The sequence below is a fragment of the Schistocerca gregaria genome, chromosome 1 (genome assembly GCF_023897955.1).
Source record: "Schistocerca gregaria isolate iqSchGreg1 chromosome 1, iqSchGreg1.2, whole genome shotgun sequence".
In the NCBI taxonomy this organism is placed as follows: Eukaryota; Metazoa; Arthropoda; class Insecta; order Orthoptera; family Acrididae; genus Schistocerca; species Schistocerca gregaria.
Window position 1 is genome coordinate 172,696,996 of NC_064920.1, and position 288,358 is coordinate 172,985,353.

General features: G+C 43.2%; 1 protein-coding gene across 1 annotated transcript; it reads left to right on the forward strand.

Annotated features, from left to right (window-relative positions):
- Positions 1-60,923: 60,923 nt before the first annotated feature.
- Positions 60,924-181,586, forward strand: LOC126336176 (alpha-(1,6)-fucosyltransferase-like). Its single transcript, XM_049999711.1, has 5 exons — positions 60,924-61,121; positions 69,155-69,292; positions 123,192-123,369; positions 173,134-173,371; positions 181,406-181,586. The coding sequence occupies exons 1-5, from the start codon at positions 60,924-60,926 to the stop codon at positions 181,584-181,586; spliced, it is 933 nt and encodes a 310-aa protein (XP_049855668.1).
- The last annotated feature ends 106,772 nt before the right edge of the window (positions 181,587-288,358 follow it).

Genomic DNA, 288,358 nt, shown 5'->3' on the forward strand with positions numbered 1-288,358 from the left:
AGTTATACAGAAATCCTACATTAGCTTCACAAACACGAAAAAACATAATTGAATAAGGGTCTTAAGTACAATTTTAGACCAATGATTTGTCACAGCAATGTAAAAAGCTCATAGCAAATACAAAGAGAGCTGCAGGTGTTGAGACACTCTTGGAAATTGAAATAAGAACACCGTGAATTCATTGTCCCAGGAAGGGGAAACTTTATTGACACATTCCTGGGGTCAGATACATCACATGATCACACTGACAGAACCACAGGCACATACACACAGGCAACAGAGCATGCATAATGTCGGCACTAGTACAGTGTATATCCACCTTTCGCAGCAATGCAGGCTGCTATTCTCCCATGGAGACGATCGTAGAGATGCTGGATGTAGTCCTGTGGAACGGCTTGCCATGCCATTTCCACCTGGCGCCTCAGTTGGACCAGCGTTCGTGCTGGACGTGCAGACCGCGTGAGACGACACTTCATCCAGTCCCAAACATGCTCAATGGGGGACACATCCGGAGATCTTGCTGGCCAGGGTAGTTGACTTACACCTTCTGGAGCACGTTGGGTGGCACGGGTTACATGCGGACGTGCATTGTCCTGTTGGAACAGCAAGTTCCCTTGCCGGTCTAGGAATGGTAGAACGATGGGTTCGATGACGGTTTGGATGTACCGTGCACTATTCAGTGTCCCCTCGACTATCACCAGAGGTGTACGGCCAGTGTAGGAGATCGCTCCCCACACCATGATGCCGAATATTGGCCCTGTGTGCCTCGGTCGTATGCAGTCCTGATTGTGGCGCTCACCTGCACGGCGCCAAACACGCATACGACCATCATTGGCACCAAGGCAGAAGCGACTCTCATCGCTGAAGACGACACGTCTCCATTCGTCCCTCCATTCACGCCTGTTGCGACACCACTGGAGGCGGGCTGCACGATGTTGGGGCGTGAGTGGAAGACGGCCTAACGGTGTGCGGGACCGTAGCCCAGCTTCATGGACCGTTGCGAATGGTCCTCGCCGATACCCCAGGAGCAACAGTGTCCCTAATTTGCTGGGAAGTGGCGGTGCGGTCCCCTACGGCACTGCGTAGGATCCTACGGTCTTGGAGTGCATCCGTGCGTCGCTGCGGTCCGGTCCCAGGTCGACGGGCACGGGCACCTTCCGCCGACCACTGGCGACAACATCGATGTACTGTGGAGACCTCACGCCCCACGTGTTGAGCAATTCGGCGGTACGTCCACCCGGCCTCCCGCATGCCCACTATACGCCCTCGCTGAAGTCCGTCAACTGCACATACGGTTCACGTCCACGCTGTCGCGGCATGCTACCAGTGTTAAAGACTGCGATGGAGCTCCGTATGCCACGGCAAACTGGCTGACAATGACGCCGGCGGTGCACAAATGCTGCGCAGCTGGCTTCATTCGACGGCCAACACCGCGGTTCCTGGTGTGTCCGCTGTGCCGTGCGTGTGATCATTGCTTGTACAGCCCTCTCGCAGTGTCCGGAGCAAGTATGGTGGGTTTGACACACCGGTGTCAATGTGTTCTTTTTTCCATTTCCAGGAGTGTATATGAACTATACAGAACATTAAGGAAATTCAAAATTTTGCACATGGCTGCACGTTCAGAGACCGTGAATAGTTACAACCGAAAGAAAACAGCCCTCGATCACTATTTTTAACGAATCAGGTTTCATCACTCCTAGGAGTGTCTTCCTCAGAATTTAAATCAAAGAATGGTGTATAACATGGTCACAGAATTATGACTAAAAACGTATGATACAGGGTATAAGTACGGAACCCTCGTGAAAGACTGGCAGTACTTATATGTCATTTATGAAATAATAAATATGCCAAAAGGGCATTAGTCACAAAGATATTTAAGATAAAAAAAATCTGTGATGGCGAGCCACTAAGGGCTGCTCGTTACTTGCGCGGTAGAGGTTGCAAACGGACTGAGGTGGCCGCATTAACAAATGCGGCCAAGTGAATATGGCACCGCAAGTAGCGCGCCATCTAGTAGCCGTAGATACAATTAGGCTACTTCACATAGAAATATAGGCAGAAATTATTATTAATAAACAATGTTTGGTACATAATGAAAAGCAATGTTTCTTTGAGAGTAGCATACAACATAACATTTTATCTACATCAAAGCTTATAACAGTAAAATAAAACATGGAAACATCATTATGAAAATGTAGATAGGACTGAATGACAACTTGTACAAAGCAATATTGACGTGGAATACAGCCAAGAAACATTTGATAATTAGAAATCATAGGACTAACTTAGAAGGAAAAGAACATTTCGACAACCTGCACAAGGAGAGCCGAAGTCAGATATCGAGTAACGGCTTTATAACAATGAAAAAAATTTTGTTATATAGCTGTAACTTTTCGTTAAGGATGAGGCTATCCTTTCGAGCAAGATGTTTGAAAATCTCTAATTCTTCCAGAATATCTAGTCTACGCACTTTCTTTTCGGTGTGCAAAGTGTTGCTATCGCAGATGGCTTTAGGTCAATGACCTGTAATTAGACGGTGGTTGGCAAAAGACGAATTTTGGAGGGTAGTGCCATTTTTTCTGAGCAAGTGTTCTTTATATCTGGTAGTGAAGGCACGTCCAGTTTGTCCTATATAGTAAGAGGAGCAAGTATCACAGACAAATTTATAGAGACCAGAATTTTCTAAAGGGGAAAGAATAGAATGTAAATTATGAATGAAGTAATTTTTCAAATTGTTATTAGTATACTAATCAAAAAACTTCGTCAGTTATTTTGCTGCCCGAGAAGGAAAACTCGTTGTTTTGCTTTTTTTTATGTTCATCTTATATCCTCTTTTCAAGACAATGACCATTCCGTTCAAATGCTCTTCAAGTTCTTTGCTGTCTCCGTGTCTCTGAAAGGTTTACAGTGTCATCGGTAGACCTCTTAAGTTTTTATTTCCTTCCGTGAACTTTAATTCCTACTGCAAATTTTTCTTTGGTTTCCTTTGCTGCTTGTTCAAAGTACAGGTTAAATAACATCGGGGAAAGGGTATCGCACTCCTTTGTCAACAACTGCTACCTTTCATCCCCCTGAACTCTTGTAACTGCTGTCTGGTTAGTGTATAAATTGTAAATTGCCTTTAGTTCCCTGTATTGTATCCCTCATATCTTCAGAATTTAAAAGCGATTATTTCAGCCAACAGCGTCAAAAGCTTTGTCTGTGTCTACATGCTGTAAACGTGGATTCGTCTTTCCTTAACCAATCTTCTAATATGAATCGTAAGGTTTTCTTACATTTCTCCGGAGTACCAACTGACCTATCCTGAGGTCAGCTTCTTCCAGTTTTTCCATTCTTCTGCAAAGAAGTCCATGACTTATTAAACTGATAGTTCGGTAATTTTCACACCTGTCGCTCACAGCTTTCCTTGGAATTGTTACATTCTTCTTGAAGTCTGAGGATATTTCGCCTGTCTCATCGATGTTACACACCAGAGGGAAGAATTTTGTGATGGCTGGCCCTCCCAAGGCTATCAGTGATGCTGAGAGAATATGGACTACTCCCAGGGCCATGTTTCGATTTAGATGTTTCATAGCTGTGTCAAATTCTTCTCGTAGTGTCATATCTCTTATTTCATCCATCTACGTCCATTTACCTTTCTGTAATATTGCCTTCAAGCTTAAATCCCTTGTACAGACTCTTTTCAGGTTTCCCTTCTTTGATTAAGACTGTTTTTCCGTATGAGCTCTTGATATTCATAAAGCTGCTTCTCTTTTTTCCAAAGGCCTCTTTAATTTTCCTGTAGGTGACACCTGTCTTTCCCCTAGTGAAATATGCTTCTAAATCCTTATTCTTGTCCTCTAGCCATTCCTAATTAGCCATATTGCACTTCCTATCAGTCTGATTTTTTAAGTGTTTGTATTCCATTTCGCCTGCTTCACTTGCTACATTTTTAATTTTTTTCATCAATTAAATTGAATATTTCTTGTGTTATCCATGGATTTCTACTGAATCTCGTCGTTTTACCTGTTTGATCCTCTGCTGCCTTCACTATTTTATCTTTTAAATCTACTCGGTCGTCTTCTACTTTATTGCTGTACATGATCAGTCAGAACATTAATGACCACCGACCTACTATCGGTACAAATCCTTCCAGGCGATGGCAGCGTTATCTAGTGAGGAATGACTTCTTACCATACACACGCAAGGCGCATGTAGTATCAGTGAGCGTGTTGTTCATGTGTCTAACGGAAAGGCGTACACTCTAAGTTTGACTCTATCTGAGTCTGACTGAGGGCAAATTGTGACAACGCAGAGGCTGGGAAATAGCACTTCGGAAACTGCATGACTTGTCGGTTGTTCGAGGATTACTGCAGCGAGTGTCTTCAACACGTGGCAAAACCGAGGTGAAACTATGTCCATATGCCGTAGGCTGGGCACACTGGTAAAACAGGACAGACGGAGAACTGTGGTGGAACTACTATCAGACTGATTACAATTGTCTCTGAACACACAGTGCACCTAACACTCCTAATGATGGGCCTCCGCTACTGACGACCTATGCATGTACCGATCTTAACATCACGACATCGCGTAACTACGACTGAAATGGGTACATGTTCACAGGGTTGAACGCTGGCGCAGTGGCAGAGCATTGCATGGTTTGATGAAACCCGTTATCTTCTTCATTGTGCCAGTCGGAGAGCACGAATCCGTCGCCTTGCAGAGGAACAGTTCCTTGACACCTGTGCAGCGGGACGGAGACAAGCTGGTGACAGTTGCATGCGGGCGTCCATGGGCCCTGTGGAGCTCGTCTAGGCACCATGTCAGCCAAGGAGTCTCGTACTCTGGTTGTAGACCACCTACAGTCTTTCATGACGATCATGTTTCCCGGCGGTAGTGGCATTTTTCACAAAGTCAGTAGTGTGATGGGGTGGTTCGAGGAACAGAGTGGCTAGCACCAATTGATGTGCTGGCCCCTCAGCTCGCCAGATCTGAACCCGATCGAACACATCTGGGATGTGATTAAATGTGGCGTTAGAGCTCATCGCCCTCTCCCCAGAATTTAAGGACGTTAGGTGACTTGTATGTGCAGATGTGGTACCAAATCCCTCCAGCGACTTACGAAGGCTGGCCGGAGTGGCCTGCGGTTTTAGGCGCTACAGTCTGGAGCCGAGCGACCGCTACGGTCGCAGGTTCGAATCGTGCCTCGGGTATGGATGTGTGTGATGTCCTTAGGTTAGTTAGGTTTAATTAGTTCTAAGTTCTAGGCGACTGATGACCTCAGAAGTTAAATCGCATAGTGCTCAGAGCAATTTGAACCATTTTTTGACTTACCAAGGCCTCATTGCTTCCATGCCAAGACGTGTCGCCGTTGTTACACGTTCTAAAGGTGGACATACAGGCTATTAGGTACGATGTCACGAAGTTCTGGCTGATCAGCGTATATATATACACTACGTGATCAAAAGTTTCCGGACACCTCCAAAAACATACGTTTTTCATAGGTGCATTGTACTGCCTCCTACTCCATATCAGCGACCTCAGTAGTCATTAAACATCGCGAGAGAGCAAAATGGGGCGCTCTGCGGAACTCACGGACTTCGAGCGTGGTCAGGTGGTTGTGTGTCAATTGTGTCATACGTCTGTACGCGAGATTTCCACACTCCTAAACATCCCTAGGTCCATTGTCTCCGATGTTATAGTGAAGTAGAAACGTGAAGGGGCACGTAGAGCAGAAAAACGTACAGGCCGACCTCGTCTGTTGACTGGCAGAGACCGCCGACTGGTGAAGAGGGTCGTAATGTGTTATATACATAGACTTCTATCCAGATCATCACACAGGAATTCCAAACTGCGTTAGTATCGACTGCAAGTACTGTGACAGTTAGGCGGGAGGTGAGGGAACTTGGATTTCATGGTCGAGTGGCTGCTCATAAGCCACACCTCACGCTCGTAAATGCCACACGAAGCCTCGCTTGGTGTAAGGAGCGTAAATATTGGACGATTAAACAGTGGGAAAACGTTGTGTGATGTGACGGGTGTCTCTTGTGTCACACGTCTGTACGTGACATTTCCACACTCCTAAACATCCCTAGGTCCACTGTCTCCTATGTTATAGTGAAGTGGAAACGTGAAGGGGCACGTTGAGCAGAAAAACGTACAGGCCGACGTCGTCTGTTGACTGACAGAGACCTCCGGCAGTTGAAGAGGGTTGTAATGTATTATATACATATACATCTATCCAGACCATCACACAGGAATTCCAAATTGCATTAGAATCCACTGCAAGTACTGTGACAGTTCGGCGGGACGATTGGACGACTGAACAGTGGAAAAACGTTGTGTGGAGTGACAACACGGTACACAATGTGGCGATACGCTGGCAAGGTGTGGGTATGGAAAATGCCGGGTGAACGTCATCTGCCAGGTTGTATAGTGGTTCAAATGGCGCTGAGGTTGTCAGTCCCCTAGAACTTAGAACTACTTAAACCTAACGAAGGAGATCACACACATCCATGCCCGAGGCAGGATTCGAACCTGCGACCATGGCAGTTGCACGGTTCCGGACTGAAGCGCCTAGAACCGCTCGGCCACACCGGCCGGCGTTGTATAGTTGTAACAGCAAAATTCGGAGGCGATGGTGTTACGGTGTGGTCTTGGTTTTCATAGAGAGGGCTTGCCCCCGTGTGGTTTTGAGTGGCACTATCACAGCACAGGCCTTCATTGATATGTTAAACAACTTCTTGCTTCCCACTGTTGAAGTGCAATTCGGTGATGGCGACTGCATCTTTCAACACGATCAAGCACCTGTTCATAATGCACGGCCTGTGCCGGAGTGGTTACACGACAATAACATCCCGTTATTGGACATGCCTGCACAGCGTTCCGACCGAAATCCTATAGAACATCTTTGGGATGTGTGGACAAACGCTCGATTACAGTGTGCTGTTTCTCACGCATCTTAGATGCTTTACACATCGCCATGTTACATGCTATAATTCGCAGCCCTCTAACAGCAGATGGCTGCAAATATATAGACATGAAAACTAAAGATGTGAAATGTTAATAACGTTTGTTTTATTTAAAAAGGTTTAAAAGTTCTTGCATACAAAATTCGTAGGAATTTCGTTTCAGGGCACGCTCGTAATTGTACCACTAGTGAGCGTTAGTTGTTAAAAAAATTTTCTGCCTCCATTGCTAGTGATTATCCGTCGGAGCTGGTCATCTTTAAGGAAATTAACAGAGAAAATATTATTTACATCATTATACGCTCTGTCATTACAGCCAGCCATACCGTTTTCATTATGTCTCTCCAGTTTACAGATCTCATTATATCCGTGTCTACAACCATAATGTGCTGGTGCTAAAGCTTCGTCTGTTGTAGTTTTTCTTATAAAACAGTGGAAAATAGTGAACAGTTCATAGAGGTGTCGGTTGTCGGCTATAATAGTGCGTAAATACATAGGCTAACTTTTCCATGTATCCTGAAATTATACCCGCGAAAATTACAGGCAATGGTAACAATTTACTCTTCTCTCTCTCTCTCTCTCTCTCTCTCTCTCTCTCTCTCTCTCTCTCTCTCTCTCATTGTTTAGTTTGCAAGGAATTGGCTATAAAATTTATTCCTCGTGCCGAAATGCCCGTATACAGCATTAGTTCTACCAACCTGCAAAAATATCAACTCTGTTAGAAGTCAAATATGAATAAAACACGGTTAAATTAGTTCAGCCGTATCTCCACGCGATCTTAGCGAGATAATGTAGTGGCTAACGCCTTCGTCTCGCACTCGAGAATCCTGTTTCAGTTCTCGTGTCGATCATCCAGACATTGGTTTTCTGTACTCACTCATGCAAATTCCAAGGTGGTTCTTTCCTGCAGTAGTAAGAAATGTGAGCCAGTCTCCGTCTCTAATAATCGTAGCTGTGTATGGGATGTAAAACACCAATATTCCTTCCTCCTTTCTTGTTGTGTCTGGATACTGAAGGAGCAAATTCAAGCAGGTCGTTCTTGTAAACAACTTTTCCTGAGACACTACCAACTCGACAAATTACGACAGCATTGCGGCTTTCCACCCGTTTACGTCACGAGCAGCGAGCCAAGGACACGCACCATATCTGTGGCTCAGCCTGTAGGGGTTTACACTTCACCAGCCTCCTCGTGGAACACGATATTGGTAATTTTCAGGGTTTAAGAAAGGTGCCAGCAGTCAATTTCAAGAACTTCTTTCGATGTGTTCTTTCTTTGAAACAAAAATAAAAAAATATATATAGGGTGGTGTGCAGGTATTCACATGAAAGAGTGGACCTTTCCCTTATGAGTGGTGCAGTCCGCGGCCCATGCGCTGGGAACCGCTGTCATATGGCCTTAAGGCTGATAGGAGAGCATTTAATTTAAAAGAAAAGTTGCATAACGTAATTCTCATGAAAAACAATGTCCCTCACATACAAGTATGGGTAATGGAATTGGTTAATCTTTATTCATTTGACATGGGATAAAGTGTTTACCGAGATGATATGCAGAATAATTCGATAACTGCACGTTTATTTTACTACGATCTACACAGATAAAAAAAAACTGCACATGGCTAACAACTTCGTTCAAAAATTTCAAGTCATAAATGAAGTTTTAAATAGTTCGCTTTCAAGTAATGCACGATGGTGGGTCTGCAAGGAACTGGGAAACTCAGGGTGAAAGAGCCGTCCATCCAGAGATCGCAACTGTCTCGTTTTTAAATATTGTGGGAGAAATAACTGAGTTATCAATGGTGCTAAGAAAAGGTTGGACCTGCACCAGAATTAATATGTGCACCAGGCAAGTTGACTAGTAAGTCAGTGATAGCTTAGCGTTCACTGTAGAAAACGTTGGGATCCGAATTGCGAAAGAATTGAAATGAAAAGGGCATTCTACAGCTATGAAACGACTCTAATTGAATTTCCTCATTTTGAGAAAACATAAGGAGTGATTTGCTTTATAAGCAAAAAATATTCGAAAGCGAAGATAGTGTAAATATTTCTTTATTTAAAACGACCGGTGGCTGTCATCTTCATGTCTGTAACAAAGTGCACTTACATGGATTATGTCTCATAACATGAGTTAAGACGTAATACTGACGTTATCTTAGCCTTTTACAAATACCTCCACAAGTGAAGTGTTGGTTTTAAGTGCGTTGGTTGACGTTCTTTTACCATGTTATTTTGTATTCACTTCATACTTCTCCATTTTCTTTCCATCTCCGGTACCACATGGTTTATATTTGTGTTTGTTGTCGCTTAATTCATGACAACCTACCTGTGTGGTTCTCAGTTTAGCATGAAGTCAGTCTTTATTTGCATTTCAGTGTGTTTGTGTGTGTTTGGGGGAGGAGACCAGACAGCAAGGTCATCGGTTTCATCGGATTAGGGAAGGACGGGGAAGGAAGTCGGCCGTGCCCTTTCAAAGGAACCATCCTGGCATTTGCCTGGAGCGATTTAAGGAAATCACGGGAAACCTAAATCAGGATGGCCGGACGCGGGATTGAACCGTCGTCCTCCCGAATGCGAGTCCAGTGTGTTAGCCACTGCGCCATCTCGCTTGGTATATTTCAGTGTAATAAATGCTTAACATATATATACAGTGTAAGGTATGGTTATAGTCTAATTTGCTATATTATTTTATATTTCTGACCGTCTTAGGCCATATTTTATTTAAAAAAAAGTGGTTTGCATACAGGTAGACATTCTATATCATTGTGTTAGAGTTTGCACCGCTCCACTGCGTCTATAATATTATTATATGCATTATGATATTACGATCACTTTACATATGTCACAGGGTAAAGACTGCCGCGAGTTTTTATCTTAAATAATTGTATTTTTTATGTGTCTGATATTTTTTGCATAAAAACGGTAATAGTTCTGTGATAGATCTTTAGTAGCACTCCTACAGTTATCCACTACAGAAATAATTTGCACTCCACGTCGTCACTTTTCTGAAACATTTATTCATAGAAATACTTTTGATTCTGTATAATCTAACCTTAAAAAGCAGCCCTATCTGCCTGCATAACATAAATATTATGCGGTACACGTTTATCATTTTTGTATGTTTTAGTATAACTTGGTTCACACCTTTCTAAGCACGCCAATCCACAGCACAGTATGACTTGCACCAATCTATACCAAGTTTTATGGGATGAAACTCTGCCCAGCTAAAAGACAGTTCCATACTTGTCGTGCTTCAAATGTGGTTCTTTTTAGTCTCACAAGGCTCACTATATAATGTTTGCGTTCTATGCCGTTAAACACAGCTGTAGTGAATAATTATACCTTAAGGATTTAATAATGTACAGGGAAAGGTCGTTTGGTGGTATCTACTGAACCTCTGCTCTGCGAGACCTACTTTCTCATATTTGAATTCTGGCGGGTGCTGCGGTTTGAGGCCCGCGTACTACTCTTCCGCTTTCCCCCCCCCCCTCCCCCCCTCCACCCCGCCCCACCCCCGCACCCTCACCAATGCCTTTCGACAAGAATGAACCTTGACGAAACCCTGGTAGCCTTGCAAAGCAAGAAACTCTGATGGGACAGCATTGCTGGAAGTGGCGCGTGACTTGCGTGTGAAATTTGGTCCTGTGAATATTACTTCAATAAGATGTGACTTGCTCGTTTCTTGGCCCGTTAAGAGGAGTATCAAATTGACTATCTAAACTCTATTGAAAGGAGATAATTACAAGACTGGTTACAGTTCTTTCGGTGCTGTTCACACTGAAATTACTACCGAAAGCCAATCTTAACTAACTTTGAATTACAGCAGGTGGATGCCTCGTACAAAGTGCAAGTAGTAAGACATATGCCGTTTCATTAGCCTACCTCTTTGTGGTCTAACATCAGGTTGGATTTTCATGGCACACTTCTTTCCGAGAGGTTGGTTATATTCACAAAAAATTTAACAATAGGCGAAAGCCAATGGGCAATTTAGAAAAGCAGAAAGACATGGATTTGACAGACTTCTCTCAACGTCTGTGTGTGCGGCTGATAATCTACATAGCATAACACCTCAAAGTAAGAAGGTCATCAGCCTGAATGAAAGACGAAGCGAATGGGTCGCATATTGTGGACTTTGCGGGGTTCTGCACACAAACCACACTAATGAACATGCCACCGATAGACATGCTATGGGTGTGCATCTTGCGGTCTCAAGGGCTCTCGCGAACGAAGATTAGAAGGAGCGTGGTGGTGCTCCACCTCAATGTGGATGGAGGAATACTTGTAATCTTATTCTCTTTATTCTGGCTCTGTGCTGGTGCCGCTGCTGTGCTGCCGGCACTTCATGGTATACCTTTCAGTACAGAGTTCGGAACAAGAATGACGATGCTTATGAAACTGTGGTTATTATAAGAAAATAAGGGAGGGGGAAGGATGATTTTGATCCTTATTAGTCTAGCGGAGAGGGGAGGGGCTTCTCATCATTCTTTTGCTGTATGACCTCAGCATGTGCCAGCTTTAATTTCCACTAATTTAGTGCCCCAGATGTCGCCTCAACACATGGAGTCCTTTATCACCTGAAGCCCCATCATGTAACTTTGAACTGGTACTAGTACCCTACTCATATCTTTAACTGAGCTTACTTTCCCCTTAAATGAAATGACTAACTTGGAGAAGTGGTTATATTGCTAGGGTCGTCGTTATTTGTCCATTCGTTGATGATGCAGTATTCTGGCTATGTAAGCTGAAAATTTTATTTGAAATTTTTCGCGTTCCGTCATCTAATAAACCGCTAGTCAATAGCTGTGTCCATAGTAAGTGACTACATTCGATCTGTATCGCAGAATTCACCCGTGACACCCCTCATACCACCTGCACGGGTCGAATGCGTTAGCTGAAGCTAGATGTCGAACCCCACATAATGCTCGAGCGTCCCATCGAGCAGTGGTCGCCCTTACAAAATAGTGAATATCTGATTCCCGAAACCTGCCTGACGGACTTCCATGAAGTGCTTACCACCTGACGTGACCCATCAGACATGTGTAGCCTATCGAACGTCGCCGACGCCGAGACTGTTGCTACCCATGCCCCGGAAATTATGATTGTAGTCCCCTGAGATATGTATTTTGTACTACATGTTAAAATGTTCTTTTATCTGAAACACATACTTTTCTCTTTTCTTCTATAGAACTGCACTGGCAGTGAAGATTTGGTTTTTCGTTAAAGGTTAATGTGATGCAAGACGCAGATGTCGTTAATAACAAAAAGAAACTCATTAACCTCTAAGATTTTAATTGTACCCACATTCCTCTGCATTTAAGTACTCGAGGCATGGTTTGCATCTGTGTCATGGGTAAGGTCAGTACGTACCGTCTACGTCAGAGCATTCAAGTGACAAACCAACCACAGCTTGATTTATTGACACACCTTGCCGTGCGTCACAGGCATCTACCAGTTCTGTCATAGTGCATCGAAATTTATAGAGACAAAGTTATTTATGGTATGCATTCATGCTCGTTATACCTGTATGAAAATCACTCTTGATAGCAGTTTACGTGTTAGACTAACCTCTAACTTTGAAATTTTTCATTACTAGTGCATGGGGGCTTAATTACATAGAATGCAAATAATTTTAATTTTAGTCGCTGTTTGTCCGGTTACGCAGTCTCGTAACCGGTTGGCCCTAACTAGTGTTACTCCGCAATCTGACTGCACAGAATAACAACAACGAATGAAAGGAAATTTCCGTTAACACAATTAATTAATTAAGTCCCCAGCAACTATAAAAGCTACGATACAACAAAGTACAAATGTAACTGTTCTGTGTGTGGAAGTGTGATTCAGCATACACATCCGGCACGGTTCTACCTCAATCAGACAAGATATTTTGAACACGATTTACACTGAAGTAATAAAAAAAACTAGAAATACTATAATTGCATATAGAAACCAGAATTACAGTCTAACACAAGAACACGAGCCAGATGCTTTGTTGACTGAAGTTGTGACCAAGAGGCATAAGATATTTGAAATAAAAATTTTTCTTTACCTTCATATATATTGACGAAAAATACACTCTGATCATTACATCCCCAATCCAACAACATCTGGTGTCTTGCCCAACAAAACAACTGCATACGACATGGTCACAATTAGTACTCTAACTACGGCTACCTCAGAACTACTACTGCCCTCAGCAACTTCTCAGCTGCAACAGCCCACAACAACTTCTCAGCTGCAACTGCCAGTGGAAGCGGCTGAATAATACTCTTCGGCGCAATCTCTGGCGCTCTGACTCAGTGTAGCCACCTTTCACTAGACATTCTTATCTTCTTCATTGGGCTGACTATAGTGAGTGAAACTAAATCAATGGGACAATATCACAGCCGCGAAAACATCAAGTAATATGTTTGGATCCTTAAACGAAAGAAAAGAAATATATTTTTTGAGAGGCGATCAAGAAGTTTCCCTTTGAGGGAATTGCTGGAGTGCTCACGCTACATTGCGGGTATATAAGCACCGACATGTAGGAAAGGAATTACTGTGCAATTCGTGCCTTTCCGAAGTTCGCAAGATAAATGCGGACCGTGAACCAGAACAATGTTATTGCCAAATGCTCCCAAATAGGACCGACGTGCTGTTGATGTTCTCCTGGCTGCCAATGATCAACATGTATCGGGTACAAGTCTGAAACTAACGTTGTGGAAAAGTGTGCCAAGTTCCGTGCTGGTCGCGCTACGACACAAGAAGCCGGTCGAACTGGGAGACCAGCCTCGCCCATTACAGACAAACTCAAGTGCGAGACACTCACCCTGTAATCCTGATCCCTCCTCATCTCACCTCGTGCAAGCACACCCTCTGTCCCTTAAAGAGAAGGCCTTGAAGTGTCGACGACGTTCTGTAGGTCGAGGGTATGCAGCACACTGTTTGAATTGCTTCACACAGTAGAACAAGGTGTTTCACCAAGCCGATATCTTCAGCCTGTGCGCCGGGGATGGTGGCCACAATGCCTCACGGCGATATTGCCTGATTGGCATACTGCTTCTCGACTCTACGGTCTTCGAAGGCGATCCGTTTGAGCACCCGTTATATTGTGCTCCATCCGAGGCCTGTGTCTAATATCGCGCAACTTGTAACTGTATTTTCTTAACATCTTAAGAACCCGTATATCAAACAGTTGACTTATAAAATGCATGAATGAAAACGTCAATAACGTTAATAAGAATCATACTAATAGAGTGCTGTGGCCGAGAGGTTCTAGGTGCTTCATTCTATAACCGCGTGTCCGCTACGGTCGCAGGTTCTAATCCTGCCTCCGGAATGGATGTGTGTGATGTCCTTAGGTTAGTTAGGTTTAAGTAGTTCTAAGTTCTAGGGGACTGATGACTTCAGATGTTAAGTCCCATACTGCTCACAGCCATTTGAACTAATAGTAAACAATCGTCGTAAGAATTTATTTTAGGAACCTTCATAATGGGAGAAGAACGGAATAAATGTCTGAACTGTTCCGGCATTCGTCTGAAATATCTTGACAAAATCACGGAAATCCCGAACAGTAATAGCGCGATTTGCCAAACGAGATTTTATATTTTTCTTATTTCCTTACTTTTCATTTCAGTGCGTTACAGTTACTGTATCACAGTCATGTGCATCAGAGTTAATGATGTACTGTATTTTGCTACTTTCCAATTCATTTCATTAAGCTACAATCAATGAAACACGATTATGCAGTTTTGAAGCTCCGTACTCAAACGTTATCATTCTTTTCCTTTCCTTTACCTACATTACCTACATGCATGAAAATCGCCATAATACACACATGAATAAAAGTTTTGCATCACCCCGGTTCCTAGAACTCCTGAAGATAGACGTTGACTGTGGGTATTGTGTCACAGACAAAGTCCCTCTGACTGTTCAGAGATGTCACTAAATCGACCCAAAGATGTAAACAACCATGCAGTAGCAGCGGCTGTTAGACAGAGGGGGTCCGACAGCCGATCAGTTCCTGTTATTCCAACAGGAAGGAGGTACACGGCTAGTGTTGTCTGTAGTTCAATCATGCCTATATGGTCAATACCGCGGTTCGATCACGTCTGCATTGTTACTCTGTGCCAGGAAGGGCTTTCAACAAGGGGAGTGTCCAACAAAAGCGATGTTGTTCGGACAACAGAGAGACAGGAACTGTCCATGACATGCCTCGCTCATGCCGCCCAAGGGCTACTACTGCAGTGGGTGACCGATACCTAAGGACTATGGCTCGGAGAAACTCTGACAGCAACGCAACCACGTTGAATAATGCATTCTGTGCAGCCACAGGACGTCGTGTTACGACTCAAACTGTGCGCAATAGGCTGCATGATGCACAACTTCACTCCCGACTTCCATGGCGATGTCCATCTTTGCAATCACGACACCATGCCGCGTGGTACAGATTGGCCCAAGAACGTGCCGAATGGGCCGCTCAGGTTTGACATTACGTTCTCTTCATCGATGAGTGTCGGATATACCTACAACCAGACAGCCATCGGAGATGTGTTGGGAGGCAACCCGATCAGGCTGAACGCGTTAGAGACACTGTCCAGCGAGTGCAGGAAATAGAGATTCACTACCGTTTAGGGGTGGCATTATGTGGGGCACACGTACGTGGCTGGTGGTCATGAAAGGCGCCGTAACGGCTGTACGATACGTGAATGCCATCCTCCGACCGATAATGCAGCCATATCGGCAGTATATTGGTGAGGCATTCGTCTTCATGGATTACAATTGACGAACCCATCGTGCACATCTTGTGAATGACTTCCTTCAGGATAACGACATCGCACGACTAGAGTGGCCAGCATGTTCTCCAGACATGAACCCTATCGAACATGCCTGGGATGGACTGAAAAGGGTTTGTTGATGGACGACGTAACCCACCTACTACTCTGAGTGATCTACGCCGAATCGCCTTTGAGCAGTGGGACAATCAGGACCTACAGAGCCTTAATGAACTTGTAGACAGCATGCCACGATGAACACTGGCATGCATCGATGCAGGAGGGCGTGCTACTGGGTACCAGAGGTACCAGTGTTACAGCAATCTGGACCACCACCTCTGAAGGTCTCGTTGTATGAGGTTACAAGATGCAATGTGTGGTTTTTCATGAGAAAGAAAAAGGGCGGTAATGCTGTTTATGTTGATCTCTATTCCAATTTTTCTGTCAGGTTCCCGAATTCTCGGAATCGAGATGATGTTAAACTATTTTTCATGTGTGTAGTATTAACTGCATCTAAAGGAGTCTGCCCGGAGAAAATGGTTCGAATCTTGACTTGAAACCTGCAGTCAGTCGTCATATCTTGTGGACGCATATTGAAAATGCGTTTTACGAACTTTTTGAACATTAATTATAGGAGTACTCGAAAAAAAAAGAGAACGTACTTCTGTGCAGTGCTCATGGAATAAAAGTTATTAATTTTAAACCAGGTGAAATTAAATGAAACGATCTTATGGAATAATTGGCTGGGAAAGCCACTTCGGTGACTTGCCTGCCGATAAATCTAGCGGAAATGATCAGTACAACACAAAACGCAGGCCTCACTCGAAGAAAAATTACGATACGGCTGGTAACTGAACCCAAACGTTTTTTCTCAGCCTCGTGATGAGTGGGTGTTGTGTGATGTCCTTAGGTTAGTTAGGTTTAAGTAGTTTCAAGTTCTAGGGGACTGATGACCATAGCTGTTAAGTCCCATTGTGCTCAGAGCCATTTAAAATGAAAGAAGAACCCAAACGTCGGCATCAAGAGCCAGCGGCGCTGTACACTAGATGGCGAGATGTGGACTTAGGCCAGTTAATTTCACCAGTTTCGTGTTTCGTAAGGAAGCGTTTACTCCTGTGTCAGTGTTGCAATTCCCAGCGTGTGAAACAGCCGCCAAGTTCGCGATTGAGTGATATGAAAGGCCACGGCATGGCTCACCGTTGCAACAAAAATTCTTTCAAATACCTAAAGTCTCTTCTTTTTCAGCGGCTTCCTGTATTCTGCGATAAGTTTATTAGTGTTGAACGGAAAGGTAATTGACGTAATTGATCCATTAATTACCACTGCGTTACGCATTTCAGTGAGATGACGTAATAGTAATTGCAAATTTTTTGAGTGGTCTACTGAAGACTGATCCTTTACACAGTCTGGATTTAGGGCTAGTTTGGTTGTCACACTAGTTCTTTTTAGTCTACCATTAATCAGTCAACAGATCATACACTGAAAAATCGCAACTATCTCCAGCATTCACCAATCGATGCATACGCATTAGGGGTTGTTTTAAAAGCTCATTTCAATCTGTTTCGTTTTGTAAATGAACGAGCTTCCCACCCTCCCAACCATTACGACAAATGCAAAACAAGCAGGCCGCATCGATAGCTGACAATTCATTATGCGGCTTCCAAATTAATATTACTTTGGAAAAAAAACTCTTCATTTGTATTACATGTATACAGATTACGCGCATGTTGCCTACGGACGTTTCGAATCGCTGGAAATCCAGAACAGCTCATGAGAAATACAAAGTGTGCCATAACAGGAACTACACTACTGGCCATTATAATTGCTTCACTACGAAGATGACGTGCTACAGACGCGAAATTTAACCGACAGGAAGAAGATACTGTGATATGCATATGATTAGCTTTTCAGAGCATTCACACAAGGTTCGCGCCGATGGCGACACCTAAAACGTGCTGACATAAGGAAAGTTTCCAACCGATTTCTCATACACAAACAGCAGTTAACCGGCGTTGCCTGGTGAAACGTTGTTGTGATGCCTCTTGTAAGGAGGAGGAATGCGTACCATCACGTTTCTGACTTTGATAAAGGTCGGATTGTAGCCTATCGCGATTACGGTTTATCGTATCGCGACATTGCTGGTCGTGTGGGTCGAGATCGAATGACTGTTAGCAGATTATGGAATCGGTGGGTTCAGGAGGGTAGTACGGAACGCCGTGCTGGATCCCAAAGGCCTCGTATCACTAGCAGTCGAGATGACAGGCATCTTACCCGCATGGCTGTAACGGGTCGTGCAGCGACGTCTCGATCCATGAGTCAACAGATGGGGACGTTTGCAAGACAACAACCATCTGCGCGAACAGTTCGACGACGTTTGCAGCAGCATGGACTATCTGCTCGGAATCCATGGCTGTGGTAACCCTTGACGCTGCATCACAGACAGGAGCGCCTGCGTTGGTGTTATCAACGCCGAACTTGGGCGAACGAATGGCAAAACGTCATTTTTTCGGATGAATGCAGGTTCTGTTTACAGCATCATGATGGTCGGATCCGTGTTTGGCGTCATAGTGGTGAACGCACATTGGAAGCATGTATTCGTCATCGCCATACTGGCGTAGCACACGAAGTGATGGTTTGGGGTGCCATTAGTTATACGTCTCGGTCACCTCTTGTTCGCATTGACGGCACTTTGAACAGTGGACGTTACATTTCAGATGTGTTGCGACCCGTGGCTCTACCCTTCATTCGATCCCTGCCAACCTCTACATTTCAGCAGGATAATGCACGACCGCATGTTCAGGTCCTGTACGGGACTTTGTGGATACAGAAAATATTCGACTGCTGCTCTGGCCAGCACATTCTCCAGATCTCTCACCAACTGAAAACGACTGGTGAATGGTGGCCGAGCAACTGGCTCGTCATAATATGCTAGTCACTACACTTGATGAACTGAAGTATCGTATTGAAGATACGTGGGCAGCTGTACCTGTACAAGCCATCCAAGCTCTGTTTGACCTAAAGCCCGGGCGTATCAAGGCCGTTATTACGGCCAGAGGTGGTAGTTCTGAGTACTGATTTCTCAGGATCTATGCACCGAAATTGTGTGAAAATGTAATAAAATAATGGTTCAAATGGCTCTGAGCACTATGGGACTTAACTTCTGAGGTCATCAGTCCCCTAGAACTTAGAAATACGTATACCTAACTAACCTAAGGACATCACACACATCGATGCCCGAGGCAGGATTCGAACCTGCGACCGTAGCGGTAGCGCGGTTGCAGACTGTAGAAAATGTAATCACGTGTCAGTTCTAGTGCAATATATTTCTCCAATGAATACCAATTTATCATCTGCATTTCTTCTTGGTGTAGCAATTTTAATGGCCAGTAGTGTACAATAGTATCAGTAGGCGTTCAGTTCTTCCGGTCGAAAAACGCCTGACGCGAGTTATCTTGCATAGCCTCTACATGTGCGCTAAAAAGGAAAAGAAATTGCTGTATTGCATTTCTAAAGGCATTAAATTTATTATATGTGCGACCATTGTTTCTTCCGACTTTCAGATCAGCTATGTTGATTCCTTGTTGAAACCTGATTTTGAAGTTTTCTAATTTTATGATCTTAGTGTAATATTTCTTATTTTGCTGCAATGGATATTGTCAGAGACTGTTAAAGTAGATGTTTAAAGTTTGATATGTTACCTATGAAAGGGGGAGTCTGCCCAACTGCCATATAATTTTGTGCATTTAACAAGCTCTACAGAGTGTTTTCTCTCCGCCTAACTCTTCCCCTTTCGCCATGCCAGAGAGAAAACACACGCTGCGAACCGAAATTGAGTGGGTTTTATTATCATTTTTACTACATTTGATATTTAGCACTCCACCAGCAACTATCTATCCAAAACGTGGATGGATTCTGTACTTAATGAATGTGGGAGTAAAAGCAACGCTTGCAAGTGGGTAAATTCAGGTGGACATTCTTGCTTTAGATTGGTGGCAGAAGCCTAGAAACAGCAGTTGAAATTTCAAATCTGCCTTGAGGCGCCAGTCAGGTGGGTTGTTGGAACTTTACGTGCGTGGGTGCGACTTTATACCGAGCCACGCGCTAGGGAGACGTTCGTTAAAATTTCAGACGTCGAACCAACATAAAATTCTGAGAAAAATCTCTGCTACCTGGCGGAAGATGGTACCACCAAAGAAACAAATGCCTATATTTACTCGTTTTGTAAAGTCAATAAACAGTGAGTGTGCTTTAACTGCATCGAAAATAAAATATTTTGAACACATTCGTTGTGGAACTAGGAGAAGTAACCGAACTGCGAACGAACTGGGATTTCATCCACTAATTGTTTTAAAATATTCCCAAAACCTACAACGCCATACAGTTTGATCTGTTTTTGTTCTCAACACCCAATAACGCACAGATATACTGCCTTCCATTCCGTGGTGTATCGTCTCACATAAATACCAATCTCTGTGTCCGACCTTTCAGAAACAGACTAGAATACCATCTATCAGTCACATAGCTTTGCCTTATATAGTAATTCCCCAGCACCCTGGAATGACAGATATAGCTTAGAGAGAATTGGTGCGCTATCCCAGATTGTGGAAAAACTTACGGGCCTAGTTCGGTAAGGGTGGAATATAAATACACCTGTGAACTTTGCCTGAATGAATTTAGAGAAACCAAGGAGAATGTTAGTGAGAATTTGCGGTTGGAGATTAAAGCTTACATCATTCCAAATACTAAACTACACTACTGGTAATTTAAATTGCTACTCCTAGAAGAAATGCAGATGATAAACGGGTATTCATTGGACAAATATATTATACTAGAAATGACATGTCATTACATTTTGAAGCAATTTGGGTGCATAGATCCTCCGAAATCAGTACCCAGAACAACCACCTCTGACCATAATAGCGGCCTTGATACGCCTGGGCATTGAGTCAAACAGAGCTTGGATGGCGTGTACAGGTACAATTGCCAATGCAGCTTCAACACGATATCAGGTTCATCAAGAGTAGCGACTGGCGTATTGTGACGAGCCAGTAGCTCGGCCTCTATTGACCACACGGTTTCAATTGGTGAGAGATCTGGAGAATGTGCTGGACAGAGCAGCAGTCGAACATTTTCTGTATCCAGAAAGGCCCGTACAGGACCTGCAACATGCGGTCGTGCATAATCCTGATGAAGTGTAGGTGTTCGCAGGGATCGAATGAAGGGTAGAGCCACTGGTCATAACACATCTGAACTGTACCGTCCACTGTTCAAAGTGCCGTCAGTGGGAACAAGAGGTAACCGAGACGTGTAACCAATGGCACCCTATACCACCACGCCGGGTGATACGCCAATATGGCCGATGTGCGTTCACCGCGATGTCGCCAAACACGAATCCGACCATCATGCTGTAAACAGAACCTGCATTCATCGGAAAAAAATGACGTTTTGCCATTTGTGCACCCAAGTTCGTCGTTGAGTACACTATCGCAGGCGCTCCTGTCTGTAATGCAACGTCAAGGGTAACCGCAGCCATGGTCTCCGAGCTGCTAGTCCATGCTGCTTCAAACGTCGTCGAACTGTTCGTGCAGATGGTTGTTATCTTGCAAACTTTACCATCTGTTGACTCAGGAATCCAGACGTGGCTGCACGATCTGTTACAGCCATGCAGGTAAGATGCTTGTCATCTCGGCTGCTAGTGATACGAGGCCGTTGGGACCCAGCACGGTGTTCCGTATTACCCTCCAGATCCCACCGATTCCATATTCTGCTAACAGTCATTGGATCTCGACCAACGCGAGCAGCAATGTGGCAATACGATAAACAGCAATCGCGATAGGCTACAATCCGATGTTTATCACAGTCGGAAACGTGATGGTACGCATTTCTTCTCCTTACATGAGGCATCACAACAACGTCTCACCAGACAACGCCGGTTAACTGCTGTTTGCGTATGAGAAATCGATTGGAAACTTTCCTCATGTCGGCACGTTGTAGGTGTCACCACCTGCGCGAACCTTGTGTGAATGCTCTGAGGAGCTAATCATTTGCCTATCACAGCATCTCCTTCCTGTCGGTTAAATTTCGCGTCTGTAGAACGTCATCTACGTGGTGTAGCAATTTTAATGGGCAGTGGTGTACATTATTTTAAACAACACCACCTCGTTCAGTTTATCTCTAGCTTATAATACTTTTTTCTTATACGTCTTCAAATGTAGTTGTTTCATAAAGTATTTCATGTGTTTGTATTTTACTGTTTATAAGCAATAGTTTAATTTACTAAAGCACTTATGTTTAGTATAACAAGCATTTTATCTGTAAAACAAGCGGGGTATGGCATTTAGACTGACTAAGAATGATTATGCATGGCTATGTCATAGATAAGAAGTAAAAAACACGAGTCGTAGGTATAGCCAATGTAGGGAAGACATGAACGTTATTTGAAGCATTTGAGATCAATAAGCATTGTGCACAAAGCCTCCATCTGGCTCTAAATAATCTGAGAGCACAGAGAACGTGTCCAGTGCTTAGCTTGGGATGATCCAATCAATCGGCCATGAAATGCAATAACGATAGTCGTCTCCACATACCACGAACATTTACTGCAATATGCCTTGTTTTGTTTTCCTCAAATTCCTTAGTAATAAACCTTTGTGTGCATTGAACCTTTCCTTGAATTGGAATAAATAGGATTAGTGTTCTACAATATAATTTTGTACATTCTGTGTAGACCTATTGTAATTTTGGCTAGTTAATATTTATATGGCTATATACATAGTCTTAATAACCTAATCATGTCTCTTTTTCTATCTCCTCTTCCTTAATAATGCATGCACGCCACCTGTGTACTTTTACCGTGCGTGAGTTCCTTCTGTACCGTCTTTTTCACACTGCTCATTCTGTATAACACACATGTATACTTACACTATCATTTATTTGCCATAATCCTGTATAATAAATGACAAATCATGTCCTGCTAGTGTAAAACAATAATGCCGGCTGATGTGGCCGAGCGGTTCTAGTCACTGCGGTCTGGAACTGCGCGATCGCTAAGGTCGCAGGTCGAATCCTGCCTCGTGCATGGATGTGTGTGGTGTCGTTTATTTAGCTATGTTTAAGTAGTTCTAAGTTCTAGGTGACTGATGACCTCAGCAGTTAAGTCCCATAGTGCTCAGAGCCATTTGACCCAAAAGAATAATAATTTCATGGGAATGTACTGCGACTGTATTATCTGTTTTATTAGCTTCTTCATCTACGTTTACATCTACATCTACGTGATTAATCTGCTATTCACAGTTAAGGGTTTGGTAGAGGGTTCAATGAGCCACTTTCAAACTGCCTCTACAGTTCCACTCTCAAATGGCTCGCGGAGAAAACGAGCAGTTAAATTTTTCTGTGCGAGTCCTGATTTCTCTTATTTTATCGTGATGCCAACAGAATGTTTTCGGAATTGGAGGAGAAAACTGGTGATTGAAATTTTATGAGAACATCTCGTCACAACGAAAAACGCCTTTGTTGTAATAATTGCCACTCCAATTCACATATCATGTCTGTGCCCCTATCTCCCCTACTTCGCGATAATACAAAACGAGCGACCCTTCTTTGAAATTTTTCGATGTCATTGTCAGTCCCGCCTGTTGCGGATCCCACACCGCACAGCAGTACTTCATAATAGGGCGGACAAGAATGGTGTAAGCAGTCTTTTTAGTAGATCTGTTGCACCTTCTAAGTGTTCTGTTAATGAATCGCTGCCTTTGGTGTGCTCTTCCAACAATATTATCTATGTGATCGTTTCAATTTAGGTCATTTGAAATTGTAATCCCTAAGTATTTAGTTGAATTTGCTGCCTTCAGATTTGTCTGACTTATCGCTTAATCGAAATTCAGCGGATTTCTTTTAGTACTCATGTGAATAGTTTCACACTTTTCTTTATTAAGCGTCAATTGCCACTTTTAGCACTACATAGATATCTTACCTAAATCATTTTGCAATTCATTTTGGTCATCTGATCACCTTAAAAGACGGTAAATGACGGCATAATCTGCAAATAATAATGTCTCCTATGTCGTTAATATTGGTCAGGAACAATAGAGGGCCTGTAACACTTCCTCGGAACCCCGAACATTACTCTTGTTTTACTCGATGACTTTCCGTCTGTTACTACGAACTATGACCTTTCTGACAGGAAATCACGAATCCAGTCATTCAACTGACGCGATATTCCATAGGCACCCAGTTTGGTTAGAAGACGTTTGTGAGGAACGGTGTCGAAAGCCTTCTGGAAATGTAAATTTGACATCCCCTGTCGATAGCACTCACTACTTTTGAAAGCTAGTTGAGTTTCCCACAACGATGTTTCCTGAGTCCGTACTGACTATATGTCAATAAATAGTTTTCTTGGAGGTACTTCATAATGTTCGGATACAGTATATGTTCCAAAACCCTAATGTAAATCGACGTCAGTTATATGGGCCTGTAATTCAGCGGATTACTCCTATTTCGCTTTTTGGGTATTGGTGTGACTTGACCAATTTTCCAGTCTTTGGGTACGGAACTTTCTGTGAGCGAGCGGTAGTATATAATAGCTAAATATGGAGCTATCGCGTCAGCATACTCCGAAAGGAACCTGACTGGTATACAATCTGAACCCAGGGCCTTGCCTTTATTAAGTGATTTAAGCTGCTTTGCTACACCGAGGATATCTGCTTCTATGTTTCTCGTCTTCGCAGTTGTTCTTGACTGGAATTGAGGAATATTTACTTCGTCTTCTTTGGTGAAGGAGTTCCGGAAACCATGTTTAATAACTCTGCTTTAGTGGCACTGTCATCAGTGACTTTACCGTTGTTCTCGCGCAGTGAAGGTATTGATTGCGTCTTGCCACTGCTGTTCTTTATGTATGACCAGTATCTCTTTGGGTTTTCTGCCAGATTCCGAGACAGAGTTTCGTTGTGGAAGTTATTAAAAGCATCTCGCATTGAAGTACGCGCTATATTTCGAACTTCTGCAAAACTTTGACAATCCTGGGGTTTTCTTAAATGAGGCATGATTTTTTCGTTGCTTGTGCAACAGCGATCTGACCCGTTTTGTGTACCATGGGGGATCAATACTATCACTTATTAATTTATATGGTATATATCTCTCAATGGCCGTCGATACTATCTGTTTGAAATCATTCCACATCTTTTCTACGCTTTCGTGACCAGATCGGAAGGAGTGGAGACTGCCTCTTAAAAGGCGTTAACAGCATTTTAATCAGATTTTTTTAAACAGATGTACTTTGCGTTTATTTTTGATGGTTATGGGTGTTATGGTATTCAGCCTAGCAGAAACTGCCTTGTGGTCGCTAATCCCTGTATTCGTCTTGATACTATTTGTCGAGGACTATTTGTTGCTAAGAGGTCAAGTACGCTTTCGCTACCACTTACTCTTGGAGTGGGCTTATGAACTAATTGTTCAAAATAATTTTCTGAGAAAGTATCAGTACAATTTCGGATGACGTTGTATGCCTGCCGCTGTCTTCAAACGTATAATTTTTCCAGCGTATCGAGTGTAGATTGAAGTCGCCACCGACTATAACTATATGAGAGCAATATCTATTTGAAATGAGACTCAGGTTTTCTTGTAACTGTTCAGCAACTATATCTTCTGAGTAAGGGGGGGGGGGGCGGTAAGACGATCAAATTAAAAGTTTGGTCCGACTGTCAAGTATAAACTCTACCCATACTATCTCACAGGAACTATCTAATTCAATTTCACTGCAAGGAAAACTACTTCTGATAACAAGAAATACTCCACCACCAACTGTATTTAATCGATCCTTTCTGAACACTGTTATGGCGTTTGAAAAAATTCGGATTTCCGGCTTTAGCCAGCCTTCCTTACCTATAACTATTTGAGCTTGAGTGCTTTCTATTAGGGCTGGAACTCTGGTTCTTTCCGAACATAGCTACGACAATTTACAATTACAATAACGATCGTTTCTACAACTACCTTATTGTATTTTATCTGCCCCCTTTTAGATGGACGCCCTTTCTGTGGTTCCCTGAAACCCTCTAACCTAAAAACCGCACACTCCCTTCCACACAGCCTCCGCTACCCGTGTAGCCGCTTACTGTGTGTAATAGACTCCTGACCTATTAAGCAGAACCCAGAAACACATCACCTGATGGCGTAAGTCAAGGAATCTGCAACCTACACGGTCACAGAACCGCCTGAGCTTCTGTTTCAGATCCTCCACTCGGCTCTACACCAAAGGACCACAGTCGGTTCTATCGACAATGCTGCAGATGGTGAGCTCAGCCTTAATCTCGCACGCAAGACTGGCAATCCTTACCTTTTCCTATCCGCCTGAAATCCCAAAGCGACACATGTCATTGGTACCAACAAAGGCCACCACCTGCAGGTGGTGTACCCCATACGCTTCATGGCATCTGGAAGCACCCTTTCAATATCTGGAATGACTGGCTTCTTTCCCCACCCACGCAGCCATGTTCCTAAGGGGCCTTATTACGCGCCTAACGTTGGAGCTCCCAAATACCAGCAAACCCGCCCTCTGTGAATGCCCAGACCTTGAGGGCCAAGAAGCTCAGCGAGTTCGTCAACCAGTGATGACACCCGAAACCTTTACGTCAAACGAACTGGGGAGGCCCTATGATCTGCCCTTCGGAAAGTCTTTCGCTGCCATACCTTGGAATGATACCCACTCGACCACGGGTGAGGGGCCAACCTCAGTGCAGGCAGTACCCCCGGAGGTCACAGTAGTGGACAGATCGGAGGACACGTGGGTCGTGCTCGACGTGCCTCGCATCTCTCATTCCGGTGTCCAAACGCCCACAGTGATGGCCCTTGGTAGGCTCAAGCTGTGTGACGGAAGCCAACACTGCCTGGAGCTGTGAGCGAAGGGTCACTGACTCAACGCGCATCTGTACACAGCAATCACAGTGCCTATCCATTACTGAAGTTGCTCCTGTTTGAAACTGGTAAAAATATGTAATAAATGAATGGAGCACTCGCCTTATGAGCAGCAGAAACACGCGGTGTTACGTCACTGACGGTCTAACCGACACTTTGGCGCAATGATATCCATTTACATTGCAATTTATCCCTCCTCTGCTTTTTCCCATAGAGCTGTACCACATTACACCACTACATATCAACATTATAAGAAACATTCGATATGACATTTCAAATAACACGAGTAGAGATTATGTGTGTTTTTAATGTTACTTGTGTTAAAATGTTTGGCTCTCTGAACACTAGCGTCTCTTATAGACGCTATTCAGTTGTCACTTGTAGGTGGCCTAATAAACCGTTTCGAAATAAACAAATGCACTACTGGCCATTAAAATTGCTACAGACGCTAAATTTAACCGACATGAAGTAGATGCTGTGATATGCAAATGATTAGCTTTTCAGAGCATTTATACACAAGGTTGGCGCCGATATCGACACCTAAAACGTGCTAACATGAGGACACTTTCCAACCGATTTCTCATACACAAACAGCAGTTGATGCCGTTGCCTGGTAAAACGTTGTTGTGATGCCTCGTGTAAGGGGGAGAAATGCGCACAATCACGTTTCCGACTTCGATAAAGGTCAGATTGTAGTCTATCGCGATTGCGGTTTATCGTATCGCGACATTGGTCGAGATCCAATGACTGTTAGGAGAATATGGAATCGGTGGGTTCAGGAGGGTAAGACGGAACCCTGTGCTGGATCCCAATGGCCTCGTATCACCAGCAGTCGAGATGACGGGCATCTTATCCTCATGGCTCTAACGGATCGTGCAGCCACGTCTCGATCCCTGAGTCAACAAATGGGGACGTTTGCAAGACGACAACCACCTGCACGAACAGTTCGACGACGTTTGCTGAAGCATGGACTGTCACCTCGGAGACCATAGCTGCCGTTACCCATGACGCTGCATCACAGACAGGAGCATCCGTGTTTGGCGACATCGCGGTGAACGCACATTGGAAGCGTGTATTCGTCATCGCCATACTGGCTTATCACCCTGTGTGATGGTGTGGGGTGCCATTAGTTGCACGTCTCGGTCACCTCTTGTTCGCATTGACGGCACTTCCGACAGTGGACATTTCAGATGGTTTACGACCCGTGGCTCTACCCCTTATTCGATCCCTGCGAAACCCGACATTTTAGCAGGACAATGGACGATCGCATGTTGCAGGTGGTGTATGGGCGTTTGTGGATACAGATAATGTTCGACTGCTGCCCTGGCCAGCACATTCTCCACCAATGGAATACGTCTGGTCAATGATCACCGAGCAACTGGCTCCTCACAATACGTCAGTCACTACTCTTGATGAACTGTGGTATCGTTTGAAGCTGCATGGACAGCTGTACCTGTACACGCCATCCAAGCTCTGTTTGACTCAATTACCAGGCGTATCAAGGCCGTTATTACGGCCAGAGGTGGTTGTTCCGGATACCAGGATCTATGCACCCAAATTGTGTGAAAATGTAATCACATGTCAGCTCTAGTATAATATATTTGTCCAATGAATGCCCGTTTATCATCTGCACTACTTCTTGGTGTAGCAATTTTAATGGCCAGTAGTGTATTGGTGGAATAAAATGTAGCGTAGTTGCTTTTCAACTTTAAATACTAAATTATTATACCAAGAAGTGAGGGAAGAATCAATTAATGCGAGTTATTGACCTATTTATTCTTGCTTTTTCTGTGGACACCCATCAAATCATGATGGACCTTAGAACTCGTTTTGTGGTTGAATTAACGTTGAACAACACCAAGTCCCACAAGTTGTCTAACTTGAGACTTTCTTTGATGCTAAAGGTATTCTCGTACTCATAAAATGATAGTCCCTTCATACACATCTGTGCGTGCTAATGATTCAATCTGGACAAAATGTAAGTATCTTAGGATTGTGGCGTCATCGGTTGTTACAGTCGATTTTTCAGTTGCATTTGGACGGTAACTACTCATGTTATTTTGGCTGCACATGAACACTACATCTCGTGGTTTGCAGTGTATGTAGTGCTGACCATCAACAGAAGTACCTTGCCAATGAACCGAAGTCTACCATCTGCCTTACCTACGACTCGCACTATGTGATCATTCCATACGTAAGCCCTCAAATTGTTACACCCAGGTATTTGTATGAGTTGACTAATTTTATGCGTGGATCATTGCTACTGAAGTTGTAAGATATTATTGTTATTATTATTAAGGTTTGTAAAGTGCAGCTTTTTACATCTCTGTACATAACAAGTAAGTTGCTAATCTGTGCATCATTATGAACTCTTATCAAGATCTGACGCAATATTTGCGCACCGTATTTTTTTTTTTTTTTTTTTTTTTGTAACAGTACTTCATTATCGAAAACTGCATCATCTGCAAGATGTCGGAACTCAGTATTAACACAGTCTGTCAGCTTATTAATGAACAGTATACAACGGAGGGCCCAACACAAATCCACGGGGCACGCTTGGAGCTATTCTACCTCTGTTGATAATTCTCCATCTAAGATAAAATTCTGCGTCCTGTCTAACACGATATCAAACTCTATCCAATTTACACCTCCATAACGCTGTATCGAGTGTGTTTCCTTCTGTAACAGTTATCTTTATTCAGACATTAAGACATGACATGGACTTCTTACGGGTGTGGACGACCACTTTCTTTCGTCCGTGACACAAATAAAGCCAATAGAAAATAGTAGTGGATATAGTAACATTGTCTGTATCCAATGAGGTAATGAGGTACAAAAAACACGACAGGTAGACTAGAATGCACATTATGCAAGCTTATCTTCACATAGCCGGTACATACACATATACACGTTCGGGCAACATTCTCTTAAGAGAAGATGTTCAAAGTGACCATTCCGGACCCTGCGCAATACACCTACGTCCATCGCAATTTTGTTTCATATCCCGTATAATCGTACTTGTGTCAATAAACGTTTTTGTGGTACCAGATTAGATATTTTTCGGAGAGACAAGAAATACTGCAATTACCTGATTCCCTTTCATGGGTTTCAGGACGTTGTGTGAGAAAAGCGCAAGCTGAGTTTCGCACTGTAGCGTAGGATTTGCGTGGAGTGCATTTTGCCCTGTTGGTTAAACAGGCGTGGGCTTATTTTATAAAAGCATTTATTGACAACGTAAATATTTTCACATAAACGCAGAGGCATGAATAGAATATGTGACAATTAAGAAGGAATCAACAGTAATATGTCCACATCAAATACTTCAGTAAAAATTGACGCAGTGTACCAAAACATATAGAGGATGAAGAAAAATTCCCTCACTTGGAGGTCGGCATGCGATTCGTCATCCAGATTTGCCCAGCAAAATCAGATCGCCTGTAATCTGAAAACATATTTACGAGTATGAAACCGAGGAGCTGGCAGTATTCACACATCGTGCAGCATATCAGAACGTACAGAGGAACAAACATCTGTGGACACTACCGTACGAGCCGGCGTAGGTCATGTGGTAGATCGTTGGGACGTCCTATCCACGTTCACCTGGGAGCTATGGTTCGAGTACTTGTGAGGCTTACTCTTTATTTTTTAGGCATCCGTTCCCTAGTCGTTTATAAACAGGACATCATTTTGACACATGACAGTAGCCTATCACATGATCCAGTAAAGTGCCTACATGTGTCTACTGACTGCGCGGAACGCAAGCGTAAGTGGCCCTGTGACGCACATGTAGAGCGGATTCCCAATAAGTACACAAACGATGAATATGCCGACACGCTTTTGATGCTGGATACATCCCATAACCAAGCTGCTGCTGCCGCTCCTCCGTTTGGTACCCTCAAATGCACTACCCTGATAAAAATATACTTCGTCACCTGAAGCAACACCTTCGTGAAACCGGTTATCTTCGTTCACCAGTAACGGGCAGGTGTCGTCCAATCACTATACGGACTCCACAAACAGAGGACGCGATTCTTGAAACCGTTCGCCAGTCACCTCGGTTAGGTACCCGTGATACTGCAAGGCAGTTCGAGATATCTCAAAGATTGCTTGTTTATGTGTTGCACACTAACTCAACACCAGCGACCGGAAGTTCGCATGCTACGAGTAAAGTTTTCTCGATGACTTATGCAACAGTTGGAAGATAACAAACATTTTACGAAGAACATGATACGGACTGACGACTCTAGGTTCAGTTGTGACAGTATTTTCAACCTCCACAACAGCTTTTATTGATCGGAACACTGCTCTCATGTCAACCGTGAACGAAGCTTCCAGGCATGATGCATTAGAAAACATTCCACTTGTATTTGTCGACAGCTATGGTTCCATGTGATGGTGCACTACCACACTTTGGAATGAATGTTCTTAACTACTTCAATGAAGCGTTTCCAGGGAAACTGATTGGTCATGTAGGTCCAATGTTCTGGTCTCCACGTTCTCCGGACCTTAATCCACGCCGAACGGTTCTAGGCGCTTCAGTCCGGAAAAGCACTGCTGCTACCGTCGCAGGTTCGAATCCAACCTCGGGCATGGATGTGTGTGATGTCCTTAGGTTAGTTGGTTTTAAGTAACTCTAAGCCTAGGGGACTGATGACCTCAGATGTTAAGTTCTATAGTACTTCGAGCCATTTGAACCTTGATTCACTAAATTTTGATCTGTGGAGACACTTAAACTAACAGGTTTATAGTATTCCACCCATGAACGTACATGATCTAATAGCACGCGTGCACGATGGACTTACTGCGATGGACGTAGGTGTGTTGCGCAGGGTCCGGAATGGTCACTTTGAACATCTTCTCTGAAGTGAATGTTGCCCGTATGTGTATATGTGTATGTACCGGCTATGTGAAGATAAGCTTGCATAATGTGCATTCTAGTCCACCTGTCGTGTTTTTTGTACCTCATTACCTCATTGGATACAGACAACGTTTTTGTGATCCAAACGTCGTTGCCTCTGAAGCATCCCCAAATCTCTTGTGGTTCCCTTTTTAGGTACTCCACGTCGACGTCTGCTCGTAGATACGTATCGTCGGTAGGTTTTCTGGCTTTATTTCCCGAAGTGACAGCGTCGACTCTCCGATGAGGTGCGGGCCTTGTGTTTTGTTATTACTGCGAATCTTGTAAATATCGCTTTTATTTAGTAATTTTCCCGACTAAAACTCTCCCCTTTTATGAGTAAGACAGCCTGCGTCACCTTTCGGAAGGAGTGGGGACGTCAAAGTGTCATTGACTGCAGTAGTACCCCTTGGTCAGCCTGAGCGAGGCATATCATCGACCTTGTCTCTGTGTCTCCTTCATTTCCGAGCAATATCACTTTGGTTTTGTACGAGACGCCTGGACACTTCGCTTGTTGAGTGCCCTTCCTGGCATAAAGTAATAATGCAGACGCGATCGAACCGTGGTATTGACCATCTAAACATGGTTGAACTACAGGCAATACGAGCCGTGTACATCCTTCCTGGTGGAATGACCGGAACTTATCGGCTGTTGGACGCTATCCGTCTAATAGACGCTGCTCACGGGTGGTTGTTTAAATATTTGGGCGAGTTTAGTGACATCTCTGGACAGTCGGAGGGAGTGTGTCTGTGATACAATATCCACAGTCAATGCCTATCTTAAGGAGTTCTAGAAACCGGGGCGATGCAAAACTTTTTTAATGTGTATATAAACATCTGAAGAGTGGGTGAACATAAAATGCACGTACTCTCTAAAACGCGTGTTGTGAGGCATATTTTGGGACCGTGCCGTGTCTGGAAAAGGGTAATATTCACATCGGTGACTTACGACAAACATTAAGATCAATGACGCTATAGTTTTGAATTTATGTGCTAGGAGTGCTGGTATCACATCGTATGACGAGGCAGGCTGCATGCTTAAGTTTGTGATTATGCCCCCTGATCAGCAAAGTTTGCCTATGACTGGTATCGACATTAACCACTACCTTTAGTGCCAGAGACAGCCTCTACATCTGACGAAAATAGCTTTGGGTTTTGTGAGAGGTTTTTCGATAATATTTTGCTACGGTAGCTATTGTAGGCTTCATGCATTGTGCTCTTGACAGCCAAACGGGCTTCAATCAGCATATATCTGTCTACATGACTATGCTTTGTTTATTTATTTATTATCAGAAATTCCTGTTTCTTTAGAAATTTGTTTATCAGTGGTTGTACACAGGCAGGAAATACACCTGCAGAGATCCATCAACAGGAGCATTGGAAGAAACAGTGGGGAAATGCTATAGAACCAGAAAACAAAGTATTAAAGTTAGTTTACTGTGAAATTTGGCTATATTCACGCGTTCAGAAACGAAGAGGTAGACACAAGCTATGGAGGGGTGGTAGATTTCATCAAACCGGTAGCAAGACTTTTCACACTATACTGTTCGTCTCTAAGGAGGATTAGGGCCGAATACTGATTACTAGTCATGGACTGGAATAATATTCTCGTGCTGTTATGAATGTGGGAGGTTCTGTTATGTGTGGAAAAGTGGAAAATTCATTCTTTAGACAGTCGGTAACGACGAACATCTAATATAGGGACTCAATAGGGAGAAGTTTGCAGATTACTGGGAGAGCTTGGCGAGAGCTGGAGTTTCGAGAGAATGAATAGACGTGTATGAGTGTGAAATAAAGAAAGATTTACGGATCAGTAACAGAAGTCGACGGGAAGAGAGGTTTTGACTATAACATATTTTGAACATTTAGCTAGGTGCTTCCGTTTACTAACGCATTTTTCAGCAGGAACAGAAAAACATTGATTAAGATGCTGTTAAACACCCAGTTTCCCTTCAAGCGTTTGACAGGGTCCGAAAATGCTGTTAAAAAGTTTTGCGTTAAAGAGGTCACAATTCCTACAACACAAAGTCGTTAGTATGGATTTCTAACATTAACACTAAATCTAAGCATTGGTTTTGGTGTAAAATATTATGTTCTGCTGACGTGTTCGACACCCAAGAGGGACTCCTTTGGCTATAAAATCCAATTAAATAAAGTGGTTTTACAGAATTTGTCTAATACAATAGTGGAAAGTATAACTAGTCCTTGGCGAAAACAAATACATTCAAATAATCAGCAATATAGTAGCTGTCGTTTAAGTTATTGCTGTAGTAGATCACACAGGATTGGCACGAGGGATGGCGGATGAAAGATACGACAATATTTGCCAGATACGATGGTGATCCCATAAGTAAGGGCTCCATTTTCTTTTAGAAAATAAAAACAAACATTTACTTACAATAAGTTATACAACGTTTTGGAGCTTGAACATTTTTCTATTTTTACACATACTCACCATTTCGATCTATACATTTTTGTAAACTGTTTAGCAGTGTCTGTTCCCACATGTCATACCAGTCCGCCGCTGTGCCACTGAAGAAGCGCCGGACCTCATCTTTCACCTAATCGTCGTCACTGAAGCGCCTTCCGTAAAAGTGTTCTTCCAACTTGGAAAACAAATGCTAGTCACTGGGCGCTAAGTCCGGACTGTTGGGTGTGCAGGTGATGGTGTCCCATCCAAACTGTTAGAGAAGATCCACATTTTGACGGGAAATATCGGGGTGAGCATTGTCGTAGAGAATGCTTATAGCCTTGCTCAACATCCCTCTTCTTTCCTGAATCGTCATTCTGAGTTTTCACAGTGTCTGGCAAGACCTGTCGGCACTAGTTGCCCCAGGAACTATGAATTCGACCAATAATATCCCCTTTCGATTCCAAAACACGGTTGCCATCAATTGTACCAGCATATTGTGTTCTTTTGAATTTTCGTGGCTTGAGTGAATCGGTATGCCACCATTCACCGGGTAGTTCTTTGGTCCAGTGTGTGAAGTGAAAAGCCTAGGTTTTATCACCGCTACTACTGAATCAAAAAGGTTGAAGAAATTGGTGGGAAGTTTCAATGCTTTAGTGAGCATTCTTGAAACCCATCTTACGCACACCTTTCGAAATTTCAACATTGCCGTCAAAGTCTGGTGTATGGTGCTTCGAGACACCGCAGTAAGAACATTGCAGAGTTCATCGAGAGTAATCCGCCGACCTTGAAGCGCGATTTGTTCCATCTTTGTGATTGTCTCTTCGGACATTGTTGGTTTCCCGCTTCTTTCTTCCTTATGAATTTCTGTACGACCACCTGCAAACTCCCTACACCACTTGCGGACATTTGTGACATCCATACATGACTCTCTGTACACTTCCGTGAAATGTCCATGAATGTCGATTGGTTTAACGCCTTTTGTACTCAGAAACCGAGTAAGTGCGCTAGCTTTGCATCTGGCGGTAGTGGCTAACCGGACCTCCATTACATGTGGCTGCGAAGCCAAGCCTGAAAGCTCCAGCGGGAGTAGAGAGTGACACGGAAAGAAAAACAGTGTTGCCAACAGTCACACGAACAGTTTCCCTGCGGTCCTAGCGCTTTAGAGACCTTACTTTTGGCATTACTCTCGTACATCTGTTGTGGCTAACGGGACCTCCATTACAAGTGGCTGTGAAGCAAAGCCTGAAAGCTCCAGCGAGAGTAGAAAGTGGAAGAAGCTTGGAAAGAAAAACAATGTGGCCAACAGTCACACAAACAGTCTCCCTGCGGTCCTAGCGCCTTAGAGACCTTACGTTTGGCATTACTCTCGTACATCTGTTGTGGCTAACGGGAACTCCATTACAAGTGGCTGCGAAGCCAACACTGAAAGTCGAGCGGGAGTAGAGAGTGAAAGGAGCACGGAAAGAAAACAGTGTGGCCAACAGCCACACAAAGTTTCCCTGCGGCCCTACCGCCTTAGAGACCTTACTTTTGGCATTACCCTCGTACATCTGTTGTTGCAGACTCAGACCGTCGCTATGAGGAGCTGCGGGTTCGGCTGGAGAGAACTGCGAAGAGGGTGGCTGCCGCCAACAAAGAAGACGCCAAGGAGATTAGCAGGTGAGGCTCTGTCTGCGAAACCTGAGCTAGCTTGCCAGTTGATCTTAATCCTACATTCGCCGCCCGGGATTAACCGAGTGGTCTAAGGCGCTGCAGTCATGGACTGTGCGGCTGGTCCCGACGAAGGTTCAAGTCCTTCCTCGGGCATGGGTGTGTGTGTTTGTCCTTAGGATAATTCAGGTTAAGTAGTGTGTAAGCTCGAACCAAAGGCGAAGCAGTCTCATGCACTATCAACTACGATGTGATAACAGTCCTACACTAACTGTATCTGGTGGCCGCCTGATAAATACGCGTTACGGCCGGATACACTGAAGAACCAAAGAAACTGGTATACCTGCCAATGTCGTGTAGGCCATACGCAAGGACTCAGAAGTGACCAACACGACATGGCACGGACTCGGACTAGTGTCTGAAGTAGTGATGGAGGGCATTAACACTATGAGTCCCACAGTTCTGTGCATAAGTACGAGAGGTGGAGATCTCTTCTGAACATCACATTGCAAGACATCCCATATATGCTCAATAATGTTCACGTCTGGGGAGTTCGGTGGCCAAGGTAAGTGTTTTATCTCAGAAGAGTGTTCCTGGAGCCACTCTGTAACAATTATGGACGTGTGGGTTGTCACATTGTCCTATTGGAATCGTCCTAGTCTGTCGGAATGCACAATGGATATGAATGGATCAGGTGTTGAGACAGGAAGCTTACGTAAGTATCACCTGTCAAAGCCGTATCTAGACGTATCGGAGGTCCTAAATCACTCCAACAGCACGCGCCCCACGCCATTACAGAGCCTCCGCCAGCTTGAACAGTCCCATGCTGACATGAAGGGTTCATGGATCCATGAGCTTGTCTCCGAGCGCGTTCACGCCCATCTGCTCGATAAAATTTCAAACGGTATTCGTCCGACCAGGCAACATGTTCCCGGTCATCAACAGTTCAATGTCGCTGTTGACGGGCCCAGGTGAGGCGTTAAGTTTTATTTAGTGCAGTCATTAAGAATACAAGAGTGGGCCTTCGGCTGCGGAAGCCCATATCGAAGTTGTTTCGTTGAATGGTTCACACCCTGACACGTGTTGCATTTCTGTCAGGTTGAGCGATTCTAATCAGTCGTCGTTGATACTGTCCTTGCAGGATCTGTTTCATGTCGCAGCGATGTCGGAGATTTGGTGGTTTATCGGATTCCTGATATTCATGGTACACAAATGAAATGGTTGTACGGGAAAATCCCCAGTTCATCGCTACCTCGGAGACGCTGTGCCCTATCGCTCGGAACACCGCGTTCAGACTCACTTAAATCTTCATAACTTGCCATTGTAGGATAGGTAACCGATCTAATAACTGCGGCAGACACTTGTTGCCTTATATTGGCGTTGCCGACCACAGCGCCGTATTATGCCTGTTTACATACCTCTGAATACGGATGCCTGTACCAGTTTCTTTGGCGCTTCAGTATATATATAGGGTGAAGTTTAATAGAAAAGACAAGCTGAAGGACCTACGGGGCCGGCCGCGGTGGTCGTGCGGTTCTAGCGCTGCAGTCCGGAACCGCGGGACTGCTACGGTCGCAGGTTCGAATCCTGCCTCGGGCATGGATGTGTGTGATGTCCTTAGGTTAGTTAGGTTTAAGTAGTTCTAAGTTCTAGGGGACTGATGACTATAGATGGTAAGTCCCATAGTGCTCAGAGCCATTTGAACCATTTCATGCTACATGTAATAGTCCAGCGCAGTCAAGTCGGGAGAACGTACACGCCAAGCAGTCGGGCCAAATCGTTCGTCTAGACGATCTCAGACCGCACTTGGAAACGGTGGTTTGAAAATACCGCTTCAGTTGTAAATTACGTTATTGTAAATTACTTTATTGTGAAAATAAAGTAATTTACAACTGAAGCGGTATTTTCAACCTCTGCTACAATGCTCAGTTGCGGATGTTCTGCCAACAGGATTGTTTGTGTGGCACAGGTAGGGGTGTGGATCATAAGGACACACCGAAATCACGATAGTAATCCGTTGTAGTTTACACACACTTATTTATTCAATCATAAAGCATTATCAAATCACAATCACAATAATAAAGGCTATTGCCTTATAATGCCAGATCTCTTGTATGAATGACGAACAAATTTCTTTAACTAGAACATGACCCATAAAAACTTGAAAACTGAAAATAACTAGTTAAACTAACTGAGATGAACTTCAGTACTTAGATGGCACTAATATCCACACGACTCCTATCAGAACTCTAATTACTCCCAATAAGCTAAAGAATATATTAAATGTCACAACACAGAGCTTGTAAGATTTGGCTAGCCAACTTTCCTAAATAAAACACTATTCCTAAAAGCTTTATAACAATAAAAATCACTTCCACTACTAAGCAGGTGGTTTAATTTGGCCAAACAAATTTTCAAGTTTATTTAACTCACTTGATTAATCAAGAATGTTGTTAAAATTATTACTACTATAACATAACCATATGACAATAACCCCTAAAATGAGGCCGCTTCAATAACGCGTGTGAGTTAGTAATAGACGCGCGCACACCAAAGGATTTTAACCAATACAAGAGATCCACGAGACAGCAAGTGAAATAGAAATGTTCTCAACTTTGCACTGCAATTGAACTTCAGACACCATAACTCTTCACGGGAAGGAAGGAATCACATGACAGTAAAGCATAACCCAGGATGTGTAGGGGCATTGCTGAAGGAGACGGTGCTTCATTCGAAATTCGAGGCATGTTGTTCCATACACACAAAAATAGTTACGTTCCACGTCACCATGTTACACGCTACAGTTCGGACCTCTCTAGCGCCAGACGGCTGCATTAATGAAGAATGTTGTTCCATTTAAAGGAAGACATCGAAAGAATTGAGAGGCGGGCTCCTTGATTTGTTGTAGGTAGGTTCGAACAACACTGAAGTGTTATGGAGATGTATCAGTAACTCAAGTGGGAATCCCTGGAGCGAAGGCGACGCTCTTTTCGAGGAAAACTATTGAGAAAATGTAGAGAACTCTCATTTGAAGCTTACTGCAAAACGATTCTGTTGCCTACGACGTACATTCGCGTAAGGACTACGAAGATACGAGAAATTAGGGCTCATGTGGAGACATATTGGCCGGCGTTTCCCCCTTGTTCTGTTCGCGAGTGGAAAAGAAAAAGAAATGACTAGTTGTGGTACGTGGTACCTTGGTACCTTCCACCACGTGTGGTAAGATGGATTGCGAAGTATCGATGTAGATGTAGAAAAGCTTTAAGAGTTTTCATATAAAAATTCGAAGACATTACTTTCCAGCACGGCTTTGTACAAACTTATCTGGACCGGGTCAATTGTATGGTATGAACGAAGAGCAAAACCGCAACAGCAGATACAGACCTCTGTGGAGAGATCACAAACTCAAATGAATCGTATGTAAACAAACCTGTGGCGGCCGTGGGTCATCAGGTCGTTGGTGAATGATGTACGTAATAGCCTAAGCCAGTGGGGCAGAAAATGCGGGAAATTTGAACGTGTGTTGTGGTATTTTTGCGTATAGCGGGAAGACATGAGATCCAATGCTAAAGTTAACCATCTTGGTCCCCACTACATCAACACCTGTATAGGGAATTTACGTGGGACATTCAATTAATCTTTTTTTCTTCGAGCAGTTTCAAGTGTAAAAATGCGGAATTGCCGTGAGACGTGTGGAATATTCCCGCTTCAGCCCTTTAGTTCCATGAAGTTCCCATAGGTGGTGGCGCTAAATCTAGCCTTTAAAATGGCGTCTGCAACTGAGATGCTTTCCGAGCAGAGAGATGGCATCGCTTTTCTTATGCTGTAAAACGGGAGCGTCGCAGATATTCATAGGCGCTTGCAAAATATGTACGAAGCCCTAACAGTGAACAAAAGCATGGTGAGCCGTTGGACAGTGTGTTTGTCATCATCTCAAAAAGCTTGCGCACACTTGTCCTATCTCTCGCGTGCTGGCCAGTTGCCCATGTTATGTCCCTCGTGCCCTGCAACGTTGGAACGTGCGGACACTCTTACTCAAGGTGATCGACAGATCACAGTCAAACACGTGACTGCACAACTGGACATCTCCGTCTGTAACGCTGACACATTCGTCCACCAGTTGCTGTACTCAAAGACGTATGCACGCTGGGGTCCTCGCCGCCTATAAGAACAGCATAAAGAGAACATAAGGATGGTCTGTTCAGAACTGCTTGCGCGTTACGAGGCAATTTTAAGCCGAAAATTGTCACAACAATGAAACATGGGTTCATCACTTCAAAACCGGAAACAAGTGCGTCACACAGCCTCTCCTCTGCTGTTTGATGACCTCTCTCACGATACACCGATCAGCTCCGAAGTCTATTGTGCTGCTCTCAGGACACTGAAGAAACGGCTTCAGCGTTTTCGTCACCACAAAAATGCAAACGAACTTCTCTTTCTCCGTGTCTACGCAAGGCCGCAGATCAGTCCGCGCACCCGAGAGGACCTCACCGGACTTCATTGAACTATTCTTCCTCGTCCACCCTACAGCCCGAATACTGCACCTTCCATCTGCTTGACCCAATGAAGGATGCAATTTGCAGGAGGCAGTAACTGGTTGATGGGGAGGTTATTAATACAGCAAGACGCTAGCAAAGTGATACCATGCGGCCATACAGGCCCTGTTAGTAAGGTGGCATAAACCGTCGTAGTGAACGGAGATAAAGTGGAAAAATAGGTTTTTCTAGCGAAAACAGTGGGGAATAATATGGTGTATTGGAATCCCAAATACCATGAACGTGTTTTAAGACAAAAATAGTTGCATTACTTATTCAAAGCCCCTCGTAGTTACAACCTATACAGAAAGGTCCATTGGTCGTGACCGGGCCAAATATCTCACGAAATAAGCATCAAACGAAAAATACAAAGGACAAAACTCGTCTAGCTTGAAGGAGGAAACCAGATGGGGCTAGCATTCGGGAGGACGACGGTTCAATTCCGCCTCCAGCCATCCTGATTTAGGTTTTCCGTGATTTCTCTAGATCATTTCAGGCAAATGCCGGGATGGTTCCTTTCAAAGAGCACGGCCGATTTCCTTCCCCATCCTTCCCTAATCCGAGCTTGTGCTCCGTCTCTAATGATCTCGTTGTCGACGGGACGTTAAACACTAATCTCCTCCTCCAGATGGGGCTATCTTTGGCCCACTAGATGGCGCTGCCATATGTCAAACAGATATCAACTGCGTTTTTAAAAATATGAACCTCCATTTTTATTAAATATTCGCGTAGTACGTGAAGAAATATGAATGTATTAGTTGGACGACTTATTTCACTTCGCGATAGATGGCGCTGTAATAGTCACAAAAGGCTCACAATTTTAGACGTACAGATGGCAACAGGTAGGTTTTTTAAATTAAAATACAAAACGTAGGTACGTTTGAACATTTTATTTCGGTTGTTCCAATGTGATACATCTACCTTTGTGAACTTATCATTTTTGGGAAAACATGCTGTTACAGCGTGATAGACTGTAAATGCCACATTTATGCAATACATGTTAAAATGATGTCCGTCAACCTCAGCGCATTTGGCAATACGTGTAACGACATTCCGCTCAACAGCGAGTAGTTCGCCTTCCATAAAGTTCGCACATGCATTGACAATGCCCTGTCGCATGTTGGCAGGCGTTATCGGTGGATCACGACAGTAAATATCCTTCAACTTTCCCCACAGAAAGAAATCCGGGGACATCAGATCCGGTGAACGTGCGGGCCATGGTAAGGTGGTGTTTCGACGACCAATGCACCTGTCATGAAATATGTTATTCAATACCGCTTCAACCGCACGCGCGCTATCTGCCGGACATCCATCATATTGGAAGTACATCGCCATTCTGCCACGCAGTGAACCATCTTGTACTAACATCGTTAGAACATTACGTAGGAAATCAGCAAACATTGCACCATTGCCATCGATAAAATGGGGGCCAATTATCCTTCCTCCCATAATGCCGCACCATACATTAACCCGCCAAGGTCACTTATGTTCCACTTGTCGTAGCCATCATGCATTTTCCGTTGCCAAATAGTTCCTATTATGCCGGTTTACTTAACCGCTGTTGGTGAATGACGCTTCGTTGCTAATCCACTCCTGGAAATTGAAATAAGAACACAGTGAATTCATTGTCCCAGGAAGGGGAAACTTTATTGACACATTCCTGGGGTCAGATACATCACATGATCTCACTGACAGAACCACAGGCATATAGACACAGGCAACAGAGCATGCACAATGTCGGCACTAGTACAGTGTATATCCACCTTTCGCAGCAATGCAGGCTGCTATTCTCCCATGGAGACGATCGTAGAGATGCTGGATGTAGTCCTGTGGAACGGCTTGCCATGCCATTTCCACCTGGCGCCTCAGTTGGACCAGCGTTCGTGCTGGACGTGCAGACCGCGTAAGACGACGCTTCATCCAGTCCCAAACATGCTCAATGGGGGACAGATCCGGAGATCTTGCTGGCCAGGGTAGTTGACTTACACCTTCTAGAGCACGTTGGGTGTACGGGATACATGCGGACGTGCATTGTCCTGTTGGAACAGCAAGTTCCCTTGCCGGTCTAGGAATGGTAGAACGATGGGTTCGATGACGGTTTGGATGTACCGTGCACTATTCAGTGTCCGCTCGACGATCACCAGAGGAGTACGGCCAGTGTAGGAGATCGCTCCCCACACCATGATGCCGGGTGTTGGCCCTGTGTGCCTCGGTCGTATGCAGTCCTGATTGTGGCGCTCACCTGCACGGCGCCAAACACGCATACGACCATCATTGGCACCAAGGCAGAAGCGACTCTCATCGCTGAAGACGACACGTCTCCATTCGTTCCTCCATTCACGTCTGTCGCGACACCACTGGAGGCGGGCTACACGATGTTGGGACGTGAGCGGAAGACGGCCTAACGGTGTGCGGGACCGTAGCCCAGCTTCATGGAGACGGTTGCGAATGGTCATCGCCGATACCCCAGGAGCAACAGTGTCCCTAATTTGCTTGGATGTGGCGGTGCGGTCCCCTACGGCATTGCGTAGGATCCTACGGTCTTGGCGTGCATCCGTGCGTCGCTGCGGTCCGGTCCCATGTCGACGGGCACGTGCACCTTCCGCCGACCACTGGCGACAACATCGATGTACTGTGGAGACCTCACGCCCCACGTGTTGAGCAATTCGGCGGTACGTCCACCCGGCCTCCCGCATGCCCACTATACGCCCTCGCTCAAAGTCCGTCAACTGCACATACGGTTCCCGTCCACGCTGTCGCGGCATGCTACCAGTGTTAAAGACTGCGATGGAGCTCCGTATGCCACGGCAAACTGGCTGACACTGACGGCGGCGGTGCACAAATGCTGCGCAGCTAGCGCCATTCGACGGCCAACACCGCGGTTCCTGGTGTGTCCGCTGTGCCGTGCGTGTGATCATTGCTTGTACAGCCGTCTCGCAGTGTCCGGAGCAAGTATGGTGGGTCTGACACACCGGTGTCAATGTGTTCTTTTTTCCATTTCCAGGAGTGTAGAACGCGTGTGCAAAACATCTGTCATCGTCCCGTAATTTCCCTTGTGCCCAGTGGCAGAACTGTACACGACGTTCAAAGTCGTCGCCATGCAATGCCTGGTGCATAGAAATATGGTACGGGTGCAATCGATGTTGATGTAGCATTCTCAACACCGACGTTTTTGAGATTCCCGATTCTCACGCAATTTGTCTGCTACTGATGTGCGGATTAGCCTCGACAGCAGATATATCACCTCCTTGGGCATAATCATTTGTTGCGGATCGTGGTTGACGTTTCACATGTGGCTGAACACTTCCTGTTTCCTTAAATAACGTAACTATCCGGCAAACGGTGCGGACACTTGGATGATGTCGTCCAGGATACCGAGCAGCATACATAGCACACGCCCGTTGGGTATTTTGATCACAATAGCCATACATCAACACGATATCGACCTTTTCCGCAATTGGTAAACGGTCTATTTTAACACGGGTAATGTATCGCGAAGCAAATAACGTCCGCACTGGCAGAATGTTATGTGATACCACGTACTTATACGTTTGTGACTATTACAGCGCCATCTATTACAAAGCGAAAACAGTGGTCCAATATTTCTTCACGTACTACACGAATGTGTAATAAAAAAATAGCGATTCCTATTTTTAAAAACGCAGTTGACTTTCGTTTGACCTACGGGAACCCCATCTAGCGGGCCAAGCATAGCGTCATCTGGTTTCCCCATTCAAGCTAGACGGACGAGTTTCGGTGTTTGTAGTTTTTTTTGTTTGATGCATATTTCGTGAGACATTTGGTCCGGTCACTATTATTGGACCACCCTGTATAACTAACCAATGAACGAAAGTATAGTAATTAAACCGCGGATATTCAAGCACGACAGAACCCATCAAGGCCGACGATTAAGCATAATAGGAGGACAATAATTTTCTGATAGGCTGTAGCTCTTGCCCTACTGCTGTGGAAGGATGTTTGTCATTACAGTGCCTCACACATCGCTGAATCCCTTGTGAGCTGCCTTCTGTCCGAAGCCAGCCGAATCGGCCGTGTTACTGTGCAGACTTCTGGTGTCGGACCTGAGCGAGCTGTGGCGACTGGACGGGAGAGACCAGAGTAGGCGCCGGCTGGCGGAGCAGACTGCCGAGCTGGTGCAGCGCCGGCTTCGAACCCTGCAGAACCCGCAGCACTGTCACGCAGCCAGGAGGCTTTCCTGCCACATCATAAAGGTACGTTTCTTTCTCATCTCACCTACTGTTGCAGCGTCCCGAAGTAACTGGGAGCAGTACAAGAGGTGACGAAAGTCATGGGGTAGCGACATGATCATACACTGTGAGCCGTGTGTCGACTCGTGCTAGACCTTGTCATTAGATTGCATTTATTTTCCTTTTCTTCCCCTGACAAGTTTGTTTCATATGTTGCCTGTCATTAAGTGGCTACTTAGTTGTCGTTTCCCTCTGCTATCGATATCTACGTTTTTGCTTCCCGGAAACTCCAATGCAGGAATTGAGATCTTTGACCGGTTGTACCCTCGTGTGGTAACGCGTAAGTAGGGGCGTTGCGCGGAGAGAGTGTGGTGGACACGGGAGGGCAGTGTGGCTCCCCAGCGCGAAGCAGGCGTGGTCAGTTGTACCGAGTCGCCACATGGTGTATGTCGGTTGTGTGTAACGAGCGAGTCGAGTTGACAGAAGAGCTCCCCGCGTGTTGGTTGTATACAGAAACGCCCCACGAATAGTTGCTGTTTATTTAGCCTTGGTGGGACGTTAACAGGCTTCTTTATATCCTCCGTTTCAACACTGCAGTTCAAAAGGAGACATCTAATATGAAGGAGCGGTCACTACCCGTCAACGTTGCAGAGAAGACGTGAAATTCGGTGACAGACCGTGTTGTCGTGTGACCGTGGCGTGTTGGGTACGCTGGCGACGCGAGCGCCGTCGGATGTGTGGATCCTTGCCATCGGAGATCGTCTACTGCCTGTTTGAGCATAATTGCAAGTTAAGTTCGTGGAATGTTTTATCATGAAGTAATAATTTTGTGTAACCAGCGTCTCTTCTGGCTTGTGGCCTCCAGCGACCGCGTTTCCTGTCCCTGGCACCGGTGTAATTGAAGACAGTGATCTTTCCTCTTCCTCTCGATACTGTCTGATGGGTGGTGTAGTTTTGGGCAGTTTAATTGTTTCGCTATTCTGTCGTGGGTCATGAGTAAATTCATGCTTCTTGTTGGTTGATCATGTGGTCGCTCATTCAGGACTGTGTGGTGTAATGTTTCCTTGCACGAGGTTAGCTCTAATTCTGTGAGCAAGTTAAGCCATCTTATAACAAGTTTTCGCTGGCTAAAAGTCGGTGCGTTGACCAGCCTGAGAGTGGCAATTGTGTTTACGGGCGTATTTAAATTGGTCAGTATTCTGCCTAGCCTGAGCATCCCTGAGTGGATGATTTGTGGCCGCCTTCCACGGGTCCGCATTATCTGTTATGTTCTAATGATATTCCAGGACAACTGTGTTTCAAAAATTTTAAATTCCTCCAAGTTTTTAAATTCTCTTTATTGTCATTAATGGTGTGTTTGCTGAGACCTGTTTAATTTTTTGAAATGGCGGTGTTGGTAGCTTCACTACCTCACCGTACCTTATTAACAAAGTTCTGTATTTACTTAAGTAGCCTGTTTACTAACGTTTTTAATTTTTTTAAATTGTTGTATTGCTATAAATTACTTTTATTGGCATTAGCGGCGTGTTTTAAAAGGCTGTTTATTGCCGTACTGCTAGTTTCTGTAAGATACGAATAAAACATTTGTGAAAATCTCAACTCGACAGTAAACTACTAGAAATTTGGCCCCATTTCCCAAATTGTGGTGTGGCTTGTAGTAACCGTAACCACTGTGTGTGTGACACAGATGGCGGTAGTATGGCGTACGCATCGTATGAAACGGCAGTGCATTGGCGGAGCTGTCATTTGTACTGAGGTGATTTATCTGAAGAGGTTACGGACGTGATCCTGGTCGCAAGAGGGGAATTAACAGGCTTCGAAAGCGAAATGGTAGTTGAAGGGACGCGTGGGACATTCCGTTTCGGACATCGTCAGGCAATTCAATATTCCGATATTGACAGTATCAAGAGCGTGCTTAGAATACCAAATTGCTAGCATTACCTCTGACTGAGGACAGCATTCTGTTCGACAGCCTTCACTTAACGAGAGCGGAGCTTTTTGCATAGAGTTATCGGTACTGAAAGACAAGCAACATTGCGTGGAATAACCACAGAAATCAATGTGCAACGTACGACGAAACTATTGTTACAGCAATACGCCTAAATCTGTCGTTAATGGACCATGGCAGCAGACGGCCGACGCGAGTGCCTTTGCTAACAGCACCACATCGGCTACAGCACCTCTCCTGGGCTCAGGACATTATCTGTTGCACCCTGGGAGACTGGAAAACAAAGAGCTGCTCAGATGAGTCCCTATTTTAATTAGTAAGACCTGATGACAGGGTTCGAGTCTGGTACCAGACCCTATGAACCCATTTGACCAAGTTGTCAACAAGACACTGTGCAAGCTGGTGGTGTCTCCATAATGGTGTGGGCTTTGCTAGCATGGAGTGGGTTCTCTGTCCAACTGAACCCATCATCAACTGGAAATCGTTATGTTCGGCTACTTGGAGATCATTTGCAACCGTTCATGGACTTAATGTTCCCAAACAACGATGGAATTTTTGTTGATAACAGTGCGCCATGTCGATGGGTCACAATTGTTCGTGATTGGTTTGAAGGGTATTCTGCAAATTTTGTGTGAATGATTTGGAAACCTAAATCACCCGACATGCATCACGTCGAAAATTTATGGGACAAAATAGAGAGGTTAGTTCATGCACAAAATCCTGCACCAGCAACACTTTGGTAATTATTGACTGCTACAGAGGCAGCATGGCTCAATATTTCTGCACGTGACCTCCAACGACTTCTTGAGTCCACGCCCCATCGGATAGCTGCACTACGCCATGAAAAAGAAGGTCCGACACGGTATTAGGAGGTGTCTCATCACTTTTGTCATCTCAGTGTGTTTGGAAGTGAACGAGGTCGACCATGTGAGCATTATTGTCTAAGTGGGATTCCGGGTTATTTTATGCTCATGTTCATCTCTTTTTATCTGCAATTTTTGTTTTTTATAAATCCATTTTAACAAACAGAAGTACATGGCTTAAATACTATGAAAATAATTTTCACCAACACAATTGATTAGCTTATGCGCCGCAAAATGGCTGCAAAAGTACCTCGGCGTGGACTGGACAACGAAAAGGTTCACACGATTGATGGTAAAGTTCAGGTCTGCAACTAAAATCAAACATGTATACACCAGTGAAAAACTGATCCTGTCAAAGCGCAAAAAATCGAGTATGTTCCTCTTTAAAAGAGTCTGACAGAAAAGTGGAGAATCAGCAGCCTCAATTTTCAGTCCGCTTCCTTGACCAAAAATTTTAGCATGCGAAGATATTCGCGCTCTTTTAACACAAAACACTCTTATTCGTGTTACCTAGTCTCTCTCTCTCTCTAGTTAAGCCTTCATACTAAGCATCTTCCTGTCACTGTCACTATCACTGTCTATATACGTCTCTCTGCCACTGTCTCCTTTTTCTCCCACGACATTCAGTATACTCCACAGTCAGTGTCACCTTTATGACTTAGGCTGACTCCATTTGTCTTTCTTTTCCACTGCCAATGTCTCCACTGTTGTAACTTCTCAATCACTTTGTGGTTTTTAAGTGTATACTGGAGCAAGGAACCGAAGTGGTATGCGGACAGAGTATTCAGATATTAACTTATTCCACATCTAATATAATATAGTAAAAATAATAGATATCTTTGTTTACTGAACTTGCAGTGACAGTGCCGGCCGTTATGGCTGAGCGGTTCTAGGGACTTCAGTCTGGAACCGCGCGACCTCTACGGTCGCAGGTTCGAATCCTGCCTCGCGCATGGATGTGTGTGATGTCCTTAGGTTAGTTAGGTTTAAGTAGTTCTAAGTTCTAGGGGACTGATGACCTCAGAAGTTAAGTCCCATAGTGCTTAGAGCCATTTGAACCAAAGTCTTTTTTTTCTGTGGTAGTTGCTAACAGTTGTACATTTGAATGTCTAAACATGTTGTTGTTGTTGTTGTCTTCAGTCCTGAGACTGCTTTGATGCAGCTCTCCATGCTACTCTATCCTGTGCAAGCTTCATCATCTCCCAGAACCTACTGTAACCTACATCCTTCTGAATCTGCTTAGTGTATTCATCTCTTGGTCTCCCTCTACGATTTTTACTCTCCACGCTGCACTCCAACACTAAATTGGTGATCCCTTGATGCCTCAGAACATGTCCTACCAACCGATTCCTTCTTCTGATCAAGTTGTGCCACAAACTTCTCTTCTCCCCAATCCTTTTCAATACTTCCTCTTTAGTTATGTGATCTACCCATCTAATCTTCAGCATTCTTCTGTAGCACCACATTTCGAAAGACTTCTATTCTCTTCTTGTCCAAACCATTTATCGTCCATGTTTCACTTCCATACATGGCTACACTCCATACAAATACTTTCAGAAATGACTTGCTGACACTTAAATCTATACTCGATGTTAACGAATTTCTCTTCTTCAGAAACGCTTTCCTTGTCATTGCCAGTCTACATTTTATATCCTCTCTTCTTCGACCATCATCAGTTATTTTGCTCCCCAAATAGCAGAACTCCTTTACCACTTTAAGTGTCTCATTTCCTGATCTAATTCCCTCAGCACCACCCGACTTAATTCGACTACATTCCCTTATCCTCGTTTTGCTCTTGTTGATGTTCATCTTATATACTCCTTCCAAGACACTGTCCATTCCGTTCAACTGCTCTTCCAACTCCTTTGCTGTCTCTGACAGAATTACAATGTCATCGCGAACCTCAAAATTTTTATTTCTTCTCCATGGATTTTAATACCTACTCCGAATCTTTCTTTTGTTTCCCTTACTACTTGCTCAATATACGGATTGAATAACATCGGGGAGAGACTACAACCCTGTCTTACTCCCTTCCCAACCACTGCTTCCCTTTCATGCCCCTCGACCCTTATAACTGCCATCTGGTTTCTGTACAAATTGTAAATAGCCTTTCGCTCCGTGTATTTTACCCCTGCCACCTTAGAATTTGAAGGAGAGTATTCCATTCAACATTGTCAAAAGTTTTCTCTAAGTCTACAAATGCTAGAAAAGTAGGTTTGCCTTTCCTTAATCTTTCTTCTAAGATAAGTCGTAAGGTCAGTATTGCCTCACGTGTTGCAACATTTCTACGGAATCCAAACTGATCTTCCCCGAGATCGGATTCTACAAGTTTTTTCATTCGCCTGTAAAGAATTCGCGTTAGTATTTTGCAGCTGTGACTTATTAAACTGATAGTTCGGTAATTTTTTACATCTGTCAACACCTGCTTCCTTTGGAATTGGAATTATTATATTCTTCTTGAAGTCTGAGGGTATTTGGCCTGTTTCATACATCTTGCTCACCAGATGGTACAGTTTTGTCAGGACTGGCTTACCCAAGGCCGTCAGTAGTTCCAGTGGTATGTTGTCTAATCTGGGGGCCTTGTTTCGACTCAGGTCTTTCAGTCTTTCAGTCAAACTCTTCACGCAGTATCATATCTCTCATTTCATCTACATCTACATTCTCTTCCATTTCCATAATATTGTCCTCAAATACATCGGCCTTGTACAGGCCCTTTGTATACTCCTTCCATCTTTCTGGTTTCCCTTCTTTGCTTAGAACTGGGTTTCCATCCGAGCTCTTGATATTCATACAAGTGGTTCTCTTTTCTCCAAAGGTCTCTTTAATTTTCATGTAGGCAGTATCTATCTTACCTCTAGTGAGATAAGCCTCTACATCCTTACATTTGTCCTCTAGCCATCCCTGCTTAGCCATTTTGCACTTCCTGTCAATCTCATTTTTGAGACGTTTGTATTCCTTTTTGCCTGCTTCATTTACTGCATTTTTCTGTTTTCTCTTTTCATCAATTAAATTCAATATTTCTTCTGTTACCCAAGGATTTCTACTAGCCCTCGTCTTTTTACCTACTTGATCGTCTGCTGCCTTCACTACTTCATCCCTCAAAGCTAACCATTCTTCTTCTACTGTATTTCTTTCCCCCATTTCTGTCATCCCTTATGCTCGCCCTGAAACTCTGTACAACCTCTGGTGTTTTCAGTTTATCCAGGTCCCATCCCCTTAAATTCCCACCTTTTTGCTGTTTCTTCAGTTTTAATGTACAGTTCATAACCAATACATTGTGGTCAGTGTCCACATCTGCTCCTGGAAATGTCTTACAATTTAAAACCTGGTTCCTAAATCCCTGCCTTACCATTATATAATCTATGTGATACCTTTTAGTATCTCCAGGGTTCTTCCATGTATACAACCTCCTTTCATGATTTTGAAACCAAGTGTTAGCTATGATTAAGCTGTGCTCTGTGCAAAATTCTACCAGGCGGCTTCCTCTTTCATTTCTTAGCCCCAATCCATATTCACCTACTACGTTTCCTTCTCTCCCTTTTCCTACACTCGAATTCCAGTCACCTATGACTATTAAATTTTCGTCTCCCTTCACTATCTGAATAATTTCTTTTATTTCATCATACATTTCTTCAATTTCTTCGTTGGCATATAAACTTGTACTACTGTAGTAGGTGCGTGCTTCGTATCTATATTGGCCACAATAATGCGTACACTATGCTGTTTGTAGTAGCTTACTCGCATTCTTATTTTCCTATTCATTCTTAAACCTACTCCTGCATTACCCCTATTTGATTTTGTGTTTATAACCCTGTAATCACTTGACAAGAAGTCTTCTTCCTCCTGCCACCGAACTTCACTAATCCCCACTATATCTAACTTTAACTTATCCATTTCCTTTTTAAATTTTCTAACCTACCTGCCCGATTAAGGGATCTGACATTCCACGCTCCGATCCGTAGAACGCCAGTTTTCTTTCTCCTGATAACAGCATCCTCTTGAGTAGTCCCCGCACGGAGATCCGAATGGGGGACTATTTTATCTCCGGAATATTTTACCCAAGAGTATGCCATCATCATTTAATCATACAGTAAAGCTGCATGCCCTCGGGAAAAATTACGGCCGTAGTTTCCCCTTGCTTTCAGCCGTTCGCAGTATCAGTACAGCAAGGCCGTTTTGGTTATTGTTACAAGGCCAGATCAGTCAATCATCCAGACTGTTGCCCTTGCAACTACTGGAAAGGCTGCTGCCCCTCTTCAAGAACGACACGTTTTTCTGGCCACTCAACAGATACCCCTCCTTTGTGGTTGTACCTACGGTACGGCTATCTGTATCGATGAGGCACGCAAGCCTCCCCACCAACAACAAGGTCCATGGTTCATATACACGTACAAAGGTTTACAATTCAGTCAGTCTTCGATGCATTGACGAGCCCTGACCGTTATGAGAGTCTATAAATGTTATGAAATGGTAAACACATAAAAATGGCACTCTTTTCATCTATATTTGAACTTCAGTAGGCAAAAAGCTGGAGTTACGGAGACGGGCAGCGGCGTAAACTTTCGTAGCAGCACCTGCATCCCGCAGTGGCAGCTGTGCCGACCGGATGGCGGCCGGTACCGTATCCACCACACCTTGGCAGCTCAAAAATTATGAGAGGTCCAACCTTTCTTTTTTCCCAACACTCACGTGTTTAAAATTTCTGTTCAAAATGCGCCCTCCCCCACACTTATGTCTTAACGTTCGCCGGTCTGGGAGGAACCAGACGCCCCAAGCCATGTATGATCTCCTCATCTATATTTTTAATTTCCACTGTCTCCACCGGTCGGAGTGGCCGTGCGGTTCGGGGTGCTAGAGTCTGGAGCCGAGCGACCGCTACGGTCTCAGGTTCGAATCCTGCTTCGGGCATGGATGTGTGTGATGTCCTTAGGTTAGTTAGGTTTAGTTAGTTCTAAGTTCTAGGCGACTGATGACCTCAGAAGTTAAGTCGCATATTGCTCAGAGCCATCTGAACCATTTTGAACCACTGTCTCCTCTCACTTTTGCTTCCACAGCTTCTATCTTCATCCACCTCTTTTTTATCTTTTACTGCCACTGTTTCACACTGACTATCAATATCTCTTCTCTCTTTGGCTCCCACTGCTATTGTCTCCATCCATCTTTCTCTTTCACTTCCAATTTTTGTCTCCCGCCATCACTGTCTCCTCTCTCTTTCTCTCCCACTGGCATTCTCTCCTCTCTCTTCCACGGTCATTGTCTCTCTGCTATGCTACTCTCTTACAGCACAAAAAAAGCGGCTATGTTCATGTGCGAAAATTTATGGTTTGGATTGAGGTTACTGGTTCTCGGTGACGGGTTTTCTGTCACAGTTCTTCAGCGACAGATGCATTTCTCCATTGGTTTTCTTCTTTCCCTTGTACAGCAACGTGTACTTCTTATATAGAATAAATTCTATGTGTCAGTAAAGTTTTGATAGTTTATTTATATAATGCGACACACAACACGTAAGTATACATAATATACAGTTAACACACAATATTTTGTTCGCATTTTTTCTGGATACGTAGCTCATCGATCGCAATTCATCGAAAATAAAACTTGCGACATATGATTTGCATCTTTAAAGAGTAAAAGTATTATTACAAATATTTTCCTATATATGCTAGCTCTCCAGTTTTTCGTAATTTTTGGCAGTCATTTTCAGTCATTACCGGCCAGGATGAGATCGGTTTTAGCACATTTTTTTGTCGGGAGTACCACTTTCGGCATATCTGCACAGGCGTGAAATGCCCATTATGCAGAGAAAACGCATCACAAAGTTGTACTATCGAAAAAATGCTGACCTCGCCATCCTTGCGATCACTATAGAACCCTTGCCACGTGTTCACTGCGTGAGTTAAAATTACTTTTACGCCACAGTCTAGGTGATACATACATATTTTACGTGCATAAGAGCGGTAACTATGTTCCACTGGATCTCGTTAATGAATAAGGCCACCAACAAAATTTTTGAAGTTCCCCGAGAACCATATCTTAAGAACATATGGAAAAAATGTCGATGATTTGCCATTTGCAGAAGTCGCCATGACCACAAACGGTACTTATGCCACGCAAAACTTATGGTTGTTCGTGGTTTTTTCAGGAACATCGAATGAACAAATTTTGCTTTCATAAGCCACCTGCGGTCAATCCTAAATCACACCTACTGCAAAAGAACCAACCGATTTGCTTTAATTTACCTGGTTGGAAGGAGTGTATAATGTTTATATTTTGACCCTGAATAATATGATAGCTGCAGTACGTCTGTTCTTCCGAAAGGTATACAAAGAGAAGGGCTATCCAAAACGCTTGACCTTTTATCTCTCTGATCAATAGGACCAGAGATACGAAGCCCTGAAGAATCGAATTTTCGCGTGCGTTTTTCTGGAACATACTGGTAACGTGCACTGTCGCTCAGGGACCAGTTATCAGATTTAAAATTTCAATAGAAATATTTCAAAAGCCAAGACCGCTTACTGTTTACTGGATAACCGGTTTCAACACACTAAAAGTGTCATCATTGAGATCCGATAATGGTACCTTTAGTGTGTTGAATCCGGTTATCCAGTAAACAGTGTTTAGGCGATCTTTGCTTTTGAATTAGTTCTAAAACAGAGTGATCGCCTCACTACGCACTGTGTGTTCACTGTAAAATCTAAATTGCATGTATATCGAACATCAAATTTCCGAAAGTTAATTTTTAAATGTAAATAAATAATAAACATTATGGAAAATGTATTGCTTTTTGAGGGTCATGTCCAAATTACAACCGTCTGTTTTATTATATCCAAAAAGCCATCCAGTTTTGCCGAGTACTTTTTTTGAAATCATGTGAACCAGTGTGACAAACGTTCTCTCGACAAAAAGCATTTAAAGTTTTAATTTAAATTTTTGTGTATGCAAAGCTGCATACACAAAGATTGGAATTAAATTATGGCGTTCTCCAAGGTAATGTTATAGGCCTTCTACTCTTCCTTATCTATATAAACGATTTAGGAGACAATGTGAGAAACTGTGTAAGGTTGTTTGCAAATGATACTGTCGTATATCATCTAGTAAAGTGATGAGAAGATCAAAACAAATTCCAAAATTATTTAGAAAAAATGCCTGTATGGCGCGAGAATTGGCAATTGACCCTAATGAATGAAGAGTGAGAGATCATCCACGTGAATGCTACAAAGAGTTCAAATAAATTAGCAGGAATTACGATTACGGACAACTTAAGATGGAAAGAAAAGAAAGAAAATGTTGTGAGGAAGACGAATCGCCGGCCGGAGTGGCCGAGCGGTTCTAGGCGCTACAGTCTGGAACCGCACGACCGCTACGGTTGCAGGTTCGAATCCTGCCTCGGACATGGATGAGTGTGATGTCCTTAGGTTAGTTAGGTTTAAGTAGTTCTAAGTTCTAGGGGACTGATGACCACAGCAGTTCCATAGTGCTCAGAGCCATGTTGAACCATTTTTTGAAGGCGAATAAAAAAAATGTTCAAATGTGTGTGAAATCTTATGGGACTTAACTGGTAAGGTCATCATTCCCTAAGCTTACACACTACCTAACCTAAATTATCCTAAGAACAAACACTCACACCGATGCCCGAGGGAGGATTCGAACCTCCGCCGGGACCAGCCACATAGTCCATGACTGCAGCGCCGTAGACCGCTCGGCTAATCCCGCACGGCGGCGAATCGAAGACTGCATTTTATTGGCGAAGCACTTAGAAAATGCAACAGATCTTCTAAAGAGCCTACACTATGCTCGTCCGTCCTCTTTTGGAATGCTGCTGCAAAGTGTGGGATCCTAACCAGACCGGATCAACGGAGTACATCGACGAAGTTCAAAGAAGAGCAGTGCTTTATGAACTATCGAGAATTAGGGGAGAGAGTGTGACTGACAAGATACAGGATCTGTGGCGGACATCATTAGTTTCTCGTTGCGGTGAGATCTTCTCACGAAACGTTAACCACCAACTTTTTCCTCCGAATTCGAAAATATTTCGGTGACGGAGTCCTACACAGGGAGAAACTACCATCATTGAAGAAATAAGGGATAGCAGGGTTCGCACGGAAAGGCAGAGATGTTCTTTCCTTCTGCGTGCTGCTCGACACTGGGATACAGAGAATTATTGTGAAAGTGGCTCAATGAACCCTCTGCCAAGCACTTAAGTGTGATATAGAGAATATCTATTTGGATGTATATGTAGATGTTAATGAATTCAGTGCTTCACTGTTATTCTGCGTATAGGATCCAAGGCATCTCTCCATCAAATTGTCGAAAGTCAGTTGTTTTTACACGTCAGAGGTAACTTCACCACCCAGTGTTGGCTTATAATCAAAAGTATCCAGTGTGCCGTTGATCTCAGTTAGCTTATATTTGCACCAACTTTCAGAGCAGAAATCATACTGTGGATTATTATTCGTGGAACATAGTTGTTTTCCATCTCAATATTAACAGTTGCATGTACTTGAGGCATCTAGGAGGCAAGTGAAACAGCTATATTGATATTTTCTTGGGACACAGAGAGCTTTAATGCAAAGAGCTTTGCTCAGAGTCGCGATAGGCCCAAGCGCTGAGGGCGACTAGAATGGACATACTAGTGCATCTATTGAAATGTGGTTTTCGGTTATGAACGGCTGGCTAACAAAATACTTTTGATCACAAATTCGATAGGCTATAAGGAGTTAAAGTACGCAAAAAGATTTTCGAACTCTGGAGACCGGAATACCTTCGTAACCAGAAGCTCAAATTCACATCTCACTGCACCGAGCGTGGCGGTCCAGGTGACATTTCAGATCGTAGGGAGGGTCTGTAACGATGATCATTTACCTACACTGTATAACTAAGAAACACATTTTGTTTCAAAATCATTCACTCTATGTGCCGGGTCCGCAGCTCGTGCTCTCGCGGTCGCGTTCTCGCTTCCCTAGCACGGGGTCCCGGGTTCGATTCCCGGAGGGGTAAGGGATTTTAACCTGCCTCGAGGTGACTGAGTGTTTGTGTTGTCCTCATAATTTCATCATCATTCATGCACGTGGAAAGATTGGACTGAGAAAAGATTGGCAATTTGTACGGGCGCTGGTAACAGCCCAGTTGAGCCCCCCACAGTCCAAACAACATCTGTATGCCGGGTCAGTAGTCGAAAGTGAGACATCTGCCTTTCTCGGGCAACTGCTCTACCGCCTGAGCTATTCAAACGCTCTCACGACCCGCCTTCACAGATTCACTTCCGCTAGTACCTTATTTGCTACCTTCCAAACTGTATAAAAGTTCTCTTGCATACCTTGCGGTATTGCACTGCAGGAAGAAAGAATAATGTAGGCAGATGGCTCAGCCACAGCCTGGTTTGGCAGAAAGAATTTTCACCCTGTAGAGCAGCGTTCGCTGATATGGAACTTTCTGGCAGATTAAAACTCTGTGCCGGGCCGTCAGTCAAACCTGGAACCTTTTAAAAAGTACTTTTTTGTCAGGCAGTATAGTTTGTGAGACCATGGATGTAGAAAGACATCACTTCTTTTATATTATGAGGATCGATGGTTATCTGCAGCGATGAAAAATAACCGGCATTTTAGAGCTGAGGGCCCAGGTGCGTATTTTATTTTTAGTACAAAATTTTTAATTGAAATATCCATTATTTTGTAAATATTGAATGCTTCAAATAGGATAGTTATGGAACATTTGTACAAAAGTCGATTACTATAATTTAATCTTTATAGGTAAAAAAGCAAATTTGTTTAGTGCAAATGAAAAATTATTGCTTTCAAGGAAAATATGAAATGTGTGATCCACTGATTTTGATTGATTCCGAACAATATTGGGCTAGAAGAGCAAGAGGTTGAAATGGAAGATACATTTACTGAAGAAGTTAGTCAGCTCCTGAGTGTTTGAAAGAAACATTTAAATAATATCTTCCAAATGAACAGCGCATTGAGTATCAAATTGAATTGTGGATTAAAAACAAGTTATTGTCAATGTACGACTCTTGAACATCTCAGCAGACAATATGAAACAAGAGCTTGCATCTACTTTATCTGTAAAAAATGTCGTTGGCGGAATTCCGATGGAGTTTTAATTGTAGTAAAAGGCAGTGTCCATAATCTTACCATTTGCAACTACATGTATGTGCGAAACAGGATTCTCAGCTTATATGTTGCCAGTAAATACTTAAGAGCAAGTGACGCGAAGCTGAACATGTCATAAGAATCCAGCTTCCTTCCATAAAGCTTAAGATCATGTATATCTAGTAAAATAAGCAGGAGTATGTGTACCAATCATTTTATTATAGTTTAAATTTAAAAGTTCTGTTTGATTATATTTTTTAAAATTTGAATTACTTTAAGAACGTTTGAGTTAACTGTAAGCTTTCAGTAAAATTGAATATATTGATTTCAAGGACTTTTTCTCTAGTAACATGTACGATGGGTGTCGTATTCAATTTCTGAGCGAAACTGACCGTTGGGTGACCCTGTGTTGTGCCTGTGAACAGTCTCGGGAAATAAAACTTTAATCTTCGTGAAATGCAAAATTTAAAATAGACAAAATGAACCTAATTCAATGTCAAAATAAACTAACTGTGTGGTCAATGAAAACTACATAACTAAAACTCACTACCGAAGTATATTATTAATGTTGGGTGATATGAAGTGCAATGTTTGACTTGGAATATTAATAAAAAATAAAGTGCTGTTCTACTGGGAAGAAAATAACTGTTTGGAATTATGTACACTGTTCACTGAAAATTAACCTGCTTTCTAGCATGACACCAGCAAATCCTGCCTACACACTGTTTGCTCAAGTATGCAAGGTGAGATGTGCCCTGAAATAAAGGTACTTAGCTATTTATCAGCACGCTGTTTTTGTGCCTGGAGTAGTGATGTTCTCGACAGCATATACGAATCAGCAGATGCAGCAGCTAAAGTAAAAGAAACAACTCACTACTAATTTATTTCTTTTTGCCTGTCAGAAACAATCTGTGACTTCGTGTGGTATAAGATGCAATGCACACACGAGAAAATATTCAGAACTTTGCTATAAATCGTAGAGGTTGGTTATACTTCAAAGAAAATGTTTCTTGGAAAATTAAACTCCGATTATTGACGATAAGGAGTGCACAACTGAAGAAGGCTGAGAAATTCTCTCAATACAAAAATCACAGACATCTGATCCAATTGCGTGATGTGTGACACACGTTCAAGCCACTTCTCTACCATTCCACTCTCCAACAGCGCGTGGGAAAAACGAACGCTTAAATCCTTTCCGTGCAAACTCTGATAACTGTTATTTAATTATCGATCATTTCTCCCTATGTAGGTGGACGGCAACAAAATATTTTCACATCCTGGGGAGAAAGTTGGTGACTGAAATTTCTTGAGATGTTCTGCCGCAGACGAAAACGTCTTTGGTTTTAAAATATCTGCGCCAGCAGAATAGAAATGCGGAAAACACAACTCCGAAAACAATTTACTGGACTCACCAAAACGAAACAATAATACAGTCTCCAAAAGAACAACAGACCCTATCCCAACTGCGGATCCACACAAATATAAAATAACAAATAATAATAGAAGAGACCCGACTCTTTACAGGGAGCGATCACAATAAACAATTAAACAATGTCAAGATGTTCGTCAACTATACCAAGTCCATCTGCAAGAGATCGGGCAACTAGAAGAGGCGTCTGCCATGCGGGGTGACCGAACGGTTTGAGGCGCCATGTTTAAGTAGTGCGTACGTCTAGGGACCGATGACCTCAGCAGTTTGGTCCCTTAGGAAATCACACATTTCAACATTTTTTTTGGAAGAAGCGTCTGGCGGTGGCTGCCGGAATGACAGCTCTGTATACTTCCAAGCGGTGAGTCGATCTGTCTTTTGCCGGCAGTGCACTGCTGTATAAAGCCCGTTTGACGGATGTATCTGTCGGAACTATTTGCGATCACATTCCTGGTGTATCAAAGTACGAGGATTGGATCTTAAATAGTGGCAACACTGCTGTGGAGACACTATGCAATGGCATCTAATACTGTCGCTGGTAGCACACGTTGTTGACGTACCTACCTTTCCTCCGAGCAAATGGTCTCACTCGTGCCACGTCACCGGCGTGCGCACAATGGGAGGAACACAGTCACTTGTGAGCCAGCGGTCTAACGTAAAGGTGTGACTATGTTTTCGAAACAGGAACAACGGAGCTGGATCAAGATTGAATGTGCCAGACGTCGTACAGCACGACAGTGTCATCACGGCCTTCAAGAGGCGTGCGGGGAATCGGCGTTGCGGTACAGAACAGTGGCACGTTGTGTAAAAGCCTTCAACAAAGTTCGGCAAATTGTGGCTGACATGCATCGGACATGTCATCTTAACGTCTCTGAAGAAGAAGTGCATGCTGTTGCCACGTTAGTGGTCAGTGATCGAAGCCAAACGATTCGTCAGCTCGCCCACGAAACCAGATTAGCGCATACGACTGTGCTTCGCATCCTGAAGGAACGCGTGAGCATGCAAAAAATTGCATCACGCTGAGTTCCGCATGACTTGACGGAAATGCAGAAATGGATGCGTTACGACGCTGTTTAGACGCACTTGGACCGCTATGGGCGTGAAGGAGAGACTTTCTTACGCCACATCGTAACATTGGATCAGACGTGGGCCACATCGTACGCCGGCCGTTGTGACCGAGCGGTTCTAGGTGCTTAAGTCTGGAATCGCGTGACCGCTACGGTCGCATGTTCGAATCCTGCCTCGGGCATGGATGTCCTTAGGTTAGTTAGGTTTAAGTAGTTCTAAGTTCTAGGGGACTGATGACTTCAAATGTTAAATCCCATAGTGCTCAGAGCCATTTGAACCATTTTTTGCTTCAGTCCGGAACCGCGCTGTTGCTACGGTCGCAGGTTCGAATTCGGTCTCGGGCATGGATGTGTGTGATGTTCTTAGGTTCGCTACGTTTAAGTAGTTCTAAGTTCTAGGGGACTGATGACCTCAGACGTCAAGTCCCATAGTGCTCAGTGCCATTTTGAACCACATCGTACGAGCCAGAACTGAAACGATAAAGCAACGAATCGTTCATTATGGGTGCGTCAGAGCTCCAGTATAGCGAAAGTTACGGTGATTCTCGTGTACGACTGTGATGGTGTTATCCTAACGTATAACGTTCCTCCACGTCAGACCATCAATACACAGTATTACTGTTTATGGAGCGTCACCTGCATGCAACCAGCTTTGCGAAGGAAGCGGCGACACTTTCTGTGCAACCCACCCATCATTTAGCTCGACAATGCGCAGGCACAAACAGCGCAAGCTGTGGCTGTTCTGTTCGGTCTATGGGACTGGCAAGTACTGTACCATCCTACATCCACCATACTCCCCGGACTTAAGTCCTAGTGACTTTGATTTGATTCCGAAGATGAAGGAACCGCTTCGTGGAATTCGCTTCAGAAATGTTCCAGAGATTCGACAGTAGACCGCTCCATTCGCACTGTCAACAGAACTGGCTCTACTAACGGTATACTATGGCTTCCACGTTGACGGCAAAGGATTCTACACAACGCTGTTGACTACTTTGGAGGACAGTAACAGGTGCAAACATGTAACTCTTTTGTATCGGTTGTGAATAAATGATTGCCACTATTTAAGTTCCAACTCTCACAGTTCTTGAGCTAGCTGCAACCTCTGGTGAAGCTGTTCTGCAGGCTCTGCGAACGCGTAGCGGCAATTGGCGGCTGTTGGTGAATACCTGGTGTTGTGTTGTCTTGTGGGGTCCGTCTGGGGTGTGACTGGCGGTGATGGTGAAGGCGGCGTTCGGGCGGGGCCTCGAGGGTCGACAGCCATGGAGACTGCAGAGGAGCCAGCTGTGGACCACACCGGGAGTGAAGCTGTTTGGGGTGCTTTCGGCGCACCGTGCCATTGTCGAGGGTGACTGCCACCACAGTGCGGCCAATGAGCGACGAGACCCTGATGCGGACCACCAGGCACGATTCTCAGTAAACATCATAGCCCAGACTTGATCCCACAGAGGAAAATGGGGTCGTGGCGAACGGGAAGGAGCTGGGTGGGGAGAAGACGTAAACAGGAGAGACAGTGCGGACTGATGAGGGCGGCTATGAAGTTATTCAGCTGGGGATAATCCACCCTGAACAGTGGACTGGTAGCAGGAAAGAAAGATGATAGGGGCGTCGTGCGGGAAGTGTTGGGGACGCAATTTAGACATCTGGACTTTAAATGAACGGACAAGCCGTTCGGCTAATCTATTATATGCAGGATGAAAGGGAGTGGTGTGAAACAACTGGATGCCCTTGGATGTGCAGAAGGAGAAAATTCAGCAGATATAAACTGACGGCCATTGTTGGTCACGAACGTCTCTGGAAGACCCTCAGTGGCAAATACGTGGGAAAGAACTTGGATGGTATAGGCGGATGTTGTGAAGGACACGTGGTAGGCATAAGAAAACACACTGCTTGTATCCACAAGGATAGGCCAGGAGGGGATGAGGAACAGGCTGACAAAATCCAAGTGCAAACAGTATCAAGGAGAAGAAGCAGCAGGCCACGGGAACAGTCAGAGAGGGGAACTAACTGGTGCGGTTGACAAGAGGGACACATCAGTGTCCATCCCCATTCCGTACAGACATTCAGGAGCTCCAAAGCCCACTGGTTGAGGCAGGGTGTCATCACAACCTGCCAACGATCATTATCACCGAAGATGAGGAGGAGCCATCTCTGACAGACAGGTCCCGGCGCCTGTGCCAGTAGGCCCAGACCTCTGTCTGTGGCAGCTGACAATGGTCTGATTCCTGCCAATGCTAAACACGATGCATTAGTGTCTGGAGGATTGGGTTGTCTGCCATGCAATGTGTCACTAGCTTGGCATCCAGCAATAAATCAGCTACTGCCTTGGAAGCAGCGTCATCGAAATGGAAACAGGTAACCGGGTCAGCATTGAACTCAGTGTCGGCATCCACCAGGAGACAAGAGAGAAGATACGTGTTGGCATGAAGCACTGTGGCCAGAACGATGTTCAGCACTGGAGGCAGCAAGCAGTCCTCATGGGGATGATGGATGTAGCGCTGAACAATGAGTCCAGAGGCTTATGATCAGTGTATAAGGTGAAGCGATAGCTGTAGATAAAATCATGGAATTTCTTGAACCCAAAGATGATGACCAAGACCTCCTTCTAAATTTCGCTATAACTACACTTATCTGGGAATAGTGTATAAGAGACGAAGGCCATTGCACACTCAGATCTCTCAATGATGTGAGGCAAGACGGCCACCACACTGCAGTTTGACGCATCGGCAGCCAAGGTGAGAAGCTTGGGGTCATAATGGACATGGCAAGCCAGCATCAGGAGAGAATACTTCAGATGGCGGAATGCCCTATCAGAAGCCGGCGACCAGTCGCAGACAACATTCTTATAGGGGAGGTGGTTATTGGGTTCCGCCAGAGCCTCGGCCTGTGGGTAAAACGGCGGTAGTAACTGAGTTGACCCAGGACTGACTTGAGCCGGGAGATGTCCTCTGGGGGCGGCAGCAGCTGAATAGGCTTGACATAGTGGGGCGTTGGCCGAATTCCATTAGCGCTTAAAATATGGCTGAGTTATTTCACCTGAGGAACAAAACAAGACATTTCTCCTTGTTGCACCATAAGCTGGCACCCTGCAGAACATGGAAGAGGAGCCGGAGGTTCTTGCCTAGGCCGGGTTGGAGACACCAGCCACTAAGGTGTGATCAAGGTAGTTTGCTGTCCCTGGAATTGGTTCCACCGCGACCCCAAATGCGTGGCGGTTTTAACAGAAGCGCCCAAAAGGAGTACTGATTACCAAGATCAATTCTAACGAATCTTCCAAAGGCAACTGGACACAGGTGCCCTGCAGTGCAATTTTGACAAACACCTTGCTACCAGCCATCCTGGACAGGATGTGATCAACCTTAGGTATGGGGTAGGAATCAGTAACACACTGAGCATTGCCAGTGGCCTTAAAATCCCCACAAACATGAAGAGATCCGTTCGGCTTCTCAAGGACCACAATGGGCGTAGCTCAACGATTATGGTGGACTTGGGTCAGGTTCCTCAGCTTCTAGGTGACGAAGCTCTTGCTGTAGTTTGTCACAAAGGGCGAATGGTACCGAGTGAGCCTTGTGGAACTTCAGGACCACTGAGGGGAGGAGTTTGACATGGAGTTCGCACCCAGAGACCTCTGGAGATGTGACAGAGAACACTTCTGGGAAGTCATCCAGAAGGTGCTGCAAGTGACTGTGTGGTGACAACGACTGGACGGCTGACCCCAGTCATGTATCTCAAGGCCCAGTAACAGAGAAAGATCCATTCCCAATAAGGTGGTGGCCTTTAAGCTCCGTAAGGCATCATCTAGGTCATAGACAAGAATTATATCACGAATGAGTGCTGAACCACAAGACTGCTTTCAATGCGAGTTGCCACAAAAAAACGACAGTCACGGGAGAGACTTTGCAGCATAGCAATCCATTCCCTGGGTGACTGCTCGCGAAGCTTCTGACAACAGAAGAACTTGTGATGTGCCGCTGCCACGTGGACCTGGCTAAAAGTCAACGCCTCATAGGAGATAGCACGAGGTTCTGCATCGGGATGCAACTGTTGCAGAAGGTGATAAACATGCGGGCCCACATTGGCGAGAAAAAAGGCACGATGCTGAATGTCACCAATGACATCATGAGCAATAAAGTGTTGCTCCAGATGAGCCACGCAATCGTCGAAGGCTCAACGGATTTGTCGAACTTGGGAAACGCACAGGGCGCAGCACGGAACCCCAGAAACGGGAAAGCTGGGTGAGACCCTGAATAGGCACTTCAAAGGGGAATCGGTGGACATCGTCTGTAAACGCTGAATAACGAGCTCGTTCGTTTCTTGCATACGTTCCATCAGTGCTAGACTCGCGCTTAGGGTTTCATCAATGCCTGGAATACCGTCTGCCGTGGTGGACAAGAACCGAACAAGAGCGGGAAACTCATAAACCAGCTCATCGCCATTGAAGTATCTGAGCTAGCGGAATAGAAATGCGGAAAACACAAGTCCTCAAACAATTTATTGGTCTCGCCAAAACTAAACAGTAATACAATCTCCAAAAAACAACAGAATCGATCCCAACTGCTGGTCGACACAAATATAAAATAACAAGGAATATTAGAAAAGACCGACTCTTTACGGAGAGCGATCAAAATAAACAATTGTACAATGTCATGATGTTTGTCAACTATACCAAGTCCATCTGCAAGAGATTGGCCATCTAAAAGAGGAGTGGCTGTGGCTGCCGCGGTGACAACTCTGTATACTTCCAAGCGGTGCATCTAACTGCCTTTTGCCGGCAGTGCGACGCCCTATAAAGCCCTTTTAGCGAATGTGCCCGAACTATTTGCGATCACGTGACTGGCGTATCAAAGTAGTTGCTGGGCTATCTGCGACCTCTGGTGAAAATGTTTTGCATGCTCCGTGAACGGGTAGTTGTTTCTGGCGGCTGTTGGTGGAGACGTGGTGTTGTGTTATGTTGGGGCCGCCCATAAATATTTGTGTTGACAACACAGACGACGTAAGCTTTCCTCGTTAGTACACGCCCTGTGGTGTAGGCATTACATGTTGGTAAGACGTGAAGTGGGATGCCGATGCAGCAGGCGCTACGATGTATGAAGTGGGTGGCCACAGCACTTTCAGTGTCACCCCATTTCATGTCCCCTGTTTCGCCAGAATACTAAACGAGCTGCCCTTCTTTGTACTTTTTTGATGTCCTCCATCAATCCTACCTTTAGTAGGCCTGTTACATTTTCTAAGTGTTTTGGCAGTAAATCGCAGACTTTGGTTTGCTTTCCCCACTACATTATTAATGTGATCGTTCAAATTTAAGGTATTCATGATTGTAATTCCTAAGTATTTAGCTGAGTTTAGAGCCTTAACGTTTGTCTGATTTATCGTGCAACCGAAATTTGACGTATCTCTTTTATTTCTCATGTGGATGACTTCACACATTTCGTTCTTTAGAGTTAACTTTCACCTTTTTCCATCGTACAGAGATCTGTGTAAATCATTTTGCAATTGGATTTGATCATCTGATGACTTTAGGAGACGGTAAATGACAGCATAATCTGCAAACAGTCTAAGACGGCTGCTCAGATTGTCTCTTAAATCGTCTATATGATCGGAAATAGCGGAGGGCCTATAGCATTTACTTGTGGAACGCCAGATATTACTTCTGCTTAACTCACATTATGCCAAAGATGACACTAGTCTTCATCAATGAAGACAGAAACTTGGTGTGAAATTCAAGTTACGAATAGAAACTAAATGTTTACGTTGTTGTAAGTTGCCGGCTCATATGATTGCTGCTAGCCATCTCCGTCGAGCAGGTAGCTCGCCCGCTTGCTCGTTCATTATCCATGGAGATTGTCATAGCAGAGCAAGAAAAGCAGCAGGTGTAATTCACTCACAACACTGTAGCGTGATTTTCGTGGAGAGTAGGACAATGCGTGGTCAGAGCTCCTTGTTTCACTATTTTAAATGTGCGGTTGTAGTCTATGAATTGTATTGCACGCCGCCCTAAGGCATCCGTATTCTGCTGTTTTGTGTGACAGTGTGAGTGAGAGAGTCCCAAGATGGCTTTAGATTCCACTTTTGATTTAAATTTTGTTGCATGTTTCTTTCAACTGATACAGTGAACTCTTTTATTTGAGTAAGGCTGATGATTTCCTCGCTTCTGATCGCCCTATACGAGCATCACCACGTAGGACACAGCACTTCCTGAAGCTCGGAGTATTCGAAGGAGGAGTTCCGAGGCACCGGTTTTTTATGTGAGGGGAAGACCAGGAGTCGCCCCCGTCTTATAGTTCAGAATGCACAGCCCACTCAACAAAGTTTTGCAGGCAGTCTACAGAAATCTACTCGTTGTGCCACCTGAGATTTAGCCGTTTCACTCGTGTCTGTCTGGTTAGTAATGCGGTGACGTTTGTGTTTCAAACCATACAGGATTCAAATGGTACCAGCCCTTCACTGACCAGCAACAAAGTGTAGAGTTTTCTGATTGATTCTGGGCATGGTGATGAGAGATAACCATTTACTCTCACGTTCAGTGTTCAATAATGGAGAAACACAATACTAACATAGCATACTCTAGCACCAGAGACTCTTCAAGGCTTCAACTGTTTTATACTGTTTGCTTGGGTGTGTAAATTTTTTCTGTGTAAAAGTCTGTTGCATGAATCACTTACCTGGGAATGTTCGAGAGTTTGCGAGAACATCCCAAAATTTTAAACTTTCCGCAAGACTTGTCACCACTGAGGTGAAATCTGCCTCTAAGCGCGTTTCTTATCAGTAAGGACGAAGGACAATGCCACCCTGATTAAGAAGGCCTGTGCATGGAGCACTCCATCTGCCAACACTAGTCATATGATTGTTGCACACTCAAGAGCCTACTGGTAGCCACTTCTAGAAACTCTTCTATCTCGCTAAAAGTTGCATTTCTAGTGGCTTACATTAGTTTCATATTTGTACATGTGCTACATTGCATTTTATAACTATTAATTGAGTTATCGAAGCGGCCTCGGTATCCAGCCATTCATTCTCTGAAGCGCCAAGGAAACTGAAATAGACATTCGTATTCAAATACAGATATATGTGAACAGGCGGAATACGGCGCTGCGTTCGGCAACGTCTATATAAAACAGCAAGTGACTGGCGCAGTTCTTAGATCGGTTAGTGCTGCTATCATGGCAGGTTATCAAGATTTAAGTGAGTTTGAACGTGGTGTTATAGTCGGCGCACGAGCGATGGGACACAGCATCTCTGAGGTAACGATAAAGTGGGACCTTCCCCGTACGACATTTTATGAGTGTACTGTGACGATGGGAATCTAGTAAAACATCATATCTCCGACATCGCGAAGACCGGAAAAAGATCCTGCAAGAACGGGACCAACGACGACTCAAGAGAGTCGTTAAACGTGACAGAAGCGCAACCCTTTCGCTAATTGCTGCAGATTTCAGTTCTGGGCCATCGTCAAGTGACAGCGAGCCATTCAACGAAACACCATTGATATGGGCTTTCGGAGCTGAAGGCCCTTCCATGCGCTCTTGATGGCTGCACGACACAAAGCTTAGGGCCGCGCCTGATCCCTTCAGCACCGACATTGGACTGTTGATAACTGGGAACATGTTACCTGGTCTGACGAGTATCGTTTCGAATTGTATCGAGCGGATGGACGAGTATGGGTATGGAGACAACCTCATGAATGTAGGGACCATGCATGTCAGCAGGGTACTTTTCAAGCGGATGGAGGCTCTTTAATGGTGTAGCGCGTGTGCCGTTGGAGTGATATGGGGCCTCTGATAGGTCTAGATACGACTCTGACAGGTGTCACGTACGTAAGCATCCTGTCAGATCACATATATCCATTCATGTCCATTGTGCATTGCGACGGACTTGGGAAATTCCAGCAGGACAGTGCGTCCACAATTGCTACAGAGAGGCTCCAGGAACACTCTTCTGAGTTTAAACTCTTCCGCTGACCACCGAACTCCTCAGACAGGACCATTACTGAGGGTATCTGAGATGCCTTGCAACGTGTTGTTCAGAAGTGATCTCCGTTCCTTCGTACTCTTAAGTGTTTACGGACAGCCCTACAGGAATCATTGTGTCAGTTTCCTCCAGCACTACCTCAGACATTATTCGACTGCACGTTAGGTTGTGCTGCAGCACTTCTGCGTGCTACCGTGGTCGCTACACTTTATTAGGCATCCTACCAGTTTTTTTGGCTCTTCAGTGTATTAGGCTACCTATTCTTTCCCCAGTCACGTTATTCAAATAGCAGGATCGTTACTCTGAAACAGAGAAATAATAAAACATAAAAATAGAGCCTATTTATTAACCCCTTGGAGACAAGAGAAAAACCCCTATTCTTTCCGCCTTCCTTTCAACTGATATTCGAGGACCTTGTCGTTAGCCTGCTGAACCTCTAACCCAGCATTTGCTTAACACAGCAGCTTGTTAAATTTCTATGAGCAGCTGGGTTGACGAAGTAATAACCACATATGAGCCCTTTGAGAGCTAAAGTGATATAAATCAATTTTTCCCACTTCTGAGAAAAGAAAGGTGTTACGTTTCCTTTAATGTAAATCTATGCTGTACAATAATTCGCGATTAATTTGACGAAATGTAAAAATGAAATTACGTTTACTGCAGACATTTTAGTTTACCATACATTCCTTTTTATAGTCCCTAAAACTTGGAGTACCGCTTTTCCTCTCAGAAATTTACGTACAGCGAATGGTAAAGTTGTACACATGAGATGTACTACCACTCTTCTTATAAACGTTTTGGGTGAAGTTGAATATCTGAGAAGGAATACGTTGTCTTTTAATATCTTTATTCATAAAACATAAACATAATGTAATACAGTGAATGTGAATCTGCACTTATTATGCACTGTTCTCTCACAAATTGAGTTAAAGTAATAACATTATTGTTGTTAATTACTAGAATTCTACATACTGAGTCTATCTAATACTTAAGCAATGCGTTCATCTACGGATTATATACAAACTGTTAGTTCTGGCCATCGAAATTTCTTAAAATGTAATTCTTGTCATGCTGATATTTCGAGGCTTTACAATGGTTCATGTCTGTTTACTCGATTTCACAGTGCACATCATCTTACTCTGCCAAAGGTTCAACATCACCAGGTCCAGATTCCTGTCGCAACCGTACAGTTGTCAGTTTGTTGAAGAAACCATGTTGTATCGGAGGGATGTGTGGGAGAAGTGTCATCATGTCTTTACTTCATACCTGGGTGACAGGTCGCACAGCATAGTTGAAAGCGATACGTTTTATGGTTTACGTGTTTGATGTGAGACGTCATTGCTTGATGCGTGTAGGCTTTAACTTTGACTTCAACATGGGAGAGATAATTTGTGCTTTAACAACATCAAGAGATTAGAGATATAACAAAGAAAAACAATGATAACACGTATTAGCACTGATTTTGATTTTTTTGATTTTAGAATGTAAATAAACACGCAAAAGAACACAGTACACACGGCCACGTGGCCTTGCCGCTCGACTCGTACCACCATCCCCGCGAGGAGCGTTCAAGTGGCTTTGATGGGAGTTGGTATACCACTTCTCCACAAAAAATTTTCGTATGTTGTGAGTAACATGAGAGCTACAACTCAAAAACAAAATTTTTTTTGGCTTAGGCCACTTTCGTTGCCAGCGACTCACATTTAGTGCTCTAATTCAATGACACAAGAATCTCTCTAAACATGTAATGTAGAGCGCACCAAAGCACTTGGGCATATGCCCTTGAACTTTGACAGCAAGCAAACAACTAAGATGGAGCAAGAAATAACAACACACTGCAATCAAAAATTCCCAGGCAAGTCTTGCTCTGCAAGTAACTGGCATTGAGTAACCTGTAACTTCTGAGAAATTCAACTGTAATGGGATGAAACATATGTGGAAGATCAAATTTGCGAACAGGTAGGAATTAAAACGTTACAGAATTTATGTAGGAAGTGGACACGTTTCACGCATGGTATTCAGTTTTAACTTCCCATTACAAAATTTAAGGTATATTAATGACGGAAATAATAACACAATACTGCCAAACCGTAACATATGCAGAGTGGTCCATTGATAGTGACCAGGCTAAATATCTCAAGAATAAGCATCAAACGAAAAAACTACAAAGAACGAAACTCGTCTAGCTTGAATGGGGAAACCAAATGGCGCTATGGTTAGCCCGCTAGATGACGCTGCCATAGCTCAGATGGTTATCAACTGCGTTTTTTAAATAGGAACCCCCATTTCTATTACATATTCGTGTAGTACGTAAAGAAATATGTATGTTTTAGTTGGACTACTTTTTTCGCTTCGTGATCGATGGCGCTGTAATAGTCACAAACGTATAAGTACGTGGTATCACGTAACATTCCGCCAGTGCGGCCGGTATTTGCTTCGTGATACATTACCCATGTTAAAATGTACCGTTTACCAATTGCGGAAAAGGTCGATATCATGTTGATGTATGGCTATTGTGATCAAAATGCCCGACGGGCGTGTGCTATGTTTGCTGCTCCGTATCCTGGACGACATCATCCAAGAGTCCGGACCGTTTTCCGGATAATTACGTTATTTAAGGAAACAGGAAGTGTTCAGCAACATGTGAAACGTCAACCACGACCTGCAACAAATGATGATGCCCAAGTAGGTGTTTTAGCTGCTGTCCCGGCTAATCCACACATCAGCAGCAGACAAACTACACGTAATGTACAGTTCTGCCACTGGGCACAAGAGAAATTACGGAACGATGACAGATTTTTTGCACGCGTCATTCACCAACAGTGGTAACGTATACCGGCATAATATGCACTATTGAGCAACAGAAAAGCCACGATGGCTGAGACAAGTGGAACATCAGCGAACTTGGCGGGTTAATGTGTGGTGCGGCATTATGGGAGGAAGGATAATTGGCCCCCATTTTATCGATGGCAATCTAAATGGTGCAATGTATGCTGATTTGCTACGAAATGTTCTAGCGATGTTACTACAAGATGTTTCACTGCATGACAGAATGGCGATGTACTTCCAACATGCTGGATGCCCGGCACATAGCTCGCTTGCGGTTGAAGCGGTATTGAATAGCATACTTCATGACAGGTGGATTGGTCGTCAAAGCACCGACAACGCCTGACAACATGCGTCAGCGTATTGTCAATTCATGTGCGAGCATTATGGAAGGCGAACTACTCGCTGTTGAGAGGAATGTCCTTACACGTATTGCCAAATGCACTGAGATTGACGGATATGATTTTGAACATTTATTGCATTAATGTGGTACTTACAGGTAATCACGCTGTAACAGCATGCGTTCTGAGAAATGATCAGTTCACAAAGGTACATATATCGCATTGGAACAACCGAAATAAAATGTTCAAACGTACCTATGCTCTGTATTTTAATTTAAAAAACCTACCTGTTACCAACTGTTCGTCTAAAATTGTGGGCCATATGTTTGTGGCTATTACAGCGCCATCTAGCACAAATGGTCCAACTAAAACATCGATATTTCTTTACGTACTACAGGAATATGTAAGAAAATATTGGGGTTCCTATTTAAAATAAAAACGCAGTTGATATTCATTTGACCTATGGCAGCGCCATCTAGCGAGCCAAGCATAGCGTCATCTGGTTTCGCCATTCAAGCTAGACAAGTTTCGTTCTTTGTAGTTCTTTCGTTTGACGATTATTTCGTGAGATATTTCGCCCGTTCACGATCAGTGGACCACCCTGTACAATCGGAAGCGAAATTTAATCTATCTTTGTTGTTCTGCCGATAGTTAAATTTTCCCTTGGGACAGGCCGTTTCCGCTTTAGTAGTAACCGTTCTTCATTCGGAAATAAAAAAAAAAAAAAAGATTTGCCCTTCCCGTCCTGTCGGATAATTTCGTATACACCCAATCACACAACGTCTGCAGGGCATTTTGTCTGTTTACAAACACAAAATGTGCATCACATAAATAACATTAAGAACGGAAACAGTCACGCTTTGCAACCCTGACATATCCCCAAGCGCAACACTGTTCTGCACAACCCTATACACCGTATGGCGACAGAACTGCTCTGACATCTGGCAGCGCAGTTGCCAGTATTCAACGTGGGAGTGCAGTGAGCCAGCGACTAGCGTTGGAGGGGCGGGGGGGAGAGGAGGAGGGGGGGGGGAGCGTGTTGACAAACCTACCCCTCCCACCCTTCTGCTCTGAGGCAGACGTGGCTGTGGTACACTACCGAACAGCATTCTACTGAGCGATGCGTTGCTTGATCAAGTATTTTTTTCTCATACGCCGGATGGTCTGACCCCTTTCACAAAAAAAGCAGAAATAGGTTTTCGACATTGACAGTGTACTGCGGATTGCGCAGTTGTTACATGTCAAATAGCGAACGCCGACGTTACCTTTACTTTCCGTAAGGGAGAACGGAAACCCCAAGATCGTCATCATCTGATTAATCATCCGACGTCACCACCACAAAGGCTTCGGTATCTTCGCCACTACTGTCCTCGTCGTTAGAAAAGGAAGTTACAGTACTTTATATAGATTCCTCTTTTACACCTTCTTCCATGTTTGACCTTGTAATCTCTTTCCACACATAGTTCATGAGGTTCTTTCAATTTTCTGGGGTTATTGGTGTGATATCCTCATTTACCAGCCTCTCTGTTTCACAGCGTGAAGGTTTTATTTCTCTCTGCGACGTCTGCATTTATTTGAGCCCAGACAAATTTGATGGCGTTGTAATTACAGTAGTACTGTGGAAGATGTATAACTTAATGTCAGTGGTTCTCTGCTGATGTATCAGTCACATACGACGTCTTCTGTGGTTTGTATTTTTCCTCTAATTCCAGAAGTTCCGCTTTTCTAAATCTTTATTCAAAGCCTATATCTTTCAACCAGCTGACCACTTCGTCTCTCCTTGCGGCAAACGTCGATGCTTATATAATTGACAAAATGGTACGGCGCATTGTCAGAACTGACATTTGGTAGCAAACCAGTAACGATCCAATCTTTAAATATATCTGCACTCATTTCCTGGTGGCAGTCGACAGTTTTTTTTACTGAAACATTATTGTAGCACCGGGCAAAAAACTATTCATACAGCCAGCATGAACAGTAATTAGCCGTCCTTCCTTACCACCTGGCACAGTCATAGGTCCGTGGCGCGTGTCGTCTGTCCATGCGACGGATCGTGCATTACGCACTTCCATCCATGTTTCGTCAGTCGATATTACAGTCTCCGGACTCACTACTAGCAACTCACGAAGAAAACATCTCCATGTAGGATGTGTCTCCACGTTCCCTTAGCAGCTGACTTCTGAGAACTTTCTCCACGGAAAGGCATTTTTTTTTTTTTTTTGGAACAATGGGGAGACCTGCGACCTGTCGATCTGCTGGTGAATAAACCACAGTTCGAAAGTTACATGAACCTGCTAAGTGCCAGATACTCCTTCCTGCTGTAGCACACGTATACATGGTGTTCATTTTATGTGAAGACGTTGAAACATGTCGAAAACTATACACCAGATAAAAAAAAGTTAGAATTCCAATTGGTTTGTCTCGGAGGGGTACATCCAATGATACTACACTCGACCCCCACCCCGTGCGTCGGTGGTGTATTGCAACTTTGAAATCTTGAATGGGAACCTCCGTTTTTTATTGCAGACTACGATTCTACATGAAAGGGAAGAAGTGGTTGGGAAGGGAGTGAGACGGGGCTGTAGCCTCTCCCCGATGTTATTCAATCTTTATATTGAGCAAGCAGTAAAGGAAACAAAAGAAAAAATCGGAGTAGGTATTAAAATCCATGGGGAAGAAATAAAAACTTTGAGGTTCGCCGACGACATTGTAATTCTGTCAGAGACAGCAAAAGACTTGGAAGAGCAGTTGAACGAAATGGACAGTGTCTTGAAAGGAGGATATAAGATGAACATCAACAAAGTAAAACGGGGATAATGGAATGTAGTCGGATTAGATCTGGTGATGCTGCCGGAATTAGATTAGGAAATGAGACACTTAAAGTAGTAAAGGAGTTTTTCCATTTGGGGAGCAAAATAACTGATGATGGTCGAAGTAGAGAGGATATAAAATGTAGACTGGCAATGACAAGGAAAGCGAAATTTGTTAACATCGAGTATAGATTTAAGTGTCAGGAAGTCGTTTCTGAAAGTATTTGTATGGAGTGTAGGCATGTATGGAAGTCAAACGTGGACGATAAATAGGTTTGACAAGAAGAGAATACAAACTTTCGAAATGTGGTGTTACAGAAGAATGCTGAAGATTAGATGGGTAGATCACATAACTAATGAGGAGGTATTGAATAGAATTGGGGAGAAGAGAAATTTGTGGCACAACTAGAGTAGAAGAAGGATCGGCTGGTAGGGCACATTCTGAGGCATCAAGGGATCACAAATTTAGTATTGGAGTGCAGCGTGAAGGGTAAAAATCGTAGAGGGGGACAAAGAGATGAACACACTAAACAGATTCAGAAGGATGTAGGTTGCAGTAGGTACTGGGAGATGAAGAAGCCTGCACAGGACAGAGTAGCATGGAGAGCTGCATCAGACCAGTCTCTGGACTGAAGACCACAGCAATAATAACAACTATCCTACGGCTGAATCTACATACGTTTTGTCTGAAGCATTGCCTTCGTTTCGCCACAAAAGGCGCTGTTATCGGAGGAATACAACTGATACACAGTCATTATTTATGACATGCTAACCAATGGCCTTTAAATATCCAATGGCGCGTGGGTGCCCGCTTCCATGCTGTGAGGGTAGGACAGGCCAGTATTTCATAACTTCTAACTGGAAACCCCATTCGCAACGTTGTATTCCTCCCACATATCGGACAGGGGACTGCTCAACGCGCCGCAGTGGCCGTGGCTCGAGGCGAACGCTACACTGCTTTTCCAATTAGAGTAAGTGCTCAAACGTAGTACCGCCAGCTTCAATACACGTAGTGAGGACAGACGCATATATATGGGGGAATGTCAACACAGGCGTTTTTAATGCGATCAGCCAAGTCTTCATGGCCTGTTGGCGCTTTCTGGTACACTTTAAATATTACAATAGAAAAAAAAAATCCGCTACGTCAAGTCCGACGACCTAGCGCGCCAGTTAAAAAGCCACCTCTAGCGATTTAGTGACCAGTGTAAACACGGTCAAATACCTTCTGTGCTTGAATTGCGTAATGTGCTAGGCAACCACCATCCTTTAACAAAATATGTTGTCGAACGCCCAGGGAAACATCCTGCAGTAGTGCCGGTTGTTCCAGTACAGATAGTTCTATATTTGTGTCAGTTCAACGTTCTGTAGATAAAATACGGACCAATAAATTTGTTCCACATGATGACACACCATACGTTGCTGATCAGCTTGCCGTAACCAGTGGAGACTGCTTTCACTTCAGTAATGCATGTTTTCCTGGTGAACTCTATGATGGTTTGTAAATGTAGACTCATCGGAAGATAGTAAAACGGCAAAGGACGTGTGGGCCGTTTGTATTTGTTGACGTGCCATTTTACAAAACACTACGCGGTTACGGCAACAGTCACCATGAAATACTTGGTGAAGTGATACGTGTTATGGTTAACACTTACGACGATGCAGTGTTGTGACAATACTACCTCCGCACATACCAGATCACGGTGTAATTGATGGTCGCTTATCTGTGGACTATCGTGCACTGCTGCTACTCAGCAATTTTATTAGCCTCTCTTGTAATACATTTCCTTCGTTTCCTTTTGCCTCTCCGTATGCTTTTTTTTTCTTTATTGTTATTTTAAAGCCTGTACAACAGGCAGGCTGTCAGGAGCGTTCTATGCTGCTCTTCAGCCATAGGATACACAATGAGAAAAAACAGAAAGATTACACGTAGGTTACAGAACGGTGGGCAAGAAAACAGTTGACACAGAAAGACAAACACGGAGCCGATCACACTCCACGATAATCCACACTTGAAACTGTTGACAAGATGCACAAACACTGAAGACGAGGTGAACGATGGAGTGTGACGGTGAACACTGAACACTAAACACGACGGCACACACGAGACACTGAAGGCAATGATCTCTGACGCGCGCAAGTCCACGTAGCGTGTGCGAGTCCGGGGACCTGCCAAGAGGGGGAGAAGGGCGGAGGGGGGGAGAGGGGAGAACAAAGACGCCAAATGGCTGAGGAGATGGGAGGAGGAGGAGAGGGACAGGGGAGGGGAAGCCCAGGGGAGGAGTGGGGAGAAAGGGAGGAGGGAGGGAGGGTGCCCAAAGGAACAAACACAGGAAGAGGGAAGGAGGATCAAAGTTGGTAGGAGGGGTATATGGAGGGGAGGAGGACATCATCAGGGAGAGGGAGCTGGCGGAAGCCACCTTGGGAGAGGGTTAGGAGGGTGGAGAGATGGAGACCAGGTGAGACGTGGGAATACAGGCACGGTAGTGGGTGGGGGTGGGAGAAAATGGGCGAGACACTCGGTTGGGGAGGGTCGAGTTTGCGGGAGGTGTACAGGATCCATATCCTTTCAAGGGAAAGGAGAAGGTAGGGGAAAGGAATGAGATCGTACAGGATCCGCGTGGGGGAGGGGAGACGGATGCGATAGGCAAAGCGGAGAGCATGGTGTTCAAGGACGTCTAGGGATTTATAAAAGGTAGGGGGGTGTAGATCCAAGCCGGATGGGCGTAGCAAAGATAGGGTGGATAAGGGATTTATAGGTGTGGAGGATGGTAGAGGGATCCAGACACCACGTACTGCCCGAAAGGAGCTTCAGGAGACGGAGTCAGGAGTGTGCCTTGGCTTGGATTGTCCGAAGATGGGGGGTCCAGGAGAGGTGACGGTCGAGGGTGACGCCAAGGTACTTGAGGGTGGGAGTGAGGGCGATAGGACGGCCATAGATGGTGAGATAGAAATCAAGGAGGTATAAGGAAGGGGTGGTTTTGCCTACAATGATCACCTGGGTTTTGGAGGGATTGACCTTGAGCAACCACCGTTTGCACCAAGCGGTGAACCAGTCAAGATGGGATTGGAGAAGGTGTTGGGAGCGCTGCAGGGTGGGGGCAAGGGCAAGGAAGGCGGTGTCATCGGCAAACTGGAGAAGGTGGACAGGGAGTGACGGCGGCGGCATGTCCGCCGTATACAAAAGGTACAGAAGGGGGGTGAGGACGGAGCCTTGGGGCACACCGGCGGAGGGAAAAAAGGTGTAGCAATCCATGTTACGGATGGTGACGTAGGAAGGACGGTGGGAGAGTAAGGAGCCGATCAGACGGACGTCGTTAATGGGAAGGGCGAAGGTTTGGAGCTTGAAGAGGAGACCGGAATGCCATACACGGTCATAAGCTCGTTAGAGATCCAGGGAGAGGAAGATAGTGGAGCGATGGGAATTAAGCTGGTCGGAAAGGAGATGAGTGAGGTGAAGGAGAAGGTCGTTGGAAGACAAGGACGGCCGAAAGCCACAATGGGTAACCGGAAGGAGGCGGTGCTGGCGGAGATGCTGGTGGATGCGGCGGGTGAGGATAGATTCCAGGACCTTGCTGAAGACCGAGGTAAGGCTAATGGGACGGTAGGAAGAGAGCGCGGACGGCGGTTTGCCAGGTTTAAGGTACATCAGGATACAGGAGGTTTTTCACAGGTCAGGATAGTAACCGGTGGACAGGACTAAATTGTAGAGCCTGGCCACGGTGGAGAGGAAAGAGGCAGGAGCTTCACGAAGGTGACGATAGGTGACACGATCGTGACCAGGAGCGGTGTTGCGTTTTGTGCGGAGTGTAACAATGAGATCCTGTGTAGTGATTGGGGCATTGAGTTCCATGTGTGTAAAGTTGTCCAACTACTGGAAACCAGGCACGAGGGGAGGGACAGAGGTGTCAGTTCGATCACGGACATCCGGGAAGAGGGAGTAATCGAACTGGGGATCATCGGGGATGGAAAAGACATCAGACAGGTAGGAGGCAGAGTGATTGGCCTTACTAAGGGTATCAGGGAAGGGGGGATCATCATGGAGAAGAAGATAGTAGGGGGAGGGTTTAGTTCCAGTAAGGCGACGGAAGGCAGACCAGAACTTGGACGAGTTGATATGTAGGGTAGCATTTAAATGGATGCATGTCTGTCGCCAGTCCCGGCGTTTCTTGGCAGCGAGCAAATTACGAATGTGTCGTTGGAGTTGCCGGTGGCGTCGTAGTGTGTCCGGGTCACGTGTGTGGAGGAAGGCATGGTAGAGACGGCGAGATTCCCAGAGGAGGAGGACGGCCTGTGGGGGTAAGGTAGGACGGTGGGGGTGGATGGCGACAGTAGGGACGTGGGCCTCCACGGCCTCAGACAAGGTCTGCTGGAGAAAGGTGAGGAGGACAGGGAGATGGTCGCTACCAATAGGTTACAGGACAACCACCGCTTTGCGGCCAAGGAGGTTGGCGGAGCAAAGGAGTGGAGTTGGATTCGGGAAAGGTGTGCTGGAGGATGGGGACAAGGTCGCCTTGAAGGGAGGAGTGGAACCGATGCCACCGCCGTAACTGGGCGGCGGAACGACTGTGGATGTTGAGGTCGGCGGCGATCACGTAGGAGGAGAAGGTACAGTCAACGTGGGAGAGGAAGTCGAAGGGAATAGGGGCGTTAGGGCGGACATAGATGGTGGCGCAGGTAACGGTAAGGCCAGGGAAGAAGAGACTAAGGATCAGGTGTTCGGTGGGGTCGGGAGGGAGAGGTTGGAGCAGAACAGGGATCTGGCGGTGGTGACCAATGGGAACTCCGCCACGCGCAATCGGGAGGGGATTATCAGAACGGTGAAGGAGGTATGGCGAAGTGTGGACGGTGTGGTGGGGTTGGAGGAAGGTTTCACTGAGGAGGAAGGCGTCCACGCGGTGGGTGGCAAGGGTGTGCAGGAAGAGGTTCTTGTTGGCGGGAAGGAAGCGGATGTTGTTGAAAAGGATACGGTGCTGTCGCGCCATCACAGGGATCTAGACAAGGGTGTCAAGGCGGGAGAAGGTGAAATGGGCTCCGTATGCTTCCATATGGCGTAAAGGCATTTAATCCTTGCAAAAGAATTAACGAGAGCGAACTTTCTCTGGAAAACGCTCGGCATACAAGGAAATATAGCCTCAACATTTCGACTACTTCCCCCGTAATTGAGAATCATTTCAGTTTTTTCTTCTGTGGTTGCAACATTCATCGTCAAGTTTAATGTCTACTCTCAAAATGATGGGTAGGTGTGCAGGTAATAAACTATGCGGAAGTATTGCACTGTTTAGAGCCGCTATCTGTTTTGCGTCTGCAGCTTACGTGAGCTCCGGCCGCACAGCACTGCCTGCTACGATACGTCGTAGTTCGCTGCACGGCCACATTGGTGCGTTGAGCAGTCCCCTGTCCGATATGTGGGAGGAATACAGCGCTGCGAAAGTGGTTTCCAGTTAGGAGTTACGAAATACTGGCCTGTCCTACAGCAGCAGCATGGAGGTGGGGCCCCATGTGCCATTGGACATTCAAGATCCGATGATCAGCATGTTGCAAATTACGGTTGTGTACCTACACTGCTGGCCATTAAAATTGCTACACCAAGAAGATGACGTGCTACAGACGCAAAAATTAACCAACAGTAAGAAGATGCTGTGATATGCAAGTGATTAGCTTTCCAGAGGATTTACACAAGGTTGGAGCCGGTGGCGATACCTACAACGTGCTGACATCAGGAAAGTTTCCTGCCGATCTCTCATACACAAATAGCAGTTGACCGGCGTTGCCTTGTGAAACGTTGTCGTGATGCATCGTGTAAGGAGGAGAAATGCGTACCGTCACGTTTCCGACTTTGATGAAGGTCGTATTGTAGCCTATCGCGATTGCGGTTTATCGTATCGCGACATCGCTGTTCGCGTTGGTCGAGATCCAATGACTGTTAGCAGAATATAGAATCGTTGGGTTCAGGAGGGTAATACGGAACGCCGTTCTGGATCCCAACGGCCTCGTATCACTAGCAGTCCAGGTGACAGGCATCTTATCCACGTGGCTATAACGGTTCGTGCAGACACGTCTAGATCCCTGAGTCAACAGATGGGGACGTTTGCAAGACAACAACCATCTGCACGAGCAGTTCGACGACGTTTGCAGCAACATGGACTGTCAGCTCGGTGACCATGTCTGAGGTTACCCTTGACGCTGTATCACAGACAGGAGCGTCTTCGATGGTGTACTCAATGACGAACCTGGGTGCACGAATGGCAAAACGTCCTTTTTTCGGATACATCAAGGTTCTGTTTACACCATCGTGATGGTTGCATCCGTGTTTGTCGTCATCGCGGTGAACGCACATAGGAAGCGTACATTCGTCATCGCCATACTGGCATATCACTTTGCGTGACGGTATGGTGTGCCAATGGTTACAAGTCTCGGTCACCTCTTGTTCGCATTGACGGCACTTTGAACAGTGGACGTTACATTTCAGATGTGTTATGACCAGTTGCTCTACCCTTCATTCGATCCCTGCGAAACGCTACATTTCAGCAGGATAATGCACGACCGCATGTTGCAGGTCCTGTAGGGGCCTTTCTGGATGCAGAAAATGTTCGACTGCTGCCCTGGCCAGCACATTCTCCAGATCTTTCACCAATTGAAAACGTCTGGTCAATAGTGGCCGAGCAACTGGCTCATCTCAATACGCCAGTCACTACTCTTGGTGAACTGTTGTATCGTGTTGAAGCTGCGTGGGCAGCTGTACCTGTACACGCTCTGTTGGACTCAATGCCCAAGCGTATCAAGGCCGTTATTACGGCCAGAGGTGGTTGTTCTGGGTACTGATTGGTCGGCCGCGATGGTCTAGCGGTTCTAGGCGCTCAGTCCACAACCGCGCGACTGCTACGGTCGCAGGTTCGAATCCTGCCTCGGGCATGGATGTATGTGAAGTCCTTAGGTTAGTTAGGTTTAAGTAGTTCTAAGTTCTAGGGGACTGGTGACCACAGATGTTAAGTCCCATAGTGCTCAGAGCCATTTGAACCATTTTTTGGGTACTGATTTCTTAGGATATATGTACCCATATTGCGTGAAAATGTAATCACATGTCAGTTCTAGTATAATATATTTGTCCAATGAATATCCGTTTGTTATCTGGATTTCTTCTTGGTGTAGCAATTTAATGGCCAGTGGGGTATATTAACGTGACGGCCTGTTGAAAGCCTGAATAATCACCCTTTCCAGTGCGGAGGCACAAGGAGAGAGTCAGTGAGTTTCTGGAAACTGCTGTCAGGGATGTGGAGCCTTGACAATTCCAGTGGTGTGGGGCGCCAACAGCCAGGTCAAAGTGTCCCACAGATTATCAGCTGGGTCTAAGTCCGGGAGCAGGGCAATACGATAGACTCCTCCTAGTTCTCTTAGGCCCACCCATGTAGACTGCATGTCCAATGATAAGCGAACAGCATTAGGAGTGGACTTGGGTCGCATGTATAGATGCATACTTATGTTGATTCACTGTGCCTCCCAGATCGCCCATGGAATGCCCTCCGGCCTTGACCCTTACGACGACTGATGCAGGGTGCTTGCTTTCAGGCTTTTCTTGCCGTACTCGACAACGCCCATCTGTCTGATGACACATAAAACGTGATTCGTCTGAAAAGGCCACCTGTCGCCACGCAGTGGATGTGCAGTTGCGGTATTGGCGTGCAAATACCAGCCGTCGTTGCTAATGAAAGAAACTCAGTGTGGGTGCCGAACCAGATTCCTGCTGCCGCAGGCCCATCCGCTGCAACTTTCGCTGAACTTTCGTTGAGGAGACACTGTTAGCAGACTCTTGATTCATCTTGACCGTGAGTTGCTGAACAGTTGCAACGTCTATTCACCCCGAGACATCTCTGCAGCTATCGTTCATCCCTGTCATCCATGGTTTGTGGTGCGTGATAATTGCCTACCCGCCGGTTTTCAGTAGCACCATTTTGCCACGCAAGTTATTCATCAACCACGATGCCACACGAACAGTTAACAAACTTAGCCAGTTTATAAATGCTTCCACACTTGGCCCGAAAGCCAATGACCATGGCTTTCCAAGACATCAGAAAAATGGCTACGTTTTCTGATTACGACAACGACTGTACTGTTTTCAGCGACCCCCTCCCCCCTACCCCCACCACGACACATTTATTACCCTCCAATACTAATGCTGCCATTGGCCGTCTTTGAGTGATTATTGCACTGTGATGTCTAATGTAGACGGTGGTTATATTAATATGACTATAGTTTGTATAAACTATAGCTGAGGGAGGCCATAAGTGTTGTGGGGCTACTATTACACTCCTGGAAATGGAAAAAAGAACACATTGACACCGGTGTGTCAGACCCACCATACTTGCTCCGGACACTGCGAGAGGGCTGTACAAGCAATGATCACACGCACGGCACAGCGGACACACCAGGAACCGCGGTGTTGGAAGTCGAATAGCGCTGGCTGCGCAGCATTTGTGCACCGCCGCCGTCAGTGTGAACCAGTTTGCCGTGGCATACGGAGCTCCATCGCAGTCTTTAACACTGGTAGCATGCCGCGACAGCGTGGACGTGAACCGTATGTGCAGTTGACGGACTTTGAGCGACGGCGTATAGTGGGCATGCGGGAGGCCGGGTGGACGAACCGCCGAATTGCTCAACACGTGGGGCGTGAGGTCTCCACAGTACATCGATGTTGTCGCCAGTGGTCGGCGGAAGGTGCACGTGCCCGTCGACTTGGGACCGGACCGCAGCGACGCACGGATGCACGCCAAGACCGTAGGATCCTACGCAGTGCCGTAGGGGACCGCACCGCCACTTCCCAGCAAATTAGGGACACTGTTGCTCCTGGGGTATCGGCGAGGACCATTCGCAACCGTCTCCATGAAGCTGGGCTACGGTCCCGCACACCGTTACGCCGTCTTGCGCTCACGCCCCAACATCGTGCAGCCCGCCTCCAATGGTGTCGCGACAGGCGTGAATGGAGGGACGAATGGAGACGTGTCGTCTTCAGCGACGAGAGTGGCTTCTGCCTTGGTGCCAATGACGGTCGTATGCGTGTTTGGCGCCGTGCAGGTGAGCGCCACAATCAGGACTGCATACGACCGAGGCACACAGGGCCAACACCCGGCAACATGGTGTGGGGAGCGATCTCCTACACTGGCCGTACACCTCTGGTGATCGTCGAGGGGACACTGAATAGTGCACGGTACATCCAAACCGTCATCGAACCCATCGTTCTACCATTCCTAGACCGGCAAGGGAACTTGCTGTTCCAACAGGACAATGCACGTCCGCATGTATCCCGTGCCACCCAACGTGCTCTATAAGGTGTAAGTCAACTACCCTGACCAGCAAGATCTCCGGATCTGTCCCCCATTGAGCATGTTTGTGACTGGATGAAGCGTCGTCTCACGCGGTCTGCACGTCGAGCACGAACGCTGGTCCAACTGAGGCGCCAGGTGGAAATGGCATGGCAAGCCGTTCCACAAGACTACATTCAGCATCTCTACGATCGTCTCCATGGGAGAATAGCTGCCTGCATTGCTGCGAAAGGTGGATATACACTGTACTAGTGCCAACATTGTGCATGCTCTGTTGCCTGTGTCTATGTGCCTGTGGTTCTGTCAGTGTGATCATGTGATGTATCTGACCGCAGGAATGTGTCAATAAAGTTTCCCCTTCCTGGGACAATGAATTCACGGTGTTCTTATTTCAATTTCCATTAGCGTATTTACATTTATTTATTTGACGATTCTGAATTTAGATTTCAGACGGACAGTGTTTTCATAACTGACATAAATTCGTCTTAGTCGGCACAGAATTCGAATCGTCGTTTACGATTAAGATCGCTTCTTTTTAATAGGTAAGTCGCTGGATCAAAATTTCGTTTCTACAACGCTGTTGCAGTTTTTCTTGACACCAACACGAGAAAGAAAAGCTGGTAACAGAACAGCCCTCAATCCACTCGTTCATCACAGTGCGACAAAGAAATTGCATAAAAAGTTTCGAAAAATACAGTAAATATTCATTTAAGTGAAAGACATTGAAACTTTTTTAATAAAGGAAAAATATCACTCCCTGTTAGAAATATTTAATGTAGACTTTCACTGACTTCGTAGCTTGTAAAATTATAGTACACCATTTGATACAAATTATCTTCGTAATGTCAATAAATCAGTCCATTACTCTCACATAATATTTAAACGCACATCAATGTGCATTGTCAGCTTTCGCTCAACATTACTTTTATTCACCTCGAAGCTAATCATAGTGAGCCTCAAAAGCTAACTATTAACCGCTGATTTTTTTTCTACCGAATAAGAAATCATAGACATACATTTTTAGTAATAACCGTTCTAATGTTTCGTCGCTAATCGGAGATAACAGGACAATACACAACGGCCTCCCTGAGAACCGATGACCTTCCTGCGACGCATTTCAGCTGGTGGGCAGCCGCTCGACTGCACCGCTCGGTCTTCAGAGTGGTTATCCAAGTGATGAGCCGCCACATGAAAACAAAGACACACTTCATTGTAGTTGCCCAGTATCCATACATCTCTTACAACACACAGTAGAGTCTGTTAAAATGCATAACACATAAACTTGGCTGTTTTGATGTGAAATACAAATGTCGGTAATAAGTTTGTGGCACAGGAAGTTTACTGTTCCGAAACGAAGTGGTTGGTACAGAGTAAATAACTGCGGCCACCCTCATCAAAGGTGTCAGAAGAGCAATTACCCACAAAAAATTGAAAAAAAATAAAATGAAAAATTGTGGTAAGGTCTTATGGGACCAAACTGCTGAGGTCATCCGTCCGTAAGCTTAAACACTATTTAATATTACTTAAAGTAACTTACGCTGAGGACGACACACACGCCCATGCCCGAGGGAGGACTCGAACCTCCGATGGGGGGGGGGGGGGGGAGGGGGGAGGAGCCAAATAAAATAAGCTTACAGTTTCGGAAAATTGTCAAACATGGCGAAGGTAGTAAGCAAGGATGGGATTCTGGCTTGTTGAGTTATGCTGGATATACTAGGTGGTCAGCTGAGTGGTCAGCGTGACGAATTGCCGTCCTACGGGCCGGGTTCGATTCTCGGCTGTGTCGGAGATTTTCTCCGCCCAGGGTCTGGGTGCTGTGTTGTCTTCATCATCATTTCATCCCCATCCGGTGCGCATGTTGCCCAATGTGGCGTCGAATGTAATAAGACCTGCACCAAGGCGGCCGGACCTGCCCCACAAATGGCCTCCCGGCCAATGACGCCCTACGCTCATTTCCATTTCCATTGGAATCTCGTCAAGTTGAGGAAACAACTAACTTTGCATTATGTCCATGTACGACATTCCTGTCACAGTTTTCTCCGCTTTTCAGTGGAAATCCACAACATTTCTGAACCGATACGACGCAAAACACGTTCAGTTTGCATCTGTCCTTCATGTTCGATGACGACGCAAGATGTTATTACATTATGGCAGGTTAATTTACCCTATAGATGAAATGTCAATTTGTCCGAAGAGATTATTCGGAAAAAGTGTCCTCTACCATATCGCGGAGAACCAAAATGCAAAATTCGTGCCTTCTGTAACGGTCATCGGGACGCAGGTGAGGCCGTAAATGCAGCATGTTAAGACTTCACATGGAGGCGTTGCTTCTGAGGAAGTTGAAGTTCCTGTCTGGCTGTCTTGTGGACTTCCGAGGGCTCCGTCTGAAAGCATCTCGGATGCGCTCGACATTTTCGTCAGATGTGCGTGGCCCACAGGACATTTCCCTTTGCATATGCGACCAACTTCCAAGAATTTTATATGCCAGTCCCAAACCTGCTTGTGCAGAGGCGAATTCTTGCTAAATCGACGGCGGAATTCCCGTTACACTTGAACAATGAATTCACTTTCCGCAAATTCCAGCACACCAAATTATTTCTCTTGTGGTGTAGTCGCCATGTTTCTACAACCAAATAATAGCACCGCTGTGTCAAGAAGATGAACCTTCCTCTGTCCAGTGAAATGCGCAATGTTTTTCTATCATTTACACTTCGTAATAAACAACTGAAATCTGTTCTTTTTGGGTCACCCTGTACATGGCTTCACATCCCCGTTGGCCGTTGGAGAAATAGAATTAATGTCTAGACATAATAGATAAGCTGTCACACAGAACGGACACGCTCTAGGAGGGTTAATTTCGTTTTGCAGCAACGGATGTATCTGCCGAGATCGCGGCGTCCTCTCGTATTTGGTTTCATGGGCACCTGTGCAGTCGTGGCGGACTTGATATCAAGGGGCACCTGTGTTCGACCGGATGATGTTGCAGGATATCGTGGTTGCGGCGATCATTTTCTTACGGGCACCTGCGGTTGCGAACTGGATACGCGGATCGCATTCCCCAGGGCAAAGGTTGCTGTAGCTACAAAACGGCGTAGAAACTCAATCCGTGTGCTGGCCACTGCTTACTTTGTGCTGCGTTGTGTATCACAAGGAGGAAAATTAGGAGGAGAAAGGCTGCAACTGGTAAACGCGATGAGGACGGGTCAAGTCTGGTGACACTGGCTGACCTAGAAAATTATGTCGATTCTCTTAACAAATATAATTACCAAATACATAAATTATTAAGTACCAAAGTTAAGTCTAGTCGAGATGAGAGAGTTTAAACTTATTTGGCAAAGATAATGGGAGTTACAGTTCCATTTGAAGATGTACCGTATACGGTGACGACATTTTGCGTATGACACGAGTGTAGACGCAATATCTGCACCTACATCTAAGCAGGCGATCTCACAGCTTAGTTCTGGTACTGCACTAATTTTCCTCCTCCTCTGTTCGATTCGTCATTGGTTCTAATGCAGAATGAGTGTCGATAAATATCCTTATGAGCTTGAATTTGGTTGGTTTTCTCACCTTGTTCACACCCTGAGACTTCTGTGGGAGGAAACTGTAACTTAACCTCGTCTGTTTCTCTCTGCGTGAGTGAATCTTCCTAAAATTGTCTACAAAAAACGTCTCAAAAAGATTACCAAAACAGACTAAATCTTAACTTAAACTCTTGTACTGTGTTAAACTCCGATTATACTGAATTGTATGAAGACATAATATGATTTGCTCAACACTGCAAATTGAAGCTGACTGTTTCTATAAAACTGCTGTGCTACCCTGAATGTAACCTGACTTCTGAAATAAATGCTCAGCTGGACTTACAAAGAAATTCCTGGCCCTAAACTGCATTATCACTTAACTCGTGTGTTGATAAACATTTTTGCAGATTTTTCGAAAGCAGCGCACTGCTTACAGCACCAAGGAAACATTAATTACTGTGACTGAAAATTGCTTACTACAAAGCGCAATGTACGTAAGAAAATAATAACCTGAATGAAGTGTGCGAATTTTAACTGGTGACAAATTCTAGCTGAGAAAAAGTCAAATGAAATTCTGCATTTAAAGTAATGTTTTAAAAATCAACTAAGTGTTCTCAATACATAATACGACTTCCAGAAATAGCTTTAAAAAGGCGGTCTCATCTTCCTAGAAGAGCAATCCATATAACAATCCTACTATATGAGCTTCATTACTACAATCTCAATAACAAAAAGCAGTGGTACTCGCTTGCGTACTTACAATATCTCAGCATTCCAGAAAAACTCACAAATAATCTCCTTAGATTTTCTTTCCATAACTGCATTAAAAACATTCGCTCTCGAATTTCACCGGTATCATGTCACACTTATAGAGAAAACTGTCTGGTCATTTTTCAAACCACGTCTGCTACTCGGCACTGGTAAACTTAGAACGCGTGTAACTTTGCTAGAGACGGTATAGCAACACAGAGATATTGTAGCAATAATCAAAGATTACTCAGCTATACGGTTTTGGTCTCTGTGAGCTATGCATATCGATATTTATTTAAGAAACAGAATTTATAGAGAGACCAAAATAATATGTATACTTCGCAAAGTAAATGTTGCCTGACTCTTCGTCAAACTTCCACTCTCGGAATATCGATGGTTTGTTTCTCCGGTGGTACATAATGCCAGTCTTCCAGCGCCTAAAGCTGAAGGTTATTGAGCCTTTCCGTAACGCTGTCGCTGCTACTAAATCTTCCCGTGACTAAATGTACTGCTCTTTCTTAGATGTTCTCTCTCTGTTCTATTAATTCAATTTGGTAAGAGGTTTCTAAGCCATTTGGTTCGTGGGTGAATAACATTTCTGTAAGACTCTTCTAGTAAATCTATACATAGCCACTGCTTTTCGTGTAATTAGTTTTTTGTGGTTAGTACACTTTAGATCGCTCTCTATGGTCACTCCCAGATTAGTTACGGTGTTACAGTTTTCGGTGAGTTTTCGCTCAAAGCTTGGTGAAATTCTCGCATGCAGGCCAGTTCAGGAGGCGGCTAGGCGAGAGCGAGGCTCAGGCAAGCTCACCCTCAGCCTCACCTCCTGTGCAGTGTGCGCTCGCTGTAAAATGCGCCGGTCAGACGTCATTAGGCAGAGCAGCTGGATCAGCGAGATACAAAGACCTGGCAGCAAACTTGTGACGTCACGCTAGTCCGGCGGCCCGCCAACTCTCGCCTCCGTGCGGGGCCCAAGGGAAATCAATATTTAATAGGAAAGTTACTCTCTAAATGTCTTAATTTTGTCGTGTGCTACTGAGAACTTGGCATGCATTTAAACACGTGTTCAATAATTATTAAATTCGTCTGAGATAGTTATTCGCTCTCCGCCGGAGACGGCTGCTGCCACTCATAACTCATGTAGTATCACTTGGTGTGACATACGCTGAAATAATACTCAGACAACATTAAAATTAATGCATGTTTATTTACACAAAATCAAAGCTCATTATTTGCCATTTTAGTTAACAAAGTTATTTGTGAAAAATAATGTCATTAAGGTGGTGTCCATCATTTCGAATGCACGACTCAAATCTCTTCCCAAAATCCTCCATCACACTGACCAAAGTCTCTGCAGGGTTCAAATGGTTCAAATATCTCTGAGCACTATGGGACTTAACATCTATGGTCATCAGTCCCCTAGAACTTAGAACTACTTAAACCTAACTAACCTAAGGACATCACACACATCCATGCCCGAGGCAGGATTCGAACCTGCGACCGTAGCAGTCGCGCGGCTCCGGACTGAGCGCCTAGAACCGCTAGACCACCGCGGCCGGCTCTCTGCAGGGATGGCAGCAATTTCTTAAATGATTGCATTCTTCAACTCCTCCAAATTTCGTGGTTTGTTTAATTCTGCATTTAAAGTAATGTTTTAAAAATCAACTAAGTGTTCTCAATACATAATACGACTTCCAGAAATAGCTTTAAAAAGGCGGTCTCATCTTCCTAGAAGAGCAATCCATATAACAATCCTACTATATGAGCTTCATTACTACAATCTCAATAACAAAAAGCAGTGGTACTCGCTTGCGTACTTACAATATCTCAGCATTCCAGAAAAACTCACAAATAATCTCCTTAGATTTTCTTTCCATAACTGCATTAAAAACATTCGCTCTCGAATTTCACCGGTATCATGTCACACTTATAGAGAAAACTGTCTGGTCATTTTTCAAACCACGTCTGCTACTCGGCACTGGTAAACTTAGAACGCGTGTAACTTTGCTAGAGACGGTATAGCAACACAGAGATATTGTAGCAATAATCAAAGATTACTCAGCTATACGGTTTTGGTCTCTGTGAGCTATGCATATCGATATTTATTTAAGAAACAGAATTTATAGAGAGACCAAAATAATATGTATACTTCGCAAAGTAAATGTTGCCTGACTCTTCGTCAAACTTCCACTCTCGGAATATCGATGGTTTGTTTCTCCGGTGGTACATAATGCCAGTCTTCCAGCGCCTAAAGCTGAAGGTTATTGAGCCTTTCCGTAACGCTGTCGCTGCTACTAAATCTTCCCGTGACTAAATGTACTGCTCTTTCTTAGATGTTCTCTCTCTGTTCTATTAATTCAATTTGGTAAGAGGTTTCTAAGCCATTTGGTTCGTGGGTGAATAACATTTCTGTAAGACTCTTCTAGTAAATCTATACATAGCCACTGCTTTTCGTGTAATTAGTTTTTTGTGGTTAGTACACTTTAGATCGCTCTCTATGGTCACTCCCAGATTAGTTACGGTGTTACAGTTTTCGGTGAGTTTTCGCTCAAAGCTTGGTGAAATTCTCGCATGCAGGCCAGTTCAGGAGGCGGCTAGGCGAGAGCGAGGCTCAGGCAAGCTCACCCTCAGCCTCACCTCCTGTGCAGTGTGCGCTCGCTGTAAAATGCGCCGGTCAGACGTCATTAGGCAGAGCAGCTGGATCAGCGAGATACAAAGACCTGGCAGCAAACTTGTGACGTCACGCTAGTCCGGCGGCCCGCCAACTCTCGCCTCCGTGCGGGGCCCAAGGGAAATCAATATTTAATAGGAAAGTTACTCTCTAAATGTCTTAATTTTGTCGTGTGCTACTGAGAACTTGGCATGCATTTAAACACGTGTTCAATAATTATTAAATTCGTCTGAGATAGTTATTCGCTCTCCGCCGGAGACGGCTGCTGCCACTCATAACTCATGTAGTATCACTTGGTGTGACATACGCTGAAATAATACTCAGACAACATTAAAATTAATGCATGTTTATTTACACAAAATCAAAGCTCATTATTTGCCATTTTAGTTAACAAAGTTATTTGTGAAAAATAATGTCATTAAGGTGGTGTCCATCATTTCGAATGCACGACTCAAATCTCTTCCCAAAATCCTCCATCACACTGACCAAAGTCTCTGCAGGGTTCAAATGGTTCAAATATCTCTGAGCACTATGGGACTTAACATCTATGGTCATCAGTCCCCTAGAACTTAGAACTACTTAAACCTAACTAACCTAAGGACATCACACACATCCATGCCCGAGGCAGGATTCGAACCTGCGACCGTAGCAGTCGCGCGGCTCCGGACTGAGCGCCTAGAACCGCTAGACCACCGCGGCCGGCTCTCTGCAGGGATGGCAGCAATTTCTTAAATGATTGCATTCTTCAACTCCTCCAAATTTCGTGGTTTGTTGTTATGGACGCAGTTCGTAAGGTACCCCCACAGAAAAAAGTCACATACTGACAAGTCGGGAGACATGGGAGGTCAAGGAACATTGCCAAAACGTGAGATAATCCGGCCAGGAAACATGCGTCTAAGAACTGCCATTGAAGTGTTTGCGCTGTGCTATGTTGCCCCATCCTGCTGGAACCAAACAAATTTTAAAGTGATTCGTCGTCTTCGTAGTTCTGGTTTCAAGAATGTTTCAAGCATACGATTGTTTCAAGGATACGAATTAACAGGAACTGTGGCTCCAACCTCTTCAAAAAATAATGTCCCATAATGCCAACAGAGCCAAGAGCACACCAGACTGTTACTTTTTCTGAGTGTAGAGGACGCTGGTGGATAAGGTGTGGATGCTCTGGAGCCCAGTAACGTACGTTTTGCTTACTCACAGTCCCGTTTAAATGAAAATGAGCTTCATCGCTCATCAATAAAATTTCATTTTCATTCGATCCCAAAATCACTTGCATTCTGTAAGCTTAGTCTTCTCGTATAGCAAAATCAGTTTTCCTAAGTTGTTGGAAAATGAGCATTTTGTAGGGATGGAATTTTAATTATTTATGCAGTATTCGTCTAACCTTTTCACGATTGATCCCTAACTCACTAGCATGACGTCTAGCTGACCGTCCTGGGCTTCTCACTGCCGCTTGCCTTGCCCTTTCAAAGTTTTCTGGTGTCGTAACTCTGCGTTTCGGGCCAGGATGCTTCTTATCCAGTATCTTTCCAGTTGATCTGAAGTTTTCCACCCATCTGAGGATTGTGTTACGGCTCGGAACAGCTCCATGTCAGCCAACATTAAACGAACACGAAACAATCCCTGCTTAGCGATATTAGACTCACCACTTTTCACGAAACTGTCATAGACAAACATTTGACGCTGCACGTCCCACTGCTCCAGAGGGACTGAGTAAATAAAATGGCGTCTAGTGTGGATCAGAACTATCCCCACCATGACCACCTCCCACCACCGCGACCTCAGTACTACACAGTTCAAAACCGTCCGCCGCCGGTGTGTAAAAAAAAAAAAAAAAATGTTCAAATGGCTCTGAGCACTATGGGACTTAACATCTATGGTCATCAGTCCCCTAGAACTTAGCACTACTTAAACCTAACTAACCTAAGGACACCACACAACACCCAGCCATCACGAGGCAGAGAAAATCCCTGACCCCGCCGGGAATCGAACCCGGGAAACCTGGCGTGGGAAGCGAGAACGCTACTGCACGACTACGAGATGCGGGCTCTCCCGTGTGTCACCCTGTACAAACTGAGCGCTCTGTTCGTAAAAATGGTCACGTGTTAGGTTCGCCATTGCCTTACACTCAGATGAGAGAAGACATGGGACAGAGATCTGCACATATGCAGGAGGCGGTGGTATCGCGTGCGCTAGGTATAACAGGGCAGTGCGTTCGTGAAACTGTTAATTTTACTCACGTGCGTGAAGTCTGGCGTTAATGGGCTGTGGCAGCAGACGGCAGACCCGAGTGACGCAGCTAACAGCACGTCACCCTCTGCGGCGGTTATTTGCCGAGCTTGTGATCATGTAGGTTAGACCCTAGACGACTGGAAAACTGTGGCGTAGTCAAATGATACCCGATTTCTGAACAAATGATTCAAATGGCTCTAAGCACTATGGGACTTAACACCTTAGGTCATCAGTCCCCTAGACTTAGAACTACTTTAAACCTAACTAACCTAAGGACATCACATCCATGCCCGAGGCAGGATCCGAACCTGCGACTGTAGCAGCAGCACAGTTCCAGACTAAAGCTCCTAGAACCGCTCGTCCACAACGGCCGGCCCGATCTCAGTTGGTAAGTCTGATGGTACGGTTCGAGTGTGGCGCAGATAGTCAAGAAGATATTTTGTACAAGTTGGTGGAGGTTTCATAATGCTGTGGACTGTGTTTACATGGAATGGACTAGGTCCTATGGTACAGCTGGATCGATAATTGAACGGAAATGGTTATGTTCGGCTATTTGGAGACCATTTGCAGCCATCGATGAATGGAGCAAGCCTGTGTGGCCTAGCGGTTCGAAGCGCTTCAGTCTGGAATCGCGCGACCGCTACAGTCGCAGATTCGAATCCTTCCTCGGGCATGGACGTGTGTGATGTCCTCAGGTTAGTTAGGTTTAAGTCGGTCACGTTATAAGGTGTCAGGTAAATCCAACACCTTCCATGAAAACCCTGACATGATAAGCAAATCCAGTAGTATGTCCCATAGCTCCGAATAAATAGTGACATTAAATTAACAAAAGTAATACAAGTAAAGAGCGAGCAAATGGAATACCACAGACTAATACAAGAATGCCTAAATGCATGTCATACCTTCCCACCGTGAGACAGATGCAGTTGCGTGGGGAGAAACGAGAACAGAAGCAGAGAGCAGAACCGTGTTAAACTAGAAGGCCCTACGATAAGGGACGGACAGGACACCCACGTCGAAAGCTAACCACTAGGCCACACCACCCGCAAGTTTTAGCGTGAGACTTTTTCGCGTCTCTGTTACGTCAAGGACCACCCCCCAGCCCACGTTAAAAGCTAGAGCCCTCCAGAAGAACAGTATAGATCTTACTATAACGCTAAAAGGAACACACCAGTCGCAGGTTTTAGCGTGCGACTTTTTCGCTTCTCTGTTACGTTGCAAACTTTAAAAACATTGCTCCACCACGAAAAGTGTAACGTTTCTCATTGGATAGACAGAATTTTTGTAGGCGGAGCTTAAGGTTAACATTGAGACCCTGATTGGTCAGATGAAAACACAGCCAGATAGTTTTTTAAAACCAACTTCGGTAAATTGTAGTAAGGAGAAGTTAGGAAAGGGTTAGTTCCGAGAGGGCGAGCTGGATGGCTGCTGCGCCGGCCGCCGCCCCCTGACGAACTCCGACAAGGTAATGAACGCACGCGATGCCGCATAACAGTGCATAAACCATCACTCAGAACTGCTGAAGTCTCATCTGCTACACCTCCTTTTTGCGTAATACTAGTGTCGATCGTCAATTAAAGCTCATGGTGTTCACATTTGCCACTTGAAGTAAAAATCTTGAACGCGATGATTTTTCTGTTATATAGTTATTGAGAAGCCACATCAGTCACTGTAATTTACGACAAGTTAGATAAGTTATTAAAGATAACTGAGGGTCACTGTAGACCATTTTGATAGTTTTTCTCTTTTGTGAAACTTAATTTAAACCTAGATTATAGAGGTGATATGGCATAGGTCATCCTTCGATCCATTGTAGAACTTGGAAACCCATTCAGGGAATATTCGTTCACATTTTTGTTGAACGCAGTTGGTTTTTACCATCCTGTATTAAAAGACTTCCTTTTATCAATAGTGCAATTTATAAACAATGTTTTGTGAGTAGAATAAAATTTCCAATGGTAAACTTAACTGCTTTTTCGACGTTATTTTACCAGCTAACTAAAAATAGGAAAGCCTTGAACCCCTTCCACTAAATTTAGTTAGTATTAAGATTCTTTTACAGGGAGTGCAGTGGAGCTGACTCTGAGATCATTAAGTATTTGGGTATATCATCGCTAGTCTCACTGAACCAGCAACAGGTTCCACGTTCAAACTAGTCAATTCCCTAAAAAACACGCTCAGAGCGTCGTTGCGCGAAAGTGGTAGGGAGACACGATATAGAACAAACAGACACCACCATGAATGTTTAGAACGTGTGTCTGGAGCTATCCTAAAACAAATCTTCCCTTATTTTAATAAATAATAGAGACAGTTTTTGGCTTCTTTAAAGTGCTGTTTAGTTGGGGGACAAGGCAAGTTCCAGATGCTTGTCTCTGAAGTGTCAGCCTACACGTGAAACAATTTTATTTGTTATCTTTAAGCTAATATTTGGCATTCTGTCCACGTTCCCTTCCCTCTCCCCCAATGTTAACTTATCCCTACCCCTTCCTCTCCCCCTTCCTTTCTCTCTTTACATATAAGAATCCAGCTCCCTTCTTCCCCATCCACTTCTATTACTAGAGCAATTATATGGAGCCTCTCGTTTAAGGGTGGTACTTATATACGTGTGGCATGTCCGAAAGAACAAACAACACATTGATCAAGAGACCTGTCCGGCACAAACGTTTATCTGTTGCCATTCATTCATTTCAGTACCAGATGCCGCTAATATCAGTTAAAGACCTTTGAATGAGAACTATGCACTTTAGTGGACGGATTACGAGCAATAGATTTATCCTGTTTAAAAAATTGCGGAAAACATCGCAGTAATTTATGAGGTAGGTCACTTTCACATTATAGTGTGTCCCAGAATTAGTTTAAGTTAATGGCATTATGACACATTCTGCAAAGAAAGTTGGTTAATACAAAATTAATTTGAGAGTTAAGATGCTTTAACATTACATCGTGTGGCAGAATAATTTAATTACATCATAACATATTCTGCAAAACAGCGGAAATGCTAGGCCGTCCACTCCTCTAGGCGAATTTGGTGTTATGCTACTTTAAAATCGTTACCAGTTTTTTCTTCTAATATCTTACAGTGCTCCACATTAGTATCTAGACACGTAGAACTGGACATTAATAATGGCAGTGTATTACAGTTGAAACACAGACCGTGTTTAATGAATAGAAAAATAATGAGTGACAAGGCTGGGACATGTGTGTTGGATTTAAGGGCGAGAATATAGGCAGAGGTACACGAATAATTTTAATTCTCCAGAGCAATGAAGAAAATTTTAATTATGCTATGCTGAATATAGGATTAACATGATATGAGTTTCTGAGTAGAGTATATCCAAACCTCCCCAAATGATCTCATCCCCCTAAGTGATCAATATGTTTTTTAGGAACATAAACAGCACTCCGAACACAACAGATTTTCTAAGACAATCCTAGTATCTACACGGGGTTTTCCATGAGGGCTGGTCGTTACCCAGGCATATAACAGGAACTGTCATATGAACCAAACATTCTAGTAAATATGGGCTCTAAAATGCATACCTTAAGACGTATGAGCACTTTTTTCAGTAGAAGAAATGTGTTTCACAGTATCGAACATGAACTAATGCTCATAGTTCATAAGACACACTTTTTAGAGCCCGTATTTACTAGACCTTTGTGTTATGAATGTGTTACCCCTGAACACTGACAGTTCCTTCTAGGACACTGTTTACACAGAGACTGTAGAGAAGTCAGGTTCATAACTCCAACATATCAGATAAGTGTGTAGTGCGGCACACATTAAGACCCATCCTGCTCCATGTACATAGAAAGAACTGTTGTCGGAAGATATTCGTAATTCTTTATTGCTGTCATTTCATGAGATGATGTGTGAGGAAGTTACATACTGCTCACATCATACTCCTTGCATTAAGAAATGTTCCATCACAAAAACGTTTCGAGAAACAGACACACAGAATAGCATAACTAGGCTATGTATGTCAACAATAGGTTTAAGTTACACCATATTTCGTACGTAGGACATCCGCAACTCAGAGGCATGATAGTTAATTTAGAGAGATCTGCTTCATTTCTACTAATCCAGAGCCATAACGGGCAATGAGACAATTGTACATACGCCAAATTTGTGAACAGAGTATTAGATAACAAAAAGCATGATAAAAAGGACTGGTAAGTAAAGTACTCCAAGCGAGTCGTCTTATAAATAGGATATACCAATATTTTGTACAAGTATATCAGGTTCAGGCTTATTTTTCTCCCATTCGTATAGTTTTCGACCTGTTAGCCATTTTTCCATATTATTATTGCTTTGTACAATATAGGGCGCGCAGCCTGATCAATTTCGTTTATTATTTTATGTTTTATTTATATTTTATTTTATATTTATTTATATTTTATTTTATTTTATATTCTATATTTTATATTTGTGTTGGTTTGTATGTATTTTATTTTATGTCATGCTACCTCATAATGTATTGTACATATGTCAATTTACTTAGCATGGTCTATGTTACTATTAATTTTTATTATTGTTATTCTGTTTTTATTCTGTGTTCATTCATTTTGCCTATGGACCATGTCTTGTTGGCTAAGAAGTTACATGTTTTAACATGTTTGAGAGTTATTGAGCCTAATAGCAAATCACAGCTCGTTCATATTCTATTATGTTCTCAAATGAAGTATTTTAAACGCTCGGACCAGTCAGTCCAGATTTTGTATATCTCTGCTATTATTCCAGTTTATTTATTAGGCCCTCCCCTTTTTTTCTTATACAACCAAGATGCAGTGATTTCTTGCACTGAGTGGCCCAACTGCATGTTATGCACTATCAAATACAATGAGTGAGTGGCCTTGTTTTCCTAGTTTGGTCTTGTCGCTTTTTACAGAACGTTGCGTTATATTTCGTCCGCTCTCTTACTTGTGTGTTACAGTTCCATGGACCTGAAGACGTGATTTTAAAATCCTGAATCTGGTCGTGGTTTCAATAAATAATAAGTGCAATTGAAGTGCATCTCTCTAAATTAATAAGGATAAAGTTAGCTCCTTCAACATTATTATTATTTCCGTCTGTTACATAAATTCAGCTTGGACCTTCAGTGAATATAGAAGTTTTCATAGCAGTAGTTGATCGGTATTGTGAACATTATTTCTATCTACCATCTTTAAAATAAGCACTGACGGATGTAGATGAACTGGACTATTTGTTATCAAAATAAGAAAAAGTACAAATGAACGTCATTGTTTTTGGGTAGTTATGGACTGATATTCTGTAAGAATAAGTAGACATAAAGCTGTATTTCAGATAGCTTGAGTAGGTACTCCAATGCAGCTCATGTGCATCGGTATGTATATAATGGTTGGCTTTGGAAGTTGCCGTTGCGTGTTGGTGGAGTTTCTTTTTTTCATTTCTTGGCCGACATTTGGAAAAAGAGAAGGAGTACACTATCCTACAAACACTTTGTAGATTGTCTGCCTGGGTTGCTGGAGAGATAGAGTATGAAAATATAGAAAACAGGTGAAATCTAGACAAATATGCAAATATATCGAAAAACTGGTAAACACGTGTAAAAGTGTAGATACAAAATCTGAATGCGGGATATTATGTATATAGAGAAAGGGAGTAATCGAAACAATATGGCACAAGCACTGTTTGTATAAGAAGTGAGTGATTCCACTCACACATTAAAAAAAAAGAACTGTATGGAGAGTATAACTGGAATTCGTGGTAGGAGTTTCAATATAACCAACAGATTGATATTGGTGAGGGATGACATCACATATATGTGATTTCATACCTCAAATTTGGGCGTTCTAGAGATAAAACTGTCATGTTGCCTTACATTGGGCCATATTGCATGGGCAATTGCCATATAATAAAAAAAGATTAGCTGGGAAGCCATATAGAGGAAATAGAAAGAAAACCTATGCATATGCCATATATCAAAGTCAAATGCGTATTCCAATCGACCAGTGCTTTGAAAAGATTATAGCGCTATGGATGTATATATAATACGAGACTTTTCAGGGGTTTAAAATAAATCTGGAAGTGTAATGGGAATACATTATATTTTGTATGGTTTATGTTCCCCCATGAACCATGGACCTTGCCGTTGGTGGGGAGGCTTGCATGCCTCAGCGACACATATAGCCGTACCGTAGGTGCAACCATAACAGAGGGGTATCTGTTGAGAGGCTAGACAAACGTGTGGTTCCTGAAGAGGGGCAGCAGCCTTTTCAGTAGTTGCATGGACAACAGTCTGGATGATTGACTGATATTGGCTTGTAAAACTAACCTAAACGGCCTTGCTGTGCTGGTACTGCGAACGGCTGAAGGCAAGGGGAAACAACAGCAGTAATGTTTCCCCAGGGCATGCATGGTTAAATGATGATGGCGTCCTCTTGGGTAAAATATTCCGGAGGTAAAATAGTCCCCCCGTTCGGATCTCCGGGCGGGACTACTCAGGAGGACGTTCTTATCAGGAGAAAGAAAACTGGTGTTGTACGGATCGAGACGTGGAATGTCAGATCCCTTAATCGGGCAGGTAGGTTAGAAAATTTAAAAAGGGAAATGGATAGGTTAAAGTTAGATATAGTGGGGATTAGTGAAGTTCGGGGCAGAAGGAACAAGACTTCTGATGAACATCAACAAAAGCAAAACGAGAATAATGGAATGTAGTCGAATTAAGTCGGGTGATGTGGAGGGAATTAGATTAGGAAATGAGACACTTAAGATAGTAAAGGAGTTTTGCTATTTGGGGAGCAAAGTAACTGATGATGGTCGAAATACGGAAGATATAAAATGGCATTGGTAAGGAAAGCGTTACTGAAGAACATAAATTTGTTATCATGGAGTATAGATTTAAGTGTCAGGAAGTTGTTTCTGAAAGTATTTGTATGGAGTGTAGCCATGTATGGAAGTGAAACGTGGGCGATGAATAGATTGGACAAGAAGAGTATGGAAGCTTCCGAAATGTGGTGCTACAGAAGAATGCTGAAGATTAGAAGGGTAGATCAAGTAACTAATGAAGAGGTATTGAATAGAATTGCAGAGAAGAGATATTTGCAGCACAACTTGACCAGAAGAAGAGATCAGTTAATAGGACACGTTCTGAGGCATTATGGGATCACCAATTTAGTATTGGAGGGAGGGATCGTAGAGGGATACCAAGAGATGAATACACTAAACAGATTCAGAAGGATGTAGGTTGCAGTGGGTACTGGGAGATTGAGTAGCATGGAGAGCTGCATCATACCAGTCTTCGGACTGAAGACCACAACAACAAACATGGTTTGTGTTGTATTAGAGATCATACTGTGGAGTAAATAATTAATACTGTATAATTATATCCATATGTGAAAAGGATGTGTCAGATCACTATAATAGAAAACAGCATTATTGATAGGTTCAGGTTTTCGTAATATTATCGCTTTGCTGCACAAAGATACAATGCAAATACATACCGATCAAGCTATAATATCACTGTACTACATTATGTATCTCTTAATTTTTTCACTATGTGGTGACTGCTATGTTAGAGGTGTTGTGTGAAATGGAGAGGATTACTATTGCAAAAATTGGAGGGAGTATGCTGTGGGTTGTATGTTACTTGCTCAGACATATTTTTCATGAATTAGATGCAACAAGGAGTTATTTATGTTCACTGACAACCGTTTTTTTTTTATATGAGTCGAGCAGAATAGATCTTAATGAGCTCTCTACTACAAACTTTAAGGTAGTATGAGTGCGTTACGAGTCTTATTTCTCGGTAGAGACGCTACTATCGTCTCATAAAGCAGTCGTATTTCGAATGCTGCTTAAGTCGCTCCGAAATATGTAGTCCACACACGAGGGTGAGTTCACGCAGTGTCCATGAGAGAGGCAGAGACAATCTCTGCTGTAGTTGAAATCTGTACTAGGCCTAGTACAATTAAGATTAATGTTCCTTTGATCATTGCTCTTGAGAACTATAAATAAACTTCCACCTATACTATCGTCATTAAAAGTATTGTAATTAAGACATGCATAAAATTTCGTCTTCTTGCTTTTTAAAAAACGAATTAAGTTCTATTTCCATCAGTGTTACTTCACAGATTTGATAATCGTTCATTCAAGCGGAGGATACGTGGTACACAGCTTCTGCTGATAATATTAGAAATCGTCTATTTGGATATACTTACATCCTTCACACATGTGCCCGCCTTGTCACTCTTGATTTTCTCTAGTTGTTAAATGTGGTCTTTATTTTGACTATAATACATTCCTCTATTAAGTCCAGTACTACGTGTCTAGATACAGACGGGGAGCATAGCAACTTACTATATTAAGAAAAAAATATAAGGTTATAAACAAGGAATATGTGCATGTATGGGTGTGATGCATAAGGAAAATCGAATTGGGAAGCGTACATGTACACAGATTTGTGCTTTGCTTTGTACCTGTGGTGTCACCGCCAGACACCACACTTGCTAGGTGGTAGCCTTTAAACCGGCCGAGGTCCGGTAGTATACGTCGGACCCGCGTGTCGCCACTATCAGTGATAGCAGACCGAGCGCAGCCACACGGCAGGTCTAGTATAGAGAGACTCCCTAGTACTCGCCCAGTTGTACAGCCGACTTTGCTAGCGATGGTTCACTGACTAAATACGCTCTCATTTGCCGAGACGATAGTTAGCATAGCCTTCAGCTACGTTATTTGCTGCGATCTATGAAGGCGCCATTACCAGTTACTATTGATATTGTGAACTACGTACCGTCCAAACAGACGTTCGTCATTAATGGATTAAAGTTAAGTATTCCACAGCTACGACCGTTTTTCTAAATTCTTATTTCCTTGTCCTGTTCCAGGCTTTTCTCCTTTCACCCGTCGGGGTACAAAAGTACAGTGTGATAGACAAAATATTTCCCAGACGCAACGTAGCAACTCTGTCTTACGAAGAAATTTTGTCTGTATTAGATGCATATTTCAAGGAATCGGTCAATGTAGTTGCGAAAAGGTATACCTTCTTTCGTACAAAACGTATAACAGGTCAGACTAATCGGGAGTGGGTTGCAACCTTGCAAGGTCTTACTAGGGATTGTGCTTTTGAGTGTCAATGTGGACTCCCTTATTCGGTTACTATGGTACGTGATGCAATTGCACAGAACGTTTCTGGTGTTCGTATAAGGGAACAGATTTTGAAACTAGTAAATCCCTCCCTTCAACAAGTGATGGACATATTGGATCGGCAGCACACACTTGACTTTGCTCAGGAATCATTTGAAACTTCGCCAGCAGTGTGTCAGGTTAACCGGCCCGCCGGGCGAGCTGCACGGAGCAGTAAACAGCCCTCGCGCCCGGCCGCGCCGCTGCCGCCAGGCTCTCAGCCACGTGTGCCGCGCCGGGAAGCAAATGCAGTGATCAAATCATGCCCGCGGTGTGCTACTACACATTCGCGTGAGAATTGCCCGTCACGCCAAGCTATTTGCTTTTATTGTAATAATAAAGGACATGTTCAGAGTATTTGCCAGAAAAAGCTCAGATCTGAAGCTCAAAACCGTTCCAGGCCCTTTGCTTCGCGCCGGAATCGGAATCGAACCATGGATACTCAGACTCGCGAAACTTCGCCCATGGAAATTCATGTAGTTCATTCCACTCCGCCCAGTGCCACTATCTCTAACAGTGACTGTGTTCGTCCCAAAAATAGTGTGCGTCGACATCGCCGGAACTCCCGTCAAGTCGCAAGTGATTATGTACCAGTGTCAGTTCACGTTGCACGAGTCAGTCTTTCTTGTCGTCAGCAGGACAATAAAGTTTTTGTAGACTTGGACATTAACGGAATAGTGATACCATTCCAGCTTGATACCGGAGCTGCAGTTTCACTGATCAATCACGACACTTACAAACTGCTGGGCACACCTCCGTTGCGTGCCGCAAATGTTCAGTTAACCACCTATGCAGGTCAAGAGATCCCTGTGGTAGGACAGTGAAGCCTTCTTGCAACATACAAAGGAAAAACAAAACTTGTGTCATTTTACGTCCTTCGTTCTTCTTCTGCAGTGAACTTGTTTGGTTTCGATTTATTTCAGTTGTTTAACTTGTCTATAGTAAATCAGGTCCTATCAGTGAACCAGACTGTGCCCTCACATAGTGTTTCTCGTCAATGTGAAAAATTTGCAGACATTTTTGCACCGGGCCTCGGTTGCGCTAAGAACTATAAAGCACATTTGGAATTGAAAGTAAACGCGCAACCGAAATTTTTCAGAGCGCGCAATGTTCCCCACGCATCGCGTGATCAGGTCGCAAAAACATTACACGATTTAGAATCACAAGGTGTAATTGAACGTGTGCACGCTTCTCTCTGGGCATCACCCTTAGTAATTTTGCCAAAACCTTCCGGCAAATTGAGACTTTGTGTGGTCTTCCAGGCAACAGTGAATCCACAACTAGTGATTGCAACTTTTCCTTTACCCTGCCCAGAAGATCTTTTTGACAAACTGTACCCGGGTAAATATTTCTCGAAGTTGGTCCTAGCAGGCGTACTTGCTAATACCGGTGGACGAAGAATCCCAGCGCGTTTTGGTGGTTAACACGCATCTTGGGTTGTATCAATCCAAACAGCTGCCATTCGGGTGTGAATCCGCCCCTGCATTGTTTCAGCAATATCTACAAACAGTTTGTGCGTCGGTCCCTACTGTAGCAAATTATCTGGACGATATTGTTATCTCCGGAAAGACGGAAGATGAACATTTGGCCAATCTCAGAACATTATTTCAGGTCTTGCGACAAAATGGTCTACGCTTGCCGAAGAACAAATGTGTGTTTTTTGCACGTGACTTGCCATACTTGGGACATGTACTCAATGCCCAACGCATACATCCCTGTCCAACGCATCTCCGTACCATACAAGACTTGCCGTCGCCGCCGAATTTGAAGCAGCTACAGAGTGTGCTGGGAAAATAAATTACTACCACCGCTATGTGCCGCATGCCTCTTCCATTTCAGCTCCGCTTCATCGCTTACGCCGTAAAGGTGTTCCGTTCGTCTGGACGACGGAATGCGAACGCGCGTTTCGCCAGTTGAAATCGGCTTTGCTTCCCTATACTTGTCTTAAGCCATTCGATCCCCGGAAGCCCATTTTGTTGATGGTGGATGCATCGGATTTCGGGATCGGTGCTGTGCTTGCGCACAAAGATGAAACGCACGATCGCCCTATTGCCTTTGCGTCCGAATTGCTCTCGTCTGCTCAAAGAAATTATTCACACAGCGAGAAAGAAGCATTGGTTCTCGTATTTGGTGTTACAAAGTTTCATGACTTCTTGTATGGTGTCCCTGTACCACAATCACAGACCACAAACCTTTGGCATCGCTTTTTCATCCGACCAAGCCGGTACCTCCACGTACAGCGCAGAAATTCATTCGCTGGTTTATTTTCCTCTCGCAGTACTGCTACGATATCTTGTATCGGTCCACTGCTAAGCACGGAAACGCCGATGCGTTGTCCCGTTTGCCTGTTGCTGAGGATAGGGCATTCGATTCCTCCGAACTTGCTTGCATGATCATTGATTCGGAAACCGATGACGTGGTCGAATGGTTTCCGATTGATTTTCGTCGTGTAGCCACAGGCACGGCTACCGACCCTGTCCTAGCTCCCGTTCTGCGTTTTGTTGCTACGCAATGGCCCTTGTCAAAGTCACGGATCGGGGACCTGTTGGTTCGCCGATTTTTTGCTCACAAGAAGAGACTGTTTGTTCGACGTGGTGTTTTGCTGTTGCGTTCTGATAATGATCAGTCCAGAGTCGTAGTACCACGTTCGTTACAGTCCTCTGTCTTACAGCTTCTCCACCAAGGACATTGGGGTATAGTGAGAACGAAACAACTTGCTCGTCAGCACTGTACTTGGTTCGGAATCGATGCCGCAATTACGAATATGTGCTCTTCTTACATGGTGTGTGCCGAACAACAATCAGCCCCACCGAGGAAATTCTTTCGGTGGCCAAAAGCCACATCCCCTTGGCAACGCTTACCATCGATTTTGCTCGTCCATTCTGAAATGCTCGATGGTTGGTTGTGGTAGATTCATTCAGTAATTTTCCTTCTGTTGTTCGGATGTCTTCCACGACATCATCTGCCACCATCCAAGCGTTATCCGCTATCTTTTGCATTGAGGGTCTTCAACAGACGATTGTTTCCGACAATGGCCCACAATCCATGTCAGCAGACTTTCAGGCATTCTGAAAGGCCAATGGTATTCAACATCTGACGTACGCGCCGTTTTCGCCACAGTCCATCGGTGCCGCTGAACGATTGGTCAGGACTTTCAAGTCACAGATGTTGAAGATGAAAGAGTCGCATTCTCGGGAGGACGCGTTATTGCTCTTTTTGTCCTCTTATCTCTCTCAGCCTCGAGATGGTCGCTCGCCGGCTGAGTTGCTCCACGGTCGTCATCATCGAACCTTTATGTCTTTGCTACATCCGCCGCATCAGGTTCCTGTGCAGCGGCAGACACCTGCTTTTGCTCCAGGCGACGTTGTCTACTATCGCCACTATCGAGGTTCACGGCATTGGCTCGAAGGGTGCATACTTCGCTGCCTCGGCCGCGCTATGTGTCTGGTTTTGGGGGCCTCTGGTGAGGTGCGTCGGCATCTCAATCAGCTGCGTTTCTGTCGGCGCACGGGATCTCCGGCTCGCCATCTGCTTTCAGCGACGGTGCCGTCCGGTCAGCACCCGGGGACCCATCTACTGGCTCGCCTCTGCCCCAGGTGTTACCGACGCTGCCCTCCATTTTGCCCCATGGCGACGCGCCGCCACCACCGCCGCCGCCGCCACCGCCGCCGCCTGTTCTCCCGCCGGCGACGCCCGCAGTCGACGCGTCGCTGCTACCGCCGGGCGCCTCCCTGGGTCACGCGCCGTCGATCGCTTCCCGTGACCAGTTGTCCTCCGACATGGAACTCTTGCCCGCTCCGGACCATATGCCGTCTTCGCCCGTCGGGTGCCCGGCCCGATGGAGGTCGACACTTCGGCCCATCCGCTCTCTCTACGGGCGCATGCACCGCATGTTGGAGTGCACCCTGGTGCAGGTTTTCAGGCGTTTCCTAGCTCCCCGCGTTCCGATTGGCAGGGTGCGAGAGGCACAGCCTCGCCTGTTGTTAGGCTCCCCACCTCGTCGCATACGTCAACATGCGGTCCTCCCCACGGCGGGCGGAAGCCTTATGCCTCAACCGTACGCCGATTTGCGGGGGAGGAATGTGGTGTCACCGCCAGACACCACACTTGCTAGGTGGTAACCATTAAATTGGCCGCGGTCAGGTAGTATACGTCGCACCCGCCTGTCGCCACTATAAGTGATTGCAGACCGAGCGCCGCCACATGGCAAGTCTAGTCTAGAGAGACTCCCTAGTACTCGCCCAATTGTACAGCCGACTTTGCTAGCGATGGTTCACTGACTAAATACGCTCTCAATTGCCGAGTTAGCATAGCCTTCAGCTACGTTATTTGCTACGACCTAGCAAGACGCCAGTATCCGTACTATTGATATTGTGAACTACGTACCGTCCAAACCGACGTTCGTCATTAATGGATTAAAGTTAAGTATTCCACCAGCTACGTCCGTTGTTTCTAAATTCTAATTTCCTTGTCCTGTTCCAGACCTCACGCCAGCCTCCGTGAGCTAAAACGCGTGCCTTTCGGCCTCCTCTAGTAACACGGTGTTGGCTCTCCTGCCAACCACAACAGTACCTATACATAAATATCGAATTCTAAGTGCAGACATACATATATTAGCGCTCTGGTATGTGACGTTAATATATATCTGTTAAATTAATGTCGAATGAGACTATTTTGCTACTGCTGTATGACTACATAAATAGCCACTTTAAAATATATTTTTCGTAATGGTGGGGACAATAACATCTCATAATTTGAAATAAATGGTTGGAATTGCAGCCAAAACCACATTAAAAAGTAATCTTTGTTTATTGGTGGTGACTACCTTCGGATATTGTGTCCGTTTTCAAAACATCCGTATTCATAAGAAACTAAAATAAGCCAAATACACATGCTTTGAAATAGGCACAGTAGACAATCTAGAATCGCAGCCCACACAGATAAACACATAATAAACAAACTATACTCTGTGAGTTGCTAACCTGTTTCATCTCCAGTGTGTGGGAGACCCATATTTATTTCAGTGTTAATATTTCTTTGTAGATAATAGGCTTTCACAATACATAGTACAAACGAAAGTGTGGACATGTCTAGCAGGATGATATGTGATACAATGATCCCATCATGCTGGCGATGACCTATCAGCCGCAGAGAGCTGCCAATATACACTCAGGACGACGAGAACATGTTTTAATCGTGGTTTTGTACAGAAATAACGGTGAAAACTAAAATACTTGAATTCTATCGGCCAGAATATTGGAGGAAGGAGCAGCAGTAATTGTCAGTGCCATAAAAGAAGTATTTTACAGGAAAAAATCAAATATATATATATATTGGAATTTTTCGAACATACCTTCTTTGTACTTGTCAAATTACTGGCCTGACATAGAACTGGATGTGTCGTATCACGGAAAGATCGCGACACCGCACCAAAGTCGCGAATGCACGTCAGTAACCATACATTAGCGATGCCTTGCGTGCAATCCGCAATGATGAATGGGAGAGGCTAAAGAAGACATAGCTTTTCCCTCAGCACAGCAGCACCCTAACACAGAGGTCAATACAGAGCCAAGCTTAGAAGCATCCTAGCCCAGTTCATAACTTCAGCTGAGGCAGTCTGCATCTATCACGTAGGACTAAAGAGTTACCCAAGACTCAGATGGAAATGTACTTTTGTAAATGCTGAACATTGTACTTCTAGAGGACATTTTGTTAATTTGTTTACCAAGCGATGATGTAATAGTCAATTAAAGTTGTAAATTATCAAGCAATCCTGTGGTAAACGATTGTATCAAGTTAAGTACATCTTTTTATTCATTCATGTAATGAAGTGAACTAATATTTCATATGTTGTAGCTCCAATGAGCCATCTGCCAGAGCAGTCAAGGCGTCCACAGTTGTGGCCAGACGACTGTGGTTTTTCTGGCCATAATTCTAATAGTTATTTAAATTATTAGTTAAAAAAGTAAGTAGAATGTTATTAAAACTACTGCAAGCAAATATAAAGCTGTTTTCTGTGTGTTACTGTAAATGCAGAAATTAATATTGTGTGTGAGGAAATTGTTTTCTTATTTGCTAGCCTGCCAATAACCCTTAGAAGTTTGCTCTTTGCTCTGATCTACAGGTACACGTTCAGGAAGAGGCGCAACAGGTAGTTGGGTAACGAAATAAACTCCAAGATATTATGGTATATGGACTTCATTGGTTTTCAGGCATTCCACTTTCATACTCACAGGGAATACTAAGGATTGAAAGGAGGTATTCTGATAGAAATATAGGTAACACATGGATAACAGCAACTATATCCTGAGTTGTACAGACCACAAAGCATGTATTAGAGAGCATTTCTCATGAAAGACGACAAAGACACTAATCAGAAACATTCAGAAGAAAACCCTATGCCAGATTAAATACAAAGACTTACGCTGGAAGATGGCGTGGGCAAATCCATCAGTTCACAGATGCACTAAATGGCATATGTGGTTTCATCCTGACAGCATCACATAGCTAAAAAGTAGAAGGTGCAAGTCGTCTGTACTACCAGGACTGCAGTATGGCTGACAAAGCAATGACTGAATTGAAGGTTACCGCAAAATTACTTGTTGTAGCCATGGAATTCTGTGAAATAAAACATGTGTAAATTAACGTGTGTGGATGCCTAAGCATTTCCAGCGTTCAAGACCAGATTACATATGTGGTTTACGTATTCTTATTCAATGAGGATCGACAATCTACAGCGATTCTTCAATCCATGTGGAGATCGTAGGAAAATAAAAAGTAATAGTAAAATGATGGTCCACTCTCACTTGTGATGCAATGACTTTATTAATGTCGCTGCTGCAAAATACTGTCGTTATTTAGAGAGACTTGTAGAAAAAAGAAGGTTGTTTTTAAGACTGGGTGCATACAGTGCCCATTGGCTGCTTCTGGTAGCACAGACACTAGCCTAACGTCATTAGTGTGGGTGCTGCTGGCGGGAAAGTGTCAATATGAAGTGGTGCAATTTTAATCTGAAGGAAGCAGGTGCACCTCTGAGTTATGTGTAGGACGTTTTCTGTCAGTTACTGGCAGGGGCAGCATGTGTATTGTCTGCTAGTTGAGGATAGTTGATTGCAGATATAAGCCTTCTGGTGCTTACGTGGGCTAGATGCTGCATATACATAAAGCACAGAGGGGTTGGCTGTCTCAGATACACAGTGGTAGCTCTAGAGAATGTCACTTATTCCACCATGACTACATGGGCCACAGTAGAGCACTGTGTTGTGGTGAGAGTCATGCAGACCATATGGGACTTCATATGGCATTTTTTAAACTTTCATTAAAATACAATGACTGTCTATTCCATTCCCTTCAAACACTAGTGATAGTGGTGTATATTGTTTACAGTATACCTTTAGAGATGTGTTGTGAATGAGTGTGTGTGAAAGTATATACTTCGGATCTTCAGTCGTTATTTAAAAGTCTGCTGTGGTCGCTCTAACAGTGACGTTACAGTTTACACATACTACGGGATCTTTTTATTTAATATCGACAGTTGCTTATTGTATACATTTAGCGGTTTGTTGTAAACACACAGATTTGAACTTTTCCACCGTTATACATGCACGCACTGGGAGTGGTGGGGGACCTTTAAGCGATGCACTTACTGCTAAAGCAGGGATAATCTTAACTTTGTACTTAGCAAGAGCGTGTTTTTCTTTATTTAATACAGTGCAGAAATTGCTAAACACTTAACCATCTCATACTTACCTATGTGTATTTTTGGAATATTGGGTGGTGATCATACTTTGGAGCTTATAGAAAATTCCGTGATTTCATTACGTTATAGTATTTCTGCCAATAACACAACTCACCCACTTTAACACACACACACTGTCACACATCCTAGTAAAGTAGGGATGACCCAGATTTGGTATGTAGCCAGGTTTTATACACTCCTGGAAATTGAAATAAGAACACCGTGAATTCATTGTCCCAGGAAGAGGAAACTTTATTGACACATTTCTGGGGTCAGATACATAACATGATCACACTGACAGAACCACAGGCACATAGACACAGGCAACAGAGCATGCACAATGTCGGCACTAGTACAGTCTATATCCACCTTTCGCAGCAATGCAGGCTGCTATTCTCCCATGGAGACGATCGTAGAGATACTGGATGTAGTTCTGTGGAACGGCTTGCCATGCCATTTCCACCTGGCGCCTCAGTTGGACCAGCGTTCGTGCTGGACGTGCAGACCGCGTGAGACGACGCTTCATCCAGTCCCAAATATGCTCAATGGGGGACAGATCCGGAGATCTTGCTGGCCAGGGTAGTTGACTTACACCTTCTAGAGCACGTTGGGTGGCACGGGATACATGTGGACGTGCATTGTCCTGTTGGAACAGCAAGTTCCCTTGCCGGTCTAGGAATGGTAGAACGATGGGTTCGATGACGGTTTGGATGTACCATGCACTATTCAGTGTCCCCTCGACGATCACCAGAGGTGTACGGCCAGTGTAGGAGATCGCTCCCCACACCATGATGCTGGGTGTTGGCCCTGTGTGCCTCGGTCGTATGCAATCCTGATTGTGGCGCTCACTTGCACGGCGCCAAACACGCATACGACCATCATTGGCACCAAGGCAGAAGCAACTCTCATCGATGAAGACGACACGTCTCCATTCGTCCCTCCATTCACGCCTGTCGCGACACCACTGGAGGCGGACTGCACGATGTTGGGGCGTGAGCGGAAGACGGCCTAACGGTGTGCGGGACCGTAACCCAGCTTCATGGAGACGGTTGCGAATGGTCCTCGCCGATACCCCAGGAGCAACAGTGTCCCTAATTTGCTGGGAAGTGGCGGTGCGGTCCCCTACGGCACTGCGTAGGATCCTACGGTCTTGGCGTGCATCCGTGCGTCGCTGCGGTCCGGTCCCAGGTCGACGGGCACGTGCACCTTCCGCCGACCACTGGCGACAACATCGATGTACTGTGGAGACCTCACGCCCCACGTGTTGAGCAATTCGGCGGTACGTCCACCCGGCCTCCCGCAGGCCCACTATACGCCCTCGCTCAAAGTCCGTCAACTGCACATACGGTTCACGTCCACGCTGTCGCGGCATGCTACCAGTGTTAAAGACTGCGATGGAGCTCCGTATGCCACGGCAAACTGGCTGACACTGACGGCGGCGGTGCACAAATGCTGCGCAGCTAGCGCCATTCGACGGCCAACACCGCGGTTCCTGGTGTGTCCGCTGTGCCGTGCGTGTGATCATTGCTTGTACAGCCCTCTCGCAGTGTCCGGAGTAAGTATGATGGGTCTGACACACCGGTGTAAATGTGTTCCTTTTCCATTTCCAGGAGTGTATTTTTAAATATCTTGTTGTGGCCCCTGTTCATAATTTAAATTCTTAGCATAAGAGAATGCAATATGAAAGTAGTTTAATGCTCAATATTGGTGTTATAGATCTGTGGCATTTGTTAAACATTTGAAGTACCAGCAAGACCATATTTATAGTAAAATAATGTATTGCAGAAGTTGTTTGATTTGGGATATTGACATAATATGTTAAATAATATGCTGCAGTGTTTGGTTAACATTATATTTACATGTATTTTAGAATGGAAATGTGTGTATTTGGAAAATTGCTATAACTACAATAAATTACATTGTGAGGCGGGATGTTTACAGAAAAATGCCAATAATTTACTGCTAATTGTCTTAATTAAGATATGGAACTTGTATTCAGTCGTTTGGGAACAATAACTACAATAATATTGCCTACCAACAAATTACATCTGGAGGTGGGAGTGCTTACAGAAAATTTCCAACACTACACTGCTAATTGTGTTAATTACGATATGAAACTTGTCAGCAGCCATTTTGGACTATTAATTACAGTAATATTGGCTACCTTTTCCAGGTAGGATAAAGCTCTGCCACACAATTAGCGTGGAGGAGTGGTTGGACTTTCATTTTCTTTCGCACTGCAGAATGGGCCACGACATTTTTTTAATTCAGCCTCACGCTGTAGTGTCAAAGTATCTTACCTCTTAAGTTACGTGAAAATTAACAAATTTTTAAGACCACGCCATGGTGTTATTAATTTATAATAATTCAGCCAGAGAATGTAATGTGCAAGTATTTTACCCCACAAATGATGATATTTGCTACCAAGTATGATAACTCAGCTGCTGGCGATCATTTCCTCAAATGGAAATGCCCACACAATTACCGATACCCACACAATTACCGTAGTAATAAAAGTTGGTGTGGGCATTGGGAGCTTGATTCTTACTGGTCCAGGCAGAATGGGAGGAGTGAAGGGCAGAGAGTGGAACTTTGACCATCACATACAATTAGTTCAGGGAGTTGGGCAGGTCGGGGGTTCCCCATATGGGGATTCCCCATAACCTTTAGCCCTAGAAGTCGTATCTGGTATTGAGATAAGCATCCTTTTGAATCTAGACCCACTGTGACTATCTACTCTATTTAACTATGATGCATAGATTGAATTCCCATCTGCGAGCAGACATCTATCTTTCCTCTGTGTGGAATCTTGTTCAAAAACATTACCAGTACTGCTGCTTGTAGTGGTACAGCAAGCCCTTTGCTGCAAGCCAGACAGCAGTCATATTGATCTAATTGTTTACAAATTTATAATGTTGTATATGATGCTTTCTGTAGATATACTAGTCCAATACGGAAATATGTCTTTACGTGATTCAGCACATTAAAGAACCCCCAAAAATTAAGAATTTTTAATATCCTTTGTTGTGCTGAACTATCTGGAAATGTGACGTTAGTTAAACCAAGTTATAGGTCTTAGCTTGAAGTATCTGTTGATATTAGTTAGCAGGTGGCAATGATAGGGGCAGGAGGTATAATATGAGCACGTCTGTGAAAGCCCTCATACCATAGTTCTGATTGGTAAATCTCGCAATCTTCCTGAAAGTTCGTTTATTAACACCAGTGGAACATTACCTGCAGTAGGCTAAGATTGAAAATAACAATAAATCTATGTTAGTTATTCAGTAACACGAATTTCTTTTCTAGTGTAGAACATGTCGCATTCATTCATATCTCGTAAAATAATACTGCATCACGTGAAGCATTACTGAAAAACTTCTAAACATGGCTGGTGATGATATTTCCATCTTCATAAAGTACAAGTTGCATCAGTTGTGCCAATAAGTGATTAATGTATGTTTTTTACTGTTACAGAACAAATGTTTAAGTACTTTGATAAATGTTACAAAAAATTTATACGTGGTAATACTATTGTGACACTCAATATGAAACACTGAAATCATGTTTTAGGTGTGAAGTGTTCCTTAATCTGTAAATTAACCCAATAGTACGAATAAGTGTCCATATGTATTTTTTACTGCTATGGAACAATAACGCATGAGTGTCTAGATGTGAGAATGACAATGCGATATTTAATTTGAAGTCTATTGTTCCTTACACTAAGCAGAGTACAAAGTCCGAACTCTGATGGTATTTGGGCACCAAGTGAGGCACAGAGAACAAGATGGCCAATTATGAGGTACATACATATTGGCTGTTTCCTTTTTTATGGTGATAAGATACTGGACTGTCATTGGGAAATCTAAATATGTGTGTATGTTGGCTTACTTCCCTGAATGGCCTGTTTCCAAGAAAGTGGTGTGGTTTGTTAGAAGGGAAGGGTTGGAGAAAGTTGACATCATCCTTCTCCAGCCATCCTCATTCGCTGCAGCCCTGACCCAGCAATAGGCGAGCTAGCAGTTCAAGGTCATTTTGTGTCCATAAAGCCCACTACATTTCTGCTAACATGGAAAAAATAGCTTCTTGTTTGCACAGTGCCGAATTTCTTATAAACAACTACACTTTGTCTGGTGCATTTGGGTGCAAAGATAACTAATTTTCAAGAGTGCTCAGTACGATTGTTTTAAATTCATTCCACAATAGTAGAATGTATACGTTTGTGATTTATTGGTGGTCCTAGTAAGGTGTTATAATCGAAAATTTGGGCCTTTTAAATTTGAATAGTAATTTGGGTGAAATGAGAGGTATTTGTGGTATGAATACTAATTTGCCTTTTTCTTTTTCGTTAATATTTTCGCTCCGATAACGTTGGCTAGAAACTTTTCTATGTAGTGTTCTGCGGACACTTAACGAATTCAGCAGAGCTGTTCAGAAATTTAGGCTTTCGTCTTGGTCACTGGATTTAAATATTTTATCTTGCTCTGATATTGCAGTTTGTATTCGCTAATATATTTACTGTATTGTGTGATTTTCTTATTGCTAAAATAGTTGGTTCAAATATACATCCTTTCTTTATGTATGTTCTTTCTAAATACGGCGATGAATTGTTTCCCTGACTTTACTACGTCTCACAACCCACTGATTAAGATGATTCTTCTAGGTTACACATCAGTGTAATATGCTACATCCATGTTGATTCTAGAACGTTCGAGAACATTCTCGAAGATTCGAAAATATTCGTAAAAGCTGTAGAATGTTACAAAACTATCTCGGTTTTTTTGCTTTTGAAAATAGATTGATGCAAAATAGATAGATTGTATCCTGATGACCACCACTACGCGAAATGACCATTTCTAACACTTCTATCTCCCCAATCACAAACGATACCAGTGCAACGGGGAAACCAATTGTAGCAACAGATGTTGACGCTGAAAGAAGATCCATGGAACAACAGTACGTTTCATGAAGCATTTGTGGGAATGTATATCTACAGCAAAGTAATATTAGGAAGTGACTCAAAGAGTGTGGGAAAATGTGAAAAAAGACTACAGCGTTTTAGATGTGGTGTAACAGAAGGATCTTGAAAATTAAGTGAACGTATAAGAAATGAGACCCTTCAAAGCCGGCGAGGAAGGGAATACGAGGAGAATGCAGCATAGAAGAAGCGACAGGATATTAGGACATGGCTAACCATAAACCTGACTTGCTCCCACAAGTAAACATAAAGAATGTAGTTAGGCCGACCGCATAACAGGGCTTATTTGCACTACTCGTCTTTGAGATGTCCATGATCTATAATGTGTGAATATACTGGTGCTCCATCACCTCTGATACTATCAAACGTACACACTCAGCTTTAAGACCTACAAGAGCTATACTTGTTCATTAGATGGTTAATAGCACTGCAAACCCAATGTTGGTGGTGAACATTGCAGATGCAACGTTTCAACATTTTCTTATATCTGCATCTACATCTACATCCATATTCCGCAAGCCACCTGACGGTGTGTGGCGGAGGGTACCTTGAGTACCTCTATCGGTTCTCCCTTCTATTCCAGTCTCGTATCGTTCGTGGAAAGAAGGACTGTCGGTATGCCTCTGTGTGGGCTCCAATTTCTCTGATTTTATCCTCATGGTCCCTTCACGAGATATACGTAGGAGGGCGCGATATACTGCTTGACTCTTTGGAGAAGGTATGTCCTCGAAACTTCAACAAAAGCCTGTACCGAGCTACTGAGCGTCTCTCCTGCAGAGAGTTCCACTGGAGTTTATCTATCATCCCCATAACGCATTCGCGATTACTAAATGATCCTGTAATGAAGCGCGCTGCTCTCCGTTGGATCTTCTGTATCTCTTCTATCAACCCTATCTGGTACGGATCCCACACTGATGAGCAGGATTCAAGCAGTGGGCGAACAAGCGGACTGTAACCTACTTCCTTTGTTTTCGGATTGCATTTCCTTAGGATTCTTCCAATGAATCTCAGTCTAGCATCTTTACCGACGATCAACTTTATATGATCATTCCACTTTAAATCACACCTAATGCGTAATCCCAGAATTTTATGAAGTTGAGGTAAGTGGGATGTGGCTTGATGTAACATTCCTAACAAAGATTACTCCATCATTTCAATAACAATTCAAGAATGTGTGATACACCATGCAAATATCCTATAAGTAACTGCTTAGTTTTAGATAAACGGAAAACTTCGACAATAAACTCAACTGACCAAATATTAGTTGAAACTTAAAAAAGAACACTGGACACTTTGAAGCGTTGTAAGTCGTATAGAAGTGGTACCATGTGGTCATGTGACATTCCATCACTAACGTAAGTCATGGTAGTGAAGTGTTGTGTACGTGTAAGTCGACTGTATGGAATCAGTGCTTTAAAGTGGGTGTCTTTGCAGATATAACAGAATGACAGAAAGCAGCAATCGTCTTTGGTCATGCCATGACCACGCAGTGAATGAAGCTACTCGATTTGTCAGGGTGGCATCAGGGACTTTCCAACATCTCTACGATTAAAGGTGTAGAACTAACAGATACGAAACGTGGCGTAATTACAGTGGTGGTAAAAAACGATCCTAACTGACATGCAGTGGTTGCAAGTGTCATGTCTTGTCACTGATAATCTGTTTCAAACCAAACAGGAATTGCTGTGGTCAGTGAATGGAGATGCATCTCTTTCTGTTTCCAAGGAAACATTGTTAAGTAAACTGCATCAATAGGCATCACCAGTTGGGTACTTTACAATACGCCATTGCTTACATTGGCACATAAAGCTTCACATCTCCACTGGGATAAACAACACAATACTAGGAGAGCAATGTATGTATGGGAAGAGCAAAGCCAGCTTTCCTGGAACTGCAATGTCAGCCGTATTTTTTCCTGGAATTTCCAGTCTAAGAAAATATGGCACTAAATATCCCAGTGTGGGAGTAGAGTTGGATCGCGAATTCTACCTGGTACTCTAAAATCCATGATTTTGTGATACCAAAAGAACATTTCGCCTGGTGGAGTGCTTTCGTCTAGCTGGTGCTTCAGTCTACATTTCTTCTTTGAACACTTACATAAATTTTCAATCACTATTTGTGCCCAAATACCACCTATTACTGGAGATTTTGTGTGGTTCTGATGGAGTATCCTATCAAATATTCAATGAAAGCAATGATATTCCACGACCAATGAATGTGAAGCCAAACAATGTACTTGTCTTTCACAGTGTTTTAGTGGAAAACTGGCATCTGATAACCAGTTTTTTATTTGTAATTCTTCATAATTCTTCATACTTTCCCGGCGATCTGTTGACATCTTGGATATTCGGGAATCCAGCCGGATGTTCACGTCGTTCTCGCACGATATTTCAACAGCGTGCCTCGCTGTCTTCTTCAGGTGCTAACTGAGACTGGTCCTTGGGTCGATCGAGTCCAGTATTTATGCCTGGAAGGAGCTGGGCGTTCCCTAATCGGTCTGCGCCGAGTCGAGTGTTCCATCTGTGGTCCGTGCCCGCCAGACTCGGCTTCAACGGACCCCTCCAGTCGCGGATGTTCCGACTGCCGTCGGCGCCGGTTTTGGCCGTCCTCAACGGTTGTGGTTGTCATTTGAGGTGTGTCAGACCCGATATGAGATGTTAGGTACTCTATCTCATGACTGTTACTACGGTTTCCACTTCTGTTGCGTGCTGGGCGCTCCCTAATCGGTCCGCGCCGCGTCGTGTGTTCCATCTGAGGTCCGCGCCCGCCAGACGCGGCTACATTGTCCCTCTCTGGTGGACGGTGTTCCCTCCGCCGTCCGCGCCCGGCCTGGCCGTCTTCTGAAGTCGAGTTCATGACCTGGGGTGTGTCAGATCTGGTCTCTAATGTCCAACACCTTGTCTCACGGCTGTTCCCTCGGTCTCCACTTATATTTCTTGCTGAATCCTGGAGTGTCCTGCGTTGAGTTTTCACAAGCTCAAGCGCTGGATTCCAGGCAGTGCTGATTTGGTATCCCGAGTCACGGTTGATTAGATTGTCTGTGACCTTAATCTCAATTGCTTCTTTAATGACACTGTCCCAATATCTTGAGGTCTGTGTCACAATCTTGGTGTCATTGTAATCTATTGAATGACCAAGTTTCAGACAATGCTCTGCTATGGCTGATTTAGTTGCCTGCCTGAGTCTGGTATGTCTCTGGTGTTCTTTACACCTGATGTCCACAGTTCTGGTGGTCTGGCCAATGTATGACATCCCACACTGGCATGGTATGTTGTAAATACCTGGCTTGCGTAGCCCCAGGTCATCTTTTACAGTCCCCAGCATAGCCCCAATTTTTGTGGGTGGGCAAAATATGCTCCTGATGTCATATTTCTGGAGAATCCTGCTGATCTTGGTAGAGATAGGTCCGGCATATGGCAAGTATGCCATCTTCTTTGCCTCTTCTGGTTCTTCTTCTGGATCCTTTGGCCGGTTGGCAGGTTGAAGTGCCTTCTGGATATCTCTAGAGGAGTACTCATTCCTGCTGAACACTGATTGTAAGTGTTCTATTTCTGTGGCCAGACTATCAGGATCTGACAGAGTTTGTGCTCTGTGGACCAGTGTTTTGAGCACTCCATTCTTCTGTGCCGGGTGGTGGCAACTGCTGGCTTGAAGGTATAAGTCAGTGTGCGTAGGTTTGTGGTACACACTGTGTCCAAATGTGCCATCTCCCTTTCTCTTCACCAGAACATCCAAGAATGGAAGTATTCCATCCTTCTCCATTTCCATTGTGAACTTAATGTTTGGATGGCAAGAGTTCAGATGTAGCAGGAACTCATCTAACTTCCTTCTACCATGGGGCCAGATGACAAAGGTATCATCCACATACCTAAAGAAGCACTTGGGTTGATATCTGGCTGAAGAGAGTGCTTCCTCTTCAAACCTTTCCATAAATAGGTTGGCCACCACTGGTGATAGAGGGCTACCCATCGCCACCCCTTCTGTTTGTTCATAAAATTGACCCCCATATAGGAAGTACGTCGATGTCAGTACATGCCTGAACAGGTGAAGGAGAGCCCCATCGAACTTCTCTCCAATAAGCTCAAGTGACTCCTTCAGTGGTACACGTGTAAAGAGAGACACCACATCGAAACTAACCATGATGTCTGTGTCTGTGATGTGTTGCTGGCCCAGTCGATGTAGGAAATCCTCTGAGTTCCAGATGTGATGTGCACATTTACCTACATGTGGTGTCAACATCTTCTTCAGGTATTTCGCAGTAGGGTAAGTTGCTGCACCAATATTGCTGACAATAGGTCGCAGTGGAACCCCATCCTTGTGAATCTTGTGGAGTCCATTAAGTCTAGGGGGTGTTGGGGCTTTGGGACGCAGCTTCTTGATGACTTGTTCAGGCAGGCCTGTCTCCTTCAACAGAGCCCTGGTCTTTTTGTCCACTTTCTCTGTAGGGTCGCTGGCTATTGACCTGTATGCAGGATCCTCCAGAAGTTGTTGCACCTTTCTGTCAGATTCTGTTTTTTGTAGGATGACTGTGGAGTTCCCCTTGTCTGCGGGCAACACCACAATGCTGTCATCCTCCCGGAGTCGCCTCAGTGCCACCCTTTCATCACCTGAAATGTTGGATTTGGGTGGCTTGGTCTTGGTGAGCGCCCTGCAGGTTTCTCTTCGGATCTCTTCGGCCACACTAGAAGGAAGCTTGATGGCCACTTGCTCAACTGCACTGACAAAGGCTGTGACAGGAACGTTTCTAGGGGTCACTACGAAATTGAGGCCTTTGCTAAGTACTTTTAAGGTGGTCTCATCGAGCTTCTTGTCAGTTAGATTGACCACTGTGCGTGTGTCCAGTCTGTTGCACCTTGTTGTTGAGGCGCTCAAACTTGGCTAGCTGGCGTGCCATTGACTTCTTGCTGGTGCATTCTGCTAGAGACCAGGAGGCACCATCAACCTGGTCCCAGTCTTGAGTGGTTAAGGAGGCTGCTAAAGTTAGGTGAAGATACAGCAGTTCCCTGATTGTCAAATCCAATCGGTGGCGCAGGTCGCGCACTCTCTCTCTAACCAGAGCGAGACTAGCTCGGTGTTTGATCCTGTTTGCCGCTCTCGAGTTAATGTGATGCTTGATCCTGGCGAAAACTGGAACTACATCACCCTCTCGGCATCTCAGCAAGAAACTGAGAGAACACAGCATCCTCCCTTTCCTTTGTCGAAGCTTGTCCAGCTTCTTGATGTTACGGTACATCTCCTCCCCGTAGAGTCTTCTGATGTAATTCTTCATACTTTCCCGGCGATCTGTTGACATCTTGGATATTCGGGAATCCAGCCGGATGTTCACGTCGTTCTCGCACGATATTTCAACAGCGTGCCTCGCTGTCTTCTTCAGGTGCTACCTGAGACTGGTCCTTGGGTCGATCGAGTCCAGTATTTATGCCTGGGAGGAGCTGGGCGTTCCCTAATCGGTCCGCGCCGAGTCGAGTGTTCCATCTGTGGTCCGTGCCCGCCAGACTCGGCTTCAACGGACCCCTCCAGTCGCGGATGTTCCGACTGCCGTCGGCGCCGGTTTTGGCCGTCCTCAACAGTTGTGGTTGTCATTTGAGGTGTGTCAGACCCGATATGAGATGTTAGGTACTCTATCTCATGACTGTTACTACGGTTTCCAGTTTTTTATTGTTTTGGCTATCATATGGATGCTGACGGTCTTTAGTTGAGCCAGACGTATTATAAGATTGAAAATCAGTTGGTAAGGGACAATGTATACCTTATTATCGTCTTAAGACAGGCAATATGAATTTAAGACATATTTACCAAGAACTTGCAGGAATTGACATGATATTCAATCACTTTATTAACATATGCGGACATTTCTGGAATCATATGCAGTATGACCTTCTGGTTATAAATAAAATGATGACACTGAATGACAGCCAATTCAGATAAAAGTTTCAGGAATTCCTCCTTAAAAGGTAGTGTACCAATATGTAGCTGTGACAGTATACGGTAGACGAGTGGTAGTCAACTTTTTGAACATACCATCCACTTTCGTGTCTCTGTTGGTAATAAAATTTTGGAAATGCCCATTGGTTCCACAGTAATGGCGATTTACAAAACAGTGAAGCAACTTTGCTTTATAAAATTTATAATTCAAAGTTACAGCAAGTTAAAGCATATAGTAATAATTAGTTACCAAATATTTTACGTCAAAATTTTGTGAAATCTACTGAAAATGTTTTTAAAAACTGTACCACCTACTGCCCTGCGTGAAACCTGGAACCCCCTCTACTAGAAGGTAGGGATCAGATTGACTCCCATTGCTGTAGACAAGGGACAAATTTGCACACATATCATGCCCTCATTCTCAGGGTCTGAATGATGGGCCACACATACAAACAGATGCACTCAACACCAAATTAATGAAATTTGAAAGTATTATCAATGCAGTAGCGAGAAAAAGAGAGATCTTGAATGATAGATTCCATTGACGTGAACTACACTGAGACAGGAAAATTTAAGATGTCAGCGCAGTACTAACAGATAAGCTTAGTTTTACCACAAGTACCAGTATTGTCACCAGTGCAAGATTTTAAATCCAAGGTACAAGAAGAGAGATAGAAAGTCAATGATAAATGAATATAAAACATGCGATAAGCACTCAAACAGTGTTATAGAATGACTGACTCGCGTGGGTTTATGTTTGGTAAGTAATATGTGAAATAATTATTTTATGCATCAATGTTTTCAAATATTCAGGTTATACTACTTGTTTATTTTGTTATTACGGGATGTTGCATTTTGGGGATCTATTTCTTCCTGACAACTTTTCAGGTTATATTGATAGGTCATAGGGTATTGTCAAGCTGTGTGACCATAACAGTGACTGGAATACGTACGCTTTTTGAAAAGGGGAGGCAACTGAACGAAGGTGATGTTCTGAATATATGTGTTAATTTGTACCGGCTGGGACTGGCGATGAATTTTTGTTGTAAGGAGAGAGCACGATTCACTGTATTGAAAACTCTAATAATGACTTCGCGAGAGTTATTGGGTTGCCAAAGAGAGAGTCTTTTGGCTCCACTTGTGTGATGGTCCAGAGAAACGTGTGGACATGTTAAATACAAGTGTTACTGGATGAGACAGAAGTAGCATTACGTCAGAGGGAAATGTCACCATATCCTTATTTTCAGAAAGGAGGCATACATTTGATTTTTTCGTTGTTCACTCTAGAAGCGGTGTTCGTAAATAGCTATGAGCAAGGAAGGCTAGAGGTACAACATGGATGGAGTTGTGAGATGTATTTATTATCAATGGCACGACCTGTGACACAGCAGGTATGACATTCTGTCTTGCAGCTACTGTCACTGGAAGGACAGTCGTAAATCTGACACAACCCACGTTGTACGGGCCACAAAAGCCGCTAGATATGATTTCAGCCCAGACTCTAATCCTCCTAAACGAGACCTTAAAACCAGACTTCCTACATTCCAAAGACAAACACATACCACCGCAGAATGTATGAATCACTGGAGAGCAGATGTTTCAACATACGACAGTATCATGTAAGAATGTGAGTTCCTTGAACTAATGTTTTAGTATTAAGTGCGTGATTGAAATAGATTACTATGTGATCAGAACTAGACAGGGTGAGTGGGAAATAAAGATCTCTACATAAATTTCATTCTGTGCGTGTATGTCAATACTGCGTCAGAAGCATCTCAGAGAAATTTGAGGCAGATTTTTTTAAAAGTTTAGGGAATGGTACACAGCCGGAAGGAAGTAGTCAAAGATCTTCCCTGACAACACCAAAGGTAGAGCAGAGTGGATCGATATCGAGGCGGAATGCCAACAAGAAAGAACCGTCGATGGTGCAGCATTGAACACAGCTGCAATTGTAACAGGCTGAATGACCTAGGCGCTGGAGCCAGCAACGTAGCAGAGTGACATCATGATGGTGCAGAGATATCGTCAAAATGGTGACTGTGCAAAGTGTCACGAGAAATCTGAAGCCATATGCAAGCGTAACTTTTCAGTAAACTGACACAGCAGAAATAGCATCTTAAAGGTGAAGTTATGAAATCCTGAAACGAATAAGAGAACTGACCAGACGATAAAACCAAGGCAAATTTTGTCAATCTGGCCTAACAGTAGAAGAGCACACAAGCTTGTGCTGGATAAGAAGAAATTCTGTTGTAATGGAGTTATGTTAACCTTGCAGCAATCTTTTCGAGAGACCCTCTCGTCATCTAGTTGGCTTCAATCTTCTATGGAACAGCAAGTCATGTCTGGAGGGACTTAGTCGCTGCGAGCTTCAGCGCTATCTACTGAGTCAAGACTGATGTGGAATCGGAGCTGTCACCACCCAGTCTTCTCGAGGTCTTACTACAAGTGTCTGGGAGCAGGTCGCTATCCATCCTTGTGTAAGCTTGCCTTTGCTGCTACTCAACTCTGTTGCTGTGGCAGACATCTGGCGTACGAGTTTCTCTTATTGACAGCCAATGGCACTTATCAGCATGACTTCAAGTACTGTGAGCAGAACTCGCAGATGCACTTCATTTGTGCACCTTCATCAGGAAGCTGTTCGCTGCTTTGAGATCGCATAATGACTCTAGGTGCAAGGTACTCATGACGACATTGTTATTTACCGCTGATTTTTCCGCTACCATTGTGGCTGCGGCACAGACGTTGGTGAGCACATACAGGAGTTTACAGATGGCGCTCCTTCCATCACTATGTGCCCGAACTTCGATACATCAACTGTTTTATGATGTGGGCAATAAATGTTTAATATTGTAACACTGTTTTCATGATAACTTCGGGGTCAGACAGGCTTCTTCCCTCCGCGTACTCCAGCACCCTGTGGCAACTCGTCTAGTTCGCTAAATCACCCCACCTTAATCGGCCGGACACTACATCTAACAGACAGTGAAATGTAGCAAACAAGATCCTCATAATGTAGTAGTTCTGCGTGATCTAATAGGGTAAGGATGGCTTCAGTTGGAGACGGCTTACTTGAAATTTGTAAACTCACCCCCTCACTGAATTGAGACAGTTATCCAGGAGAATTGGGTAGCCTGATTCCGCAATGCAGTGATAAATAAACACAATATATAAACAGTAGCTTGCACGGAAGTGTAAACCTTTAGGATATAGTACACGCAATATTTAATTATTTTTTCTTGACCGATATGTTTCTGTTCTTTTTTGCAGTGTGGCTTCGGGTGCCAGATGCATCACGCAGCTTACTGCCTAATTGTTGCGTATGCGATGGAGAGGACTCTGGTGTTCTCGGACAGCACTCTGAACTACGCGGATACCAGATGGGACGAGGTTTTCCAGCCACTCAGTAACACATGCAACGACTTGGATGCAAGTGACTTTCCTGGTGGTATGAGAAGATACGTATTTGATTTGAGACAGAAGAAAATTTCATCTTCCTAAGTTTACCTTTCAGATTCTCTTTAATTTTATTTACTTTGTTGTTGTGTTTTACCTGACCAGATTAGGGCCTGAAGGCTTTACATTCGACTAGGATTTAGGTCGCTGTAAACCACAAACATTATTTTCGTCAAATTAAAAGATAACAAGAGGAAAATGGTAAAGGGAACTGCGTGATACAAGTTTTTTATTTTCAAAATTTACTGAACTGTGAATCCACAGTGGAAAAACTACATTTTGAAAAACATACACCAACCGCAGACAGTCATCCACCAACAAATCAAGAAATAAGACAGACAATTCAGTTCCTCAAAAATAACAAAACGCATATAGAAGATGGCATAACAACAGATGTCTCTTACAAATAAAAGGAAATGATCTCATATGAATAGTTTATTCACTCGTAGCAGAAATAGGTAAAACTGAAACGATTTCAGAGGACTGGAAGAAAACTGCTGTACATCTGTTGCAACTACAGAGGCCCGTCTCTTCTGCCAGTTACATAAAAGGTTTTATCAAAAGCCAGCAACCACGTCGTTTGACTGATAAGTAACTAGCAGGCTTCGGGAACTGTAGATCGTGTTCTGTGCAGATTTGGCGTCTGAAGACAGTCTTAAGGATTTGTCGAATTACCAACACATTTGTCACCTTTGTGGATTTTAAGAAGTTATGTGACTCTGTTGACAGACAAACCCTTTTGGACACCTTAGAGGAGCTCAGATAAGAAAGGAATACCACAGAAGTTTAACCAGGAATACTAGAAAAGTAATCTGCCATTCTCTCACACACACAACATCTCAAGTGAAGTTTCTTGGTAAACTTACCAAGTATGTACAGAGGTTTTAAAGAGAGATGAAGACTCCCGCTTCTGTTTAACAAGATGTTAGAAAAAGTCTTCAAAGAACGAAGGAAAGAGACAGAGGGTATAAACGTCGTGACCCCAGAACATATAACGAAAGTGAAGTGTCTTGGTTTGCTGACGATACAACTATCTTCAGTAACACTAGTGAACAAACCAAGTACGCGCAAATGTTACTCGAGATGTTATCCAAAACCGGACCAGCAAATATCATACGAGAAGACTCGTTTGATGAAAAATATACATCTGAAGTAGACAGTAAAGCGAACTGAGAAAGACCCAGCAGACTTAAGAAAGCAAAAAGAATAATATGGAATCACTGCAATGAACGATTGATAAACCATAATACAAAATTTTGGCATTTCAAGACAGTTGTTTTGTCTGAAGAAATATGTGCCTCAGAAACTATGTTTCTGAACAGTCACTCGAAAATTAATTAAATGAAAGGGAAGAGCGAATAATCTCATAAAAATTTATGGGCCCGTTAATATACATGGTATATAGATTGAGAGAAGAACTGGACACATGTATACAGCAATGGACAAGTTCACTAACGCAATACATAGAAGCTGCTTGACATTCTAAAGTCATATATGCAGAATGACAACACTGTATTAACCGAAAAACTACTTGATGTAATAAAATAAAAATAAGATTAAAAATCACTTGGTTAGAAGGAATTAATCAAGGTTTGCTAAAAATCAGTGCCACACAGGATATCTTCAGCGAACCGAAAGCCTCTGGGGTTCCAGTAGCAAATCACATACTCATGGGCAAACTATAGACCCACTGGAAAACAATGGATTGAGGAATGTAAGAAACAACAAAGCGAATTCTTGAAGAGATTTTGAAAAGAAGCTAAAAAGGAAGCAATGCCACCAAGAAAACTATTTCAGTTCTGATCTTTAACTGAGCATAACTAGGAAATAATAACAATAATGAAATATATCAAGAATAACGAATATATCAATTAATTTAGTACTTTTGCAGCCATGTTTATTATAATCAGCAACGGACGTGGTTAATGACAAAGTCACGACGTTTCTGTGTTAATGGGATCCAAAATTCAAAGGCATTGCATGGGTAAGTACCTGTTTCAGGAGATATTGTCGCTAATTCTTCTGCATTTTAGCAGCATAGCTGTTCCAAAACAAGACCAGATAAGGATCTTAAGTTAATGTCACTTCTAGTGTCATTAGGCTTGTTATCCTAAAGACCATCTGGGAAACCCTTGCCCAACACAGGCACATGAGGTGGTTGAATGTATTACAGTCCGGTCGTCCTCTCCAACCGATCTTGGCCAACAGCATGCTTTAAAAAATGCGGGAAGCCCCTCCCCTCTCCTCTGGACCAATATGAATAAAGTTCCACTCCAATACCCCATATTGACTGTAAAACCAGTTGCACGAACATCGTCGTTCAGGGCCTGTACGTGTTAGTGAGAGGATAAAGATGAAGTACCAGCAGTAGCAGAGATCAGCCGCTGCCCCTGTCGGGAACAGGGTCGCAACTGAAAGTATGTTCTTATCTGCCCATTATTATTAATATCCCCCCCCAAGAACCATGGATTGCCGTTGGTAGGGAGGCTTGCGTGCCTCAACGATACAGATAGCCGTACCGTAGGTGCAACCACAACGGAGGGGTATCCGTTGAGAGGCCAGACAAACGTGTGGTTCCTGAAGAGGGGCAGCAGTATTTAAGTAGTTGTGGCGGAGTTTTGAAATTTGTAAGAATTGTTATCATGAACTGCTATATATATTATGACTATAAAGGTAAATACATTGTTTGTTTTCTATTAAAATCTTTCGTTTGCTAACTGTGCCTATCAGTAGTTAGTGACTTCCGTAGTTTGAATCTCTTAGTTAGCTGGCAGTAGTGGCGCTCGCTGTATTGCAGTAGTTCGAGTAACGAAGATTTTTGTGAGGTAAGTGATTTGTGAAAGATATAGGTTATTGTTAGTCAGGGCCATTCTTTTGTAGGGATTTTTGAAAGTCAGATTGCGTTGCGCCAAAAATATTGTGTGTCATTTTAAGCACAGTCGTGAACAATTGTTCTAAGGGTACGTTTCAGTTGCAGGGGCAACAGTGTGGATGATTGACTGAACTGGCCTTGTAACACTGACCAAAACGGCCATGCTGTGCTGATACTGCGAACGGCTGAAAGTAAAGGGGAAACTACAGACGTAATTTTTCCCGAGGGCATGCAGCGTTACAGTATGATTAAATGATGATGGAGTCCTCTTGGGTAAAATATTTCGGAGGTAAAATAGTCCACCATTCGTATCTCCGGGCGGGGGCTACTCAAGAAGACGTCGTTATTAGGAGAAAGAAAACTGGCTTTCTACGGATCGGAACGTGGAATGTAAGATCCCTTAATCGGGCAGGTAGATTAGAAAATTTAAAAAGGGAAATGGATACGTTACAAGTTAGATATAGTGGGAATTAGTGAAGTTCGGTGGCAGAAGGAACAATACTTTTGATCAGGTGAATACAGGGTTATAAATTCAAAATCAAATAGGGGTAAAGCAGGAGTAGGTTTAACAATGAATAAAAAATAGGTGTACGGGTAAGCTACTACAAACAGCATAGTGGACGCATTATTGTGGCCAAGATAGACACGAAGCCTACGCCTACTGCAGTAGTACAAGTTTATATGCCAACTATCTCTGCAGATGATGAAGAAAGTGATGAAATGTATGATGAGATAAAAGAAATTATTCAGGTAGTGAAGGGAGACGAAAATGTAATAGTCATGGGTGACAGCAATTCAAGAGTAGGAAAAAGGAGAGAAGGAAACATAGTAGGTGAATATGGACTGGGGCTAAGAAATGAAGGATGAAGCCGACTGGTAGAATTTTGCACAGATCATAACTTAATCATAGCTAACACTTGGTTCAAAATTCATTAAAGAAGGTTGTGTACGTGGAAGAACCCTGGAGATACTAGAAGGTTTCAGATAGATTATATAATATATTATATAAAGGTAAGACAAAGATTTAGGAACCAGATTTTAAATTGTAAGACATTTCCAGGGGCAGATGTGGACTCTGACCACAATCTATTGGTTATGAACTGTAGTTTAACACTGAAGAAACTGCAAAAAATGTGGGAATTTAAGGAGATGGGACCTGGATAAACTGAAAGAAAAAAAGGTTGTACATAGTTTCATGGAGAGCATAAGCGAACAAATGACAGGAATGGAGGAAAGAAATACAGTAGAGGAAGAATGGGGATCTCTGAGGGATGAAGTAGTGAAGGCAGCAGAGGATCAAATAGCTAAAAAGACGAGGGCTGGTAGAAACCCTTGGGTAACAGAAGAAATATTGAATTTAATTGATGAAAGGAGGAAATATAGAAATATAGAAATGCAGTAAAGGAAGCAGGCAAAAGCGAATACGAACGTCTCAAAAATGAGATCGACAGGAAGTGCAAAACGGCTAAGCAGGCATGGCTAGAGGACAAATGTAAGGATGCTGAAGCTTATGTCTCTAGGGGTAAGATAGATACTGCCTACAGGAAAATTAAAGAGACCTTTGGAGAAAGGGGAACCACTTGCATGAATATCAAGAGTTTTGATGGAAACCGCGTTCTAAGCAAAGAAGGGAAAGCAGAAAGGCGAAAGGAGTGTATAGAGGGACTATACAAGGGCGATGTGCTTGAGGACAATATTATGGAAATGTAAGAAGAGGTACATGAAGATAAAATGGGAGATTTGATACTGTGTGAAGAGTTTGACAGAACATTGAAAGACCTGAGTCGAAACAAGGCCCTCAGATTAGACAACATTCCATTAGAACTACTAACAGCCTTGGGAGAGCCAATCCTGACAAAACTCTACCACTTGGTGAGCAATATTTATGAGACAGGCGAAATTCCCTCAGACTTCAAGAAGAATATAATAATTACAATCCCAAAGAGAGCAGGTGTTGACAGGTGTGAAAATTACCGAACTATCAGTTTAATAAGTCACAGCAATACTGACCCTACGACTTACCTTAGAAGAAAGATTAAGGAAAGGCAAACCCACGTTCCTAGCGTTTGTAGACTTAGAGAAAGCTTTTGACAATGTTGACTGGAAGACTCTCTTTAAAATTCTGAAGGTGGCAGTGGTAAAATACAGGGAGCGAAAGGCTATTAACCATTTGTACAGAAACCAGATGGCAGTAATAAGAGTCGAGGGGGCACGAAAGAGAAGCAGTGGTTGGGAAGGGAGTGAGCCACTCCCCGATGTTATTCAATCTGTATATTGAGCAAGCAGTAAAGGAAACAAAAGAAAAGTTCTAAGTAGGTATTAAAATCAATGGAGAAGAAATTAAAACTTTGAGTTTCGCCGATGACATTGTAATTCTGCGAGAGACAGCAAAGGACTTGGAAGAGCAGTTGAATGGAATGGACAGTGTCTTGAAAGGAGGATGAACATCAACAAAAGCAAAACAAGGATAATGGAATGTAGTCGAATTAAGTCGGGTGATGCTGAGGGAATTAGATTAGGAAATGAGATGCTTAAAGTAGTAAAGGAGTTTTGCTATTTGGGGAGCAAAATAACTGATGATGGTCGAAGTAGAGAGGATATAAAATGTAGACTGTCAATGGCAAGGAAAGCATTTCTGCAGAAGAGAAATTTATCAATATCGAGTATAGAATTAAGTGTCAGCAAATCGTTTCTGAATTATTTGTATGGAGTGTATCCATGTATGAAAGTGAAACATGGTTGATACATAGGTTTGAGAAGAAGAGAATACAAGCTTTCGAAATGTGGTGCTACAGAAAAATGCTGAAGATTGGATGGGTAGATCACATAACTTATGAGGAGGTATTCAATAGAACTGGTGAGAAGAGGAGTTTGTGGCACAACTTGACTAGAAGAAGGGACAGGACATGGTCTGAGCCATTAAGGTATCACCTATTTAGTACTGAAGGGCAGCGTGGTGGGTAAAAATGGTAGAGGGAGACCAAGAGAGGAATTCTCTAAACAGATTCAGATGGATGTAGGCGGGAGTAGGTACTGGAAGATGAAGAAGCTTGCACAGGATAGAGTAGCATGGAGAGCTGCATCAAACCAGTCTCAGGACTGAAGACCACAGCAACAACAACATTATAAATATTGTTATTATTGTTGTTATTCATTTATTAATGCATTTATTCTTACATTTTTGTATTTTTTCCACACTGCAATGTACCCCTGATGTAGTACTACAAAAAGCCAAGACAAACTTGTGTTTCACTTAATGTTCTATGCTCCACAATAGCAGTGTAAGCAGCAACGATCCTCGTCCAGTCTGCATGATTTATTGGACCCGCTGTTCGATTATACCGCACTGCCATAACGACAGCAGCAGCTGCCAGAACTATCTCATTTCACCATGCCCCAGTTAAGTGCGACCAGAATACTACTGTTCACCACTATGTATAATTTGACTACTAGCGGATCTCAACCCGTGTATGTTGGCCATGCACATGGCAGTGATGTTATAGTAACTGAAATGGAAAAAAATAGAATTTTTGGTGCTAGGGTGCAGTGTATGTGGTACAAATGGGACTGTCTATACAGTATGCCAGACTGCATTGAGAAGAAGATGATGACAGAGTTTGACCAATCCTGTACATCTATTTACATCCATATGTTTGGATGGATGGTGTCTATTCTTGATATGTATGGAGATGTGGTGCTGTAAAGATCTTGAGGAGACACTCGTATTTACATTAAACAATCAGGTGTTGTGAATTGGTATGATGTTCACTATGCATTAATGAGTGCAAAAGAGAGACTGAGACACTGGCGCCCATATGTCAGTGGTGCTTTCAATAGTAGCAAAAATTCATGGTCACTGTGGTATGATATTAGGTTCCTAAGCCGAAATAATCACCCTTTACCACAATCTAACGAACTTGCTAAGCTGCTGTGACTACACATATTATTATTTTAGGAAAGAAAAAATAATGCACTGAGTAATTTTTTGTATTTGCTTCTTTTTACAAGCATCACAAAACAGTGCAATAAGACGATGGCCATCAATTTGACACTATGCAGTCACATCATAATTCGTCCAGCAAGTTACATAAGTTTAGAATGTCGCTCTTAAACACTTGAGATAGCTAGCGAAATATTACACCCAACAGTGGTATAAGTTGTGCAGGAAACAAATAATACCCGACAGGGTTAAAACTATGGCTTCTTTCTTTAACTTTTTATACATATCTAAAAGCAGTTTACATATGTTTTCACATTACAAACACTTGAACATGTGAATAGTATTAACACGCATCTCTTCTTTGTCATGAGAACCATAGTTCTCCATGTGAAGTGTTGTGATGTATTCAGCTACAATAATTAGTTCTAGACTATCTAAGACATCTGGCCCAAGCAGGTTTCTTGAACACACCAGTGTGGTGCAGGCACCATTCTCCTTTAACAGTAAGTTAATGGGTGTATTCAAAGCGGGGACAGATGCATCAGTCATAAGCTGCAATATACGCTCACTACTCTCACACAAGTTAACAGAGAGTACCGCCATTCTACATGTATGGGGTTTAGCGGCAAGGATCATAACGTTGTTCATTTTTGCATAAACGATAACGATGAACTGGCTGTAAGGCCCAGCACATGCGTCATTTTTACCAGAAAAAAGCAAAGATGATATAAATTACTTTTTATCTTTCAAAGCTGCACACACTGCTGCTAATTCAGTATATATATTTACATCCATCGATAAATCATTCACCAAGTCACGTGGGAACTCTCAAAGGATAAACATGTCGAAACACATAAAAACATTCTGTGCTGCAAAACATTGTATAAGTATTAATGCCAATGATGATGAATAAGAATGTAATCGAAATATATAGATAAGTCATAATGTGTTTTCCTTACTGGTGAAGTGAATTCAGCACAACATCCATCCTGATGTGAAAATAGTGATGTTTAATCTCGTGTACAGCTTAAAAAATGGCGGCAATATATGTGTCATTGTAGGAATCACATAAGATGGCGAATTCTGTTCAGTGGTAGTTTTAGAAAATCAGTGATAAAATGATGCTAAAGTCATATCATCCCTAGTTGAGCGGGTGTACCTGTGTGACACATCAGTACAAATTTCTGCTTTGTTCCATGAAAATGCTGACTCTCGATCATATTGGATGATCATATGATCACTGCAGGAGACTTTCCGCAAACAATTAAACTTATCAAAAAGAGTGAATTCATCTACGAGAGTGCACATTTACAAATCTAATGTATGGCAGTTAAGTGTTCCAGCTTCCTCAAGATTGTTGACAGTGATGGAAAACTCATGTGTATCGACTATAAGAGAACGTGGCGCAATCTGTTGAATTATGTGCAAAAACCTTAATCTGTTTACAGAAACCATTGCTCAACTTCATGTTGTGCATCAGTAAGTTTAGAAATGTATGAGCCAACTAAACCACATCTAGGCACCGAACTATGTTCTTCTTTAAGTATGTTCATTTACCCTGCTGTACATATGAGTCTGTAAAAAAAGGGTAGGAGCTACATGTTTGTATAGTTTTCATTTCTCTGTATAATCCTGTTTACGCTAATCTGAATGCATAGTCAACACCACGACTGAGTGGACAAAACACCGCTGCCACAAGGGCTTCATAGTAACCGACTGGTCAAGCAATGATACTAAAAACTGGGAGAAGAAGAAAAAGAATGGATCAGAACTTCGCAATAACGTAAATGGTATTATTTTTGGACCATACAACTTTGGGAAAACCAGTGCTGCTATGTCAATGTTAATAGAACTAGAGAATGTATATATATTTATAAAAACATTATTTTGGCCCAAATACAAGTTATCACAAGAAATTTCGCATGTCATTGGTGGAGTTACCAAACATTCAACAAATGCATAGATATCCTGCCACGTGGAAAGGTAAAGAGTGTATGAAGTGGAAAACCAGGATTAGGTTTGGAAATTTTTTTGAGTGCCATATAAAGGTGGATATTTTTATTTGAGCCAGAAATGGCCCAGGTTGTGAAGCAGTAGGTAAGGGGCAATATGGACCCTGTTATCGCTTTCCAACAGGACAATATGAATTTAAAACATATTTGCCATAGGAACTAACATGAAATTCAATAAATTTAATACCATATGTAGGGTTTGCTGGAATCATGTGCAATGTGGCTTTACAGTCATTGATATACGGAAAAAACTGAATGACAGCCAATATCAAGGAAACTTCCAGAAGTTTCTGTGTGAAACCAATACAGAACTTCGTCAGTATATTTCGAATTGACAAATCCACACATATTCTATACAGTCATTGCGGAAGAGTGAAGCACAACGGAAATATACATAATAAGTAGATAGAAAAAACTGAAGCCATAAACGAAATTGTACTGTGGAAAGTGAAAATATAAATGAAATATTATGCAACGGAAACATAAGTGATGGGAAGTGTTATGAATACAGTAATTGTAAAGATCTATATAAATGAAAGGAACATTAGAAGCTGTAGAAGTAAATTCCGGTGAATATCGTGGAAAGAGAAGCTCGGCAAGAATTCAAGGCAACCTCTCTAATGTTAAACAATGTGGTAAATTCAGAGGTTGATGATAACGAAATTATTTTAAAGATACAAACAGAGATCCCCTTTTACGACTGTACATGATTTGTACTGTCTCGAAATTAGTTTGGTGTGGCGCGGCATGTCAACAAAACACAAAGCAGCTGGGGCAGAATAAGGCTATCCTTTGGAAATTACAGCTGCTAAATTTGGGACATTTGGAGTGAGATCATTCTCACTCCGAAACTTTCAAACCATTAATGGAAAGTATTCAACACCTCTCACACGTGATAGAGGCAGAAGAGGAAGAGAACAAACGATGAAGAAGGATATACAATTACCGATTTCGTTAACCATCACAGTGTTAGAAAAACAGATTATACGTATAGGATTAGCATGGATCAACAATGTCTTTGAAAACCATCCCATATGTTCAACCAAGCATGCTTTACTTGTTGGAGGTAAGCAGTTTGAATGAACACCTGGTTCAGTTCAACTAATATTCCTGAAAACCTTGAACACTGACAATTATTTGCAGAAAGAAATCAAAACGTACCCTGAATCATTAGTATGCTAATGAAGACATGTGAAACTTAACACGAAATGGGCGAATGCAAAGCCTGAACAATAAGAAATAAATTAATATAACTGGACTTGCATTAGCTGGTATACATACGACAGGCGAAGGCATTGGCATTGAATGTAAGAAACTGAACAATCTCTATAGTACATATACTACTATGTGAAAAACAAAATAATAGTATTGCCTCAACCGCTCACAGAATCAGCTGCCACAGGAAATACAGATCATAGTAATAAAATAATATTAATCATTTCAGTTACCTGAGAAAGACACATTGCTGAATTATAATAATTATGGATTGGATGATCCGCGAACTGCACAAGCCAGTGCGCCAAAACATTCCTGTGTAAACGTTTCATAATATGAGGTTTGGATGATCAATAACTTGCAGATCTCACAGATATGAGACAATATTCACGTACAATTGACGGTTTCCATATAATATAATGGTTATTGGTACTTGTATGTACTCCAAACTCGCTGGGCACTACTTGTGAAGGCAAAGAAATTCAGTGAAGCTCATTTCTTGCTTATTTAAAAATACAAAACTGCACTTGAGAAACCTTATGTACAGAACTGGTCAACGGAGATGTTTACAATCTATAACATTCAATGGTTCAAAATGGTTCTATGGCTCTGAGAACTATGGGACTTAACATCTGAGGTCATCAGTCCCCCAGACTGAGAACTACTTAAACCTAACTAACCTAAGGACAGCACACATATCCATGCCCGAAGCAGTATTCGAACCTGCGACCGTAGCAGCAGCGTGGTTCCGGACTGAAGCTCCTAAAACCGCTCGGCCATATGGCCGGCTAAAATGCAATGCAAAAACACAGGGACAGCGAAGGTAAAGAAACTGCTAGCAGGTTCTACACAGAAGAATTACAGAAGAGCTCTGAACTAGACATGTTTCTCATAGAACATTGAAGGAACAAGGCTTTTGTTCAAAGGCTTGTCTATGCATCAGCATGCAATAGCTACGCGGACACTCAAGATTTAGTTTCAAATGAAAAGTGTCGAATAATTTGAGAGCTGGTGTTACTCACTGAAATAAGAAAAATAAGTCCAGTACACATGGGTCCAGGAACACATACCTTCCGAGATAAACATGGGATTATCGGAAAGGCTGTGTGACGCTTGGTTGTGGATATTAGCACAGTCGTTTCATTGGCACTCCTTCAAATGTGTCGTCAGGGTATTGCGATGTCTTACTCACGGTACTTTACCTACCATTAGGTGTCCTGCAGTCAGTTGTGTGGTTCGAGTCGTGTTTTAGGCTACGATAGTTTTCGTCATATTTGCATATTTGTGTTCCTTATTGTACAGCACGGTCAACCCTGGGTACGAATCATGTTGTTTTACCTTCTTCCAAAGGCGGATTCGCGTATGTGTTTACTATTGTTGCGCTGTTTGTACAGGGTCTTTCAAAAATGACCGGTCTATTTGAAACGGCAATAAAAACTAAACGAGCAGCGATAGAAATACACCGTTTGTTGCAATGTGCTTGGGACAACAGTATATTTTCAGGCGGACAAACTTCCGAAATTACAGTAGTTACAATTTTGAACAACAGATGGCGCTGCAAGTGATGTGAAAGATATAGAAGACAACGCAGTCTCGTCTCATGCGCCAGAGTTTACACCTCTATCCATACAAAATTCAAACGCGGCAACCCCTCAGCGCCGCTACCATTGCTGCACGAGAGACATTCGCTAACGATATATTGCACAGGATTGATGACGGCGATATGCATGTGGGCAGCATTTGGTTTACTGACGAAGCTTATTTTTACCTGGACGGCTTCGTCAATAAACAGAACTGGCGCTTATGGGGAATCGAGAAGCCCCATGTTGCAGTCCCATCGTCCCTGCATCCTCAAAAAGTACTGGTCTGGGCCGCCATTTCTTCCAAAGGAATCATTGGCCCATTTTTCAGATCCGAAACGATTACTGCATCTACATCTACATCTACATCCATACTCCGCAAGCCACCTGATGGTGTGTGGCGGACATTCTTTGTGAATTTGTGTACAAACTGCCTTAGACGACACTGCGAACACCTCGTGGTTTATGCAAGATGTTGCCCGGCCACATCGCACGGCCGACGTCTTTCATTTCCTGAATGAATATTCCGACGATCGTGTGATTGCTTTGGGCTATCCGAAACATACAGGAGGCGCCGTGGATTGGCCTCCCTATTCGCCAGACATGAACCCCTGTGACTTCTTTCTGTGGGGACATTGGAAAGACCAGGTGTACCACCAGAATGCAGAAACAATTGAACAGCTGAAGCACTACATCTCATCTGCGTGTGAAGCCATTCCGCCAGACACGTTGTCAAAGGTTTCGGGTAATTTCATTCAGATACTACGTCATATTATTGCTACGCATGGTGGATATGTGGAAAATATCGTAATATATAGTTTCCCAGACCGCAGCGCCATCTGTTGTTGACAATTGTAACTACTGTAATTGCGAAAGTCTGTCTGCCTGAAAATGTACTGTTGTCCCAAGCATATTGCAACAAACGGTGTATTTCTATCTCTGATCGTTTAGTTTTTATTGCCGTTTCAAATATACCGGTAATTTTTGAAACACCCTGTACATACAATGACGTAATACATTAACATTTTCTCTCTTCCACCACTTGTCAGCAATGGAAGCCTAGTACTTGAAAAGTGACATGGCCGCTATGATACGCTGCTATGGTTCAGCAAATGGACATAGATAGCATGCGAGCCTCTGCCTACTACGCTGAAAAATATCCGCAGCGCAAACCGCCCTCTGATAAGCTCTTCAGGAAACTTATCCAGCGTCTTAGGAACCCCAGCAGACTGACAATGGAAGGCTCTGCACAGCCCGCACATCTGACATGGCAGAGCGTGTGCTACGTTCTGTGGAAGAAGCCCCTGGGACCAGCTTGTGACGATTAGCAGCAGTAGAAGGCGTGTCACACTTTCTTATCTGGGGGTGGGGGACGGTACTTCATGAACACTTGTTGTACCCGTATCATCTACAGCGCGTTCAGGCCCTAAAGCCACAGTATCATCGTGACAGAACACGGTTCTCTCAGTGGCTGTTGCTGGAGTATACCGCAGATCCACTGTTCACATCCAAGATTCTATTTATCAATAAGGCAGCGTTCACAAGAGATGGTGTTGTCAATTTCCATAACCAATGTGTATGGACAGATGTAAATTCCCAAGAAATTCAGGGAAGAGGACATCAACGCCGATTCTCAATCAACGTATGGGCAGGTTTTTGGCGATAGATTAATAGGGCCATACGTGATACCATAAAAGTTACCTGGACTTTCGCATTCAAGGTATTGCCTAACTTGATGGAGAATGAGCCACTGCTGCAATGAATACAAATGTGGTTAATGCACAATGGTGTACCAGCATACTTCCGTCACAATGTGCGCGAATGTCTGATGCACACACTATAGCACCATCGAATTGGTCAAAGGGATGTGGAGGGACACACCTTGGCGTGCTCGTTCCCCTTACCTCAATCCCCTAGTCTTTTGGTTATGGAGACACTTGAAGGAATTGGTCTACGCCACGCCAATCAAAAATATGCGGACACTATAGGGTAGCAACTTCAATGTTTGCCAGCAGGTGCAACAACCAGGTACACTTAAAAGGGTGCATCATTCCTTACGCCAGAGGGCAGAGGGTTGCATTGCCATGAATAGACGTGACGCAATGTTGAACATCTCCGACATACTTATCGCAGAAAGTAAACATTTTCAGACCCATGTCTATCGTACGTATCTCAAAAAGTATGATTTTCTGGACCCATGTTTATTGGACCTTTTTTGTTTTGTTTCGATAAGGCCTACCACATCTCAAAGTATTCGAGACGTTGTATACCCCCGGTGATCAAAAAGTCAGTATAAATTTGAAAATTTAATAAACCACCGAATAATGTACATAGAGAGGTAAAAATTGACACACATGCTTGGAATGACATGGGGTTTTATTAGAACCGAAAAAAGCACCCCATATTGCTAGACGCGTAAAAGATCTCTTGCGCTCGTCGTTTGGTGATGATCGTGTGCTCAGCCGCCACTTTCGTCACGCTTGGCCTCCCAGCTCCCCAGACCTCAGTCCGTGCGATTACTGGCTTTGAGGTTACCTGAAGCCGCAAGTTTATCGTGATAGACCGACATCTCTAGGGATGCTGAAAGACGACATCCGACGCCAATGCCTCACCATAATTCCGGACGTGCTTTACAGTGCTGTTCACAACATTATTCCTCGACTACAGCTATTGTTGAGTAATAATGGTGAACATATGGAGCATTTCCTCTAAACAACATCATCTTTTCTTTGTCTTAACTTGTTATGCTAATTATTGCTATTCTGATCAGATGAAGCGTCATCTGTCGGACATTTTTTGAACTTTTGTATTTCTTTGGTTCTAATAAAACCACATGTCATTCCAAACAAGTGTGTCAATTTGCACCTCTCTATCTACATTATGCCGTGATTTATTCAATTTTCAAATTTATACTGCCTTTTTGATCACCCGGTATAACACGGCGCAGAAGCCTCAGATAGTGCATTAGCATAAAATAAGTCCTAGGAAGTGCTTCAGAGACGGTGGTGGTATTCTCTACTATTTACCAGTTGAATTGCATATTCTTCGATATAACTAGGTGAAAAATCATCTAGTTTGTAGTGTCACCGCCAGACACCACACTTGCTAGGTGGTAGCCTTTAAATCGGCCGCGGTCCGTAGTATACGTCGGACCCGCGTGTCGCCACTATCAGTGATTGCAGACCGACTGCCGCCACACAGCAGGTCTAGAGAGACTTCCTAGCACTCGCCCCAGTTGTACAGCCGATTTTGCTAGCAATGGTTCACTGACTTCTACTCTCTCATTTGCCGAGACAATAGTTAGCATAGCCTTCAGCTACGTTTTTTGCTACGACCTAGCAAGGCGCCAGTATCCGTACTATTGATATTGTGAATCATGTACCATAAAGAGCGACGTTCTCCATTAATGGATTAAAGTTAAGTATTCCACCAGCTACGTCCGTTTTTCTCAATTCTAATTCCCTTGTCATGTTCCAGACCTCACGCCAGCCTCAGTGAGCTAAAATGCGTGCATTTCGGCCTCCTTTGGAAAAACACTGTTGGCTCTCCTGCCAACCACAACATAGTTCATGGCGATCAGGGGATTAACGTCCTAGATAAGGCCTGCAAGGGAACTGATTTGTCTTCTACTGCAATTCGTCGCACCACGACCGAATTTTGTCTCATAAGGCCAAGTAAATACGTCAAAGAAAGGCTGTAGGCACAGGCAACATATTGTAGCATTCACAGCTGGTAAAGCAATGTGTGACAAACGTAAACTTGGTGCTGGGATAAACGTCCATCAAATCATGAACGCAGCTCATTCTACGCTACAGAAGGAGATGAAAACCCTGTAGAATGTTTAAAAAGCTGCACCCAACAAGCGGTGTCAGCGGCAAAAAGAGCCTTGAAGCAGAAAAGACTTGGAAGTTGAAGACATGTTGAACCATCTAGGGATTCGCCAATACAACAAAAAAGTGGTGAAATTATCACATTGCTAATTCCATCACTTGTGAGGCTACCAGCAATTGGCTAGTATAAATGCCTATTTTTCAAACAATAGATGAAAAATATATATCTGTCTCGTCACCATCTTCCGAGACAGACCGCTTAGGAAAAAATATCTGCTTAACTTTATAAAAAAAAAAAATCCCAAAATTTAACGAAGTGTTTATGTGGAATACATTTCCAAAAGCGATGGAAAGTCCAAAGAATCTAGATTGTAAATTTAGATATTGCAGTAGGACATGGCAACCACAGGCTTGCGAACATTAAAAACTGAATTTACCTCTACTACTGAGGGGGTTTACATATGCCTGGAGAACTGCGCCAGTCCTTCACCAACAACCATTCGTTGTTCAATCTAGACTTCGATTCGTAGCTCTGTGAACATTTCTACCTAATGTTGCTCCTGGAAATTGTATAAAAACAAGCAGAATGCTCATCACAATTGATATTTAGATATGATGTTATACATTCTGTCACGAAAAAACGGTCGTCAGTATTAAGCACCAATTACTTTCCACCAGTAGATACAAACGAGGGAAAACTGAGTATTGCACTGTTTCCTCTTGAAACATACAACAATATTTCTTATATCACCTAGGTGACCCATGAACTACAGTATCTAGGATGCGATATAGTTGTAGAAAAGCCACGTGGCTCACGCAGTACTGAATCTTCAAATGCAATAACAAAACAGATTGTAAAAGGATTTGAGTTATTTGCTAAGGTCAGTGCGTTTAAAACTGGAACTACACAGGACAAAACAGAGAGTTGACTTTGGCCAGGAAGTTTCAATAGGATCTCTGTTGTGTTTTTCATTTAAGTCTAAAAGAGCTAAACGAAGTCCTAGGGCCTACAAATACAAACAATATATTGTGATTCTTGAGATTGTCCCGGCGTATTTGATAATCAAAATATCCACGGGTGTACTGCCGGTCTATAGTGTCCAACGGGCACAATATTTCGGCGATCAAACATGTCGCCATCATGCTCAGTCCGTCAGTTCACCTGATGATGGCGACATGTTTGATCGCCGAAATATTGTGCCCGTTGGACACTATAGTCCGGCAGTACACCCGTGGATATTTTGATTAACAAACAATATAATTGGGAAACGTCACATGTTGTGGCGAAGGTGAAACGAATATTGGGTTAGTGACACAACTCTTGGAAGACCCAAGAAGTCTACTAAGCACTACGGTTATTCGACCTCTTCTGGAATATTGCTGAGCACTGCGCAATAATTACATGATGGGATTGACGGAGGACACCGAAAACGCTGATAGAAAGCAGCTGATTTTGTAGTACAGCGAATTAAGAGAGAAAGTGTTGCTGATGTTTTCCTTTTTTGGTTCAAATGGCTCTGAGCACTATGGGACTTAACTTCTGAGGTCACCAGTCCCCTAGAACGTAGAACTACTTAAACCTAACTAATCACACACATCCATGCCCAAGGCAGGATGCGAACCTGCGACCGTAACGGTCGCGCGGTTCCAGACTGTAGCACCTAGAACCGCTGGGTCACTCCGGCCGGCTTTTCCTTTTTTCCTTCAGGTTGCTGGGGGAGGGGCTGTTGGCGAGTTGGAACACAATATTAAGACAAACGTTTTTTCACTGCAGCGTGTTATTTCCACATCATTTCAACCACCATCTTTTTCCTCCGAACGCAAACAGTTTTTCTTGCCATCGCCATGTGAAGTATGATATTACAGCTGTAACAACGTAAGAGAAATTACAACTGACACGTTAAGATTTTGGTGTTCACTGCCACCAAAACTGTGTGCTGACCGGCTGGCCGGCTAGCTACAGCCTGCTGGTCTAGGCGAGACCGAAGCGAGCGAGCCGGCAGCGGCGGCCCAAGGTACCCCCCACCCCTCCACCCTCTCCCCGGGACAGCAGGCCAGTAAGAAGGACGCAGGGCATGGCTCTGCCTCTGCCGCTCCTTTTGACATAAATATGTTTACTTGTTCTCCTAACCTCAGTATAAGAGCGGCTAGCAGAAATGCACATCAGGCGACCTGTTGCAATGGCTCTCAGGGAGAGAGATCAACTCGAGATAAAGACATCGCTCTTATTGAAGAAGGTGGGTGTTCCATTAGGGAAGCTGGCAGAAGATACGGCGTGCCACATACTACTGCAACGAGATGGTGGAGGAACTGCCTTGAGACAGGCACTACCAACAGAGCTCCTGGCTCAGGTTAGAAGAGAGCTCACAGCAGGAGGACAGGGAATTCATGTCTAAGAGTAGAGAAAATCCTCCTCTCAATGAAAAACAGTAGCGGCGGGAGACCAACTTCTCCATCTCCAGTAATACGATTCGCCAAAGGCTGAGGGATGCTGGACAGTGCGCACGATGGTCCACCTTCTAAAAAGAGCACAGCAAAGACAATGTTTTATACCGGTTGGCATTTTCAGATCTCCACCTGAATGCATCGTGTGGAAACGTCATTTCCACTAACGAGAATGTGTTTTCCACCAGGAACGATGGTCCAAGAGTGCTTTATAGGCCGCGAGAAACTCGCTGTTGACATGATTAGGTAACCTCGACGAGAAAAATTGGGCGACTATCTGATCCCTGCTGGGGATGGGTTTCTGCGAGAGGACCGGGAATTATTCACAGGGTAAAGGAATTTTTGACAGCGAACGATGCCCACCTATTGGAAAATGTGATGCTTCCGTCAGTGCGAAAGCTGTGTGAAAAAGCGGACTTCACATTGCAAGAGGACCGTTCTCCCATCCACAAGACTGCATTCGTAAAGCAACAGCTTGCCATGACTGGCGTGAATGTCATCGACTGGCCCCCACGGGCGGCTGATATGAGTCCTATGGGAAACAAATGGGCTGAGGTCGCCAGGACGTTAACAGAGAACAGGCCACGAAACCAACCAACTACAAATGACGCTCTTTGGGATTACGTTCTTGAAGCCAGGAAGGGCGTCTACTCTTCAGGCTATTATGCCTATGCCACGACGCATGATACAAGTACAAAATAACGTGCGATTCTGGATAAAATATCAGAGCCTTTAAAACGTTTTGTCATGTCGTCTTCTTCTTAATTTTCCCTGACTGAGAGCCAGTGAAAGATCTCTTGCCAACAGAAAAAATAAAATTAGAATTCGTTTCCCTTTGAGACGCCCTTCAGTTTCTTTTGACCGTACAGTGTCTTAAATATTCTATTTTCATTTCATTTATACCCAGTCCACATGTTTACAAACGGATACGTTTCTTTCTTCCCCTTCATCCATTAATAGACCCTTTGTCCTCCAAAAATTATTCAAGCAGTTGCGTCTTACAGTTATTCATTCTTAATTTCTTCTCCATTGTCTCTCTCACTCTCTCTCGCCTCTCTTACATTATCACCTAAATTGCCCTTCTACTCCATTCTCCCAAAACGGTATAAACAAATCTAGCGATTTCCATTAAAACTATGCGTTCTAATTTAATTTCTACTTTCTGTACTGTCTTCTGTCATTCCTCTCAAAACCTGTGAAAGAGTATTCCCTTATAGCCCCTTACCTATGATCCATTCTTGTGTTGTAGACAATCAGTTACATTGATTTGTTGCGTCTTCTATGTATTCTACCAATAAAATGCGGTCTTTGGGATTCTCGACCCACAACATAGTCGATTTCAGTTTAAGCTGTTCGTGGTCGTAGCTCCTACGTATTTAGTTGATCTGACAACCTTTAAATGTGACTGATTTATCGTTTAAGCGAACTTAAACGGAATTGTTTTGGTAACTCACGCATTTTATTGTTTAGGGTCAATTGTCACGTTTTGCACTGTGAAGATATACTTTTAATACAATTTTGCAATTCGATTTGCTCCTCTGGGGAATTTACTAGGCCGCACCATTACCTATCACAAATCAACGAGAAATGTTCTGACTGTCTGCTAAATAGTTTATGTATATATTACAAACAGCAGAAGGTTTACATCACTTCACTTGCGGAATCACACTCATTACTTCTCTTTGACTAGCTGAAGTCCTTTCGGTTTTTATTGTATTGTATTGTATTGTATTGTATGTTAACCGGGGGCCTAGAAACGACGGAGAGGCTCCGTCCCCGCCGCAGTTGTCCACAACCCCACGACGACTACCGCAGTCCACTTCACCCCTCTTCCACCCCACACAGAACAACTCTCTCAGCATTGTTGTGCGGTTCGGCCGCCGTGCATCCCCCACCTCCAGGGAACGTCTCACACCAGTCTAGTGTAACCCCTATGTTTGCATGGTAGAGTAATGCTGGTGTACACGTACGTGGAGAACTTGTGTGCGCAGCAATCGTCGACGTAATGTAGCTGAGGCGAAATAAGAGGAACCAGCCCGCATTCACCGAGGCAGATGGAAAACCACCTAAAAACCATCCACAGGTTGGCCGGCTCACCAAACCTCGACCCAAGTCCGCCAGACAGATACGTGCCGGGGACCAGGCGCTCCTTTCCAATCCGGAAAGCCGTGCATTAGACCGAACGGCTAACCGGGCGGGCTCCTGTCGGTTACTGTGAACTGTGACCTCTCACACAGAAAAATCACGAATCCAGTCGTACAGTTGAGATGATAGTCCATAGGAACACAGTGTGGTTGGAAGCTGCTTGTGAGGAATGATATCGAAAGCCTTTTTGGAACTCTGTAAGAACGGAATCAATTTGAGAGACTTTGAATAAAGTACGTTGCGCGAATAAAATGCCAGCTGTGTCTCTCAAGAGTGATGATTTCCAAATATATGCTAGTTTTAAGTCAATATGTAATATATTTTGCAGTACTTCACGATGCTGGAACAAAGTATTTGTTCACAAGTCCTGCTACATGTCGATGTCAATGAAATGGATTTGAAACTCAGTGGATTACGTTTTTTTTTATAATTATTTGTTTCGCCTTCGCCACACCATGTGACGTTTCCCAGTTATGTTCTTTCTATTTGTAACCCCTAGAACTTCCTTTACCCCTACAAACCTTCCTTTTTTACTTTATCGATTTTTACTTATCGAATACTGGATATTTGAGGAAACCTTTTTAGTAACATCACGTGGAGAACCTCATAAATTTTATTGTTTAGGGTCTATTGTCAAGTTTTTCACCGTGAAGATTTATCTTCAACATCATCTTGCAATTCGCTTCGCTTCACTGGGGAGTTTACTAGACGGCAGCATTATCTGCCACAAATCTACGAGAAATTCTCTGATTGTCTGTTAAATAGTTTGTATATATTACAAACAGCAGAAGGCCTACATCTCTTTACTTGCGGTATAAGACTCATCACTTACGTTTCCCTGGCTGACGTCCCGTCAGTTACTGCGGACTGTGACCTTTCAGACAGGAAATCACGAATCCATAGAAAGCAATGTCGTTGGAAGCCGCTTGTGAGGAATGATATCGAAGGCCTTTTCGGAACTGAAGCTGTGTATGCAGTACGTTGCGCGAATGAAGTACCAGCAGTGTCTCACAGTGGTGATGCTTGGCAAATCCATGCTAGTTTCATGTCAGTAGGTGATATATACCGGAGTGTTCACAATGCTGGAACAAAGCATTCGTTTGCACGCCCTGCTAGATGTCGATGTCAGTGAAATGGATGTGTCACTCAGTAGGTTACTTTTATTTTCTTTCGCATGTATTGCGGTGGTCTCAGATACTTTTACATTGTTCTCTCTCACCATGAATAGTAGAATACTGCTACGACGTCGCACGAAATGCAAGTAAGCCGCTGCGTTGTCGATGTACAAAATGCACTCCCAAATTGTTAGTCTACTCAAGAAAGACATTAGAAGCATAATCGTCCTGCTGCGACTATGAAAACATAATGAAACATGTCTGGTTACGCTATGACAGTTTTGTTACCTCCTGGAATTACAGAGAATAATCTTGCAAGGGTCACTTGATGTTTTCATGGTATACCAATCAAAGATTCTGAATGAATTCCATTTTTGTGTGTCATCACTTATGAAATATATGTTTAGAGACAGGGTGTATTAGTTTCACACACCAGCTACAACTAATCTCGTGGTCTACATTGCTAATTATCTGTATCAGCCATCACAAGGGTAATGAGGAGGCGATGATGGCCGCAGTTGGTCACTTGCTCCATGAAAATGTCGACACACTGTCAAGAGTAAGAGGCAGTAGCTCTCAGTTCTAAACTACCGCGAGAGTAACATTTTACCTCCTCCGTGAGAAAGTTTAAAACAACTATATCGATCTCACAACGACATCTTTAGACATTTTGTCATCATAAGACAACTCGCTATTTTCAGTAACCAGTGGATCTATAGGTAAGAACATAAAGTACTGTGGCACTGCTACTGAAAATACACCTGTTAATGAAATCATATCGCTGAATACTCTGTTAATTGTGTTTCATTCAGTAACTACTCTCACAGCCAGAAGTCGTATTTGCGTTGTAGCCGGGTAAAACTAATTAAGTATGACTAAAGACAGCACGCTTACTTCTGATAACAATTTGTTGTATGGTATTATGAATGAGTCACCGGTTGTGTTAGTTCAGAGCTTGTTAATAGCGTTTCCCGTTAGGTATTGAACAAAACAGACAGAACTGTCAGGGAAATTGCAAACCTCGTTATCGAAAGCCGTCTGACGATGCTCAGGTAGTTTTTCGATGCCACGGATGTAGTGACTCGCTGATTCTGAATTAAGCCATATTTAAAACGCAATCGGTAAAACACAATGAACAAAATTAAAATAAAAAACTAACTTTCTTGGTGGTTAGCCGGAAAGGGGTGAAACAGGTAAACACATGCGCGTGTCAGAATAGAAGACGTGCAGTTTGTCTGTTTGCCAACAAAGCTCCTTGGTGCTGTCTTCTAAGTCGCTTTTGTTACTTTGCGACTCCTAGGCATGTCATTTGTTGGAAACAAATGTCAGCTGCGAAAGAAACACGTCTGTGAGGCAGTTCGTAACGCAAAACACTTCCTTTGTTCCACCATATGTATATCAATAGCAATACATCTTGTGGATGTATACAGGCCATCATTTGAGATAACAGTTGTTATGGCTTACCCACTACTTTCACCTTATTTAGGTACCATAGGGTATTTCAACTCACCATCAGGTCTCACTGATTTAGGTTTACGATGATCTCCTTAAATCTATTACTGCAAATTCCATGATCAATCCTTTGAAAGGTCACAGACGACCTCCTTCCCAATCCTTCCCAGTTAGAGATTCTGCTTCGTGTCTGATAGCGTTTCTGACGTGACATTGTACCGTAGTCCTCCTTTCTTTTTTCTTAACCTCAATATGACTACTGAAAGCAAGTTTCGCATGAACATTAATTGGTCGTCACATTTGCTTGTCATCGGACAGACAGTCGGTGACCAAACCACTAAAATCACAAAGACATCCTTTATCAACAAGTGTTGGTCTCTCCGAAGGTTGTGATTAATTTATCTTAAAACGCTCGTACTTGAAACGATACAACTTGATTTCTCGATAGCACTCACTCCATACCGGGAACAGACGTTTCGAATTGCCTCCACTACTTTCACCTTTTTACTAGACACAAACAGGACACAATGTCACAAATGTTAGGCTTTACTCCGTTTTGATCTCTGTTTTATAATGCATAAACGACGCTCTTCATATAGTCAAAAATGAAAATATTCAATTTGTCATAAAACAAGCTATACTATAAACTTGAACAAAATAAGACCAAAGTTAAACACGCTTATAGCAACATGCCATACAAATTCATGTGGAGCATGCGGAAATATAGTGTTATATCATACGCAACGCTACATAATGTTACACTTGCTAATTCGAGCGCAGAGAAGTCCGCTGGGGACCATAGGCTCTATGCTCGATGCATCACTATCACTTATGCGGCCGCTGGCTCATGGCACTGAATTGACAGATACCCAAGAACCCTTTCACGAACATAATTCCGCAAGATTTTTCTACAAGTGGCTGGTTAAAAAATGCACGAAACTTCCTTTGACCTTCTGTCAAGCTCATGCTCTTAGCAGGCAGACTGAATACGGATTACAAAAGAAAGGAAAAGGATGAGTTTCATATCATGGCTTAGTGTTTGCACTGCATTGAGTTTGCTATTACACCACGAAGAAGTAATTCACAATAACAGCTCAACTGGTGGTCAGCACTTCTGTTAACACGTTCTGCATGTGAAAGTTGTTGGTTGACTGAACTGATGCTAGTTTGTAATAACTAAAGTGTGGATTCAAATCCTGCTAGGAGCATCAGTTCTTACCAGCCACAAACACGCCCTCGCCACCTCCAGTAACGCTAGGTAAGAAGCAAAGGACTGTGCTGTGGTTCCAAATCAATATTAAACATGTTTTTTCGCTGTTGAGTGGAACAGATTTGGATTAGTTTTGGCTATCAGAGGTCGACGTCGCTGCTTGCGGAAATTCTAACCCTAGTAAGCTTTCTTAATTTAGGAATGCTATTTTAGTCCAGTAACCAGTCGTCATGAAAGCTCGTAGGACATTCGTTTCTTATTTTAAGTGGCCTTGAGATCTTGAAAATTTTAACACTGGACGGAAACCTAGATAGGGATTTAAACTCCCATTCCAATTTCTCTTTGGATTTGAACTCTTCGACATGGTACCATCCCATCATTTCATTGTTTCCTTACGATGCTAGATTCCTCCAGGTCTCTACGAATGGCGCAATCCTAACGACTAGTGAAAGAGAATTTGATAGGCTACACCTCTTCAAGGACGACACGTGCGGCGTCGAAGTCTCTGGTAGCACAGAACTATTTGTTGCTTTACCACTAGCTGAACATAGGCACATCTCGTTACTAAAGAAGAAACAATACAAATGTCATGTCTATCGTAGACATGAGACAATAGCAAAATGTCCTGGATTCGAATTTGAGCCATGCCAAAATCATTTGTATCATCTTTTCACATTAATTTTACGCTGTTGATGAACATACTTAACATGTGACATCTGAATGTGCTTAGGTAACAATTCTTACAGGTACTGGTTCTACTCCCCGTCCATCAGCAAAACTTTACTTCATTGTGTATAACCCTTGTGCATTGCACTTTATTACATACCTTTTGTATTTACTTCTAAGAGGCAATATAAGTTTCATGGGGATCGCGGGCAGTCCTAAACATAACGCCAATTGTACCATAAAATTAAATAAAAACCTCGCAGGACTTCCAAAGATCCATAAGAAAGATCTTCCTTTGCGTCATATAGTGCGTAACTTTGACTCTCCAACCTATGACAGTGGCAAACACTTTGCGCCTTTATTAAAGCCTCTCGTGAGGAAATGCGCTCATCACATACGTCTTCATTGGGAAACTAAAATTCCTCAAACTTAACAGTTCTGATATATTAGTCAGCCACTATGTAGTGTCGTTGCTCACAAAGGTTCCTCTTCCACAATCATACTTCTCATTGGCTAAAACGCTGATAAAGAGATTTCAGCTACGTCTGAACATTTCTTGACCTTGACGTATTTTTTATTCAATAACGAATTTTGTGAACAGATTTGACCGTATTGCCATGGGTAATCCTTTGTCACCCTTGATGATCAACTCCTTTATGGAGGACTTCGAAGAAAAGGCGCTGGAATTGGCTAGCTTGAAGCCCGCAGTATTTTGGAGGTATGTTGATGACACGTTTGCAGGGTGGCCCCATGGTGAAGACAAATTAAGAAAATTTCGAAATCATTTGCATTCCATCCATGGACAAATTGAATTCAGGGTGGAAACCGGGAAAGATGGATGCCTTCAATGTTTGGATGTTTTGGTACGACGCAAGGATGATGGCACTTTGGGATATGTAGTACATCGGAAACCACCCATACAGATTGGTATTTACGTGCAAATATGCGAGCCCATTCTTCGCAGATAATGTGTGGCGTTGGAACTTTCTATGCAGAGCACAAGTCACTTCTGATGAAACAGGTCTGGAGCACGAGCTTCTACACTTGAGAAGAGTTTTTGAAGCCAATGGGTTTTCTTCGCAGCATATAAGTAAGGCACCACAAATGAAACCAACATTGGGCTTAATCAATGCAGGAGACGCGGACAGTTTTAAATTCATGGCAGTTTTGCCATGTGCGGAAATCCTATCGTCAAAAATAGGACGGATCCTCAGTAAACGCAAGGTGAAAGTGATTTTCACCCTCAACGAAAGACAGTAGTATTGCTGGATTCTGATGATTTGGTGCTTCGGGAGCCTGGGATTTATAAGACCCGCTGTCAGTGCGGTCGTTCATATTTCTAACAGACGACACGAGCAGCCCATGAGAGATGCACGGAGCACCGCAGATACGCCCGGCTCTTACTCCATAGCAAATCATCGGTGACAGAGCACTGTACTGACACTGGGCACTCTGTGGCGTACTATAACGTCGAAATTTTATCCTTGGCTAAGAAGCAACTGAAAGTCTGTTGGCGGCGAGTTTAATTAATGGAGACAGAGGTTTCAGCTTGGAAAAATCACGGAACCCGGCGCTGTCTGTAATAAACCCATAAAGATATCGCAACGGTGCAGCTTGCATTTATACGTCCACATCACTGTGTCGATCGACAGTGCTGCCATAGATCTAACTACCTGCGTATGTTGTGTCTCTCTGCCTCAAAACAGAGACTCCGGCGCCTGGTGTCAGTGGCAGCCTGCGCAGTCTCGCGGCCTGCGTGTTTAAAAAGGGCAGAGCAAGTGCTGGAACGCCAGTGACCTTGGATGACTCTGGCTGGACGGTATGCAACCCCAGAATAAGAAGAAGAAGTGAAATTTATCCGGCTGCACCCCCGAAATTTTGTGGAACAGTGACCGAGCTGCGAAAATGTGAAGACGAGTATGGTCATTTATTTCCAGATATGGACATGGGGCGTTGTAAACTTATACTGATGTACACTCCGAAATTTTACGTCTCTTTATGCCTAGTCAGTCTCGATCAGACACGCAAGCTTTGCATGGTTAAGTGTGGGTTCCAAGTCGTATCACAAACAGCAACTAGTCAAGTCATTTAATGAGTGTGATAAGACTTCTGCAGTGTCGCTTATTATAATGGAGTTTTGTTTACGAACGTTAGGGACTGTTTATCTCTCTCAACGTGTTTCCTAATATTTGCTACAACGCAATATTAGTTTACATCTGGACTGACTGCCAATATGAGCAGTGTTCTCTAGTAGTCTCTTGTGGTAACCAGTGTGTATAGTGAAACTTCTGTACCCCACAAAGTTACGGCTTTTAGAATACCTCCGAGACAGCTACCTTATGTTGGTTGTACTCAGCAGTGACCCACATTTTTTTTTACTTTTAAGTGTAAATCCCTGCTGGAGCTAGAGCTGTTTGTCCACGTACAACATGGCAGACGCATAGCCTTTGGAGAAGATGCATCGCTGAACACACAATACGATTCGGCGAGATAGTATTTTGTAAAGCGAATATCCGTTTTCGTTACTGTGAAATAATTGCCAGCAGTTACTGTTCGTTCAAAATTACAGCTCACTTAATATCCATAGCAATTACCAGTTGCTTTTGTGGTAGTCTGTTAACAATTGAGATAAAACTGAATTCATATTCATTGTAGATAACGCTTAATGTTAAACAGTGTGATAACCTGGTTTTGCTTCGTAAAATTTGACCGTGAACTGTATAAATGGAAGGAAGGCTTATCGTAATAAATATGCATCAAAAGAAAACTCTCAAAATTGTGAAAGGAAAGCTATCCAAAAAGGTTACCGTACAGGGTGTCCACAAAAGTCCCTTTACCCTACTAATAACAAATGTATACCCAGAAAAGTGAGTAAATAACAAGAACAAATGTTCTTTAGAGTTTTCTGCCAGTATGAACCATGTAGAGCTGCTCGTGATAGACAGTGCGCCGTTACTAATAGTGATTTACAAAGATGGGCTCTCCAAATCACAGATGAAATGAACATTGGACATTCAAGTCTTTTTCGAGTTGGTTTAGCAGATTCAAAAAATGATATGATATAAGAAGTCACAAAACAACGACGTTTACTTCAAGTAAAATTGCAGAGGAGATACCATTAAACTCGTAGCTGCCATATAGCCGAAGCTTGCTGTTATTCCCAAATCAGCTGTGTCTCATGCTGATCAGTCAATTTTTGCGAGAAAACTGCGAGCAAACTTAACTTTATTATTCCAAGGCTAAAAAGATAGAGTCTGTTCCATAATCGAGTAATGCTAAGACACTTTCACATACAATAATGGCGGTGATAAGTTTGAGTAGTTGACTGTTTCGACAGCTATATATTTGTCTTCCAGGATCTCAAAGCACATTAGGACCAAAACTACAGAAAGGACTCTCTAGTGGAAAAAAATTAATAATCGACATTCCAGAATTTGGGAAAATAGGAAAGAAGAATTTTTAACATTTCACTCGAAATGGCTACTAACCAGTTACAGAAATTAATTCATTGACTTTGTTGGATTGTTTGCCCTGATGTAACGACGGCTCTGCCTTTCAGAAGAATGACGTAAAAACTGTTGATGTTATTCAGATTCCATAAAAAAAAAAAAAAAAAAAAAAAAAAAAACAATGTAAACTCTCAATAAAGATTTGTTTGGACAGTAGAAAGATTTTTAATGAAATTGTCGGACAACATAATTTCCAATAGCTCTATGTCATTTGAGATTTATCCGAAGCAACAGTTTGCTCAAAATTCAGTCAGTACTGCCTTATCGGCTTACATCGGCACGTTTTACCAATCACTTTAACTACGGTCTGTATGTGGCACAATCACCAGAGTGCTGATCACAAGGGACGGCGAGAATCTGGGACACAGCGTGTATCGAAAACCGACACACACGGACCGATACCTGCACAAACTGTCAAACCACCACCCGAGCCAGAAAAGAGGCATGATTAGTACGCTCGTAACGAGCCGCAACACCTCAAACGAGAAATGCAACACCTGGAAATTGTTCTGAGGAGTAATGGGCACTCCACAAATTATATTAGAAGTGTAACAGAGCCAAACACTCGGCGAAGTAAGGAACTAGAAAAAGAAATGTCGGGTACAGCATTTCTGCCATACATTCGAGAGTGACGGACAGAACATGGGATAAAGACAATTTTCAAACCGACAAGGAAGATCAAAGAGTGTCTCAGATCGGCGAAGGAGAAAAGGGACCCACTGGCAATGTCCGAAATATACCGTATACCATGCACATGAGGAAAAGTTTATGTCGGAATGACTGGACGTCCTATTAACACCAGGATCAAAGAGCATAAGCGACATTGCAGGTTGGGGCAGGTGGAGAAATCGGCCGTGGCAGAGCACGCACTGAATGAGACCGACCACGTAATAAAATTCGCCGACACGGAAGTTCTGGCTGTAGAGAAGCACTATCACGCGCTTGTTCAGAGAAGCTGTAGAAATACAAAAACACTCGAACCGTTTGAACAAGAAAGAGGAAAGCCTTAAGGTAAACTGATCTTGACTTCCTGTACTGCAGCGAACGACCGTCGCAGGTAGCAAGAGGAGAACCGCACCGGAAATGACCGCGGAGGAGACCTCAGACGTTGGCGCGCCAGGTACATATAGTCTGCTGCCGCGAACTAGGCTCCAGTTCACCACCGGCAATGGAGGGTGAAGCTTTGACAATGCCAGCCACTCGTGCTGGCGAAACGTCAGAAAAATCATTAGATGAACGTCGGCCGAAGAACCCGAGACAGGAGCCAATAAGGTGTTACTTCTCTCTTTCTCTTACGCCTTGGCGTGTATATAGTAGTGGTATGAGTGACGAGGTTTTCTGAGAAACAACGTAGGAGAATGGCAATTAGTTTGAGCATTATTTACGCTCACTTCCACTATTTAATCCATGATCTGGAGTTAATAAATCATTATTTTCATTCACAAAACAGATGGTTGATATTTAAGAAGTTTCGCAATATTGCCGGTTCAGGAACTTAGCCAAATGCAATAGACACTACATATTGTATTAATTTATGTAAGGTTTGTTTTAGTAATTATTGTACACTACTGGCCATTAAAATTGCTACACCACGTAGACGACGTGTTAGAGACGGGAAATTTAAGCGACAGGAAGAAGATGCTGTGATATGCAAAATATCAGCTTTTCAGAGCATTCACACAAGATGGGCACCGGTGGCGACACCTACAACGTGCTGACATGAGGAAAGTTTCCAACTGATTTTTCATTCATAAACAGCAGTTGACCGGAGTCGCCTGGTGAAACGTTGTTGTGATGCCTCGTGTAAGGAGGAGAAATGCGTACCATGACGTTTCCGTCTTTGATAAAGGTCAGATTGTAGCCTATCGCGATTGCTGTTTATCGTATCGCGACATTGCTGCTCGCGTTGGTCGAGGTCCAATGACTGTTAGCAGAATATGGAATCGGTGGGTTCAGGATGGTAATACGGAACGCCGTGCTGGATCCCAACGGCCTCGTATCACTAGCAGTCGAGACGACAGGCATCTTATCTCTATGGCTGTAACGGATCGTGCAGCCACGTCTCGATCCCTGAGTCAACAGATGGAGACGTTTACAAGACAACAACCATCTGAACGAACAGTTCGAGGACGTTTGCAGCAGAATGAACTATCAGCTCGGAGACCATGGCTGTGGTTACCCTTGACACTGCATCGCAGACAAGAGCGCTTGCGATGGTGTACTCAACGACGAACCTGGGAACACTAATGGCAAAACGTCATTTTTTCGGATGTATCCAGGTTCGGTTTACAGCATCATGATGGTCGCATCCGTGTTTGGTGACATCCCGGTGAACGCACATTGGACGCGTGTATTCGTCATCGTCATACTGGCTTATCACGTCTCGGTCACCTCTTGTTCGCACTGACTGCACTTTGAACAGTGGACGTTACATTTCAGATGTGTTACGACCCGTGGCTCTACCCTTCAGTCGATCCCTGCGAAACCCTATATTTCAGCAGGATAATGCACGACCGCATGTTGCAGGTCTTGTACGGGCCTTTCTGGATACAGAAAATGTTCCACTGCCGCCGTGCCCAGCAAATTCTCCAGATCTTTCACCAAATGAAAATGTCTGGTCAATGGCTCGTCACAGTACTCCAGTCACTACTTTTGATGAACTGTGTATCATGTTGAAGCTGCATTGGTACTGATTTCTCAGGATCTATGCACCCAAATTGCATGAAAACGTAATCACATGTCAGTTGTAGTATAACATATTTGTCCAATGAATACTCGTTTATCATCTGCATTCCTTCTTGATGTAGCGATTTTAATGGCCAGTAGTGTAATATCATGTTGGTGAAAGCATAAATATGATTCTCAGTTCATCAAAACTTCTGGAATCCGAACTATGACATGTTAATTAAATCATTTCTGTGTAAATGTACTTGGGTTCATTAATTTTTCGACTATTTTGGGAAAACATGGATGTATGGAAACTCTACAAGAGTTATTTAAGCCTTTGTGGTCACCTTTCTTATAAATAGGTATATTTCAATCTGACTGGAAAAATTCCCTGTGTCAGTGAAGAATTACATATATCACTCTGGATATTACTTATTAAGTTAGAGCAACTTCTCAGCATTTTGTTTGAAATTGCATCTACACCATATGAGGTTTTGTTTTTTAGAATATTTATAATTCTGTTATTTTCAATGAAAATGTCAGTGCTTCTTCTAGCTGCTTAAAGTTTTGTAGAAAGGCAATTTTGATACATTTTAACACTTCACCAACTGAGCCTTTTAATACTACTTTTACTGCTTCATTTAGACAGTGATTGTTGAAAGTACTCAAAGATGTGAATTACATAGGCCAACGAAAATTTTTTGAAAAACATTTTTTTTACTTTGCTAGCTGATCTTTATAGATTTTTATGGGCTGAATCCAAATCTAGCCTTAGCTTTTTGTCTCACCCACAGTTTTCGAGCAATATGCTTTTTATTATATAGTATAAAAATCCTATGCTACAGGAACAAATGGGGAAATTAATGAAAGCCTTGTTTACAACATAAGCATGGTTTGTATTTACAGTAGGCTACTTAAAACAATGATATGTGTTAATAGAGGTTGTTAGCTGGAATTGGTTTGTATTTTCTTTCTCTTTTTTCACTGAAGCTTCTTGTGTAACTTTTTCTACAATGAACTTCTCAGTGAAGTGACCAATAGTAGTCCTTCATCATGTTGGTGTTCCAGCGGCCTTGGTAGCGTTATTCCATCGCTTTAATGTCCCAGTGAATATGCTCTCCTTGCTCCTCACTAAGATATCCCATGTTGTTCGGGGAGTAATCAAGGTGACTCTTCAAAAAGTGAACTTTCAGACCCATTAAACATACTAAAGTTTTAAACGTGTTTAACATTGTAGGTACAATACAAACAAATTCTGGGTCTTTTTCATGTCCTAAGAACTTTGTAACGACTTGATTAAATGATATCCATGCTTCTTCCTTATTTAAGGTCATTGTGGATTCACAAACTGTTTCATTAGATCTAACTTTATATGTAGATGTGGTAGGAGTAGGTTTTTTGGACCTACAAGGTTTTTGGGTAAAATGCTCTTCTCACCAGGTTTTAAAGACTCCGTCACAGGCCAGTTATTTATGCACCAGTGTTGATCCCTAGCTCTACAGTCCCATTCACACGAGAAACATGGAAATTTGGTAAAACCACCTTGCTGACCAAGGAGCATGCATGTTACTTTTAGATCGCCACATATCATCCAACCGTGAACACAACAGCACATTTTATTTAGCACTATTTCTAGGTTTTCATAGCTTTCTTTCATATGTACAGAATGTCCACCAGATATAGATGCATACATGTTACGATTGTGTAATAAAACAGTCTTAAAACTACTTTGGCATGATTCTATAAATAGGTTCAAGTCTTCCTTTTTGTGTTCAATACCAAACTCATTCATCAGACTGGGGATGTCTGAGCAGTATACAAAATTATCTTCTTGTTGAAAAAACTTGGAAAATTGCTGCTCTCTCTTTCTATACATGTATATGCTAGTTCCAACTGCTGCTAAGTTCTTTTCTTTTAATCTAGAGCCAAGAAATTCAGCTTTTAATTTTGTTAAGCCCAGATCCATAACCAAATCGTTAAGTTCCGTCTGAGTAAACAATTTGGCTCTAGCCTTTCTGTACTACAATGGAATTCATTATCATCTGGTTCATGTAAATCACATTGTACATAAAAAAATACTCATGTTGGAATAGATTTTAAATCATCTTGTAGTTCAGGAACCAGCAAATCTACACTGGTCGGATGGTGGACGGAAGGTTGAGGTAGCTTATTACCCTTTTGTTTTTTGAATTATGACCAATAATATCAACACTGCAAAAGTAACAATCATCGATTTCTTGGCTCCCTCCATATCATAGGAACAGCAAATCTAAAGGCCTTTTTCTCCTTTTTGGACCATGTTCTCAAATCCTCAACACACACATAACATACCTTATGCAGCGCCCAAGATTTATATTGATCACCAAGTTTAGATACAAAGTATGATACATAAAACTTTTTCACAAAGTCTGTAATGTTTCTTTGGTATTTTTAACCACAAATTCACCACAAATATAACAAATACTGCCAGCAGAGTTTTTACAACCAAGGTTAGAAATTGTACTGAGCAAATGTACAGGAAATGGGAAAGTGAGATTAGATTGACAGTAAAAGAAACACCATCTGTTCACTCAAAAATAGAATCTACCTTTTTTCGCAAGCACATGTTTTTCAGCAGTATAACCAACGTTATTTACATTCATTACACCTCCTTTTTAAATTATTGTAACTATATAAAAGCTGTTTAATTCTATAAAAAATCGCATACTTAAATAAATTTAAGTGTAAAATGTTAAGAAATTAGGGGTAATGTAGTTTTTAAATATCATATTTGGATTAACCACCCTAAAAAACATAAAAATAAGGTCTTTTCAGCAAAAAAGTTTTTCCATCTTTGGCCTGTGTTGTCTGTCACGACATTGTCATTCAGCTTGTTATTGTATTGTGTACAATGAGTGGCTGTCCTGTCTACCATTTGAAAATATGCCATATAGTTTTAATGTTAATGTGTGTGTCAATTACTTCTCTCAGGACATGCATATTTCTGGACATTTAATGGCCTTGCTTAAAACATTACTGTCTTTCTTTATAATATGCAAATAATACTGGATCTTGACTTATTCTGCAATTTACAAAAATTTTATTCTTCTTCATACATAAAATTTGAATTCTCTTAGCTATCAATGGCTTACCTGTTTTTTAATGTATTTTCTGGATAAATTTTCAGGAAAGCTACTTTCAAATACTGACACAAATTCCCTATGATATAGACTGAATTTGGCAGTAGCAACTCTTTTCATATCCACTTCACCCCATACCACCTGTCTTAACTTACTCTTGAAACGTTGTACCCCGTTCTCAGTAATACACCTCACTGCTTTGTATGAATCTGTCTCAGGGCTGTCAGCTTCTATATTATTCGCGTGAATTGTGCTTCGTGATCAGATAGTTCATTAACAATTCGGCTCATATTAATTTGTTCAGTCAGGATCCTGGTACCTTGCTGCACACGAGTTGGAAAATTAACCACCGAAGTGAGATTGAAACAACCAAATAATGGTTCTAGTTAACTTTTCTTGTCTTTCGGTTTTAAGATATCGACACTGACATCTCCACATACCGCTAACTTTCTTCTTGTCTGACAGGTAGATCAATAATGCATCTCCATCCATTATAAGTATCTAAAAATTCCCCGTAGCGGATCTCTAGACTGTTACAGTTACCACACAAGTATTCTGCAGTAACAACAGACAAGAACATTCCACTAAGTTCTGATCAGCACAGAAACTGTTTGTTTCAGTCTGTCTGCTTTTATGCCCAGTTCTTACATATCGTAATTCCCCTTTTTCCCATGTTAAATCTACATTAAAATTATGCTATCTGTGATCTCTAAAATTTAACTTCTCCACCTCAGTGACGTCATGGTTTTCAGAGGGACACAGAACATCTATCAGTTCATAATTTTCCACATTTTCTAGCCATTAAAGATGTTCATCTACCTTGTTTTTCATACCCCTAATGTTCTGACGAAACAAATTAATTTTACTTTTCCGGAAACAAGTACAGTTCTGTTCTGTTGTAATTTCTTTCTGGATTGACTGTCTGTTACCTGTTTCTAACATAAAAAGTGCCGTTCTGACACAGCGGTTTTGTCTCGTGTGCTTGTGACTCTCCTTACACCTTCTGCACCTTCTGGAAGATGCTGATCTAATTTGTACTTTTCTCTCCTCTGTAACCGCAGACCATAATCGGTGTATTCTCATCTTCAAATTGCAGTAACAGGAACGGAGCAGATATGAAAACTGGTTTCAGTCAGAAGCAATCCACTCAGCTCTTTCTTTAATCGGCTAACAGCCGTGCTCACCCAGAGCTAGTCATGGCGCCGTAAAACCTCCACAAACCTCGAAATCGTTATAGGAACAGAAAGCTGGCTAAAGCTGGAGATAAATTCTACCGAAATTTTTACAGAGGCGTAAACCGAGTTCAGAAAGAATAGATTAAATATAGTAGGTGGTGGTGTGTTGTGTCTGTTGGTAGTAGTTTATCTTGTAGTGAAGTTGGAATAGATAGTTCCTGCTAATTACTATGAGTAACAGTTATACTCAACAGCCGTACCAAAATAAGAATAGGCTCCTTCTACCCACCCCCGATTCAGATGATACAATAGCTGGACGCTTCAAAGAAAACTTGAATCTCATTACAAATAAGTACCCCACTCCTACAGCTATAATTGGCGGAGACTTCCTCGATTTGTTGGCGAAAATACATGTTTAAAGCTAAATGCTTTCACTGAGACTTACTTTGAACAGTTAGTTCATGAGCCCACACGACTTGTAAATGGTTGCGAAAACACGCGTGACTTCTTAGTCACAAATAATCCTGATATAATAGAGAGCGTCATGACGGATACAGGGATTAGTGAACACAAGGTCATTGTAGAGAGGCTCAAAACCATATCAAGCAAAACCACTAAAAATAAACGCAAAATATATCTATTTAAAACAGCAGATAAAAATTCGCTTGATGTCATGCTAAGAGAGAGTCTCCATTCCTTCCCAGCTAATTATGTAAGTGTAGACCAGATATGGGTCAAATTCAAAGGGTATCGACAGCAATAGATAGATTCATACCGCATAAGGTTTATAAGAGACGGGACTGATCCACCATGGTACTCAAAACACGTCAGAACTCTGTTGCAGAAGCAAGGTAAAAAGCATGCCACATTCAGAAAAACGCAAAATCCCAAAGACTGTCTAAGTTTCATGGAAGCTCGAAATTTAGTGCAGACGTCAATGTGAGATGCTTTTAATAGTTTCCACAATGAAATATTGTCTCAAAATATGGAAGAAAAACCAAAGAGTCTGACGTCGCATGTAAAGTACACCAGTGGCAAAAACCAGTCAATACCGTCACTGCGCGACAGCGATGGAAATGTTACCACTGATGGTGCCAATAAAGCGGAGTTGCTAAATACAGTTTTCCGTAATTCCTTCAAAAGAAGACGAAGTAAATATTCCGGAATTCGAAACCAGAACAGCTGTTACAACGAGTAACATAAAAGTAGATATCTTAGGTGTTGCCAAACAACTAAAATCACTTAAGAAAGGCAAGTCTTCTGGTCCAGATGGTATACCAACCAGGTTCCTCTCAGAGTATACAGACATAATAGCGCCTTTCTTATCAGTCATATACAACCGCGCATTTGACGAAAGGTCTGTCGCTAAAGACTGGAAAGTAGCACAGGTCACACCAATATTCAAGAAGGGAAATGTGAATAACCCATTGAATTCCTGACCCATATCACTGACCTCAATTTGCAGTAGGATTTTGGAACATATACTGTACTCGAACATTATAAATCACCATGAAGAAAATGACTTATTGATAGATAACCAACACGGATTCAGAAAATATCGTTCTTGTGCAACACACCTGGCTCTTTATTTCCATGAAGTAACGAGTACTGTCGACAAGGCATCTCAGATCGATTCCATATTCCTAGATTTCCAGAAGGCTTTTGATACCGTTCCTCACAAGTGCCTATTAATCAAATTGCGTGCATATGGAGTATCGTCTCAGTTGTGTGACTGGATTCGTGATTTCCTCTCAGTGAGGTCACAGTTCGTAGTGATAAAAGGTGAATCATCGAGTAGAACAGAAGTGATATATGGCGTTCCGCAAGGTAGTGTCATAGGCCCTCTGCTATAACTGATTTATGTAAATGATCTAGGTGACAATCTGAGCAGCCCCCTTAGATTGTTTGCAGATGACGCTGTAATTTACCGTCTAGTAAAATCATTAGACGATCAATTCCAATTACAAATTGATCTAGAGAGAATTTCTGTATGGTGCGAAAAGTGGCAATTAGCACTAAACAAAGAAAAGTGCGAGGTCATCCACATGGGTACTAAAAGAAATCCGATAAATTTTGGGTATACGGCAAATCGCACAAATCTAAGGGCAGTCAATTCGACTAAATACCTAGGAATTACAATTACGAACAACACAAATTGGAAAGAACACATAGATATTATTGTGGGGAAGGCGAAACAAAGACAGCTATTTGTTGGCAGAACACTTAGAAGATGCGACAAACCCACTAAAGAGACAGCCTACATTACACTTGTCCGTCCTCTGCTAGAATACTGCTGCGCAGTGTGGGAACCTTACAAGGTAGGATTAACGGAGGACACCGAAAAAGTGTCAAGAAGGACAGCTCGTTTCGTGTTATCGCGCAGTAGGAGTGAGAGTGTCACTGATAAGATACGCGAGTTAGGGTGGCAGTCACTGAAACAAAGGCGGTTTTCTTTGCGGCGAGAACTATTTACGAAATTTGAATCACCAACTTTCTCTTCCGATTGCGTAAATATTTTATTGACACCCACCTACGTACTGAGAAATGATCATCATAATAAAATAAGGGAAATCAGAGCTCGAACGAAAAGATTTAGGTGTTCCTTTTTCCCATGCGTCATTCGAGAGTATGAAATTAGTACGATGAACCCTCTGCCAGGCACTTAAGTGTGAATTGCAGAGTAACCATGTAGATGTAGATGTAGGCACGAGTGTGAGTTGTAGCTGCGTCTATTTCCTCCACGTCACCTTTAATACTGTATTCGAAGTTGCCAGCTAGGCTGTTATGCTCATCCTAATGTAAGTACCTGATTCTCTCCACCAAAATATTGTCAATGACTCCTCTCTCCTCACAATGCGCATACAGTAAAAAACAAAAAGGGAATACGCTTTTTTTCTAACAACTTACATATAATATTCCACATTTTTCTGTTTTTTGATTGAAACTGACATTTCTTTGTAAGGATCATGTATATTTTTCCAGTGATGATCCTCTACAAATGTTAGATGTCTGGGGTTGCTCTTAAATTGCAATCAGCTTAAGACGGAAACACAAATAATAACTGATATATAACTGCTACTGCGGAGGATAACGAGACAAATATATTTTAGAAATTATGGAAATTTGTGGTAAGATCCTATGGGACCAAACTGCAGAGGTCATCGGTATCTAAGCTTACACACTAACTAATCTAACTTAAACTAACTTAGACTAAGGATAACACACACAACTATGCCCGAGGGAGCACTCGAACCTCCGACGGGGTGAGCCACGCGAACAGTGACAAGGCGCCCTAAGCCTCGCGACTATCCCGCGCGGCATTCATATTCTGGAGGTTTTGATTAATGTAAGGTACTATCTGCGAGAAAGGTATTTTCCATTGTTGTTAATGCTGCTTGACTCAGAAATATGACGATGTTACGCGATGATCCAGTAGAGGATGGTCAGAAACAGCCTGAAATGTATGTAAGAGCGTTACTGGGTAGGTTGTTAAGAAAAAAAATCGATACGTGGCGCCCTTTCAAAGTTAAATAGATTTGAAGTTAGCCATTTAGTCTGTTCCCGTGAGAAAATGCTAATGGTCCACAAGATACAATTAGTGTCACTTCTCATAACGTAGATCAGTCGCAGGCAACCTGGTCTCTACAGCCCTCTAGAAGGCGTTCCGGCTTTCATGGTGGCGGTAGGTACTTTAAACAACATTTTCATTACGTTTTCACCAAATTTTCACAAAAGTATTTGATGAGTATTATGTGCTCTAGTTCTGTTTTGTAAAATTCATGACGTAACGTTACTTACCCACTTCATAAATCAACATTACTGTAGAGCCGGTTGACAGTTAGAAAATATTATTATTATGAGAGATGTAAAAGTGGACAATAGGTAAAAAAATTGACAAACCAAGGTGTAGATGATAACACGTGAGACTTGCTATCGTCCCATATCCCACTTTCACGAGGGAAGATGGGAAAATAGCGCACTGCAATTTTATTACTAAAAAAGTTAATAGGTAGCAAAACAAAAACATTAGAAATTGTCCTATACATTTTATCCACATTTCTACACAGTCACCAATGCTATGAAGCCGTTTCTTTCATCATGGTACCAGTTTCATTAGGCCCCCTTCATAGAAGTCCGTTTGGCTGCAGTATAGCCATCTGCGGACTGCTGATTTTACGTCTGCATCTGCCACAAAGCCTTGGCTGAAAAGTAATTTCTCTACAGATCCAAACAGATGAAAGTCTGACGTTGCAAGGTCCGGACGGTATGGTGAATGCCGGAGCGCCTTCCACCCACATCTGGCGATTTTCTCACGATCAGTGGCAGCAACATGGGAGCGAGCATTGTCATGAAGAAGTTTGTCACCATAGGCATTAATATTGTGGCGTTGGTCACGAAGGGCAAGACGCAACTCAGCCAAAGTTTAAATGTAGGCTGCAGCATTTACAATGGTCCCATGTTCAGCAAAGGCCGCCAATAACACACCACGCAATCCCAGGACACTGCTGCAGGCGCTGCCCTAGCAGACTGAGTCACTTTGAATTTTTTTTCGGACTGGGGAACCAGCACCATTTGACGACATGGAGGCCGGCTTGGTGCGCCCACAACTCGCCACCAGTAACGGTTCCTTTCACAAAGTCGTGCCCTTGTGCTGCGTAACGTGATCCGAACTCGTGATCATTCGCTGGCCTTTGTGGTGCCTTGGGCACCCAGCGAGCACTAACTTCACGAAATATCAACGTGTCATCAGCAGTATCGTACACCGATCCATATGAAATGTTGAACTCTTGTGATGAGGTTCGCAGTTGCACACACTGGTTCTTCAAAATTACTGCATCAGTGAGTCCGACATTCTGCGAGGTTGCAGCTGTTAGCGGCCGCCCGGGGCGTAGCGAATCATTAACGTTCACACGGCCCTCTTCGAAGAAAGCACCTGAAGATATTGCAACGGTCCACACAGTTGTCCCCGTAAACGCCAAGCAAATCCCGGTGAATTTCTCTCGGTTTATGCCTTTTGGTCCACAAATATCGGACTACACTTCACTGCTCTTCACAATAGACGACAGTAACATGCGCAACATGTGTGTTTCGTAGTTCAGGTTTCTGTCGCTGGACCTGCACAAGAAAACAAAATACCCTCTGGAGCACAAATTGCAAACTATACTACTGGCCATTAAAATTGCTACACCAAGAAGAAATGCAGCTGAAAAACGGGTATTTATTGGACAAATATATTATACTAGAACTGACATGTGATTACATTTTCAAGGAATTTGGCTACATAGATCCTGAGAAATCAGCACCCAGAACACCCACCTCTGGCCGTAGTAACGGCCTTGATACGCCTGGGCATTGAGTGAAACAGCTTGGATGGCGTGTACAGATACTGCTGCCCATGCAGCTTCAACACGATACCACAGTTCATCAAGAGTAGTGACTGGCGTATTTTGTCGAGCCAGCTGCTCGGCCACCATTGACCAGAGGTTTTCAATTGGTGAGAGATCTGGAGAATGTGCTGGCCAGGGCAGCAGTGGAACATTTTCCGTATCCAGAAAGGCCCGTACAGGACCTGCAACATGCAGTTGTGCGATATCCTGCTGAAATGTAGAGTTTCGCACGAAGCGAATGAATGATAGAGCCACGGGTCGTAACACACCTGAAATGTAACGTCTACTGTTGAAAATGCCGTAAATGCGAACAAGAGGTTTTGCCATTCGTGCAGCCAGTTTCGTCGTTGAGTACAGCATCGCAGGCGCTCCTGTCTGTGTTGCAGCGTCAAGGGTAACCGCAGCCATGGTCTCCGAGCTGATAGTCAATGCTGCTGCAAAAGTCGTCGAACTGATCGTGCAGATAGTTGTTGTCTTTCAAACGTCCCCATCTGTTGACTCAGGGATCGAGAGATGGCTGCAAGATCCGTTACAGCCATGCGGATAAGGTGCCTGTCATCTCGACTGCTAGTGATACGAGACCGTTGGGATCCAGCACGGCGTTCCGTATTACCCTCCTGAATCAATCGATTCAATATTCTGTTAACAGTCATTGGATCTCGACCAACGCGAGCAGCAATGTCGCGATACGATAAACCGCAATCGCGATAGGCCACAATCCGACCTTTATCAAAGTCGGAAACGTGATGGTACACATTTCTCCTCCTTACACAAAGCATCACAACAACATTCCACCAGGCGACGCCAGTCTACTGCTGTTTGTGTGTGAGAAATCGGTTGGATACGTTCCTCATGTCAGCACGTTGTAGGTGCCGCCACCGGCGCCAACCTTGTGTGAATGCTCTGAATAGATAATCACTTGCATATCACAGCATCTTCTTCCTGTTGGTTAAATTTCGCGTCTGAAGCAAGTCATCTTCGTGATGTATCAATTGTAATGGCCAGTAGTGTATTTCGTCGTGAAATTTCAACATAGCAGCTGCAATATCAGGGGAGGAAGAAATTACTGTGCGTTACTTCCCGATCGGCCCTCATATATTGTTATCTCGTTCGGTTTTATGAAACCAAACAAAGAATACGTTTGGGGACACCTCCAATGCAAAGCCCCTGAAATTTGCACGCACAACGGCGTGATTGGCTATCTTCCATGCTAATTAATTAGGAAACGGCGGAAGGTATCGAATTGTTTTGGAACAATTACTTCTCACCACAACCTATCGTGCGACACGCTTACATGCTACTCTGAATTTTTCTGACCACTCTGTAGATGAGAAAAGAAAAAAAAATCTTGCTGCAATCTGTGCCTGGATAAATTACCTGCCACAGCTCGCTTTCTTCTGCAGCTTCGTTGAAGAGCTGGCAAAAAAAAAAAAAAAAAAAAAAAACTGCAAGGAACCGCAGACACTGGGGGGCTTTTCGATGAGTCCTTCCTTAAAGGAAACTGCTAATGAGAGGTCGGGGAGACAGCGGGGATTATTGCGAACGGCGGACAATAGCGGTTGCGAGACAGGGCGATATTGGGGGCAGGTCGAGGGTGAAATATCAGACATCTGCCGTCTTATTTGAGCCACAAAGAAATGATAAGTATGTGCTCGCCATTTATGAGGAATTAGATTGTCCAGCGATTATTGTAATTTAGGAACAGGGTGATCTTCTCATGCCCACAGAAAATCGAAGAACATATTGAAAATTTCTGAATGTTCGCGCTGTTGTAGAAGAAGAGTGTTTCACCCTACGTTTCACCTTTTCATCCATACTTAGAGTACAAATTGGATATCACGATGTACACGCACTCATCTCTCACACGAAGCCGTAGTTCTTTTGTAATTCTACATCTACATACATACTCCGAAGGCCACTGCATTGTGCGTGTCGGAAGGTATCCTGTGCCGTATTAGCAATAATTTCTCGTATCTTCGAGGTTCTTAAGCTAAATGTATGTTGACTGCAGTAGAATCGCTATTCAGTATGCTTGAAATGCCAGTTCTCCAAATGTTCTCAATAAATAAATGTCGTGTGACTAGGGCCTCCCTTCGGGTAGACCGTTCGCCGGGTGCGATATCAAACACTCGAGTAATACTCAACAATGGGTAGCACTAGTGCCCTATATGATGTCTCATTTACATACTAAAATTCTCCCAATAAACCGAAGTCGATCATTCGCCTTCTATAACACAATCGTAGCGTGATCGTTCCATTCCATATCGCTTTGCAACGTTATGTCCACATATTTAAAAGACGTGAATGAGTCAAGCAGGGTATTACTAAAGTTTATCCGAACAGTACGGGTTTGTTTCTCCTGTTCAGTAACATTTTTCTGCATTTGGAGCCAGCTGCCGTTCATCACGACAATTTTGTCTAGATCATCCTGTTTCCTCCACTCAACTTCGACACCTTCCCGTGCGTCACATCATCAGCAAACAACCACAGATTGGTGGCACCCAGTCTGTTAGATCATTTATGTATTTTGAAAATAATAGTGGTCCTATTACACTTCCCTGGGGCAGACCTGACGAAACCCTTGTATCTGGTGAACAAATGCCATGGTGGACAACATAATGGATTGTATTACTTAAGAAGTCTTCGAGCTACTGTCATATCTGAGAATCTATTACGTATGCTCGTAGCTCCGTTAACAGTCTGCAGTGGGGTACCGAATTCTACGAGCTTAAACGGCTATTGACACCACACCAGAAATGCTTGATTGTGTAAGATCGGCTGATTTTGGCAGCCAAGCCGTGGTCGTGAATTTGTTAGTGTTCATGAAGCAGCCTCCCATCTTTTGTTCTTCAAACATAGTATCCACTTCAGGACGCTCTAATATCAGAGAAAGATGCAGATGGTTTGGATGCATATACACAACAGATGCTCATGAGATTTTCACTCTGCAGTGGAGTGTGCGCTGATATGAAACTTCCTGGCAGCGGGACCTTTGCCTTTCGCGGGCAAGTGCTCAACCACTTGAGCTAGAGCACTTGCCCGCGAAAAGCAAAGGTCCCGAGTTCGAGTCTCGGTGCGGCACATATTTTTAATCTGACAGGAAGTTTCAGGTGCACATGTTATTGGTCACTGTAGCTAAACAATGTGTCCAAACTGCGATGATGTGAATACTGCTCAGATACCTCCTGTCTGGACTCGAAACTGCTGACGCGCAATACCAATGTTTTAATGGTGCATAGGCCGCACACTAAGCTCTCTACTAGTAAATTATCATAATTTAAACAATATTCGGCTATAGAACTGTTTTCATTTGCAGAGGTCACAAGCAACCAACACAATGTCAGTTAAAGTAATTATTACGAGTATGCAGAGAGTTCGAAAAGCGGAATCAAGAGGGGAACTTCGCTAACTCCAACCTCCCTCCCCCAGAATCTGGAATGCAGAGCTTTTATTCACATACTGAGAGCGATATAATAATTTTTGTTCTCACATATAAAATTTAGTTTCTGTTGCAAGACACGTCTTGAAACTGACCAATTTCTTTATATAAAAACAATGGCAATTTTTGAATCCTGTTCCCACTGGAAAAATTACTGCGGATGCCCACGCGAAGATGTACTATTAATGACTGGAAGTTAATGAACAATAACAGTGCAAGTTAAATCAGACTTGGGAATTCAGTTGCTGTGGTTTCTATCTCTTACACGCACACTGTTGAAATTACAATTGTACCTTTCATGCAATTGAGTCCACTCCTAGCGATGATTTTATAAGTTACTTATAAAGTAAAGATAAGCTTCTTTCTGTGTGAATCACTCGCGATGTCATCTCCCCCTCCTTAACTGATTACGTTATTCGTTATCAATTGATGTTATTTTAAATCTTATTAAAATGCTTTTGTCAAACGGGACGCGTTATATTGAGCGTCAGGTGATCCGTACACATCGAATCGTTGCGTTCGATCCGCTTCTTAATTTTGTTGGAATGGTGAGAGATCGCTGCGTGTTACCCAGACTCTCACGTAATTCAGGCAAGTTACATCATCTCACCGTATTCCGCTCCCAACTTATTGCAATTCTGCTTTCAAACCCATCTAGTGATTTTGCGTACGTTAATTCGCGGACTGAGGTGTACTTTCTTTGTGATGAGCTGTTACACGTGCCAATAGATATTATCTCAAGTCGCTTTCGATACGATTTAGATTCCCCACCGATCAGCTGAAAAAAAATCATAAATGTTGTACAAACGTTAGTTACATAAATACAGGTGTGTCACTAACTAATGCCAACTAGAATAACTCCGAAAGTAGGATAGTAGCTGAAATGTAATAGACGTTCGTGCCACCTTTGGGACCTTCGTTGACCTTCAAAGACCTTATTGTTACACATCATTGGATTCGTCTCGATAGCCGCTATCAGAAAGTAAGTACCAAACTATAGCTCCCCATTAAAAGAAAAAAGTTGATCTACATATCTCTGACGAGACCCCACCTAGCAATAGAAAGCCTACGTCATATTATGGCTCCAGTTGTCCCATGCAAGATTTGTCCCACAAACTTTTCAGCTCCTATCATGTTTTCAGAGGTATTCATGGTGACAACAGTTACTCAAAAATGTGTGTGAAATCTTATGGGGTCATCAGTCCCTAAGCTTACACACTACTTAACGTAAATTATCCTAAGGACAAACACACACACCCATGCCCGAGGGAGGACTCGAACCTCCGCCGGGACCAGCCGCACAGTCCATGACTGCAACAGTTACTGAATCGCCCAGTATATCTAGTGTGAAGCGCTTCACAAGCCTGTATGAAACGTCACAAAGCCCATCTTGATTAACGTGGTGCACAAACGCCCTTTTCATTGCTTCACGGTAAATGATGACAGCCAAAACAGTTGCAGGATAAAAATTTATTATAATTCTTGACCATGGTTTCGTTATATCTAGAAATACCATCATTAGAAGTAAAATACAATAAAATCACATCCTGCAATGGAGATTCATAAAGCAGTTGTGCCAAAGGCGTCGTCAGTAGTTAAAACATCATCTCCATTTATATGGACAGAGGGGCGATGCGAACACAGCTTAGCATCAGTAATTCGCCTATGAACTGAAGGAACAGAAGGAAAAAAATCAGGCTTAACACAATGCAGCTACTAATGGTTCACGTGTGGGAAAAAGTATCGCAGCTAGCAAGATTCTTTGTATGGCTCAATTAATCACACATCTGCATAGCAGTAATTGCTCTGATCATTCTGAGAGTGCCACACAAGAGAATTAGCAGTACATTACACGCAGTTGGTTGGGTAGTAGCAGCCTTCGTCTGCTCCATTCGGGTGGTCATACAAGTGAATCACCAGGAAAATTGCACGAATCAGTTGTGTTCAGAATTGTCAGAAAGCACAGACACCCCACATTCATAAAATATTCCTTCGTCAAGTTCAGTGTATGACAGAAATTACTTTTTCAAAAGTTGTTAGAACAGAGAATTTAACTTTCCCACACATAACTATATAGTTCACCGTACAGCATACACATGCCTATCGCAGTTTAAATGTTATCGAACAAAAATAACAAATAATTTACGATAGTTCCTTTAATTGATAAAAGATGAAACCAGTGAACAGTTACATCAAGACGACCTTCGTGTGTATAAAACAATTAGAGTGGTTCATCGTTTAAGTCAAAGGACAGTGTTTTCAAATTACAACTTATCTACGAACCTGCATCCTCCGCATTGTTAATCTGCTCTCAAACAACGGAAGTTTGAAACTGAAATGACATTGTTTAACGAGAGAATCTGTGGTGTCACCGCCAGACACCACACCTGCTGGGTGGTAGCCTTTAAATCGGACGCGGTCCGGTAGTATACGTCGGACCCGCGTGTCGCCACTATCAGTGATTGCAGACCGAGCGCCGCCACACGGCAGGTCTAGAGAGACTTCCTAGCACTCGCCCCAGTTGTACAGCCGACTTTGCTAGCACTGGTTTCTCTGACAAAATACGCTCTCATTTGCAGAGACGATAGTTAGCATAGCCTTCAGCTACGTTATCTGCTACGACCTAGCAAGGCGCCATTATCAGTTGTTGATATTGTGAATCATGTACACTCAAAACCGACGTTCGTCATTAATGGATTAAAGTTAAGTATTCCACCAGTTACGTCCGTTTCTTTAAATTCTAATTGGCTTGTCCTGTTCCAGACCTCACGCCAACCTGCGTGAGCTAAAACGCGTGCCTTTCGGCCTCCTCTAGTAACACGGTGTTGGCTCTCCTGACAACCACAACAGAATTTATCTTCATAGCTGTTTTACATTGTATATATCGCATGGTATTACATTACCGAAACAAGGAAACGGGCTGATGAACTCAGTAAATCAGATAACGGCAGATCACGCCATTTGGCGAACTGCTCGCGTATACTGGGTCAAAGTGACCCGTCGAGACGACACCGAACTCGCAGTCTATTTGTGCCGCACGGACAGACACGGCACGAAACGACCGTGCTGTGTTCCGCCGCAACCCACCCGCCAGACAGTTGCCTGCGCAAACTGGGGCTTTCCGCGCCATCAGCGTGCGGCGAGTTTCTGCCAACATATGAGACCGCGCCCGCTGCCGCCCTTCATTTGTCTGCTCGTCCTCGGGGGACGCGGCTGCCATTTCGTGAATACAACTCGACCGCGATCGCAAATGCTGTGGAGACCGCCTCTCTCGCTCCGCGTCGGGCTGAATCAGTGAAGTTTCTGTACAAATACAGTCTCGTGACACGTACTCCGCCCCACTTACGATGAGTAGTCATTATTTCTGTGCTCTTCAGCCCGTAGACTCGTTTGATGCAGCTCCCCAGACTAGGCTGTCCTATGCACGCCTCTTCATCTGTTCATCTCCGAATAACTACGGTGATCCACATGCGTTTGAAGCTGCTTACTGTGTTCACTCTTAGACCTTCCTCTACAATTTTACCACACACACCTCACTCAAGTGCCAAACCGACAATTCCCTGACGCCTCAGAACATGCCTATCAATCTACCTCTTCTTTTAGTCAAGCTGTGCCATAATTTCTTTTCTCCCTAATTCGCTTCTGTACTTCTTCATTGCTCATTATTTTCTCATTAGTTACGCGATCCACCAATCTGATCTTCGGCATTCTTCTACAGTAAAATATTTCCCAAGCATATATTTTCTTCGTATCTGAGCTGCTTATCGTCAACTTAAACTTATATTTGATGATAACAAATTCTTCGTTTTCATTTTATATTTTCTCTACTTCAACCACCCTTACCTGCAGATCAGGTAACAAAATACACTGACTACTTTTCTAATACTTTTCAATGTCAATAAGCCTCTTCAACTGCCGTATATCTTAAGACATTTCGTTTTATTCTGAAAGCAACCAGTTTCGGCAATTCACTTTGCCATCTTCAGACCCCATACGCTTTTATCCAAGTAAACGAACTTACCGCGTAGTACCATAAAACACCGGATATCCAGAATTCTAATCGTTATGCAAGTGCTTCATACAAAGACGTGACAGCAACTGATCCCCAATGTCACGTCTTCGTTTGAAGCATTTGTATAACTATTGGCATTCACTATATCCAGTGTTTTAAGGCGCTATACGATAAGTTCGTGTATTTGGATAAACCGTATGGGGTCTGAAGAAGGCAAAATGAATTGCCGAAACTTTTTGCTTTCAGAATAAAATAAAATATCTTAAAATTTATGGCTGTTGGTTAAGTTTATTGACATTGAAAAGTACTTACCAGACGATGTCCTATGGCCGTGATGGACCAACAGAGATACTCCTTTTTGTGTCTCAAGTCCTAAGCTAATTCCCTCAGCATCGCCAGATTTAATGAGGCTACAATAAGTTACCTTTGATTTACGTTGTTACATAACAATGTCATATCGGGAGCAAGGGGTTCTGTTACCTTAAAATCTATGGATAAAAATCGTGAGTCAAGGTTGTTATAATTCCTTTATTGATTACTGACAAGCCATCTTCAGATCTAAAATATACAAAAATGTTTAAGTGACATTAACAATAGACAGTCAGTTTGGAATTTAAACTTCCACTCTTTGATATCCACCAATAAAAATTATTACTTAGTGCAATGCCTTTCATCCACTAGACACTAAAATCTTCAAACTGTCGAGCTAAATCGCTCTTTCAGTCGTGCACACACTGGACAATTTTATAGAGATCATATCAAAAATAGCAAAGAAACGAATGTAGACTCATGTTCAGAAAAAAAAACAGAACAACTTTAGTGACAAGAGGTAGGATACTCCGTAAGCCACCCAACGGTGTGTGGCGGAGGGCACTTTACCTGCCACTGTCATTACCTCCCTTTTCTGTTCCAGTCGCGTATGGTTCGCGGGAAGAACGACTGTCTGAAAGCCTCCGTGGGCGCTCGAATCTCTCTAATTTTACATTCGTGATCTCCTCTGGAGGTATAAGTAGGGGGAAGCAATATATTCGATACCTCATCCAGAAAGAAACCATCTCGAAACCTGGCGAGCAAGCTACACCGCGATGCAGAGCGCCTCTCTTGCAGAGTCTGCCACTTGAGTTTGCTAAACATCTCCGTAACGCTATCACGGTTACCAAATGACCCTGTGACGAAACGCGCCGCTCTTCTTTGGATCTTATCTATCTCCTCCGTCAACCCGATCTGATACGGATCCCGCACTGATGAGCAATACTCAAGTACAGGTCGAACGAGTGTTTTGTAAGCCACCTCCTTTGTTGATGGACTTCATTTTGTAAGGACTCTCCCAATGAATCTCAACCTGGTACCCGTGTTCCACGTGGAACGATTTGAAGTGGAATGATCATATGAAATTAATTGTTGGTAAGGCGGGTACCAGGTTGAGATTATTGGGAGAGTCCTTAGAAAATGTAGTCCATCAACAAAGAAAGTGGCTTACAAAACACTCGTGCGACCTATGCTTTGAGTATTGCTCATCAGTGTGGGATCCGTACTAGGTCGGGTTGGCAGAGGAGACAGAGAAGATCCAAAGGAGAGTGAAGCGTTTCGTCACAGGGTTATTTGGTAACCGTGATAGCGTTACGGAGATGTTTAGCAAACTCAAGCAGCAGACTCTGCAAGACAGGCGCTCTGCATTGCGGTGTAGCTTGCTGTCCAGATTTCGAGAGCTCCATCTGCCCAAGGCATCAACAGGATTCACCACCAGTTTCCCTGACCAGTCCTAAATACTTGTCATTTCGTTGTTACCTCCTTTTCGAAGACTGCTAATTACACTCCACAATGATTTTGACCCAAGGTCTCCATCCTGTTTCCAAAGTCTTATCAAGATTTCTTCTTGGATGCTGCAATTATCTGTATGTCTCTACTGACAAATTAAAAAATAAATAGTAGACGTCAGCGTGACGGAACATTCGGCATGTTTCAGCGCGCAGAGACCGCCTGGTGGTGCGGCTAGGGGCGGCCCGCGGCTTCCTGGCGCACACGCCGTTCCATCCGCCGGCAGTGCCCGCCGACCTGCTGCCGACGGTGCGGCTGTTCCACGGCGCGCCGCACGCCTGGTGGGTGGGCCAGGTGCTCAGCTACCTGATGCGCCTGCAGCCTCGCTCCGACCAGCTCGTGAGGGCAGCACTGCGCCGTCTCAACTTCACCAGGCCCATCGTGGGGTGAGCAGCGCGCAGCGCTCTGCTGCTACCAAAGCCAGCTTGCACCACCGCTGTTTACACAGTTTTCCTGTTCGGATTAAACATGACTGAGCCGTAGTAAAATTTGCTGTTTTGAAAAGCGCCCAGCAGTGCGTAGTATAAAGCAGTCGCCATACGTTCCTGGCGGTGGCGCCGCTGTGGCAATCGCAGCTTTGGTGTCTCCCTCTGGTGTGGATGGGGAAATGTTGCCTGGTCACGTGCATTTAAGGGGCACTATGAGCTCCGCAGTCGCCGATGACACTGCCTTCCTTGCCCCTGCAGCGCTCCCAACACCTTCTCCAATCCCATCTTGACCGGTTCACCACTTGGTGCAACCAGTGGTGGCTTAAGGTCAATCCTGCCAAAACCTAGGCGATCATTGTCGGCAAACCCACCCCCTCGATTTCTACACTACCAGTCCTATCGCCCTCACCTCCACCCTTAAGTACCTGGGTGTCACCCTCGACCGTCACCTCTCGTGGACCCCCCCACCCCCCACCTCCAGACGATCCAAGCCAAGGCACGCTCCTGCCTCTGTCTCCTGAAACTCCTTTCCGGCCGAACTTGGGGTCTGGACGCCTCCACCATCCTCCACACCTAGAAATCCCTCATTCGTCCTATCCTTTGCTACGCCCACCCTGCCTGGATCTCCCCTCCCTCTACCTCTTACAAATCCCCTCAGATCCTCGAACGCCATGCTCTTCGCCTCGCGTATCGCATCCGTCTCCCCTCCCCCCACGCAGACCTAATTCCCTTCCCCCAGATCCTCCTTTTCCTCGAACAGATGCGGATCCTCTACACCTCCCGCAAACTCGATCCTCATCATCCGCTGGTCTCTCCCATCCTCTCCCGCCCCCGTCCGCTGCCACGCCTGTACTTCCACATCCCACCTGCTCTCCATCTTTACACTCTCCATACCCTCTCCGAAGGTGGCTTCCGCCAGCTCTCCCTCCCTGATGATGCCCTCCCCCCTCCATCTACCAGTCCTACCAACTTTGATCCTCCCTCCCTCCTCCTGTGTCTTGTTCCTATTGGCACCCTCTCTACTTCCTCCCTCTCCCCACTCCTCCCCCAGGCTTCCCCTACCCCCTTTCCCCTGCTCCTACTCCCGTCTCCTCTGTCACAAATGGGCACTTAACTTCTGAGGTCATCAGTCCCCTAGAACTTAAAACTACTTAAACCTAACTAACTAACCTAATGACATCGCATCCTGCCTGAGGCAGGATTCGAACCTGTGATCATAGCGGTCGCGCGGTTTCAGACTGTAGCGCCTAGAACCGCTCGGCCACACTGGTCGGCTCTCCTCTGTCATTGGCATCTTTGCTCACCACTCTCTCTCCCCCTCCCCCTCCCGCTTCCCCTCTTTGCAGGTCCTCGGATTCGCTCACGTTACGTGGACATTCGCGCGCCGGAGATCATCGCCATCCGTTTCTCGTGTGTGCCGTCGTGTTTTGTGTTTAGTGTTCACCGTCACGCTCCATCGTTCACATGTGCCATCGAAATCATCAGTGTTTGTGCGTCCTGTCAACAGTTTGTAGTGTGGTTTATCGTCGAGTGCGGACGGCTCCGTGTTTTGTATTGTATGTCTACTGTTTTTTACCCGCCATTATGTAAATTATGAGTATTCTTTCTGTTTTCTCATTGTCTAAGGCTGAAGAGCAGCGTAGAATGCTGCTGCCACCCTACCTTTGTGGAGGTATTAAAATTACAATAAAGGGGAAAAAAAATCTCCGCAGTCTGTGAGTCTGTCAGTCTGAGTCGGTCAGTCAGTCGGAGGCAGTTGGTCAGCCAGGTCAGTCTGTCAGTCTGGGCGACTCTGGTCAGTTGGCCAGCCAGTTACTCTGGGTCTGTCTCTCGTCCGCATTGGTGAGACGGTTACTGTCTGTCGGTCTTCCGGAGTGCCAGTATGTGTTAGGCCGCCAGTCAGTGGTCATTGGCGGTTTGATCGATCGGTTGGTCAGTCACGCACTGGGACACAAGGAGACTTGTCCGCCTGGACCGTCGACGCATGTGAGGTCGCCACGTGAGTCCAGTAGCCACGCCGTGTAGCGAGGCGTAGTGGCTTCGCGGCGAACACGAGAGCAACAGGAGTCGAACCACGACATGGGTCTGGGCGGCGCGAGCTGCGACGCCGTGAGACGGAAGATCGGCGCCCCTCCCTGCGTCCATTGAAGCGGCTGGCAGCATACGATTGGGGAGAGCGTTTTGGGGGTGCTGCGCCAGGTCTTCTCGAGAAATGTTGTGTCATGTAGTTGTTAAATTCTACTTGTTTTCTTGGTCAGTCCCTCGTCCCAGCTAGCTCGTCTGCTCTCGTCCGCATTTGTTAGGCAGGTAGTGTCTGTCTGTCGGTGTGTCGGTCTGGCATACGTTAATAGCTGCCTCTGTCATGTTTGTCGGATTCGGTGTTGACGAATTTATAGAATTAAGATGTAAAGGCCGAATTCGTGAAATATGTTGTCATCTTGCGAGGCGGTAAATGTGTAATGTAGAACATGTTGTACATTTTATGTAAGTCTCCATTTTATCGGTTTTATTTAAATAGTCATTTTAGGTTATAAGCTTGCCACTCTTCAACCGTAAGAGCAAATTGCACTTACGGGGGCAAATAATTTGAGGCTTGTACCATTTCCATTCCTCTTATGGGGTGCATAATTTAGATGTTTGTGTAACTTGTTAAAAAATTTTTGTTTAAAGTAATCTGGTGTGTTGCAGATTTGCACCAGTGAGGTTGTTGTGAGCGGTCATGACTACGGCCTTGTTGAAACGGAGCAGCCAAGCTTCTCAGCCCGAACGCTCCTACTGTTAATATTGTTTTTTGCCTCTAAATAATACTGTGACTACATATTTTGAATGTGCTTTCTGCTTATAATTTTAAATTTGTTTTGAAAAAGCTTTCAGGAATAAATTCACATTTGTTAAAAGTAATTTTCCGTCAGTTACTACCTGGCAACTACTTCCACGCTCACCTAGTGGTTGGTAGTGGTTAGCGTTTAACGTCCCGTCGACAACGAGGTCATTAGAGACGGAGCGCAAGCTCGGGTTAGGGAAGGATTTGGAAGGAAATCGGCCGTGCCCTTTTCAAAGGAACCATCCTGGCATTTGGCTGAAACGATTTAGGGAAATCACGGAAAACCTAAATCAGTATGGCTGGAGACGGGATTGAACTGTCGTCCTCCCGAACGCGAGTGCAGTGTGCTAACCACTGCGCCACCTCGCTCGGTCGCTCACCTAGTGTGATTAAATGTGTCAATGTTCTTGATGAATTGCCAGTAAGTAAAGAAAATTCTTTAAGAAAAGATTTTGTAAGTGAAATTCAAGGTTCAGTGACATTATGGTTCATCATTTACCACAATTGTACATATACAGCGAGGGGGCAAATGTCACGGCATACCTCTCAATACCGAGTCGGACCTCTTTTAGCCCGGCCTTGTGAGCCAACGTGGCGTGGACTCCACAACTCGCTAAAGTAGCCCGCAGAAATATTGAGCCATGCTGCCTCTGTAACCATCCACAACTGCGAAAGTGTTGTAGGTGCTGGATTTCTCGCACGAACTGATCTCTTGGTTATGTCAAATAAATGTTCGATTGAATTCATGTCAGGCGATTTGGGTGACCAAATCATTCACTCGAACTCTCCAGAACGTTCTTCAGACCAGTCACGAATAATTGTCCGGTGATATGGCACACTGTCATCCATAAAAATTCCATCATTGTTTGGAAACGTGAATACCATTGATGGCTGCAAATGGTCTGCAACAAGCCCAACATAACCATTTCCCCTCAATGGTCCATGAAAACACAGCCCAAACCATTATGGAGCCACCAGCAGTGTGCGCAGTGAGTTGACAATTCAGTTCCATGGTTTCCTGGGGAATCCGCCAAATCCGAACCCTACCATCAACTTCTGCCAACTGATTCGAAATCAGTTTCTGACCGCGATGTGGGTGGATTGCTCCCGTTACCGTATCTGTAGCGCACTTTGAAATGTAAGACGACCCATCAACAGACAGTGAGTACTTTTTTCAGATCATGACTGTTATTGTATTGGCACACTGTTATGCCACTCGTTGTAGAACAAATAAAGAATGCCAATATTTAACAATGAAAAGACAAACTGTGAATGTCTGGCAGTATTTCGAAAGCAGTTTGCTCACACACACAAAAAAGATGCACATTTTGTTAGTGCTTGAGGATTCCGATATATACATATTACCTCGTTCTCTAAACGTGTAACCTTTTAGGCAATGTTTCTTTTAAGGAATAGCAACAAGTTAACTACTAACATTCTACCAATTAAAACTAGCTTCCACGTAATATTACAAAAAGGCTGCTAATAATAACAATAAAAGAAAACTGAAAACAATGAAAACTAAGAAAGAGGAAATAGAAACAGAAATAAAAAGGGACATGTAAGAAACAGTCATATGAAAAGGATGGATTGCTACTCACCATAAAAAGGAGACGTTGAGTCGCAGACAGGCACAACGAAAAGATTCGCACACACTTTGAGTTTTCAGCCGAGTGGCTTTCATATCAAGTAGAAAACACACACCCATTCACACAAGGATAACTTTCTCTCTCTCTCTCTCTTCTCTCTCTCTCTCTCTCTCTCTCTCTCACACACACACACACACACACACACAAACAGACACACACACACACACGCATACACACATGACAACTGTGTCTGGATCTCTGGCCATCTGGCCACAGCGAAGATGGCCTTTTGGCCGAAAACTCATATGTATGTTGTGGCTATCTGCTACTTAACGTCTTCTCTACGTGGTGAGTAGTTATCTGTCCTAGTAATAAAACAGTGTTGGGAAGAATTAGGGGAACACGAATTTTAGTGTGTTCCATACTCTAATGAGCAGTAATTGAGGACTCGGTATGTTACCGTATTATACTTTCATCTGTCACAAATTAAGTGCACAACAAAACATCATTACAGTCTCGATCTTTTACACAAAAAGACCTGAAATGTTCGGGAAGTATCGAAAACAAAATGAAAAAATAAAACCATTCGTCGCTTCCTTCAGCGTGCTTTTTATTGTCTCTTGAGAGCTTCAATAACGTGTATGCCCTCTGTGAGTGTTTATCATCGCCTGACACCTATGTGGTATGCTCCGTACAAGTCGACGGAGGTCGTACTTTATTTTCCTTTCCCATTCTTCAGTGAGAGCCATGAGATTTATTGGAGAATCTGTAATGGAACAGGACGACCACGACCTCGTCTGTCAAGCATGTCCCACAGATGCACCAAGGGGTGAGGTCAGGACTCACCGCGTGCCATTCCCTTACTTCAAACTCAAGGCTTCGTAAGACATCCCTGCTGACGACAACCACGTGGTCCTTGGCATAAGAAGCAATTCACGGCCACCACCGTATGCAGCAGCCACGACATGGTCCAACGGGCTCTGTTCGATGATACTGTCTGGCGGTAAAGCTACCACGGACAACGCCAAGATCCGTATGATCCTCAACACTGAAGCCTCCCAACAACATCACAGAACCTTGGAAATTTATCGATTACCTGGACAATATTTGGCAGATATTGCTCACCACAGGTATCCACAAACGAACATGGCCGTCACCTTGCTTCAGAGAATATCTGAACTCGTTTGTAATTAACACGTTTCGCCAGTCACGGAGTTGCCCCTTGATATGGGAACGGAGGAACTGAAGGCGAGCTGCAAGGGATTGTCATGTCAAGTGGGGTACCCGAACGGAACCTCTTTGTCAGAAGATATTTTCTCGTAAGGTATTTATTACAGTTTGATCGGACACTACGGTTTCAGTGACACTTCTGATATCGGACTGAATTGCTTTGGTGGTGTCTATACGATGCCACAACGCAGAGATGGCCAGGCATCGGTCCGCACATAGGGTTGTGATGGTTCTGGGACCTTGAGCCCCTTGTCCAACTCTCACCTGTATCCATTCTGAACGTTCCAACCCTCTTGTTGCCCAAAGTTGTTTTATTAATGTTTGGAGTAAGTTAGTATCTTGAGCGCCCGATCACATTTCCACAGCACTTGCCACGCTGAGATAGTGAGCAAGTGACAGTGCAGAATTATACATATATTTTCAGTCACTTCACTTCACAATATTAACGAGTAAAACACTCGTAACTCCTTCTCCATCCTCACACTTCTAACTCGTCCAACCAACTGCACAAAAGAAAAAAGATTTACCTATAATAACATGTAGCAAAGAAATTACTATCATATATCGATCTATTTACACAAAACAATCTTTGGAACACACATTTCGTAAATAAAATATGACAAATTGCCTATCTTTTTTGAGAAGTCCATAATCATCATTGTAGTTACATTGAATATTTATAAATGTTGAAATTTAAACATTTTCACAAAGCTGTGTAACAGTGGATTGTTGGTGTTTATATCTTTGGTGCAGTATCGTTCACTTCATATGATCTAAGATCAGTTTTCTCGCCATAATCAGTTTTATTACACCATCTAGTACTGGCTTCTGCAGCAACTCTACCGACGTTCTACCCTTTTTCGATAAAAACAGGCTGCCCTCGCAATGTGCACTGCATTGAGATGTCATATTACATGTAATTGGTTGAATTCGACGTCCAAAAATGACAGCTTCCATCTCTGCACCTCATTAGAAAACACTGTTACACAGATACTCACTTCCTTATGAGGGGTCACCTGGCACTGTAATGCATAACAGAGCCAATTAATGGAGAGTGAATTTAATTGTTGATTGTATTGAAAGCAATGCAAGAAGACCACAAGTGCCCCTGTATCAAAATACATTTAACACACTGGCCATTGATACACATGTTACCCCATTCTTTTGAACAGTATATTATTTTTGTAGCATCCTGGACTTTCCATTGTTTGAAATATGTATGTAATTCGTTCTTTTTACTTACAATATGTGGGGGCGAAAAGATTATGGTATGTAATGTGAGTGACTAGCGTACTCTAGGTCCAGATTCCCTGTCGCACTATCTTTACAAGCGCCTTGTATACAGAAGGAAGTCGACAGATTACTAGAGTATTTCCGTTTCGCCATCACTATCGCAGATTAGGTACTGCAGATCGACTCCTTCTTTCAAAGTGGACTATGGTCCCGAAGATAACTCAGTTTCGGAAATCAACGCAAATAGATCTATTTATCTTAGAACCCATCCTGATATCGAACCATTCCCTATCTTCTAGACTGGAGTGACCCGTAGCTGATGTATCACTTCTGTCATCAGAAACTCACAAACCGGACATTCCAGTACGGAATCACAACTGGGATGCTCTTTTCTCTAAATTCCATAAAAAAGTAATCCTGATATGAACAGTTTCTTGTGAGATACTGAAGTACATTTTTTTGGAAAACCTGTGAGGTTGCCTCGTAACAAAGTATCACAAATGAATAAAGGTAAGAATCATACAATCAATGTTTCAATGGTCAGTATTCATTTGCTTGTTGACGCTGGTTTTATGGGCGTTAGCTTGTGGTCGAAGGCATGTTTTGTGGTTACCGTTCCATCTCCTACAGCAGGCGACATCCTCAGAGGCTTTAAAGGTGCTGTTAGCTAATTTTCAAACCTAAACTTGTTTATCTAACCGAAATGAACTTTCGGTACGTCAGTTGATGCGCCAAATGAACTCGAGCAACATACTAGTATTATACCCTGCACCCACGCCACAGATAGTTGCGAGACACTACACTCAAAAAAAGCTGCCTGCTTACCTCTGCTTGCTCTTGTTATTACACCACGTCACATATGATTACGTTTACAGTCAGCAGTCTTCGCGAAGCCGTAGATTAATTTTCTAGATTTTTGTGACCTGCAGATGTGTTCGGCAAACGTTTCAAATGTAATACTGATAGGAGTTGTATAAACTGATCCTTAGAGAGTTGGTGCGTAGAATATTTATAACTGGTAATGTAGCGCCTTCATTAGATAAATTGATTATTTGTCGGAGATTCAGGTTTGTTTTCATGTTGACATTTATACCCGCTTGTTTGTGTCGGCGCTAGGATCCACGTGCGAAGAAGTGACAAATTGTTCCACGAAGCTGAATATCACGCCGTCGACGAGTACATGGCCGCAGTAGAGGACATCTACGAAACGCTCGAGATAACAAACGGCGGCGGAGCCAGGAAGATATACGTGGCTACAGACGACGTCAGTGTTTTCGATGAGATCAATAAAAAGTGAGTAATAAATCATGAACTATAATTGAGAATGATATAAATAAATCATCCAAAGCACTTAACCTTCAGTTACAAAACATGAATTTTTCTTATCTACACGACAAACATGATTGAAGTAGAAACTGAGGAAGAATAGCTAGGCGTCGTGCTGTTATATGTCATACGTCCTTTATTTCCTTTGATGTCTTCCGGAAAACGCGCATTTGGTTACCTTATCTTCGTTTATTTGCTTATTATGTTTCTGATAAAATGTAGCAGTAGTGAGGATAATAGAATACATGGCCTTTCACAGTGATATTCCCTTCTCCTGCTCACCCATATTTGTTAATACAACTGTGTGTAACAATTTTTATATTGTTACAACAATATAGTCTAGTTCACTTTTTTATTTGACTGAAATTACCAGTTTCGGTCGAATTACAGAGATAAAACACCAACCATTAAATATTCCCTGGCATCTAACTAATTTTAGTAACAACTTTTTACGACAGTATGTAAGAAATAAGACATTAGCAACCCCATGAAAAGTTAGCGCCATATCTCTTATATATTTATTCCTAAAACAGGAAAAATTTATCTAAATATAGCAGTTTAAAAAGGTGCAGTAGTTAAGTTATCAAGAGTACCTAATTTGTTAATTTTCACTAAATTGTTAAACAATTTTATTTGATTACAATAAAATGATTCGAAACATTATACATTAAAAGGCAGAAACTAAAGCTTTCTAAAATTTATATTGTGCAACTAAACATGAACAAAACGTACACGTTTACTGTTAGCAGTCACAAATGTGACAGATAAAAACTTGCAATTCCAGTTGATATCAGTAACAATCACTGTAAAACCTCACCTAAATTTTTTCGCATTTATAAAAATATTTTGTACAAGTTACTTTTCAGAGTCGTAAATATCCAAAGATAATTATATTTATATATCACCAAAAGCTGGTTGCTCACAGCCAGTATTGTCCAAACTATCATTACGTGGCAAAAAATTATTTACATCGTTTCCATTGTAGCTTCAATAAATAAAACAAAAGTGGTTCTTTGTGAATGAAACTGCAATCTACAGCAAAATGCAACAGTACATCATGAATTAAGGAATCTGCCTTCTTGGAACACAGTGTTTACTTTGTTTAATCGCCACACATCTTTCATAACATTCTTGGCATCCTCAGTGGGCTTTTATTGTTTTACTGTTTCTGAAACATACACACATACATATTGTTGTTGTTGTTGTGGTCTTCAGTCCTCAGACTGGTTTGATGCAGCTCTCCATGCTACTCTATCCTGTGCAAGTTGCTTCGTCTCCCAGTACTTACTGCAACCTACATCCTTCTGAATCTGTTTAGTGTATTCATCTCTTAGTCTCCCTCTAAGATATTTACCCTCCACGCTGCCCTCCTATGCTAAATTTGTGATCGCTTGATGCCTCAAAACATGTCCTACCAACCGGTCCCGTCTTTTCAGCATTCTTCTGTAGCACTACATTTCGAAAGCTTCTATTCTCTTCTTGTCCAAACTAGTTATCGTCCATGTTTCACTTCCATACATGGCTACACTCCATACAAATACTTTCAGAAACGACTTCCTGACATTTAAATCTATACTCGATGTTAACAAATTTCTCTTCTTCAGAAACACTTTTCTTGCCATTGTCAGTCTACATTTTATATCCTCCCTACTTCGACCATCATCAGTTATTTTACCCCCTAAATAGAAAAACTCCTTTACTGCTTTAAGTGTCTCATTTCTTAATCTAATTCCCTCAGCAGCACACGACTTAATTCGACTACATTCCATTATCCTCGTTTTGCTTTTGTTGATGTTCATCCTATATCCTCCTTTCAAGACACTGTCAATTCCGTTCAACTACACTTCCAAGTCCTTTGCCGTCTCTGACAGAATTACAATGTCATCGGCGAACCTCAACGTTTTTATTTCTTCTTCATGAATTTTAATACCTACTCCAAATTTTTCATTTGTATCCTTTACTGCTTGCTCAATATACAGATTGAATAACATCGGGGAGAGGCTACAACCCTGTCTCACTCCCTTCCCAACCACTGCTTCCCTTCCATGCCCCTCGACTCTTATAACTGCCATCTGGTTTCTGTACAAATTGTAAATAGCCTTACGCTCCCTGTATTTTACCCCTGCCACCATTAGAATTTGAAAGAGAGTGTTCCAGTCAACATTGTCAAAAGCTTTCTCTAAGTCTACAAATGCTAGAAACGTAGGTTTGCCTTTTCTTAATCTTTCTTCTAAGATAAGTCGTAAGGTTAGTATTGCCTCACGTATTCCAACATTTCTGCGGAATCCAAACTGATCTTCCCCAAGGTCCGCTTCTACCAGTTTTTCCATTCGTCTGTAAAGAATTCGTGTTAGTATTTTGCAGCTGTGACTTATTAAACTGATAGTTCGGTAATTTTCACATCTGTCAGCACCTGCTTTCTTTGGGATTGGAATTATTATATTCTTCTTTACGTCTGAGGGTATTGTCGCCTGTCTCATACATCTTGCTCACCAGATGGGAGAGTTTTGTCATGACTGGCTCTCCCAAGGCCGTCAGTAGTTCTAATGGAATGTTGTCTACTCACGGGGCCTTGTTTCGACTCAGGTCTTTCAGTGCTCTGTCAAACTCTTCCCGCAGTATCGTATCTCCCATTTCATCTTCATCTGCATTCTCTTCCATTTCCAGTACATCGCCCTTGTATACACCTTCTATATACTCCTTCCACCTTTCCGCCTTCCCTTCTTTGCTTACAACTGGGTTTCCATCTGAGCTCTTGATATTTATACAAGTGGCTCTCTTTGCTCCAAACGTCTCTTTAATTTTCCTGTAGGCAGTATCTATCTTACCCCTAGAGAGATAAGCCTCTACATCCTTACATTTGTCCTCTAGCCACACTGCTTAGCCATTTTGCACTTCCTGTCGATCTCATTTTTGAGACGTTTGTATTCCTTTCTGCCTGCTTCATTTACTGCATTTTTATATTTTCTCCTTTCATCAATTAAATTCCATATTTCTTCGGTTACCCACGGATTTCTATTAGCCCTTGTCTTTTTACCTACTTTATCTTCTGCTGCCTTCACTACTTCATCCCTCAGAGCTACCCATTCTTCTTCTACTGTATTTCTTTCCTCGATTCCTGTCAATTGTTCCCTTATGCTCTCCCTGAAACTCTCTACAACCTCTGGTTCTTTCAGTTCATCCAGGTCTCATCTCCTTAAATTAGCACCTTTTTGTAGTTTCTTCAGTTTTAATCTACAGTTCATAACCAATAGATTGTGGTCAGAGTCCACATCTGCCCCTGGAAATGTCTTATAATTTAAAATCTGGTTCCTAAATATCTGTCTTACCATTATATAACCTATCTGATACCTTCTGGTATCTCCAGGATTCTTCCATGAATACAACCTTCTTTTATGATTCTTGAACCAAGTATTAGGTATGATTAAGTTATGCTCTGTGCAAAATTCTACCAGACGGCTTCCTCTTTCATTTCTTCCCCCCAATCCATATTCACCTGCTATGTTTCCTTCTCTCCCTTTTCCTACTGACGAATTCCAGTCACCCATGACTATTAAATTTTCGTCTCCCTTCACTACCTGAATAATTTCTTTTATCTCATCATACATTTCCTCAATTTCTTCATCATCTGCAGAGCTAGTTGGCATATAAACTTGTACTACTGTAGTAGGCGTGGGCTTTGTGTCTATCTTGGCCACAATAATGCGTTCACTATGCTGTTAGTTGTAGCTTACCCGCACTCCTATTTTTTTATTCATTATTAAACCTGCTCCTGCATTACCCCTATTTGATTTTGTATTTGCAACCCTGTATTCACCTGACCAAAAGTCTTGTTCCTCCTGCCACCGAACTTCACTAATTCCCACTATATCTAACTTTAACCTATCCATTTCCCTTTTTAAATTTTCTATCCTACCTGCCCGATTAAGGGATCTGACATGCCATTCTCCGATCCGTAGAACGCCAGTTTTCTTTCTCCTGATAACGACGTCCTCTTGAGTAGTCCCCGCCCGGAAATCCGAATGGGGGACTATTTTACCTCCGGAATGTTTTACCCAAGAGGACGACATACAGTAAAGCTGCATGCCCTTGGGAAAAATTACGGCTGTAGTTTCCCCTTGCTTTCAGCCGTTCGCAGCAACAGCACAGCAAGGCCGTTAATGTTAATGTTAATTTTACAAGGCCAGATCAGTCAATCATCCAGACTGTTGCCCCTGCAACTACTGAAAAGGCTGCTGCCCCTCTTCAGGAACCACACGTTTGTCTGGCCTCTCAACAGATACCCCTCCGTTGTGGTTGCACCTACGGTACGGCCATCTGTATCGCTGAGGCACGCAAGCCTCCCCACCAACGGCAACGTCCATGGTTCATGGGGGAGACATAAATATTGTGTAGGTCAAAAATAGTTCGACATCAGAGATCGTGATTGTTTAGATTACATACGTACTTTACTTTTTCACATTAGGTGTGCCCTGTAGCTTCCAACAGAAATGAGCTACCATTGTAGATTAATACAGCATGTCACCTGCAACACAAGGATGACAGGGAAACATCTGAATTAGACTTTTGTTTAGAATACAACCTTTATGCTAAGTGTTCAGGTAAAATAGTGTCTTTTGCTGTTTTATTACGCTTACCATTTCTGTACTTGATAAATGCATGTATATTTGTCTGTTAAATACATTTTTTTGTCAGTTTTTATGTTTAAAATGACCTCTGAACTTCTGAAGAATTTCATGAGATTTTGTTCAGACGAAGAATTAGGTATGGTATCTTATTTGTAGACTGTGTTGCATACTTTTAACAGATTGCTTTGTTTTCCACTGCCGGTCGCGAAGTTTGAATTTATTCCAGTGTGTTTTCATTCTGTGAGTGTTTGTGTATGTGACCCATTATGGTTTTTTTTTTATTGTTCGCTTAGCCAATACACAGTAAAATCCCATACAAACGCACAGACATGAACAAAACGTAAACACATCGAAATAAATTCAAACTTCTCAGTTGCCAAAAAAAAACAACAAAAAAGCGAACGAACGACTGTCAATGGGGTACTTGGTGTGTCTGAGTCACAGCAGCATAGTAACATCCAGAATTCGTCAGTGAGCAAGAGCGAACAAAAGTAAACGTCGATAAAATACACAAACCAATCTACAAATAACAAACCGCACCAAATATTTCTCCAAGCCAATTCCTGAAATTTTACCGATGGTCGCATGTTATTTTAAACATAAGAACAAGGACAAAACTAATTTTAGCAGGCAAATAAAAACCGCAAATACCCCGATATATGTGTACTACAGCAATGATAGGCTTCGTACAGTCTCATAAGCAACGATTTTACCCAATTATATATTTTAAAGGCTATATTCTGAACAAAAATTCAGTACAGACGTTGATGCCTTCAGTGTTGCAGATGAGATACTGTACTAATTTAAAGTCGTGGCTCATTTTTGTTGGCAGTCGCAGGGCGCACACAACTTAAAAAAGGTAAAGTACACATTCGTAATCTAAACAGCAGCAAAATACGACGTCAACATTTTGCCAAGGCGGACCGTCTTTAATCAACTACTTTCCGCAAGCACAGAAACAGAGCTTAAAATTCCATTATTATGGATTGACAACAAAATATAATGGATTGTCAGTTAATGATACTGGTCAATAATTTTTTTCAGTTACAATAACAATATTCACTGTTTATGGAAGATAATTCGCACTTAAATATAGATCAAGTTTCAGAATTTGTGTATTGTCCTTAGTTTTCAAGTAATAGTGGCTTTTATAAATCGTTACGGCAGCCAATGTATATCACGGGTCCAATCACGTTAATGTGACAACCGTCGATGTTGAACGTCAACGTGCAATAATGAATCACATCCGGCAGGTGGCAGCAGTAGCAGTGGAGGGTATAAAAATCGTTTCGGGAGGGAGGGGGGGGGAAGGGGGGAGGGGAAACAGTACAGTCATTGTTGTAATGCGGAAACGAAGCCATTTATATGACGTCCAAAAGGGCATGATCATTGGCTTTCAGGCAAAGGGTTGATGCATTCCCGAAATGGCTGAGTTCGTAAACCTTGCGTGGAGTCGTGGTTAAAGTATATCCTGAATGGAAAAATGGCGATATCCAAAACCGGAGCCAAGGCAACTATGGCACACCATGGGTCATATATGACAGAGGCGAACGTCGGCTACTGAAATGTGTGTAGGCTAATAGATGTGAACCTGTTTAGTAACTGACTGCCCGCGACTGCTACGATCGCGGGTTCGAATCCTGCCTCGGGCATGGATGTGCGTGATGTCCTTAGGTTAGTTAGGTTTAAGTAGTTCTAAGTTCTAGGGGACTGATGACCACAGATGTTAAGTCCCATAGTGCTCAGAGCCATTTGAACTGATTGCCCAGGTAAACCAGGGGACTGTCAACAGTGCCTCCTCAACAACCGTTGAACTCAAGTTGCTGCGTAAATTGGAAGCCACAGCAGGCGCCTGTTCCATGCATCGATACCGACTGCAGTTCATCGGCAACGAAGGTGCAAATATGCACGCCCAATGAGTGGTGACAGATGGTCTTTTCAGATGAATCACGTTTTGCGCTCCATCGGACTGAAAACACCCACCTTGCAACAACTGTGGGAAGCATCCAGATCGGAGTAGGTAGCGTCATGGATTGGAGAATATTTTCACGGCATTTCTTGGGTGATCTCGGCATTGTGGAAGGCGCAGTGGATCAATACCAGTATGCATATCTCCTTGGAGACTGTGTCAACCCTGTATGCAACTGGTTTTTCCTCGGAACAATGGCATCTACTAGCAGGACAATGCAACATCTCACAGTTCGCCACTGTACCTTCGAGGATGTCTCCCGCAGTCGGAGACGAAACGTCAGGGGAGAGTTTTATACTTCGTCTACGGCCTATCAGCCCGGACGTTTTAAGTGAAAACATGTCACACAGCTTGCAGTATACGTGCGTGGTTCAAAGAGCACCAGGACGAGTACAGACTTTCCTGGCCACAAAACTACCCCTATTAAAACCCAATTGAGAAGCTGTGGGACCACATCGATCGTGGTGTACGCGCCATGGATCCTCAATCGAGGAACCTAGTGCAGCTGGCCGTGTCACTGGAGTCAGCATGGCTCCAAATCTCTGTCGGTACCTTCCAGAACCTCATTGTCTCCCTTCCTACAGGTCTCGCAGGGTCCGTACTGGTTATTCGACTTTTGACAGTTAGTCACATTAACGTGACTGAACAGTGTATGTAGTGGCAAAACGATACGCAGCGCCTCCGGTGGTGAATGCTATCCACATCATTCACCACCGGAGGCACTGCAACGCTTTTTGCGCCAGGGGGCAGCAGGAATGGTTGAGCGCGTGCACACTATATCCAGCGCATGCGCTGTTGTACATCCGTTGCATATAAAGGTGCAGCCATTTGCGGGTGGAGTCAGTTATCGGCGAGAGCAGCGTAGCTTTTCTCACCTGATGATGGCGGGCAGGTGGACCGCTGAAATATTGTGCTCAGATGCCAGTTTGATCCGGCTGGAAACCAGATAAGAATTTGATATACTAATACGCGCCGGAAACGTCTACATAGTCACAACCCAGTACCCCATTTGCAGCCAGTATAGCAATTGCCTTGATGACGTTTTCCAGTTGAGAAATGCCTGATGGAGCTATTCTACATGTTCACCACTAACGGCGCCATGATTAACGAGGAAGAAATCCAAATGATCATTCAAAAAAACGTATTTCAAAAGACATGTTACTTGCCGCGTAGTGATATGATCTCAATTGTCCTAACAGAATAATGTGGTAGTTCTGTGTCGTTTGGTTGCCTAAAACGGCCTTATAGACACTTCTGAAAGACACGTATGGCATGGTTTCAGAATCACTCACCAGTTCTCTAATTTACAGTCTTAAAAATATTAGTTTATTTTTGATTTACTGGTCCTTGGAAACTTCTCTCGCAAGTGTGCGCATCAACTGAAGTTTAGTCCATGGATTTAAAAAAAATTCTGACGTGATCCAGCGGAAGTAGCTACACATTTTCGATGTTAATAAGAGCATTTTTGTAATTCTTCAGCCTTTCCCGGCGATATGCTGACATCTTCAGATGCCGAGTGTCCTGCTGGATATCAGTGTCTGCTCTGCAAAATATTTTCTAGACGTGGATTGTTGTCGAAATATAGTGCACGGACAACACTGATATCCGGCAGAACACTCGACGTCTGAAGATGTAAAGAGGATTGTTGATCACATTTTTCTGTCCAGCCTGTGGTTCATTCCGAGGAACCCAGTTTTTCGTGCAACAGTATTTTGTTACTATTCCCCTTTCCAATTCGTACGGAAAGTGGCAGTACTTAGCGTGGCCAAGCTGCATGCCGAGAAGGATTGCAATCATGTGTAGATGTTTACATGTACACTATGTGTATTTCGAATACTGAGTAATTGCGAGTAGCTGGTTAAAGATCTCTTATGACTACTTCAGATTAACTGCACGAGCAACGAAAACAGAAGGAAATATGCTCCCATTGTAGTGAAGTACTGTGTTCAGACTGACACTGCCGGAATCTGTAAACAAGCGCCCCTCATTTACATTTAAAATACGGCCAAGCGCCTCCATAATGGAATCTATTTCATTGAAATAAAGCCTGTCACCATCCTTGGAAAAAAATTCAGAAAAAATGGCATTGCAGTCACGATAAAATGCCATCCTTTTAATAGCGAATCCAAAAGCTAAGTCCGTTGCTTCGGCAAATTTAAATCACGAAGAAGGGCGGTGAGATGCTATTCAGACAAAAGTGTGGATCATTTGGTTTACAGTAGCCTTGATATGTTGGGTTTAACGTCCCATCGATGTAGAAGTCACTAAAGACGGAGCAAAGGATAGGAATATTTCTAGGATGGCGAAGGATATCGTCCGTTTCTTTTCAGAGGAACCACGCGGTATCTGAAACGTTGAGTCGGCATTCGTATCTCTCTCATTATCTCCTTCCTGTTCACCTCTGTATTCATCTTCACCCACTGACACAATCTCAACTGGCAATGGCATCAGCCATTCTTCACTGTGACATGCCGTCTTCATACCAGGTAGTAAACTAGGATGTTGTACACTTTCCTTTGTTTACGAGGTGGTCCCATCTATTTTTGTCAGACAAAGTAACTCTATGTTGTGTGCTCCGTTGCTTCCCCCCCCCCCCCCCCTCCCTCCCTCCAGATCAGGCGAACAGTAAAGGATAAAGGATATGTGAAGTGACCCTTTTAAGCTGCCTGTCAGCAGGAGAGTAGAACTCATTAAAAACAGCATATTGGAGGACCTAGCTCTAGTCCCGGTCACTATCTTAACAGCTGATATATCTTCGTAGTCCTTCTTAACCACAGGATCAAGTTTCCGTTCTCGCCGCTTCAGAGTTAACTCTCGACGGACTATTAACATAGCTACAAGGTATTTCTTCTTCTGGATTAACACATAGCATAAACAGTCATAAAATTAGAACAACACGCAGTTACACTGAAACGGCAAAGAAACTGGTCTAGGCATACAGAGATATGTAAACAGGCAGAATACGGTAGCTGCGGTCGGCAACGCGTATATAAGACAAGTGTTTGGCGCAGTTGTTAGATCGCTTACAGGCCGGCCGCGGTCGTCTCGCGGTTCTAGGCGCTCAGTCCGGAACCGCGCGACTGCTACGGTCGCAGGTTCGAATCCTGCCTCGGGCATGGATGTGTGTGATGTCCTTAGGCTAGTTAGGTTTAATTAGTTCTAAGTTCTAGGGGACTGATGACCACAGATGTTAAGTCGCATAGTGCTCAGAGCCATTTGAACCATTTAGATCAGTTACTGCTGCTACAGTGGAAGGTTACCACAATTTAAGTGAGTTGAACGTGGTGTTATAGCCTACGCACGAACGATGGGACACAACATCTCCGAGGTAGCGATGAATTGGGGATTTCCCCGTACAATCATTTCACGAGTGTACCGTAAATATCAGGAATCCGGTAAAACATCAAATTTCCGATATCACTGCGGCCAGAAAAAGATCCTGTAAGAACGGGTCCAACAACGACTGTAGAGAATCGTTTAACGTGACAGAAGTGCAGTCCTTCCCCAAGTCGCTTCAGATTTCAATTCTAGGCGATCAACAACTGTGAGTGTGCGAACCATTCAATGAAACCTCATCGATATGGGCTCTCGGAGCCGAAGGCCCACTCGTGTACCCTTGATGATTGCACGATGCAGATCTTTAGGCCTCGCCTACTCCCATCAGCATCGACGTTGGATTGTTGATACCTGGAAACATGTTGCCTGCCCGGACGAGTCACGTTTTAAATTGTATTGAGCGGATGGACCTGTACGGGTGTGGAGACAACCTCATGAATCCATGGACACTGCATGTCAGCAGAGGACAGTTCAAGCTGGTGAGGACTCTGGAATGGTGTGGGGCGTGTGCAGTTATAGTCGTATGGCAGCCCTGAAACGTCTAGATACAACTCTGGCAAGTGACACGTACGTAAGCTTCCTGTCTAATCACCTGCATCCATTCATGTCCTTTGTCCATTCCAACAGACTTGGGAAATTCAAGCTGGACAATGCAGCACCCCACACGTCCAGAATTGCTACAGAGTGGCCCCAGAAACACTATTCTGATTTTAAATACATCTCTGGCCACCAAACTCCCCAGACATGAACATTATTGATCATATGCCTTGGTACTTGCTGTACAGACGAGATCTTCAGCCCCTCGTATTCTTAGGGATTTGTGGACAACCCTGCAGGATTTGTGGTGTCAGTTCCCTCCAGCACTACTTCAGACATTAGTCGAGTCCCTGTCACGTCGTGTTGTGGCAGTTCTGCGTGCTCGCGGGGGTCCTATTTGATATTAGGCAGGTGTACCAGTTTCTTTGTCTCTTCACTGTATTTCCAACAGTTGCCAGGACTCTCAGTGCTGAAGTGCAAATGGCAACAATCAAAATGTGATTATACGGCTCAAGTATGACTCACACGTAGTGCAGTCAAAAACCCTAATTTCGTGGAGCTGGTATCCTGAACTTGAGGTTCATGTACGTATTTCGATTATATTTCAGGAATAAGGTCTCCACAATATTTAACTTAGGCCACAGGAAAGTAACTAGTTGCAGCACTATCAAGGATTCGGTTGATAGCATGAAGAACAACCAATGCGTGGCGTTTTCAATGACTTCAATTGGCAAAAGTTAGCATATCTCAAGAAAACTGAGTCCGTAACCCGATTTCTCAGAACTTTCGCTCAGGGGAAGAGAACTCACATTAGGTGGACACATATATTCCATTGTCCGTAGATAATCGATGGTGTCTGAGGAAACGCGGCAAAGTTTCCGACGTAATTTAGATGCGTTTCAGCGGGCAGTAACTACAACCGAAATGGTGGCATAGTGGCTAGCTCCCCATGTTCGGAATCTCATTATTGTCCTTATTTATTTTATTTTACGTTTTTTCATTTTTCTACGCATGTGCGTTGAGGTCTACTACACCAATGTTTCTTATCACGCTATGGAATAGAAGGTCGTTATGTTAATTGTAAGATTGCAACTGAATTCCACAATACGTTTTATGCATTTATTATATCATATATGTGTATGTATCGTATTTTCAGGGGTTACAAGCTTTTTAAATTCTCACATTGTTATATTTCTTTCCTATATCAATTATATATTAATTCTTATATTTTATTCTTATGTTTATTCTTCAGGAAGGTATGGTACATTCTCTTGGATGATACCATGCGTAGGAATGTGGAAAACATAGTAATTTCGAATACCCCAAGCATCACATCAGTGCGCTTTTGCCAGAGAAATACTTCTTCACATGAACCTGACTCAGGGACGAATCGTCGTTAACATGCTGAAGATGTCATGCATTGGCAGTCATTTCTCGGCAAACCACGCACAACGGACCACTTGACCGAAAACTATCGCTTTCAGCTGTTTATGAATCAACATAAGCTAGAGGAATTTCACCGAAAACGATTTCAAATAATTGATTTTTTAAAATTTTAGTCGCCAAAAAACTGTTAGTGGACGAATAAGGACAACATTATTTCAATGTACACTGAAAAATATTCCTGAGGTAATCTTCTATGGATACGGGTAGATAAATGAAAAACAAAAATAAAAATCAATAACCGTGGTTAGAACACGGCGAGGTAAAAGTGTGAAGCCGCGACACTAATCACTACGTCAGCGCGTCGGTTGAGCCATATACTCACTAAAGGGTCTCGAAAAACATGACTGTCGTTTTCTCGGAAACGGCCGAACATCTACGATTTCATTGGAAAAATCCTAAGGAAATGCAAACCGAAAACAAAGGAAGTAGGTTACAGTACGCTTGTTCGCCCACTGCTTGAATACTGCTCACCAGTGTGAGATCCGTACCAGATAGGGTTGATAGAAGAGATAGACAAGATCCAACGGAGAGCAGCGCGCTTCGTTACAGGATCGTTTAGTAATCGCGAAAGCGTTACGGAGATGATAAACTCCAGGAGAGACGCTCAGTAGCTCGGTACGGTATTTTGTTGACTCCTCACCGAGGAGTCAAGCAGTATATTGCTTACTCCTACGTATATCTCGCGAAGAGACCATGAGGATAAAATCAGAGAAATTAGAGCCTACACAGAGGCGTACCGATAATCCTTCTTTCCACGAACAATACGAGACTGGAATAGAAGGTAGATTCATTAGAGGTACTCAAGGTACCCTCCGCCACACATCGTCAGGTGGCTTGCGAAGTATGGATGTAGATGTAGATAAGCTGAGAACCGTGTTAGCTTATTCTAACTTCTCTTCCAGTGAACGAAATTTATGGGGAATTGGACTGTGCCACGGGGCGAGCTGTCCTCGTCAGCGCCCACGACTTAACAAAGAAAATCATTCACATTTCTGGTAACAAAAATGTTGTGTAATAATCTTAGTGCGATGTCTAGCTTCAAGTTCCATTCTAGCGTTTTATGTTATGGTGATCGGCTGATCAAAACTTGCAGTGAGCATAGGTTTATTTCATGAGCAGTTCTTGGTCGTTCTTATGCATTGTAGCACTGACATATTGTGCTGCCCATCCACGAAACACGTGAGAAAGTAGCAATCAGTCCAGCCCTCTGACAAAAAGAGAATGCCTTAATAAAATTTTGTGAATACTTTTGATAACATATTTAGATTAAGATTTCGAGTCGATTGATATAAATCATGCGCTGATCAGCCCAGAAGTTTCCAAGTCGATTTCATTAATTCTCGATTAAACCACATCAAATAAATTTTCCCCGGCAATTAGGGACCTGCGTACGCTTGCCTTACAAGGTGGCTTCCGGTTCGTGACGAGATTATAATTTTCTGGTGTCTGGTTTAATTAATATATAACTGGTACAATACGTCGTTTTACGAGATGGCTAAGGTAGTCGTTACTTCGAATTTCAGTTCTTCTTCGCCTATGGTAGAGAGACACATGCCCGGCCCGGCGTTCTTGCGGAAGACCCTCTATTCGAGGTGTCCCAACTGCGAGGGGGCGACACTGCCTTCACGGGATGGAGCAAACGCGTCAGAGGCCCGCCTGTTGGGCTGGCCACGGAGCTCCTCTTCCTGTCGGCGGAGGCAGGCAGTGTCGTTGGGTCTTGGGGCACGAAAGTGAAGGGAGACGCTCTCGACGCTCCAGTCGAAGCCTGTTCTGACCAGGAGCAAGTTCGTGTCCATCCCCAGCGAGTGAGCTGCCGCCATTATTCAGAGATGTGCATGGTGATTACAACGATAGCGGCCACTGATCGCCCGACACAATACGCCATGGTCGGTAACCAGTTTCCAGGTGCTAACTGGTATTTCCGACGCGACGCGATAACGTGCACACTAAACAGTTGCTGCGGAAATCGTATCATGCTCCCGAAGTAGCAGCCTCAGCCGCCCTTTCCTGAGCTGGTCTCACCAATTTTCATGACTGTCAGTATTTCAGCTGTCTCTCAGCGCATTCTCTTTTAATTCAGGGGTTGGACCATTTAATATTGAGTCCGTAATTTGTACTATTTGGCTGTTATTGTATCTTGACCTGCAACAAGAATAGTATTGCCAGTTTTCTCAGCGGTAAACTTTATTCACGTGTAACAGGTTTCCTCTCATTTAACGTGTTGCTTTGATATAATATATGCAACATGATATCAGATGTGTCTGTTTTTTTATCTATAGTTTTCCCCCTTTGATAGAGAATCACGGAAACTCAGCTAGACGTAATGATGGGTGCCTGACGCCAGCCGCGGTCTGGGCAGCACCTCCACTAGCCACAACTTAACATCCCTGAAATAAAAAAATAAAAAATTAAAAAAAAATAGAAAAAGACTGGAATTGCGTCGTGTGTGTCTGTCAAGGCAGCTGCCTTTATAGAGCGCACACGTGACCATTAGTAGTCATTTACTACAGAAACGCTCTGGCTCAGTTGCGGCTCCACTGGAGTTGTGGGCGAATGTTAGGGTTCAAATGGTTCAAATGGTTCTCAGCACTATGGGACTTAACATCTGAGGTCATCAGTCCCCTAGAACTTAGAACAACTTAAACCTAACTAACATAAGGACATCACACACATCCATGACCGAGGCAGCATTCGAACCTGCTACCGTAGCGGTCGCGCGGTTCCGGACTGAAGCGCCTAGAACCGCTCGGTCACAACGGCCGGCCGTGTGTCATGAACAGTACGATTTTGAATACAGTGTGCTTCGAGGTAATGCTCTCTCAGTTGTCAGTGTTTCAGTAAATTTTAAAACACGTAAGATGTTAATCTTCATTGAGAGTGGGGTCGCAGGGTGCGGTGGATTCTTTAACGGTTTAGTGCTACCTGCAGCTGACATTTTTCCTTTTCCGTTGAGCGACTGTACAGTTTCGATCTTAGACCACCGTCAAATATCTATAAAACGGAAGCATCATAGGAGAAATGTATGAGCAACCACTTGAAGTCACATGTTACGATACACAAGGAACAATATAGCTTACTTTACAAAAAATTCATCAATGGCACAGTATGCCATAGAAGTCCCTGTACCTGTATGCATTTCAGCAGAGCTCACCGTTATTGTCTCAATGAGCGCAGGTGGCAGATGTCATGCAGTTGAAAACAATGGTCCCGTTAGCACGGGCGTACATCACAGTTTTGCAAACAGCTTGCGTTCCACGGGCCATCGTTCCCAATGTACACGTCACGGCTGCGTGATGATTAATTCGGACGTGCTACGACGAAGTTACCTTAGGAAAAAGACAAAAGACATGTTCATAAAAGCGGTTTCCCGGAGAACTTTGCGGACACATTATTTCAAAAGGAAACCAAGAAAATACGGCCCATTGCCGAAGGAGAATTAGCTTTAATCAGGGGTACATGGAAGGCGAATAAAAGCAAAGATCATGTATGCACATAAATAGATACTGTTAATCAAAATACACTCCTGGAAATTGAAATAAGAACACCGTGAATTCATTGTCCCAGGAAGCGGAACCTTTATTGACACATTCCTGGGGTCAGATACATCACATGATCACACTGACAGAACCACAGGCACATAGACACAGGCAACAGAGTATGCACAATGTCGGCACTAGTACAGTGTATATCCACCTTTCGCAGCAATGCAGGCTGCTATTCTCCCATGGAGACGATCGTAGAGATGCTGGATGTAGTCCTGTGGAACGGCTTGCCATGCCATTTCCACCTGGCGCCTCAGTTGGACCAGCGTTCGTGCTGGACGTGCAGACCGCGTGAGACGACGCTTCATGCAGTCCCAAACATGCTCAGTGGGGGACAGATCCAGAGATCTTGCTGGCCAGGGTAGTTGACTTACACCTTCTAGAGCACGGTGGGTGGCACGGGATACATGCGGACGTGCATTGTCCTGTTGGAACAGCAAGTTCCCTTGCCGGTCTAGGAATGGTAGAACGATGGGTTCGATGACGGTTTGGATGTACCGTGCACTATTCAGTGTCCCCTCGACAATCACCAGAGGTGTACGGCCAATGTAGGAGATCGCTCCCCACACCATGATGCCGGGTGTTGGCCCTATGTGCCTCGGTCGTATGCAGTCCTACACGGCGCCAAACACGCATACGACTATCATTGGCACCAAGGCAGAAGCGACTCTCATCGCTGAAGACGACACGTCTCCATTCGTCCCTCCATTCACGCCTGTCGCGACACCACTGGAGGCGGGCTGCACGATGTTGGGGCGTGAGCGGAAGACGGCCTAACGGTGTGCGGGACCGTAGCCCAGCTTCATGGAGACGGTTGCGAATGGTCCGCGCCGATACCCCAGGAGCAACAGTGTCCCTAATTTGCTGGGAAGTGGCGGTGCGGTCCCCTACGGCACTGCGTAGGATCCTACGGTCTTGGCGTGCATCAGTGCGTCGCTGCGGTCCGGTCCCAGGTCGACGGGCACGTGCACCTTCCGCCGACCACTGGCGACAACATCGATGTACTGTTGAGACCTCACGCCCCACGTGTTGAGCAGTTCGGCGGTACGTCCACCCGGCCTCCCGCATGCCTACTATACGCCCTCGCTAAAAGTCCGTCAACTGCACATACGGTTCACGTCCACGCTGTCGCGGCATGCTACCAGTGTTAAAGACTGCGATGGAGCTCCGTATGCCACGGCAAACTGGCTGACACTGACGGCGGCGGTGCACAAATGCTGCGTAGCTAGCGCCATTCGACGGCCAACACAGCGGTTCCTGGTGTGTCCGTTGTGCCGTGCGTGTGATCATTGCTTGTACAGCCCTCTCGCAGTGTCCGGAGCAAGTATGGTGGGTCTGACACACCGGTGTCAATGTGTTCTCTTTTCCATTTCCAGGAGTGTAGCTTCTTTATTTTTAAGAATACCAAGTGAATGTAAGCTACAGGAACAACAACAGTTTACAACGCCCGTTGAGATATAGGCCACTTAAATTAGTTTCACTGTTGCGAAAATATAAAATTAACTGTAGGGATTGCTCAATGTTATATGTTGGAAAGTATTATGTTGGAAAGTTAGCATCCGTTTCAGAGAGCACACGACAGTAACTGTCAGTAGCCCCTCCAAATTCGCAGCTCACCTAAGATTACAAACACGAAGTACTTAGCATTAGTGAAATGCCAGAGGTCTTGTGGATCTTCTTGAGGGCAATGTTAATATATAGCAGATACGATAGTGCGAGAACGATTTGACAGAGCATTTAAAGACCTAAGTCGAAACAGGGCCCAAAGGGTAGAACCATTCCGTCAAAACTGCTGATAGCCTTTGGAGAGCCAGCCATGCCAGAATTCTTCCATCTGGTAAGGAAGACGGATGAGACAGGTAAAATACCCTCAGACTTTAAGGAGAATATAATAATCCCAATTACAAAGAAAGCAGTTGCTGACGGGTGTAAAAATAATCGAACAATCCATTTTATAAGTCATAGCTGCAAAATACTACAGAGGAATGGAGAAACTGGTAGAAGCCGACATCTGGGTAGATCAGTTTGGATTCCGGAGAAATATAGGAGCACGTGAAGAAATACTAACCGTACTACTTCTTTTAGAATATAAGATCTGTTGATAAGACATATTCTGAGACCTTAAGTGTTCACCAATTTGGTACAGAGTTTTAAATAAACAAATACATTTGTGACATGGGAAATTTCTAGATAATTTGACATCCATTCTGCGACGCAGAGTTGCAAGGCCATGGGATACACAGTCGTTGCCATAGCAATAGGCATATGTGGCCACAATACGGGAGGATCATATAGCCATATAATAATGCGTTGTGGCGGTTTTATTGCAGTTTCATATGTTTTTCACTTTTTAGTTTTGTTTCATGTAACTCTGTCCTCCATGAATTATGGCCCTTGCTGTGATGGGGTGGTTTGCGTGCCTCATGCATAAAGATGCATTCCACGTCCTCTCGCACTCGAGTTACATGTTATGGCCGCAAAATGTTTAATGTGGGGTTGCAAAAACGAATTAACCCCGGGGTACAACCATAATAGAGAAGTATCTGTTGAGAAGCCAGACTAATGTGCGCTGAATAAATAGGAGCAGTAGCTTTATCAGTAGCTGCAGGGAGAACAATCTGGATGACTAACTGATCTGATCTTGTAACCTCAACAAACATAGGCTTGCTGTGCTGGTAATGCGAACGCCTCAAAGCAAGGGAAATTACAACCGTTATTTTTCCCAATGTGATCCAGTTCTACTATTCGGTTAAATGATGATGGCATATTCTGGCATATTCTGGAGGCTAAATAGTTCGCCATTTGGATTTCTGTGTGGGGACTACTCAGGAGGATGTCACTACCAGGAAAAACAAAACTGGTGCTCTAGAGGTTGGAGAATTGAATGTTAGATCCCGCAATGTGGCAGGTGACTTAGAAAACTTAAAAAGAGAAAAAAATAAGTTGAAGTTATTTAGAGTGGGAATTAGTGAAGTTCAGTGGCAGGAGGAAGAGGAATTCTGGTCATGTAACTACATGGTGATAATTATACGAGGGCAAAGTAATGCACCGCATTTTCTTTCCTTCACCAATTGTTTATTGAACATAGTGAGAATTACAAACACGAATCAGCACACCCTATTTTTCACATAATCTCCATCCCGTTCTGTGACCTTCCTCCAGTGCGAAACAAGGGCACATATGCCCCATTGGTACCAATTCTTGTCCTGGTGAGGAGCCAGTGCTTCACTATGTGAATCACCTCCTCATCGTCCACTGAATACTGTGTCGTAATGCGTCTGTCATCGCGAATGAGATCAGCTCGCTGCAACATGGTAGGTGTGACAGCCATGGATGGTATCCCCGACCGCTGCAAATTGCGGAACTCTGCCGAATCGCCTTCTGACCCCACCGTCCGTGCCCAGCGACTAACTGTACTTCGGTCGACATAAAATGCTCCTAGACTTTGCACATTTTTTTGTGAATATTCCCCGCAGTTTCGTTCTCGGCAGTGAGAAATTCAATGGCGGCACGTTGCTTGTGACGTACATCACCTATAGACACCATTGTGAAACTGTCCTGCAGCAACGCTATCTGTCGGAAGTGACGGAAAGGTGGCGCGCTCGCTCAGGTGACTTCAGATAATAGAATCGCAACATTTCGCACTGATTTCTGCTGAGAAAAAAAAATCCAGTGCTTTACTTTTTGGGCACACCCGTAAAAGCATAGAAGGGTAATGCACGAGTAGGTCAAATAATGACCAAAAAATAGGAATGCAGTTAATCTGCTATGAACATAATTGTGAACGCATTATCGTAGCCAAGGTAGAGACGAAGCCAACACACGCCATAGTAGTACAGTTTTATATGCAATCTAGTTGCGAAAGAGATCGAAGAAATGCACGATGAGATTAAAAAGATTACTAAGATATTTAAGGGAGATGAAAATTTAATTGTTATCGGGAGCTGAAATTCGATTCTAGGAAAAAGAACAGAAGGAGAAGTAGCCGGTGAATAAGCACCTGTGGAATGGAATGAAAGGGGAAGCTGACTAGTACAATTTTATCACAAACTGTAATCTAACCATCGCTAACAATTGGTTTAAAAATCATGAAAGAAGTTTGAACATGTGAAGGAGACCTGGAATACAGGAAGGTTTCGGCTTGATTATAAATGGTAATACAGAGACGTCGGAACCAGATTCTGAACTGTAACATATTTCCAGGGACAGATACGGGCTCCCAGCAGAGTTTATTTTTTATGAATTGTAGATTTGTAAGTAGGCTGTTTAGGTTTTTAAATTGTTAACGAAACGTAGCGTTCTGTATGAAAATCACTGGCTGTGCTGTGTGCAGTCTGTGGCTGGTTGGAATTGTTGGAATATTCGCTATTGTAGTGTTGGGCAGTTGGATGTGAACAGAGCGTAGCGTTGCGCAGTTGGAGGTGAGCCGCCAGCAGTGGTGGATGTGAGGAGAGAGATGGCAGAATTTTGAGAGCGGACGATCTGGACATGTGTCCATCAGAAAGAGTAAATCTGTAATACTGGATATCATGAACTGATAAATATGTGATGACTTTTGAACATTATTAAGGTAAATACATTGTTTGTTCTCTATCAAAATCCTTCATTTGTTATGTATGCCTGTCAGTAGTTAAAATCTTTTATTCAGCTGGCAGTATTGGCGCACGCTGTATTGCAGTAGTTTGTGTAACGATGATTTTTGTGAGGTAAGTGATTCATGAACGGTATAGGTTATTTTTAGTCACGGTCATTCTTTTGTAGGGATTATTGAAAGTCAGATTGCGTTGCGGTAAAAAAAAATGTTGTGTGTCAGTGTAGTGATGATCGGAATAAGTAAAGAGAGAAATGTCTGAGTACTTTCAGTTTTGCTCAGTTGTTTGAAAAGCAGATAATGTAAGAGATTTATCAGGTTCCAGAATAAAACTGATGAATTGGCAAAAAAGTAGGAAATTACGAAGATGGGATCTGAGTAAATTGAAAGACCAAGAGATTGTTGAAATTTTTATAATTTTTTTTTTTAAATTTATGGAATAGGAAACTGAAAACACAAACTGGTTGGAGGGACCTGTCCATAATACCCCAAACCTTACAGGTTTGAATAGATCCGGCAACCTTACTGTAAAGGTAGGGTTTGCCAAGAACCAAGACAAGCAGTAGAAAATCTTGCCATGTATATGCGGACACTATCGTACTGAAATGTTAGCCCAAGATGGCTTGCCTTGAATGGCAACAAAACGGGGTGTAGAATGTCATCTAAGTACCTCTTCGCTGTAAGGGTGCCACGGATGACGGCCAAAAGGGTCCTGCTATGAAATGAAATGGCACTCCAGACCATTACAACTGGATGTCGAGCCATATGGTGGGCGGCAGTCAGCTTGCTATCCCGCCACACTCTGCGGCATCTCTAGACATGTCTTCGGCCTGGAATCTCATCCACTGGAGTAGAATGGTTTTGAGTGATGAGTCCCGCTTCGAAATGGACTCCAACGACCAGCGAAGACCTTTCTTGAGAAATGCCGCACAGCAGTGGGGTACGAACGACCAGAAATGATGGTCAGGAGCTGCCATTTTATGGCAGGACCCATTTGGTTTTCATCAGCGACACCCTTACAGCTTAGCGGAAAGTTAAGTTATTCTACAGTCCGTTTTCTTATCCTTCGTGGCAACCGTCTTGGACTAACATTCCAGCAAGATAATGCCTGCCTACACGGTGACAGGTTCCTCTGCTTGACTTCGTGCTTACCAAAACCTATCTTAGCCAGTAATGTCACAGGATGTCTTGAGAATTGAGAACATTTTGAGCACTAGGGGCAGCATCCTCGAACCATTTCGGTGCTTTGGTGACCTAACGCTCCAGTTAGACAGAATTTGACACGACATCCCTCAGGAGGACATCCAAGAATCTACCAATTAATGGCAAGCTTGCTTTGGGGACACAGGTGGACCGAAATGCTGTTGAAAAAAAATGTGTGTGAAATCTTATAGGACTTAACTGCTAAGGTCATCAGTGCCAAGCTTACACACTACTTAACGTAAATTATCCTAAGGACAAACACACACACCCATGCCCTAAGGAGGACTCGAACCTCCGCCGGGACCAACCGGACAGTCCTGGTCTGCAGCGCTTTAGGTTCTAGGCGTTTCAGTCTGGAACCGCGCGATCGCTACGGTCGCAGGTTCGAATCCTACCTCAGGCATAGATGAGTGTGGTGTCCTTAGGTTAGTTAGGTTTAAGTAGTTCTAAGTTCTAGGGGACTGATGACCTCAGAAGTGCTCAGAGCCATTTGAACCATTTTGCTGGGTTAAGTCTAAGTCAGACATCGATAAATAAAGCTGTAAATAACTTTATTCATGGCTACAATAAATTACGACATGTCAGAATATGAAGGTAATGTACGATTAATCGTAGGATGTACTTTCGGCGTTACAGGTTGCAGGATACGGAAAACCAATTAAAACTCCATCGGTAGAACGCAGTTTTCCCTCATTCACAAGGAATCTTCATAGTTTCTAAGGAAAAACGATGCTCGTTGGCATTTAAAAAACTTCTCTTTGTTCCGACAATTTGGAGGCAAAATTTGCGTAATGCAACATTTTCGTAAATATCAGTGCTGGAAATGGGTTATGAACTATTTAACGCATTTTAATACCATCTTCACGAGAAACAATATGGCGTTCGATGTCAATCAAATATGAGTATGTCTGAAGGCGCTTGATAAAGTTTTTAACTTGCCTGATGAAACAAAACTAGCATAGTATCTGTTGTAATAATAAAAATTGGTAAACAGCGAAATAACGTTGGAAAGTCAATAACAGTTTACGCAAACACACGTGTCTTTTCATCAAATTACCTTCGAAATGTAACAGATAAGAATCTAGTGTCGGAAAAAAATACAAATTAAAGAAAAGGATGAGCTATAGTCGATCCAGAAATCACGGAGCTTGTACGCTAGCCACATGACTACTGCCACCTCGTGTTCATGGCCCCAACGCAACGGTACACCACTGATACGCAAAGCTTATATTGTAATTTTTTCGAAATTACCCAAGTAGGACGCCTTACTACTTGCATATTATATTGTCCTAATGGACTATTAAAAGTGTACGAAGTTTGAAGCAAACCCGCGATCCGAACGTCGTGGCCTCCCCTCGTTAGGGTGTATTCTAGCTCGTACGTTTCTATCGCATGCAGTTGTATTAATTAGACATTGCTTTTTTCTGTAGGTATCCTGACTACACAGTTATTGGGGATCGAAATATATCCTCGAGGGCAAGTGGGAAGACGAAATATAGTAAAGAAGCTCTTGACGGAATCCTGGTGGACATCCACTTGCTCTCCATGTGTGACTTCGTAGTCTGTACGTTCAGCTCTAACGTAAGTAACCCTGCGCTTATAGACTACAACAGGTTTTGGTTTAGTGGAATTAACTGGCTAACTGTGTGCAAAATACTACCCCATTCTGTATTGAAAAAGGTGTTGATTACCGCCAACAGTAGTCATAAACCCAAAACTTTTTAGTACTTATGTAAGGGTGTCCATAATTGAACAGCAAGATATCAACACGGAAGGAGTCGTCACGAGACAAAAAATAGTAGTAATAATAATAACAATAATAACGAAAACTTTAGCAATAGAAGACGCTGTGAGCGTCAGAATGTGCACGCAATTAGATACGAGGCACACGGCTGTTCCTCAGTTTGCGTCCTAACGCCCGAAATGATCGCCTTCATGAAGGATCGCGCGCTGGTGGTAAAGGTCTTTTACAAGAAGCGTGACTGTACGCTAATAACCCTGCAGAAATTCTGGATACTCAAGGGTGTCAAAAAAGAAAAAAAGTCATCAGTCTGGTGTCAGCTAAGAGTTTGGAGGAAATGACTACAGAATTCGAAAAGGCAAGTACTTTTCAAGTGCAACGTGGCAGAAGGAGGAAAGCAGGTTCATCCGGCGTCTAGTAAAGATGTGCCATAGCCCTGCAATAGGGGTCTAGCGACGGTGTGCAAACATGCTGTGGACGGGAATATCCCGAACAATGGACATGCCAAGGAGCACAGTGCATAAAATTCTACGAAACATCGTGCATTTCCATACGTAAAAAATCACCCACGTTCAGAAGTTGCCACCTGCTGACATGCCACCTGCTGACATGCCACCTGCTGACATGCCACCTGCTGACATGCCAGTAAGATAAACATTCGCTGGGCGATTTCTTCCTCTCATGTAAGTGGCCAATTAAAGACCATAGAACATTCAGTGAACAGACAAAGCCCATTTCGATCTCCAAGGAAAAGTCAGTACGCAGAGTAGCAGAATGAGGGCAACGGAAAATCCGCACGCACATCAACCAGAAGCACTTTATTCTCCAAAGATGACTATGTAGTGGGGGTTGACGACATCATTTATCTTATGGGCGTATTTATTTGTGGAGATGGGTCCTGAGTTCCGTCAGTGGCGAAAGCTAAGACAGACTTTTGTGCAACAACGTCATTCCAACTGTTCAGTAGCATGGATGTGTGGAGAGGGTCATTTTTGTGCAAGATGGCGCACCTGTGCACATTGCAGTGGCAGTGAAGCGGCTGCTGACGTTGAAAATTTTAGAACTACCAGCCGTCATTTCCCTACAGACTGGCCGCCCAGATCACCTGATCTTAATGTGTGTGACTTCTGGCTGCGGGTTTATCTGAAATTTGCTGGTTCGGTTCTTCAGTTATGATCGTAGCTGAAATGAAGGCACGGATTGGACAACGCATTTTTCACGTGATCCCCTGACACTCCGATCCGCTTAGGAACATGCTGTTCCTTGATTTCAGCTTGCGGCAGGAAACGGTGGGTTGCGTACTCAACATGACTTGCACCGTTATCATGACAATTACAAACCGATTTCATTGTGAATTTTATGCAGTTTTTTGCCTCTGGAGAATTAGAAACTGCTGTCATTTTGCTTTTTATGCTGTTTTGGCCGAAAAACAACTGAGAAAACGACCACAACGGGATCACGGAATAGTTCGACTCAGAAGTAACTACCGAACTTGTTAAGACGTTTATACCACCGGTAGACGAAGCGGATAGTTCAAGTTTCGCAGATTGCTGCCAGATCCTCAGCCACACGCACTCTTTCCCTTTCTCGTCCAACTGAAACCTACGTCCACGCAAGTCTTACTTCAGGTCGTTGTTGTTTTTGTTGTTGTGATTTCAGTCCAGAGACTCGTTTAACGCAGCTCTCGATGCTACGCTATCCTGTGAAAGCTTCTTCATTTCCCAGTACCTACTGCAACCTACATGCTTCTGAATCTGCTTAGTGTATTCATCTCTTGGTCTCCCTCTACGATTTTTACCCTCCACTCTGCCTTCCAATACTAAATTGGTGATCCCTACATGCCTCAGAACATGTCCTACCAACCTATCCCTTCTTCTAGTGAACTTGTGCCACAAACTCCTCATCTCCCCAATTCTATTCAATACCTCCTCATTAGTTATGTGATCTACCCATCTAATCTTCAGCATTCTTCTGTAGCATCCCAGTTCGAAAGCTTCTATTCTCTTCTTGTCCAAACTATTTATCGTCCATCTATCCTTTCATACATGGCTACACTCCATACAAACACTTTCAGAAACGATATCCTGACACTTAAATCTAGACTCGATGTTAACAAATTTCTCTTCTTCAGAAACGCTTTCCTTGCCATTGACAGTCTACATTTATATCCTCTCTACCTCGACCATCATCAGTTATTTTGCTACCCTAATAGCAAAACTCCTTTACTACTTAAAGTGTCTCATTTCCTAATCTAATTCCCTCGGCATTACCCGACTTAATTCGACTACATTCCATGATCCTCGTTTTGCTTTTGTTGATGTTCATCTTATATCGTCCTTTAAAGACACTATCCATTCGGTTCAACTGCTCTTCCAAGTCCTTTGCCGTCTCTAACAGAATTACGATGTCATATGTCTATTTTCCTTTTTTGAGTCATTAGTCTTCTGACTGGTTTGACGCTGCCCGATACGAATTCCTCACCTGTACCAACCTCTTCATCTTAGAGTACCACTTGCAACCTACGTCCTCAATTACTTGCTGTATGTATTCCAATCTCTGTCTTCCCCTACAGTTTTTGCCCTCTACAGATTCATCTAGTACCAAGGAAGTCATTCCCTGATGTCTTAACAGATGTGCTATCATCCTGTCATTCTCCTTGTCGGTGTTTTCCGCTTAATCCTTTCCTCTCCGATTCTGTGCAGAACATCCTCATTTATTACTTTATCAGTCCACCAAATTTCCAACATTCGTCAGTTGCACAACATACCAAGTGCTTTGATTCTCTTCTGTTCCGGTTTTCCCACACCATACAATGCTGTGCTCCGAACGTACATTATCAGAAATTTCTTCCTCAAATTAAGGCGTATGTTTGATAGCAGTAGACCTCTCTTGGCCAGGAATACGTTTTTTGACAGTGATAGTCTGTTTTTTGTCCTCCTTGCTCCGTCCGTCATTGGTTATTTTGTTCCTAGGTAGTAGAATACCTTAACTTCAACTACTTCGAGACCATTTTGCTACTGCTCATTACATTCATCTTTCTTCGATATACTCCTAGCCAATATTCTGTATTCTTTAGACTGTTCATTCCATTCATCGTCAGTTATTTTGCTCCTCAAATAGTAAAACTCATTTAATACTTTAAGCGTCTCATTTTCTTATCTGATTCCCGCAGCATGACCCGATTTAATTCGATTACATTCCATTATCCTTGTTTTGCGTTTGTTGATGTTCATCTTACATCCTCCTTTCAAGACACTGTCCATTCCGTTGAGCTGTTCTTCCAGGTCATTTGCTGTCTCTGACAGAATTACAATGTCATCGGCGAACCTCAAAGCTTTTATTTCTTCTCCATGGATTTTAATACCTACTCTGAATTTTTCTTTTGTTTCCTTTACTGCTTGCTCAGTATACAGATTGAATAACATCGGGGAGAGACTACAACCCTGTGTCACTCCCTTCCCAACCACTGTTTCCCTTTCATGCCCCTCAACTCTTATAACTGCCATCTGGTTTCTGTAAAAATTGTAAATAGCCTTTCGCTCCCTGTATTTTACCCCTGGCCCTTCAGAATTTGAAAGACAGTGTTCCAGTCAACATTGTTAAAAGCTTTCTCTAAGTCTACAAATGGTAGATACGTAGGTTTGCCTTTACTCAATCTATTTTCTAAGATAAGTCGTAGGGTCAGTACTGCCTCACGTGTTCCACCGTTTCTACAGAATCCAAACTGATCATCCCCGACGTCAGCTTCTACCAGTTTCTCCATTTGTCTGTAAAGAATTCGTGTTGGTATTTTGCAGACGTGGTTTATTAATTTGATAGTTCGGTAATTTTCACGTCTGTCAACACCTGCTTTCTTTGGGATTGGGATTATTATATTCAGGTCGTTAAACATGAGAAAATCACACGTTGAAAGATCCGGGCTCTACGGAGGATGTTCAAGGTTTTCAAACTGCATTGCTGAATCGTAGCCTTCTTCCGATTGGCACTGTTGGGGTGGGGGAGGGGGGGGGGGCAGGATGATCTGAGGGCAAACGGAAAAACCAACAGTGATAAATCCCACGTCTCCCCCTCCAAAGAAAGCCAAAGCTGTCACAATGACCTTCTTCTTCGAATGCAGGAGGTACTCTACTCGTCGAGTTCCTCGAGAGTGCAACCACAATCAATGCGCAGGGCTATGGAGACACTTTGCAGAAACGGCAACACGCTGTAAAGTCAAAACGCCCAAGAATGCAGCGTGACGGAATCGCAGTATCGTACGATAACGCCCGCCCCCACACTGGCAATCCAAGGCTACGCTTGGGCTACTTGGTTGGGAAACACTGCAACATCCTCCGTACTGCCTGGAACTTCCACCGTGTGCTTTTCATAGCTGAAGAAAGATGTGCGTGGACGGCAGTTTCAGTCGGCCGAGGAAGGGCAAGAGTGCCTGCGGTCGTGTATCCGTCAGCGGCCGACCGCGTTGTACCGAAGAGAAATTGATTTTCTTTTCTGCCAGTGGAGTAAATGTATTAACGCGTGTGGTGATTGCTTTTGAATGGAACCATTCCCTGGTCCAGTAGTGGCTGGTGTTCGGTTTGTCATTTGACTGCCCCTCAATATGATTCTGTCCAGAGAAATTATCTGTTTCCGTTCAGACTAATTCATACCATCTCTTCCTCTTTTTATTCTTTTCGTGCCTGTTATTTGTACTTCAACTTTCTTCCGAGCTGATAATCCTACAGACGCATTGTCGTCCACCCAAGAAAATAATGGAACAAAATAAAACGCAGAAAACTGTTGAAGCTTCAACTTTATGCGGAAAATGTGGCGGTTGGGAACGAACAGAGCCAGTGAGGCAATAAGGCAGTGTTGACATTGTGACTTTTAGTTGTAATTTGTAGCTGATTGCTAGGAATGTCGACGTTTTCGTGGTAGTAACTATCGAAGATACACAAGCTGAAATGCTGCCACAGATTACTCTAATTCGGACTATGGCGCTGTAACACGCGACTAATATAATGGCGGCAGTTAATTGAGTTTTACGGCCACGGCTATTGTTCCGATGCATAATGTGCAACACCGTCTGACACTTAATAAATCCAGTGGCTCGTTATGTCGGATGTACACTGCCCCGTTTGTCACGATTTGAACAGCCTCGCACAGAAACGAGCTGTCCAGCTCACGTGTTAACTAGACGTTTGCCACATCTAGGTGCCGTTTCCAGTCATTCACTCATGACCCACAACATTTTCTAAACTGAAGTTATCCTGTGAATATTACATTGACATCTGCAACTATAGTTGTCCAGTCCTCCTCACGTGCGTGTAATATTATGTGAGTAATTATCGCAGTAGCTCCTTCCGATTACGACTGAACAAAACGAAATTTTCGTGTCATATTCGCCTCAGATAACGAAGATCAAACGCATATGATATACAAATTCAGCTGCAATTAGGCGAATCTAAAGCGATAATTATCAACATGATATTCTATTGAACTTCATCTTACACCTTACAGATAACATCTACACATGCAGATATAATGTAGAACACTGATGTAATTGCTGCAGCTAAATACCGCTACGTTATATTTGCACTCTCTTTCTCTCTCTCTCTCTCTCGCATACACACACACACACACACACACACACACACACACACACACACACGGTAGATTATGTGCTTGATTAACCATTTTTATGGTTCGGTACCTCAAGCGGTAAAAATCCTACCCTTATAGGAACACTTTGCTGTCCCCGTCTGTCTGTCTCTATGTCCTATTGTATTGTTAAAACCTCTTATCTCAGCAACGGATAGGCTTATCAAGTTGAAATTAATGTCGGACGCTACGGTCTCTGGCCCCTTGATGGCGCAACAAATGTGTGTTGTATGTCAATGCACTCAAAAGATTTGGACGGTTATTTAATTCATAATTTTCTATTCGTACCCTGACTCGTTAAAACCTATACGGTACTTTCCGTTGATCTAGACTCCTAATATTTGACAAGAAGCAAGGTTTCACGGTACAAGCAAAGCAGAGAAAACGATAATTTTTGACTTGTAATTATATCACAAGAAAAATATTTCTTTGTCATTTTTACCCGCCTTTTGTCCTTCTGTTAAGCCCCCTTTTCTCATTAACGGGTAGATGAATATTTTGCTCATATCAGTATCGATAACACGAAAAACTAGCAGACATTCTCGATTTACAGTATGGTTGAACAATTTGTATGCATAATAACGTATGTACGGACCACTCGGTTGCTGGTTTCGGCCTGCCATTGGCCATCATTAAATCGCCTAAAAGCAAATGATGCTCCTGGTGACGTAAGACGGCCATTAAGTTTTAAACGTACGTTCCTTCAGAATATGATGTAAGCACTCATGTTTAAAGACTGGCTAAACAATACCATCAGAAGTCCACGTCACATGAATTACAATACTGATAAACGGTCTAACATTCTGCGTGGTGTCTCTGTTCTAAGACGTATCTCCCTACCACTTTCGCGCAACGACGCTCTGCGCGTCTTTTTTAGGGTATTGACTAGTTTGAACCTGGGACCTGTTGCTGGGAAGGAGACGCCAGACCACACATGACATGTAGAGTTCAGAAGAGTTCAGTAAGACTAGCGATGACATAGTCAAATATTTAATGATTTCAGCGTCAGCTCCACCGCACTCCCTGTAAAAGAATCTTAATACTACCTAAATTTAATAGAAGGGGTTCAAGGCTTTCCTATTTTTAGTTAGCTGGTAAAATAAAGTTAAAAAAACAGTTATTTTTACCAATGGAATTTTTATTCTACTCGCAAAATATTGTTTGTAAGTTGTACTATTGATAAAAGGAAATATTTCAATACCGGATGACACAAACCAACTTCGTTCAACAAAAATGTGAACGAATATTCCCTGAATGGGTTTTCAAGTTCTATAATGGCTCTAAGGATGACCTATGCCATATCACATCTATAATCTAGGTTTAAATTTAGTTTCATAAAAGAGAAAACTATCAAAAATGGTCTACAGTGACTCTCAATTACCTTTAATTACTTATTTCACTTGTCGTAAATTACAGTGGCTGACGTGGCTTCTCAATAATTTTATAACAGAAAAATCAAAGCTTTTCAGATTTTAACTTCCAGTAGCAATTGTGAATACCATGAAGCTTAATTTACGATCGACACTAGTATTACATAAAAAGGAGATGTAACAGATGAGACCTCTGGAGTTCTGAGTGAAGACTTATGCTCTTTTATGCGGCATCGCGTGCTTTCATTACCTTGTTGGTAGTCACACATCTCGCCGTCTCGGTAGCAACACTCTCGAACTTATCCTTACTACTGTTTACCGAAGTTGGTTTAAGAAAAAGCTATCTGACTTTGTTTTCAACTGACCATTCAGCTTCTGAATGTTAACCTTAAGATCCGCCTACAAAAATTCTGTCTATCCAATGACACGCTATACTTTTCGTGGTGGGGCAATGTTTTCAACGTTTGCTATGTCGCAGAGACGTGTATAGTCTCATTCTAAAACTTGCATATGGTTTGGCCCTTTTAGTGTTATCGTAAGATCTATACTGTTCTTCTGGAAGGCTCTACCTTTTAACACGGGCTGGGGGATGGACCTCTTGGCGGTCGGTCGGCTAAGGGTGTCCCATTTTTCCGCTCTTATCTTAGGGCCTTCTAGCCTACACGACTCTGCTCTCGGCTTCTGTTCTCGTTTCTCCCCTCGGAACTGCGTCTGTTTCACGGTGGGAAGGTATGACATGTATTTAGACGTTCTTGTGTTAGTCTGTGGTATTCCATTTGCTCACTCGTTGACTGTATTACTTTGGTTAATTTATGATCGTATTATTTTGGTTAATTTAATGTCAGGGTTTATTCGGAGCTATGTGACGTATTGCCGGATTTGCTATCATGTCAGGGTTTTCATGGAGGGTGCTGGATTTGCTTGACACATTGCATATCACCACCCTTCGAACTTAATTTTTGCACTGAAGTTAGGCAATGATTGAATCGTTGTCTAGGTCAGTCAAAAACTATTCCTCTATCTAAATTTTAGTGCCTAATGTTCAGAAATGTTATCCTAGTTCTATGCTAGTTAATATTGCTTAATTTATATTTTTATGTTCTTCCACAATATTCTCAAATATATGTTGATATTGACAAGAGATGAATATTTTTATACTATTATTATTGATTTTTAATTATTTTCTTTCTTTATTTAAGTGTGAAGTTTGTTTTTTAAGAAGTTTGTTATCGAAAGTGAGGATTCTTTTACATTGATGTTGTAATCGCTATTACGACTGCCTAGTAAACAAGGAGACCTGGGTTCGAGTCGTGGGCGTTGTATAGCGTTCAATTAAATTCTTCAGCTCTTATCGTTATCAAAGATAAATATAAGACTCATATATCTCAACTAAAATTTAATTATATCATGTTTCAGTGGAGAACATGGACTTTACGCTTCCGTATGTTACCTCAATGGGTAAAAACGGAACTCTTAATAGAACTGCTTTGTTTTTCGTCCATCTGCCTGTCTGTCTGCCCTGCTGTTAATAACAATTTTTCTCAGGAACAGGTTGACTATCACATTGGAATTTATGTCACATACTGAGTTCTATGGTCCCTTGGCGGTTGAACACTTTGAAGCAGCATTTTAATACCCTCAAACTCAATCATCAAAATCTATAGGGTATTTCCTGTTAGCCTAGACTCATGAAATTTGGTAAGAAACAAGGTGTCATGGATTAAGTAAACAAGAAAATCCGAGAATTGTTATTTTGTAATTATATCACACGAAAAAATAATTCTTTTGCCGTTTGTTATTCCACGTCAAAATTAAAACCAAAACAATCAGTACTTTCAATTGAAAGATAAACAGCCTCGGTCACTATTTTTAACAAATTAACCTGGTTTCAACACTGCTAGGACTGTCTTCTTCAGAATTTAAAACAAAGAATGGTCAAAGAATAATGACTAAAAACGTATGATACGGTATAAGTGCGGAATCATGGTAAAAGACTGACAGTACTTATATGTCATTTATAAAATAAGAAATATGCCAAAAGCGCATTAGTCACAAAGACATTTAAAATAAAGAAAACTGTGATGGCGAGCCACTAAGGGCTGCTCGTTACTTGCGTGGTGCACGTTGCAAAACGGACAGTAATTTACCATTCAGGACGCTTTCAGAATTTATCCATCATCAGATTTCCAGTAGCCATTACTGCACTTAGATATGACGTTTCAAATTGAATGTGTATATGCACTAATCGCTCCTGAACATCTGATGACCGATAAATTCCGAAACGCGTCATAAGAGCGATAAAGTTATTCCTTGCCTGATGTTTGACTTTTACCATTGTGACCCAGTCAGCGTGAATGAAGACTGCTCACTATTATAATAAATGGTCGCGTGTCATATTTATATCACCGAAATTAAAACATCCTCGAAAATGTTGCAATCCGTGGGTTGTCGATAACAGTCTTAAATGGTCGAGATTCTCGATTTCCGCAATGGATATACTTTTTGTACACTCGCATATAATCATATTTGAGCACAACCCTTAGTGCACAAGTCCTACTAGCACCTGGATATTAAAAAAAAAAAAAAAAAAAATACAGCTACGCGAATATTTTGTTGATTGATATTATTTTGTGAAATTTATATAATTCGTGTCACTTGTACATTAATAGTTATTTTCGTGGTTGTCAATGAATGCAAGGGGAAGAGGACACATACATTATTTTAATTGTATATTTGTACAAATGTTCTTTCATTTTGTTGCCCATATCATCGATTTATGCAGGCTATAGTTACGAAAGACATAACTCTGCAACAAGACTTGGCCCATTTTTCCCCTGCTTTGTATGTGTTTCAGAAAAAAAGATAAAGTTCACGCGTCGTCTCTGTAAAATAATGTTTATGCACAAGCCACTCCGTGTTTATTATATGTAGGTTTATCTCTCTTGCATGTCTTGGTGATAATGTGTAGGAGCCCAAGAGTGTAGTCTTTGTACTCCTGTTGCAAAGAGTTTTAGATAGTTTGAGATTGTTGTGCATTTGTGTTTTGTGTATAGAATGTTGATTCTGAATTAGTGCAAAATGTTGATTCTGAATTAGTGCAGACGTGTCTGTGTCCACTCAAGAGGAGATTGTGCAGAGCCCTGAGTGTTCCTTTATATTGCTCCATTTCTTCTACTGCACGGTCCAATCACATTAATGTGATGCCCATCTATGGTCGACGGCAACGTGCAGTAACTAGTGGAGGTTATATAAAACGCCGCGGGGGTACGCGGAAAAAAATGCTGTCGTTTCGACAGGTGGAATGTAAGCGATTTATCTGACGTCACAATGGGGCTTTCTGGCCATAGGGGGAAGCATTTCCCAAACGACTCAGTTTGTAAGCCTTTAGCGTACGTCGGAACACGGTTTATCGTTTTTTGGGAAAAGTTATGTTCGTAATTTAAATCGCAAATCCAGGCGGTGAACCCTGCGGCCACTGTTCCTGCCTTTCTCTTGCCGTTACATTCGTCTGGTAATTTTTCAAATTTTAAACTGCAGTGTTAAGCTTTCCTAGCGATAAATTAAAATATTTTTCATATCCATCTGAAGTGTACCTCACGAATTCTGTATCACTTCCTTTATAGATTCCCTTCACTGTACACGATGGTCCCTTAAACAATGAAACTGTACTGTGTAAGCAGCTTTAAAGTAAGTGAAAATAACATCTTTCGCCTGTCTTTGTCCACGTAGAGAAGGTGCAGTAGACCGAAACCGATCTGTTGTCATAGGTGATTAAATTTGGTCGGCTTAACCGCATAGATTTTTAACACTATGCCTTTTCTTTTGTCCGCAGCTCATGGTCGTGCGGTAGCGTTCTCGCTTCCCGCGCCCGGATTCCCGGGTTCCATTTCGGGCCGGGTTAGGGATTTTCTCTGCCTCGTGATGACTGGGTGTTGTGTGATATCCTTAGGTTAGTTAGGTTTAAGTAGTTCTAGGGGACTGATGACCATACATGTCAAGTCCCATAGTGCTCAGAGACATTTGAACCATTTTTTTGAACCTTTTCTTTTCTTTATGTGTTCCAACGAGACTGAATTTGCAGAGAATGCAGTACCCGTTTGTGCTGCTATGTGATCAGCAATAAATTTACTGACATGAGAACATTCTGAGACATACCTTGTTTGAAACAAACGGGTTACGCCGCCTCTACCAAGCTATGTAGAAAAAGGAGGTAGACCTTAACAGCTCCTGGCGGGCAAAAAGATCCCCAGTCGCCCTTGCGCACCGTGACGTCACTTGGAGAACTCTCGTACCTATGCATCCGACAGAACACGGAACTCGTGGTGGATATCAAAAGACAGTAACTCGTTTCGTGTTAATCATGAGCAAGGGTCACTGTAATTATTCAGTGGTGCAATGCTTTAATATTGCTCTAAAAATGACAAACGTTATTTATGATGGTTTTCCCAACGATGAGCACTTGCAAAATGGAGATAAATTGAATACGAAAACTGACCATGTGTGTTCAGTTCACTTTCGGTCTGAAGATCATGAACGAGTATTGAGAAAGACCTTTTAGGATTACGTTCAAGAAACGAGCTTCTACCCACTGGTATCCCCTCAGTAAACATTCTATACCGCAATGGGGAACAAATTATAGAAAACAAAGAGGCAATGGAAAGATCCGAAGTCAGTACGTAAATAATCCTCAAAATAGTTATAACTAAAAAATTATCTTAAAATAAATTAATTCACATAAATTTAAAGATTTTTCCACGTGGTACTGCATTACTCTATGTCTGTGTAGGAAATAAATAAATTATTTTGCTTAGGATTATTAGCGTGTGTCCCCTAATACTATATCCTCATTTCTCGTGGAATTAGCCGATATTTTTTTTCAAGAGGTGTTAACTATTTCAGTGTAAGAATGTAGTACAACTTGCGACTGACCACTTAAGTCTGTACATTTGTCGTGCTGCTCCAAGCCTTTTTAAGAATAAGTATATGACTCGCATTGGTTCCGTAGGGTAGCTGATAAGATCTGTGCGTGACATGCTGAAGGTTGTGAGTTCGGAACGTGTTGACTTCTTGAAGTTTTACTGAAGTAAACTATTGCGGCGATTCATGTCCCTGATATTTATCACTTTTGTGTATCATTTATTTGATTACTAATGAGCAATTAATGTACTTGAGTAAATAGTTCCGTGAGTAATAAAAGTAAATTCATTCCTTAGACATTTCGATCTTATGCACTACATTGCGACGCAAGAAATGTGTAAAAACGAGCTTTGACAACTTTAGAAACTGTCACCGAAAAAAAAGAAAGTCAACCATATCACAGCTAATTATTCCGTTCACGAGCTCAATCTAATAGTAAGGATCCAGAAAATAAGGAACTGAGGGCAGAGACCGGACTTCTAATAAAACTGTATGCACATAAAGAAGTAGCTCCCATGAGATGTTATGTATTCTTAAGAAGTAAAACAAGTACGCTTCGCCATGTTCTTTCGTTAAACCGGCCAAAACGCTCATCTAATTCGAAAGGAAAAACCCAATCACACAGAAGTGTGAGCAATGTGTTGTCAACATGTTTACACCCCCGCAAATACGATGCCTGTTGAACGAAAGCAAAAGGGTAAAGTGGAATTCAGAAGACTTTGTCCATGGATTGAATTCAAGAGCTCAGTCGCCAAAAGCATGTGCTTATTTGCGAAAGCGAAAAATACTTCTGTGCAAGGCAGCACCTCAGAAATGGACGAGGGAATTTAAACGCAGACCGGGTACTCTCTAGGATACGCTATATGTATTGAAGGTAAAGTTAAATACTCTCATTACTCAAGATAGATCCGCATTTTCACATTCGGCTAAATGAATGTTCATATTCGCGTATGTTACGGTTCGTCAAAGTACATATTAGGCGGTCCACAGTCCAGCGTTCCAGTTTGCATGATCTGTGAGGTGTGTAAGCACTGGAAACGACCAGTATATTATGAGCTCGACACAATTATGACTAATATTATGCTTCAGAAAATCATAAGGTAGTTGAGGGATCGGAAATAAATGCTGTAACTGTGTCATTTGATATGACAGGGAAAAATATCAGACACTGGGAGGAATTGTGTGTCGATACAGATAAAATATTTAGTAAATCCACCAGACGATACCAGGAATGCCCGGGTTTTATCAGATGTGAGACATGGAACGAAGCGTACTTAAATGTAACTGGACGAGCGCATACAAATTTTCACGACTAACTATTCGTTTAAGATGTCTTTTATGTCTTGAAGAGAGCTCCAAAAGATGAATGTTGGTGCGAATTTGGAATGAGTCTCATAATACAGAGAACACATTAAAGAGATTCCTAGACATTTTTTGGGATTTGCGGGTTGATGATAGAGACAGATTGCTGCCTATCCAAAAAGGTTTCGTCATGTCAATCAAATCCCGTTTTACATCTTCAAGAGCGCAAAAAAATGAACGCCAGCTACATATCAACTTCCAGATCAAATAAAGATTGCACGGAATTTTTTTTTCTGGTACAAGGATTTGGTACACTTTATAATAACCCTACGCCCCTGTAACTAGGAAAAGAGTGTGTGTGCTTACGCTGACGGGTAGCGAAATTGATATTTCTTTCACGGGAAACACGCCGGTTGCTGAAGAATTAAGCTCAGAATCTTCTCAATGTGAGGTCGACTCACATTCTGTGCCCCTACGTTTCATCACCGAAGACTTCTCTGTTGTTGATGAACCGCAGTAAGAGAAATCCCTGCAGCTATGAATATCGAAGAAAATTTATTAACAGATGTGGTGAAAGTGTTCGATGTCTGTGTAATGTCAGATGTTCTTCCAGATGCGGTGAAATACATCGCACGCTACATTGTATTTAAGTGCCAAAACACTCGTATATCGTTAGGTTTTCCAGCAGCAAAAAGCGAAGTATTGGAAGAGGAATTTGCTTTTCGTGGAAATAGATTGTGCAAACGTGTAAAGTCTCTGCGCCCCACACTCCTGGAAATGGAAAAAAGAACACATTGACACCGGTGTGTCAGACCCACCATACTTGTTCCGGACACTGCGAGAGGGCTGTACGGGCAATGATCACACGCACTGCACAGCGGACACATCAGGAACCGCGGTGTTGGCCGTCGAATGGCACTAGCTGCGCAGCATTTGTGCACCGCCGCCGTCAGTGTCAGGCAGTTTGCCGTGGCATACGGAGCTCCATCGCAGTGTTTAACACTGGTAGCATGCCGCGACAGCGTGGACGTGAACCGTATGTGCAGTTGACGGACTTTGAGCGAGGGCGTATAGTGGGCATGCGGGAGGCCGGGTGAACGTACCGCCGAATTGCTCAATACGTGGGGCGTGAGGTCTCCACAGTACATCGATGTTGTCGCCAGTGGTCGGCGGAAGGTGCACGTGCCCGTCGACCTGGGACCGGACCGCAGCGACGCACGGATGCACACCAAGACCGTAGGATCCTACGCAGATCCGTAGGGGACCGCACCGCCACTTCCCAGCAAATTAGGGACACTGTTGCTCCTGGGGTATCGGCGAGGACCATTCGCAACCGTCTCCATGAAACTGGGCTACCGTCCCGCACACCGTTAGGCCGTCTTCCGCTCACGCCCCAACATCGTGCAGCCCGCCTCCAGAGGTGTCGCGACAGGCGTGAATGGAGGGACGAGTGGAGACGTGTCGTCTTCAGCGATGAGAGTCGCTTCTGCCTTGGTGCCAATGATGGTCGTATGCGTGTTTGGCGCCGTGCAGGTGAGCGCCACAATCAGGACTGCATACGACCGAGGCACACAGGGCCAACACCCGGCATCATGGTGTGGGGAGCGATCTCCTACACTGTCCGTACACCTCTGGTGATCGTCGAGGGGACACTGAATAGTGCACGGTACATCCAAACCGTCGTCGAACCCATCGTTCTACCATTCCTAGACCGGCAAGGGAACTTGCTGTTCCAACAGGACAATGCACGTCCGCATGTATCCTGTGCCACCCAACGTGCTCTAGAAGGTGTAAGTCAACTACCCTGGCCAGCAAGATCTCCGGATCTGTCCCCCATTGAGCATGTTTGGGACTTGATGAAGCGTCGTCTCACGCGGTCTGCACGTCCAGCACGAACGCTGGTCCAACTGAGGCGCCAGGTGGAAATGGCATGGCAAGCCGTTCCACAGGACTACATCCAGCATCTCTACGATCGTCTCCATGGAAGAATAGCAGGCTGCATTGCTGCGAAAGATGGATATAGACTGTACTAGTGCCGACATTGTGCATGCTCTGTTGCCTGTGTCTATGTGCCTGTGGTTCTGTCAATGTGATCATGTGATGTATCTGACCCCAGGAATGTGTCAATAAAGTTTCCCCTTCCTGGGACAATGAATTCACGGTGTTCTTATCTCAATTTCCAGGAGTATATTTTGAAACAAAAGTTTCCTGAGGTTCTTGACATAGTCATTGCTCTTTCTATAACAGAATGCCATTTATAAGGACCATATATCCGAATCAAGTTGCAAAGTTGGAAGCTATAAAGAAATGTTCCATAAAGAGGAAGCAGCTATTGATTGTATCTTCATCTCGTAAACAGTAACAGCAATCTGGAACCGACTCTATTAAAATCTGCTTCTTCGTCAAACGAGTGAGTTATTTTTCATCTTCATTACCATTTATTTCATCCTAATGTGTAATCCATCTGTAAGTCCACTTCACTTGATTTGCAAACTGTGTACTGAAACAAATCAAAAGTAAGATGAACAAGTAAAATCCAAAGAGATTCTCGTCGTATCTGAAGTATGCTAGCGGAAAGACACAATCAATGCCTTCTCTGCGCGATAGCAATGGAGATACTATCGGAGACAGTGCTTCCTAAGCAGAGTTACTGAGCACAGTCTTCCGAAATGCCTTCACAAAAGAACACGAAGTGAATATTCCAGAATTCGAGTCAAGAACAGCTCGGATAAATGAAGCAACTTAAGTCACCAACCAGAGTATGCTGATGCAGTTGCTCCATACTTATCAATCGCATACAACCGTTCGCCCGACGAAAGATCTGTACTCAGACTGATACTTGCACAGGTCACCCCAGTATTCAAGGAAGTTAGTAGCAATAATTCACTAAATTACAGGCCCATATACACTCCTGGAAATTGAAATAAGAACACAGTGAATTCATTGTCCCAGGAAGGGGAAACTTTATTGACACATTCCTGGGGTCAGATACATCACATGATCACACTGACAGAACCACAGGCACATAGACACAGGCAACAGAGCATGCACAATGTCGGCACTAGTACAGTCTATATCCATCTTTCGCAGCAATGCAGCCTGCTATTCTTCCATGGAGACGATCGTAGAGATGCTGGATGTAGTCCTGTGGAACGGCTTGCCATGCCATTTCCACCTGGCGCCTCAGTTGGACCAGCGTTCGTGCTGGACGTGCAGACCGCGTGAGACGACGCTTCATCCAGTCCCAAACATGCTCAATGGGGGACAGATCCGAAGATCTTGCTGGCCAGGGTAGTTGACTTACACCTTCTAGAGCACGTTGGGTGGCACAGGATACATGCGGACGTGCATTGTCCTGTTGGAACAGCAAGTTCCCTTGCCGGTCTAGGAATGGTAGAACGATGGGTTCGATGACGGTTTGGATGTACCGTGCACTATTCAGTGTCCCCTCGACGATCACCAGAGGTGTACGGACAGTGTAGGAGATCGCTCCCCACACCATGATGCCGGGTGTTGGCCCTGTGTGCCTCGGTCGTATGCAGTCCTGATTGTGGCGCTCACCTGCACGGCGCCAAACACGCATACGACCATCATTGGCACCAAGGCAGAAGCGACTCTCATCGCTGAAGACGACACGTCTCCACTCGTCCCTCCATTCACGCCTGTCGCGACACCACTGGAGGCGGGCTGCACGATGTTGGGGCGTGAGCGGAAGACGGCCTAACGGTGTGCGGGACCGTAGCCCAGCTTCATGGAGACGGTTGCGAATGGTCCTCGCCGATACCCCAGGAGCAACAGTGTCCCTAATTTGCTGGGAAGTGGCGGTGTGGTCCCCTACGGCACTGCGTAGGATCCTACGGTCTTGGTGTGCATCCGTGCGTCGCTGCGGTCCGGTCCCAGGTCGACGGGCACGTGCACCTTCCGCCGACCACTGGCGACAACATCGATGTACTGTGTAGACCTCACGCCCCACGTGTTGAGCAATTCGGCGGTACGTCCACCCGGCCTCCCGCATGCCCACTATACGCCCTTGCTCAAAGTCCGTCAACTGTACATACGGTTCACGTCCACACTGTCGCGGCATGCTACCAGTGTTAAAGACTGCGATGGAGCTCCGTATGCCACGGCAAACTGGCTGACACTGACGGCGGCGGTGCACAAATGCTGCGCAGCTAGCGCCATTCGACGGCCAACACCGCGGTTCCTGGTGTGTCCGCTGTGCAGTGCGTGTGATCATTGCTTGTACAGCCCTCTCGCAGTGTCCGGAGCAAGTATGGTGGGTCTGACCACCGGTGTCAATGTGTTCTTTTTTCCATTTCCAGGAGCGTATTAACGTCGATATGCAGCAAGATTCTGGAACGTATATTCTTTTCGAACAACATGAATTACCTCGAATAAATCTGTCTATTGACACACAGTCAACATCGATTTAGAAAACATCGTTCTTGTGAAACACAACTAGCTCTTTACTCGCATGAAGCGTTGAGTGCTATTGACAAGGGATTTCCGATTGATTCCGTATTTCTGAATTTCCGGAAGACTTTTGACACTTAAGCACACAAGCGGATTGTAGTGAAGTTGCGAGCTCATTGAATAGCTTCTCAGTTATGTGAATGGATTCGTAATTTCCTGTCGGAGAGGTCACAGTTCGTAGTAACCGATGGAAAGTCATCGAGTAAAACAGAACTGATTTCTGGCGTGCTGCTCCTTATCTGTATAAACGATTTGGGAGACAATCTGAACAGCCGTCTTAGGTTGTTTGCAGATGACGCTGTCGTTTATCGACTAAAAAAGTCATCAGAAGATCAAAACAAATTGAAAAACGATTTAGAAAAGATACCTGTATGGTGCGAAAAATTGGCAATTGACCCTAAATCACTAAAAGTGGGAGGTCATCTAAATGACTGGTAAAAGGAATCCGTTAAATTTCGCTTACACGATAAATCAGTGAAATCTAAAGGGCGTAAATTCTACTACATACCTAGGAATTACAATTACGAACAACTTCAATTGGAAGGAACACACAGAAAATGTTGTGGAGAAGGCTAACCAAAGACTGCATTTTATTGGCAGGACACTTAGAAAATGTAACAGATCTACTAAGGAGACCGGCGTACACTAAGCTTGTCTTTTTTCTTTTAGAATATTGCTATGCGGTGTTGGATGCTTACCAGATAGTCCAAAGAAGGGCAGTACGTTTTGTATTATCGCGAAATAGGGGAAAAGGTGTCACTGAAATGATACAGGATTTGGGGTAGACATCGCTAGAACAAAGGCGTTTTTCGTTATGGCGGAATTTTCTCACGAAATTCCAATCACCAACTCTCTCCTTCGAATACGAAAATATTTTTTGGTCACTGACTTACATGGGGAGAAACAACCACCAAGAAAAAAAAAAGGGAAATCAGAGCTCGTACGGAAAGATACAGGTGTTTTTTCTTCCCGCGTGCTGTACGAGGTTGGAATAGTAGAGAATTATGAAGGTGGTTCGATGAACCCTCTGCCAGGCACTTAAATGTGATTTGCAGAGTATCCATGTAGATGTAGATGTAGATATATGTAACACGTCACAGCGTCTGTGGTGTGATGCATTTGCCATATAATCACATTTATGCGCTGCACTACGTAGCCTCACCGTGACGTCAGAGGACTCCAGACAATAGCAAGAGTTGATGCCGGATTGGACTCCTGTTCTCTTCCCTGGTCCCTAAGCCATCATGTTCAGCCATTCTCAAGAGAATATGTTTGAGTCCAGCATTTACAGTCAGACATTGCCGAAGTTAGTCTCGAATCTCAATTACCGTCGACAATGTAGAGTTATCAGTCCCAAACTCTTTACATATATACATCTGCGACTTCTGTTTATCACGAACTGCCTGCATTTCATTTTAAGCGAAACAACTGTTTGTTTCAGTCAGGAATTCTGTCACTTTCCGTAAAATAATTGTAGTATTTGTATTTGAACACAAAAAACACCAAACTATTTTGCATAAAAACTACAAATTTCGACTCAGAAACATATATTTTCTTCTTCTAGAATTCTCTCTCGCAGCTAAAACTTTCAATTTATACAACGTATTATTCCGTGCCAAACTATTTCCCATTTATGAATTCAGATACTGATTTGCTGATGTGTATGTAAAACTAGTGCCATAAAGCAAAGTAGAACATTTAAGGGCGTTTTTAAATATGAATCGTCATCGGCTATGGTAACAAAGCGTAGTTAGAATGTATGCGTTCACTGATTACGTATTGCGAGATGGCTATTGCCATAGCAATTAAAACTGTCGTTCGCAATTAATCAAAATAGCAAGTCAGACATGCTACTGCTCTTCGAATACAATGTGGGATAAAATAAATTTTGAGAGTACAAGTGTGTGAGTAGGGGAAGAGCTGTGTTAAGCACGTTGCGAAACCGAGATGGGAGAGAGAGAGAGAGAGAGAGAGAGCTGGCCGGAGTGGCCGAGCGGTTCTAGGCGCTTCACTCTGGAACCTCGCGACCGCTACGATCGCAGGTTCTAATCCTGCCTTGGGTATGGACGTATGTGATGTCCTTAGGTTCGTTAGGCTTAAGTAGTTCTAAGATGTAGGGGACTGATGACCTCAGATGTTAAGTCCCGTAGTGCTCAGAGCCATTTGAACCATTTGAGAGAGAGAGAGAATTTTACAATCACTGGAACTATAAATACTAGGAGGCAGAATTTCTATCCACTGTCCATTACTCAAAGAAAATACCGTACTGGAACTGAACTCGATTTACGGCTATCGAAGTACCTTCGCATTATACACTGACGGAGAAAATTCTCAACACCAAAAAATAATTAATGTAGAGCACTCAAATTTTGATATTACATTCGTCTAGGTAACACATTTAACTGATTAACAAAGCAGAATCACAGGTTAATGTAACCGCGAGATACGCCCTTGCAAATGTGAAACGCAGGTGCATCAATAAGCGGTGTAGCCGCCAGGACGTTGCATGCACTGTGATGTACAGGTACCGGATGTGAGTTTGTGGCTGGAGTTCCACGCCTGTTGCACTAGGGTGGTCAAATACACATCAGTTAATTCTGTTTGTAGATGACCCTGGAATATCCGTATGTCCCATGTGTGCTCGATTGGAGACAGATGTGATGAGGGAGTGGGCCAAGGCAATATGTCGACACTCTGTAGAGCGTGTTGGGATACAATAGCAATATGTGGCCGAGTGTTATTCTGTTGGAAAACATCCATTGGAATTCTGTTCAAGAATGGCAGCACAACAGATCGAATCGCAAGACTGACATACAAGTCTGCAGCCAGGTTGCGTAGGATAACAACGAATGTGCTCCTGCTGTCATACAATATCGCACCCCAAACCACAACTTCAGGTGTAGGTCCAGTGTGTCTAGTACGCAGACAGGTTGGCTGCACGCCCTAAACTGGTCTCCTTCTCCCCAACACACGGCAATGAGCTGTCGCTTGACACCACTTAAGTCGCAAGTGGCGCTAGTTTGGGGTCAGCGAGTCTGACCCGGAGCTCACCCTGAAGGAAGCGATTGTAACAATTCTTTGTGTCACTGTGGTGCCAACTGCTGCTCGAATTTCTCTGCTGCAAATGCAGTACGATGCGCCAGAGCAACACGCTGTACACGATGGTCTTCCTTCTCGCTAGTGATACGTGGCTGTCCGGAGCACGTTCCTCTTGCGACTGTACTTTCTCGTGGCCAACGCTGCCAGCAATCATGTACAGTGGCTACACTTCTGCCAAGTCTTCCTGCAATACCGCTGAAGGAACATACAGCTTCTCGTAGCCCAATTATACGACCTAGTTCGAACTCAGTGAGGTGATGATACTGCCGCCTTTCTCGCCTTAAAGGCATTCTTGACTAACATCAATTCATCAAGTCCAGTCTCAAAGTTAACTAACGCTCACGACCGTTACAGCGTGTATTCAAAGCATACCTGCTTAGCATTTTTCATTGTGGCGTTGCTAGCGCCATTCTTACGCGACTGGCGTGAAACCTGAATAGACATCATCTTACAGATATAGAAACACGCCTATCAACTTTCGTCCAGTGTGCCGTACGGAGTTTGTTCTGTTTAATTTCTCACGTGAGGGATGACGCGACGGTGGAATTGTTTTGTATGCCGTGCAACAGTGCAAGACTGTTCTGTGCACAAAAAAAAGCATGTGTAAAGACTAATATAAGAAGTTCGTAAATATCCTGCCCTTTACGATCAGACAAATGAAAAATACCGCAAAGACGTGTACGATGGCAGTGTCTGGAAGAAAACTGTATCATGTATGCAAGCTAAAGGTAAAATACAATTAACCATATTTTAATACCAGAAAGGAATTTTTTCACTTTTTACTACCTACCTTTTGGCAGGAAAAGAAGCAGATAAATAAGCTCGGAGACAGATAATGGTGCCGGCCGGAGTGGCCGTGCGGTTCTAGTCACTACAGTCTGGAGCCGACCGACCGCTACGGTCGCAGGTTCGAATCCTGCCTCGGGCATGGATGTGTTTGGTGTCCTTAGGTTAGTTAGGTTTAAGTAGTTCTAAGTTCCAGGCGACTGATGAGCTCAGCGGTTAAGTCGCATAGTGCTCAGAGCCATTTGAACCATTTTTGAACAGATAATGAAAAGGAAAAATACAATACCCGAGTGAGCCTTTTTGGCCGGTCTAGCACCAGCCCTAAAATTGTTGCATCCACTACTTTTTCATCAAGCTAAAAGTAGAATTTTTTCCCACTGTGTAAGAGTTAGAACTACAGCAGCTTGTCAGTAACAAGCCAGTCCATCATTTGCCTCTATCATCCTTGAATTCCTCACCAAAACCTATTCCAACACCATATCCTTCATCCGTAGAAGACAAGACGTGAAACTCTACAGAGCAGCTCATGAATCAGCAAAGAGCTTCACACAATTACTTTATAAATAAACAAAGCCATTATTCTCAGTGCACCTGCTCCAACTGTGAAAATAATTCACCGATTCGTCCTGATTTGTTTTCCCCAGAATTGTTAAAATTCAAGTATGCGTTTTATTGAATTATGTATTTATCAATTAATTACTAAAGGAATAAAACATTAATTGTACCGATAAACTTACGTTTGGTTTATCTTTAATCCTCTTTGAACATACCTAAAAAAACAGCCGGGCGCTCTTTAGGTGAAATTAGTAGTCTACAGAAAGTGTCTCTTTTCCCAATTTTGGTCCTAGTTTGTTTAAAAGTCGACAAAAGGAGTGCTTCGTCATCTTTTTTTTTTGGGTCATCAGTCTACTGACTGGTTTGATGCGGCCCGCCACGAGTTCCTCCCCTGTTCTAACCTCTTCATCTCAGAGTAGCACTTGCAACCTACGTCCTCAGTTATTTGCTGTATGTATTCCTACCTCTGTCTTCCTCTACAGTTTTTGCCCTCTACAGCTCCCTCTAGTACCATGGAAGTCATTCCCTCATGTCTTAGCAGATGTCCTATCATCCTGTCCCTTCTCCTTATCAGTGTTTTCCACATATTAGTTTCCTCTCCGATTCTGCGTAGAACCTCCTCATTCCTTACCTTATCAGTCCACCTAATTTTCAACATTCGTCTATAGCACCACATCTCAAATGCTTCGATTCTCTTCTGTTCCGGTTTTCTCACAGTCCATGTTTCACTATCATACAATGCTGTACTCGAGACGTATATCCTCAGAAATTTCTTTCTCAAATTAAGGCCGGTATTTGATATTAGTAGACTTCTCTTGGCCAGAAATGCCTTTTTTGCCATAGCGAGTCTGCTTTTGATGTCCTCCTTGCTCCGTGCGTCATTGGTTATTTTACTGCCTAGGTAGCAGAATTCCTTTACTTCATTGACTTCGTGACCATCAATCCGGATGTTAAGTTTCTCGCTGTTCTCCTTTCTACTACTTCTCATTACCTTCGTCTTTCTCCAATTTACTCTCAAACCATACTGTGTACTCATTGGACTGTTCATTCCTTTCAGCAGATCATTTGATTCTTCTTCACTTTCACTCAGGATAGCAATGTCATCAGCGAATCGTATCATTGATATCCTTTCACCTTGTATTTTAATTCCACTCCTGAACCTTTCTTTTATTTCCATCATTGCTTCCTCGATGTACAGATTGAAGAGTAGGGGCGAAAGGCTAGTGCCTTGTCTTACACCCTTCTTAATACGAGCACTTCGTTCTTGATCGTCCACTCTTATTATTCCCTCTTGGTTGTTGTACATTTTGTATATGACCCGTCTCTCCCTATAGCTTACCCCTACTTTTTTCAGAATCTCGAACAGCTTGCATCGTTTTATATTGTCGAACGCCTTTTCCAGATCGACAAATCCTATGAACGTGTCTTGATTTTTCTTCAGCGTTGCTTCCATTATTAGCCGTAACGTCAGAATTGCCTCTCTCGTGCCTTTACTTTTCTTAAAGCCAACCTGATCGTCACCTAGCGCATTCTCAATTTTCTTTTCCATTCTTCTGTATATTATTCTTGTAAGCAGCTTCGACGTATGAGCTGTTAAGCTGATTGTGCGATAATTCTCGCACTTGTCAGCTCTTGCCGTCTTCGGAATTGTGTGGATGACACTTTTCCGAAAGTCAGATGGTATGTCGCCAGACTCATGTATTCTACACACCAACGTGAATAGTCGTTTTGTTGCCACTTCCCCTAGTGATTTTAGAAATTCTGATGGAATGTTATCTTAAAATACTCATAAAACTCTGTTTTACAATCCACACGATGAGAAAATTATGTTCGAAATCCTCTCTGTACTGTTCTTGTTTTCCGGGCACTGTGGATCCACGCATTTCTTTTTTCTTTGTTCTTTGCTTGTTTTTCTTCATCCTTTGGAGAAAGTGGTATAAGCATTAATTGACCGCTACGAAAATCAGCGAACATATATACAGCTTTCATGAACAGAAACGTAGACCATCTCTTCCTAGTCATTATAAGGAGGCCGGCCGCGGTGGTCTCGCGGTTCTAGGCGCGCAGTCCGGAACCGTGCGACTGCTACGGTCGCACGTTCGAATCCTGCCTCGGGCATGGATTTGTGTGATGTCCTTAGGTTAGTTAGGTTTAAGTAGTTCTAAGTTCTAGGGGACTAATGACCACAGCAGTTGAGTCCCATAGTGCTCAGAGCCATTACAAGGAGCAACACAAACGCGGACGAGCCTCGGAAGTTGCTTATGGAGGGAAATATGCAACGGATGATATTTTTTACGTTTAAGAATTCGGCAAACAGCCGTATGACTAATTCCCGATTCACGAATTGATTGCCGACTGTTAAATTGGGGGCTGTGATTACTGAAGCTAATACGGCAGTTTCATTTTTCTCTGCAGCAAAAGTTCTTCGACGGTTGCTCTTTCGTGGTTGTGCTGTTCTCCTGAAGGAGTACTGTCGGATAACACCAGAAAAAGAAGCTCGTGATCGCACTCTGTTTGAGAAACGGTGAGCATAAAGAATTATGGCATTAGCAACATTTCTGTCTTTTGCAACACAAATGCAAAACATTTCAGTGTATCTTTCGTAACAGTCTGCATTCTAATAACGCAGCCACATTGAAGGAACATATTTAAGTAATCAGGAACGATTTGCACGCAATTGGATCAAGTCAAATAATGAACGAATGTTTAAAAACAGCCACACAGAGACAACTGCAAAAAACTGAGTCATTATTCGCGCACACCTTGGTATTTTTTTGTCTTCCAATGAATTTTTCTCCATTACAGTTTTGAAACCAATTTATGTAATTTGCGGATTACAGCACCATCTATTGCGGACCGACGAAAGTGTATTTTTTTCCTAGTAGAATTATATTCTGTAATACAAATGGGACGTTCATGTTAGATTTCAAAGTCCCCCCTCCCCTCTCCACAGCAGGGGATGGAATGGGATGTCAACACTGGTATCACCTTACAGCATTTGTAAAAGTATTCATCACACTACTCTCCCCTTTTCTTAATCCGATGCCTATTTTTGAGATATTTCGTTGTCTCAATGTAAAAAAAACTTATCCTGTATTTTACACTATTCAGGAATCGACTACTTATAAATCATTTGTACAATAACATGTATGAATGTTTCGTTTGTGTTAGGTGATACTGTTGTTGTTGTTGTTGTTGTTGTGGTCAGCCCTGAGACTGGTTTGATGCAGCTCTCCATGCTACCCTATCCTGTGCAAGCTACTTCATCTCCCAGTACTTACTACAACCTACATCCTTCTGAATCTGCTTAGTGTATTCATCTCTTGGTCTCCCTCCACGATTTTTACCCTCCACGCTGGCCTCCAATGCTAACTTTGTGATCCCTTGATGCCTCAGAACATGTCCTACTAACCGATCCCTTCTTTTTGTCAAGTTGTGCCACATACCCCTCTTCTCCCCAATTCTAGTCAATACCTCCTCATTTGTTATGTGATCTACCCATCTAATCTTCAGCATTCTTCTGTAGCAGCACATTTTGATAGCTTCTATTCTCTTCTTGTCCAAACTATTTATCGTCCATGTTTCACTTTCATACATGGCTACACACCATACAAATACTTCCAGAAACGACTTCCTGACACTTCAATCTATACTCGATGTTAACAAATTTCTCTTCTTCAGAAACGCTTTCCTTGCCATTCCCAGTCTACATTTTATATCTTCTTTACTTCGACCATCATCAGTTATTTTGCTCCACAAATAGCAAAACTCCTTTACTACTTTAAGTGTCTCATTTAATAATCTAATTCCCTCAGCATCATCCGACTTAATTCGACTACATTCCATTATCCTCGTTTTGCTTTTGTTGATGTTCATCTTATATCCTCCTTTCAAGACACTGTGCATTCCGTTCAACTGCTCTTCCAAGTCCTTTGCTGTCTCTGATAGAATTACAATGTCATCGGCGAACATCAAAGTTTTGATTTCCTACTCGGAATTTTTCTTTTGTTTCCTTTACTGCTTGCTCAGTATACAGATTGAACAACATCGGGGAGAGGCTACAACCCTGTCTCACTCCATTCCCAACCACTGCTTCCCTTTCGTGCCCCTCGACTCTTATAACTGCTATCTGGTTTCTGTACAAATTGTAAATAACCTTTCGCTCCCTGTATTTTACCCCTGCAGAGAGTATTCCAGTCAACATTGTCAAAAGCTTTCTCTAAATCGACTAATGCTAGAAACGTAGGTTTGCCTTTCCTTAATTTTTCTTCTAAGATAAGTCGAAAGGTCAGTATTGCCTCACGTGTTCCAATATTTCTACGGAATCCAAACTGATCTTCCCCGAGGTCGGCTACTACCAGTTTTTCCATTCGTCTGTAAAGAATTCGTGTTAGTATTTTGCAGCTGTGACTTATTAAACTGATAGTTCGGTAATTTTCACATCTGTAAACACCTCCTTTCTTTGGGATTAAAATTATTATATTCTTCTTGAAGTCTGAGGGTATTTCGCCTGGCTCATACATCTTGCTCACCAGGTGGGAGAGTTTTGTCAGGACTGGCTCTCCCAAGGCCGTCAGTAGTTCCAATGGAATGTTATCTACTCCTGGGGCCTTGTTTCGACTCAGGTCTTTCCGTGCTCTGTCAAACTCTACACGCAGTATCGTATCTCACATTTCATCTTCATCTACATCCTCTTCCAATTAAATAATATTGTCCTCAAGTACATCGCCCTTTTATAGACCCTCCATATTCTTCTTCCACCTTCCTGCTCTCCCTTCTTTGCTTACAACTGGGTTTCCATGTGAGCTCTTGATATTCCTACAAGTGGTTCTCTTTTCTCGCAAGGTCTCTTTAATTTTCCTGTAGGCAGTATCTATCTTACCCCTAGTGAGATAAGCCTCTACATCCTTACATTTGTCCTCTAGCCATCCCTGCTTAGCCATTTCGCACTTCCTGTCGATCTCATTTTTGAGACGTTTGCATTCCTTTTTGCCTGCTTCATTTACTACATTTTTATATTTCCTCCTTTCATATTGTAGTATTGCAGAACTCCTCATATATGAGAGAGGTCAATGGCTTACTGCTTGGAGCTGTTGCATGAATGTAAACATTAATTTTGTTAAAACGCGTCTGGGTATTCTGCCTCGTCATCGTACAAAATATAAAATGCTAAAATACTAGCATTACCGGTCTCGATCGTACTGCAGCAGCCTTCCTGAGTTCGCAGGTTCAGTCTGCTTCCCCTATTTGAGTGTTATAGCATTTTAAATATTTTTTAAGATGACTGCGCAGTACACCCATCACAATGAGAATGTCGCACCTGTTGTGGAGGCTGCGATGTTCCGCTGGTTCGTTACCGTGATAACGGGTGGCGAAGTATAGTCTGATTGGGAGCTAAGACTTCTGTTATTTGGTCTTGCTCACCTTATTGCTGCACACTCGCCATCTTGTTCTGATCTAACTTCTGTTCTGGAAGAGTTGCGGTTACTGCTGGAGGTTAAGAGTACGAATCCAACTCTAAAGTAGTAAATGCGAGGCTTCCCATTAAATGTGTCTCGTGTATTGTATTCTCAATTATAATAACAGTGAGTTACAAAGTTATTGCATTATGCGGAACATCACTAAGACATTCTCTCTTCATTAACAGACAATTTCTCCCTTGTCCGCGTGACGTCATAGGTACTGTTATGGCAGCTCTTCCGCCGTGGCGCACATCTTATCTCCAAGGCAGGAACCGACGACCCGTAATTAACCGCCCAACCAGCAGGCACTTTTTACGATTTATTACTGTCGTCCCAGCGCTGCATCATCCATCTGTGATACATGCGCAAAAATAAAACATACAATAAAAGAGTAGATAATTTAATTCATTACGAAAATAAACTTTCTATAGCATAGTCTAGTTGAACGGAATGGATAGTGTCTTGAAAGAAGGATATAAGATTAACACCAACAAAAGCAAAACGAGGATAATAGAATGTAGTCGAATTAAGTAGGGTGATGCTGAGGGAATTAGATTAGAAAATGAAACACTTAAAGTAGTAAAGGAGGTTTGCTATTTGGGAAGCAAAGTAACTGCTGATGGTCGAAGTAGAGAGGGTATAAAATGGTTCAAATGGCTCTGAGCACTACGCGACTTAACTTCTGAGGTCATCAGTCGCCTAGAACTTAGAACTAATTAAACGTAACTAACCTAAGGACATCACACACATCCATGCCCGAGACAGGATTCGAACCTGCGACCGTAGCGGTCGCACGGCTTCAGACTGTAGCGCCCTGAACCGCACGGCCACTCCGGCCGGCAGGGTATAAAATGTAGACTGGCAATGGAAGGGAAAGCGTTTCTGAAGAAGAGAAATTTGTTAACATCGAGTATAGATTTAAGTCTCAGGAAGTCGTTTCCGAAAGTATTTGTATGGAGTGTAGCCATGTATGGAAGTGAAACATGGACGATAAATAGTTTGTACATAAAGAGAATAGAAGCTTTCTAAATGTGATGCTACAGAATAATGCTGAAGATTAGATGGGTAGATCACACAACTAATGAGGAGGTAGTGAACAGACTTGGGGACGAGTTTGTGGCACAACTTGACAAGAAGAAGGGACTGGTTGGTGGGGCATGTTCTGAGGCATCAAGGGATCACAAATTTAGCATTGGAGGGCGGCGTGGAGGGTAAAAATCGTAGAGGCAGACCAGGAGGTGAACACACTAAGAGCACAATAGAAGCTGCAAACTGCACACTCACTCACACACAGAGACACACACACACACACACACACACACACACTGATACGCACATGATATGTATGTGGTGCGAAAGTGTGTGTCTGTGTGTGTGTGTGTGTGTGTGTGTGTGTGTGTGTGTGTGTGTGTGTGTGTATGTGTGTGTCTGTGTGTGTGCGTGCGTGCGTGCAGTTAGTAGCTTCTATTGTGACCTCATAAACAGTATGCCACTTTTGTCCTGGTGCGCAAGCTATTGATTGTCTCCGTAACTAAATGTTTTTTCTTATCAGTTGTCATAGCTTTGTAAAGAACTCAAAATTCTCTCACACTGGTTCCGAAACCTGAGAGGCCATCGCATTATAAACGCAAAACCTTCTTGCGATGCAGGATAAACAGAAGCAGCTCATAGCAGTAGAATCTAGTCACGTACATTTAAGTTTCGAACAGGTAACTAACGGTATATATGTCTACAGTGATTATTAATATGAAATTAGTAGCTTTACTTCCTCTTTAATTTTGAAATAAATGTTTGTATATTGCGTCTTTCAAGAATATTTGAGATTACCTACTTACCCCTGCTGTATATCATGCTTTCGGGTAACAGTTTTTGCGAAATCTTGCAATATATGATAGATTATTGGAGATTTAATCATTGAGGTTTCCACTAAGGTTGGTGTAATATAAAAACTATAAAAATCTGAACAACTGTTCGTTAATTATGGTTTGGAACCTGAAATATCTTTATTTAGACAAAGTAACGATGAAGTTCACTAAAGCTGTGATATTAATAGTACTAAATACAGATTTCTGAGAAAGGTTTCAAAGTTCAGATTATTTTTTGGTGTCTTTCTGTTCCAGATTTGTCGCCTTGCGTACGAGATGATGCAGTCACTGCACGTTGATGCTTCAACGCGTGTTACCTCTCTGGACTGGGACTATGGCTTTACAGGGATGCGGAAACTGCGTCTCTACAGAGTCATACTGCAACATTCAGCAAGGTCGGCAGGGGAAATGAACATGAGGCGTGGCGATATAATTGCTGTGAATTTCTACAACACGACAAATAATTATGGTTACAATCTTAATACAAGCGAATCAGGATACTTCCCGATTTTTAAGACTGTGGAGGATGCTAAATCAGTACCTTTCCCTACGTATACGTACGTTTGAAAGGTTCGACAAACCAACTATTTCCTATCACCTAGATAGTTCTTGATACATACCTCGTCAATGTTGTAGTGCCACCAAATATTTTGCCTTGTCTAGCGACCCATGTATTTATTCTCAACTGTATTAATGTATTATGAATGCTTTCATTTACTCTTTGTCTATGTTTAATCTTCTCTCAATATTTGTAGACTCCGCCTCTTTTGTGGACCTAATGTAGGATATTTTTGTTTTTTCATATATATTTTTGCATCCGAAGTTTAACTGACATTTTAGAGTTTTTATTTGTGACAAGATTGTCTATCTTTTATATTTAATTTTGTGTATATATATATATATTTGTTAACCATGTGGAATAAATATATTTTCGATTTTCTTTTATTTTCTGTCTATAATGTGTAAATATTTCTTGTGAGACTCTTTAACTCGTTCTATGGAAGTACTTTGTGCGGAATTCTAACTCTGTAATGCCAACTATATATAATCACTAACGCATTTATTGTTAACTTTTTAAATTTCACAGTCACCCGCAAAAACAGAATATTTTTCTAAAGTAAATTTTTCAGCTGTATTTTGAATTGTTATATATATTATTTGACGTATGAGGCAGAACGGGTAACACCGTTTCAGTGAGACCATGTGTCAAGTTTCTTGGTTGTTTCGTCGTGTTGACTCGATCTGTTTAAGATAAAGTACTCTAATACTACGCCATACTGATGGCGCTCGAAAGAGTGTGAGGGTCAGATTTACATGAAGATTAACGTCTGAAGTTCCGTTGAGGTTTTTAGACACGATGTTTTGGATCGGTTTCGAAAAGGATGAGGAAGAAAATCGGCTGCGTTCAAACGAAACATCTTGAAATTTGTGTAAAATGATTATGGAAGACCTATATGTGGACGGCTGCTAGGGGATTTGAGCGGACACGCTCCCGAAAGCAAACCCAGTGTTAACTGCTGCCAATCTAGCTCAACCATTGAGAGTCAAACACGGCTGCGTGGTAACCCACTACCCTCCTCTCCTCCCCACCCCCTCCTCCAAACCCTGACTCTTCAAAGAATTGAGCTGTCATGTATGACGTCACATCTCTTCAACAGTGTGTCGTACAACGATATAATTTTGTAGTTACATCCATTGGTATATGTGAATACTGTCTGGATGGATGGAGTTAATTGCAAAAAAAGGAAAAATTGAAAACAGAGGATATAAAACGTAGACTGACCATGACAAGGAAAGCGTTTCTGAAGGAGAGAACTGTGTTAAATTCGAGTATAGATTTAAGTGTCAGAAAGTCTTTTCTGAAAGTATTTATATGGACTGAAGCCATGTATGGAAGTGAAACATGGAAGATAAACGGTTTACACAAGAAGAGAATACAACCTTTCGAAATGTGGTGCTGCAGAAGAATGCTGAAGATTAGAAGGGTAGATCACGTGACAAATGAGGAGGTACTGTGTAAGGTGTCAGGCAAATCCAACACCTTCCATGAAAACCCTGACATGATAAGGAAATCCAGTAGTATGTTACATAGTTACGAATAAATCGTGACTTGAAATTAACCATAGTAACGAGTGAGCAAATGGAATACCACAGACTAACACAAGAATGCCTAAATACATGCCATACCTTCCCACCGTGAAACAGACGCAGTTCCGAGGGGAGAAACGAGAACAGAAGCCGAGAGCAGAACCGTGTTAAGCTGGAAGGCCCTACGATAAGGGATGGACAGACACCCACGTTGCCAGTCTACCGCTGAGACCACACCACCCGCAAGTTTTAGCGTGAGACTTTTTCGCGTCTCTGTTACGTCAAGGACCACCCCCCAGCCCATGTTAAGCGCTAGAGCCCTCCAGAAAAACAGTATAGATCTTACGATAACACAAAAAGAGCCACTACCACCCGCCTGTTTTAGCGTGAGGCTTTTTCGCGTCTATGTTACATTAGGACCACCCACCAGCCCATGTTAAAAGATAGATCCCTCCAGAAGAACAGTATAGATCTTATGATAACGTTAAAAGGACCACACCAGCTGCTGGTTTTAGCGTGAGACTTTTTCGCGTCTTTGTTACGTTGCAAACTTTAAAAACATTGCCCCACCACGAAAAGTATAACGTTTCTCATTGGATAGACAGAATTTCTGTAGGCGGAGCTTAAGGTTAACATTGAGACCCTGATTGGTCAGATTTAAACACAACCAGATATTTTTTTTTAAACCAACTTCGGTAAGTGGTAGTAAGGAGAAGTTAGGAGGAGAGTTGCTTCCGAGACGGCGAGGTGAGCGGTGCTGTGCTGCCCGTCGCTGCCATGACGCTGCCTAAACACCGACAAGGTAATGAACGCATGCGATGCAACATTTTTGAGCGCATAAGGCTTCACTCAGAACTGGAGAAGTCTCATCTGTTACACCCCCTTTTTGCGTAATACTAGTGTCGATCGTTAATTAAAACTCATGGTGTTCACTTTTGCCACTTGAAGTAAAGATCTGAAACGCGATGATTTTTCTGGTATATAGTTATTGAGAAGCCACATCAACCACTGTAATTTACAACAAGTTAGTTGAGTAATTAAAGACAATTGAGGGTCACTGTAGACCATTTTGATAGTTTTCTCTTTTGTGAAACTTAATTTATAAACAATGTTTTGTGAGTAGAATAAAATTTCCAATGGTAAACTTAACTGCTTTTTCGACGTTATTTTACCAGATAACTAAAAATAGGAAGGCCTTGAACCCCTTCCACTATATTTAGTTAGTATTAACATTCTTTTACAGGGAGTGCAGTGGAGCTGACGCTGAGATCATTAAGTATTTGGTTATATCATCGCTAGTCTCACTGAACTCTTCTGAATTCTACATGTCATGTGTGGTCTGGCGTCTCCTTACCAGCAACAGGTCCCAGGTTCAAATTAGTCAATTCCCTAAAGAAACACGCTCGAAGCGTCGTTGCGCGAAAGTGGTAGGGAGACACGATATAGAACAATCAGACACCACCATGAATATTTAGAACTGAACAAAATAGGAGAGAAGAGGAATTTATTGCACAACTTGAGTATAGGAAGAGATCAGTCAATAGGACAGAATGACCTTTTGTCAAGTTAGACCAAGGTAGAGAGAATCCTCATGAAATGGGAGACTGTGGCACTGGCTCATGGCGTCTCCCTGGAGGGCCTCTCCAAGTAGGTTGATTTCTTTCCTTTTGATATACACAGAGTGAGGAGGTTCGGAAAACAAATACTGGCGCCCCAGGTGGCTTGCTGACCTGCACCAGAGAAATACGTGCCACACTGAGACACGAAGTTGCTGTTGTGTGTACTAAGAGATCTGAGATTTGTTCACGTAGTGGTGTGTCGAGAATAGCTGGAGCGGTCACGTTCATTAATAGCAGTTTTCTGCTTCTTTGTAGAAAATATATTCAGTCATGCTTTGTAGAACGTGGAGTGATGAGCAATCCTTGTGTCGTCAAAGGCATGCTTCCGACTATTTCTCAAGGTGTCCTTCTGGCAGCGAAGATCTACCCCCACGGACAGCCACACAAGACCTGTTTTGCAAAAAACTTGTCGACAGTGTAATTCCAAAGGCTCATAATGTAAGTACATTGTGAGAAATTTACTCCACGCAGTTCTTAGTGAAAATAATTATTCATTATTATCATCTCAGGGACACTTAACTTCATACCCAGTTACTTACTACTGACGCGCTACTGTTCTTGTTTGGTGATTTGTAATGGCGATCGCTGCAGTGTAACTCGAAATGTTACCCATAATAATAACGCAGCGGTTTTCTGCTGGCATCTGGTTAAAAATACCAAAGAGATGCTGGCTAACATCAGCATACTGAATAAGTGTTCTTGCATGATGCATACATGCTCTTGTTACATGGCATCTGGTTATCATGCTAAAAGTATCTCCTCTCCTTATGACTACTTGTTGAACTGATAAAGGATACGTTTGTTACTCTGGACAAAGCTGTGCTACAGTACTCCTCTTCGAGAAATATGGTCTCTCGATTGTGACCTGTTTACATTTCTGAAAAAAAGGATCTTAACACATATTTCATTGGTTGACATAAAAATACGTATTCTCTGCTTCTCTCTGTATAACTGAGCGTGAACCTCATCGATCATTGCCTTCAGTGCTATTTCCTAATGTTAACTGAGTCTGCTGCTAATTGGTGTACTAGCAGCTCAAGTGGTTGGTCAGTCTTCCGCCTACAGTACACACAGATTACACAAAGTAGGGTCATAATCACAATGGTACCAGATACTGAGACACTCATTCTCATGATTTCATTGCACTTCTGATCATGGTTTGGCAGTACGTGCTCATTCTTCGGCTCAGCGTAAGAACTTACCTTTTGCGTAGATATAAGTTCACCCAATGAATGGTGATGGCCAGGTTTCAAGGTATTGTTTGGGTAATTTAGGTTCTGAGTTAGTCGTACCCAATAGTTTTTCGACCATTAGAATAAGGGGTGTGTCAGATTTATTACAGTGATCCGACTCACAGTCGAAGACGAAAGATAGTTCCTGAAGTGTCACTGGTTGTTCCATTAAGCAGTAACCAAAAGCATCGTAATTTTAACCTCATTATGCCATTAGATTGACCCTTGTCGTAACAGTAATAATTTTGGGTATGTAGAAGGAGTAAACTGAGTATATGCTAGCCATTTGGAAGGAAGGGTGCGGTGACGGGATATCCCTTAGGTATCCTCTACGTCTGCTTCCCTAAAAGTAACTGTACCTGCCATGCTTTGGTGACGATCTGGACCATCTGGATCAGGCATACCGTGATCCAGTCAATCTAAGAACGATTCATTTCAGCCGCTGACATCAGCACGTAACTTCGTCTTTGGTTAGAGATAAGCGTCACCTATATGTAGGGATCGACTGAAAAACACTCGCGCCATACACTGGTATTTCCTACCATAAGCTGAAGTAGTATATAAAGTCTGACTCTTTCGGTGCTAATTCCTACTGTTGCTACGCGGTAGAACAACGACAAGCTCCACTCATTTGGTGTAACAATATGTTTTGCTATTAGTTTCCCTTGGACCTTATGCAAGTCAACCAGGAATTGTCCCAGAGGTACTAATGTCGGTCTTAATATTCCACGCACTGCATGGCGTATTGCCTCTTGTAATACTGCTAATTCAGCTCTAGAATTTCCCATGTTATCAGCGAGTGACAATAGGAGTGCCACTACTGCGACACTAGCATCTAACAGATCCAGCCCGGTCTGTATCATGTTCGAATCCCGAATCGCTGAGCCCATGGTTGCTTCTACATACTCTGTTAGTTCTGTAGTCAATTCCTGCGGTGTATTTATTATTTAACACAGCTTGCTCAGGGCTAGTTAGTTATGTGCTATGCCTCTCTTGAACAGCTCAATACCAGTAGGTCATTTCCTTCAATTGTTCCAGTGTACCATTGAGTTCCCGGATGTCGTCAGCCGGCCGCTGTGGCCGAGAGTTTCTAGGCGCTTCAGTCTGGAACCGCGCTGCTTCTACGGTCGCATGTTCGAATGCTGCCTCGGGCATGGATGTGGGTGGTGTCTTTAGGTTAGTTAGGTTTAAGTAGTTCTAGGGGACTGATGACCTCAGATGTTAAGTATCATAGTGCTTAGAGCCATTTGAACAATTTGAACAGCATATCGTCAGCACCTGCAGACCCAAAGACTGTTCTTGACGATTTCTCACGTGCGTGAACCATCGCGTTTTTGACCCAGTAATGTGTGTTGCACCATAACTGCACTTTGATTAACTGTTCCCGTAGCAGCTCATAGGAGAGACACAACCCTTGGTACTCTCCCCATACTTCGTCCAGTGGCCCCTTCCTCTCGGCCTCAAGATGTAATTCGGTGAACATCTCCTCCAGCCTCCGTACTTCACGCCTTACTTCCCACGCGCTGTAACGCAGGATCTGTAACAAAAATATGCTTGTTAGTTCGACTTCCCCAGTATACCTCCTTCAAGTTACTCATTTACCTCTCTGCCTCGTGATGGCTGGGTGTTGTGTGCTGTCCTTAGGTTAGTTAGGTTTAAGTAGTTCTAAGTTATAGGGGACTGATTACCATAGAAGTTAAGTCCCATATGCTCAGAGCCATTTAAATCATTTTTTTAACTTATTCACCCGGCGTCTACGGTCCCCGCTAAAGAAGTGCAGCATTGCCAGAATTACGTCGGTGGTAACGCCCCCAGGGGAAAAGTAATCCACATCAGTTTGCTTCCTCCTCTCGAAGGACGAGACTCTCACCGCCTGATAGTACACCGACAACGTCATAACTCAGCCTACAACGTCATAACTCAGCCTACTGCGCGATACACCTCGCATTACACTTCTTAACAAGCCTACTTCTAGAAAAGATATCAAAGTGAGGACGATTATCTCATCATACTAAAAAATAATATGTTGTTCTTGTCGTTCTGGTCTTCAGTCCTGAGACTTATTTGATGCAGCTCTCCATGTTACTCTATCCTGTGCAAATTTCTTCATCTCCCACTACGTATTGCAACCCACATCCTTCTGAATCTGCTTAATGTATTCATCTCTTGGTCTCCCTATACGATTTTTCCCTTCACGCTACCCTCCAATGCTATAGTTGTGATCCCTTGATGCCTCAGAACATGCCCTACCAACCGGTCCCTACTTCTTGTGAAGTTGTGCCACAAACTCCTCTTCTCCCCTACTCTATTCAATTCCTCTTCATTAGTAACGTGATCTACCCATCTAATCGTCAGCATTCTTCTGTAGCACCACATTTCGAAAGCATCTATTCTCTTCCTGTCCAAACTATTTATCGTCCATGATTCACTTCCATACATGGCTACACTCCATACAAATAGTACCAGAAACGACTTCCTGACGCTTCAATCTATACTCGATCTTAACAAATTCCTCTTCTTCAGAAACGCTTTCCTTGCCATTGCCAGTCTACATTTTATATCCTCTCTACTTCGACCATCATCAGTTATTTTGCTACCCTAATAACAAAACTCCTTTACTACTTAAAGTGTCTCATTTCCTAATCTAATTCCCTCGGCATCACCCGACTTAATTCGACTACATTCCATGATCCTCGTTTTGCTTTTGTTGATGTTCATCTTATATCCTCCTTTCAAGACACTGGACAAACGTTAGTAAGAGTAATTCTGAAGAAGATTGAGTTATCCCAATTGAAACCTAGGTAAATCTAGGTAACTCCGCAACTGAGGCTGTTAATTTTGAATTTAATATTTATACAGTTGCTGACAGGGCCGCGAAATGCTGAAAGTATTGACTGTCCATTCCGTTCAACTGCTCTTCCAAGTCCTTTGCTGTCTCTGACAGAATTACAATGTAATCGCGAACCTAAATGTTTTTATTTCTTCTCCATGGGTTTTTATTTATTCCCCATGGATTTTAATACCTACTCCGAATTTTTGATTTGTTTCCTTTACTGCTTGCTCAATAACAGATTGAATAACATCGGGGAGAGGCTACAACCCTGTCTCACCCCCTTACCAAAAATAAAATAATAGCCACAGCAAAATAAGACAACTATGGGAACCCAAAATAATTTACCACTAAACTCACCGTATGCTCCATGTCCCTTTCATAACTAATCATATACAATAAAATGAACACACTATACATGTAAGCCTGCTTGTTTATGTGCGTCAACTGAAAGCGTAATGTAACTGGAGTTTGGTCTGCACGCAAGTTCCTGATTCTTCGAGGAAGGACAACATTAGTGTTTAACGTCTTCTGATTCTGTCCTTTCCTTTTCGCCCCCTGTTGTCTTTCCAGGTAGCGACGCTGGCACTTGTGATAAGTTCACTAACTGAGACAGACTCGGATTCCCCGCCGCGCTTCGTGTACCACGCTATCATCAGCCGACATGGCCCGGTCTCTGCACTACCGCCAGTGTAAGTGATTATAAGCTGTGTTCTGTCTACGCAGCTATTCCAGTGAAGCACGGATCCAGCGTTTAAAACATTGTGGCACCTACAACATAAACAACGACTGCAACAACAGCACCGCTAGAAAAACAGTGGAAATTTCAACAGAAACAGCATAACTTGTTGACCCAGCTGGTGCAAAACCAACAACAGCCGGGAGCCGACGCTTCCTCGCCTTGCCCTTCATCATTCACTTTGCACCAATAAGAGAATAGAAGCTTTCGAAATGTGGTGCTACAGAAGAATGGTGAAGATTAGATGGGTAGATCATACACTCCTGGAAATTGAAATAAGAACACCGTGAATTCATTGTCCCAGGAAGGGGAAACTTTATTGACACATTCCTGGGGTCAGATACATCACATGATCACACTGACAGAACCACAGGCACATAGACACAGGCAACAGAGCATGCACAATGTCGGCACTAGTACAGTGTATATCCACCTTTCGCAGCAATGCAGGCTGCTATTCTTCCATGGAGACGATCGTAGAGATGCTGGATGTAGTCCTGTGGAACGGCTTGCCATGCCATTTCCACCTGGCGCCTCAGTTGGACCAGCGTTCGTGCTGGACGTGCAGACCGCGTGAGACGACGCTTCATCCAGTCCCAAACATGCTCAATGGGGGACAGATCCGGAGATCTTGCTGGCCAGGGTAGTTGACTTACACCTTCTAGAGCACGTTGGGTGGCACGGGATACATGCGGACGTGCATTGTCCTGTTGGAACAGCAAGTTCCCTTGCCGGTCTAGGAATGGTAGAACGATGGGTTCGATGACGGTTTGGATGTACCGTGCACTATTCAGTGTCCCCTCGACGATCACCAGAGGTGTACGGCCAGTGTAGGAGATCGCTCCCCACACCATGATGCCGGGTGTTGGCCCTGTGTGCCTCGGTCGTATGCAGTCCTGATTGTGGCGCTCACCTGCACGGCGCCAAACACGCATACGACCATCACTGGCACCAAGGCAAAAGCGACTCTCAACGCTGAAGACGACACGTCTCCATTCGTCCCTCCATTCACGCCTGTCGCGACACCACTGGAGGCGGGCTGCACGATGTTGGGGCGTGAGCGGAAGACGGCCTAACGGTGTGCGGGACCGTAGCCCAGCTTCATGGAGACGGTTGCGAATGGTCCTCGCCGATACCCCAGGAGCAACAGTGTCCCTAATTTGCTGGGAAGTGGCGGTGCGGTCCCCTACGGCACTGTGTAGGATCCTACGGTCTTGGCGTGCATCCGTGCGTCACTGCGGTCCGGTCCCAGGTCGACGGGCACCTGCACCTTCCGCCGACCACTGGCGACAACATCGATGTACTGTGGAGACCTCACGCCCCACGTGTTGAGCAATTCGGCGGTACGTCCACCCGGGCTCCCGCGTGCCCACTATACGCCCTCGCTCAAAGTCCGTCAACTGCACATACGGTTCACGTCCACGCTGTCGCGGCATGCTACCAGTGTTAAAGACTGCGATGGAGCTCTGTATGCCACGGCAAACTGGCTGACACTGACGGCGGCGGTGCACAAATGCTGCGCAGCTAGCGCCATTCGACGGCCAACACCGCGGTTCCTGGTGTGTCCGCTGTGCCGTGCGTGTGATCATTGCTTGTACAGCCCTCTCGCAGTGTCCGGAGCAAGTATGGTGGGTCTGACACACCGGTGTCAATGTGTTCTTTTTTCCATTTCCAGGAGTGTATAACTAATGAGGGGGCATTGAATATAATTGAGGAGAAGAGGATTTTGTGGCACAACTTGACAAGAAGAAGGGACCGGTTGGTAGGACATGTTCTGAGGCATCAAGGGATCACAAATTTAGCATAGGAGGGCAGCGTGGAGGGTAAAAATCGTAGAGGAAGACCAAGAAATGAATACATTAAGCAGATTCAGAAGGATGTAGGTTGCAGTAAGTACTGTGAGATGAAGAAGCTTGCATAGGATAGGGTAGCATGGAGAGCTGCATCAAACCAGTGTCAGGACTGAAGACCACAACAACAACAACATGTATATCACTGACAATAACAATATTTCTGACAACATACCTAACAACTAACACATACACAAATAACAATAGCAAAATGGATGAAATGTGTCACAAAATATCTAAAAGGTATTACATTCACAGAAAGAGTACTGAAGCACTGCTATTTAAGGCTGCTGTCACTGTAACTGAAGTGGTGTTAGTTTTTAAGAGCACACACTCAGCCAAAATCAATTATGTGTAGTGCTTGCTCGTAAGCCAGTGTGTGGATGTAAGCCATAAACATGAACCTCTGTTCCTACATTTTTTAGCTGTTGATGGGCAGCACAGCTCAATTGTTCTTAACATTTCAGATGACACACACATACTTACTTAATTAATGCGTCTCAGACTGATACATGAAAAGAAAATAACATAAATATTAATATTTTGTTATTGTACACTACACCTGTAAAGAATTACAATAATGATGTGTATCGTGCCCCATGTTGGACGCCAACGTGGCATGTGGTTATGTTGTAGTGTTCTTTTCAATGACATAAACACTATTTTTCAGTTATTACACTAGTAACAATATGCAGTTTTTTACTGACCTCATTGCTACAAGACATCAATCACGTCTGATCAAGACAACAATTTGAACAAGAAGATTAATTATTCTAGAAGAATCATAGATAACAAAAGATGGAGATTTTCATTATCTCTTCCCTTAGGTATTATTAACAATTCTATATTGCCTGTATCCACTCGAGAAAATAACAAAGAAAATACAGAAAGTGATCCAGAACTTACGTTTTGTAATACAAGGTATTAATGGTCGAATATCCATAGTTCATATCACGGCACTTTATAAATGATTAATGGTTAATATTGCAAATGTTTTTCACTTTTCAAGGCAATTACGGAAATACGACCATAACATTTTTCAATGGCAATAATTCAGTTTTGCAGTTTATAATAAAGGTAATTATATTTTCTGAATAAACCTAACTTTATCTTTACAGTTTATTTCTTTTTATATAAGAGAAGAATTTAAGAGCAATTTGGTTGCAACAGTAAAACCACAGTAAATGTATAACAGTTTGTATCTGATTATGTGTTGTTGTCTTACAGGTTAAGTACCATGTACTACAGTGTATTTACATCTACATACATATTTCTCAAGCCACCATACGGTGCGAGGCGGAGGTTACCATGTCCCTTTAGTAGTCATTTCCTTTCCCTTGTAAATACAACAAGGGAGAAAAGGCTGTCTATATAACTCCATACATTCCAGAGTTCCCATATCTTTCTTCGTGTTTCTTAGGCAAAATGTATGTTGGTGGAGACAGAATAGTCTTGCAGTCAGCTTCAGATTCCGGTTCTTTAAATTTTCTCAATTTTGTATGTTGCACTGAACACTGAGATGGTCTGTTATTCTGTCCTCTCGTTCTTTGCTCTTCAGACAACAGTGTGGAACATAGCGAATGCCTTCAGGAAGTCAAAGAAGAAGTCATCTACCTGGTTGCCAGCATCTACTGCCTTCTGGATATTGCGGAGTTACAGACTTGTCTGCAGAATCCATGTGCGCTCCTACAGAGGAAATAGATCACAAATGTTTTGGAGTCATCAGTATTCTGACTGTACCAACCTCTTCATCACTGAGTGGTACTTGCAATTTATGTCGTTAAATATTTGCTGGATGTTTTGCAATTTATGTTTTCCTCTACAGTTTGTAGCCTCTAGTGCTCTCTGTAGTACCATGAAAGTTATTCATTGACATCTTCACTGATGTCCTGTCATCTGTCCCCTTCCTTTTGTCAGTGTTTGAAATGTATTCCTTTCCTCGGTACTGCTGGAGAGAACCTCTGAACTACGAACTTTAGCAGTCTACTTAATCTTCAACACTGTTCTGGAGCAGTACATCTCATACGCTTTGATTCTTTTCTTTTCCAGTTCCCCAAGAGCCATATTTCACTACCATACAATGCTGTGCTCCAAATGTACATTGTCGTACATTACCAGAACTTTTTTCTTTAGTGTTGCTTCCATTATCAACTGCAACGTCAGATTTGCCTCTCTGATACCGTTACCTTTCCTAAAGCCAAACTGAATGTCATCTAATATATCCTTAATTTTCATATTACGCAAATGTAAAACAATTTGGGTGTTTTTGGTGCCTATCAGATTTAAATATGTGCTGTCAGACTTCCCCGATTCTGGATCACACGATGAGGACAGAAAACTAGACCGTCAGGTTTTGCTAGTGTTTCGCAGTGAGGAAAGTGTCGTAACGAGCTTCAGAGTGGTGCACACCGACACCCGCCCTGCAACCCCCTACAGACGGCTGGGCGAGGGTGAAACTGTAGTGGCTGGCTGAGCGTAAGGGTGTGTCGGCACGTGCGGGGGGTTGCACCTGTTAATAATTAAAAGCGCGGGGTGGGGTGGGGTGGGCGACACTTTTGTCCGCCGTGTTTGGCGCGGCTGCGCGTCCAGCGCCTCCCCAGGGAGCCGACCATTATCCGGCGTCTCCCGCCAGCCGGGAAGCATGGCGGCCGGCCCAAGTTATAAGGGGACTCATTTAAAAGATTGCGATCTCGCTCCGCCCCGCACCGCACCGCGTCCAGCGGAGCGAAGCGGCTGGTTGCCAGCTGCCAGCTCTCTTTCGGTTTTCTGTCAGTTCCTGCTATCCACGTGCATTTCTCCATTGTCTACGCAACTTTACCTACACGTACAGTGTGAACATTATTAAAAACTCTAGGAACGGATTACTGCCTGGAAATGAAGGAGAAATGTCCTATGTATATGTGTACGAAAATTCATCGTTGCTATGGTAGTCGGAGCCGACAAATGAAAGTTTTTCTGACCATGTACCGTATCTCCCTTGTGTGTTGCAGGTTGTGTCATTGACGCAGCGTACTGTAGGCACATAATGGTCTGGTATTAATGTCGGGAACCAACCGGCGTAGTGTTTGTGTACGGTCAAGCAGGTAGAAACGGTCGAGAAGCAGCGCAGCTACAAAAAAACAAGTAACCTCACTGACAGCAACTGTGTCACACAAATTTCAAGCCCTGTTTGGGTGTTTGTGTTGTCACGGATCCTTTTAAACGACCGTGCGGGATGCGGTGGATTGCGCGTACACCAGATTTGGAGAACCTATTTCTACAAGCTATTTATTTAATCATGTCTGAACTACATCTGTAATTAATTAGTAGGCTATAGGTTACAATATATATGTATATATAATTAAGGACTGATTATGCCTTTCAGCGTTCAATCTGGAGCATAGCCCACATATAAAATTCCTCCATGATCCCCTATTTAGTGCTAACATTGGTGCCTCTTCTGATGTTAAACCTATTACTTCAAAATCATTCTTAACCGAATCCAGGTACCTTCTCCTTGGTCTGCCCCGACTCCTCCTACCCTCTACAGCTGAACCCATGATTCTCTTGGGTAACCTTGCTTCTCCCATGAGTGTAACATGACCCCACCATCTAAGCCTGTTCGTCCTGACTGCTACATCTATAGAGTTCATTCCCAGTTTTTCTTTGATTTCTTCATTGTGGATGCCCTCCTGCTACTGTTCCCATCTACTAGTACCTGCAATTATCCTAGCTACTTTCATATCCGTAACCTCAACCTTGTTGGTAAGGTAACCTGAGTCCACCCAGCCTTCGCTCCCATACAACAAAGTTGGTCGAAAGATTGAACGGTGTACAGATAACTTAGTCTTGGTACTGACTTCCTTCTTGCAGAAGAGAGTAGATCGTAGCTGAGCGCTCACTGCATTAGCTTTGCTACACCTTGCTTCCAGTTCTTTCACTATGTTGCCATCCTGTGAGAATATGCATCCTAAGTAGTTGAAACCGTCCACCTGTTCTAACTTTGTTCCTCCTATTTGGCACTCAATCCGTTTATATTTCTTTCCCACTGACATTACTTTCGTTTTGGGAATGCTAATCTTCATACCATAGTCCTTACATTTATGATCTAGCTCTGAAATATTACTTTGCAAACTTTCAATTTAATCAGCCATCACAACTAAGTCATCGGCATATGCAAGACTGCTTATTTCGTGTTCACATATCGTAATCTCACCTAGCCAGTCTATTGTTTTCAACATATGATCCATAAATAATATGAACAACAGTGGAGACAGGTTGCAACCTTGTCTTATCCCTGAAACTACTCCGAACCATGAACTCAATTTACCGTCAACTCTAACTGCTGCCTTACTATCCATGTAAAGACCTTTAATTGCTTGCAAAAGTTTGCCTCCTATTCCATAATCTCGTAGAACAGACAATAACTTCCTCCTAGGAAACCAGTCATATGCCTTTTCTAGATCTATAAAGCATAGACACAATTTCCTGTTCCACTCATAACACTTCTCCATTATTTGCCGTAAGCTAAAGATCTGGTCCTGACGACCTCTAAGAGGCCTAAATCCACACTGATTTTCATCCAATTGGTCCTCAACTAATACTCGCTCTTTCCTTTCAACAATACCTGAGAATATGTTGCCCACAATGCTGATTAAAGAGATACGTCTGTAGTTGTTATAATCTTCTCTGTTACCATGTTTAAAGATTGGTATGATTACTGCTTTTGTCCAGTCTGATGGAACCTGTCCCGACTCCCAGGCCATTTCAATTATCCTGTGTAGCCATTTAAGACCTGACATTAAACTGTATTTGATGCGTTCCGACTTAATCTCATCCACCTCAGCTGCTTTATTGCACTGCAAACTATTGACCATTTTCTCCACTTCCTCAAATGTGATCCTATTTCCATCATCATTCCTATCCCATTCTACCTCGAAATCTGAAACATTACTGATCGTATTTTCACCTACATTGAGCAACTCTTCAAAATATTCCCTCCATCTGCCCAAGGCATCAACAGGATTCACCAGCAGTTTTCCTGACGTGTCCAAAATACTTGTCGTTTCCTTCTTACCTCCCTTTTGAAGACTGCTAATTACACTCCAGAATGGTTTTCCAGCAGCTTGACCCATAGTCTCCAACCTGTTTCCAAAAAGTCTTCCCAAGATTTCTTCTTGGATGCTGCAATTATCTGTTTGGCTTTGTTTCTTTCTTCAACATAACTCTCTCTGTCTACCTGAGTTTTAGTATGTAGCCATTTTTGTTACGCCTTCTTTTTCCTTTTACAGGCTGCCTTGACTGTGTCATTCCACTAAGCTGTTTGCTTCATCCTACTTCTACACACTACTGTTCCAAGACATTCTTTAGCCACTTCTAATACTGTGTCCCTGTACCTTGTCCATTCCTTTTACAATGACTGTAATTGACTACATTCAACTAACTGGTACCTTTCTGAGATCGCTATTATGTACTTGTGCCTGATTTCCTTATCCTGAAGTTTCTCCACTCTTATCCTCCTACATATGGACCTGACCTCCTGCAGTTTCGGCCTCACAATCCCAATTTCACTGCAGATTAAATAATGATCAGTGTCATCAAAGAATCCCCTGAATACACGTGTGTCTCTCACAGTTTTCCTGAATTCCTCAACTGTTATTATATAATGACAGATCTGGTTCCCCTGCCTTCCCAAGTATACCGGTGAATGTTCTTATGTTTAAAAAAAGGAGTTTGTGATTACCAAGCCCATACTGGCACAGAATTCCAAGAGTTGTTTCCCATTCCTGTTGGCCTCCATATCCTCTCAAAATTTACCCATAACCTTTTCATACCCTTCTGTTCGATTTCCAATCCTGTCATTAAAATCCACCATGAGCAGAACACTGTTCTTGTCCTTTACTCTGACAACTACATCACTGAGTGCCTCATGAGAACTATCCATCTTATCTTGATCTGTCCCTTCACAATGCGAATATACTGACACAATCCTAATTTTCTTTCTAGACACTGTCAAATCTATTTACATCAGTCGTTCGTTTACATACCTTATTGCAACTACGCTGGGTTCCATTTCTTTCCTGATGTAAGGCCCTACACCCCATTGTGCTATTCCTGCTTTCACTCCTGACGGGTAGACCTTGTATTCTCCCACTTCCTCTTCTTTCTCACCCCTTACCCGAATGTCACTAACAGCTAAAACGTCCAGCCCCATCTTACTTGCAGCCTCTGCCAGCTCTACCTTCTTCCCAGAGTAGCCCCCATTGATATTAATAGCTCCCCATCTCATTACCATTTGTTTGCCAAGTCGTATCTTAGGAGACCCTGGTTTGTCAGTTAGAGGTGGGACTCCGTCACCTCCAAAGGTCCGAGGCATTTTGTTCTAATTGTTGCCAGCATCATATTTTAAGTACCAGGGAAGCTGGTTGCTAGCCTTACTTGCCCTGAGTGCCATTGGGTTTTACCCCTAACGGTTGAGGGAGTAACCGGTGGATTTGCTAGTCTTTGCCGTATGAGTACAAAGGTGATCACGACTCAGAATATGTCCGAGATGCCCAGCCTTCTTCCAAAGTAACTGGTATCCCGACTGTCGGGACCACTTACTTGGCCACTCTTACGTTGCCCATATGTATATATATGACTTCTAGTACTTGTAGAGGGGAGTGAGTACATCGTATTTTGAATAGCAAGCTATGTCCGGAAGCGTCATTCAACGAGACTACAGAGCGTCAAAGCTATAGGCACAGGCGTCTGTAATTGTACGTCCACAAGGGGTGATTCTGTGATGATTTTACAGACTTTCTCGGATCAAGGAGAACGATAAACGTATTGATTTGAAGTATCGGAAACGAACGAGTCGAAAGTTATAAGCGAAAATCATTCTGATACCTCTGATAGTTGAATACATGTACCGGTTCTTGTGTTGTGAAGAGTGTAGGGTTGGTAACTTTCAGTGGTCGTAGTGTGGACGAAAACGAGGGAAAATGTCCAATAAATGTGGCCTCTAAAGTGCGTACTTTAACAGCAATGAACACTTGCTCAGTAGAGAAGATGTGTTTCACATTAGCGAAGATGAACGAAAGGTCATAGCTCCTCAGGTATGCAATTTAAAGCCCACGTTTAATGGACATTTTTTATCCTTTTTGTACACACTACCACCACTGAAAGTTACCAGCCGTACACTCTTCGCAACACAAGAACCGGTTCATATATTCAACTGTCAGATGTATCAGAAAGGTTTTCGCTTATAACTTTCGACTCGTTCGGTTCCGGTACAAGGATCCTTACTGCAAATTAATACATTAATCGTTCTCCATCATCCTAGAAAATCTGTAAAACCATCACGGAATCACCTCGTGTATACGTACATTTACAGTCGCCCGCGCCTGTAACTTCGACGCTCTGTAGTATCGTTGGATGACGTTTCCGGACATGGGTTCCTGTTCACAATACGATGTACTCACTCCCCTCTACAAGCCCTACAAGTCTGTAATGGGAATTTCCGAACACACTGTATATATACAGGGTGTTCCACTGGTCGTGACCAGGCTAAATATCTCACCAAATTAGCGTCAAACGAAAAAACTAGAAAGAACGGAACTTGTCCAGCTTGAAGGAGGAAATCAGATGGCGCTATGGTTGGACCGCTAGATGGCGCTGCCATAGGTCCAACGTATATCAACTGGTCTTTTTTTAAATAGGAACCCCCATTTTTATTACATATTCAAGTAGTACGTAAAGAAATATGAATATTTTAGTTCGACCACTTTTTTCGCTTTGTGATATATGGCGCTGTAATAGTCACAAACATATGGCTCACAATTTTAGACGAACATTGGTAACTGGTAGGTTTTTTAAATTAAATTACAGAACGTAGGTACGTTTGAACATTTTATTTCCATTGTTCCCATGTGATACATGTACCTTTGTGAACTTATCATTTCTGAGAACGCATGCTATTACAGCGTGATTACCTGTAAATACCACACTAATGCAATAAATGATCAAAATTATGTCCGTCAACCTCAATCCTTTTGCCAATACGTGTAACGACATTCCTCTCAAGAGCGAGTAGTGTGCCTTCCGTAATGTTCGCACATGCATTGACAATGCCCAGATGCATGTTGTCAGGCGTTGTCGGTGGATCACGATAGGAAATATCCTTCAACTTTCCCCAAAGAAAGAAATCCGGGTACGTCAAAATCCGGTGAAAGTGCGAGCCATGGTATGGTGCTTCGACTACCAATCCACCTGTCATGAAATATGCTATTCAGTACCGCTTCAACCGCACGCGAGCTATGAGCCGGACATGCATCAAAGCACATCGCCATTCTGTCATGCAGTGAAACGTCTTGTAGTAACAGCAGTAGAACATTACGTAGGAAATCAGCATACATTGCACCATTTAGTTTGCCATCAATAAAATGGGGGCCGATTATCCTTCCTCCCATAATGCCACACCATACATAACCCACCAAGGTCGCTGATGTTCCACTTTCGCAGCCATAGTGGATTTTCCGTTAACCAGTAGCACATATAATGCCGGTTTACGTTACCGCTGTTTGTAAATGACGCTTCGTCGCTAAATAGAATGCGTGCAAAAAATCTGTCATCGTCCTGTAATTTCTCTTGTGTCCAGTGGCAGAACTGTACACAACGTTCAAAGTCGTCGCCATGCAATTACTGGTTCATAGAAAGATGTCACGGGTGCAAACGATGTTGATGTAGCATTCTCAACACCGACGTTTTTGAGAATCCCGATTCTCCCGCAATTTGTCTGCTACTGATGAACGGATTAGCCGCGACAGCAGCTAAAACACCAACTTGAGCATCATCATTTGTTGTAGGTCGTGGTTGACGTTTCACATGTGGCTGAACACTTCCTGTTTCCTTAAGCAACTATCCAGCGAACGGTCTGAACACTTGGATAATGTCGTTCAGGATACCGAGAAGCATACATAGCACACGCCCGTTGGGCATTTTTATCACAATAGCCAAACATCAACACGATATTTTCCTTTTCCACAATTGGTAAACGATCCATTTCAAGACGGGTAATGTATCACGAAGCATATACTGTCCGCACTGGCAGAATGTTACGTGATACCACGTACTTATACATTTGTGACTACTACAGCGCCATCCATCACAAAGCGAAAAAAGTGGTCCAACTAAAACATTAATATTTCTTTACGTACTACACGAATATGTAATATAGAATGCGGGTTCCTATTTGAAGAAACGCAATTGATATCCGTTTGACCTGTGGCAGCGACATCTAGCGGGCCAACCACAGCGCCATCTGGTTTCCCCCTTCTAGCTAGACGAGTTTCGTTTTTTGTAGTTTTTTCGTTTGATGCTCATTTCGTGAGATATTTGGCCCGGTCACTATCAATGGACCACCCTGTATACGCCGAAGATGAGCCGTGCCGATGTGGAGCGAAACAAACGATGACCATTCTTGCTGGCCCCACGAACTTTCAGAGACCTGTGGTTGGCCAACGACGCAGCAGCGAAGTTTGCCGAATACTGGAGAGAGATATGGACAGGTCACCAGGTGTTTCGTTCGACATCGGAAGGGCTCTTCTTCGGCGTGTCACCACATGAACAGGTTATCCTTTGATCTTTCGATTTGACACCTAAGTCCGTTCAGGCTGTTCCAGACCCTCCATTCCAATTGTGATCCAGCAGGAAGTTTTCCTTTAATGTTGCAGCTCTTCAGGTTGCCTTTACCCAATTTCTACTTCCACGTTGTTTCTCTGGTTGTAGATTGACTTTCGTTTAGTGGACGTTCAACTTGTGTGAAATCTTTCCTACATTTAAGTCTTGCTGATGCGCGCACAGCGGATGTCTTCTATCTTCACCCTGTGTGCTTCGTTCGGCCATCGCCAGCGTTTGTCGTCTGATTGTGTGTGTGTGTGTGTGTGTGTGTGTGTGTGTGTGTGTGTGTGTGTGTGTGTGTGTGTGTGTGTGTGTTGGGGGGGGGGGGGTTGTTGCATAAAACATATAAAAGAGTTCACTGTTTGTAGGCTTCAGGCAGCCCGTAATTAATTGACATGAGTCATTCAGTGCTGCATCTAGCTTCTGAAAATGTGTCGATCATCTCTATACGGGGCATGAATATTCAGCTGGAGCAGCCAGGGATCATGCACGTAGAGTTTTAGGATTTTCTGCCCAGTGTTAGTTCGTAAGGTTGCTGACTAATCCGTTCCTTGTATTGACTTTCGTTTTAGTGTTTTCTACATGTTTCTTGTCAGACAATGTTCGATCTAACGTGATTCCAAGATAAAGTGGGTTTGTGCAGTGTTTAAGTTTAACTGAGTTACATTCCAATTGTAATTACCTGTTTGCTTTCTTATTGTTCAAATGAAATAAACAAATTTGCGTTTTTGCTGGATTCGGTCGAAGCTGGTTCCCGTTGTAATACTCAGTTAGTACTTCTAAGGCATCTCTTAGGTTTCTCTGTAGCAATAGCTACATAATCAGCATAGATAAAACTTCTTGTCGTTGATCCAACTGGTTGGTCATTTGTATACAGGTTTAAAGGTAGAGGGGACAAAATACTAGCTTGTGCGAAACCATTCTTCTGGTTCGTCTAGCGACTTCTTTGTTCTTGAAATTCCACATAACAGCTTCTGTCGGAGACCAGTGACCTCACAACTTCAGTAAGATGGTAGTTTCCCGTAATTTTGAAATTTTTTCCTCAGCAGGATTTTGTGGTTTATTCTGCTAATAAGTAGACAAATACCACACCAGTTTTTTCTCCCTTCTCGAAACCGTCCTCTAAGTACTGTGTTAGACAGAAGTCCTGCTAAGTCCAATTTTTACCGGGTCTGAATTCTGCTTGTTGTGGAATTATTTGGCTTTCAAGTTGTCATCCTATTTAATTCAAGATAAGACGTTCATATAGTCTGAAACACAGCAGCGATAATGGACGATATTCCTTGGCATCGTCTCTTGATTTAAGTGGCTTTGGGATAGCTACAGGATACTGAGACGAAGACCAGTGCAAGTCCCAGGCTAGTGGCCCGCCAACGTAGTACGATTACGTGAATCCTGCAAGGCAAGTACTACTGCAAGGAATGCAAGGATTATCAGTAGCGGATTTCCCTCTATGGGACGGATTTTGTCGATGGTTCTTGCACCAGACCATCACAATTGTGAGATTTCTGTCGTGAGTCCTCTTCACCAGTGAAGCAACCTATACGTGAACAGCAACATCAAAGTGCATAACCGTCATTTTGATAGAAAGAAACGCAACGTCGTCAGAGAAACTTTCATTTTTCAGTGCCATCTCCAGTCAGGAATCTATTCTTGCAGTGTGTCGGTTTATTAATGGGCATCCCATATATCTATCAACGGTCGTATACGGCTACTATACGCTTGTACGAAAGCTGATCAACAAATAGGTAATAAACAATATGTACAAGAGCCAAGAGGGAACAATAAGAATGGAACACAGAGATTGAAATACGCATGTAGTCTTTTGGGCCTAATGTTCAATATATACATCGAAGAAGTAAGGACAGAAATAAAAGAAATGTTCAAGAATGGATTTAAAATTCAAGATGAAAGGATGTCGACGATAAGATTCGCTGATGACATTGCACTGAAGTAGAAGGGGAAATACAGGATCTGTTTAGTGGAATGAACAGTCTAATGAGTACAGAAAATAGATTGAGAATCAATCTAAGAAAGGCTGAGACCGTTTTCTTTTCCTGTAGCTTCTGTGACAATTTCCTATGTTTACCATAAATATTTGAGAAGAGCCAGTTTTTGTCCATAATGTCCATAGAGGGCACGATCGCGTATCAATAGGTTGGTAATACCGGTCTATTTTGTAGACGCTCTTTACCACTCGCATACCAAGCAACGGAGGTGACACGAATATGGCGCATTAAAATTCTGTTTTCTTTTAAACCGTACAGCCAATGAAACTTACGAAAAACTGCATCAAGCATACGGTCAAGATGCGCTGCTTCTTAAAACAGTGTTTAGGTGGTTCATGGACTTTATAGAACGCTGAACAGTCTGATTTAAGCTAGTTGGGCATGGTATTTTTGCTTCTACCGTGACTGAAGTAACATCAACACAGCTGCTGTAATCATCATTCCTTTCTTTCCAACTTTTGTTATTACCCTTTTCAGAGACATCCATTCCTCGTCAACTGTACCGTCCACTGAGCTATTCCTTATTGCTATACCTATAGCCTTAGAGAACTTAAAGCGTATCTCATCGTTCCTTGGTACTTCCACCACCCACTTCTTTGCATATTGATTCTTCGTACCTCAGCTTTTAATGTTACGGAAGCTTGTTTTGACTTTCCGCTGTGCTTAGTCTCTTCTTCCAACAATAGTTTCTTTTCTCCATTTCTTCAGATTTTTCGTGCATCCATTTCGTCTTAACTTCCCTGCACTTCCAATTTATTTCATTAATTAGTAATCTCTATGACTTCGGCCTACTCTTCTTCACTAATAAATTGTGATCGGAGTCTATTTCTGCTTCTGGGTATGCCTTACAATCCAGTATATGATTTCGGAATCTCTGTCTCACCACGATGTAATCTAACTGAAATCTTCCCGTATCACCCGACCTTTTACAAGTACACCTCCACCTCTCGTGATTTTTCAACAGAATATTCTCTACTACTAACTGGAGATCGTCCAGTTAGAGACGATGACAGACTCAATTAGTCTTTCTCCTCTCTCATTCTGTGTCCCAAGCCCATATTCTTCTGCAACCGTTTCTTCTACTCCTTCCCCTACAACTGCTTTCCAGTCCCCCGTGACTATTAGATTTTCACCTCTCTTTATGTATTGTATTACCCTTTCAAAAATGTCATATTCTCTCTCTATCTCTTCGTCTTCAGCTTGTAACGTCGGAATGTATTCCTGCACTACCGTTGTCGCAGTTGGTTTCCTGTCGATTTTGACAAGAACAACCCTATCACTGAACTGTTCACAGTAACACACTCACTGCCCTTCCTTCCTATCCATAAGGAATCCTAGTCCCGTTGTACTATTTCCATTTTCTGCTGGGGTTCATATTATCACTTCACTGACACATACTACATCTAGAATGAGTCTTTGCATTTCCTTTTTGACATTTCTATCATATTGATGCTATCTTTATGGGGATACAGTTTTAATAAACTTCAGCGTACTATTAAAGTGATACAGCAAAGGAAAGAAAATCATATAAAAATAGGGGTAAGCTTTTGGGAAAGATGGGTAATGTGTGATTGTCCGAGCGGTGGGCTGATGGAGGGGATGGGTTTATGGAATAGATTACCACCGGTAATGAGTTATGGCTGTATCATTATGATCCTGAAGGAAAACGAACTGCACAGTGGAAATCGGCTGGTTAACCAATACCAAAAAATTCAAAAACTGTTCAATGTGCAGGGTAAGTGATGGTGATCACATTTTTTGTCTATTTTGGAGTAATTTACTAGAATACAATCCCCCCTACGCACAGGAGCAATCTACATGTCAGTATTGGCTGAAAGGAGGAATCACATAGCAAAGAAACGACCAGTACTTTATCGCACTGAATGGCAACCTCATCACGGTAACGCATGGCTTCATGTCGCAAATCAAGTCATGCAGTTTCTAGCTTAGCTCAACATTCCCTGAGTATCGGGGCCGCCTTGTAGCCCCGAGCTTGCACCCCCATCATTTTTTAATTACCATCACTGAAGACAAAGCTGTGGGCCTTTCAAATTGAGATATTTGTAGCAATGATCAAGAAAAGTGAAGCGATTCACGGTGGTTTGAAAAAGAATGGACTGCACCTTCTGTCTGAGGACTGGCAGAGATTCTATAAAAAGTGCATTCGATTAGGAGGGGAGATCTTTGAAGAAGACCATGTAAACACTGAAATGCAGTAATAAACATCTGTGAAAATATCAGCCTCAATCTTTGTTGATCAGCCCTCGTATTAGTAAATGGTATGCGTTTCAGCAAACTGCCCGAAGTATGAAAACATCCGTCTGCATTCTGTACATAAAGAAAGATTATGTAGCTAGTGTCTCATTCATTAATCGCATTTGAGTGTTACGTAAGTTTGTTCGTTGGTGAGAAAGTCGTTTTATGACTCGTGGAAGAAGCAAACGTGTCTACCAGTACGCGACGGAATGCCACAGCAGCAGAGTGGGAGGGTTGGTGACCTGTCGGTACTGTTCTTTGTCGTTCCCCTACGTTGCTGGTCACGTTAGTCGCGACTGCGAGACTGTCATGTAAATAAGGGAATCGATGAGTTCAGAAGGACAATACGCACCGCTGAACAGATTTCGGTGGCTTGGTGCAACTGGCGCCCTATCGGACAAGCATATTATTCATTCAACCGTGCAGGTTCCTACAACTATGTAACTTAACTTGCCAGGAAATGTGCTTGCCTTCAGTAAGAGAGGTACCCCTGCGGACAATGTGACGATGTCTGTTGACACACAGCCTATCAGCATGGTCAACTCTGATGTGGCTTCCTGTAACGTGTAAGCAGGAAGAGGTTCGCCGACAGTGGTGTGCTCTCAACGACAACACTGGACACAGGGGTGGTGCTACGTGAGTTATTCAGAGACCGAGTTCTCATTCCAGCATCAATGTGCTACAAAATCTGAAAAGGGAAGTGCAAAGGCCCATTCTATATGTAGTAGGAGTCAGTGAAGTGAGATGGAAAGAAGACGATGATTTCTGGTCAGGTGACTATAGGAAAATACCAACAGCACCAGAAAATGGTATAACGGGAGTAGAATTTCTTACGAATAGGAAGGTCGGGCAGAGAGAGCGAAGTGTTCGGATGAAAAAGGGTGTATGCCAGAGATGTAGTATTTTTCCCCTTCTATTCAATCTGCACATCGAAGAGGCGATGATGGAAATAAAATAAATATTCAGGAGTGGGATTAAAATTCAGGGTGAAAGTATATCAGTGATATGATTCGCTGTTGACATTGCAACCCTGAGTGAAAGAGAAGAAGAATTACATGATCTGCTGAATGGAATGAACACTATAAAGGATACAGAATATTGGCTGGGAGTATATCGAAGAAAGATGAATGTAATGAGCAGTAGCAAAATGGTCTCGAAGTAGTTGAAGTTAAGGTATTCTACTACCTAGGAACAAAATAACCAATGACGGACGGAGCAAGGAGGACAAAAAACAGACTATCACTGTCAAAAAATGCATTCCTGGCCAAGAGAGGTCTACTAGTATTAAACATACGCCTTAATTTGAGGAAGAAATTTCTGAGAATGTACTCTCGGAGCACAGCATTGTATGGTGTGGGAAAACCGGAACAGAAGAGAATCAAAGCATTTGGTATGTTGTGCAACAGACGAATGTTGGAAATTTGGTGGACTGATAAAGTAATAAATGAGGATGTTCTGCACAGAATCGGAAAGGATTAAGCGGGAAGCACCAACAAGGAGAATGACAGGATGATAGGACATCTGTTAAGACATCAGGGAATTACTTCCATGCTACTAGATGAATCTGTAGAGGGCAAAAACTGTAGGGGAAGACAAAGATTGGAATACATACAGCAAGTAATTGAGGACGTAGGTTGCAAGTGGTACTCTAAGATGAAGAGGTTGGCACAGGTGAGGAATTCGTATCGGGCAGCATCAAACAGTCAGAAGACTAATGACTCAAAAAAGGAAAATAGACATATACTTGTACGGAGTTCGCGAGGAAAGCGGAAGTTGTCATATAAAATTACTCATGGCGGTACAGTCTCAACACCTATGCTGATAGTATGAACAGCCTTTGAGTAGACGATGAGTTCTGCTTTTCATTGCCATTAATTGCAACAGCAAACGCTATATTTTTTTATGTGATGAAGGCTGTGAATTTTGAAGTGGCAGTGACATCTTTCAGCAAGATAACGAAAGACTGGATTTTGCCTATGGTGTCCTCACCCATCTCGATAGGATGTTTGGATGTTGCCCTGGCCATCACATGCTCCAAATCTCTCACGCACTGAAAACATCTGGTCATGAGTTGCCAAGAGAGTGGCACGCAAGGTCCTACGATTGATTTGCTCTGAACGTACAGTATAATCAGCACTGAATGACGTACAGGTATAAGCCATCAGTCATTTAAGGTCAGTAAGACTCGGTGAGCAACCAAGTTAGACCTACTGTTGGAGCCAGAGGTGGCTACTCTGTCTGCTATGTTCCATCACCCATAAATTACTCATGTATTCTCCCTGCAACACTATATACGAGCAACAAATAAAATTCGTCCTTCCCGGTGACTGTAGATGGCAAAACTGGACTCATAATGAAGTAACACTGTGGGATGTGGGCGTCGGAATACTGAAAATGAATGAATAGCGTAAGTGTTGGTGTGCTGGTTTACGTGGTAGACGCAGAATGATCGACCATTTGTTCACCCACAAGGTACGAGAGGGAAAGATATAGCATTCAAGAACAATTTCTGAAAACGGCAGATGAAGCAACTGGGACGTGGTTTAGATCCCATAGATATGTGAGTAACCTGTGAACAGGAGTACGGACATGAGAATATACATTTGTAGAATCCTCAGGATTGGTGATTGGGTTAAGATTGAAGTCAGCGAATTTGGGGAACACTTCCGTCGAAAGAAATCTGGATAGAAGAGAGCAATGGAAAAGAGTGTGAGAAAGAAAAACGGTTCTCATTATTTTTATGACTGAAGACAGCATTTTACCTTGGCGGAGTCCTCTCTTCTTGCAAAATCTATCTTGAAATACATTTTTTCCCAGTTAATGGCTGGGCGCTTCAAGTACATGCAGAGTTAGTGCCAAGACATACTATGTGCAAGACGTCATTTCAGAATAAAACGACGTAATTTTGAACAAAACTTTCGTTTATCGACTGCATTACCTCTATTTGCTTCAGGCCTGTTATCAGAGCAAGTGAGTACATGTCATCAGTTGACTGTTGCATGTACCGAAAGGTATGGAGATATATATCCAAGTGACTCAGATCATACTAAAGGTGCAAGGAAGCTTTTATTAGAAGTTCTATGGTAGAAAAAGATAGAATTATATAAAACAATGTGATTAACAGCTCAGGCATCCACCTTGCTGACAAGAAAAATATACAGACGATGGGGAAAGAAAGACAACCATCACTTCGGTTTTGGAAAGCTAATGGCACCACAGTGGGAGTCTCGATGTTTTATATTAATGGTCGGAAGACGTCAGAAAAAACAGGACAACTTCTTAAAATAAATCACCTAAGAAAAACCCGAAAAACGTTCTGCGTCGCGGATTGTAGTACGACTTTTGACATTTTCAGAAGTGTAAGTTACAGAAAAGGTACGCGTAACTTCTGAAATTTTCCCAGCGTATTTGTCCTTCTAATAATTTCCGGGTATGCAGCCGGATCCCGTCGACATTCTGCCACAATATTTCGGCCCAGAGACGTCCGGCCATCATCAGGTGAGTACACAACTACTGAAGAGCCCTGGTGCAGTCGCGGTATTTATGATGAATCTCGTGCATGCGATATGTACTGGCATCCTACAGCGCATGCGTCACGTGTTGACAACGCGGCATAGCCGAATTGTACGTGCTGCCCTCGGTGGTGAAAGTAAAAGATCATCTACTCATTGAGTATCGAATGACGCTGTCGATTCCGCTGTGATTGTATAATTTTAATAACAGGATTCCAATTTTTATCCAGCTGAAAGCCGTTGTCACGATTTATAAGATTATCGGCAAGACGTATTTCCACTGATTCCTTGATTACGTACTGCCTGCGGATAAAGGTAACGCCACAGTTCTTCTGACAAGGGAAGCCTACAACGAGAAGATATATTGTCAGCTAAATGATTCTACGTACCGCAGAATTGAAAAGGACCCAACAAGCCGAATTTCAAGGAAAACTGCTACCCTTTTGAACGACTGTTCTCTACCTGAACAAGTTATCAAGAGATGGAGACCACACAATGCAGTACCACCAAGACTCTACGGTCTTCCCAAGATACACAAGTATGGTGCCGCACTGCGATTAATAGTGAGTAATATTGGTGCTGCCACCTATTCTACAGCAAAATATCTGGTCTCACTACTAAAGCCGTTTGTGGGTAAGTGTTGCCACCATGTACATAATTCCGAGGATTTTGTCAGTCGCTTGAAGGAAGTTAAGCTTAGCAGCTCGGATTTATTAGTCAGCTTTGATGTGGTCTCACTTTTTACCAAAGTGCTTTTAATGGAATCGTTACATCTTATTGGCAAATTATTCAGTGCAGAAATGACGACCTTGTTTGAACATATACTCTCCTCAACGTACTTCTTATTCAATGACGAATTCTTTGAACAAACAGACGACGTCACCATGGGGAGCCCTTTGTCCCCTGTGGTAGCTAATCTCTTTATGGAGGACTTCGAGCAGAAAGCGCTTGAGTCTGCTGTCTTAAGGCCTAGGGTCTTCTGGCGGTGCGTAATGATACTTTTGTTGTATGGCCTCATGGCAGACATGAACTGGAGAAATTCCTTCATCATTTAAACTCATTACATGAGAACATCAAATTCACGATTGAGATTGAAAAAGATGGCACTTTACCATTCCTATACGTGCTAGTACGCCGTAAAAATGATGGGTCATTAGGACATTCTGTGTACAGGAAACCGACTCGCACAAATCTGTATCTCCAGGCGTCAAGCTGCCATCACCAAGCACAAACAGCCGGTTTTCTCAGTACCTTAATACATCGAGCGCATGTAATATCGGATGATGAAAACCTCCACGCAGAATTAGAACACTTGGAGAAGGTTTTTAAGGAGAATGGCTACACTTCACGCCAAATAAGAAAGGCCATGCGCAACTGTCATAACAAGAAGCAGCGAACTGAGGACGCTGATGACGACTTTAAATCAACAGCGTTTCTTCCATACGCCGGGAATGTGTCGTCGAAAATAGGCCGATTACTGAAGAAGACTAAAATCAAGGTAATCTTCCGTCCACCAGCAAAGAACCGGGCCCTGGTTGGATCCATTAAAGACAATTTACAACTGAAGAAAGCAGGCGTCTACAAAATTCCCTGTGAATGTGGCTCTGCATATATTGGCCAGACGACAAGAACTGTCCATGAACGACGTACAGAACATGAAAGATACACCCGTCTGAGGCAACCGTCAAAATCGGCAGTAGCAGAGCACTGTATTTCATTGGGACATTCAATGGAATACAATGGAACAAAAAATATAGCTCCGGTTTCCGGATCTTGGGATTCCGTAATCAAGGAATCAGTGGAAATACGTCTTGCCGATAATCTTATAAATCGTGACAACGGCTTTCAGCTGCATAAAAATTGGAATCCTGTTATTAAAATTATACAATCACAGCGGAATCGACAGCGTCATTCGATACTCAGTGACAAGATGATCTTTTATTTTCACCACCGAGGGCAGCACGTACAACTTGGCTATGCCGCGCATGTCAACACCTGACGCATGCGCTGTAGGATGCCAGTACATTTCGCATGCCCGATATTCGGCATAAATACCGTGACTGCACCTGGGCTCTTCAGTAGTTGTGTACTCACCTGATGATGGCCGGACGTCTCTGGGCCGAAATATCGTGGCAGAATGTCGACAGGATCCGGCTGCATACCCGGAAATTATTAGGAGAAGGTACGCGTAATTTAAAAAACTGTACATAAAGTAAAGGGAACAACAAGAATGGAAGACCAAGCGTGAAGTGTTCGGATTAAAAAGTGGCTTAGGGGGGGTTGCAGTTTCACTACCCTACTATCTGAATTGTTCATCGAAGACGCAATGACAAAACAAAGCAAAACAAAACAAAAAAATGCTTTCAGGAGTAGGATTAAAATTCACGGCGTTAGGATATCAATGACAAAATTCACTGGTGACATCACTATTCACATTTAATGTAAGGAGGAATTACATGATCTGTGGAACAGAATGGGCATTTGATTAGAAGAGACGAAAAGGATATTACCCAGTAACAGACAGCTACTAGTAACAAACATTGGCCCTAATTTGAGGAAGAATGATGGACTGTGGAAAAACCGCAGGATTATTTAAGCACTTGTGACGTGGTGTTAAGTAAGGATACTTAAAACTAAGTGGGCTCATAAGAAGTGAGAAGGTTCTCTGCACAACTTGGGAGGAAAGAAAGGTTCAAAAATGGCTCTCAGCACTATGGGACTTAACATCTGAGGTCATCAGTCCCCTAGAACTTAGAACTACTTAAACCTAACTAACCTACACACATCCATGCTCGAGGCAGAATTCGAACCTGCGACCGTAGCAGTCTCGCGGTTCCGGACTGAAGCGCCTAGAGCAGCACGGCCACCGCGGCTGGCAGGAAAGGAAGGTGTTGAAAACATTGAGTAAAAGGGGCAGGATAATGGAATATGAGTTAAGACGTCAGGGAATAACTTGCACAGTAGTAGAGGGAGCTCTAATGGGCAAAAACTTTAGGAGATTTGAAAATATCCGTTATACTGAGTGGTTATAAGTACAGTGTAGCCACTCATGGAGGTCCACTGTGGACTGGCGTTATTGTATGGCAGTGAAACGTGGTAGATACGCTAATACGCGACCAATTTACATTGGGAAAAAAGCAGTACCAATTCTGGCCACGAGATGCAAATCTGACGCCATTAATCATGTCATTTTACGGATAGAGGATCTCGTCCACGTCTCTGATGATGAAAATCTGTAAGCGACTCTCAATAATAAAGTCAACACTGTGTCCAGTAAATTAACTGAGCAAATAATCAAACACTGCTTTATATGCTTTCACTACTCCGACTGCAGCTAACTGTTCGAGTGTGAACATAGCGATGTCACGATTTTCTTCCAAATTCGGACGTGCAAACGCTCTGATACTTCCCATCAGCACATGGCAGTAACGAAACTAACAAGTTGCCGTCCGCCAAACCAAGTAGTATAGCGATGCATGCATAGCAAATGAGGTTCTCCTGCCATTCTGACAGATCGTGTATCTGATACGTTGGATAACGCCACGTCAATTTAGCCAGTGACAGCACAACGAGAACAATCTGACACGTATACAGCAAACTTCAGACCATTTACTGTACCCACTAAACCTCTGCCAGCCTAACGTAAATACATGTTCTCTTATTTACAACAAGGTTACAGCTTTTTTCAGGTAAATAGTCTTCTGGCCACAGCTTATTCTTTTGTGCCAACTCTTCATTTCACAATAAAAATGTACGCCCGGCGTCCTCAATTCTATCATCTAGTAACTTGGTATTTATGCTAACGAGTTAATGCGGAAGCAATGTATGCTGGAAAAATATTAGTTTCGCTTTTGGCCGCCAGATACAAATCTGGCGCTGCGAGTGCACAAAAGACATATAGACCTGTTTCCATATTAATTACTTGAACGGGACGTGGGCAGGAAAGGTCAAAGAAGTGACGGTTTTTAGCTGTTACGACAACAGAAAACTGTCACGCAGTTTCTTTAAATTACGTGAATCATTTGAGTAGAGGTTAGAATACCTAGCTAATATAATAGGATGTGGCCCCTGAGGCTTTTTGTTTGTGCTTTACTTATTTTATATAAGCCGCAAATAAAACCTGAAAATATTTCTTTTCTTTTCTAGTTCTATAACATTAATTTCAACCGTTTGTCAACAATTTCATAGCAAATACTGAATAACTGCCAATGTAAATTGGTCATTGGTAGTTTACTATACAAGTAGAAATTCACGAACGTAATGTGGTGTCGACCGAAGAATGAGGTCTCAAGGCAAAGTTCTAACCTCACGACGGAATCATAAGTAAGCACAGCGACGAATGAGCGAAGTCGTCTTGTACATGCTATCAAAAGTTCCATACGCCACTACTGCAGCAATATTACTTATGGCAGAGCAGAGTGCCGCTCACCCCATTATGCAGCCATCGCCAAAGACGACAGCACGTCTTAATACAGATAATATTTACCCTGTATTTTATCAAGTGATAAGTTAGTGTTCAGGGCAATAATAAATACTCATGGCATTTCGGATGACACGGATTGTTAAAAAGTTAAGTGTAACATTTTGTCCAAGGCATAAAAGTTTGCCGGCCGCGGTGGTCGTGCGGTTCTAGGCGCTCCAGTCCGGAGCCGCGCTGCTGCTACGGTGGCAGGTTCGAATCCTGCCTCGGGCATGGGTGTGTGTGATGTCCTTAGGTTAGTTAGGTTTAAGTAGTTCTAAGTTCTAGGGGACTGATGACCACAGCAGTTGAGTCCCATAGCGCTCAGAGCCATTCGAACCATTTGAACCATAAAAGTTTGATCTAATATTCTGTGTATATTGTGGCAATTCGGCCTTCTCCCGAAGTTAATCTAGGAACACATCACTGTAATTTGTCCTTTACAACAGGTAAGACATCGATGGACTTACATCCGACTGTTGTGTTAGGAACGATATTTAAACGGAAAGTCTTCTATTAAGTTACACTGCCTTATAACTTGCTAATGAAAGTTACTACTTATTACCGTAATAAATCACGATTACTCCTGGCATGATGTCGGAAATTATTGAAAACGATAGTTGTAGATTTGTCAATATTTCGCAGCAGATGCAAATGATATCCGTAAAAAGCATAAATAAAAAATGGCCACATCAAGCGTTATTTGCTGCACAACATCGCAGAATACAAAGTATGTAAAACAGTTTAGTTTGAGTTCAATACACTACATCTTGAGTGAAGCTAGAAACTTTTAGTTAATTTTAACTTGCTCAACGACACTAAGTCAACTTTACGTCAGTTGCGAGTAGCGTATTGGCGTGACTGTCTGGCGTCGCTAGCTCACTCGCTGTATAACCTCTCTGTAAAAATTTGGCTGTGTGTGAGGAAACTGGATATATTGATTTCTAGAATTTTCTCCTCTCGTAACATAATGTACTTTACATATCGTATTCCCTTTCTGAGCAAAACTCTCTACTGATTGGCTGTTTTTTGCGTCTGTGAACAGTATCGTGAAATAAAACTTTAAAATTTAAAATAAACGAAATAAATCTAACTAAACGCGAAGAGAAACTAATAGTAAGCTCAGTGAAAACTATGTAAATAAATCTCAGTATCGAAGTACATACTGAACAATGCCTGATATGAGGGGCAATGTTTGACTTGGAATATCCACAAAAAAGTTACTGCTCTTCTAGGAAGAAAATAACTGTTTGAAATTACAACACCGCTCACTGAAAATTAATCTTGCTGGCACGACACCAGAAAAACACGACTACACACCACAACGTAAGAAGTCTCTTCTTCTTCTGTAGTGGTCAATCCAAGGATTTGTTTGCAACAGCTACAATGGCAGCTTGTCTCCATTCTGTGCGTCTTTCAGCTTTTCTCTTCACTTCTTTATAGGTGTTACATCCCACATCTTTCACGATTTGATCCATGTACCTCAGCCGTGGTCTTCCTCTTGGTCTTTTTCCCTCGACATATCCCTCTATGATTGTGTTCAGGAGTCCTTTATGTCTTGATAGATGGCCTGTAAATTGCACTCTTCTTTTAACAATGAAACTCCAGATGCTGCTCTTCTCACCTGCTCTTTCCAGAACCACTTCGTTTGTGACCTTGTCGATACATTTTATTTTGAGCATGCGTCTAGAGCACCACATTTCAAGAGAATTTAGCTTCTGGTCTTCCTTTGTCCCGAGAGTCCATGTTTCACACCCATAGCATGCCACACTCCACACATATGATTTCAAAAATCTTTTTCTGATTTCAAGGCTGATGCTCTTAGATGCTGACATGCTTTTCTTCTTGTTAAAAGCAGCCTTTGCTTGAGCAATTCTACTTCTCACTTCTGTCTCGCTCCTTCCATCCCTGGTAATATTACTGCCCAGATAAGTAAATTTATCAACTTGTTCAAGCAGTTCATTGCCTACATCAACTTGGACTTTCACTTGATCTTTTTTGTCGCATGCCATTACATTTGTTTTTACTTTATTAATTCTCCTATTATATTCTTCCCCCATAATTTTATCCATTCTATGCAGTAGGACTACAAGATCTTCTTCACTTTCAGCCCGGACAGCTACATCATCAGCATATCTTATTATCTCTATTCGATGGCCAAAAATTACTACACCTGTCTGTGAATTTTCCCTTACTTTTTTCTGCACCTCTTCAATGTATACGTTAAGGATAACAGGGGATAGTGCGTAACCATGTCGGACACCTTTCCTTATCTGCACCTCTTCTTGTTTTGTACGTCCACGGATAACTGCTGTCTCGTTTTTGTACAGGTTCCATATCATTTTTCTATCTTTATGGTCTATTCTTACTTTTTTGAGTACCTCTAACATATTATCCAATTTAACATTATCAAAGGCTTTCTCTACAACTACGAAAGCTATGTATGTTGTCAGGTTCTTATCTAGTCGTTTCTCTATTATTAGTATAGAGCAAATATTGCTTCTCTGGTTCCTCTATCTTTCCGGAATCCAAACTGGTCTTCGGAGAGTGTAGCTTCGACTTTATGTTCTATGCGTTTTAGGATAATTGAGGTTACTATTTTAGAGGCGTGAGTAACTAGGCTGTGCGTCCTATAATTTTCACATCTTGTAGCATTTTCCTTCTTTGGAATGGGGATCATAATGTTTTTCTCAAAGTCTGTAGGAATTTTACCCTGCTCGTACATGTTGAAAACAAGATTATACAACTCCTGATTCAGTTTTGCTCCTCCAGATTTCAGAAATTCGGCTAGTATATTGTCTAACCAGGCGATTTGTTGTTTTTCAATTTTTTCAGTGCTAGTTCAAACTCTTCCTTTAATATAGGTTTAATATAGAAGTCTCTAACAAATATAAAATTGTCTCATTTTGTAAAAAAAAAAAAAACTACAAACATTTCTACGAGTTGAGTTACTTGTGACATAAAGGGAACAAAGAGATCAGTTAACACTAATCATGTAAGTTTATTAGTTATCTGAGAGGTAAAAATTTCCTTCAATTCATAGTTCTGAGAAAGAAATAGTTCGTTATTGCCCATGCCTTCGTTGATTTTAAAATTCATCCAAAATCTTCTCCATCGATGTACAGAGAGAAAAAGTATTATAAATGAGTTCGTATCTCCAGAAAAAAGTATTCCAGATAACTTCTCACAGATTCACAAAAAACAGATCACATTCTCAGAAAAACTCAACTGCTCGCTAAATATTACTAACTAGCAAATCGACCACTTATAAAACTAAACACAGAGTCAAGGATCTTATTTTCTACTCATGCAGTGTGCTCGTTGGTCTTTTTCCCAGTACAGCAAAGGGGAATTATATACAAATACACACAAAGCTTACGTTATCCCCTGCCGCCAGAAAAAATTTCATATGGACTGTCTTAGCAGTTGCAAGGCAAGAAAAACGAAATTTAAAAAAAAATCACAGTGAAGTAAGAACAGAAAGCTACATTTATAAATAAAATTACAAATATTAGGATTCAGGTCATAGAATTTACAAGACAATGCTCTCATTTGTGCTGGCCGCGGTGGTATCGCGATTCTAGGCGCGCAGTCAGGAACCGTGCGACTGCTACGGTCGCGGGTTCGAATCCTGCCTCGGGCATGGATGTGTGTGACGTCCTTAGGTTAGTTAGGTTTAAGTAGTTCTAAGTTCTAGGGGACTGATGACCATAGCAGTTGAGTCCCATAGTGCTCAGAGCCATTTGAACAATTTGAACCTCTCATTTGTGTTTTACATATGATACAGCTTTTACACAGGGAAGAAACACACGCACTATTTGCCGAATTCAATAGATTGTAGGACTATATTGCATGATTTCTAAACATCGAAGATTTGCTTCATTCTATCCTATCATTAATTGTGAGGCCAGTATGGAAATACAGTCCGCCGCGGGATTAGCCGAGAGGTCTTAGGCGCTGCAGTCATGGACTGTGCGGCTGGTCCCGGCGGAGGTTCGAATGCTCCCTGGGGCATGTGTGTGTGTGTTTGTCCTTAGGATAATTTAGGTTAAGTAGTGTGTAAGGTTAGGGACTGATGAACTTAGCCGTTGTGTCTCATTTGATTTCACACACATTTGAACATTTTTGGAAATACAGTTGAATGTGAAATGTTGCATCACTTAATACCAACTAACAGTGGCGGCTGCTATGTAAGAGCACAATGCCACGTGAACACCCCAACTTTGCGGGTTTATTGATTACTTTTCTCTGAATGCTTTCAAAGGTAACGTAGCTGGGTTAATCTGAAATACGCGGCACTCAATCTACCGCACTGTGCTACACTGCTCCTCTAGACACGGTGTGACTTACCATCATGGTCACGAGCACACCTTCAATTGTGCACTTGATACGGAGCTTTTGCACATATGCAACTCAAAGAAGTGGATGAAAACAATGCTCTCGTCTATCAAAGTTCGATGCTTGTTTAGCATAACCCACATCATTGGTCCCTGTTCTATTGGTTGGAATTTAAATACACTGCTACAATTACTGGAATAAATGCCACAGGGCATAAGGCAAACAGTCTGGTACGAACATAACGGATGTCCTTCCCATTCCGCGCATGTAATGACAGAAGCTCTTAAGAAAACGTTTGGAGAGCACTGGAACGATCATTCAGGAAATGGAAAATAGTCTGCATACCCGCCAGATTTAATGCTCTGTGCTTTTATCTGTATTTATAAAACAAGAGGTCTATTTATAAACAACGACGACTCCCAAAGGCATGAAGTTTCTTGTAACACACGGGGTTGTGCTGCCGTGAACTCCAGATGAAATTCAACATGCAATATCTTTTCTCCATAATTACTTCACAGCGTGTAGCAATGGTCAAGGTCAACATTTTGAGCACTTCTTATGACAGCCGTGATAGTTGACACAAGAACCTGTAATGCATATGTCCATTCCCTTCACGTGTTTAAGCCAAGTATTATGCATATTTATGCGATCGGGAATGCTCAGTAGCAGCCAGGCTATACAGGGTGAAAAGTATTTAAACCGACAAACTCTGGGAGGTTGTAGGGGACATCAAAACAAATATTTTTTCCTATGAGGAGTATTTAAACCGGTACAGGAAGATTTCTGTGGCGGCAAATTAATTGAACCAACAAACTGTTGTGGTTGTCAGGAGAGCCAACACCGTGTTACTAGGGGAGGCCGAAAGGCACGCGTTTTAGCTCACGCAGGCTGGCGTGAGGTCTGGAACAGGACAAGCCAATTAGACTTTAGAAAAACGGACGTAGCTGCTGGAATACTTAACTTTAATCCATTAATGGTGAACGTCGCTCTTGACACTACATGATTCACAGTATCAATAATAACTGATAATGGCGCCTTGCTAGGTCGTAGCAAATGACGTAGCTGAAGGCTATTCCAACTATCGTCTCGGCAAATGAGAGCGTAGAAGTCAGTGAACCATCGTTAGCAAAGTCGGTTGTACAACTGGGGCGAGTGCTAGGAAGTCTCTCTAGACCTGCCGTGTGGCGGCGCTCGGTCTGCAATCACTGATAGTGGCGACACGCGGGTCCGACATATACTACCGGACCGCGGCCGATTTAAAGGCTACCACCTAGCAAGTGTGGTGTCTGGCGGGGACACCACACAAAACATTTTTCCATTTTTTGATGACCAAGAGACAACACATTAACACAACCCAATTTCAATTACAGTAGATTTTCAAAAATGCCTCCATTGACACGTAAACAAAAGTTACACCGTCGGATCATGTTCTGTTTCACACGGGCAAAAACTCCAATAGTATCCTGAATTGTTCCTGCTACAGCTACTATACGGGCAACCAGATCCTCTTCTGATGCAACAGGAGTTGCGTATCCAAGGTTGCGCATCTCTCCCCACACAAAAATCTGCGGATCGAGCAGGCCATGGTGCAGGACAGGACCACCTCCGCCAATCCACGTTTCTGGGAAGCGGCGGTCCAGGACTGGATGCACACGACGACTGAAATGTGCCGGCGCCCCATCATATTGTAACCACATGCGTTGTCTTGTAGGGAGCGGGCAATTCTGGCAATGCTCTGTCGAGAAAATTATAATAGTGCCTGCCATTCAATGGCCTAGTTGGCAGATGGGGCCCAATTAAACAGTCCCCAGCAACACCGACCCACACATCAACGAAGAACCGCACTTGATGAGCGCCAGTAACTGTGGCATGTGGGCTATCCTCACTCAAAACATGCGAATTGTGCATGTTGAAGACACCATCACGCCCGAAACTTGCTTCATCGGTAAACAACACAGAGAATGGAATTGTAGGATGCATTTTACACTGTTCCAGGCACCACTGCGAAAACTGTGCTCTGGGTGGATAATCAGCTGGTTTCAGGTTGTGGTCACGCTGTAAGTGAAATGGACGTAACAATTGCTCTCGAAGGACTGTTCGTACATTCATCTCATTCGTCTACGTGTTACGTTCATTTGCACGAGTGCTGATTGAAGCCACATGCTGCAAGACAGCTTCCTCAAATTACAGCCTTCTTACCGTGCTACGGCGTCCCTGTCCAGCTAATCTGCTAAATAACCCGATCTCAGGCAGACGTTGGTACACACAGCAGCAAAGGTCGTATGCTGTGGGATACGGCGATTAGGATATTGTGGCTGATAAACCCGCTGTGCAGCTCGTCCATTGTGGTGCGCTATGTAGTACGCACCAACCATATCAGTGTACTCACTCCAGGTGTATCGCTCCATTAGTAAACAGAGACAATGCACTACTACACTGGTGTACGGCAGTTGCCTACAACTGAAGAGCGTAATACGCCCTCTAACAATTGAATATCATAATACGGCCTCTAAAAACTGAAGAGCGTAATACGGCCTCCACCGGTTAAAATAATCCTCATAGGAAAACTGACATTAGGGAAAATTATTTGTTGTGATATCCCCTACAACATCCCAGAGTTTGTCGGTTTAAATACTTTTCACCCTGTATGTACATTTAACAGTTAAGTGTGAGCAAGGAGCATTAGTGGTGAAATCATAGGAGGCAATGTTGTTCAACCTTAGTAGGGACAAGATCCGACTATTTGGGAGTAGGATCCGAGATAAACTTCCGTCACAACGTCCGCATACGTGACGTCAGATCCGCCTAGCAACAGCGATCTGAACACCCATATACACTCCTGGAAATGTAAAAAAGAACACATTGACACCGGTGTGTCAGACCCACTGTACTTGCTCCGAACATTGCGAGAGGGCTGTACAAGCAATGATCACACGCACGGCACAGTGGACACACCAGGAACCGCGGTGTTGGCCGTCGAATGACGCTAGCTGCGCAGCATTTGTGCACCGCCGCCGTCAGTGTCAGCCAGTTTGCCGTGGCATACGGAGCTCCATCGCAGTCTTTAACACTGGTAGCATGACGCGATAGCGTGGACGTGAACCGTATGTGCAGTTGACGGACTTTGAGCGAGGGCGTATTGTGGGCATGCGGGAGGCCGGGTGGACGTACCGCCGAATTGCTCAACACGTGGGGCGTGAGGTCTCCACAGTACATCGATGTTGTCACCAGTGGTCGGCGGAAGGTGCACGTGCCCGTCGACCTGGGACCGGACCGCAGCGACGCACGGATGCACGCCAAGACCGTAGGATCCTACGCAGTGCCGTAGGGGACCGCACCGCCACTTCCCAGCAAATTAGGGACACTGTTGCTCCTGGGGTATCGGCGAGGACCATTCGCAACCGTCTCCATGAAGCTGGGCTACGGTCCCGCACACCGTTAGGCCGTCTTCCGCTCACGCCCCAACATCGTGCAGCCCGCCTTTAATGGTGTCGCGACAGGCGTGAATGGAGGGACGAATGGAGACATGTCGTCTTCAGCGATGAGAGTCGCTTCTGCCTTGGTGCCAATGATGGTCGTATGCGTGTTTGGCGCCGTGCAGGTGAGCGCCACAATCAGGACTGCATACGACCGAGGCACACAGGGCCAACACCCGGCATCATGGTGTGGGGAGCGATCTCCTACACTGGCCGTACACCTCTGGTGATCGTCGAGGGGACACTGAATATTGCACGGTACATCCAAACCGTCATCGAACCCATCGTTCTACCATTCCTAGACCGTCAAGGGAACTTGCTGTTCCAACAGGACAATGCACGTCCGCATGTATCCCGTGCCACCCAACGTGCTCTAGAAGGTGTAAGTCAACTACCCTGGCCAGCAAGATCTCCGGATCTGTCTCCCATTGAGCATGTTTGGGACTGGATGAAGCGTCGTCTCACGCGGTCTGCACGTCTAGCACGAACGCTGGTCCAACTGAGGCGCCAGGTGGAAATGGCATGGCAAGCCGTTCCACAGGACTACATCCAGCATCTCTACGATCGTCTCCATGGGAGAAGAGCAGCCTGCATTGCTGCGAAAGGTGGATATACACCGTACTAGTGCCGACATTGTGCATGCTCTGTTGCCTGTGTCTATGTGCCTGTGGTTCTGTCAGTGTGATCATGTGATGTATCTGACCCCAGGAAAGTGACAATAAAGTTTCCCCTTCCTGGGACAATGAATTCACGGTGTTCTTATTTCAATTTCCAGGAGCGTATATAGGGAACGAGAGAAGTGTCCTCATTCGCTGAGGGAGAAAGGTGAGGTGGTCACTCTTGTCCTTCGAGAAGACAGGGTGAGTTAGTCGCGAGAAGCCGGGCGAAATGCACGGTCGAGTAACCGGGGCGGCTCTAAAACAACGGTCGCGAGTGCATATTTCAGATGTTATTAGTTATAAGAACGCCACATGTCGTGGGCAGTTTCTATCATTATGTAAAGTCAGAAAACTGTATAAATGTTTGTAAAGGGTCGGATATAACGGCGTAGTCCAGAGCCGCCATATTGCAAATACTGATTCTGTGACGTGTTTGACAAGGCAATTTCTGTATTAAAACAAGTATAGTTCAAACTTTGTTGGCAACTGACAACTGGCATCCCTAAACATTCCACTTAAGCAGGATTACCACCTGCATCTAACCTGGCGACTGAGCACAACTACTGTGCTACGAGGGACTTACCGAAGCAGCAAGACACCAGGTTAGTGATACCTCCCAGAGAAGCACTTCCTTCTCGCTACAATGCCAATGAGGGTGTTGTAAACCATGCTTGATTACATTTCATATAATAGGACAGACATTTGTGGAACCTTTTCTGTTGACCGCGGAACATTAGTCTGCTGCGCTTTTATCTTGACTCTGTTTGATCAAGACCCATACGTGTTATGTCGAAGTTCTGTGAAAGGCTTCTTTCAAGTGCCACAAAAAAGTATTTAGTTCCATTAGAAAAAAGTAAGAAAGTACATGTCGTAATTCGGCGATTAGAAGGGACAAATATTATTTTAGAGCGTCATGAAACGCGTCGTATTGTCCGCTATAACTTGGTAATATCCTCACGATGCATTTATTCATTCTGGGTGTATTGGGAATGGCCTGTCTTATATATATATTCTCACAGTTCCTTTGGTTCCTTTGTTCTCCAGCATGGAGTAGTCTGGTTTCTATGGCACTATTAGTTTTGCTACTTTGGTACGCAAATGTTATATATCAAATCGCGACTAAATATAATAGGTTGGTTGACATTTCTACAATGCTACTGCAGGAACTTAATTATTCTTCTGGGTGCGTGATTCATAAATTACAGGAAGTTGCAAGGCACTTACATATATCAAACGTGGCGCTCAATAATAGAATTGCATTGTTGCCTCTACATTCCTCCTGGAGCTGAAAGACCGCCGAGAGCAAGATCGTTAGAGACATTGCTTTGACCGAACAGCGTCGGCGTGCTAATTAACAAGCTAATTAACCTGCGACGCATTTTCACTTCGTATGACGTAAATGAAACAGACCTAGTTCGGAGTCACGATTCACAGCCGGTCTACTGTTAAACACCCGTCTGATGGTATCGACCCACCTTGGCTGGGTTCGCTAGCTGAGCTTTGTCACAACTTACTCAGGGCATAAAGTTCCATTAGGATAAGAAGATCGTCCGTGATGCCATGATCTTTACAGACGCTCAAAGATTGCATTCACGGAAGCTAAGATACATTTCGGTGTTATTGCTTAATAATGGAAAAGAAAATGGAGAGGAGGCAGTGTACCTTTACAGCTATTCTGGACAGAGAAAAAGGCTTTAAAATTAAAATTGACTGTGTGAAATATTTCGAACAACGAGTGCACATTCTCCACAAAAATATGCTAATAATAAAAGAGCAAGACAAAGAATGAGAAGGCTGTGTTAAGGAAGGTGTACGACATGTTTTCGTTTAAGAGTAACTACGAAGATCCTACGCATTTCTTTCTCAGTAAGTTTCGGTTGAAAAAATCCTGATCTTGTTTTGTGACATAGCGTAATATTCATGCCTTAGACCCTGTAGCTTCAGGAAGATCCGATATGTGGTAGCGCTACTCGAAGCCATCAAAATAGCGTCTGTAACAGAGGTGCGTTCCAAGCAGAGAGCTGTCACTGAGTTTGTTTTGGCGGGCAACCAGAGCATCGCAGGATGTTCATAGGCGCTTACAGGATGCCTATGGAGACCTGGCAGTGAACAAAATCACAGCGAGTCGTTGGCGAGCGCCTGTTATCATCGCAACAAGCTCGAGCAATTTGTACGAAGTCCCGTGTGCCGCACACAGCTATGACTCCTGCTACGCTGGAACGTAGGAACACTCTCTTTCGAGGTTATACATGGAACACCAACGAACACCTTGCTGCTCAACTGGACGTCTCTGTTGGTAGTGCTTACACAGTCCTCCACCAGTTGGGGCACTCGAAGCAGTGTGGCCGTTGGATACCTTGCCATCTAACGGAAGACCGTAAAGAGTATCTTTTTGGCCCAATGAAGGCGCCACGGGCAGCAGTACCTGGATGATGGGGAGGGTATACAGCAAGGCGGTGGCTCCAACGCCAGCCAGTGGAGGCGTACCTTGCGGGCACTCAGGCCCTCCAAGTGAGGTGGTGAAAAGCAGACTCATTGAAAAAAATGGTTTTGTAGGCAAAATAAGGGGGAATCATATCGCGTGTTGGAATCCTGAATAAAACCTATCTCCTCTCAGAAAAAAAAAAAAATGAATTTCGTCACTTATTGAAAACCAGTCGTACATGTACATCTATATGACTACCCTAAAATTCAGACTTAATTCTCTGGCAGTGGATTCTTCGAACCACCTACAGACTATTTCCCTATCTTTCCACTCTGTAACAACTCGTGAGAAAATTGAACACGTATACCTTTCCGTACGAGCTCTGATTTCTGTTTATTTTATTGTGATGATCATTTCTACCTATCTGTGTCGGCGGAAATAAAATATTTTCGCATTCACAGGAGAAAACTGATGATTGAAATTTCGTGAAAACAGTTCCCCACAGCTGAAAACGTCTTTGTTTTTATGATAGCTACTGCAACTCTGATGTCATATTGATTGCCACCCCAGCTGTCTTATTATACCCGTACAAATCGAGCTGTCCTTCTTTAGGCTTTTTCGATGTCCTCCCTCAGTGCTATCTGGTAAGCATCCCTGCCGCACAGCAGTATTCTTGAAGAGGACCGACAAGCATAGTGTAGGCAGTCTCTGTAGTAGAGCTGTTGCATCTTCTAAGAATGCTGCCAATACAACGACGAATTTGGTTTGCCTTCCCTACATCATTTTTTACCCCATAGTTCCGATTTAAGTTGTTCGTAATGGTAAGTCCTAGGAGTTTATCTGAACTGACAGCCTTCAGATTCGTGTCATTCATGGTATAACCGAATTTTAGCGCATTTCATTTAGTAATTATGTGCATGACCTCACATTTTTCTTATTCTGTGTCAATTTCTGCTTTTCGCACCACGCAGATATCATGTGTAATTAATTTTTCATTTGGCTTTGATCTCCTGAGGGCTTTACTACAAGGTAAATGGAATCATCACCTGCAAGCAGCCTAAGAGTGTTGCTCAGATTGTCTAGTAATTCTTTTATGTATTTCGATTAGAAACAGCAGAGGGCTTATAAAACTCCCTTGATGAAAGCCAGATTCTATTTAACTCGATCACTTTTGGTCGACTGCTACGTATTGACAGGAAATCACGAGTCAAGTCGCACAACTGAAACGGTACTACATAGGAACACAACTCATTAGACGTCTAATGTGAGGAACCTTGTCAAATTCTTCTGGAAATCTAAAAATACGGATTCAGTTTGAGTTCCCTTGTCGATATCACTATTGCTTATTTTTGATGAAAGCAGTGATCGGAAGTTTCAAAGCAGGAATTTATGTGCCAGGACAGTAGGTACCATTTTAGTGTTGAACATGAAATAATCCTTCCTGTTAAAGTAGGGAAGCGTTAGAAATAATTTTGAAGGAATAGCATAATACTTAGAACGGATAATGGTTGAAAGATAATTACAAAATTCAGATTAATGGGATGAAGAATATAGCTTTATTCTCAACCCCACAACTAGGGACAACTCACTGGAAGAAGCGGAAGTAAGTTAATGTGTAGGAAGACAACTTACACTACGAGACAGAAGCGGAACGTCAGAAATGCATTCTATAGGTGAAGGATACTACTGTTAACAAAACAGCTTCACATGAATAAGAAAAAATTATTGGCGACGATTTCTAAGATGCTGGTCTAGATCACAACATTGTGCATGATAGTAAGAAATGATACTCGGGAAAATGTAAGAACGCACATAAGGTATTTGAAATTTGGGCTAAAGAATAATGTTGAAATTTAAATGTTTCATTTAAATAGCAAGAAGTACGTACAACTTAATAAAAAAGTTTTCAGAATATGCAGCCGCTCCGGAGGGTAGACAGAGAGGATCGTCAGTCCAGCTGTGGTTGAAACATCGGTTTTAATCAGTGACAGTAATTATTTTACAATCTGAGGCTGCATCATACACAGAAAACTCTGGTCGCGGAATCCTACGCCTTTACACTTAGGAGAGTACATATTAGAGAAGAGAATGATAGACTATCTGAAACTGATTATGACGAACATTGAGATAATAGGGAAAAATAGTATTAAAGCAATAAATAAATAAATAATACTGTTTTACAGAAATAGAGAGAGTGAGAGAGAGGAACGAGATAACGGTCACATCTAAATGCTGGCCGTTAAAACTGCAGTGACATAAAGGGACATCCGACAAATGTCCAATCAAGTTGGCAAGAAGTGTACTACGTGATTTAATATGTAAATAATCATATTTCAGTGGTAACAGACAGAGAAGGTAGTAATAACACCATACACATTGTGTATGTAATGAAAGACGAGGTAAGCAGTTTGTCCTTCAGAAATAGCATTTAGATGTTAGATGTATATGACAAGATTATTTTATGCCCCATGTAGGAACCATTCGCCAGCACTTGTCCGAATTTGTCATTGACAGAATCACGGCTTACTGAGGCTGCGGTTTATCCCTATGAGAAACAGCTTCTCGCTTTTGTTGGAGTCTCATGGCAGTCAAGCAAAAATGAAACCAATCGGTTCTGGAGGACCATACTCAACGCCAAGCAGGATCTCAGCAGCCTCACACGATCAATACATGGGAGGCCATACATACTATAACAATTTCTTCTCATCTGGGATCCTATTCGTATATGTCATGTAAGGACACTGGGAGCCGAGCCGCACAATAACCCTGGGTTCGGTGTGGGGCGGCGATGGGGTGAGTGGACTGACCTGGTATGTCGTGAGGTTGTGAACCACTGAGGGTTACGTCAGGACGAAGCCTCTCTGTCGTATTTTCTTCTTCGATTTCTTCACATTTTTCCAGCAGCAATTTGTCTTCAGATTACCGACATTTCCCAATCATTTCATTCCTAAATGATATACAATACTGTGGTCTTATCTTTCCCTGAACATATTTTTATGTTCTTCTTTGTTGTAACAGGTGAAGTATCTCTTCTGTTAGTCGAAATTTCTTTGCACTTACCTTCGTTGCAGAGTTATTTGTCTGTCCAATTTTGTCGATTGTTCTGTGCAGAGACATCCATTAGTCTCCAGCTGAACTGCTTTTGTGATTTTCGTTATCACAGTATCTACGACCTCAGAGATCCTAGGAAGCGCATTATTATTCCACTGTACTTGAATATTTCTTTTTCTCACAAGCTGATACTTTGTGGTAATTCTCTCTAACTCTTCAGCGTTACTGAATTGTGATGTAAATCTATACCTGTACCTTCTTTCACCTATCCCACATTGCAATGAAATGTCTACTTTCGGACTCTCTCTCTGAGTATGAGGTAATGAAACTGGTATCATGTCATGTATCCAGGCTTTTTCCAAGTCCCTTCTTCCTTTTGTTATTCGTGAACAGTGTGTCTGGTATTGATGGTGAAATTTATTACAGAAGTTGTATGGTCTCTGTACAACGTAGAATTCGTATCTATGATGCTACCTCCTGTGGTCAGTAAATTCAATATGAAAGTTGCTCTGTTTCCAAGATATATAAAATCGAAAGAAAACAATAGTATTAAATGCAAGTTTTCTGATGTACAGTACGTCACAGACACGTATATTTAAATGCAGCGGAATATTATTTCGCATGTGAAATTATTTACTATTGTGCATTGGTTAACTTTCTTTTTACCAAACCCAGTTTGAAACCGACAGACTACATTCAGCTTCACTTGATCAACATGGTATGTCCCCAGGATCGTGCATCCATTCATTCACAAATTGATCATACTTCGCTTTGTGATGTCGTAATGCCACGCTGTCGCAAAACTTAGTATCAGAGTGGTGGAATAGTCGCCCTTCTGAAGGTCTCGAACAAACTTACCTACTGTGACCAGAAAATAATTTACTAACCCAAAAGAACGTCTTCTGTCTGAATAATTACTTTAAGCCTTTAAGCTGAAGTGATTCTGATTGAGCTGTCGATCGAAGTACAGGCGAGACAATATTTATTTAGCTACTTCTATACCAAGGGTGATTTTAAGACTTCGTGGATTTTGCCTACTATCATATTAAAACATTGTACTTAATTTAGTTAAATAGATGAAAAGCATGAATATGAAATAGTGATATTTGATTTCATCTTACTTTTTACTTATTATTTGACCTCAAGAATACAAATATTTTACACAGGTCAAACCAATTAAGATTACGTAAGACGCGTGGTGCGTCCACACAGTCATACAAAGTTTAGCTCCATAACGCACATGTTAAAAAGCGTATAACATGCAAACAATACGTGAGTGAAATATCATTTTACTAAACCGAACCGTGAAACGAATACAATTCAAAACCTGAACGGAATCTGCTCCATTACACCGTAACCGTGAGCCCCGCTCTGGTATGCTCTCTATATCAGTACCTCAGAAATCTTGCCATTACAGCATGGCTTGGCTAACATTTAGTTGTAGAAAGGTGCCATAATAGTCCCATGAGAGAAACTGTATGGTTTTATTAGTACTTCCATAATACAAACACGCCGCTGATTTGAAACGTAGCTCTCTCACTGTCTCTCTCTCTTTTCTTTTTATCGTACTTAATGGCAGTAACTTTCAATAACACACTATAACGCACTTTAATCAAAATACACCTTCCATGGGCTCGAACAGAAATGAAAGAACAAGATCCTTGTTCAAAACATGCCTAGCGTCTGATAGCGCTTCATCTTCATTGGCTGAGGCCTCAAAGACCGTCGGCAGAGACAACTACCTTGGCAGACACCACAGAAAACAAAAGACGTTCGGTCAGTGGCTTCAGAGATCAGTCGACATGTGATAAGCCGAATACGTGGAAACTGGCAAATAACAGACAACTTTCAAATTCAGAGAGTGTTTCATCTCTCTCATTCCAATTTCCGTGCCCATATTCTCCTACATCTCTTCTGTTCTTTCCTCTATTACAGTGCTCCAGTCACCCATGGTTTCGAGATTTTGAGCTTGCTTTACACAATCATCTATCCACTTACTGACCTCAGATACTCCATCTTTCCATCTTCTGATTCTGCGCTCGTTGCGTGTATCCAAACTATTGTTGATGGCTGCCGAAGACTTCACGTATAAGGATGCACCTTCAATTTTGCCAACGGTCTTGCCCAAAGGCTCGTAAGGGTGACAGAGATACATGAAAGCCTCTTGATCTTCTGGTGGGAAACTAACTTCAAAGGGGGAAGAACTGGTAATGACGAACAATGTGATTATGCAGAAGGTACTGAAAATCAGTGTATTTAAGATACATAACATCTGTCCACAGGAAATAAGGCCTGTAGTTAAAACTGTCTCCTGATAGTCTCTTCATTGACAAAATATTTTTAGTTAGTCCTATACTCGCGTCTTTGGAAGAGATTCAACAAGTGGGAGGTGACCATGAGAAAAGAAATGTCATAAGGCTGAATGTGGTGGGGAAAGGTAAAAATAAAGGGTCAAGATAACATAACTGGAGTCAGTAAAGTGATATGGCAATAAGATAAGGATCGCTGGTCAGACACATAAAGGGCGATGTCAACAGCATCAGAAAATGGTATAACAAGAGTAGCAACAAGGGGATTCATTACGACAAACATTTCACTGTGTACAGTCCAGTGACAGGATTGCTGTCATCAGCATTGACTGAAAGCCTAAATCAACAACAATAGACTACCTAAAGAGAGTAACACATGGAAGAAATCTAGAACATGTCTTTATCCTGTAGTAGATGTCGTAATGGAACTGACCAACAGAGCTCGTTTGGTTACATACAGTAGCACACGGTACTCGAAATAGTAGACTTGAAGTACATAGAAGACATTTTTCTGGAACTATACTTGTTCTCATGACAGTTAAGCCCTAACAAACTGCCTATCAACATTAAAAGACCTTTAATTAAAACATTAATTATAACTTATGCAAAGGACTTGGAAGAGCAGTTGAACGGAATGGACAGTGTCTTGAAAGGAGGATATAAGATGAACATCAACAAAAGCAAAACGAGAATAACGGAATGTAGTCGAATTAAGTCGGGTGATGCTGAGGGAATTAGATTAGGAAATGAGACACTTAAAGTAGTAAAGGAGTTTTGCTATTTGGGGAGCAAAATAATTGATGATGATCGAAGTAGAGAGGATATAAAATGTAGACTGGCAATGACAAGGAAGGCGTTTCTGAAGAAGAGAAATTTGTTAACATTGAGTATAGATTTAAGTGTCAGGAAGTCGTTCCTGAAAGTATTTGTATGGAGTGTAGCCATGTATGGAAGTGAAACATGGACGATAAATAGTTTGGACAGGAAGAGAATAGAAGCTTTCGAAATGTGGTGCTACAGAAGAATGCTGAAGATTAGATGGGTAGATCACATAACTAATGAGGAAGTATTGAACAGAATTGGGGAGAAGAGAAGTTTGTGGCACAACTTGACCAGAAGAAGGGATCGGTTGGTAGGACATGTTCTGAGACATCAAGGGATCACCAATTTAGCATTGGAGGGCAGCGTGGAGGGTAAAAATCGTAGAGGGAGACCAAGAGATGAATACACTAAGCAGATTCAGAAGGATGTAAGTTGCAGTAGGTACTGGGAGATGAAGAAGCTTGCACTGGATAGAGTAGCATGGAGAGCTGCATCAAACCAGTCTCAGGACTGAAGACAACAACAACAACATGCTACCTTATGTCTTGTATTTAAATGTTGACTATATCAATAACGACTGTCAGTAATGTTATTTATTTGACATTTAAATCTGAAGGTGTGAGATAAAAAATAGAACATAATATTTACTTGAAACGTTTTGTGCCTTCGAAAATCGATGTACCGCATTATCAACTTTGGGCTTCGTTGTATCGCAGCTCTTTGTGTATCCCGGCAGAGTGCCACATGGCCTACTCTGTGTGTTAGGCTGTGGGGTGGATGTATTGAGTTCTTTGTTCATTGGCATTGTTATTGACAAATGTGCATATACCAACTAACTAATAATAACAAAAGAATAAAATTAAGTTAAAAAAGCGCAACTCTCATCTGGAAATGTTCTTTTTTGTGTTAGTTTAGCATCGTACATGTGTGTGGTTAGCATCGTACATGAAAGTAAACACAAAATCTTTCTGAGGCCAAGCAAGAATCAACAGACAAAATGAAACCAACAAAACACATGGAGAGGACCTACAAGATTCGAGTAGAAATAAGTTAAGTGAACTGACTCGCTGTAATGGCGAATGTTGAAACATAGTGAATCTGACTATATTTCACCCATTGGTGGCAAATGAAATAACCATAAAAAGAGATGGACCCGATAAGAATGTCAAATTGGGGACGATAATATTACTATAGCATTTCAGTCTGCCGTAGAGATACACTGAGCGTGGCATCTTAAAGCAAGTAAGGAGATTTACTGATGTTGATATGAATGTCAATCAATTTGACAGCTTACTTCCGTGTTACAGACCAGAATAACGTACAAAAGAATGACAAAGTGACGTCAGTGCCTGTCGGATGGAGATCGGTTAGGGTTTTGGTGATGGTGATGATGTGTGGTTTGTGGGGTGCTAGGGTTTTGGAAATAGTAAAGCCATAGAGAAGCTAGTCTGACGACGGCCCTGATAATGAAGCCAAGACCGTAAACAAACATAGAATGTGTCACCTAGAAAACAAAACATCGATTAGATCAAGTGGCGCGAATTATTTGATATATTCAGAAAAGTATGTATAGAGCCTATGTTAAAGCCAAGGACGGATAATATACACGGTAAGAGAAAAAAAAAACACACCACGCAGGAATAATCCGAATGGGACGGAAATCGGAGTATGTGATGTCATGTACAGACAATTGATTACAATTCTAGAAAAAATGGATGATTTATTCAAGAGAAAGAGCTTTACAAATTGAGTCATTCATTATCGCTTTGGCCCATCCAGCCGTTCTTCGGTTTGGCTATGACTGGTAGACTTTTTTGGATGTCCTTCTGAGGGATATCGTGCCAAACTGTCAGACTGGCCGCATTAAAAGGTCAAAATCCCGAAGTAGTTGGAGGGCCTTGCCCATAATGCTCCAGCAGAAACTTCCCCATTTGCAGACAGGGATTACCTTGCTGAAATGTAATGCCGACAATGCCTTGCCATGAAGGGCAAACAAGCGGGAATAGAATTTTGTCATTGTACTGCTATGCTGTGAGAGTAGCGCAGATGACAACCAAAGGGGGCCTGCTGTGAGGCGAAATGGCACTCCAAACCACCACTTCTGGTTGTCGCATCGCATGGCAGATGACAGTCAGGTTGCTACCATACCTTTGTCCGGGGAATCTCTAGACACCTCTTCGGCCTGCCTGGAGTAGAACTGTCCTCATGAGTTCCCTTTCGAACAGAGCCCCGACGATTTGCGAAGACCCCTCGCCACGTGTCAGTGCTTACATATACGCAACGCAGTCGCGCTAGGTTGCATACACACTACAGCAAAGCCTTCAAACGGAATCTTCTTGATCGCCTCTTGCAGTTACACATTCTGAACGAAGAGGCATCTCATTATCTAGGATTGGTAGCAATCCAGCACCATATATTTTGTTTATTCAAACATCCACACAGTTAAAGGTAAGTCTGTTCACGAAGGAACACCACTGGGCCGCTAAGAAACTTTGAAAGCAGATCTCGAGATATCTTCTGCTGAGCAACGTAATCGCTTTCACTGGTTCTTACACCTAAGCAATTTGTATGCATAAAAATAGATCATTGTAAATCGCCTAACACAACGATCAGAAGCGCCGCGGTAAGCGAAATAATGTTTGTAAAATGTAAACTTTCACGGCCGGAACTGTCATGATTAATAAAATTCTTTTCCGGGCTATTATGCCGTGGTCTGATGGATTTCGCATTGTAACCCAACGTTTCGTCCCCATCTGCGGAGGACATCTTCAAGGGGTTTCGTGGCTTCTGTTAACTTCCAAAACACACACTGTCTCACTACTGACTGCAGCAAATTTTTGTTTTCGCGTGCTCCCGCGCATAGGCGTGACGTCACATGTTTTGAATACGCAATTGGCCGTTGTCGGTTGCCGCCGTCCGCTGTTGCTATCATCCCATGGCGGAAGACTGGTACACATCTTCTTCGCACCGGCATCCATATGTCATTCAATTCCACGCCCTCCTCCTTCCTATTAAAATTCCTGGGGTGTTTCATAATCTCTATAGCCTCTCTGTAAAGCCTTTCATGATATCCGCTTGTGGCTGCCAGTACTTGAGTTCTATCAAAATAAATGTGGTGGTCTCCTGACTGCAAAGCGTGTTCCGCAACAGCTGATCTATCAATCTCTCCCCTTCTACAGTTGCCCTTGTGCTCTTCTAGTCTTTTTTGACCGTTCTTTTTGTGGTACCCACATATACCTCCCCACAACTACACGGGATCCTGCAAATTCCTGCTTTTTCCAGCGGTTTACGAGCATCCTTAGCCAATCTCAGGTGTTCTTGTATCTTCCGGGTAGGTTTGTAAATCACCGCGATATTCCGTTTTTTCAATTTTTCCCTATGCGGTCAGTGACGTCATTAATAAAAGGCAGGAAAACTTTCGATTTTGCAAGCGCTTGTGCATTGCTATGATTTTCACGCGGCGGTCTTAACGCTCTTTTTATCTCAGCAGCCGAGTAACCATTCCTGAGTAATGCATCAGTGAGGTGTTCCAGTTCCGTATCCAGTAGCCCAGGTTCACAGATGTTCCTTGCTCTATCCGCCAACGTTTTTATTATGCCTCGCTTTTGTTGTGGGTGGTGGTTCGAATCCCGGTGTAGATAACGATCCGTGTGCGTGGGTTTCCGGTAAACTGTATGGCCTAAGCTACCATCCTGTTTCTTGTAAACTAGCACATCCAGAAAATTTAGTCTCCCTTCTGCCTCCTCCTCCATGGTAAACTGAATCTTCGGATTAATACCGTTTAGATGTTTGTGAAAACGGCCTAGTTCCTCTCTGCCATGCCTCCACAACACAAACGTATCATCTACGTAGCGGAACCAGATATTCGGTTTTTTGTTGGCAGTTTCTAGAGCCTGCGCCTCGAATTTTTCCATGAAAAAGTTAGCTATAACCGGGCTTAAGGAGCTCCCCATTGCCACGCCATCAGTCTGTTCGTAGAACTCATCGTTCCATTTGAAATATGTGGTCGTAAGGCAATATTTAAATAGTTCTGCAATGTCGGGAGGAAAAATTCTATTCAGCTGTTGCAACACCTCATTGAGAGGAACCATAGTAAATAGCGATGCCACATCGAAACTGACTAACATGTCCTCCGGCTGGACCACTATGCCGCTTAATTTACTGATGAAATGTGCAGAATTCTTGATATAGGAGTCCGATCGTCTCACATGCGGCCGTAATAGCGTTGTCAAAAACTTGGCAATAGAATAGGTGGGCGAACCAATTGCACTCACTATAGGTCTCAGAGGAACAAGTTGTTTATGAACCTTCGGCAAGCCATAGACTATTGGTGGCAGCGCAACTGAATTGAACAAAAATTTGCTGCAGTCAGTAGTGAGACAGTGTGTGTTTCGGAAGTTAACAGAAGCCACGAAACCCCTTGAAGATGTCCTCCGCAGATGGGGACGAAACGTTGGGTTACAATGCGAAATCCATCAGACCACGGCATAATAGCCCGGAAAAGAATTTTATTAATCATGAAATGATGTTTGTCTTATTGCTTTGATGATTTGTAATGATATCCGGAGTCGTAATAATCACATTACTGCCCTTTCCATGTTTGCAGTTGCTCTGCAGGTTTCCATCCACGAAACAACTAACTGCCTGGCAGCAACTGTGGAAAAGCGACGGAAACGCATGCTGCGTGGCGGGACTAGCCTGACCGTTGGATAGGTGGGCCTCTCCGACAGCCGCAATTTTGTCCCTTCGGCCAATTCACTGTCTCTGCTGCGATTACCTTCGACGCTGCATCACACACAGGAGCGACCGCGATGGTGTACTCAATGACGTACCTGGGTGCACGAATGGCTAAACGTCATTTTTTCGTATGAATCCAGGTTCTGTTTACAGCATCATGATGGTCGCATCCCTGTTTAGCGACATCGCGGTGAACGCACATTGGCAGCATGTATTCGTCATCGCCATACTGGC

Bases quoted from the DNA above. Each gene is read 5' to 3' on its own strand.
- LOC126336176 (XM_049999711.1), top strand. From the start codon at position 60,924: ATGGTGAAGGCGGCGTTCGGGCGGGGCCTCGAGGGTCGACAGCCATGG. The intron at 61,122-69,154 runs GTAAACATCATA...TTTTGATTTTAG, and splicing joins ACCACCAGGCACGATTCTCA to AATGTAAATAAACACGCAAA. The intron at 173,372-181,405 runs GTGAGCAGCGCG...TGTCGGCGCTAG, and splicing joins TTCACCAGGCCCATCGTGGG to GATCCACGTGCGAAGAAGTG.